Source organism: Eretmochelys imbricata, chromosome 7, assembly GCF_965152235.1.
Source record: "Eretmochelys imbricata isolate rEreImb1 chromosome 7, rEreImb1.hap1, whole genome shotgun sequence".
Taxonomy (NCBI): domain Eukaryota; kingdom Metazoa; phylum Chordata; order Testudines; family Cheloniidae; genus Eretmochelys; species Eretmochelys imbricata.
In genome coordinates, this window is record NC_135578.1 from 95661181 (window position 1) to 95949538 (window position 288358).

The 288358-nt window shown below is 42.4% G+C and overlaps 3 protein-coding genes across 3 annotated transcripts; 1 reads left to right on the forward strand and 2 right to left on the reverse strand.

The window, feature by feature from the left end:
* The first annotated feature begins 50745 nt into the window (after window positions 1–50745).
* Window positions 50746–54848, forward strand: LOC144268365 (uncharacterized). Its single transcript, XM_077823174.1, has 3 exons — window positions 50746–51106; window positions 51624–51877; window positions 54477–54848. Exons 1-3 carry the CDS (start codon window positions 50746–50748, stop codon window positions 54846–54848), a joined length of 987 nt encoding a protein of 328 aa, XP_077679300.1.
* A 5529-nt stretch (window positions 54849–60377) lies between these two features.
* Window positions 60378–62407, reverse strand: LOC144268104 (homeobox protein vent1-like). Its single transcript, XM_077822703.1, has 3 exons — window positions 62152–62407; window positions 61692–61924; window positions 60378–60737 (listed from the first exon to the last, which is right to left on the reverse strand). The coding sequence occupies exons 1-3, from the start codon at window positions 62405–62407 to the stop codon at window positions 60378–60380; spliced, it is 849 nt and encodes a 282-aa protein (XP_077678829.1).
* A 37677-nt stretch (window positions 62408–100084) lies between these two features.
* Window positions 100085–230331, reverse strand: KNDC1 (kinase non-catalytic C-lobe domain containing 1). The gene is made up of 30 exons (XM_077822240.1): window positions 230230–230331; window positions 225853–226051; window positions 219647–219705; window positions 189187–189333; window positions 186757–186874; window positions 184323–185335; window positions 175160–175274; window positions 167889–167960; window positions 167729–167790; window positions 153205–153363; window positions 152783–152860; window positions 149553–149646; window positions 149193–149355; window positions 148223–149100; window positions 147992–148136; window positions 145270–145361; window positions 141416–141810; window positions 118970–119063; window positions 118761–118858; window positions 118245–118456; window positions 115277–115390; window positions 114405–114552; window positions 113945–114124; window positions 106417–106629; window positions 106031–106113; window positions 104757–104907; window positions 102374–102496; window positions 102194–102253; window positions 100532–100689; window positions 100085–100316 (listed from the first exon to the last, which is right to left on the reverse strand). The coding sequence occupies exons 1-30, from the start codon at window positions 230329–230331 to the stop codon at window positions 100085–100087; spliced, it is 5757 nt and encodes a 1918-aa protein (XP_077678366.1).
* Window positions 230332–288358: the final 58027 nt, after the last annotated feature.

Below are 288358 nucleotides of genomic sequence, written 5' to 3' on the forward strand. Positions count from 1 at the left end.
TTCATGTTAGTAAAACCTTTCACTGGGGCTTTTTATGGAGTAAGGTACTACTCAAATGTGAGCAAGGGGAACAGAATCTGGGTCCTAATCCCTCTGTGTCTCACTTACCCCATCTGTACAGTAAGGATTACAGTGATCTATCTGATCATTTCCCTCCCCCACATCCTTGGGGATACTTGAGATCTGTGCATAAAAGAGTGTTATCTACATGCCATTCACTATTACTGCAAAAGAAAAGTGCTTGGAGTGGTTGTTACACAATGAGGACATAGGAGACACCTAAGTGAAGTGGTGGATAGTGGATACTCTGTGGGCTTAAGGAGTTCTACAGCAAAGAAAAAGGGTTTTATTATAAATCAAGAGGCTAGTTTAGGGCCAGTACCCTCTTGGCCCCTTTGAAGCTGCCAAGGTCCAAAACTGCATCAACACAGTTTCCCCAGTAAAGAAGGATGTAGATGAAGCCTAAAATATGGGTGTTTGCCCTTTCTGATAAGGGGATAACATACCTCTTGTCTTTGTAGAGAAGAAAGAGGAGGAGGAGTTTGGGAGGAGCCAGTGTTTTTGTGTTTGTTTTTATAGGGATGTTCCACTAAAAATAAGGAAAAGTGAGCAGAAGAGTACAGAAACAAGGAGCATGAGGCAGAGCTCCTAGAGTGCTAACTACTGAAAGCTGGAAATACTAAAAGTAAAAAAACCCAGTAACAATGACTCAGTAAATTATATAAAGCACATTTCTAACAATATTAATTGTAGCTTCCAGTAGTAACGGGGAATGTTTTGGAGGGTGTGTATATAGGGGGTACATTTGTATTACTACATTTGTACTACTGTAACATTACATTGCCTATCACCACCTTAACCACACTTGTGTTATGCCCTGTCCCCTACCCTGTGTTTTCCTTTAGCATGTGATCTCTGTGACACACATCTTTGTTAGGGAAGCAGGAAACCAGGGCCACAAACCAGATCGAGTACAGTTATACAGGACCTCTGCTGCAGATTGGTGGACACTTTATGTCCCCTTTACCAGGGGCATAAAATGGGTTGTACTGCATGTTTGCAATAGCAGACACCCTTAAAATTTTATTTCCCTTAACAGCACTTAGGTGGCATGATTACTGATTAATAAACATGTACAAATACCAGTTCCCATGCAATCACATCTGATGTTGCCTCATCTCATGATTTCAGGCTCCCCTTCCCTCCAGTATACTCTTTTCCACAATTACCACATTTGTCATTTCTTTGCAGCAGAAATTAGTTTTGCAGTTCTCTTGCACTGACGACAGTTGGTGTTTACAGGTTTGTCCTGACTCCTTCAGATGTGTTAATTCACATGCTGTTCAGTAAGAACCAAGAGCAGTGCAATTTCTCTCCCCCTCATAATATTGACCTTTATCTCTTTTATATCCACTAGTCCAGCTCCTGACTTGTGTGATCTGATACTGATAAAGGCCAGTCATTAAAAACAATAGGCAGATGGTGATCTAACCCTCTGGACTTTCACATTTTATTCAGGCCAGTCACAAAAATAATCTGAATATTCTTCGAGAGGCTCCTCAGGGCTCTAAGCAGAGTTCCTAATGGCCTTTTGTTTCAGCCTGTGTCCCATAAATATCTGTGAACGTTTTTTAAAATTGTTTCCTCTTCTCCCCCCATGAAGAAGTAATGCACTTGATGATTACTTCATGCTCAGCCCAGCCACATAATGAATATGGTGAGTAAATACCAAATTCTAGGTGAAAGAGTGGAAACTATTAAAAATGTAACAATATTTATCAGGATGAGTTTGACAACTTCTTAAACACTGAATCAATGGAAAGCCTTTACAAATGTCAACAGACCATCAATGATACAAGATAATTCACCTTTTTTCCTACTCAGCACAGTGATCTTACTTAAACACACACACACACACACACTCACTCTTCTACAGTGGGTGGCCATAATCAATCAGTTCTCCCTGGAGGCAAGTCCAAATATTGGCATCTTGGCATGGATATTCCCAGAGAGTAAGAGATAATATGTGGGAAAGGAGGCAGGGGAGCTGAGAGAAATAGTCTCTGAAAGGAGTGTGACTGAAATATGGTGTCTCTCTGGAAGAATCTCAAAGCTTATTTTGGTGTGGGTGGGAAGGAACCCAAACTGTTAGTCCCCTATGGTCTGGATTAAGCAAGAATGGAATGGACTTCTAAATAAACTACTAAATCTCAGTCTGCACAATAATGCCTCCTTCCACTGTACTGGATGATTTTGAACAGGTAAACTTCATTTGTATAGCCCTTTCACAGTGGACAGCAGGAGCACCTATCCCACTCACCCCTGCAGACTGTCTTAAGCACTAATGTTTATTTCCTGCGTAGTGTGGAATAATGATGTCTTGTCATGAAGGCACTGAGTAGCACTTTGGAGATCTGAGTTTAATTCTCAGCTCTGCCCCAAAATTCCTGAGAGACCTTGGGCAATCAATCTCGTCTGTGCCACAACTGTAAATGGGGATAACACTTTCCCACCTCACAGAGGAATTATGAGGTAAATCTGTTAAATGCTTGGGAGGTACTCAGACACTTCAGTGATGTTTGTTCATATAAGTAAGTATCAAGAGTTCAGAACAGGACTGATGCATGGGTAGAGAAAGGACATGTGTGAGTAGAGGTAAGTTTAAGCCTGATCCCCAGCACACAAATAGGATGTTTAGCTCTGGACTCCCCGGTTTGACCTTACTCCTGCAGGATAAGGTTACCCTGTATTCCCTGTCCTACACTTCTATATGCAACACACTACCTGGCTCATAATCAAGCTTTCTGAAAGTGACACAAATCTGAGATTTTTCTTGCCTTAGTGGAAGAGAATTAATATTAACTATGTAGTCACTCTATAGCAAGAGATGGGTCTAAGCCCTATCCCTGGATCTGGACACTTCAGAACTCTGTGGTCAAGTTTATCTCTAGGTCCTACACTAAAATATAATTATGAGAATATAAAGCCCCCAGGAATACTGTAGACTTTGTGTTAAAATAGTATTTTCCATTTTACTTAGCTACTACTGCCATCTAGTGTTAATATAGTTACATCAGAAACTTCAAAATATGTTTCTACTTGTGGGCTTTTAACATTTATATAGCTCCACAAATGTGCATGGAATTTGCAGTGCACACACCACTATCATCAGTATCCCGGCCCTGTTTAGCTTATAGTTTAATGCCCCAATCCAGTAAACACTAATGCATGTAACTTTAGATACATGAGTAGTCCCATTGGCTTCATTATAAGCACTCACTTGGGCCCTGATCCTGCAAATGCCTAAGTGTAGCTGTTTGGAAAGGATTTGGCCATTAGAGCAGAGTAATTCACAATGTATTTAATAGAGTTAGCTCTCCCACACACACCTCCTTTTGACAAATCTCCCACAAACAGGTCATGAAATTCTTGACTGTACTGATGGTTTGAAATTATTCATTAATTTCTTAAGTGAATAATTCTTGGTCCAAGTATTGTTCGAACAGTAAGCATGATCAAATTACAATTCACAGCTCATTCTTACAATCGATGTACATAATGGAAGCAACCAAGTTTAAAATAAAAGAGAATGCAGGCTGCTCTCCTCGGCTTTTTGCAGAGACACAGTTCCATCACCTCTCCCTCTCCTGGACTTAGGAAAGTATTGATCTTCCGCTCCTTCTTCTTTGACTGGTTAAGTGATGGACTCACCAGGCAAGAGACTGAACAGCAGAAGAACAGGTTCCTGACTGGGGAGTTTCTGGAGCGTTACTGTAAGCTGAAGTTAGACTAATTCTAATAAAGGCACAAATTGTCAACCATAGATGGTACCTAGTCATTGGAACAACTTAACCTGGGGATGTTGTGGATTCTCCAAATGAAGTCTTTACATTGAGACTGGATCTCTTTATAAAATATATGTTTTAACTCAATAGAAATTATGAGTTTAATGCAGAAATTACTGGTGAGGTTCTATGGTCTGTTTATGAAGGAAGTCTGACCTATATGATCATAATGGTCCCTTCTGGTCTTAAAATCTATTAATCTAATGCATTTCTGTGCACAGACATGTTGTTGTGCTCCTAATCTTGCATACACATATTCAGGGCCAACACATTCAAAATGTAGCCCTAACTGTCTTGCTAAATAATTACAAGCTGCAACATGGATTTCGCTTTACAAACTGGCATGTCAATAAAGGATGCAACAAGATCATCCTATCTCCCTGGGCTTTCAGAGATGTATCCGTCTCAGTTTCCCTAGGACAACTCACTCTGTCCCCCAAGTGGTCCTGTAATTTGCAGCATTGTTGGATCACAGAGGTGACTTAGACCTCAAGTTGTATCACAAGAGTCCACTCCTTCCAAGTTAACAAATGGAGGTCCATCACAAGCAAACATACATCCAGAAAACTCACATTGGGTCTTCAGTCCAACTCCAGGACCAACAATCCTTCTGTCCCTCATGTCAGGGAGTTTTCACACCACATTCCTTAGCAGCCTTATAGGGAACCCAGGCCCTCCTTCAATTCTGGGTTCCAATCCAGGGACCTTGTAGTAAACAAAGAAGATCCACTCACTCTGACCTCCTCCCTCTTCACTTTCCTGGACCACTTCCTACATAGGCCTCTCTCATAACCCCGTTCCTGGGTTCTCTGTTTCTAAGCCTCATCCCTGGGCCCACTCCAGAATTTCCTTGCACTTTCTACAATCCAAATGCCTCTACTAGAGAAAACCTTCCTGCTCCCTACAAAACTTTCTCCCCAATTAAGCTGAGCAGGCTTATCAAGTTTATCAGTCTCAAAGTCCTTCCCCCGGGGAAGAAGCTGACAAGGCACAGGTGCCACTGAGCCCAACTTCCTTAAAGATCAGTCCCTCCCACCTCTGTGACTAGTACCAATCCAGCAAAGTATTTAGCTTATGCACATACTTTACTTTAAGCACATGAATAATCACACTGCTCTTCAAATGCTCTTTAAAGGTAATATGCTTGGGTACTTCACTCAATGGGGGCCTAATACAGTAAGTGTCCTTGAATATCTGTGGGTTTATGAGCGGATGAATACTCAGATTAACAAATTATAGCCCTATTAACAGCACATTTCTTAATGAACACAATGAATCCCTGCATTTCAGGGTGGTTTTTTTTTTTGTTTTTTTTTTTTAACAATTAAAAGCTAAAACAGATCTAACCAATTAGGCTGAGCTGATATTTAAATGACTCTATATACACAATATAAAACATGATAATTTTGCACACTAAACTAATTCTATTGTCAGACAGATAAAATTACTTCAGACTGGTCCATGAAACCTAAATGCTGCAATCCTGAAGAGGCTCTGTTTCTAAATATTCATCTTGAACATCCCCAGATGAATGTCATCACAACACCCCCATGGACCTTCTGAGAATATTACTGACTACTGAAATTGTCAAGGAGGAAATGTAGGTGCAGATTTCATGTCCTGTCCTGCATACTGGGTCCCCATGCAATGTCTTCAGACTCAGACATGTTTTGCAAATCTACAGCCCACAATATGTGGGCAAAAATTCAAGATTGACACCACTGCTACTTCAGTGAAAATTAAGTAAATTCTAGCACTAGAGTCACAGAGGGTTAGATATTGTTAATTAAACACACAACACTTTCAGAAATTGAAGATTATACAACTTGGCCCATTGGAGACTGCCAGAATTTGCAGCAGTTTGACAGTATATATGCTCCCAGGGCCAGTGCATATTTCCCAGCATTGGCCCAAGATCAACTAACATAAAGGCAAATGTTTAGCCTGATAATTAAATAAAGAAAATAGCTCAGAAACTTTACTGGAAAATAGTTGTCAAAATGCTCTGAAGTAAGAGGGATGACTCAAGCTTACAAAAGTCAGAAGAGCCTCTGGAGCATGAAATCTGAGCACAGCAGGTGGAATTCAAAATATTTTCTGAGGTCTTTGTCTTGCCAAGGCCCAAGCAGATTCCCAATTGTTCTCTTTCCTCTCATAAATCATCTTTGTCTAGTGTCAAATCACAATTTATAGAAAGAAGATGGGGGACACATATTTAAAGAGAGATTAGGGCCTGATTCACCCTGATTTCACAGAGGAAAATCAGATTCCACATGTATGTGTTTGCTTTGCAATTTTAAGATCTCTATCAATATACTTGTTTTCTCAGAGGAAACCTGAAAGATTTCCCCCATACACTATTTTTTTCTTTTCACTCCAGCTAATGCATACAAAGGTCTTGTACAATGCAATCCCTTCTCCAGTTTCGACCTGTCAACTCTAGCTGGACACAGGGGCCAGACGGAATCACCATTTTGTGCAGAATGGATCACTAGGAAGTAATAACAGTTGCTCTCTGCTTTCTCTTTTCCTGACAGCCCCCATCTTCCTGCATTGGTCCTGCTTTGAGCAGAGGGTTGGACTAGATGATCTCCTGAGGTCCCTTTCAACCCTGATATTCTATGATTCTATGATTCCCCATACTCCCAGAACCTACTGGATGGCATACCAGCCTAATGTCTAGTACCCATTCCTGTATCTTAGAGGTTTATTACAGCTGGAAAATGATCAGAGGCCTGAAGTTTGATCTCCTCAATAGCAGTACTTCATAAGTGTCTCAAATTATTTTACTTTCGAAGACCGTTGAAGAAACTTGACTGGAAAAGTTTTCTGTAATATGACTAATTGGAAACAAGACAGGAGCTAAGTGTCAGGTTCCAAGATATTACAATCCAATGAAACTCCTCATTGCAACAAATAATGAATCATGCAAACCCTTTATAACTAATATACCATTCGTTATAAATAATTGTTTCTTAAGATATGGAATCCAGCAATTACACACACAGCAAAAATTATCGACAGCCAAAATCAAGGTTAAAAATATCCATGAGAACTAAAAAAATCCTCATCATCATATAGTTAAGTTTTCTTGTCACTCAGTCTCCCTATATCATAAAGGACAAAAGTGCAGAAATATACAGGAATAATTGGCTACTCGGAAAAAGCTTGAATATTTGTGAATAATTCACAAGAAACATACATACTAACAAGTCTGAAAAGAGAAAGGATTTAATGAGGTGCATCTGATAGACCTTAAAGATTATGTGATAGGAGAAAGAGACATGGCAAATCACTGTTTTTTCATGCTGTGAAAATGCTCAGGAAAAGTGTTGAACAGACAATCCTGGAATGTTCATACTTCTGTTTAGCTACAGAACAAGTACAGGGCATGGAGCAACAAGCTGCCCTACTGTCCCACCAACGAGCATCAACCCTGCCCTGCAGCGTCCATCCCGAGAGGTGAGAAGGCTCATTCAAACTCTATGACCATTCATTTCTCAGATCTCTGCTGAGATTGCTAACAAAGTCATCAGTTAGTGCTTAGTGGCTGCATCCAGTTGGTACTGGACTAATACCAACAAATTATTTTACATTCACCACCAAGCAACAATCAGATGGTAACGACTTTCTGACACTATTAAGGACTGCACTGAAATTTAGAAAAGCCAATTTTAGCCAAAATTCTGATTTTATTTGGCTTTTGGCCAAAAATATTCAAAGCAACATATTTAAGATGTGTCTTTTTCTCTCATCCCCAGAGCTTGTTTGGCTGGTGAGCCAGAATAGTTACAGTAGGGGCAGAAGTTAGGAGGAAGCACTGCTGGTTACAATGTGCAGCACTGATCACTTCTTTGCCCCCCCCCCCCCCCCCCAGCCAGCTTATGTTCCTTTCCTACTTATCTCTTTGTTATCAGACCTGGCCCCACTTGCTCAGACGTGCGTTGAGGAGCTTCTGAGTTCTGCAGGTTCAAGTAGCACACACCGGTCTGATTCTTCTAAAAAGGCTTCTAAGGGGATGGATGAAATTAAATAAGGGTGCAAAGTTGCAAGTTCAGCTATTTGTCAGCAATATCACCCTGCCTGTCTGACTGCACCTGCAAAATAGATAGATAACTGGGTGCAACTGCATGATGAAACAGCTACACCTTCAATTTTCCACCTGCATGTAGTTATGCACACAAAACTGCATCTACAGTACTGGAGACTAGGTAAAGGCCTACCTAAAATCAGAGCCACAGCCCTCAGTGAAGCTACTGCTCTCATTTCTGATACATTAGTTCACTTTTACTCATAAAAATTAAAACAAAAAAAATTATACTATAGAAGAAAATTGGCAAGATGTTTATTGAAACAGGACCTTTAATGATTAATAGGAATTCAGTACTGAAATTACGATACACCTTTTAATCAAAAGCAAGTTATTGACAAAACAGGAAAAGTAATATTCTGAATTGTGAGGTTAAGAGCTTAGTATAGATATTGGTTCTGACTGCTAACTCTGTACTGCAACCAATGATCAAATGGAACATGGGACTATTCTTTGTTACTCTAACTTCTAACACCTGTTGACTGATATATTTCCAGTTATTTAATATTCAGACAAATACTGAAGTTAGGCATTCATCACTCCCAGCCCGGGCTTCACTCAGTACAGGCCCTCATGGGAAGAAAATAATGGGTACTACAGGGCTCTTGTTTTAGCACAGAAAACATAACTGGAAACAATGGCTGAAGCCATACAAATTGAAATTAGAAATTATGCACACATTGTTAACAGTGGGGGTGATTAACCACTGGAAGTGATAGATTATCCATTTCTTGATGTTTTTAAAATCAAGACTGGGTGCCTTTCTGGAAGTTACACTTTAATCAAACACAAGTAATTGAGCTCAGAGCAGGGCTGATTGGATTAAATTTAATGGCCTGTGTTAAACAGAAGGTCAAAAAGATGATCTATTTAAATTCTATGAATGTCCACTCCTTCATAATTTTACCATAGTCTGCATCAAAACAAAATCATGTCTATATGCAGCTTTGAATCCATCCAGTATAACTATAACGTGGCAGGGAAGAGACAAAGAGAGGATACCTCCTCATATGGAGGAAGTGAGACCTCAAACTTCACGCAACAGAAGAGGAAAAGGAGGGAGGATTCACCACAGGATCCCCTTCTCCAAAGGTTAACTCTGATCAACTAACATTAAAAGGTGTTTAACACATTTATGCAATGAATTTTCCTAGAATAGACAAGGCCAAAGAGAGAAGTCCTTCAGAAGTTCCTCAACCCACGCAGAGGGGAAATTGTTGGACAGTAATTTAGTTGTTCAGTCTTAAACAGCACCTGTATTTCAATAGTGGGAAGGGGATTCTTACATCCGGTTTGGGAAGTGTTCTGGAATCCTTCAGGAAGAAGGGCACTAAATATATGTGATGTAGGATTATTAATGGAGCTAGTTTACATTTTCTTCAATTATTTTTGTTTAAAATAAAGTGCTTTTTTTCCTCAAAAATTAAACTTTTAATAACAAATGGTCAACATTATCCAGGTTTTCCTTTTTGTGTGAAATTTGACCAAAATTTTATTCAACATTTTTCCATTTACAGAAAATCTGATTTTAATAAGAAAATGTGGTTCTCTCTCTATGAAACATTTCAAAAATGATTTGGCTTAACAATTAGGTAAAAATGTTGTGGAAAATGTCATGAAAAATGGGATACAGGTCAATTTCAAACCCTGAAAAATGGGAAAAATACTTTGAAAATTCAAAATTATTTGCCAAATTGTTTCCATGATTTGCAACCTGCTTTAAAATCAGATAGTTGAGGCACTGTTGATGTGGTTTAGTGTTGTATTTGGTGGACAAACCACATGCCAAGCAGCTGATGCAGAAAGTTAAGAATGAGAGCAGTTAAAAAAAAAAAATGTTCATAGTACAATTAAGAAATATTTTTCTTTAAAACTATTCGTTTATCAGTCTCCCTCTTTCCAGAAAAGGGTTTCTGTAGCTGATATATAAGCCACCTAGATATATTCTCAGCCATTGATAGTGCCAGGCATGGGATTTGTTCGTTCCCAAGCTGTGGAAAACAAATTGTAGCTTGCTTGTTTCTCTCTCTATGCTTACATAAAAATTAGGGAGGGAAATAGCTTTGTTACCATTGAACTAGTTATGGAAGAATAGACTCCTATAGAACCTCATAGAAGAAAGATCTGTTGGGGCATATGAGTACTTACCCAATACTAGCAGTTGGGGCCCCTCAGAAGGAAAGCAGCAAACTCCATCCACCCCTGCTTAGGTCTGCAGGAGAGTCAGAAACCCCTCGTGGGCAATGGTGTGAAATACAGTTGAAATATTTTAATGAATTAATGTGAAAACCTGGAGTGAAATCCTGGTCCATTGAGGTCAATGGAGTTTTACCTTTGTTTTCAGAGGAGCCAGGATTTCACCCCTGTGGCCATCCATTTTCAGCTGCCCTCAGTAAACATCAGTTACACTTATGCAGTGTATTTTTGCATGTTACCATGCATCAAATAAGCCAGCAGAGACATGTGTGAGATCAGTTTCCTTTCTTGTGGGAAGTTAAGTGACCACACAATTGTCTCATTAGAAAGATACAGACAGCACTTAGATGAGAGTGTCTTTTAAGATTTGTTCCACGGAAGAAAGAGAGAACAGAACCATGATCTTTGTAAGTAAATATTAGACCTTATATCTAGCCTAGGAGATGTCCAAGTGCTGTGAAGCTACCCAGTATCAGTCTGAGGGAGAGGATCTACAAAATGAAGTAGAGGGATGTCACTGGGAATTTCAGTGAGAACTGAATTGTTTCCAGAGTACACTTATTCCAAGAGAAAAAAATTAGTTCTCATTGAAGTTCCCTAGTATCATTCATTCTTTTATATCTTTAGATCCTAGTCCTCAAAGTGATACTGAGCAGCTTCTAGGTATTATGCATCTCCCAGATGGGATGTAATATCTAATATTTATTGTTAAATGTATTGTTGCCCTAATTTGTCCCACCTGTTGTCCCCTATTGCCCTCTCTCCTCCTTACACGAACTCCTCATCGCTGTAACATTCTCCATGTGTTTTAATAATGTGTAGAAGCCTGGCAAGTGCTGTGAGAAAACAAACAAAAACAACTTTCTTTTTTCATTTGAATGGCAAAATTCCTCACCACTTACCAGATGGACTGAGGGGAGTTTTCATAGTTCAGTCTTCATTATCTACTTTCCTCCCCCGTCCTCAAAAGGGGAAAGGTTCTCACTGTAGTTCATTGACAAAGGTTTTCTTTAAAGGTCCCGGAAGAAAGAAAATTAACCTTGAAACAACTGGTGAAATCACAGATCTACATAAAGCACATGTATTTGACTGCCAAGTGTGGTAGCTTCTGGATTTAAGACTATTCTAGTTTATTTAATAAATTGGAGGGGCTTTTCTTCAAATCCAGCTATCTGGCCTGAACCAGAGCTCTGCCCCAGTCCAAATATGTTTTTGATTCTATTCCACCCAACCCAGAATAATATTTTAACCCAAAATTCAAACCAACAGCACTGACCTTGAAGTTTGAGGAGGTCTCTGAAGGAGGAGTCCAGGAAAGAAAACACACACACACTGGATCTTAGCCATTCTGCTGAGAAAGTTCTATTTCAGCTGTCACAGGATGGGTGTAACTTCCGTCAGCTGCTCCTTGCACATGTATCCACCTGAACAAAAGTTAGTGCTTTTCGGTGTCTCACTTTTTGTGTTTCCACCTAGAAACTCCTTAATGATTTTCAGAAAATGCTGGACCAACACCTTAAAAGGGCCTGATTTTCAGAAGTTATCTGCAGTTGAGATGTCTAAAATCACTAGCCACTTTTTAATGTCTTTGACTTAGTTGCGTTTTAATGTTTGCAGATTCTAACATAGGCCCTACATAGATGTTTATCCCAGTTGTGTTTAACTGTAGGCTGAAGCCTTCCACTATCCTGCCTGCAGCTGAATTTATAGTTATTATAATTAACTAATAACGTCAAAACACAACTTAATTTTCAATGTAGACATACCAATAACTTGCAGTGGAAGAACTCTGTATTAGGGGAGAAAGCAAGTGCTTGTTTTCTTTCCCCAAAATACTTAACATAAAATCCTCATTTTTTTGGAGATTTCAGCTTTTGCTTTCACCAAATAGTTATTGGTTAATTACCCTAGAATTTCCTGCTCTGCAGAACGCTGGTTGTAATTACTTGCCAGGTTATTCCGTAACTCATTGGTTTGTTATTGGAAATTAGTAGCACCCAATATCTGAAGAGAATTTAGCTGCTAAACACAGAGAAGACACACTTTAAAAACACAGTTTTTTAAAAATTGAGAAATCACGCACACTGACCAAAAAGGTGCACTGTTTCTAACATTTAAGTAAAGGCTCTGCCAGGTCATGGTCACCTGATTTTTTAACAATTTGGCTTCCACCTAATGTTTATCTAGATCCTGCTAACATGTGAAAACCATATTTGTGGTCCCTCATGTAGTCGTTATGGGCTGCTTCCGAGTGTAGGTCCAGCGTGAGGATGCCATAGCATACCCGCTACTGCTGGGATGGGGATGAAAACCTTTATTCAAAAACAAAATAAGATATTTGAAGCCACGCTTGATTGAGACCTCCACTCAGCCCATAGAGAACAAACTGGGCTCGCATCAATATAACCAGAATACTCTTGAATTTGGTTTATTTATGTGGGAGGGGATTGGTTGTTAGTTTTGTCTTTTTTGTTTAAGCATTCAGGGCCTGCTTGGCCCCCTGAACACAAGGGCTTAACTAGCACATTTATGAGCCATCTTAAGCCTGAATCCAGCAGTCCATGGAGTTCAACCTGCATCGCCCCACCACCATCTCCTCCACCCAAAATTATGTTCATAAATACATTTTTTGAACGCTGGATTTTCTACTTTGGTACAATAATGTTTACCAAACTTTTTTTAAAAGTTACTTTCTTTAGCCTCAAGAAAAGGAGTATTTGGGCACCTTAGAGACTAACCAATTTATTTGAGCATAAGCTTTTGTGAGCTACAGCAGCCTGTTTCTCCCTTTGCCTCACCACCCCCTTCATGACTTCAAGTGAGACAGTAAAGTTACTGGTGAGGAGTAAAATTGCTGGTGCCCGTCTTTTCCTAGGAGAAGGGGACTGAGACACACACACACACACTTTACCACCAAGGCTATCACAATCCACCTTAAGCCCCTACCTCAACCTTCACACCTGGGCTCTCCTCCCTCTGCCCCTCCTACTGTGTCCCCTGCCCCCATACAATTATCCTGCACCTTCACACAAGGGCTCTCCTCAATATCCCTGCTGTTGCTCACCCCCACCCCCACTTTCACCCCAGGGCTGTTATCTCCCTCCCTTCTGCTGCCCCCGACACACAGAGCCAAACCCCACCTTCAACCCAGACTCTCCCCTCCCTCCTTCTACCCCACCCCTGCTTCTCCTAGCCCCCCCACATGGAATCACCTCCAGTTCCCCCATCGCACCCGGACTTGCCCCAAAGTGGCCCTTCCCCCAAACCGCGCTGAGCCCCCTCCACTCCCTGGAGTGTGTGGGAAAGTTTCTAGGCATTGCCAATGACAGGGGGCGGGGCAGCCAGCCCTGCTGTCATCGCCCCCCCACCCATGCCTGGGGGCCACAGACAACCAGCCTCTCCTGCGCTGGCCGGATGGCGGCTGAGAGGATACACACACACACACACACACACACACGGCACAAAGCTGCAGGATCGAGATGGTGCCCAGGAGCCCACAGCCAAGCACCAGGGTCACGTTGGGGCTGCCTGCCGGGAGTCACCGCTGCCACCCCAGGAGAGCGAGGGAGGGAGCTCGGGGCGGGAGGCAAGCAAGGAGCTCCCCCACCCCCATGGGCTGCATGTAGTCGTTATGGGCCCCTTCTAAGCGTGGGCCTGGCACAACAGCACCACTGGTGACATTGTAAACCTGGTACAGCTCTGGGTGGCACAGGAGGAAAAAAGTGGCAGTTTAGAATGTGACCAGTGATTTGGGACCCCTCATGTTTAGGGTGCCCAATTTGAGACACCTTAAAAAGGCCTGATTTTCAAAAGGAGGGTGACCAACCCAGTATTCACAGACAAAACTTCTGTGGCATGGTACTTGTCCCTGAAATTTTAAACACAGTGTCCAGGCTATAGAAAGTGGGAAGCTTTTGCATTTCAAAAACTGCAGTATCATGCTATAAAAGTGCAGTATATGAAAGGCAGACACCCACAATGAGTTAAAAACTCTTGGCCTCTCCATATCCATAAAACTCTAACATTGTGTCACTGTTTTCACTATAATATTCTCCAAAAACATTGCTCAAGGTTAATTTTGCTGTCACTCCCTCTTGCAAAGTCAGAAGATAATTCTGTCTCCTTATTGATTTCTTTCTCAGCTTGTTTGATATCAGTATCATGTACCAACACTATGTGAACTTTTCATCTCTCTTCAAGGCCACCAGTTTGGATTTTTTCTGTCTACAGTATTTCTAAAGGTAACTGTAACATTTCAAAGAAAGATCACTTGTCGGAAACCTGGAGGTTACTTCATCAACCTAGTCAGATTGTTATGAAGAGTAATATCTTAAATATCTCTTCAGGTAGTAGTATTCTAGGTAGAACTATTAACATTTCTGACAACTGAAGTAGTCAGAAATGTTAAGTAGTTTTGCATAAGCCATTGATCAAAAATGTTCAGCTGAAGTAACGGCCATATAAAGAGGGTTGAAGAAAATTCTCCTTGGGTGATATATTGATGTCTGTTGACACAGAATAAACCAGCAAGTTTCATTTACAGACTTTATCTAGCCAAAAAAAAAAAAAAAATGCAATTCTTAGCTTTACTCATGTGAGTAATCCCATTGAAATCAACAGATTATTCATTGAAATAGACAGACTATTCTCTTTTAAAATGTCAAGCATATATAATTTTTTTACAGGATTGGGACTTTAAGGCTCGACTCTCAGCAGCTGCAAATAGGTGTAGCTCCAATGACGTCAAGGAGGTTTGCAAATATATACCCACTGAGGATCTGTAAACTTCTTAGGATAGAAACTGCTAGTGCTCAAGAACAGAGAAATAACAAAGGGCCAAATTCTGCCACCAGTATTCATGCTAAGTATTACTTTACTCCAAACGCGCCTATTAAAATCAGTGAGTCCATTCATGGAGTATGACACAGAATTTACCTCTATGATAATAATAATTTTACCACTAATGCAGAGGAAAACCATAAAGAAAACCACGAGGATGAGGATAGCAGTGAGCTATGCTGCAGGAAGTCATGCCAGTTTGTGGCAGCTACACAATTTTCATCTGGAGTCTGCACCCAGCCTATTTAACTGTTAACAAAAGATAAGTGGATCTGATTTAGCATTTATGAGATTTTTTTTCTAAAAAGGCCTACTGTCGGCAATGTAGTCGTAGCTGTGTCGGTCCCAGGATATTAGAGAGACAAGGTGGGTGAGGCAGTATATTTTACTGGACCAACTTCCAATAAAGTTGGTCCAATAAAAGACATTACCTCAACCACCTTGTTTACTGTAGGCAACAGCTTTGTAAAGCCCTATTGACAAACCCATGTTGGAAATACCCACTATCAGGATTTGCACAAATTGCCAAACAGTTCTAAAAATCTGTAGAATACATTTAAGCCATGAATAGCACAGTTCAAAAGTGGTTCTTTCCTCAACACAGTTTGAAAGTTGTAGGGGCGGATCCTCAGCTGCTATAGATCAGCATAACCACAGTGAAGCCAGCCGAGGTTTGCTGATTTACACCAGTCGGGGATCTGGCCTCTAACACAGATATGGACAGGCCTTTGAAGTTCTCATAGTATTCAGATGCCAAAGATTTGTTTGGGACTTTTGGCTTGTTGAACACATTTTCTTCTGACTGATCTTTGAAGTGCAGGAATTTGTTTGTGCTTATTAAGGATTTAGAAAATCAGTACATAAAAAAATATGCAAACCCTGGCTCCCAAAATGTTATTCATTTTTAGGTATAAGCTCAAAGGGAATCTTTTTGGAAGGTTATGAAATGATTAATTACAATGTTCCCAATACTTTTCATTTTCCACACACATCCACACTTGCCAGGTCTGTCTGTCCTGGAGTTCAATTAAGAGGGCCAAAATACCATGGGGGGGGGGGGGAAATGTATTCTCCATCTATTTCCAGATTGATAGGAAACCTGATGTGCCAGAAATGTTGTGAGAAAGTCTAAAGATAGGCTGACAAAGTGGTTCTGATAGTTTTCATTAGAATCTATATATTTCTCAACCACATCTAATCTGTCCCTTTTTTAAAATTTGCCGACCAATAATGGTAATATGTAACCAACACCTGCTAGTCCTTACTCAATCTATAATGAAACAAAAGTCTTGTTTGAAATTAATCAGGGTTTTGCCTGGTCAAGGACTGAGTGAGGAATTGGTCCATCCTTGACAACTCGTTATATTAAGATACAAGGGTACAGATCCTCACCTGTTGCAAATTGCCAGAGCTCCACTGAATTCAACAGAGTCATGACAATTTATACCAGCTGAGGGTCTGCCCGTAGAAGTTTCAGTCTTTAAATATTTCCATAAACTTGGACTGTGAGCTTTAATTCTGGACACTTGGGACCTCCCCGCCGCCCCCTGCCACCATGGTCATGTTCAGGTCATGAATCCCAGTACAGAGTAACTTGAAACTTCCAGCCAAAATGAAAGGTATGTGCTAAATAAGTTAATTGATTACACATGTACCTTTTTAAAGAGCTGCAATATAAGGCTCCAATCTGGCAAATACTTACAGATTTCAACATGTGAGTAGTCTCATTGAAGTCACGGGACTACTCAAGTTTAAAGTTACATATATGTAAGGGTCTTCACTACTGAGTTAGCCTGGGGAATTGGCACTTGGGTGAGAGCACCAAGATTGGCCTCTCTCAAGTGAGAGCAGTAACACTCCAAAGTCAGACTCCAGTGCATCCACACTGAAGCTGTAGTCACTCGTCTATCTGGGACCATATCCTGTGGGCCTTAGCACTGCAGTAAACGGAGCTGCTCTATGATTCTTTCACAGTGAATTGTAGGAGAACTCATTTGTCCTTCTGGGCAATGGGAGGAACTGGGGGAAGACAATGGAGGACTATCAGCTCTCAAGTGCTTTAAACTAAGCCTTTGCTGCAAAAATGGACAGGTTACCAGCTCAAGTGTAAGCGGCGCTCAGGATTTAGCTGATACCTGGGTTAGCTGGCCTGTTCTGGGCTGAGTGGTTTGCCTGGGTGGATGGGAGCAGGGTGAAGGCTGACTCCCAAGTAACAGCCCAAGTTGTCTTCACTGTGGAGTTAAGCCTTAGGTGTTTGCAGGATTGGGGCCTAATTTCTTCCCTGTTCTCCTTTAGATAATCTTCAAGGTATTTAATAGGCTGAGACATAGGGATAGTCTAGATAATACTTAGTCCTGCCTTGAGTGCAGGGGACTGGACTAGATGACCTCTCGAGGTCCCTTCCAGTTCTATGATAAGTACCCCCCAGACCTTATCATCTGTAACCCTCAAGACAACTATGCTCCACAGGGACCCAGCTCCTGCATAGAACAAGTTTCCTACTACTGAGCACTGGGAATAGCTATGGGGATTTTTGCCAGAAGAGATTAGACTGAGCCCAAGCTGGGTGTGTTTGGTAAAAACACCCCTTTCAAATAAAAACATATACCAGAGTAGATGGTCTTTAATAGAAAGCTCCACTCCCCTGCAAAGAGAAACAGAGAAATCCACCCTTTTCTTCTGGCCATTTATGCTCTTTAGTTTTTGTGCAATGCTTAGATTCCACCGTGACAGGCATTGTATAAAACCGAACAGAGGTGCTAATTTGCCTTGTAATTAATGTTTTAGGACATCAAATCTTGTAGCTATGTTGAATTTGTACTAATTGCTTACTGTTGAATTATGTTATGTAAAACATGGGTACAGCAACATGCATTCTCTCACTAACGGTGGAAAATTAACAAATGTAATAAGGGTTTGGGACCTGATCTGAAGTCGATTGTAGTCAATAGGACTCTTTCTATGACTAAAACGGACTTTGAATCAGACCCCTGCATATTTGTTCATTCCAATTCATTTTGTTACAAGCTGCTTCCTGCAGCTTGCACACAGTCAACTTTGTTCACCCTGTTTGGTCGAGAAAGATACAGACTTGAAGGACACCCGCTTTATCTTGCATTCTTTTCACACTTAAAATGTTTGCCAGCTTTGTTATTTCAGATACACAATACACTGACTCTTCTTCCAGACCTTTAGACCATCAGCATTTATGTCACTGGCATATTTTTCTGTTTATGTTTCAAATATTTGGGTACATTTTGTGTAGCTGCAATTTAAGACAATCAAATAGGAAAGAAGAGTGGGAAAAGTGTGTGTCTTGTAACCGTTATCAGAACCAACTTGTAAGGTGAACTTCCTACTCCGCCTTGTTTTTAAAACATGGACAATTTTTATGCAAATACACTGGTATTATTACATGCTTTTTTCAGAAATAATACAAATATAAATCCTTTTTCATTCAATGCATTTTTCACGGCATAAATTCTCAGAGATCCTAATCTAGCAAAGTCCCTGTGCACCGGCATAAGCATGTGAGTAACCCCAATGACTTCAGTGGGACTTATTCTTAAAAAGTTAAGCCTCTGTTTAAGTACTTGGCAGAATGTTGCCAGATGGAAATAAAAAGCAACAAAAAGTTCCTGCCACAGGGTGTTTACAATCTAAGCTGAACAATACAACTGGAGCCTATGAGCATCAAAGCAAACCTAAACAATTTTAATTAGATGATTTGTTTTTCATGCCTGCCTCAATCCTCCCCCCCTCACCCCCCTAGGTCTGTTGTGTTCATAAAGTTCAATGTAAATCAATGGTTCTATAAGAAAATAATATATATGACCAGATCTGAAAGAGTGTACATGGGTACAACACTGATTTACAATGGCCATATAAATATGGAGTTAGGGTGTGTACGGAGGCATCATATATTGTAGTTTTGAGAATTGTCAGCATATACATAACTAAAAACACAAAGAAACAACTCACAAAAGAAATAAATTTAGGGGAAGAAAAGGAGGGACCAAGAACAGAACACTGAGGGACACCTACAGAAAGAGGGAGAGGAACCACTGAAGGTAATGCTTAAAGTGTGATCCCGCAAGGAGGAGGAGAACGAGGAAAGGACAGAATTTTGGATGCCCAAGGAGGAAGGGTGAACCATCCTGTTGAAGGCAGCAGAGGGATGGAGAATGACTATTGCTTTCAAGTTGTAATATTTGCATGTATTAGCTAACACAATTTAAAAGTCCAGTGTAGACAAGCAACACTGCTTTTAACAGATGTTAAGTTAGTCAATGTAAAGACTAGCATCAAAGAGAAAAGATCACTAAGAGATCATTCTAACAACATTTTCAATCCCTCTCAGAAACACACCTGAATTAAGAGGAATGGTAATTCATTCCATTACATATTTAGGGAAAGAAAAAGGAATATGACAGAAGAGGGACATTGTATGATGCAACTGCGCCCACTGCGGGGCATTCAGATACCTCTTTTCTGTTAATAGTCCTCTTCAGTGAGCACTCAGAAAAGGAGCCCAGGAGTGCGAAACATCAGAGGAGGATGTTCATATACCTTTTAAAGGAACAAGCTGCTCCATTATCCTCCTTCACCTGGGCACCAACATGGAAAGGGCACTCATGGGTGAACACTCTCCCAGCCTTTAACTCAGCTGAAGCCCTTAATCTAATCTCATGTGGGACACTAGAAACTCTGATATCGCCACTGTGTCAAGACTGTATTAGGGATATTCATTAGAGAAGCACAATGCCTGACCACGTGCTCTTTACAAGATGGAATTTTCTGAAAAATATTCTAGAAACCTGGCCCATACCTGATTTTCCCAGCTGCCTCCTCTCAGGGTCTATAAATCAAATATTGACCCAAGCACCCCAACTGCTGCTTGATTCCCAGTTTCTAAGAACTACACCTCCAGCCTGATTACCCTCCTCCAGCTGCCCTCCTGGCCACATTGAATCATATCCCAACCACAGTTATGGCTTCAACCCCTATAAATCATGTCGTTGGTGGAGGATCAGTCCAGATGGTCTATGTCAGCTGCAAGAGTTATTTCCCTGTGAGCACTCCCTCTCTTTGCTGCAGCTGTTCATGAATATCCATGCATGGAGGGACAGGGCACAAGTGTTTGTTTTAGATAGGCAACCCAGAATAGAGCTATTTATCTGGTTAACATTAAAAAAGGGCTGGTCAAATGGTTAGAAGCTCAAAGGGACTGACAGAAGGACACAATTAAATATATGCTTAGTTTGGACAGCCATCCTCAACTGCCCCTTTAAACCGGTGGCAAGCTTTTTCTCCCACAAGCTCCCTTGTTATATACATTGTTATTGTCCTGTAAATTAGTCACACAGAGAACATTAATATTTGCAATCAAGAGATCATCTCTGGGGAGTAAAATGAAATGTATAAAGAATTCTACAATTTTTAAGCTGAACTTGCCAGGTTCATTAGCCTTGGCAGATTCAATACAAGTCCTGTATAATGATCCTATTTTATTTCCAGTAACTGGAAAACCAAAAAGTTCTCTTTAAAAATAAATAAAATAAATAAATAAAGTCACCTTAGCCAACCTTTTTCAGCAGCAAACTGACTCACTTCTAGCTAAAAATAATGTGTGCTCCACAGTACATACCACCCAGAATGACAGACAGTGGAGTTGGAGAAGACCTATAGGGTTTCCAAAGTGCCTCCTTGATAATCGGAGGTTCAACCTCTGACCCAGTTTGGACATATGGGGCCCAATCCTACTTCCACTGAAGTCAATGGGTGTTTGGCCATTGACTTCAATGGGAGCAGGATCTGACTCAGTATCCATTTTTGGAAATCCAATCTCTTCGGTTTTATGCACCTCCAAATATTTAAGATAGCCAGCACTAATCCACACATTGATGGCATTTGGATGCATTGCAAATAAATACATTTAACAATTGCTCTCAGGCAACATCAAAAGGGAGGGTTCACATATTAACTAGGGAATAATTGCTGTTCCCCATTCGCAGCTATTTAGAACATAGGACTATTCAAACATAATGTTGGAGATTAGATTGGAATTTATCATGAGCCTACCAGTTTGAGAATACGGTAGGCTACTGAATAATCTCTTGATAAATAAGGCAGTACAGGTCATTTATAAAGGATAGTTTCATTAAGGTGAAATGTACCCTCCTGCTCAGCGAACCCCCTAGTCATTGGGCTATGTAAGATGATCTCCATGGGGACTGAGGGAGATAGGTTTCACACATTCAATAAGGCCCAGGGAAAATGTTGTTCTGCAAAGCAGACACTTCACAAGCCGCTGTTCTAGAATATTGGTGGAATAATGGGCATTGCTGTTCTACACCCTCCATGCAGAGTTATTAGGTCTGTGTAACTCCAGATCCCACAGTATTGCCCCAGCCCAACCTACAATATCCCCTATGCACCAGCTTATTGAAATGGGCATGGAATTCCCCTTCAAGGCATACAGGAAACAGTCACATCATAGGTTTCAGAGTAACAGCCGTGTTAGTCTGTATTCGCAAAAAGAAAAGGAGTACTTGTGGCACCTTAGAGACTAACCAATTTATTCGAGCATAGGCTTTCGTGAGCTACAGCTCACTTCATCGGATGCATCATAGACAGTTTGCCTATTCCTCAACAGCACAACCCCACTGCAGGCCTTATGTGGTGCCGAGGGCTTTATGTCAGCCCTCCATACCCTCAAAGCACAATCCATCCATGTACTTGTGTTAGAAATTGTTACCTGCACTCATGATTGTGCAGTATTTCCTGAAGCTAGAACCAGTGACCTAGCGATGAACGTCTCTATATCTCACAAACTATTTGGAAAGCTGCACAGTAGGGTTACCATATTTGAACATTCAAAAAAAAAAACACTCCACGGGGGAGGGGGGATTTGTTTGCCCCCCCTGCCCCGCCCCAACTCCACCCCCATTCCAATCCCTTCCCCAAAGTCCCCACCCCAACTCTGCCTCCTCCCCACCCCATTGGACCCCTTCCCCAAATCCCTGCCCCGGACCCACCTCCTCCCCTGAGTGCGTTACGTTCCCCCGCCCCCACCCAGCCACGCGAAACAGCTGTTTTGCAGCGCAAGTGCTGGGAGCTAGGGGGAAAAAGCACTCTCTCGAGTGATCAACATTCACTCTCTTTCTTGAATGATCAACTCTTCTTTGGGGAAAAATAATAATGGCAAAATCCTGGACGTTTTTAGATATTTAAAAATTCTTCCCGGACGGAGATTTAAGAATCAAAAAGCCGGACAGGTCCGGGAAAATACGGACGTATGGTAACCCTACAGCACAGCAACATTCAACATGGATTTGGAAAACAAACAAATGAAAAAGCATCTTTTCCCTCATAACAATATTGTATTTATGTGCGCTCATGCTGATAACCCTCCAAAACACCTTAAAACTACAAGGGTTAAATGGCAATGTGGTTTCAGACAAAATCTACAGTAGGACAGTGCAAAGCATGTCATAATAAAAATAAAACACACTTCCCAAGCAAAAAATGTCCCTACACCCATAAACACACACACCAGAAGTGAAATAAAAGTGTCTTCCTTCATGCCATGAAGGACCTCAGCTCACAGATGAGCTCTGGCATAAAGCTGAGATGAGCAATCCAAAGCTGTATGTGCTCTGCCTTCTGCCCTCTGGAGAATATATCATGGGATCAGCAGCAATTCTAGCCTCACTGACTTTAGGTGCCATGCTGGGAGTTAGAACAGCAAACATTCCTGCAGATACACGGATCCTAGATAATAGGTTTTTTGTTTTTAAACAACAGCTTTAGGCTATGGTCCTACAAAGACTTATGCACATGCTTAACCTTACAGGTCTACTTGTGTGCATGAAGTTAAGTACATGCATGTGGCTTTGTAGGACTTTGAAGTGCACTCACCGAACTAGAGATCACTAAGCTGCTCGTAAAGCACTGGCATAATTAGTCCTTAGAGACATTAGAAAGTTAGGCTGCACTAGCTGCAGCCTATGTGTAGCTTTCAAGGGAAAGCTCAGCCAGAGTGCTGTTCAGCAACTGAGCCCAGAGATCACAAAAGGTTGGGACTTTTTAATATTTCTGGGGTTGAAAAAAAAATAGTCATTCTGACTTGTATGAGTGGCTCATGCTAAAAAAATTGCTTCCAAATTGGAAAGCATATTTCTCTTCCTAAGCAAAACACACTAACAAAGGACCTAGTGCTTTCCAACTGAAGTAATGGGAGCTTTGTTTGAGCAAAAATTACAGAATCTGACCCAAAGAGAAGAGCTTTAGGTTAGGTGCATCAGGTACTTCCCTGATATAGAAGTGTTACGCCCACAGACCCTGTTCATCAGCGGGTGGAATTGAACCTGTGACCTCTGGAGCTTAGTGCATGAGCATCTACAGCATGAGCTAAAAGCAAACTGGCTCTTAGTTAAGGCTGTAGAGCGGACTCATTTAACTTTCTGTCTCTAAGTCATCTTGGTGCCGCTGGAGGGGACAGAACACCACAGCCAGGAGGTGTGTGGATTACACAAGCATCCAGTATCCTTTATAAATTGCAACATTAAGGTCCTGATCCTGCAAACACTTAGGCACATGAATAACTCTACTCAAGTGAGCAGATCCATTGACTTCACTGTGGACCTTTCATCTGAATTGTTATTCATGTGCACTAGTGAAAAATCCCACGCTTATGAACACAGACAAATCCTCAGCAGCTGAAACAGTGCCTCTCCATGAACTACAACAGTCAACCCTCAGCAGTACATAACAATTAGTACTGTGGTTACTACGTATGTGAGGAAAATTGCAGATGCTGTGGCATTCTGATCCATTTTGAATGAGTTCACTCAGCCTTCCTCTAACTGCAAGAAGATCTATTTCATCATATGTTCATAATATGGCACATTTAGGAAAGAATTGATGGAGTAAAAAGATCAAGGAAGTGTTGGAACATGCTGAAGGAAAAGAGGCAGCTAGAAAACAAATGGTTAAAGCATTTGTTAGCAATAAGGATTAAATATGGTGAAAGAGAATTCTCAGCCTTGGTACCCAGTAGGGGAGCCTCCCTGGTGCCTGGATAAGCAGGGAAAAGCCTTGTACACAGACCTTGATATCTCCTCACTAAAGCCATGTTTGCAGTGAAGGACATTGATAGAGATTTAAAAGAAAGAAAAAAAAAAAAGCACAAGGGGAAAAAATATAGTGCAACTTTCCAGAACGAGAAGTTCTCTCCCAGGTTTACATTTTCCAAGCCATTGACGTATGTGAAAGAAAAAACAAGCGATAACTTCTCATCCTCACTGCACATTTCAGGCCATCACTTCTAATCATTCCTTTTGTCAGTTGCACTCCCTTACATACCTCCCCTGGCCCATAAGTGATCCTTTCCAAGTTTTCAGCACTTTTACTGAGCAATGCTTTTGTGCACCCAACCTGCAGGTGCACCAGAGTCCTTGGCAAGGGGCAAGCTGATTATCACTTATGAAAACAGCTACTCTGTATTGTCCATACTTCTTCAAGGTCTTGAGCAAAGCATAAATGCTGATGAAAAAGAAGCTGATGCAGGCAGAGCTTCAGATGGCTAATCAGGTAAGTCTTATTTGTTGTTTGCAGAGAAGGCTTTACACTACTTTGCAGTTTACATACAATGTTTTTTCTAACTCTCTTACGTTTGTGATACTGATCTAATGGCTTTATAAAAAAAAAAAAAAAAACTTTGGCATTGTGCAATAATTCTGATTTCATGCTAATCAGAATGTTATCTTGTTAATTACCTGACATTCATCTTTAGATGATTTGTGGATAAATTATTGTTATTGACTTTTTCCTTCTGCAGACTCCACATCCTATTTGTTTTTAAAGATAGCTAACTTAAATTGATTAATTTTCTATATACTGAATACTGTTAAAACTATATTGATGCTTGATATATTTAGTCATAACTCACTATTCTAACCTGTATCCATTGGGGGATATTTCAAGAAAATAGATACTGTTTCAAGGGTAATTACTGATTTCTATTCTCATTAACATATATGTTTACACTTTAGGTTTCCTTGCCAACTGTTGGATTTCTTTTGATTCTGCTCGTTGTTCCTTTTTCCTATGCATATACTTCTTTGAGAATTGGAACTAAAGAGGCATAGGGCATGGGAAAATGGGGCGACTGAGGTACTCCACCACTCACTCATTCTACAAAGCATCATTGGGAGGCATGTGGGGGAAAAAAATGAAAGCATAGTAAGTACCTGGTATAAACAAACAGGTTAATTGTGAAATTCTAAGGGTAGAAAAATGCTTATTAATAGTAATTTTTAGGAATTTACATAATATTTACTCAATTACAATAGCTGAATGTTTATCTCATGTTAATACATTTATTTTAATTTCTTGTCATGGGAGTAACAATATTTAGCACACTCCATTTATTCAAATACAAGAATCAATATGAATCTGTTAGAGGTTCCTTCTTAAAGAAATGCATTGCTTAGGGCTCACTCCTGTAATCCTTACTCAAGCAAAGCTACCATTAAATTAATGGGAGTTTTACCGGAATAAGACTGCAAAAGTGGGCACTTTGGGTCCAATCCAGAGCCTACTGAAATCAGTGAGATTCTTTTTATTGAGTTCAATGAACCCTGGATCAGGCCCATAGGACCAGTCATGCTGCTGTTACGAATGCTGGTGGTCTTTAATGGGACTACTCATGGGAATAAGGATCACAGGGTTCTTAGGGTCCGATCCTGCAAAATGCCCAGTGCCTCTTGTATGGTGCTGAGAACACACAGCTCCCACTGAAGTCATCTTGCAGGATCAGGCCATTAGTCTGAAACAAGTAAAGAAAGATAAAACTCACTTTTTCCTTTGTTTCATCCACAGGTATTTGGGAAGCGCGACCTGTAACCTGACTCCAATTTTTCACTCAGTAGGAAAATAGCCATTAATTGCAGTGCTTTTATGTCCGTTTAATTTTATTTAGTCTTGATACAGATATGTGTTTTCTGGAAAAAGGGTTCATAGAAAATGAAATAAATTTGAATGATATATGCTACAAGTGAAATGGAAATCTAATATTTTAATCATAAATCAGAAGTTTGCCTAATACTGTATCACAAATTCTAATAACACTACTTTGTTTGTTGCTACATGTTTATATAAAACAGGACCATGTCATATTACATGGCATTCAATTTCTAACATGTACTGTTATTATGCCACACAATACAGGCTAATTTAAACTAATACTTAAACTAAGTCAGTATAGAGATAAAAGGCCATATTTTCTATTGCCTTTAGCATGTAGAGTTTTGGAGAACTTTCATTTTACTTATGAGTCATTCTTTTCCATATATTAAAGGGTAATAAAAATATTCTACCCATAGCTCTGTGTATTATTCCTTTATTTCATATTGAGGCTGGGTGGAGGGGAGAGTCAGAGGTAATTTAAACAATATTAGTAACAATGCATTTTCTTAACTATTTGCAAGATGCTTGAAGGATGTTTGAATGGAATAAAATAATTGAATTGTGTTTTTCATAACACTTTAATTAAACTAAAATGCATCACCACAATTAAAGAACAAAAGGGAAAACAAATCTGGAATGCAAAACAAATGAAAATAAAAACAATCTTGTTGCCAAGAGGGGAAACTCCAGACAACTTATGGGCTATTCACATCCTGGGGAGGTTTTATATTAGAAATCAAAATATAAAAATGCAATTAAATAGACTATGGAATTGGTATGATGCTTGTAGAAAGCTCCCTCATGCAAGAACTATTGTATATTTTTATATTCAAAGTGCATCCCACCAGGGTGCTCAGAGACACATGTACAATATGATTAAAACCACACACACAAAATACAATTAAACCCATAGTTTAAATGAACACCATCTTAAAAGTCAAAATGAATCAGACATGGGGAGGTGGGAACTGTTAGCCCATTAAAGGATATAGAGACAAAAGTGTGGTGGGAGGGACCAAAAGCAGTCATACAAAAAATGTTTGTAAGGGGGGAGAAGATTAAAGGGAGAAGATTAAAGGTGGAGTGTGAAGCACTGAGGTGCATGTGAATAGGGAGAGAAATCCAAACCTTGGGGCCAAAACCAGAAATGGTCTCTCTTTTCTTTTGAAATTCAGATCAACAGCTTTCAAAAAAAGCAAATTAAACAGCTGAGATTTTTGTAATAGCTTGAAAATCAAGAAACCAATGTAATGCACTCCCTGCAGCAAAAAATGAACATGCTTCTCTCTCTGACTATTTTATGGGGTCACCAATGCAGAGGAGTTCAGTTTATTCATACATGTCTATTGAAAGGTTTCAGAGTAACAGCTGTGTTAGTCTGTATTTGCAAAAAGAAAAGGAGTACTTGTGGCACCTTAGAGACTAACCAATTTATCTGAGCATAAGCTTTCGTGAGCTACAGCTCACTTCATCAAATGCATACTGTGGAAAGTACAGAAGACGTTTTTGAAAGGCATTTATCCTGCTAGGAAATAAGAGGCAGAGTGTAAGGGGCCCAGTCCTGAGAGAAGCCAAGTACTCCCAACACAGAGTCAGTGGAAGCTATGACTGCTCAGCATCTCATAGGATCAGGCCTTTGAGGCTAATGAAATCATTAAACGGTCTGGTATCTAAGAATACAGGGTGGAATTTTCAAAATCACCTCAGTGACTTAGGAGTACAAGTTTCATTGAAAGTCATTTAGGCGGTTTTGAAAATCCCTCCATTTGTGTCAGTCTAACTCCCACCATTCCAAATATCACTGACTAGCATTCCAGTCATGTGGCCAAAATTAACCTTTACAAGCCATTACATATTCCTATACTTAACTGCGTTGCCAGGTGGGGGCCTGAGTAGGAAGAGGGAGGAGCAGAATGTAGTGGCTGGAGAAGGAGGTAGGTGCAAGAAGCTGCAGCAAAATTCCCTGTCTCTTCATGACATTACTAAATTCAAACTTTACTCCAGCTAAGTCACCCTAATTTAAAAAAACAACAGGAAAAAACACAAAACATTGTTAACAGAGTTAGTGCAAGAGTTAAACTAATCTGTTTTTGCCAAGTGAAATGGAGGGTTTTCTATTGGGATTAGTAGGGGTGGTGGGGGTGAGAAAGTTCAGCCATCCCCAGCCTTAAAAAAAAAATGGGGGGGGAAGGGATGCAAGAACTTCTTAGTGAACCCCTCCCCTCCTCCCATCTCCAGAAAGACTGGGATTAAGGGAAACTGATAAACAAATGTGAGGAATACAACATGCATAGAGGCATCTGCTGCTTAGCCAAATATTTAAACACACATTAAGGCAATATTAACGGTGTGACTGAAAAATACAAAGGAAAGGAAATTCAGTATTAAGTCTTTTACTGTCCTATTATGCTTCAGCACTGCAGAGTTCAGAGTGCTGAAATACTTTAGCACAATGACCTGACTTAAAGATGAAGCGGAAGCCTTTAGCAAAATTCCTTTGCAAGACTACACTCATAGAGTTCATTTAATTTGTCATTTTTAAGGGCAATTGTTAGGGAAAGGAAAGATTTTTATGATGCCCACTTCTATAGATACAAGACACTGATCACCTACATCACAGCCAGTTACTGGGGTTTAAAGATGCCATGCAATGTATATTATCTCCATCTGCATTACCATGTACTCTGTGGAATCATTAATCTCCAAGCAACAGATAGCATAGATCAGAGCCATTCAAAGATTTTATCTTAAACCCAGAAAAAAAAGGAAGAAAGAAGCAGAAAGAACCACTCTTGAGCTGCACAGAGGGAAAAACTGTTCTATTACATAACTCCAATTCCTGAAACATGCCTGAGCATGCCTGTCCCTGTAAACCCTATAATCAGACTCTTTCTTGGGCCTCTCGATCCCAAAGAGCACTTTGCACAAGCCTCTCTGTCATACAGGATATACTAGGTGAAGAAAGAGCTGGGGAAATTTTCTTCCACTACAACCCCCTTTCCAAAGCTTCCTCTAATTTGTCAAGGAGCTCTAATTGCTCTAATGATCTAAATGATCAACAATTACTCACTCCTGTTTTGTCCATGAGGGGAACAAGGGAGTAAAAAAAAATCTCCTGTATTTTAAGTTTACCACAAACAAAAATAAATCAAAAGTTATGGTTTGGTTATGTTGAAGCAGGGCGCCCCCCCCCCCATACCCTAGCTAGAATCAGTCTGCTGCAATGTATTTCCTATTTTGGCTGTCCTAGCTGAGGTGACTCAGGCCTCTTCAATCAGTTTTTTCCTCTCACAGTGACTGACAAGGGTTGCTTACATCAGGGAGGATTTTCCCCATCCTTCTGCACTTCCTCTCTATTCTCTTCTCTCAGTTAATTGTCAGCTCTCTTCCTGTTTTCCCTCTTGTCTATTTTATCCCTTACTTCTCCCCCTCCCCCCAGCCCAGTCTCCCTAATTCTTATCACCAGTCCTCAAGGTATTTCTCTCTTGCTCCCTGGAATCTGCTGCTTTTTGGTTGGGGGTGGGGCAATTCTCACAGGTCTCTCCTGTGAGTAGTACTTAAGCAGGTGGAACCATCAGTGTCAGGTTTCTTATTCCCTTTGCCAAAAGATGTCATTTTACCCACCTACATCCCCTCCCATCCAAAAAGGGAAAGTAAAGGGGAGAAAAGTGGAAGCAATGCTTTGTGAACAGCACTCATCTTGATTATACGCTGCTATTTTTTAAACAGCTATGAGCCAGATCCAGCAAATCTTTATTTATGCATTTGACATTACTCACAAGCAGTGATGAGCTGGAGCCGGTTCGCACCAGTTCGCACAAACCGGTTGTTAAATTTAGAAGTCGGTTTAAAACCAGTTGTTAAAGGGTTGGGCAAACTCTGGCCCATGGGACCGTCCTGTCTGGCTTGCCTGAGCTCCCGGCTGGGGAGGCTCCCCTTGAGAATCCCTTTTTACTCACCAGGCGACGCTCCAGGTCTTCGGCGGTAAGCCCCTCACTCGCTCCAAGTCTTCGGCAGCACGTCAGCGGCACGTCCCTCAGTGCCATCGAAGACCTGGAGCTAGTGAAGGACGTGCCGCTGAAGTGCTGCCAAAGACCCGGAGCGACTGAAGGAACTGGTTCTTCAGATTTTGGCAGCTCAGCACTGCTCACAAGAGTAATCCCATTGATTCCCCAAGATGGCTCTCTTTGCTTACACTTTTCCTAAAACCAATTGTAAAGGTTATGCTCATTCAGAGCCCGATTCAAAAGAACATGTGAGCAGGTGCTTAATTTTAAACACTGAATCAGGACCTCATAAAATGAACAGAAACAATAGCATATGAAAAATCATAAGTAAAAAATTAACCAGCAATTAACCTGAATTTCAGGTGCCCAGCGCTCATAGTCAACTGCTCACAGTCAAAAGTACACAGCAATAATTTTTCATAGAAACTATGCAATTCTAAATAATGAATAATTTTTCAAACATTGTAAGTTACTTGCAATTCACAAAAGCAAGAGATGTTCAATTTACCTAATAAAACATTCACTATAAATTATGCACTCAGCTTTGATTTCCTTACACCCCAAAGTTTTGAATGTCTGGTCCCTTCTAGTCCTATTCTTCTATGATTCTATGTCCTGTTAAACAATTTTGTGGAGAAAAAGTAATTTGCATTGGGTTTCAAGATTACAAACCAGGGTGTTTCTAGAATTTTGCACATAATCTTATTTTTTGAATACTTTTTCATAATAAAATATGAAAAAGTAACAGGTCATGATTTCCCCACATTATTACATTAGTATTGGGGCCTAGTTTTGATACCTAATGTGGATGTAACAGCAATGAGGAATGAACACAGTCTGAGTCATAATCTCATTCTGTGGGACATTTTTCAGAAAGAAGATATAGAAATGGAAACTCATAAGAACAACATAAGCTGCCACACTACAATAAAATGTATGCTAGGTCAAGCATATATAAACAAAAATCATATTCAGAGTTAAATCTGAACTATGGTCTCTCAATAGATAGGCCCCTACTTTAAATGACAAAGGTATTTTTCATAATCATTTTTCTCATCATTTATAAATAACCCTCTTAAAAACTTTAAAAGGAAACTTGATCCCTGACTGACAGAAATGTTCCTGCTGTCAAGTGCATACACACTGCTTTGTGATGTGGGCAATTTGCTCATTCTGAGCTCTACATTTTGCTGGTGATTGTATTTATATTTTGTTTAGAAAACACAGTACTGAAATATTTGTTTTGAACCATGACCTCTCCTGTCTTACCAGTATCAATCTTCACAGTAAAACCAAAATACAACTCGGTGTTACCAGACACTGAAATGCCAGGCATCTTAAGCCTAATTGTTAAGACTTGCATATATTCCCATTTTGTAACTATACTTACTTTTACTTGATTGTTCTTACTGTAGATTATCATAAATTCTGCCTTAATAAATCAAGCAGACTAGTGGAGTCTGCTAGTTCAAGGCCTTCAGCTAATCTTTCGTCCAACTTTCCCTCTTACAGATGGAGTTTCTCTCTTTGCAGCACCAGGGACACGATGAGACCATTATCTTTCTAAAAGAAAAGAGAGGTCATTCATAACAAGGTTTGGGACTGATGTTTTGTATTACAATTGCTGGAATGCAGTTAATGTCACTGTGTACTTGTGCAAAGCTCCCCTGTAAAAACATTTTAAGGTATGTAATTAAGAAGACATTAAAATCTATTTTCCAAGCCATTATATCTCATCTAAACCTAACTTTGTTACATGAATCCACATTCTTTTATTAATACTTTTTTTGTTTAATTGGAATATATTTTATGATCTATGCATGAATGCCTATTATTAGCTTACATTTATATAGAATATTTTATTGCACGGTATTTTTACAAACTTTATTCCCGATTTGGCAATCAGATCTACGTGAGCAAATCATTGCATCCACATGCTGCCCGATGGAAACCAGTGGGTGAAATCCACTCCTTCCACACAGAGCTCAAGCATTTGGCCTCTAGGCAAGTGGAAGAGATGCCACCTCGCAACCCAAGGCCAGTGTGCAAGGCTACTACCAGCCACAGCCACTCTGCTCAAGTCACTTGAGGATTGTGTCACCTGGGCCATCCCCACTGCGGCCTTCTCTCCAGCCCACATATTCCCCTAACATTCATCTTCCTCTGTACAATCTATACAGGGGCTTAAGTAAAGTGGAGAGTCTTACTCTGATCCTGCAGACCACAACAAACAAATCTCAACCCACATGAATGTCCGTAACTGCCAGAGACCCAGGATATTCTTGTCCAAACAAGAGCATTAGCTATGTATTATTCGCACATGTTAAAAAACAAACAAACAAAAACCTTCATTAGTCCAATCAGGGAGCAGAAACAAGTCCATATGACTTAAGTGATGACCAATCATACACCACAAAAAGCAAATAACCAAAGTAATCAATTCAAGGGCAACCTATAAGGTGAAAAGGGTCATCCTATGCTGTTTAGAACACACATTTGAATAATTAATACATTTCACAACTCAAAACTGTTTCACAAACCATCTTCCAAACAGAAAAAAAAGTACTAAAATAGTGCCTGCCATATTTTGAAATTCAAACAATTCTAAATAATATAGCAGTAATTATATATAGCTACAAAATTATCTGGAGCTTTGGACATTCAGCTGACACCATGAAAAAAACCTAGCAGTATAATTTTTGATGCTCCATGAATATTTCTGGATTTCAACAACAACAACAACAAAAACAAAAAAACCCAAACAAACAAACTCAGATACCAAAGCTTGACAAGTCCATTTACAAGACAGAATGCTAAGAAATATAATTTAGTGTTTAATTTTAATGTCAAATATTTTAAATTTAAAAAAGATGCTTTCACAAACATTGAAGGTTTCAGAGTAGCAGCCGTGTTAGTCTGTATCCGCTAAAAGAAAAGGAGTACTTGTGGCACCTTAGAGACTAAACACATTTATTTGAGCATAAGCTTTCGTGAGCTACAGCTCACTTCATCGGATGCATTCAGTGGAAAATACAGTTGGGAGATTTATATACACAGAGAACATGAAACAATGGGTGTTACCATACACACTGTAAGGAAAGTGATCAGGTAAGGTGAGCTATTACCAGCAAGGGGGGGAGGAAGGGGAGGGGAGGGGGGAACCTTTTGTAGTGATAATCAAGGTGGGCCATTTCCAGCAGTTAACAAGAACATCTGAGGAACAGTATGTGTGTGTGGCGGGGGGGGGGGGGAATAAACATGGGGAAATAGTTTTACTTTGTGTAATGACCCATCCACTCCCAAGCCTAAGTTAATTGTATCCAGTTTGCAAATTAATTCCAATTCAGCAGTCTCTCATTGGAGTCTGTTTCTGAAGTTTTTTTGTTGAAGAATTGGCACTTTTAGGTCTGTAATCGAGTGACCAAAGAGATTGAAGTGTTCTCCGACTGGTTTTTGAATGTTATGATTCCTGACGTCAGATTTGTGTCCATTTATTCTTTTACATAGAGACTGTCCAGTTTGATCAATGTACATGGCAGAGGGGCATTGCTGGCATATATCACATTGGTAGATGCACAGGTGAACGAGCCTCTGATAGTGTGGCTGATGTGATTAGGCTCAATGATGGTGTCCCCTGAATAGATATGTGGACACAGTTGGCAACAGGCTTTGTTGCAAGGATAAGTTCCTGGGTTAGTGGTTCTGTTGTGTGGTGTGTGGTTGCTGGTGAGTATTTGCTTCAGGTTGGAGGGCTGTCTGTAAGCAAGGACTGGCCTGTCTCCCAAGATCTGTGAGAGTGATGGGTCGTCCTTCAGGATAGGTTGTAGATCCTTGATGATGCGTTGGAGAGGTTTTAGTTGGGGGCTGAAGGTGACAGCTAGTGGCGTTCTGTTATTTTCTTTGTTGGGCCTGTCCTGTAGTAGGTAACTTCTGGTTACTCTTCTGGCTCTGTCAATCTTCTTCACTTCAAAAGGTGGGTATTGTAGTTGTAAGAACGCTTGATAGAGATCTTGTAGGTGTTTGTCTCTCATGTGCAGGTGAACGAGCCTCTGATAGTGAGGCTGATGTGATTAGGTCCTATGATGGTGTCCCCTGAATAGATATGTGGACAGATGATTTCAACAATTTCCATCCCACCATCCACCTCAGCCTGGACCAGTCCACACAAGAGATCCACTTCCTGGACACTACAGTGCTAATAAGCGATGGTCACATAACCACCACCCTATACCGGAAACCTACTGACCACTATACTTACCTACATGCCTCCAGCTTTCATCCAGACCACACCACACGATCCATTGTCTACAGCCAAGCTCTAAGATTCAACCGCATTTGCTCCAACCCCTCAGAAAGACACAGATGGGTCATTACACAAAGTAAAACTATTTCCCCATGCTTATTTTTCCCCCTACTGTTACTCACACCTTGTTGTCAACTGTTGGAAATGGGCCATCCTGACTATCACTACAAAAGTTTTTTTTTCTCCTGCTGATAATAGCCCACCTTAACTGATTACTCTCATTATTGTTGGTATGACAACACCCATTCTTTCATGTTCTCCGTGTGTGTATATCTATATCTATCTATCTTCCTTCTGTATTTTCCACTGCATGCATCTGATGAAGTGGGTTTTAGCCCATGAAAGCTCATGCTCAAATAAATTTGTTAGTCTCTAAGGTGCCACAAGTACTCCTTTTCTTTTTGCTGATACAGACGAACACGGCTGCTACTCTGAAACTTGATTTTAATGGTGTTTCACTTCTCAGAAACAGTGTTTAACTGTTTAATTGAATGCAAGCTTTCTCCTCTTAGCACATTTTCACAGTTGTAAACAAATTTCTTCTAAGTGTGCCTGTACTAGTTTTCATATAACTGGGGTGAAAGGCAATTATAACTCCTCTAACTCTTTTTCAATTCTGCCAGGAGCACTTTAAAAAAAATCTGATAAGCAATACTAGTAGAAGCCAGCCTATACCAACCACATCACAGAGCTCAGTCCTTTATTTTCTTAGAGCATACTGGGCACGTTCCTCTTTTGGGGAAGGAGGAGGCTCACTGTTCTCTGTAATTACTCTCTCTCCCTGACACAGGAGGGGCAGTGATAGGCTCACTCCAAAGAAGAGAATAAAGGGAAAAGCGGAGAGATCCCAGAGGAGCTCCCAAAACATTCATATCTTAATTAACATTCAGTATCCTTCAAGCTAAATGGACAGGACAAACTGAATGCACTGTACAGCCAATTCACTCAAAACATTACACACTTTGCACTGGTGTAAACAATGAGCCAGGCCTTGTAATTCTAACAACTGCATTTATGTAGGAAAGATCCCATGCAGAAATAACGTATCATGGCCAAGGTTTTCAACTGGGGGAGCATAAAGTCAAGCACCATGGCCAAATTAAATAATTTTGGAGCCCTGTGCATTGTGGAGATTGCCCCCCCCTTTCCTTAGGGTGAGAGGCCCTGGATGGGAGGTTGGGCCCTGACTGCAGTGTGGGTGGTCCCTGTGGGATGAGGGTTGGGTTCTGCCTCCAGGATGAGGAGGCCTGGAGGGTGAAGTTGGAAAGCGAGCCTGCTCCTTGCCCTGGCCTGTTGGCTGTCCCCCCAGCGTTCAGGCAGGGCAAAACTTCAGTGTATTGCCCCCACCACCACTCAAATTTGGCCCAGCCACCCCTCCAGCAAACCTATTGAGGGGCCAAGTCTGTTCAGGCAGGGAGTGGGGCTGATCCAAAGTGCCAAGTAAGGCAGACACCATGGAAGTGCACCCACTCTGGGCCTGATATCAGGGTATATGTGTTAACCAGGTCGAGAGTTAGCCCCTCCACACAGACCCGGAGGTACAGCAGGCATCCTGGCATGGCCTTGGCAGCCCTCAGCACCTTGGGCTGTAGGTCTGAGGAAAACAGGGTGGCTACCCCCCACCCGAAAACTTCAGTGAGGTGGTTGAAGTACATCCCATCTCTCCTTTTCAGCCTCCAGCTGGCTTTGGTATCTGGATTGGTGAAAGTCTCCTGCAAGAAGATCACAGAGTACCTGGCACCTGTGGAAACTCACCCTACAGCCTCTGATGTGAAGTGATGCAAAGGTGGTGGGTTTCATCTGAGAGGTAGAGGATCCTCATGGCCAGGAATGCCACCTGCCCCCACCGAGCTACACAGCAATCCATGGTTGATTTGATCCCAAAGGCAATCAGGGAATCGTGGAAACTGCAGGCCCACTTGTAGACTGTGGCCTGGCGTCCTGTTTCCTGGTCCTCTTGCCTTCCCCCATCAAGTCCCTCACAGCTTGGAGGATGAAACTGAAATCCCTCACTGCTGGAGAGCAAACTGCACCTTCCCCTGAAGCCACATGTGTCTGTAGGGTGACCAGACAGCAAATGCGAAACATCAGGACGGGGGTGGGGGTGTAATAGGAGCCTATAGAAGAAAAAGACCCCAAAATCGGGACTGTCCCTATAAAATCGGGACATCTGGTCACCCTATGTGTCTGCCAGGAACTGGCACAGCTCATCCCACAAAGTGTCTGAGGCACAGAGCTCTGTAGCCTCCTGAATCAAGCCCAGAGACTCCCAGCTGTGCTCCATCTGGGTCCCCTTAGCACCTCTGCAGCCTAAGGGCAAGGGCATGCTGGGACACATGTCCCTGCCCAGGTGCCAGCTCAGGACAGGGCTGCAGGCTAATTGACTCATGTGCTAATAGAAACCAAAGGAGTGTCAAAAGGTGTTGTAGTGTAATCAGGCCAATTCACTTGAGTGTTAGTTTTGTTCAAAGGAAATGTTAATGGTATTGTCTTCACTGATCTATAACCTGTCGATTGCTATCCCATTACATTTTGTATATCCCTGTAACTAGTTAACCCTAGATCAAAAGTCTGTGGTAGTGTTAAGATGAGAATGTACTTGATGTGTAAACTTCATGAAAACTATTGAAGGATTGTTGTTTGCAATTACATTACCTTTTACATTGTGTATATCCCTGTAATTAAATTATCCATCAAAAGGGAATGGTGCCTTGGAAATGTAAATGAAGAAGAGTGCTAACTTCAAAGCAAGGGCCTTGTGTTCCACAATGGGAATTCACAGACTCAGTCTGCATTTCCTACTCATCAAAACCCAGGTGGTTAAAGACAGTGTTCAAATTATTTTCTAGAGAAGCTATAAAATAGATTTCAAAGGATGATCCGGTATCTCTCTGACTGTTTGGACTCTTACAGGGAAGATACCAAATGCAAAGTGGAACTCCCCAGAAACATCGAGGTTCCCTGAAAAGACATTTGGGAAACTAGCAGTGTATTACATCAACCACTATGATTTTGGACTTACAAACTTTGACTCACCCGTTATTATATTTTACCTGCTTTAACCTCTCAATAACTCTCATTCTTAGCTAATTAACCTATTGTTAGTTTGCGACAGAACTGGCTGTCAGCACTGTCTTTGGTGTGAGATCCAGAGTACCAACTGATATGGGTAAGTGACTGATCCTTTGGGACTGGGAGTAACTTGATGTGGTGTGATTTTGCGTTTCAGTAACCTTTTTAATCACAAAGTTCAGTTTGTCTGGGTGGCAAGATAGGCTGGAGTGCCTAAGAGGACTGTCTGGGACTCCATGGTAAGACTGGTACTGTATAGTGATTCAGGAGTGCACAATTGTTACTGGCTTGGTGGAATCTAATTATAGAATATACCACCAGTTTGGGGGTGCCTGCCCTGTTTTCTGACAGTCTGACCTAAGATTGGCACTCACAGTTGTGAGCCACTCCAGACAGCATGACTATGTATACCCCTTCCTCAGTGGTAACTGACCCCTGAACAGCATCATCCATTCCGCATTGTCCACCTGAGCTCCCAACACAGGAGCGGCGGAGGGAGTACATCAGCCCCGAATGGAGCAAGGAAAGGGAATACAAAAACCGCCTCCCAAGGATCACCACCTGAGAAAGGAAAGAGGACAACCTCAGGGGAAGCCGCAGCCTGGGAGGTGGAAGGGAGGGGTCAGGAGTGGATAAAGATCCCTGGCAGCTAAGCCACCAGGGTGCAGCACCACCTCACTTGCCACAGAGGTCATCTGGGCAGATGCAGGGGGCTCCTCTATGATACTGGGCCTGGGTGCCAGGATGGGTTTGACATCTGCAACCTTGGCATCAGATTGAAGACTGAGTCAGGGCCCCTCAGCTGCTCTGGGAGCCACTGTCCTGTCTTGGAAGGTGGGGGCACGTGCCCTGGAGCCCTGGAAGGCTCTGACCGTGGCTGTTCGGCACCGGCCATTGCTGGAACCAGCTTGGTAGCCAAAAGCTGGATAGGTGGAAAAGGGAGGTGATGCCCCAGGAATGCGAGCAGGGGCAGCACCTCAGGCAGTAAGCTGGGGAAGGAGGAGGTGGTGCCATGATGGACTCAGCACCCAGTCTGAGGCCCTCAGGCAAAGGGTTGTTCTCCTCCTGGGTTACAGGGGCCAGAGCCTTGCTCTCCTCGACGTTCATTCAGAGACCCCACCTGCCAGAATGGGGAGACAGATGGTAGAAAGGTGGGGAGGGGGTCTCCCGCTAATGCTTCCTCCAGGAGGGCTCCAGGAGGGGACAGTATTGGCCCCCTCCGGTGCCAGAGCCTCCTTGGCCAGTTCCACCCATTAGACTTTCTTGGGGGCCATGGATTCAAGTCCAGCAGTGGCCCCCCCAGAGGTCTTACAGGAGGCCTCCTCCCCACCCTCAAGGGCAAGGTGCTAGGCCAGTGACTTAAGTTTAATCGAGCTTTCCCCCATCAATAGTACCCAGCCCTCCTTGGTGGTATTGTTGGAGGGTCGGCTGACGGGGGTAGGTCCAGGGACAAAGGTGATAGGATTGGGGTTTAGGGGGGATGGAGATGGGGAAGCAGAGGGGGAGATGCTCTCCTCCTGAGATGGGCCCTCTCCTGAGCTCCTGGATGTCCTAGCTACCCCCCTCCTCCAGGGACCTCACCCAATAGATTTTATCAGCAGCAGGGGCCCATCCACTCAGCTTGGTGTGATGGGAGGCCACCCCTGGTGCCCAAGCGGGATCAATGGTTTGAGGGAGAAAACGAGCAGGTAGGGTTGCCAGCAGTGGCAGGGCCAGCACCCTTCCAAGCATCAGGGAGCCCATCATCCCTCCTGGCTGGGCTGAAGGACAGCCCCTTTGGAGGTGCCCAGAAGCCTTACAGAGGAAGCACCAAGCCTCCCCTGATGAGTAGTGGACCTGGCATAAGGCTCCCTGAGTGGTACCTGGAAGGACCTCTCCAAGCTCCCTCCACTCTACAGCACCACTGGCATCTGGATGGTAACTTGCTGGAGGAACAAGAGGATGTGACAGAGAGTAGGGTCCTTACAGCTCAGCAGGAGAGAGCTGATGGTTGGCACCAGCTTCCCCAAAGTGGAGAGAGGAAGCAGAAGGACAATTTTTGGAGGAAGGGCAGGATGGAGTTGAGGACCACCAATACACCCAGGTCCTCCAGGTGTTCAAATGGGGATGCCCCCCCCACTGAGATGCCTTTTTCCATCACCTCTGATCCCAGGAAGAAGACAACCTTCCCATACAGCTTGGAAGCTGCCACAATGGCCAAGGACCCCACCACCTGGACCAACAGCTGCATGTAGGTTTTGACACAGAGCAAGGCAGCCACCAGGAGACAATGGACCCTATGCCTCCTAGTCAGGGTGGGGAAGACCCCTTGGCTGCCATTGACGGTAGAGGAGGTGGTGGCAGCAATAGTGGGAGTGGTGGGCAGCATCAGATGGGGTGGCAGGCAGGGCCAGGGCCACCTGGGCCCATGCTCTGGAGGCTGAGGAGTAAACCTCTCCTGAGCTGGTGGAAGGAACACCAGGGGGAGGGAGAGCTGCAGCCAATGGTGGGGACATACTAGTAGTGGCTGACGCCATGGAAGTAACCTTCTGGTCTGGGCTCCTGCCCATTTTCCTCCCCTGGACCTTTCTGCTGGCTGAGGTGGCTCCCTGGATGGTGCTGTTGGGAGGTTTGGCAGTGAAGTCCCTGCCTGCACCTGCTGCCCTATGCTGTTGCGAGCGTTAATGGTATTAGCAGAGACGTTGGTAGCCCTGGGGGCGGATGGGGGAGAAACCTTAGGTGGGGCAACAATGGTGGCCAGGGGTCTCCCCCGCCATCCCCCAAAGCCATTGGAGCGGAAGCTTTTTGCTTGGCCAAGTCAGGGTCCACCATCAAAGTCAGGTGATGGGATCAGCCACCAGAGAACAGAATAGGAATACTAAATAGAAACATGGAGGTGGAGGGGACAGAGGCTCACAGTTCCTCACCCACCCATCCCGCACTAAGCTGCATGTGAGGGGAGGAGGGTGCAAACAGAAACTGGAGGACTAGTGAAACAAGTAAAAAAAAGTGGGAGTCGCATGGGGGTGGGGAGGACGCAGATTCACTGAGAGTGAAGGGCAGATGTAAGCAGGAAGGGGTGCAGTGAATGGAATAACAAATAAACTTTGCGGGGGGCGGGGTCTCACAAGCACAGAAATGCACAGGTGCACAGAGGCAGGAGGGAGCAAGCAGTAAGGGAAGCAGCAAGGGAAGGCTGGAGAAAGGAGATACCATACCCTGGGACATCCTGGGCAGGGCTGGGAGGGCAACAAACAGCAATGGGCAGGGGGCTGGGCAGGTTGCAAACAACGAAATGGGGGCTGGGCAAGACAAGTAGCAAGCAGCAAGCGGGGGAGGCCCACCAGCCCACTGCAAACTGAAGGACGTCAGGGAAAGGAAAGTCTGGGAAGGTTGGGGGGGGGGCACGTGTACCCACAAGTGCTTCTGAGGCTGGAGAGTCTCTGCTGCTGCACTCCCAGGCTGGGTAGGTGGAGCCAGGCAACCAAGTGGAGGCAGTCCACAGGTGGTCTTCGGAGAGCGGATGGACTGCGGAAGAGGGCTCCAAGCCCCTTCCCTCCACCCCAGCAGCAAAGCAGCAGGGTGGCACAGTCCCAGCAGCACTGGAAACCCCCACCCAGAGTCACAGGTGTGCAGGGAATGAGGAGGGGGATAGTAGGAAGAGAAAGGGGGGTTCGATGTTTAAGGCAGTTGAATGCTGCCCTGGAGAACTGGAGCCAATCCCTGCCTCCACCACAGTGTTCCTTCCTGATGCTGGGCAAGTCACTTAAAATCAAAATGCTCACATTTGGCCACTAATTGTGTGTTCCTCACTTCCGGGTGGCAGGGGCCCAACGTAAAACACCTGGAGCCAAATGACCATTAGGAAATTAATTTGTATTCAGTACATTTTGGATGGTGTGTATTCAACAGGTATGGGGCAAACAATGAATGAGAAGAAAAGTTGGTTAACTACTTATTTACTGAACAAGGCAGGGGATCTGTGGAGAAAAGATCATTTAGTTAATGACTTCTCAAAATGCAGACACGCAAGAGGGTTGAGTTTAGATTTCACTTTATGTGGGGGGGTGTTAAATGTAATTCTAATAAAGTCAATTATTTAGTGTTAGCAAAAAGCCTTCCTTTCCCATTATCATGATACTCATTTGCACAGCAGAATGACACTGGTTCTCTATTCAGGGAAGCTCTAAAACAACGCAAGCAATAGCAGGGTTTGCCCTTAGTGAAGCAGAATGCACCATTTGTGCACATGTTCGTTTTATTTCAGTTGAGCCACAGGGTGCTTCACAAACCACAGTGCACATGTTTAGTCCATTAATAGCTTTTCTACTGAAGATCACTAGCCATGTCTCAGCGACATGACTTAGCACAGTTACAAAAGGCTTTACGCAGCAAAAAATAAACCAGATGCAATTCAATAAAGCAGTGGAGCACAGCGAACGGGACACATTGCAAGGTCAAACTCATCCAGTCAAGACATCTACAAAAGCTGACAAAGAGGAAGCCATGAAAATGCAAGCTGCCTGCGGAAGTCTTGTTTGATTTCCCAGTAAGTTACATAGGCTTTTCCACATTACCCCAGTAAAGTGCTGTCACCATCGAAACTGCCTCATCAAGTTATACTGTATCTGTTCTTCCCTATCAGCCACAGAGCAATTTCTTAAAGAAATGTTCTCAGTGTATCTCGGTGGGGTGGGCATTACTTACATATGCTTGAGAATATGTTGGCACATTTTCAGAATGGATTTTAATATTATTTTTAAAGAATCCATTAATTATTAAAGCGGCTCCAAACAACATTGTGGTTAACATGCTGGCAGACAGTGACACCTTCTTTCACTAGCTTTCCCACCCTTGCTGCCATGGTGGAACTGAGCGGGCAGTAGCAGGAGTGAGAATTTAATACCCCTATCCTGGGATTGACCTCACCTGGCTACATTATGGTAAAAACTACAGAGCTTTGTCTCCACTAGTATTTTACAGAAAGATAACTCATTTCTGTTCATTGTCTTGCTGTAAAAACAAAACAAAACGCACACACTATTTTTTGGCAATGAAGATATAGCCTTAAATATTGGGGGTGAGGGGTTGGAATACTGCCTTCCCCCGAGTATTTTTAATAGATCAATATCATCTGTGGAGACAAGCTAGCATACACTAGGGTCTGGTCCACACTGAAAAGTTACATCAGTGTATCTACGTCCATCAAGGGTGTGAAGCCATAGTTAGGCATGTGATGCTGACAGACCAGGTGCCAGTTCTTGCCAAGGCTGTATTGAGGCTTGCATTGAGCTTCACCAAACAAGTACATTTGCTGGTAGTTTCTGGCTGTCCTGATGTTTCCTTCAGCAAATAAGCTATTAGAAGTCAGGGCATCTAGACGTCTAGACTAGAGAAATCTGGGGTAAACTTGTTTTGCACCAGCAAAATGTGTTTACATTAGGGGTTTGCACTGATTTATGTACAGATCTACATAGATGTATTATAGTGGTACAAATTCCCCTAATCTAGACAAGTCCTAAATATTCACATGTTAACATTGTGGCTGAGGCTCACACCTCTCTTGCAGCTATTATTTTAGTTTGATTTGTTTGGCTGTGTACTAAAAGAAAACTGTTACATTATGACAGCTCTTTTTGCAATTCGAAGAGCTAGCAACTTCCATTTATTATTCATTACAATGCCTACCACAATGGGGCATGGATATTTTTCAGAGCCTATAATTACCGTAATACAAATTAACAAAGAAATTATTTATTGATCACGGGCAGAGTGCTTGGCATGGTACAGATTTAAAGGGAAACATGATCCCTGTACATATGCATCTTCAATGTGCCCACCACTGTGATATCAAGGTTTCTATCCGGAGGGATTTACAACACTATTTAAAAATTAAAACTTACATTTTGGAAAATAGAGTCTATTAAGTCTCTCTAAGTTGTCTCTAAGGACCAGATCCTGCTCCAATTAAGGCAGTGTCCTAGATGCTGCATTGGCTTTACACTTGGCACAGCAAAGTGGGAGCCATCAGAGCACTAGGTACAGTTCCCTGATTCTCTGTTCATCTGGTACTGGTTAGAGCAACCTCAGGACTCTCAAGCCTGCACCAGCTGGCAAGTTTCCAAGGATCATCTGCCAGCTAAGAATAGCCAGAGTACAGCACACTCTACCTCCTTGCTGCCCTTCCACATCTGCATCATACTCCTTGTGCTATCCTGGCTCTGAGCCCACTGAGAAATTCCTCCTGAATCTGGAGGTACCCTTAGTAGGAGAGTCAGGCCTACATTATGCACTTCCCCTGCATTGTAAACAGGATGGAGAGGATAGCCCAATGAGAGTTTTGCCATTGACATTTGGAAAAGTTCAAAAGTATGCAGGCCTATTAATCTAACAATGAACACAACCCATCATTCTAAAAGTCAAGTGTTTTCCATTATCACCATGATCAACACTTTTGTGGATGTGACTTTTACAACAAAGAAACAAAGCATTATTGATGAAGCTAGCATTCCTTTGTAAATTAGACTTGATTTTTAAACAGTCTTCACCCTCACCCCCAACACAAATACGTGTACATGCCATAGGTGGTAATCTGATTGACTTTAAGGATTTAATTGCTCTATTTTGCTTTTACTCTCAAATGCATAGTAACTTGTGCCGTTACAAACACTTTTAAATTGCTTATTCGGTGAGTCTCCTTAAGCCAGCTGTAGTGCGTTTCATTTCTCATCTGTTTAAAAGGTGACTTCCAATACTTCAGAATATGAAAATAGTGGGCTTTTAAAATGTGTGTATTGGTCAAGTTCAAATAGTGACTATGGGCTATACTGTCCCCTTTTAAGGCTACTTCTGTGTAGAGGACTGTTTAGGGCCTATCTGTACAGTAAGTGAAGGTGTGACTGTATTGCAGGTAGGCAACCTTTGCTAGCTTTAATCTAGTTAGCCGCGCAAGGAACAATAGTGAACCTCAGGCTTCAGGTTGCCAGAGCCCTGGATATGGACTGAGGTGGCTAATCTTCACTGAAGTCTGTGCCATATCTTCTTCCCTACTCGTGTTATCTGTGCTAGCTGTATAAACCCTGGCACATAGCACAGGTATGCCTACCTGCTCTACAAACACACCTTCACGTGCTGTGTAGGCGGACCGGACACACTGATCCAAAATCCTGCATTGGCGCCAGCTCCACTCAGTACAGACACCGATGAAAGTAAGACAAAGGTGAACGTATGCTACCTCTGCTCTCCCAGTCTTGGGACTAGTTTAGCTCACTGGCACTACTAGGTAAAGCCACCTCAGAGCTGCCCAAATTTTCAAAAGCACAGCCACACACCCCTTCCTTAAGCCATGTCCTGTGTGCAGGTGAGGAGGTGCTAGCCCTATTCAGATAACTGGCTAAAATGGCTTAGGAGCAGCTTTGTACCAGCAGATTGGTGCACAGCAGCCATATTGAGGGCCAGGATCTAGCCTGCTGGTTTTCTAATGAAGTCTTCTTTTGAGTGCAGGGTTTGCTTTTCATCAAAGTGGCAGGGAATCTAGGGTCCCAAACTTGAGATCTGTGTGGCTCTATGGAGGTTAGGGCCATCAGCAATACAATCCCACACAGATCCCCAGTCCTCTTGGCATCATTTTTTAAAGTGATATAGGATAGAGACAACAGACCTGTTTGCTGATTATTGCATACATGGAGACCCGATGGTCTGCTTTTGCTCCTCCACAGTTCTGCAAGTATGGGAGTGTACCAGGAATGTGAGAAGTACTCCCCTCTATTGTCCCCAAATAACATGCTATGATCTGACAGTCTATCAGTCTGACTGTCAAAAGTAACACATGTATGGCCCATTGACAGTGAAATGTTCTGTAACTCATTACTGTTGGATTTTGTTTCTCAGGGCTTGTCTACACTTGAAAAGCTACAGTGGCACAGCTGCAGCCGTGTGGCTGTAGTACTTCAGTGTAGACACATCATACTACCTACACCTCAAGGAGGGCTTTTCCCATCAACACAGGTAATCCACCTCCCTGAGAGGCGGTGGCTAGGCAGACAGAATAATTCTTCCACTGTCTACACAAGGGGTTAGGCTGGCTTACCTACGTCACTCAGGGGGTTTATTTTTCATACCCTTCAGTGACTCAGCTGGGTCAACCTAACGTTTTATTGTAGACCAGACCTCAATCTGAACAGCAGCATTAAAACAGTCCTAATCTCATTAAGATAAATTGAGTTGGGAGGAAGAGTTCACACTATTTGCTGGTGCTATTATTTGTTTGACAACAGATTGTCTCTCGGCAAGCTTTCTCTACACAGAACCTCACACGCTAAACATCCATTATCATTCATGGTAATTATGGCATGGGGCCAATTCTGCTGTCCTTATTCAGGCAAAATGCCCACTAAATTAAAGTAGGCCTTGTCAACTCTATGAATTGTTGGACCTGTAGATGCCAACAGGTTTAGCTCCAGTGGAACTTATAATGTAAACATGGCTCAGATGGGATCAAGTTTTATCTAACCCTGCTACAAGTCACAAATTATTTTTAGTCATGTTTTTGCAAATGATTTGGAACAATGAATAAATTCAAGAATACTGTGATCTGCTGAGAGACACTCTGCAAACAGGAGAGTCAAAATTCATCAGATAAATTATTTATAATGAATTATATGTCCACCACTTCCTGGAACACGCACTCTTTATTTAAATAACACCTTCTGTCAGTGTACGTGGTACCTACCCTAGGGGTTCTGCCGAAATAACTATACCAGCAGAGCATTTTTAGTGTAGACATGGCCTTAACAATAGCAATTTTGCAGAAAAGAACTGCTTCTGCAACCCACACACCTTTTTTTCCTTTCTATCTCCATAAAGTCACTATGTCTCACCATGTACACTCAGCCTACATTGCACAGCATATGGCAGCACAGCTAGGCTAGGAGGCCTGATTCTCCACTTCATTGCACCAATCTCATTCCAGAGTAACTTCATTGATTTCTTTATTCGATTTTACTCAACTGATTTGATTTTCATTGACTCCAACAAGTTACACCAGGGTAGGAGATTTAAAGACTCAGGGCCAGAAACTGGCTGGTATTAGCAGTCCTCTTAGGAGTACATCTTTAAAGGGTCAAACATAGCCTCCTCTATTTTAACCACTTAAAAATCCTCTCTGGTCCTGATTCCCTATTGCTTTGCAACTATGTAGTCATTTACACCAATGTAAAGTAGTGTAAAACACCACCAGATCAACACAGTAGCATTTTACAGTGATCCAAATGACTACACAAGGTGGATGGCAATGGAAAATTAGGCCCTTGATTCATTTCTGTAGGACACATTTTGCAATTGTGAAATTAAATTAAATTTATTTCCACCTTTGAAAATTGTTATGAAGGTAGAATGTATTCTTGCTATAAACTGACATGGCTTCATAATGCCATTCTCATGATCTGCAAGGCGAGGGCCCATCTACGATACAAATACATCTAAATCAGAGGACCCTGTTACAATATAGTCATAATTTATAGTTCAGCTGGGATCTTGACTATATTCCATAACGGTAGCAATGCCAAAGAGCAACTGTACCAAACGATGCAATAAAGCAATGACCAAAACCAGTGCTTACTACTATCACAATATATATCCTGCATTAAGAGAAGTTGAAATAGCATGAAGGAAGCAGAGCAATACTTAGTATTAAGCACCTTAATGAGATCTCCATTATAAAAGGGTATCCTTAGATCACAGTAGTAAGCTCTCAGCTGCATTGCCTCGGGGAGGTCACCTGGACAGCGGTGTACAGTCCACACACTTACTCAGTTTGTGCTATTTTAATTTTGTTGTTATACAGTATACAGATGATACTGAATACTGGAGGTAGACATTGTTTCATCACAACACTTGACAACTGTTAATTGTTAAAAACACAAAGTAGCAATGACTGCTTCAGCTGGGATTCCTTTCATGAGGTGTCTACTTAAAGCATCTTAGCAGTTTACTGATTAGTTACCTCATCAAAGTAGTTTCAAAATGTGGAGTTTTGCCTTAAGCTTGGTTCTGTATTTTAAATAAAGCCCTTTTTATAATGTACAAAGCATTTGATGTATATTTCCTCCCTTGTTCTAGGTTTGTTGAGTATTTACCCCAAAGCAGTAGACACAGTAAATTCCATTGATTTCCCTGCCCACGCCTTCCAGTTTGTTTGTGGTAGTTATTATTATGGCTTCCTTTGACTTGCTTACCAGAAATAAAGTTCATATAGTATCAGCCTGAAACAATGTTATTTCACCTGTGAGTCAAAGTTTGTAACATGAACAAAAAAAGCCCCAAGATTCATTTGTATTGTGAAATATATAAATCAAAACAAATGAAATATTAGACCAAATTCTTAAGGGAAGATTCATTTTGGGTATTCAGACTAATAAAAAAGTATTTTTTTTAAAAAGCTGACAAGGTTATAGCAGAGTAGTGCACTTTATACAGCAAGCATGTGTGCATATAACAAAACAAAGATAATATTAGTACACCGTACTAGTAAGATTTCATTTTCTATTTCATTACAAGTAATGTGTGCTTTGAGTTGCACTAGGCCTGGTGTGGTGTATGTTCATGTGTGCTTAGAAATAGGAGTGCAGTAGAAATGGCACAGTTTTAATTAAGTGACTTTCTTACACTTGTGTAAATTGGGAGGATTCTGAAGTCAATTAATTTACCAGAGTACAACCAGAGCATCTATGAGGAAAAGTTGCAGCACCTGAGTCCTTTGTGGATCCCACCCTAAGTGAATTGTTGGATTTTCATGAAGAAAATGATTGCATTGTTACTGGATTATATCATTTTGTCTAACCAGCCACTAACATTTTCAAAACTTGCTTCAGTTTATAAATTATTTTACATTCTCTGTACATCAACTTTTTTTTTCTGATTAATTAGCCACAAGGTCTTAACCTTGCAAACAGTTATTCACCTGAGTAGTGGATTGAGTTGACTGGGAGTACACACAGGTGCAAAGTTAAGCAAGTGTAAGTGCTTACAGGGTTGGGATCTATGTTATTTTAAAATATATTGTTAACATTTCTTTCGTGGGCAAATCACTCCTTTCCCCCATAGCCATTACTCCATATTATCACACGAGGATTAAGATCACCCCGTCACTAATAAAAACATGCTATTTGGTCATAGCCAGTTTTTTCTCCTTACTTTTTAAACATATCTATAGAGATAATGTCAAAAATGGGAATAATTGTCTACACCAATTTCATTAAAATTAATATTGTTTTAAATTAAAATTAAACAAACACAAAAAACTGCTGACCAGGTCTAATATAGATATATGTTTATAGACCTTGAGGCCTTTTCCACTTAGGGATTATTTACAGAGGAGGGTTATGGTTAGTTCTGTAGAACAGTTTATTATAACATGTTTCAGAGTAGCAGCCGTGTTAGTCTGTATCCGCAAAAAGAACAGGAGGACTTGTGGCACCTTAGAGACTAACACATTTATCAGAGCATAATAAAAAGCCTATGCTCTAATAAATGTGTTAGTCTCTAAGGTTATAACGTGGCTCTTCCCTACCCTTGTCTGCACTGGCCAAGAGAATATTACCACAAATCACCACACCCTGCAGTTTCAGTGCAACAGGAAAGGAATATGCTGCTACAAAAATGGAACTAGGGTCCCTAGCCATTTTGCTCAATTAACATTTTTGTAAAATGCATCAACATTTTAAAAAGGCCTATCTTTTGTTTTCTTTTGCAGCATGTCTATTACCTCAGAATATGCAGTGCTGATGAGAAAGATAAGCAGAGTTAGTAATTAGATAATTAGACGGGATTTTCTCCATATTACTGAACCGTGGAAAAATAACTAGAGATTTAACTGTGAAATGTATTCAGGGTGGGTAGTCACAGAGAGGTCTCAAAGTTGCTGACTCATGTCAGGCTGTAATGCATTAAGCACAAGATCATGTGAAGCGCGTTATATTATATGGGGAGAAAGCCACTGCCTTGCTGGGAAATTGTGTAAAGCCGGGGGGAACAGACATCTCAGAGGGTGGAGTTATCGGACTCTCACCATCTCAATGCAAATATAGGACCGTTCATAACAGGCTGACAAAAATCCTTTGAAGTCTAAGAATTAACATATCTCAAACATGTTCAGATCAGCTTGGAGGAGTGGAAGAACATAAGCTAGTTCATTATCTCTGGGCTGTATAAACTCATACAGTTGGCGGCTGTTTACTGAAACAACCTGTAAAAGTGTGAGCTAGTATTTGCAGAGGCTAAGGACTCTGCTGTCCCAGACGCACTTCAGACTGTAAAAAGTGGCTCTTTCTCACTCTTATCTGAATCATCCCTTAACAGACTTTGCCTCTTTAACAGAGTTTACACTCCCTGTCTTTGATCTACTTTATAAAAACATTAGGGCTGTTTACTTTGAAATGCACCAGCCCTGTTTCTTTTCTCTTAATTTTTTTTTTCCTTCCAGACATTGACGGTTAGATTCGAAACCAACAGCTATTTCCTCAGGGTTTCCTTTCTTTTCTGCCCAAGGCCCTGACACATATTCCCCCACTGACCGGTTTAATTCTAAAATAAGATCACAATAAATTAATTGCCTCTGCTGTCCGCCGACAAGAGGATCGAAAGAATTAGATCATGCTGCCAAACAAAGGAACACGCGTGATATGGTTTCTGACCTTCTGTTAATGAAGGAACTCGCTCTGTACTACTAAGGTCAACACGACTTCAGTGATAGATTTCTCTAGAAGCGGGAACAAGCCTTAAATGTGGAGGTAAGACAGGTTTATTTGCCATATATTTAACCATACTTTAAGATCAGTAAGAATACAGGAACCTGCATCAAACTACGTCCCCCACATCGCCTAGTTCAAACAACAAACACTTGTGTTTTATTCCCCTCTGGCCAGGTATATCCTACAGCCTTAGACAACCTGTCTACATAATGGGAAGAATATTTCAACTTTAATTTCTTAAAGAAGTTTACCTACTGCCCAGGCCCGTGCGTCTGCTTTGCTCTAACCCTTTCCAGGATTACCTTACCTTTGCTGGTAAAATAACTTTTGCAAGCAAGGGAGCAGACAGTGTGGGTATTTCCAGCTCCGTGGCAAGCCATCGGGCAGCGTCTTGGAAGCTTTCTTCAAACAGTACGTTCTGAATCTTTGTTCTTGATGGTCGAAGATAAAGATTTAAAATCCTCGAATGGCTCAAACGCGGCAGTAGCTGGAGTGAGTAAAACAAAAGTGCAGGCCCTGATGTAATTATTACCAGCTGTATCATTAGGGGGTGATTCCGAGATGAACTTGGCGCCAGGTCAGGTAGCCTTGAGTTCTGTTAACAACTGTGTTCAGAGATTAGTCGGATGTAACAATCACCTGAAAGGGGAGATTAAAGGGTCTCAATGGGATCCTTTGTTCTCGGCCTCATTTGATGCTTTGGGGCCATTTCAAATCACGTCGCGGAGGAGCTTTAAATATTTGGAGACCCAGGGGGATGGTTAGTCGGCCTGCTGTGGCGAGGAAGAGCTCTAAGGGGCAAAGGGCACGGAGGATGGAGAAGGGGTCTTTCTCGGTGGAGTGGCTCGCTCAGAGCAGCCATGAGAAAGCCCAACCTGCAAGTGGGGTGTCTTCCACGCACCACCAGCCGCGGGGCGACCAGTCCCTGCCCAAGAATGTAGCCAGAGCCCGCGCCAGCGGCGATCAAGAGAAGAGAAACCCAGCGCTTACCAGGCCAAGCACTAGGGGCCGAGAGAGGCCGCCTGGGGGCGCCCGGCGGAGTCCGGGAGACCAAGGTGAGTGCCAGCCTCGCCCATCCACGTGTGGAGAGGGGCAAGAGAAAGAGTCATCGGGGCGGGATCCTAGTCGGTCCCGGCCAGAGAGAAAAGGGTCTCCGAGCCTAGGGGACAATCGCAGTCTCTTTCTATGGAAGGGCGGCAGGCTAGGGGGACCCCAGTGGGGCAGAGACATGTTAGGAAGCTGAGCCCTAAACTCCAGTTCATGTGGACGCTTATGCCAGAGCTGGCTGAGAGATGCTGCCCTGGCCTTCCCACCCACCGGCTGGGCTGAGCCGGCCTGCGGGTGGTGAGGCCACTAGGAGTCCTCAGTGGTAGAGGTCAGGCGTGGGGAGAAGGGCTCTGGTGGGACGTGGAGGCCCCATGCCAGTGTCCCCTGGCCAGCTGAATTCAGCATATAATGAATGCCACGTGCCCAGGGCCGGCTGGGGCATGAGGCTGCCCCCTCCTGGCTGCGGGTGGGGCTGCTCTGGGTCGTGGGGGTCTCTCTTCTCACGCCTTGCTCCCGTTATTCCAGCTGCCCTGGGGGAGCAGGAGGAAAGTGGCCCAAGCAGCGCCGCGTCCAGCCCGAAGGAGGCGGAGGTAGAGGCAGAGGCAGGCGGGGAAGGCAGCGGCTTGGAGAGCTCCAGCTGCACCCAGGCTGGGCGGCCCCGCACCAAGTTCTCTGCCTCGCAGCTGCAGGAGCTGGAGAGGAGCTTCCGCGAGCAGCGCTACATTGGGGCCAGCGAGAAGCGGCGGCTGTCCAAGGTGCTGAAGCTCTCCCAGACCCAGGTGAGGGACAAACCAGGAGGGACTGGGGGTGCCCAGCCGCTCAGGCTTAGACCTCAGGAGAGCATCTGTTCCCTGGGGCGGGGGGGAGACAATATATTCACGCGAAGCCGCTCCCCTATTGTGACAGAGGCCAAGAGTGTGCGAGAGAGAGTGTCATGGGCTCGGATCTTCTGTAAACCCTTTTCTAGTCCCTCGGCTGGAGCTCCACTAGCCTTAGCTAAGGCCGGTACTAGCCCTACATTGATTCTACCCTCAGCCTTCCCCCAGCTTAATTCAACGCGCCTGATCCTGTCTGGGATTAGGTGTCTCCTATACAGCGCCACTTGTGTAATATGGAGTCCTCATCGTGTCAATGCTTGCTCCAGAACATTGCTATTATTAATTCCCTAGTCACCGCACAAGCGGATAGGTTGTCCCGAAAAGATCAGAATCTAATTTGACAAGATGTTACAAATGGACGTTACAAAAAGTGAATGGGACAGAGGACGAGTACTCATGACAGGAATACATACTTATACAGGCTAGCTATTGGGCACAATTTGATCGTTTCAGGTCCTAGTTATGTGTTCAGATTTAAAGGATCTATAATGACTAGAGATCAGCAATGCCCATGGGCCATCTACGGTCAGGAGGTGGCCACAACAGAGAAAGCAACAGCCAAGAAATCACATGGGGAACCAGTGGGCAGCTCCTCTGTAAGAAAGGGAAAGGGAGTCAGGAGGGGGGCTGAGCAGCAGGCAGGAAGGAGAAGGGAATGCAGAGAAAGTCCATGCTTGCAAGCTAGGAGTCCCTGCACAACAGTGGTAGGTTCTGCAATTTCTGAGCCCCACCTAGAATGATAGAACCATAGGGTTAGCATGGAGCACAAGACACATCTAGTCTAACGCTGCCAAGATGCACGATTTGTTGTGTCTAAAACACATCAATATAAAGCAGAGTTTAGGACTTACCAAGAATGACTAAATGACAAAAACAAACAAACAACCCAGGGCAGAAAATCTCAGAGCAGGGGTCTGGGGTTGCACTATAGTGCTAAAAATACATGTCTGACACTTAGTAATTCTGAACTGTCTAAAAAAAAAACAAAAAAACAAAACATTTTCAGATACAAACTTTGTTAAATGGGAGATAGGGGTGAACCCAATATCTCCACAGTGAAAAATAACCCTTAAAACCAGATAATTTTCCCCCTCCCCCAATAAGAGACAATGAAAATTAAACACATTACACTGGAGAAGCTGGAAATACCATAGCTAAAATTCCACTTTTTATACCACAGAAATGCATATCGAAAGTCACCCCATGCTCTCTTACATCAATTTGACAACACAAACAATGAGCCAGATTTATTCCTGGCTTTCAGTGGATACAACTCCTCTAAAATCAATTTTATTGTATCTACTCTGGCCCAATATGAACAGCAAATAACCTACATGCAAATAACATTGCATGCTTATATGATCAGACACTCCCAACACGTATTTTACTAGACTACTCTAGGCCCAGTTAAGTCAGCAGGAGCAGTTGTGCTTAAAGTTGAACCTATGCTTAAATATATGCAGGAGCTTTAGTTTGAATTTTAAAATTAATGCACACTAAAGTCTTATTGAAACAAAGGTCCACCTGGGTTTGCAAATTCACATAGCTAGTGACTTTATGTAGGATTACATACAGTCTATTAAAAATATTTGGCCACTTCATTATTCAAGAGTGTACTGGAGAAAAACATTCATTAATCACCAAAGATATGCTGCAAAATGCAAGTGCTGCTGGACACAGCTACCCTATCTACAAATGCAAACCTCCTGCAACCCAAAATCTCTTAAAAAGATGGTAAAAGCAGAGTGTGGTGAGGGAACAAAAGATCAGTTTAGGAAATGTGATAGCAGAAAACATTGGGAGGGAAAGAGGGTAGCATGGAACAGAGTTAATGTTTGGGTAAGCTTCCTGCACACTGCCATACTATCTAAGTTTGGTTGTTGTTTTTGTTTGTTTGTTGTTTTTGTTTTTTTTACAGTGGAACCTTAACTGAATTTCCAGGCTAACAAAGACTGCACAATTTAATATTCTCAGGGTGTTTCCTCTGAAGTAAACTGGTTTCTTTCCATATTAAGTCTGAATTAAGTTTGCTGAAAAATAGGGGCCAAATTCTGCGGTTCTCTCTGTTGGTACTTATATGGATACTGTAGTATGAAGGAGGTGCAGTGGCTGAGTGGTTAAGGCACTCAGCTACAATCCTGAAGGTCTGGGTCTGAGTCTCTCTTGATCTCATACTGAAAGGCCACCTCCAGTTCATTCAGCTGAAAAATGGTTACCTGCTCCATTGAGTTAGGGCAGTCAAAGCTGATCTGACATGATGCTCTGGCCACATCACTCCCTTGTGGACATTGGGTATGAAACTGCATCCTTGGGGAACTTTGACTGTTGTGTGAGAGTCTTACTGAAGTCAGGGAAATTGCTCCAGCTTCACAAAGTTGTAACAGCAGAATTTGGCCAGTGATCGCCAACAGTTAATGCATTTCTAAAACTTCAAGAACCATTGCACATCTTTATTTGGCAAAATAAATTAGCAATAGTCTCTTGGATTTTTATTTTTCAGATAAAAACCTGGTTCCAGAACCGTCGTATGAAGTTCAAGCGACAGACCCAAGATGCCAGGATTGAAGCTCTCTTTTCAGGCTTACTTTTACCTTATCCTTACCCAGAGATCCAGACACCCAGTTATCCCCCTGGGATGGAGTTCAACGTCTCCTCTGCTGCTGCTGTGACCTGTTCCCTTCACCCAGCTATGCCAAGCCCAGCCCTGCTCCTGCCTCCTGCTCCAGCTCAATCTCTTCAGGCAGTTGTGCCAGCCCCAACCTTGCTGGTGACTGCTGCTCCAGGATTTTCTTATCAGTCTACAATTCCAACGGTCTCTCTAACCCAGAATCATAATAGACTGAGATTCCAACCATATCTTCCTCCCTCTTAAACATGAATAAAAGTGCTCTGAGCTGCGAAATGAACTTTTTAAAAATGAACTACCTGAAATCATGAAGAGTACTTATTTAACTTATTTTTATTATAGTCATTAAACATTAGTTCAATATTTCAAAACTTATTTTTTTTTGGTTATTTTGTTTTTAAAGCAGTGTTTTTAAAGGGACACAGTCAAGTACAGGTTCAAAATGGTAATTAGAATAGGCTGACAAATGGTAGAGCAAGGGGTTGATATTGCAACAATTCTGCTCTCTTCCCCCAACCCCACACATGTTGCCATTAAAACTTCAATGAAGACTGTAAGTATCAACCAACTCTGGGAATAATGTTGTGGGAATATAGGAGTGATTTTGCTCTGATTATTAATTTGTAATAACCCAACACTTTATCAAGTTATAACTGTCTCTGCAGAAACAGCATCACTCAACCAACTGTTGCCTACTGAATCCTAGTTGTAGAAATATTAATCTATTAAAATAGCTCATGTCGTTCATAAGAGTGTGGCAGGGATGGTGGTGGAATTGTTTAACAAGTGCATGGGGGGACAATTGGGTGTTTTTAATTTCTAAGACTAGTACTTTACCAGAATTCACTAGTTAAAATATTAACACTTGACAATGTCCCTTTAAAAACATTGTCAAACTACCTCTAAGGAAACTCTCTTAATAATTACAGTAATGGGAACAATTGACTGAAACAGGGTGTGTGCTTGTGAGTGGCAAACAACTATATGTGTGCTTGTGAGTTCAAACAACTATATGCGACTAGGGAGGACTATTGTGGCTTTCATAAGTTCATTTGTGAGTAGAGGCACCTTGTAATTAAATATTTTCTTGGAAAACTAAACTGTCAGAACTAACATCCATTTTCTATGAAATAGCTACCACTAGCAAGCCAGAATGTCTCTCGTAATTAATACTTGTTTCCTTATATTTCATGGAACCAAATCTTTTATTCAAAACTCCTATTTCAGGGATTCTTTCCTAAATAAGGACTGCAGGATGTGTTCTGCAGTGTAATCACAGATAATTGCTTGGTGCCTTGTGAATTTAAGATTTGAGCATTGCAAAATTTACATTTTACATTAATTTTAATATTCAAATTCCACAAATAGCTAGTCATTTACAAGTGTCATTCAAGGCCAGTTAACTTCAGGATGTTACTCACAAATTGTATCTGAGTATACATAATAGAATATAAACTGACTCAGCATGAGTGTTTAAAATAAAAGGTGACTTGTTTTATTACTCTCAACTTCATGGCAGTTGTTTTGTAATATGATAACTCTGGAAGGCTCTATGTGATCAACTTCAAGGAATGGTCTGGGAAGCCCAGAACTATTGATTGCGATGCAAAATAGAACACCAGAAAAACCTGACTAACAAAGACAAGCTGGTGATGCAGGCAAAAGAGCTTAATAGCCCTCTTGCTTCCTGCTCATACCAGGAGGACAGCTGGGTACTGAAATGAGAGACTTACAAGGAAGGCTGGTGGGGTTGGGAAGAGGGGCAAGAAAGCTAATTTGCAGGTAAGCAGTGGGAACTGGAGACCTGGAGGTGGAAAATGGATGGGCAGGGGGCAAAGAAGGTAATGGAGGGAGGAGAAAGTGGGAGTGGTGAGGGAAGCAGGGACCCCTGTATGGAAAAAAACTGGGCTGGTGGGTAAGGAAGGACTCAGACTGGAGGAGAAACATGGACCGGTCTCTGGCATGTGGTGGAGGGGACCATGGCAAACATGCAGAACCTGCCATGAGCAAGGGGTGAGGAAGGCTTACAGAAAGTCCCTGAAATGGATGGGAAAGTAGCACATAAGGAGCTTGGGTGAGATGAAAGGATTCTCTACTGCATGAATACCCATAGCCTAGAGAAGCTACGGAAGTGCAACTCTTTCATCCAGGGTCATGACTGTGAAGTACCAGCATTCTGACATTAGAGGTCACCTATGGCTCACAACACTCCTTTCCTTTGTTTTGCCTATGGGAACAGTACAAACAACTATTTACTGTTATAGGTTAAGGTTGCTCAACTGCATACACTAACAGAGCTGTGAAAACTCCAACAAGAAGTAGGCAAAAAGTTTCTATCTTCCCTGCCCCAGCTTTTTGTTTCTGGCAAAAAGTGCAAATTCAGAAACACATGTTTTGTGAATTCATGCCAGTTTGCCTGAATTATTATATTAATGTGATCAAAAAGCCTCAAGGCTTCAACATTTTTGAAATTAAATGTTTCTGGCTCAAAAAGACTAAAATTGAAGTAAACTTCAAAACATTAAAAAATTATTTCAGCTCAAACTAAGTGTTTTGTTTGACCCAAAATGATTTTTTTTATTTAAAAACAAACACACCAAAACAAAAATATACTTTGATTCATCAAGAATTTTGAAGAGTTTTTATTCTGGGTCAACCCACAACTAATTCCTCTGCTTATAAACCCCCTCCCCATTTTTTTTTGAATCAGCAGCAAATGGAAAAATTCATTATTTATCATATATCATAGAATCATGATTTTCCTCTTCGAAAGCACATGCTTGCACTGACACACACAAACAAATGCAGTCTTTATTTCAGGGAAGTGGAGGGAGAGAAAAGGGTTGGTTCGGGGTGAACTTAATGCCTCTATGCTGAGGCATCAGCACAAGAAATTGAACGTTTCTTTCCTATATCTATCTACCTGCAGCAATGTTTGGCGGTAGCCATTGATACAGATACAATGTGGCTGGAGAGCTAAAGCAGCAACGCAGAGGTCTCATCTCAAGGGCCAAAAGGGTGTTTTTTTTAATCATAGGTTTCAGAGTAGCAGCTGTGTTAGTCTGTATTCGCAAAAACAAAGGAGTACTTGTGGCACCTTAGAGACTAACCAATTTATCTGGGCATGAGCTTTTGTGAGCTACAGCTCACTTCATCGGATGCATCGGATCTGATGAAGTGAGCTGTAGCTCACGAAAGCTCATGCTCAAATAAATTGGTTAGTCTCTAAGGTGCCACAAGTACTCCTTTCTTTTTTCCAATCATGTGAAGCACAAATAAAAAGCCCTATTATGGCCCAATCTACACTACAAAGTTAGATCAACCTAACAATGGACAGAGGAGCTTGTGGCACACTGGGCTTCCTGCCCATTGCACTGTGCTTTGCATCCACACAAGCAGACAAGTATGCATGTCAGGGGTTCTGGAACAATTTTTATAGTGAGGTGCCGATGATGGAAACCATATATATATTTGGTGTCTGTTTTTACTACTTTAACCAAGGGGATGCAGCAGCACCCCTAGTTCCAGCACCACTGTTTCATGTGTGCAATATACAACTTTGGCAGCTGTATAGGGACGTGCTTCAATGGGCTTTTTCAATTGTATTTAACTGGATTAAAAATACACGCTCCCCCCCCCCATCAATAAAGGGCCAGTTTTCTAACCAAGGTTAGTTCAAACAATTGAAAAGCCCTATGAAGATCGAACATCTAAAGCCATGTTAACTAGCTGCAGTAAAGCATGGAGGCAGGAGGAGAGTCTAACATGCCTAACCAATGCAGTTTCAATTATTGTAGCCTGTACCTTAACAAGGCTTTCCAGTTGTGCTACACCCTTTTCTCACTGTAGTCACAGAGTTTAAGGGCTGGAGGGACCACCAGATTGCCCTCCTGTCTATTACAGGTCACTAAACACAACCCAGCCACCTCCACATCAAGCCCAACAGCCAGAATTAGACTAATCTCCTCAGGCCTGTAATATTTCAAACTATTTCATGCTAGAGGCAAAGACACACTCATTGTGGCTCTACTGATGCCTTAGCACAGAAGCAGGTGCTCTTGTCTCCAGTTTCCTCCATACAACCAAGATTAGTCAGTCCAGAATGTTATTTCAGGAGGAGGGAGGAAATGAGTACAGCTATTAAAGGAACTAAAAAAAGTGAAGATATCAAGAGCAACATTTTAAAGGGGAGCAATTTTTAAGTGTTTCTTCTGCGAAAAAATATTGCTTTACTAAAAAGTTACATGGAGCATTCAATAGTCAAGTCCTTGTGCCAAATTTGTAAATTAAATACCATTTAAAGAGGGATTTCATTCATACTTTAAGGCAAAGATTTTCAAGAATATGTTACGTTCCTAAATAGCACTCTTGAAAATTAGGCTAAATACCCAGCAATTTCCACTGAAGTCAGTTGGAAGCAAATCCCAGCATCTATACCTCAGTTTTCCCCATAGTAGAAATAGTAATACCTATTTCACGAGCTTGTCTGCACACAAAAGTTGTACCATTTCCTCTGTAAGTTTTGTAATTGATTTAAACTGATAAAGCCTGTGCATGTGCACTCATTTAGAAGTTTATAGCAATGTAAGTTTGATTCAGTAAATTACCAGTGGAGTTAAATCAATATAAATCAGTGCAACTATTCTATGTTCTACCTTTGTAAAACATTTTGAGGTTCTTGGATGGAAGATGCAATGGAAGTGTAAAGCAGTAATTTATGCTCACAAAACAATTCACTGACTGCCACTTTGCTCCCTCCTGTACATAACGCCCCACCCCCCAATAATTTACACAGAATCCTATTATAGAAACACTATGCACTACTGAGGTCACAAGACTGTACATTGTACTCTTTTAAGTAGCGTAAAAGTTTTAATTTTCACTGGCTGTAAAAACAGGCCAGTTAACACTTGGATGAGAATAGGAAAAGTGGACTTGGTCAAAGTCACAAATTGCATAACTGCCAACTCAGGAGCAGGAAAGGATGACAAGACAATCTGTAAACTTTTAGTTCCAATGTGCCACATAATCCTAACTGGGTGTTCTTGTTATACAATATAGAACACTGAAATGGTATTTCTATGTGTGTAATCTCATCAGAAGCCATTGATTCATTGCCAGCTTTCTGACTATAAGCAGAGTGTTACTACCAACAATTAGCAAGCCTGAAACCTAATTGTATCTGGTTTCTGGGTTGCATATGCACAGAAAAAACTATTAGATGCACAACATTACTATAACAAAGCCTCCAGATTGATAGTTTCTTCACAGTTGATAAGATTTTTGCTATAGGCTCTAAAACAATGAATTTTATCTCATAGCCTTGCCTACATGGTGTGAATCCTAGTGTAGGTAAGGCTGTGTGGCTAATCCTGCACACAATTTGCTTTCAGCACATCTACATTAGGGTTCTCACCAGTGCCAGCAGCAGTTCCAGTGGAATTCTCCTCCTGTGGACAGATTAATTGTCAATATGGAATTTATAGCAAAAGATCCTTTTAAGCATCCACACACTAAAGGAAGATAGCATAGTCTATCAGAATCCTTCAGATCAGTAACCTTCAAATTACATAGGATGGGTATAAACCCAAGCATTAGAACTAGAGTGACTCTAACAGCATTCAATCTCAATTAAATACAATTATACTTAATTTAGGAATGAATATATTTAAACTTTATATTAAAAACATACACTTCTACAGACATTTTATGTACAAGTGAACCATATATAGTGTATTATATTATACCTTTCTCATATCTTCCACTTTGCTTTGGTTATAATGTTTGAAGAGGATTAAATTGCTTGTTGTCCATTTTGTTCTGTATAACTGGATGGACAGAGAATTGTGGTAGAAAATGTTGGTGGAAAAAAGGGAAATCGTGTGCCCTAAGGGTGTATGATGGGTTTTGGGAGTCATATATCTGAAAGGAAGAGTTGAACTGTAAAGCAGAATTAGGAGCAAAAGGCAGCAGTCTTTGTTGTTGTGGACTAGGATAGTGGGAATAATCCTGTAACATATTAGGTGGGTTCCCTTGCTTATAGCCATAGAAGGGATCTGAAGATATGAGGCTATTATGGTGGTCTTGTATTTGCCTCTTAAGTTTCATCCTGCGGTTCTGGAACCAGGTTTTGACCTGGGGGGGGGGAGGAAAAAAAGAAATGTTAAAGAAATCAGGGTCCTAACAGAATAATTTATAAACTATCATGTATTCAGAGCATCTGTGACTGAACTCACAGTGTAGACTGAGTTAAAATAACTTGAATTAAAGCATTGATCTGATCAGCAGAAAAATTTCCATATTGTGTAATCTCATAATTTATTATTTACTGTGTGCAATTGCCAGAGATAGCTACTGCAAAGAACTAATCAGGGGCTTCATCCAGCTTCCATTTCAGTCAATGGGAAATCACTGACCCTAACGGGAGCATATTAGGGACCCAAATCTTAAAATCCATTAATTGTGAACAGCCCTTGACTGATTCTACTCAAGCTGTTAAACAGTGCATAAGCAAGTGCTTGCAGGATCGGAGCCTTATTTAGTAACTATGTTTTCTGTCCACGTGAATATCAAATAAAAACATTTATCAACATCAGATCCCGGTTGTATTTCTAAGTTTTAAAAAAAGATTAAGTATAAATGTTTAAGAAAATTTAAAGATACTCTTCGGACGCATGAAAACGTGGAATTAGGCTTCTAGTAAATCCTGCACTTTCTTTAATGGACAACATGCCGTGCCCTGCGTTTATAGGCCGTGTCTGTAAACAAGGCCGTGACAATTTGAATACCAGTCCCCATCAACAAGAAATCATAACCAGTTATCTTTATGCTAAGCACCCGCGCGGTTTTACATATGGAGAGCCTGGACAAGTATGAATCAGTGAGTGCTCTCTCTGCTCAAGTGGGGTGGGGAAACTGAGGCACCGCGGGACCTGACTGAAGCCAAGGGGCAGCTGGAGGGGCTCAGCGTCTCTGAACACGCCCCTGCAGCGGGACCAAGAGCAGCGAGCGGCCCAAAGCTCCCCAGCCCGGCGCTTGTGGCTCTAACCGGCTATCTCTGTGCCGCGGCGACTGGGGTTGGGCACTGACCTGAATCTCGGACAGCTGAAGAGCGGCCGCCAGCTTCTTCCTCTCCGCCGCCCCCACGTACTTCTGCCGCTTGAAGGTTTTCTCCAGCTTGCCGACCTGCTCCGGGGTGAAGGCGGTTCGCGCCCTGCGCTGCTGGGGCTCGTCCTTCCCCGGCGGCGAGGGGATGCAGGAGGCGGCGCTTTCGCTCTCGTACCCGGAGGACTCGTCCGCGCTCACCCAGCCGCCCTCGGGAGCTGCGAAGGCGGAGAGTAGGTTAGGGCTCCGGTGCCCAGCGGGGGCAAAGCAGCCTGATCGGGCCCCTTGGCTTGCGAGCTACTCCCCTGCTCCCCCAGCCAGGGCAGCTGGGCAACTGCCCTTCCACCCCGGACCAGCTGGAGGCTCTTCCTCTCGGCCGGATCAGGACCCTAGTTCCCCCTCCAGCACCAGCCACCACCTCCCCCTGAGCTTGCCTCGGACTTACCGGGACTTGCTCGGCCATTGGGCAATTCCTGGGGCTTGGTGTCTTCCAGCTCCTCTCGGCACGAGCTCCTGGGCTGGAGCTGGCCCCCGGCCGAGGCTCCCCCTTTGGGCTTTGCTTTGGCCAGGCGGGGACTCCTGCTGAAGGAGGTGGGGGCCCGCGGAGGAGGCACGCAGCAGATGTGAGGCCGGCCCGCTGGCCTTTGCTCCTCGCTGTCAGGCTGGGCCGGGGAGCCCACGAAGCAGGCGGCCTCGCCCATGACGAGCGGCGGCTGAAGGAGCTGGGCTCAGGAAGGAGCTGCCTGCAGCTCCCTCGGCCTAGCTAGCGCTGCTCGGCTGGAGGGGAGGGCAAGCGGGTCGGTGGGGGGGCCTCCATTTATTTATAGGGGGGCCCTCCCCCCGCGGGCTCGTTTGCAAGTGTGAATCCACATCAAAGTACGGAGAGAAAAGAGATAACAGCTGTCAGTTAGGAGTAGAGTTCACACGTCTGGCAAATGTCTGCAGCCCCTGGCTCCAGAGAGTCTGCAGGATTGTTTCTGTCCCCCTTGAAATGCAAACCTGCTCTGGGCCCCTCCTGATTCTCCCCTGGAGGGGGGAGTGGCGGCATGGACAATTCCAGCCGCACCGAACAAAAGACCAGCAAAAGGGCTTTTAAAGACAGTTACACTCCAGCTAATGGCAGAACGATGGGGTTCAATCATGTCCCTTCCAAACATCGATGGACTAACACAAAAGGCACATACGACATATTTTAAATTGCATAGATCTCCAAGCATTAGCAACCGCATCTCATTACAGCCATAATCAGGGAGCCCCTTAGGGCAGGGGCATGAATGGAGCAGGGGTTTTGTATCTTTATCATGCAAGGTTCCGGTTCTATGTCTGAGAACATTTATCACCCATTAACACAACCCAGAACTCCGTTATAACAGAGATTTTACATCAATCCCTGCCTTTCAAAATGCAGATCTAAATGAAGCTACCAGGTAGGTAATCCTTTGAAATGTCCTCGTTAGACTGGCAGTATATATTTCAGAGGCAAGGTGGATGAGGTCATATCTTCTATCGGACCAATTTCTCTAGCTGGCCCGATAAAAGATATGACCTCACCCACCTTGTCTGCCCAATATCCTGAGCCCAACAGGCTACAACACTGCAAACTATTTTTCGGGTCGGCAAAAGCCGTAGGGGGACTCCTGCTTAAGGGGAGAATAAGGGGTAGTCTAGCAATCATGTAACATAAAACGTTACTACGTGGTAAATAAATGTCATGATCGATTTCCCATCAGAATCCCTTCTACGTTCCCTATCAATACCTGCATCCCTTCTGCTGCAAACTAACGAGAGGAAGAAATCCAAGTCCATTGTAAAGGTCGTAGGGAGACGTCAAACGTCTGGGTTGGCTCGATTTCCCAGCTCCGGGCTGTATTATTGCTGTGTTTCTGGTTTAACGGGTACAAATTGAACCCTGCACTCCTCTCAGCTTGAATTTGGCGCCAATTGTCTAGCCAGAAATGTAGCCAATCTTTCACCAACGCCTGGAAGTTTAGCGATCAAAGCGATACAGGACCTCATCAACTTCAAACCACCCCAATTTACACGTTATTTATAAAGCATGACTTCGCCTCTGTGATGCAAGGGGCAGAGAATGCTAAGAACCGCCCAGGGGGTTAATCACTGTAAGTATCATAAACGGTATTAGAAAACCTGTCACTGAGCATTTTCTGCGTTTAGATAAGCCAGAGGAAAAACATACAGCAAGCACAAATGAATCGGCTATAAAAGACACCGGGACACCATATATTCAGATTGTTCCTAATTGGGAGAGCAAGCAGAAGATATTCCCTCTCTAACCCTGAATCCTGATACCAGGGCCCTGTTCTTACAGGGGCTAAACTTCCAGTGAACTCACTGAGCCCCCGATGAAGCCCACCAGAACTGAAGGATTTGACTCAATAAACTCTGATCTAATGAGCAGCGTGTTTGTTTCTTCTTCATATAACTAGATTATTGGTCATAAATCCCCCCCTTCTTTTCCCAAAGGCAAGTTTCACTGAAAATGCAATGGTATGTGAGTGAGGCTCGTTTCCAATTCCGCCCTAATCATCTGCTACTGATGTCTTAACACAGGGAGCTGCAGCATATTATAAACTTGGACTGATCTGTATCATAGTTATACTAACTATAAATGCAGGGGGGCATTAAAGCCCACAACTTTACAGTAAGAGTGGAAGAATCTTTCTTAATCCTCCCAAAGCGCAGAGATTCGACCGAAGTGGCAGGGTGGCCCATTACACCCAAGTAGGAGGGCAGCAGGGCCCTCGGAGTAGATTTTACTCAGCACCCGCATTTCCCACTGAAGTTCGGGAGAGCTGCATATGCTGAACATCAGGCCACATGGACCCAAAAAGGCCTTCTGAGAAGGGCTGGCAGAGCTGGCATGGGCGTGGTGGGCTCAGCCGGCATTTTAACTTGCACGTTCGGGCTCCACTGTGCGCGCAAAGAAAGCAAAAGCAGCAGCCCTGAGGATGCTGCCCCTTTCCTTTGTCCCTGTAATTCATACCTTAACAAGACACTTTGGGGGGGGGGGTTGTATTTATTTTCCAACCCCAGATAGAAGTAGGCTTTAAAGGCTCCGCCTCCCCCCATTGTTTGCTGTATTACAACTAAACGATTGTGATTAAACACACAAGCTATAGCGACTCACACCCGGTCCCTGGCATGACCTGACCGGGCAGCGTCGCCATAAGAAAACAGGTTAGCTACAACCGTGATTGAATCATGCCAGGCGCTCAGCCAACTAGCCACAGCTCCCCGACTCGGGCTTGTTACACTGGTCAGTCCTGAACTCTGCTGCTTCAGCTGGGCGGGGTTCCTCAGGCTGCCCCTTTCCGCTCCGCCCCAGGACGGGCAGGGGGGCTTGAGCCCGGCCCCGATCTCCCTGGCCTGTGGCGTTTCCCATCGCTCACAGCTGTGGCTTTGGGGCGCTCCGCGCGCCTCGCCCGCAGCGTTATCGCGGGGGAACAGGCTCCAGCTAGTTCCCTCCGAGCTTTACACGCCGCTTCCTCACACCTGCCTGCTCGCAGCGTTTCCTCTTCCAGAGGACGTTAGAGCAGCTGCTGTTACCTCTAAGCTGGGAACCTCTAACACGGGACTCAGCCAGCTCCGCTGCGGGTTGCGTGTTAGGAAACACCCGGGTCCCGTCTCTGACGGTTTAAACAGTGAGGGCTGGGGCTTGTTCAAGGCCGATCTTTAGCGTGACTGAGCAAGGGAGAGATTTCCCGAAGCTCGGAGCCAAGAGAGCAACCGCTACACACGGGTACAAGGCAGGGCGGGCTCAGACAGGCTCCAAATCCGGAGGGGCCGCCTGTGCGAAGCGTCTCTGCTCTACGAGGCTGCTCGGTTTGTTTTCTCCTTCGTGCTCATTACTTTAACTCTGCAGAGGACCCCTGTCCATTTCAAAGGCTCTCCGCGCAGAGGGGTCAGTGGCTGATGGCAATGGAGCTTGGCAGGCGATTCCGATCTTAGAGCCCCTGACTCCCCTCCAAACACACACACCCACCCTGGGGAAAAGCACAGAATAAAGAGGGAAAGGCCTGGGCTGAGAGCAGCCGCCCCTCCCTGCATTTCAATAGCCTTCCTGGCCATTACACACCTGTGGTCACCTCTTCTGTCACACTCACAAGTTACTTGGAGCAGAGTTTTAGAAAGAGCGACAGAGGGGGCAGTCATAGAATATCAGAGTTGGAAGGGACCTCAGAAGGCCATTTAGTCCAAGCCCCTGCTCAAAGCAGGACTAATCCCCATTTTTTTCCCCAGATCCCTAAATGGCCCCCTCAAGGATTGAACTCACAACCCTGGGTTTAGCGGGCCAACGCTGAAACCACTGAGCTATCCCTCCCCCAGTCCTTCCAAAATGTGGTGGTTTTCTTCATACTTACCCTCCAACAGGCTAACAGCCCATGGTAATGCTATGTGTTTAAAGGCTGTACTACTCCAGAGAGTAGCTCTGGGTGTAACTCCATAGAGTGGGTTAGTGATCCAGGTGGGTGAAGTGACCTCATGCACACTCTAGAACCGCGACTTTCCATCCAATTTCCATTGCATTAAGTAAATCCAGTAAATACACATTGTAGACTCTCTGGGGTAGATTGTTATTCATCGTACAGTCATGTCCAAACTGTGCTCCCTGCTGCATAGGCAGGAAGAGGTGCTCTGCAGAGTTTGCAATCTACAAAGACAGCTAGGGGCCAGAGAAAGGAGTAAGAGATTTAGCAAAGGAGTCAGCGTGATGTTCGGGGCATGTCTGGATGGTTCAGTGGTTTAATGTTGTTTTGTATGTAAAAAGTATCCCCAGCTGCTCCTCCACCCAGCTAGTATTGGCACCATTTTTTTCCTTTTTGTTAGAATTTCAGCTATATTCATATACTTTGAATCTGTAGTGATTTTCTTTCTGCCCCACCCCAGATCCTGCCCTCCCAGCAGTTACAGATGCTTGAATTATGATGCACTCATGCAATATTAGAGAGAGAGGTACTGACTGACCTATTTATAGTTATAGGTCCCATTTAGTAATATTACTGGTCATTTCTGATGTTAGCATAGCAATATAATAAGGACCTAGGACCACACATACCCTGAGAACATAAGAATGGCCATATTGGGTCAGACCAAAGGGCCATCCAGCCCAGTATCCTGTCTACCGACAATGGCCAATGCCAGGTGCCCCAGAGGGAGTGAACCTAACAGGTAATGATCTAGTGATCTCTCTCCTGCCATCCATCTCCACCCTCTGACAGACAGAGGCTGGGGACACCATTCCTTACCCATCCTGGCTAATAGCCATTAATGGACTTAACCTCCATGAATTTATCCAGTTCTCTTTTAGACCCTGTTATAGTCCTAGGCTTCACAACCTCCTCAGGCAAGGAGTTCCACAGGTTGACTGTGCGCTGACTGAAGAACTTCCTTTTATTTGTTTTAAACCTGCTACCCATTAATTTCATTTGGTGGCTCCTAGTTCTTATATTATGGGAACAAGTAAATAACTTTTCCTTATTCACTTTCTCCACACCACTCATGACTTTATATACTTCTATCATGTCTCCTCTTTTCCAAGCTTAAAAGTCCTAGCCCCTTTAAAAAAAAAAAAAAAAAAAGAATATCCTGAAACATACTCTCCCTCCCCATGAAAATCAGATTTACTTGCTCTCTACTGAAGTGTTCTGTGGATGTTATCTTTGCACATTTCCTTTCCCATGGCGCCTGTAGTATATGACTAACTACACTTAAGCATATCTAGCATCATGACTCCTTTATGTATCTTTCACCTCAAAACTCTGGTATTAATATTAAATATAAATTAGGTGCCATTGTGGATCACAGCTCTACAAACAAAAATGCTCATCTCTTTACAGAACTATCTACTAGCTACAGACAAAAATCAGACAACGTTAAAAATGGTTCAGACACAGCCTTATTGCAAGCTAATGCAAACAATGCTTGAAAGGCCACAGTGGAGAGAAGACCAAAACACCTGAAAAGAGGAAGGGACTTAAGTCCCTGTCTCTATAACAGCTCTGAGGACTAGAGACTCTCTCTCTTTTAAGAAATCGGAGATTTTCATGCACTATCCTGATCCCAGCAATTGAAGCTTTCAGAAAAACATTAAATACCTGGTGATTTAGTCAAGAGAGCTGGCAACAGTGGAAGACATGGTCAGGTATTCTGGATAAGTTGAGTATAAAAGTTGGAATAGGAAACAAATCTCCATTCACATCTGTATCAGCAATGAGCAGGTGAAACAGTCAGAGGGCTACTTGAGTTGAATGGAGTCATTTTTAGCCCCTATTTGTTTAGATTGCTAGGTGCTCTAGTAGTCTCTCTCAACCTTTCCAGACTACTGTACCCCTTTCAGGAGGCTGATTTGTCCTGTGTACCCCCAAGTTTCATTTCACTTAAAAACTACTTTCTTACAAAATCAGACACAAAAATACAAATGTGTCACAGCACACTCTTACTGAAAAATGGATTACTGTCTCATTTTTACCATGTCATTATAAAATAAATCAATTGGAATATAAATATTGTACTTACAATTCCGCATATAGGATATAGAGCAGTACAAACCAGTCATTGTCTGTATGAAATTTTAGTTTGTAATGACTTTGCTATTGCTTTTTATGTAATCTATTGTAAAACTAGGCAAATATCTAGAGGAGTTGATGTACCCTGGAAAACCTCTGCATATCCCCCAGAGGTACACATACCCTTGGTTGAGAACCACTGCTCTACAGACATGTCAAAGCTGGATTTGTGGGTGGTTCTGTTGGCGTCTTCTGAAGATGTGCTACTTCTGACTTAGGGCCCGGGACAGGTGTGGCAGAGCCTTCCCAAAAGTGTGGGGGCCAGCAGGGACTCCTGACCCCTCCAGGGCCCCTTCCTCCCCCTTCCATCTGAGGCTCCGCCCCTTCCATATGAGGCCCTGCCCCCAGCGAAGACGAAAGCCAGCGTGGGCCGGGAGCCACAGACCCTCCACCTGCCCAGGGACAGGTAGAGGGTTTGCAGAGGGTTTCCAGCTACCTGTTCCCAGGGTAGGTGGAGGGTTTGCAGCTCCCCTTGACTCAGCTGTGGCCAGGGAACAGGGCCTTGGAGCTGCAGCTCAGCCATAGTAAGAGATGGGCAGCTGTGGGGAGCTGTGGACCCTCCACCTGCCCTGGGCAGAGGGTCTGGGGGACAGGGACATGGGCTGGGGGCTGATCTCAGCCCCTCCCCCACCCCAGACAGGTGGAGGGTCTGCAGCTCAGAGCACCATGCTGACGGGCTCCCCAGCCAGGCTCTCCGGCCTGGCCAGGGGAATGGAGCCTTGGGGGGAAGAGGAGGGGTGGGGAGGCCTGTGGTGAAAAGTGGACAGGCTAGGTACCCCCCAGTTCTGGCACCCTTGGCCCAGGACACCTGGCAAAAGCAGAGACTTGCCAACGCATTTATTTGGTATCATCCTCTGCCCAGGTCCACTGGGTCAAGAGCTTTGGCCTGGTGGTTGGGGATGGGTGTCCCTCATTCTAGCTCCCTCCCACCCATGCTGTGGGCCATCTGTTGGGGTGTTGGTCCAGTGCTCTGTCTGGGTGTCTACATTTCTGCCATTGATCCCTCCCCAACGGAGAATTGGGGTGATCTTGAGGCCAGAGCGGCTGACCAATTGCATAGGTGGACAGGGCCGCTCCGGTGCCTTTCCCTACAGGGGAGGGCACTGATGCTCAACAAGCTGGTCCTGTCAATGCTCTGGCACCAGCCAGCCTCCAGAAGATGAACCTGGAGTTTTTCTGACCAGGGCCACACTGGGTCTCTGTAGGGGTCCTGAGCCTCCCCCTGGAGGTCAGCCAGGACTTGGACTGCATCCACAGCAAGGTCCATGCCTTTCATCTTCAGGCTCTGCAGAGACAGCTTTACAGTGCAGGAAGTCCACATGGAGCACGCTGGTGCATGCTTTCTTCCACTGCCTCTGATACAACCGGCAGCCATTTTACTTTGAGCTGAGGGGTCTCCCCTAAGACAGTTCTGAGCAGTCAGTCTTCTATCACGCCCTGGAAGCTACTTTCAGAGACGGGGTCCAGAGTGGCAGCTGAGGGGAAGGACCTCCACACAGAGCCCCCACTACACAATCCACACCTTGGTGAGCAGGTGACAGAGTGCCCCTTGGTGCACTGGAGGTTGGTCCTGGCTGGTACCACTAGAGTTGGAGACCTCCTGGACTATGATCAGAAGGATTGGGTGGATGCTGTGGCACATAGCCAGTGAATGGGGCTGTCCACCCTGCATGTCCCCTGTCATGTGCTCCAGTAGGTGAAGGCAACCTTGCCTCCTGCTTCTCTTGCTTTCCTCCAGGTGGTCCTGTGGGAGGGTGTTCCCTGCCAGCCTCTCTAGGGTGACCAGATAGCAAGTGTGAAAAATGAGAATGGTGGGGGGGAGGGGGGAGAAGTGTGGAAAGAGGAGTGGCAGGGGAATAGGCACCTATATAGGACAAATATTGGGACTGTCCCTATAAAATCAGGACATCTGGTCACCCTCTGCCTCTTACCCCCTGGCCCACCAGAACTCATCATCAGGCCTCTGCTCCACAACCCTCCTCGGCCACCTCCGACATGCAACTTCAGTTGGCTGAACACAGGGTTACCATATTTCAGGTTCCAAAAAGAGGTCACTGCTAGAGTGGGAGGGGTGCTGGAGGGAAGGAGAGGGCCTGGGGGGGGGGAGCTGCAGTTGGGGGTGCTGGAGGTGTGCGCGTGTATACTGGGGGGAAGGATACTCTGGGGGTGCAGGAGGGGATACTGGAGGGATATGTGCATCCTGAGAGAGGTATTTGGGGAGTGCTAGAAGGGATATCTGTGACAGGGATACTCACTGGAGGTGGGGGGCAGTGTCACTCCCTGTCATGATGGCAGGGTGGCTGGCGCAAGCCCAGGATGCAGTGCCAGCCATCAGTCAGTGCCTCCCTCTGGGACCCCCCACCCTAAGGCTGGGACCCAGGGCCTGGGTGGATGGGATCTGGCAGCTGTGACTGCAGGTGAATGGACCAATCACCTGTAGATGTAGGGAGGGATCAATCAGGAAGCAGACCAGTCAGAGCTCTTTCTGAGCTGCAATGACTGTTCTGCAAAAATCCCAGACATTGCCTGTTATTTGAAAAAAATCTGCCCAGATAGAAGGTGTAGGATCAAAAAAAAGAGGCAATGCCTGGGAAAACCCAGACATATGGTAACCCTAACTGAACACCATCCAGCCAGACTGACTCCAAACCATACCCAGGAAATGCTTGTCCATGCTCATGCTTCATACCATCCACTTCCTCACCCACATGTCCTACCTTGACACCCAGAGGCAGGACATGTTGCTATCTAAGGAAGATGAGGAACTCTGGTTGGCTAGTTGTTACTTGACTCTGGTCCCATGGCCCACCAGGGATATTAGCTGGTGGCTCCTTCATGGAGCTGTGAGCACAGGCATATTCCTGCCATGGTTCTTGAACTCCCATCACCTGTATTTTCTGCAGCCAGAAGGAGATCCTTGCACACAAATATATAGAGCATGTCAGGCTACAGCTACTCTTGTGGGTCCTCCAGAACCTCTTAATGAGGTTCTGGCTGCACTTTTCCTAACATGTCCTGCTCTATGTACACCCTATCCGTGGCCCCACAAAGTCACAAGACCTTCTCATCAACCTCCTCCTGGGGATGGCCAAGTCAGCCATTTATCATACCAGGAGGAAGAAGCTTGATGGGGGATACTCTGGACTTTTGGCTCCTTATATGTTCATGCCTCTGGACAGAGTTCCTGTGGGCAGTGTCCACTGACACCTTAGATGCCTTTGAGGAGTGTTGGGCATTGCCTTGGGTTCTTTGCTTGGTGTCCTCCCAGATCCCTTGTTATTAACCTTTGACTGCATTCCCTCTCCTGTATTTTTTGTTTGTTGTTCCCAGAATTCAATAGTAGCTTGGGTTCAGTGGTTCTACCACTTTAGCTGAGGAGGCCTACACCCACCTGTCCCATTACTACTAATAGTTTACATGCGTAATAGGAGCGAGATCTCAGTCCTGAGGAGTTTACAATACATACAAGGGATCGAATTTATAACCAGACCAGTGCCGGTGCTCCCGCACTGTGGACTCTAAACAGGAATGTTCCCCTCCCACCCTCAACACATACTAATAATTAATAGGGGACCCTCTTGAGCAGCTTGGGGCCCTAAGCAATTGTTTAGACCCCTTATGCTTAGAATTGTCTCTGCTTGTAACTAAAGCCAATAGGATGGGATGGGATGTACCTATCTTCTGAATTCCATGATTTTTGTTGTCACTTTATTTTATATTTATGAATAAAAATGGTAAACTATGCAAATTTGACTATTCTTGGTTTTGAAAAAGAGAATCCATAACTTTCATATAACCTCTGCATACACATAAAATGCAAATAAGTTATTGACAAAATATTTCCCTACCATTTTTCCATGTTATCAATATTTATGATGCAATAACTTAATTCCTCCAAGTTCAGCTTCGGAGGTTCTGCTCTCCCTCTTGTAAAGTGTAATACCTTACAAATATAAAACAGGTTTCAGCTCCTAGGATTCCATAATGATGTCCCCAGTTAGAGACATACAACACTACAGAAAATCAATCATTTCCAGGGTGAAGGACACTAGCCAAGAGGCAAATAGTGCAATAATAGGAGGGGAAATTTTGACCAAGACCTTTGGTGCAAACTCCTAGTTTGGGGGCCTTGGTACCAGTAAGATCCCCCAGAAGGACATTATATGGTGGACCCATGCAATGAAAGAAATAAACCAAGTGTTCCTCTGTTTGGTTCCTTTTCTGTGCATCAGTTGTCTGATCACAGCTGATGCCGTGGTGCACTGAACCTTGGGTAGCAGCATCTAAGGCAACCAGAATATGTCTAAGAGCTGCTACTGCAGCTGACCTCCATATACCCTCCCTACCCTGTGTGACCTTGGCAGCCAAAGTCACAAGAAAGCCCTTACTGTTCACACACCAGGGCTATCCTATGGAAAAGTCACTCATAGCATACTCTGTAATACTTCCTTTTTCAAGTGTGGAAGGGCTGAGTCAGCCCAGTAGAAACTGGGCCCCTTGCTGCTCTCAGCGGTGCTTTGCTGTTGGGTTCATTAGAAACATGGCTGGAAGAGCCCAGCAGCTCATATAGTCTGTCCTCCCATATATCACAGGCCACTAACTGCCACCCAGCCACCCCAACACCTAACCAACAACCAGAACTAAGCCACAGTATTACAGCCCTGAGGCAATTAAATTATTGTGTGCAACAGGCAGAGAACAGGAAGGACTAAGGTGCACTGATACCCAAGGCCACTGAAGTGACAGGGGATTGATTAAATGAAATATACCCAAAGGAGGGTATATATTTTGGATGAGATCCATATATGTTATTTAAATGCACACCAAGATTCACTCTATCGATGAAAGGGCATAAGAGTTTTATTGAGAGAGAAGAGTTATATTTCCACCCATAGACCTTTCCCCAGGCACATAATGGGGCACAAACCATACCCACCCCACTGAAAGGCGCCAGAAGTCTAGGAGCATCTCACGTGGCCGGGTTTGCTGATCAAAGGGACCCGAACTGGGGAAACTCTCACTGTCCTCAGCCCCTTCAGCTTTGATTGTTCTCAGACTTTCCATGGGAGACAATGAATCCCAATACTTCACTTAGGCACACACATCGTTATCTGCTCAGAGGGGCAGCTTCCTTCTAAGTATGGCTGATAAGAAAATTGATCACTGTTTGTAACGCTCACTGCCCCCCTTAGAAATGCTAACAAGTTTATTCAGCGAGGCTTTGATGCACTGATACATGCTATTAGATAGTCAATTAGGCATCAACGAGATTACTTGTTTAAGAGTAAATGCCTTTTTATTTGAAGTACCTGTGAACACTAACCTGGCCATTGCCCCCTCACTCCCTTCTTTACAGCTGGAGGCAGAATACTGGTAACAATTATGGGGATGTTGCGGAGTCGTTTTAAAATATCCCCCTTTATAATGCCGCCCTTTTTTGAAATACAATTTTAAAATTCGATCGCATGTTGCGATACGTCGATTTCCCTATTTGGGCAATTACATCACAATTATGAGAGTGATCATTTTAAAACCGGATTTTGAAAATCTCATTTAGCTCTTCGAAAATTAAATGACCACAAGATGACCAAATAAAGTAAGGCACGTGTAATTAACCTAAGGTCTATCCTTCACTCAACACCTCAAAACAGCTGAGGGACGTCCAAAGAACCCCGACACCTTTACAGTATATTATTCAAATGTGAAAACACTGTTACTCCAGATAATAAATAAGAAGTTACCTAGGTTAGAAATAGATCTTTGTGGAAAGGAGGAAACTTGTTTTTTTGATTACAGAATTATTTTACTTTTGGGTCCATTAAAATCATAGCACAGAATTTTTTTTTTTCTGTGGGAGGAGAAGAAATCCTTTTCTGCACTAGATTTGTTTGTAGGCAGCTGAAAGGAAAAGTTAGGCTTTGCACAGAGCATGTACTGAAATCTGAAGGTCTCTCCTCCCCCTTCTCGACTCCAAGCCCTCTGGGCTTTTCCAAGTTAATTGTCATCTAATTACCTATCAAAGAAAGAGATAATGGGCAGCAATTAGATCTAATGGCCCTGCAGTGTGAGCTCTCTCCCGATTAGCACACAGCACGGAATTGCTTCACCTGGTTTGAAACCCGGTCCCTTGAGTGGCTCCACCGAGTCTGCGAGCAGCAGGGGTCCAAATATGCTGGCCAAACCTCTAGTATCCTGGCAAACTACTCTGGCCAAATTGGATAAAGGCGGTTAAGCAAGCGCAGGTTGCAGACATCTCTGGCATTATTGCCTTGCTAATTAAATCATGTTCCCCACGCTGCAGGGGCAGAAATGGTTGGCAGCGGAACTTTGAAGTCGCTCTCGAGCGATTTTGCATTCTAGCTTTTTCCTCCCTAGTAGCGAATCTCTCCATCGCAGGTCCATCAGATGTGTCGTAAGAAAGCCGATGGTAGAACAATAATAGCAGTTTCACTGCGCTGCTTTTTCAAAGGCACAAGGAACTCGCTTTCACTCCCCAAATACCTTACTTTCTAAAGTACAAAGGGGAAATTTTACTCACTAGCATCACGCCGTCCTCAGTGAGAACATTCCAGTACTGATCGCTTATTGTACCTGACCCCCAAATGCGATTAAAGAGACAAAAGGGGATGTCTTGCCCAAAATAAGGGATTTGCTCAAATCTGCTGGTGGAAAAACCCACCCAACCCTCCTCTGCAGGGTAATTCACACACATTTTAGTTGCTATCAGTCCATGCTTTTGTGTATTAAAGCGTGACCTCAGTTTCTCTATCTCTCTGGCCGTTTGGAAGTGCGGACCCAAAGTTTGCTGCGAAGACAGGGCTTGCCACTGGGTCAGCAGCTCTTATTCCTCTGTCTACTTGGTGTCCAGTGTGCTGCATAGCAATTGATCATCTCCCGCTAACCCCGAAGTAGTTGCACTTTAGTGTCCCAACCAAGCTTATGCAGAATTATTAAGCGATGTGGGTTCTTTGGGGACGGAATTCGCTACAGTGTATACTATACATTAAACGTGTTGCTATAAAACTCCAGCCGTCTGTTCACAAGTAAAAATTAAACACTATGTCTGGAAAAACAAACCTGCAAAAACAAAACAGAGCGGTATTTTTGCAACATATATGATATAATCATGCTTAATAAACTGGAATGGACTGTTGGCAAAAATGTATTTGCACAGTCCTGTTTCACTTAAACTCAATCATTATTCTAGAGATGTTTAGTTAAAACAGGTTTCAGAGCGGTAGCCCTGTTAGTCTGTATCAGCAAAAAGAATAATGAGTACTTGTGGCAATTTATTTGAGCATAAGCCCCCCGGGCCAAAACCCACTTCATCGGATGCACGCAGTGGAAAACACAATAGGAAGATACATATACACACAGAGAACATGGGCTTATGCTCAAATAAATGTATTAGTCTCTAAGGTGCCACAAGTACTCCTCCTTCTTTTATTTGTTGCCAGATACAACTGGTATTTGTCAGGTGGATGCCAGAGTTGCTATATTACACTTGGAAGTTTAACCCAGTAAAACTATCTCACAGTCATACAGGCAGATTTTGGCATAAATCGGGCCACGCAGTTTCTAGTTAATGTTGCCAAATGCTAGAAGATTTCAGGCGGTGCTTGAATAGTCATTATGCAAAGTGCTCATTAGCACCTTCTTAAGTGGTGACAGGGTGTTTCTGCCCTGTCGTTTTTTCCGCAGTAGTTTTCTCCCAGGGCCCAAAGCCAAAGACAAAAGGACTCCCGTTCAGGAATCATTGCAATGCACAGTGATATGCTGCATCTTTTTCACGCACCCCGCCCTAACCCTTACAGCTAAACTTTGAAATGTATCTATCAAATAGGAATATTTCCAGCTGTCTGGATGTAATTTCCACACGTGCAAACAATGTGCGTGCATGTAACACACACGAAATCGAGACCAATGTGGCGTTATCCCAACCTTATGATTTTGTTGTTGAAGGGAGAACGCTGGGAATGCGATTGTATGTATGCACCCCATAGCAAGGCAATACGCTTGGGGTTACATTACAGCATGATATAGTCTTAAATCCTGGTAGGGGCAGAGAAACTGGGAATGAGCAGTTGCTACTAATTAGTTTGTGAAGTATTGTGCATTCATTATAAAACCAGATATGGTTGTATGTGATTATTTGCACTATGATCAAATTCTCTTGCTTTTCTAACTCAAGCCTACTTCTAAAGGGGCCCTCCTGTGAAGAGAAGGCCCATTAGACCATAAAAGGAGACCTTAAGCATAGGTGCTGACACTAGGGGTGCTCCCTACCCCTTTACTTCAAGTGGTTTCCATCATATGCGGGATTTACAGTTTGGTTCAATGGCTCTCAGCACCCCCACTACAGAAATGGTTCCAGCACCTCTGGCCTCAGGCGCTGTAGGGGCAGCTAACTAGGAGCTGTTTGAAGAAGTAGCTTTACTGCCCTGTATGTGAAGTGCTGGAGATGAGGAAGATAACATGCAAAGTGTAATACCTTATAGGCAGTCAGATTCCACAGCTACTGCATAGCTCAGACCCTTGCAATTATTTTATTGCCCTTCACAAACCACTGTCATTTCGGGGTCCGTGCAACGAGTAGCTACTGCAATGGCTAACTGAGCAGTTGTCCTGGAACTGGAAAGTCCTCAGCCCAGTTATTGAAATAAAGAATTTTAAACAGAAGCCCAAATAGAAGGAAGTGATAGAGGCAATGCAGGCTCCTCCTTTGCCTCTGGGGCCGGGTTCCTGAGGTGCCTTCCCAAACCCCAGAAATGGACTCCCAGGGACAAAGTATATGAGGAGGAGCTGTGAGCAGGGCAGCTATTTCTGAGTGAAATTAGAGTGGAAGAAAGAGAAGGGATGGGGTGAAGGGGGAGAAGATGCTATGGGAAGGAAGATTTGCTCCAGGTTTGAATTTCTAGGGGAGCTTCCATGAGCCCTGATTCTTCATAAAATGTTTTGTGAAAGCCAGACAGCCTGGGGGCATTTTCATAAAATAAGAAATCTGAGACCCTCGCAGTCGCTTCTTCCCCAGGGCCTTGTGAACTTGTGTTATGGGCCCTGGTGATGGAGTTTCCTGATTACCATTCCCATGTCTTCCCTTCCCGCTCCCATAGCGGCACTACCTGCGCGCTCTCCCTCTCCATTCGGGTTTTCTGACTCGTATTTGCTTCATCACCTTCTCCTCTCCTGTTTTTTTTCCTTCTTTCAGTTGTCTCCCCTTTCCCCCTTCTTTCAGCCATGATTTATTTCCTCCCTGCCAGTCAGGCTAACAGCCAGGAGGCTTCCCATCCTTCAGATGAGAGTAGGGAAATAATTACTGAATGGGTGGGTCTTGGGAGCAGGCTACTTATGCCATTCACTAATACCTTCAAACTTCACTTTTTTCCAGGCAGGAAAAGCAGAATCCACCCACCCACATCCAAGGCATTTTGAAGCTGAGTTCCATGCCCCACTTTATAGTGTATGGGTTTTAGTGAGTTACTCTAATCTTTGCCTGTATAACAATAATCCCATGAAGTATATAACAGACACAATAAAGCAGATAAATTTAGAGGCTTTCATGTAAACGCATATAGACATTGACTGATTGACCCTCTTTAAAATTTGGCTGCTTTAGACCTGATAAGGTATCTACCATATGAAGAGGAGTACTTGTGGCACCTTAGAGACCAACAAATTTATTCAAGCACAAGCATACTCTGAAACCTACCCTATGAAAGCTTCCTTGGAGATATCTTAATACATTAATACATTGAAGAGGTACAGGTTTCAGAGTAACAGCCGTGTTAGTCTGTATTCGCAAAAAGAAAAGGAGGACTTGTGGCACCTTAGAGACTAACCAATTTATTTGAGCATGAGCTTTCGTGAGCTACAGCTCACTTCATCGGATGCATACCCTGGAAACTGCAGCAGGTATTATATACACACAGAGATCATGAAATAATACCTCCTCCCACCCCACTGTCCTGCTGGTAATAGCTTATCTAAAGTGATCATCAAGTAGTATTTAAATAAAATACAAAAAACCAACAGTGAATCTCACAGCAAAATATAAATGAGCCAGACTAACCAATACTTTATCTTTGGATTTTATTGTAGGCAACTTTACACCTGATTAATGCTATGGAGTTTCCAAATATCATTATGATGGGACCCCAGACTGACAGGAGTCTAAGATAACAAAGACTTTGCAAGGCTGGATCAATGATAATAGTAAATAGAAAAGTACATATGGATTAGTCTGGGTGGGATGAGTTCAGATGAGTATGGTGTTATTTTGCAGAAGGCTTCCCAGAAGCACATTTCCAGGAACATCTATATTTTTAACATTGTCATTTAACCACACTTGGTTGAGCAAGGGATTATTTATTTTTGCATGTTAATTTGTTAAAACAAAAACAAACAAACAAAAAGGGAAATACCCTACCCTTTCATGGTACTTGGTATTAAAGAAATCTCAAAGGACTGGGTGGTGTTTTTCAGGGTGGGGAGTTAAAATGTTATACTTTTTTTAAAAATTGCCTATCTAATTTGTCTATACACTTTGGGTCTTTTAAAAGGTATCCCCCAATAATTGGCTGGCTAGCACAAAAATACATTTAAAATGTAGCACTAGTGTATAAATATTAAAAAGTAAAGTGCACTAGCCAGTCTGCTATGCACACACATGTGTAGTTTTGTCCATGTCATACTTGTTCCACCACAGACTATCAGGGCCTCTCATATAAATCTGTCTTCCATTCCTTTCTAATTTGGCAAAACATAGTAGTTCCTCCAGGTCAGTCACTACTGTGATTGGCCTGATTCTGAAAGCCCTTGCTCAAGGTTACAAGAGTAATCCTACTGATGTAGCTATTTGTTTTTCATGTGAATAAGAGCTGCAGGCCCTATTTTGGACCATCTCTTAGAATTACCATTGTATGCTTAAATGTAGGAAGCTGATTTCCCAAATATTAACACTGTATTTTAGATGCATGAATAAATCTGAAAATGAATCCTATGGTCAGTGTATATTAGTGCTGTCAGATTAAATAAAATAGAAGCAGACCCACCCAGGGAGTAGTTGAAGACACAGGGCACAATCTTGTTCCTGTTTGTGCCAGTAGCAAACTTCCTATGGTGAAATCCTGGCCACACTGAAGTCACTCAGTAGGCTTTTTGCCATTGACTTCAGTGGAGCCAGGATTTCACTCCTAGTCATTTAAACTGGATCATGATGGAGTGTCTACAGTAGTAACAGTTTTAACCAGAGCAGGGCAAGTACAGGAGCTTCTGTAACAAGGGTCAGGCAGCAGCACTAAAACGCAACACAGTGTGAAATCCTGACAGCAATCAAGTCCATTGAAGTCAATGGGAATTTTGCCATGAGCACAGGATTTCACCCATTGTGTGCACACTGCAAGGTTCAACACTTTGTTGGCTGCTGGGTGGTTTGGCAGGGTACTGAGTTTCTCCCGGTTAGGAATCTTAAACTCTCAAGTCACTTCCCTAAAAAGTGCTCTCCAAGCCGAGACTATTAAACCAGCCCAGACTGAAAATCTATATAGGAGCCTATTCCAGGGCCCATGGAAGGGAAAGGTTTGAGTCAGGGTCTTGGAGATTAGTTGACATCCTGAATTTAGGAGGGAGGGAAGGAGGAAGGAAAGAAAGAGGCTGTGTTCACGGTTATGGCAAGTAAGGGATCCCGAGGTCTTGTGCAAGGAAGCAGAGTGAAAGCTGGTAGGTGTTTGGTTTTATTGGACCATACCTCATCATATTAATACTCGACCCCATTATCCACATGTAAGTGTCCGTATAAAATACTGTCGCTATGTAAGAGGGGATCGCATCATAAACACAGCAGGCAGTTACAAGCCTAGGCGACCCCGCGGAGCCAGCGTTAGTGCAAATCCTTCTCTGAGTCACAGGCCAGCCCAGCGAGTTCAAATGGGCAGCAAGAAAGCCCTGGAGTCTCTGTAGCCCACAAAGCAGGGCGCCTGCCAAAAGCCTGGCTCCCCCGCGTAGGTGCTGGCGGGGCTCAGGGCAGAGGCTGGCAGTGCTGGGAAGGCGAAGCTGGCGGGTAGGGCTTCCTGCCTGGGGAGGTGAGCCAGGAGCTGCTGCTGAGCCGGGTAGACATAGTGCAGGGGCAGAGTCCCGCCTCGGGCTCCGAAGGGGACGGGGCTGTAGAAGGGCTCCGGCCTTAGCTCCTGCAGCTGCCGCTTCAGCTTCATGCGCCGGTTCTGGAACCAAGTCTTGATCTGCGGGGAGGAGAAACACAGTCACCCAGGAGCCCCCAGAGAGCCCGGCCCAGCCTGCAGCCAGCCGCCAGGCCCGCTCACCTGCACTTCGGACAGCTGCATCTTGGCGGCCAGCTTGCGCCGCTCGGCCGAGCCCAGGTACTTGTGGCGCTTGAAGGAGCTCTCCAGGGTGCTGATCTGCTCCACGCTGAAGGCGGTGCGCAAGCGGCGACTGCCCCTGGCGCCGGGCTCCTCGGGGGACTGGCACTCCGACCGGCCGCTCTCCCAGTCGGAACCGGACTCCGCGGCGCTCCACGCCCGCTTGGCTGCGGCGGGTGCTGCAGCTGGGCACAGAGAGGAACCAGGTCAGCCCCGCTCAGAGCACTCCAGTGGTTGGAGACCTAGAAGGGGCTGCAGGGCTCACGCTTCCTCGGCCATTATACACCACTAAAGGACGCAGCGGCGGGCAGATGACTTAGGCTTTTCCTGGCACGCAAATCAGCAGTTTTCCGGAGCGATTATTATCTCCTAAATGGAAGGGAGGCACCCAACCCTCTCAAAGCTGCGGCTCAGCTAGTGCCTGGCCCCCACATAGCCCTTGGCCCCATAGGCGCTCCAAGCGTGTTACCAAGGTGAAACCAAAGGACTCCTCTTGGAGGCTGGTATAGGGAGATCAGATGACTTGCCCAGTGTTAGATCTGGAACCAGTGGGAAACGGGGAAATTGAACTCAAGAGTCCCGACCCCGTCCTATGCCCGGCCACCTAGACCATCCCCAGGGTCCAATCCCAACTCTACTGAAGTCAGCGGCAAAACCCGCACGGGCTTCAGTGGGGCCAGGATTTCACCCTTTGTGTCCCAATACGCTTAGCAAAGAATAATGCACAATTCTCCTCCCTCCACTCACTGTTACAAATACCGAAGAGATAACAAGGGCAAGCATTCATTGGGATGGTCTTTAAAGTACAATAGTACATGCAATTATAATCACCTATAGAGGAGGAAGAATCCAAAAGCTTCTCACTCCTGTGGTCCTTCTTAGAAGAGGTGTCCAGGGTCTTTATACCTTCACCCTTCTTCCCTGTTTGGCTTGCGGTTTGGTGCTGTTGTGGGTTTGTTCTGGAGTTGCAGACTGGATTTCCGAGTTGGGTGAGCAATCCATGTGATGCAAAAGTCCTGCTCTGAGTACCTTCTGCGTAGGTGCTGGGCCTTTGCTGTGGTTCATAGGTGCCCCGGCTGCTCTGGGAAAGCCACTCTACAGAGAAAGGGGCCTTAGTCATCCTGGCGGTCTTCTCTTTCAACACAAACTAGGGGAGGATGGATTTTTGAGCAGCAGAATCAGAGAATGCCTCTCTCTGGGTTGCTTCTTTTATAAAGGGAGCCCCAAGGAAAATGTTGTGTATGTAAACAAACATCAAAGGCCCAGATAAGTATCGTCTAATTGCCATCAGGTCTCCCCCACAAAAGATGTTGTTCACACATTTTCCAAAGCTCGGTTAGGGTTGGCTCCACAATGTCTGCCAATAGATTAGTGAACTCTGTTGTAAGTGATTTACAATACTTGTTACATCCTATCCCTATGTAAATGGCACTTATTGCTTGAACTCACAGAAGCTTCAAAAGACAATCGGGAATTTAAAGAGCTTTTCTCTAAAAGGATCAGGTGTTTAGAAATGTACTTTATTCAATTCATATTTTAAGAATACTATACTTGAGTGAATTGGTAATTTCTACTTTCTGCAGACAACGGAGTGGGAATTAAGATTTCCACAGGTCTAATTTAAATTTGAGATTTTACAAGTCCAGAAATTAGGTTTGTTACATTTTATATGTATATGTTTTTAACAGCTAATTATGAGCCATTGTTTTACTTGGACTGTTTTGACAGGGTGGAGCGGGACATGCTGCTTTATGGATATATAAGAAAAAGTCCCTGCCCCACAGGGCTGGCAATCTAAAGCCTTGATCCTGGATTTGACTCTGTGCAGTCAGACTGCTGCACTCTCACAGAGCCCTATTGATTTCAATATGGGATCTGCCCCCACACAAAACAAATTGCAGGACTGGGGCTTTGGGGTGGGCCCAGTACACACATCTTATTGCTGGGCATAATGCTTGCTTGCTACAACAGCCATTAGTATTTAGCTGTGGGATGAAATCCAATTTGACACACTCTTCATGCACAGGACTCCTTTTGACATCACTGGGATTACCACTTGCAGCAGCATCAGTCAGACTATACATTACAGATGTAGGAAGAGATGGTGTAGCTGGTGATCCCAGGATATTAGAGAAACAAGCTGGGTGAGATAATCTTTTACTGGGCCAACTGTGCTCTAGCAAAAGATATTACCTCACCCACCTTGAATGTCTAGACTCAGGAAAAGACATGAGGAAGGGAAGGGTGTGAAACTGGAGTGTTTAAGTAGGCCAGCTTCTTCTTGATTCTCATTTTCTATTATACAGATAATGTATATATTTTATGTAATTATGGATTTATTCTGTTTGTTCATTTTCATATCATATTAGTGTAATATGATTGATTTTAGATTTATATATGTACTATATAACTATGAAAGGACAATACCTGTCCTGGCTAAATCTCAGGCTTTGTATTCCATCCTCATCTGCGTTGACCTCTCTCATGCTTTCGCATTGTTGATTACATGCAGCTTCTTGACACCTTATCCTCCTTTGTCTTTCAAAACTGTTCTCTCCTCCTTCTATTCTTATCTCTCCCTTCAGACACTCCTTGGGCAGGATCTCTGTACTTCCCCTCTCCCACTGTTCTTGTCTTCTTGCTCTTTTATTTCTATACCCTCCTTCTGTGGGATCTCCTCTGGTCGCTCAATTTCAATAGCCATCCTCACTCCAGCATATCTTTCCACTTCCAATTTCTACATTAAATCCTGAAACTTGGCCTGTTACTCTGACACACTTGCTGCATTTCTCATCATTCACTTCAGTTTAACATCTCCTGGCCTTTCATTTCTGTCACTGTTGAGAATGCCACCATCTCCATCAATCAAATCTGTAAGGGAAGGGTTCATCTTCAATAATTCCTGCCCAGACCCTCATCATCTTGTATCTTATTTACTGCAAACCCCCTGAAATCTACAGCATGCCCTCCAGTCCATTCAAAACAGTTGCTAGAAGCAGTCTCCTTTCCCAGTACTCCTGGCTCATCACCCCCCTTTTTGAATCCCTCCACTTAACTCACTGCATGAAGTTCAAACTTGACTTTTAAGACCCTTCACAGCTCTGCCCTTCCCTACTTGTTCACACTGTCCTACTACTCTGAAAACTGTCCTACTCTGCTCTGCAGGTTTGTCAGCATTTCACACAAATCTCTGTGTTTTCTTCCACACTGCTCCTTATGCAAGAAATTCCTATCCTGCACCACTCATTAAGGCTTCTACAGTCTCCTTCAAATAACTCCTCAAGGCTCACCTCTTGCCGATGTCAGTTGTACCAATCAGTGCTGGCTCGATGGGGATCGTTGACATTTTATCTATTTAATATGTTATATATATAATTTACATATATATTTGACATTTAAAATGCTTTCTCTATTTGATTGCATCATTATCCCTACCTCACTTATCTCCTTAAACTGTAAACTCACTGGAGCAGGAACTGTGTCTTTGTACATGTTTTTAGATCATCTTCTAGTGCATTGGGGCAAGATTTTCATTGTGGCTTCTGTGGCAAAGTGCTGCAATCTAGCCCTCAACTCTTGGATTCCCCATCTTTTTACAGCCTGGATAATATTTACCCATCTCTCACTTTAAAATTTACCAGTGCTACAACAAAGATGGGAACACAAAACTTGCTTGGCTAGGTGTATCTAACATAAGGAGGAGTGGATACCGGACCATAGCAAGGGCATTTTTATAGCAATTATTCTATTGAAGGTTGAATTAATTAGCATTTTTCTTGATTAAATGGATACATGATGTGCATAATGGCAAATGTAAATTATTGTGAAAGTGACTGAAAAAAGAAATAGAAAAAAATAAGTGGGAGGTTTTCCACAAAACCTTCAGGGCAAACAACAGCCTAGTATTGCTGTGGCATGTGTTCTAGCTTAGGTAGGGATCTATGTAAGCATCATTTGCCATCTTCCATAATCTCCACTCAACTCATATTTAAAACTAGCTAGACTGAATCTGCCTCCTAAGAAAGGCTAACTGGAACAGTATTAAAATGCTTAAACCCAGACTACATTACAGCTTCAAACATAGGTAAAAATAGCACTGCTATTACATACACACTAAAGATGTTTATGAACATTTCTGTTGTAGACAGGGCTTTAGCATGTGTCTACATTAGTTTTCCCCAGACCCAGATTTCTCAGCTTCTGACAGCAATTGTGAGAATGGGTGCCAGCTACAGCTGGCCAAAATTCTTTGAAACCCAGTTCAATGAGAAATTGCCTTTTTTCACAAACCAAGTATCTTCACATAACTATTATTTAAAATTCTTTAAAAGAAAAAACACCCTTATCTGTAAATTTTTGGTTTCCAGCCCCCTCCCTCTTTTTGCCTCCTTTCCCTCCTTCCTCCCTCACATTTCAGGTCTCACTATCCCTTTTTTTCCTTTTCCATCCCCCTTCTCAGTGGGGAAAAGCAAAAACAAAAAAATTTTAAGAGATTTTTTCAATCCAAAAAATCAGAAAATGTCATTTTTCACTGTTGTATGAAGTGTTGTTGCAGCCATGTTGGTCCCAGAATGTTAAGAGAGCCTAGGTGGATGAGTGATGGATCTTGTGTTGTACCAACTGTTCCTTCTCTCTCACCAACAGAAGGTGGCCCGATAGAATCTATTACCTCACCCACCTTGTCTCTCTAACATTTTTCACAAAACATACTTATTTTTCTGCCAGTTCTAGTGCCAACATTTAACCATGGTATTACATAAATCTGCTCAGAACATGAATGTAGGGAACTGTTAAGGGGAGGAGGAGGCTAGTACAGACAAGAATATGAGATGTCAACTGAGCTACAAATTATAGTATTGACATTGGGTCCCTTCATTAAATTGTATTAATTCATGTGGACCAGAGGTGGCCTCTGGAAGTGAGGGTTGGGAAAGTGTGGACTGTTACTGTCTATTGTGTACCTGTCATGGGGATAATTAGTTTTCTTTGAGAGTCTCAGTAGGACACCTTCTTTCACTAGGACTACATTAACCTGAAAATTAAAAAGAAAAGTGTTGTATTTTTTTTCTGGCATTACTCTTCATTTTAAATCTCTCTCTCTCCTTTTGAGTGATTCACCCTTATTGTGCATCACAAACGGGGCAAGTTCGGACATGAAGCTTTTTAATCCATGGCCCAGTAAGAGAAATATTTCCATTTTCCAGACTCTGCATGTGTTTTATATGCAAGCCTTTTTCTTTTTAACCTGCCCATTGTCAAATAATGATTACAATGGTAAGTTGTTGGAGAGCACACAATGTATTGTATATTATATGGAATTAAAAGTTACAGCTGTCAGACTTTTAGCATCCACTGATGTATCTGGTTTGTTTTGTTTACAAATTTAAACACCAGTTATATTTATAAATGCAGTTTAAATCTATTAAAGGAACTGTTTCAGCCAAAAGATTGTGTGTTAAATGCAGTGTGCAAAGGGAGACAAACTAGTCAGATGGAAGAAAAGTCTAATATTAAATACATTGTAATGCACATCCTACAGGAAGTGTGCTTACTTACAGCCACCTGCTGAACTTGTTGCTTATACCGTGTTATTTTTTAAAAGTCACCCTGGTTCTATTTTTATTTCCTATTCGGCAGATGTTTGGCTCTTTTCGTGTGTGTACCAGGTGGCAACATTCCACTGCAACCTGTTTTGAATATTTAACTGGTGGCTTTTAGGACGCGACAGGAGATGGTTTCCATCAATTGACTTATCTTTATGCTCAGAATCCTTCTTGGGGCTTGATCCTGCTCCCCTTGGCGTTAATCGGAGTTCTGCCAGGTCTTCGAACGAGGGCAGGACTGGGTCCCTCCTTTATGCCCATCTCCGAGCTGCGTGGTCATTCTCCGGAGCGTGCAGGAACTAAAGCGCCACTCATGTTCATGGCGACGATTCCAATATTTCATGCAGATGGCCACATAATAGCCCATAGCTCTCTCCGGGACGTCGGCGCCGCCGCTGCTGAAAAATATTAGCAGCCAGCTTCCTTTTAGCCCTGCAGATCAAAGGCACTGACTGGGATCCACAATGCAAAGCCAAACCAAGGGCCCTTTTGTCTGGGGCTAAATGGGCGGCCTATAACTTACTACCTAGGACCTGGGTGCCCCATTCTCTGGCCTCGGAGGGCGGTGGGATCCTGGAGTGGAAGCAGCGGCTGCGCTAGAGGCGGACAGTTATAGGGGAGATCCCCCTCTTGGGGGCGCTTGCTGCAGGGTTACTGAGAGGATAGCAGCTGTTAAACTGCTGTAACACCGCTCCAGTCTAAGCACAGGGTACCTGGAGCCCCCCGCTTTGTCTTCCAACGCCATTACCCTGAGGCTCCCTAGCAGTGGCTATTCCCCCTGGACTCCTACTAATCGGCTGATAATGTGGTGGGCCCAAGGACAACAGCCTCGGCCTTTGTTAGCTAATGGGCACCCCATCTCCCAGCCCACAGGCCCCCGCCCCGCTCAGGGCACTTCACGGGCTGCCCCCGGCTCCGCTGAGGTGCCAGGCTGACCTCTTTGATCTCGGCTGGGGTTGCAGCTTTGAAGGAGCCGCTCCCCGCTCCTCCCAGCCGCAGCCAGGACTGGGGGGGGGGGAGGTGAAACCGCCTCCTCCTTGGAGCTGCGGAGCGCTACGCCAGCGCGATCGGGAGCTGGGGAAACCTTCCCTTGTCCCTTACCACGAGCAGCCCCAGGACCTCCCCTTGCAAAGGGCCCGGGGCCACGGGGGACCAGCTCGGCTGTGCCAGGTTTCCCATGCAGTCAGGCTGCAGAGGGGTTCAGCGAATTCCTCAGAGCTGCAGTGAGGCAAATAAAAGGGCACGTTCAGGCCAAATGCGAAGCCGTTTGTCTTCTTTTGTGCCTCTCCCCTGCAAGCCCAGGGGCGTTGTCCATGCACACGGCGTACGAGCCCAGCATGGTGGGCAGCGGGTGGAAAAATCGCTGCTCCCTTCTGCAGCCTGACTGCAGGGTGAAGGTCGCTCATAAATCGCTGAGGCTTCTGACCTGGAATCATTCTCCAGCCCCAGTTAGTTCTGAGGACGAGCCCATAGGAAATAAATATGGTGAAAAGATTTAAATCTCACTAAAGGCTACAAGGTGCCCTTGAACTGACCTCCCGTTCACCAGTCACTGGTCTGATCTCTCTCCCCCCGAACAGAAAGAGCGCTAGTTCTCCATAGGGCATTAGACAGACCAAATGCTGAGGGAAACGCCAGGAAACTCTGGAAATAAACCAAATGGCAATGTAGAGATGACAATTAAAATGTCTCACTGTGCCTGTAACTGATCTAAATCAAAACCATACTTAAAATGTCATCAGCCCCAATGGCCTCTCTCTTGTAAGGTTCTTGGTGTTGCTAATCTCCTGCAGGGATGCTGTAAATATAACAACCAACAGGGGAGTGTGTTTGGGCCTCCGAACTTACCAGGATGCAAAGCAGGGGTCAGCAACGTGTCCCTACACAGACACAAGTGTGGGGGCACTCAACCTTGGGCGGCTCCCCGTCCCTGCTGTTGCCTGTGGAGGGGCGGCCAGGAGGCTCTGTAGGCACCCACCCCAAGCGCTGACTCTGCGGCTCCCAGCCTGTTGGCTGGGAACTGCGGCCAATGGGAGCTGCAGGGATGGGGCAGTGCACAGAGCCACCTGGCTGCGCCTCTGGGAAGGAGCTGGAGCGGGGATATGTCAGGAGCTGCTTAAGGTAAGCGCCGCCCAGAGCACGCACCGCTGACCCTGTCCCATGTCCCAACCCTGATCCCCCTGCCACCTTCCAAACCCCTCAATCCCAGCCCAGAGCACCCGACTGTATCCCAAACTCCTCCTCTCCAGCTCCACCTCAGAGTCTGCAGCCCCAGCTGGAGCCCTCACACCCCCAACCTTCTGCTCCAGCCCAGAGCCCCCTCCCAAACCTCAAACCCCTCATTTCTGGCCTCACCCCAGAACCCACACCCCCAGCCTATAGCCCTTCCCACGTGCCTACCCCCTGCTGCAGCCTGGAGCCTCCTCCTGCCCCACCACCACCATCCATCATTAAGTCTGGTAATTTTGCCAAGTGTCCATCATGCAACATGGTGGTGCTGTCCCCTGATTCAAACATGATTTTACATAAAGTTGAAGGCCAGAAGGGACCATTAGATCATCTAGTCCAGTGGCTGTCAACCTTTCTAGATTACTGTACCACTTTCAAGAGTCTGATTTGTCTTGTGTACTCTGTTTTACCTCACTTAAAAACTTTCAAAATCAGTCATAAAAATACAAAAGTGTCACAACACATTATTGCTTACTTTCTAATTTATACCATACAATTATAAAATAAATCAGTGTATAGTATATAGAGCAGTATAAACAAATTGTCTATGAAATTTTAGTTTGTACTGACTTTGCTAGTGCTTTTAATCCAGCCTGTTGTAAAACTAGGCAAATAACTAGATGAGTTGATGTACCTCCTGGAAGACCTCTAAGTACCCCTAGGAGTACCCGTACTCCTGGTTGAGAACCACTGATGTAGTCTGACCTTGTGGATATCATAGGCCATTAAATTTTACCCAGTGGCTCCTGCACTGAACCCAGAAACTTGGGTTTAGCTGAAGCCTATCTTCCAGAAAGATATCCAGTCTTGATTTGAATACATCAGAAGACAGAGAATCCACCACTTCCTTTAAAGTAGCAAGCATTTTTTTGTTTAAACTGCAAAGAAAAAAGAAAAGCTATAACATTCTTGGGTTAACACAGTATTTAAACACGGTTAATGTTGTGTAGTTAGGGGTGGGGGGACAGGAGCAGACAGAGCTTCTATGCTAGCACATAGCCAGGACAAATCTGTTTTCCGTATAGTGTCAAAATCACGGAGTTAGTTTGTGTGTGTCTAGACTACCAATTAAACAATTTCAGTGCTGACTCAGGGGGAACCAGTCAGCAAGAAAACAATTGTCAGAAATGGATCCATTTCCTAATACACACAAGACTTAATTGCTGTGTGCACATCCATGCATTAGGAACTGGGTTCTAGCTAGAATGGTTTTCAGATGGTAACATCAGATGTATCTACAAAAGAAAACTTCCACACAAAAATCCCACCCGGTCTATCACCAATTCAGAGGACATGGACTAGGAATTTGAATGAGAGACCACACATTTCACTTTCATCCTCTGACATCTTTTATAAGGGATAACAAAAAGAGTCTTCCTTCAGCTAATATGTTAAATCAAGGCGGTGGTTGGTTGCTTTGTTTTGCCAGTCTTTGCTGAAGGATCAAAGTTTCCATGACAAATTCTTCTAAAATTACATTTAGCAAAGTACCTTAAGATAGATCCTCCTTGGTGGCTTGAATAACATTAAAGATACTCTTTAGTTACTCACCCAACTGCCTTTTAAAAAAAGATTATTACACAAAAATATAGCTGTGCAGTTAGTAACACATTTGTCACCCCTGAAAGTAACTTTCCTCTTTCAGCTACTAAAAAAAAGTATTAATTTTTATTTTTCTTGAATTTAGAGCTAGCATTTGAGCAACAGGAAGTCAGTAATAGAGCATGCAACCAGATCTGGCACTCCTTAGGTCATTTATGACTCTGTGTGCCCACGTTGGTCTATACCAGCCAGTGCTGTTTTAAATTGCATTGGTCCTATAGATTAAAACATTTTATTGACTCTTCTCTTCTCTCCCCAGTGATAAAACTTATCCTTGAGCAGCCCCTAAATCATAGGCTAGCATATAGCCATATGAAATGAAAATACGTTTTTACCTTCCTTTTATCTTTCCAGTTCATTTTTCTCATCTTTCTTGCTTTCACTTGTCTTCACTCCATTTTTTTCTTCTGGTTCCCCACCTCCCACCCATTCTTTTCTCTTTCTTACCATATTCTGTTTCTATTTCCCCTTCCAATTATCTCCTCCCACTCATTCACTCTCTTGAGCAATGTCAAAACTACCCATACTTGGAATTGCGGGGGGGGGGGGGGAGGACACTCAAGGGCATTTCTGGCAACCACCCACACCTGAAATGAATAAGCAGAAGTGTTGGAACTTTGTCACAGATATCTTTTCATCCAAGTGTTCTTTAGGCATTTGAATTAAATAGGCGTTAACCCCCCTCTGAGCCCCCCATATGTTATAAACAGACTGACAAAACCCCACTGTGCTCAGGATTTGTCTCTTGCAATGCCATACATTTAACTACTTCTACAGTCTGCAGTATAGTGTGTCAAGGTCTTCAAGACCCGAGACTCTAGTGGACACATTTTAAAACATCTCTGCCCTCTTTCTCTTTTTCTGAGGGGAATAGAAAACCTTTCAGCCACTGCTCTTCCCCTCTTTTTGATATAGTATAAAGGAATACAAGCCTGATTTTATTTTACTTTTTTGTGTCACCTTCAACCTTGTTAAACACTCCTGTTTGTTGCTACAACCCTGCTCATCTGCCTTGTCTGCGCTAGGGACATTTTTCAGAAGTTTCTCACTATTATTGACCCTCCTGGTCACTCTATACTCATCCCCCAGTAGCTATAGAAAACCTGAAGCTTTGGCAGTCTGCTCCTGCAGCCATATAGCCCCGTCTGCTGAGAAAAGTCTGGTATGCATAGGGGTTTCAGACCCACAACATCTCTAGGTCTGAAGAGACACTCCCTCCTATAGTAAGATTAGGTTATAGGGGCTGAAGAGAACATAAGAGGCACCTTGGGTTCAGGAGAAGGAAAGGCATGGATACCTGCAGTTCAGTGATGGTTGAAGAGAAACCACACATGGAGCTCCTAGGCTTCTGTAGTGAAGAGAAAAAATACTTAATGAGGGAAGAAGGGGTGTCTGGGAGCAGGGAATAGAGAGGGAGACCAATAATTATGTAAACTGAATTCAGTGTTAGAGAGAGCAACAAAATCACCAAACCACTGCAGCCAGTGAGGGAAAAGGGGGAAAAAAAAGAGATCTAAAAGAGGGAAAGAAAAAAGGAGTGAAGGGTGGGAAGAGAAAGGAAAGAACAAACATAGACTATATATATTTTCTTTCAAGACAGATGCACAAAAAGCACCAACCAACAATGTTTGCTTTGCGTGTAAATTTATTGCTGTTATCTGCAAACACTTTGAATATTTTATTTTGAAGGCAGCAAAAGTTAATTTACAGCAGCAGGCAAGTGGCAGCATTTGCTTGCAGAGGCTGGTAAAGAATGTGAAAAAAATGTAATATGAGTAATGGAGCCAGCCTTTTGTGCTACAAACACTTCCACAGCATGTGCACGTGCACACATGGTGTTGCATGTGTATTCTTTTTTTTTTTTTTTTTTTTTTTTTTTTACAGGGAAACACCCCGCTATTTTACAATCAAGTAACTCTGGAAAAAGAATGACCCTTTTTGTCAGACAAATCCAGCCCCCTGACATGTCACATTTCAGCACAAGCCAGTACACCTTAAGGCCCCATTCCTGCATTTTATTAGTGTATGGGTAGATTGCTCCTAGGGTTGCCAATTTTGGTTGGACATATTCCTGGAGATTTTATCACGTGGCATTAATCGTTAATTCCTGGAGACTCCAGGATAATTCTGGAGGGTTGGTAACCCTAATTGCTGCACCTGTGGGGGAGCCTCAGGGACAATCATGGGTGAAGACACAGTGTTACGCATGCATTGCACAATGGAGGGTTGAGGCCGTTGCTGGTATAACTGTACCTACACCAAGAATTTTGCCAGCATAGCTAAGGCAGTCAGGGATCCTGACTGACATAGGTCTGCTGGCAGAAGTGTGTGCCATAGACATGTCCTGAGAAAGGTACAGCCAAACGAAGAGAAAAAGTTATAATGGGGAGAGAGAAGTGACTTAACTCTGAGCACCACTATATGCTATACCAATAATTTGCCATCTTGTTCCAGTGTTCCCCCAAAAGTTGTCATTGCCTCCTTATTTTGACTAGTCTCATTATTGATAGATGGCAATAAGTGCTTTAACAAAGCAATAGGCACGGAGGTAATTTGTACACTTTTAACTATGCAATTATGTGGCATAGCCCTATAAACATTAAAGTGTTCATGATTAGAATTGTATTTAATATTTCATTTTAAAATGCAAATTAACAAAATTAGACAGCAGCAGGTTTTCTTTTTTAATTGAGGGATTTTAGCCAGACACTTTTTGTTCTATACTGGTTATGGGGTAGTCCTATGTTGCATTTTAACAGTTTTGAAAAAGCTATAAGGCAAGGCTCTCTAGTGACACCTTCTGACTAGAATACATGCTTACATACAGACAATATTGCCACACAGAGCAGGATTTGGGGGGAGAACGTGCTGCTGCTGTAGCCGTTGTGAAACTGGCTCATAAATATATTCAGTTCTTCAGTACCTACTGCAAGAATAAGGAACTTCAAAACATTTCACCTTTTCCAACTGCTTGTATAACAGAATATTTAGAAGGAAATTCATAATAAGAAAAAACTGTAAGCATAGGGGGAGGAACTAAATATTGAACAAAGACATTCGACAACTGGGTTAAGTTTGTCATTAACCCTGGGTTGACAAGTTGTAGGAGGTATAAGGAATTCAACATTTTCTCTCCAGAGATCCTAAATTCAGTCGCCCTTTTCCTTTCATGGGCCTCACCCCATTCCAGCATCCTGTCTGCATGCGTGTGCCCTTTTTTCTACTGTCTCTCTGCTCAAATGCTTTATCCACAGGAAATTGTTGTTTTTAGATTACAGGTCATGGACCCTCATATCCCATCCGTTGCATGGGCAAAACATCCATGGACCCAAAAATCCAACCCCAGCTCTTCTATTCTGACATTTTAAATTATTTTGACTCAATTCTAGGCAACAATGAAAAAACTGCAAAGCAAAAGCCCTCCTTGAAATTGAAAAGGTTAGAAGAAAATGAAATTACAAAAAATTCATGACTGCAGCTGAATGCTTCTTGGGTCCCATCTACATTGTAGAGAATATGCTATCAGGGAACCCACTGAGAGCACTGTTAAACATGATGGACTTTCTAGAGCCATAGCATTACTGAGGTAAGGAATTAACACAAGGTCTGATACCAAGACCACTGCAAAAAACTATGCTATTCTTTTACTATATTGTAACTGAAGTCCGGGCAGGAGTGTTGATTTGTGGATGGGACCTTAGATTGGCTGGGTTTACTATTAGCATACAAATAGTCCAACTATACTTTTAAATTTACTCCTAATCAAGCTGAATAGGATGGACAAAGCAAGGATTCCTGTTCTCATTGTTATGGAGACCATGTGCATCAGAGGTGGAGTTTACATCTTTGATGATAATGCTATTTGCAAGAGTTTACCTTGATTTATTCTGTGAAGCAACGGTCTTTAAGGTCTGGTCTACACTAGAAAATTAGGTAGGCATAACAAAGTTGCTCAAGGGTGTGAAAAATCCATACCCCTGAGCTGGGTAGACAACCTAAATCCCCAAGTAGACAGCTCTAGGTCAATGGAAGAGTTCTTCCATGGGCCTAGCTATGGCCTATCATGGAGGTAGATTATCTATGCTGACAGAAGAATCCTTCCCGCTAGAGTAAATTGTGTCTACACTGAAGCTCTGCAGAGGCACATGTAGCATTTTAAGTGTAGGCAAGCCATGAAAGAACACACATTTTCCAGACATTACAACGTTCAGGCTCACAGTCCCTCCTTGTCCCTGCTCAAGAATTACAATCTATGCTTCCTTACTACATTTTATTATGTTGGCACTAACCTGTGAAGAATCAAGTCAGCTTACACAATGGTTCCCTCCCACTAGTGAAAACCAATATTAAAACATGAAAGAGGAAAATTAGAATAAAAGGATAGACATTTGCATAGGGCACTGGACAGATTTCGATAACAAGGTTCAATTCCCTGTTCCGCTATAATGCTTGGGGGGACAAATTACTAATCAAATTACCTTACCTACATTTCTTTTTTTGTTTTTTGGGCAGGTGGACTGGTGCAGCAGTTAGACAATGTACTACATTAGATATACTACTGGCCTGAAACAGCATGCAATTCCTATGTTTCTAGGCTTTCCCACTTACTATATGTGCTTGTTTATCAGTCCAGGGATGTCATACAAATTATACCAGATTCATAACTGGGCAGCAGCAGGGTGAGTGCTCACTGCAGCTTATAAAAGAGGATGGTCATCCAACAGCAGTTGGAAAGCATATAGCCTTTTCCAAAAACAACTGCATGAGAAGCTAAAGACCCTGCCTCAAGAAAACTCCATTGTTATATGCAGTTTCATTGTAGCCATGTTGGTCCCAGGATATCAGAGACAAGGTGGGTGAGAAGTTGGTCCAATAAAAGATATTACCTTACCGACTTTTCTCTCTCTAGAAAACTCCTGGAGATGACAGATGTCACGGTTTAATGAGGTGGAGGTTGCCAGAATAAATGCAGCCAGGCCAAAGCAGACAAGCTCTTCAACCCCTCTGATTCAGGACCTCTCAACAGGAGGTTGACTAGGTTGAACCACAAAAGACCCAGTCCACAAGAGTGAATTAAATCTGAATGTGAAATCACTTCAAAACTAAATGAAACCTCCCACGCTTAATAGAAGAAGTTCACCCATTAGTACTTATATGGGCTTTCATTACAAGATCACTTAGCACTTGGTAAAGTGACATTTATTTATTTAGCAAGCAATACAATAAAATCCAGTAAAACAGATTTGTGTATCACTGTGTATATGTTGTGTCATCATATAAAGAAAGACTACTGTAATGCAGATGTTGGTGTGAGAATTAAGTAGAGTGTAGATAACTAATTGAGAATTTCTTCAGTTTTTTACATTTGCATTCTTGACCGTGAAAAAACAAAGTCATTTGCATGGAGAAATATGTATCACACACACACACACACAGAGCTCTTAAACCTACCACTCTGCTAGTCCTGAACCAAACTCCATCCCAAGATATCCAACACAGCCTCCTACTAGTGGTAGAGAGATACCAGTTCACAGCATTAAATGCAATACAATGAAATTACTTCCTTTGAATGCTGAAGGGACTTTTCCTTTACAAAAGTTACATTTTTGATAATTCATTTTTTAAAGTTATGCTTCCCCTCCCCTTTTGCAGGGGTTAGGGAGACAACTTGTGCTTGGATATTAGTGCCCTATTAATCCGAAAACTGATAGATTTCTGTCATTAACTTCATTTCCAAAAGCCTGGAGAGTCCTTTAAAGTACAAATTGGCCTTTAAAAGTGTTTTGTTATTGTTTTAATCACAGGAAACACAAGATCTGAACTAATCCCTTCAATTGAAAGAAAAAAAGATGTGATGGAAACGTTCCTTAGATGCTTGAGCATTCTACACATTACAAACTGCTACAATCATGCAAGCTTAGGAAGAATACCTTCACCCTGATCCCACCACCGTTATAGTCAATGCATATATCCATTGTATGTTTAAAGTGCATATTCAGCACTGCAAAATTACTATTTGTTTTCCTCAAATAATTGTAGATTTTTCAATGTGACATTCAGAAATGGGTTCCATACTGCATTAAGCCTGTGTATTATATAAAAAACCAAAAACAGGAGCCAAAATAGAACCCCTGAAACCAATTAAAAACAGGAGGAACAAAGCAGAAAAAACAGAAAAGCAAAGATCTCAGTCAGGTTATATAAAGAATTTGCTCCATTTAAGAATCACAAAATCCTGCAGGAGACTACCTGCAATTTGTGCCTACACACAGACACGAAATTCCCAGGCATAGATTTCAAATTATTTTTCTAGTATTTTTATTAAGCAGCTTCAGGTCACACAGACTTTGGGTTCAATATTTAATGTGTCCTATTTTTGAGTTTTTATTGCACAAATGCAGTGTGTTCCTGGGTTTCTGGGGCTTAATCTACCTCTGACTTACACTGGAGTAAGTCTGGAGTAACTACCCAGAAATCAAGGGAATTACACCAGCACACAGCTAGCCTGAAGACTGCTGTAAGGTATGGGTAAGTCTACAATGCAATTAAACACCTGTGGCTGATCGGGCTCCGTAATTGTGGAGTAGATGGTCAGGCTCAGGCTGGAGCCTGGGCTCTGGGACTCTCCCCACTCATGGAGTCCCAGAGCCTGGGCTCCAGCTGGACCATCTACACTGTAATTCAACAGCTCTGTAGCCCCACAGTCCAGAATCAGCTGACACAGGCCAGTGATGGGCATTTCTTTGCAATGTAGACATTCCCTATGTAACAGCCACAAAGGGCTGAAAACACAACTGGGGATCATCATAGTGCAGGGAGGTCCTGACCTCTCTCACTTTCCTCTGGCCACACCTTCTTGTCCATTTTATGTGACCAGCAGGTTTGGGGGAGTGGTGTAAAAGCCTCTACACTGGCTCTCCATCATGGAACTGTCACCCTTCAGCTTTTGGAGCCCGTCAGTTAACTTAGCTTTAGGGCCAGATTCTGCCAGTAGCACAGCACAAAGCAACTGTGTAACACTGGAAGATTTGGTCCTATATATTTTGGTAATAGAGCCATTAATTAATTAGTTTTATGTTGTGAACTTTAGGAGTATATTTATTGCTTTCTCTTAGCATGTAAAGTATGGTAGAGAATTTTAATGAGTTGACAATCTGCAATTTTAAAGGCTTTGGCTTTATTTAATCTCACTTGGTGGGGATGGACACGTAACTTCGCGAGGATTGGGAAGGGAATGTAGGACCAGATCCTATTGTCCTTAGGCAAATTTCTCATTGATTTATATGAGAGTTTTGCCTAAGTAAGGAGTGTAGAACTTTTTCCTTGGACAGGACGTTCAAATTCTGCTTTCAGTTACACAGGTGCAATTTCTATTGAAGTCAGAGAGTTCACGTGAGTGGGAACTGTACCACGTAAGAGAGAAAACTTTGGCTCATTCCAGCCTACAAATCAGTCATGTATTTATGTCAACAACAAGCAGTACAACTAAATGAAACCTGGCTAGAAACAGTTTTATTTGAAAAACTGTCATGCAACATATAGACAATTTCCTTATAGTAATGTCCAAAGAGCAGTTTCCCTGTGAAACAATGATTTTCAGCAATTTTTATTTACATTAAATATTTTATTTCTGATTTTGGGATGATGATATCTTTACTAAATACAAAATCTAAAAGTTTAATATCTGATTGGCAAGAACATAACTTTCTACCATATAAAAGTATGGCAAGAGTAATTCTATACATTTATAGCAATACAAAGTGTCATATATTGAAGCAATATGTAGAAGGTATGAAATGAGTTTTAGATGCTTGAATAGTATCAGTCATTTTCATGAAACAAACACAATATTTCCTTGGCATAGTAGTCAATATAAGTACAGGTAAAGGTTTTAACTGAAATATTAACTTGCTCACACAGGTGCAGAGCACACTTCATTTTTTTAAAAATATAGTTGCTAAATAAATACAAAATAGTTTACAATAATCTGACTGACCATAGCAAACTTCTGGTTGTATAAAAATGCATCAACTAAACCATCTGAGCTTTTCACACTGATGGAGCTTCAATCACTTTATGGACTGCTGTTTTGCTCTGGCAAGATGTAGCTTCTAAGTGGATGACAGCTTTTTGATTGAGAAAAAGCCAACAACTAAAGATAATTAAGAACAGATTAAAATAAGATAGATAATATATTTTAAAAAGATTTGTCTGGCAATTCTGCATCTGTCATTGCCATCTTTCTTCATATACTGTAGTAATGTAAGAATACTTCAAACTACAGTACTTCGTATGTTGCAAATATATTATATGAACACAATCAAAAGATAGCAACAAATTTTACTTCTTTAGCTGTGATTCAGGATTCACAGAATTGCTTCTTAATGACAAAGATTTATGCAAAAACTCCCTGATCACAGACAGAGGTGTTCTCAGTTACACCAGTAACAGAGCACAAATTTGGCCTTGCGTTGAAAATACATCACAGTGTGAAGAAATAACTGTAGTAGTTAATGGAAAGAATTCGCACACCTGTGTCTGACTGGGGAAAAAGGGAGCAGGAAGTTGGTGATCATATATTGCCATCAGATTGGGATCTTTTTCTCTTAAACATTGGACACAGACCACAACTTAACACATGCACATGCATTTTCTGTTGAATATTTACAAATTCAGCAGCAACAGGGTGTTACAATTTACAAAATACGACAAGTGTGCATCTCCCAATTTCTTAGTAGTAAGCCATTTTCTTCTGTAGCTAAAGATCTTAAGTCTTTCTAAAAAATACAGAATAAATGTCATTACAGTCAACATGACCAGGAGAACACCCCAATTACAAGAATATTTCCAGGGAATTCAACAGGATGTTTCTCCTTTTTGAAAGAGTTCTGACACCACCACTTTATCATCTGAGAAATTCATTTTACTTGTATAATTTTAGCTGGTTTTTTTTGGTAACATTAAGACCCCACCCCTCTGAAAACAATACAGAAATACTTGTCTGTATCTTGTTGATAAAGCTAATGTTTTAGATATTTTGCATAAGCCTGGGGTACCTCAATGAACTTTATAGCTATAGCAGCACATTTCATTGCCAGAGTATTTTATAAGCACAGCTCGCTGCAAAAACATTATAAATACCAACTTTTGGCATGATGCAGTTACAAACTTGATGCAAAGTTATTTTGTATTATCATGCTTTTGAACATTACAATACTAGGAAAGTAACCTCAGCACAAGGCATAATGATGTTCATGTAAACATACAAATTTTACAACTATTACTTATCACAACTGGAGACGAAGCAAGCAAACCTTAAAAATTACTCTCTTCATTAGGCCACGAAGGCAGAAGCAGGTCAACACAGTGGTAAAATGTTGATTCACATCTGAGTTTTATATGGAAATAGGCTGGCTCAAGGGCATTAAAAATACACAGTGCAGTGTTTCCCTTTTTACTTATTCTGTCTCGATGTCCAATGGGAAGATTCTCCATCACTCAAAATCAAGAGTTTAGTTTTGACATTCATAATGTAAAACTAAGACAAAAGCAAAACCCATAAAAAATGTAAGGCTAGCAGAGGATCTATATCCATAAAATCAAATACGTAGCAACAGGATACAAATGTACAGTGCTTACATAAAAAAAAAATCTACGTTTTGTCAATTATAATCTGAATTCTTTTAGGCCAAAACAGCACTCGATTCTTTACACATTACTTCTCTTCTGACATCATCTATGGACTATTCTTTCATACTAGAGACTAAGTCATCCTTTTTTCCCATTGCTTAGGTCTAAGATTTTTCATTAGCTAGCATTTTATGATTCAGTGATAAGAAATATATCCATTTAAGATAGAGCTAATGTTTTAAAACTACTTTCACTCAAGTGTTTGCTTGGGAATTGATACAGGAGCCAAAGCCATTTTCATCCAGTTTTATACTCTGGAGTTAGAATTAAACATGCAGGTAAAATGAAAACAATTATTGAAATGTTGCCTTCATTCTGCGCAATGCATCCTGAATTTTTCGGGAATGTTTTTCAGCTGGTATCTGATGGAAGTTGGCACAGTTGTCAGCCGCTAAAGCAGAAATGTCTGCATCATTAAAATGAGCTATTCTTTGTTTGAGGTAAGACTGGAGCTTGAAATCTGTAGTAAAGGTATAGGGATTTTCTTGAAATGCGTGAACCTGGCTCACAACTTTTGCAATGTTTCTTTAAAGAAAATAGAGAAAAACATTAGTCTGCTTTAGTGCTGATAATAAAACATTAAAAGGAAATTCAAAGGCACATGGCATTCATTTGTACAGTATTTGTCTCTTTAATAAGTTGTCAAAATGACCGAAGTGTTTTAAACTGCCAAAAGTGTACTGACATTCTTACGACTCACTAGACAACATAGGTGACATATGTATAATTAAAATAATTACCTAAGTTTAGTCCACTTATGAGCTCCATTTGTCATAGTAAATCCTCCAGTTTCAAGCTGTTGGACATGCATGGCCAGAACATGGGCTGATGGAATTGTAGGGAGCGTTTTGAATCTCTCTCCTTCCATCAAACACAAACTGTCACTTTTTAAAAACACCTGGTATAATTTACACAAGGAAAGCCCGTGATAAATGTCAGAGCAGGCTTCATAAAGTAGTCCTCAGTTTTATGTCTTTAACAAACATTTTTGTTTTACAGTAATTTTTTCATGTACAGTATAGAAATTAAAATAGAGATGAAGGAGATAATGCATTTGATCAACCTGGTGGCAGCTCAATTAAGGTACAGTATGGAAAAAAAGTTACTTTAATTAGAAGATAGCCCATATGGAGTTCTTAATAAAGATTTCTAATTTTCAACCAACATGTTATAGGTGGAATCACAGAATGCACCTTAGGGCTAAGCAAACTCATTTTCACAAGTATATAAAAACGTTAGTGATGAAAAGTTATGACAGTTACTGAGAGATGTTGGTTGAGATTTTTTTAAGGGCTCTAGGGGATACAGTCATATAATTCCCTGTCAAATTAATAGGAGCTGGGTACCAATCTCCTAGCTGGCTCTGAAAATCTCCACCATTGTTTTCAGTTATTCAAAACAGTGTTTTACAAAATACTAGAGTGAAAGTGTTAACATTTAACTTTTGGTATGTGTCATCTTTAAACTTGCATCAAAAGCCTAAATACTGGAGTAAGATAAGATGTCCAAGATGATTTTATTAGCACTACCAGCAGTCTGGGGTACTACTGACAACTGAGGTATTACTGAGTCCGTTGGTGGGTAAGTAGACTGGCCTTTGTTTTGGGCTAAATAGTCCCAGGTGCTATTTGGTAAGACTCTGACTTGAGCATCCCTGCCTTTGCATTTTTCTCCCTTAGAAGTCAGCTAGAGCTTGAACTTAGAGCCGCGGTGGACAACCTGCGGCCCATCAGGGCAAGCCACTGGCGGGTCGCCATACCGTTTATTTGCATGGCCGCCCGCAGCTCCCAGTGGCCGTGGTTCATCGTTCCTGGCTAAAGGGAGCTGCGGAAAGCAGCATGGGCCTGGCTGCCGCTTCCTGCAGCTCCCATTGGCTGGGAACAGCAAACCTGTGATGTTTATGTTATGGTCTAATTTTCCTTTTTATTGAAAAAAGGAAATTGAAGAAAACTGAAGTCTTTTCACAGAAAAAATCCCAACAGTTTTCCAATAGGCCAAATTTAGACAAAATTTCATTATAAAATTCTAACCAGCTCTTATTGTTAATAATTTTTACTTCTGTTACCTCTGTAGCATCAACATACCTGTGGGAGAGAGAACTGTTCTGCCCTGACTATCATCAAGAGAATTGTTAATTAAGTGCTAGTTGCACAATATTAATTTCTGGGAATTAGATGCAACCCAGAAAAAAATGCAACTTGACTTTCAGAGCCCAGGTTGGCATTTTGGTCTTGGCAGGTGGAAAAACCCAAAAGTCAACTGTAAAGTAATCGAGTTTATGTGCAAGTAATTAAACAAGGAACAATTTTTTATACAGTATAAACTGTGTTTTGGCTTCAATCCTGCAAAAAGAACCAACGAAGTGTCACATAAGTATTTCACACGAGAGACTCATACTGTACCTCAACAGCCTTGAGTTCTTCCATTATTTCAGACACTTTTGATGGTAAAATTTTCCAAGCCTTAAAAAAGTAAATAAAATGCTTTGATATCTTTTCAGATTAATCTTGGTAATGGAACACTTACTTTTGCTAGAAAAAAATGTCTACACAGGGGAAAAAACTCCAAAAGTCCTCACTTACTGGTAGCTGTCGTACTATAAGATTTTCCAGCCCTCTTAAGATTTGCATTGCGGTAGCAAAATTTCTTTGTTCATAGCAAGATTTTGCTAGAAGGAGAAATTTTGATAGTAAGTTCACCTGCAACTGGAAAAAATAAAGTTATATATTAAAATCTACTACATCACACTGGTCCATGACAAGGGCTTTTAGGCATTATGGTAATACAAATAATAACGAATAGTAATTTGCTGGAGCTAACACAAATATTATGTTTGGGAGTCATCACATGAAGCCAATTGCTATGAAGAAACTTAAGCTGGATACCATTTTATTTCCATTTGAGGACATAGTCCGAAGGCCAACTTGCAACTCTACTGCCAGTAAAACTCTTCATCCTAAAACTCTTAACTGGTTGGGAAGACATAATTAATTCTAAGGAGGCGAAAGGACAGAAACAATTGGGAACAAGTGAGTGACTAAATGAAAATCACTCATCTAAATGTGTTCAAGTGTAGTACCAATTGTATAAACCGGCATTTTAAAAGTTGGCAAAAATAAACTGACTTTGTTACATTCTGATTGGCTAAATTACAACAACTGAATAATACTATACTCAAAATTGACAGAGGATTAGAGAACTGTATGTTATGGCTGCCATATTCTGATAAAATACCCCATCTCAGGCTTTGTTTTTAAAAGTAGCAGAAGTTGCTCTCCAATTTGTAGGTTTCTGAGAAGTGCCATAGACAAACAAGTAAAACAAAAAAAACAACAGTAACAGTTATAATGTAATTCCAATTTGGGGGGTTGGTGACAAACCTCTTATACTCTCTTAAGGTTAATGAAGCTATCAAAAGTCCATGATAAAGTTATTATACTAGAGTTTTTTATTGCACAAATATTCTGACTGAACACAGAGGAATATGAGGTAATTACTCACCTGTAATTGTTGTTCTTTGAAGGTACCCATTTTTATGGATTACCACTTTGTGGTGGATTTGCAGACCTGGATGGAGCTCCCATAATTTATCATTCTAAGACACATTACACACTACCCCTACCGAGGTATCAGTGCTCATCTCTCGTCACATGAGAAGTAAAAATACTTCCATGATAGCCAATTGAAAGACAGAACAGAAATATTCTGTTCAGAAGTAAGAGGGTGAGGGGTAATTGAGACGATAGCTTCAGAAAACCAACAAGTGAGCAACTGGCTTTTCCCCGAAGATATTATCTTAACGATTCTCACTTATGGCGACTTATGCTCCAGGGAGGTCTCCAATATAAAAAGAAAAGAAATTATGCACACAGTGATGTTCACTAAATGTATGGTTACCACTTGGATTTGGATTAGACTGGTTTAATCTGTGTGGGCAGATGAAGTTCCAGGTCTACTATCATGGTCAGAAAGGAATTGACCATTAAAGCATCAAGAGCAGTCTGAGTACTTCTTGTACTGCCAGTGGTGATGCTATTTGCTTGGCAGATAAAAACTTAGGCTTTGGGAACTTGAACTCTGTTGTCACCACTAATTTTTATACAAAAGTTGTTACCAACGCCCACCACGAGTTGTTATGGGACCACTGGTTTCTGTTGACTTTATCATGATTAATTTAGAAAATGTTGTATTAATAAGTTAATGGAGAGATTTCTGATGAAGACATTCAGAATGTAAATACCAATGCAAAAAATGACTTCATGTTTAATAAAAAGAAAAGGAGTACTTGTGGCACCTTAGAGACTAACCAATTTATTTGAGCATAAGCTTTCGTGAGCTACAGCTCACTTCACTGGATCCGATGAAGTGAGCTGTAACTCACGAAAGCTTATGCTCAAATAAATTGGTTAGTCTCTAAGGTGCCACAAGTACTCCTTTTCTTTTTGCAAATACAGACTAACACGGCTGCTACTCTGAAACCTGTCTTCATGTTTAATGAACATCAAGCTTTATTTTTTTTCTTGAGGAAAGTATTAGTTCAATCAACCTTAAAAGTAGACTAGAAATGTGAGAAAATGAAATTAGAAGAAGGAAAAAAAAAGGTACATTTTGTTTTAGGATTTGTTACTTGAGCTAAAATAGCAGCAGAACTGCAGCACCCTGCCTCTCAAAGTTCTAGTTAGAAAGTCTTTCAATGATAAGAAGTCCATTTCAATAGCAGAAAGTCAAACATCTGCTGTCTCATGGTATATGAATTCTTATCTTCTATTCAAGTCTTTAACCCCACCACCAGAACAGATCCAAAACACTAAGCGGATCTGTCAACAACAATGCAATAAACAGTTGCCAACACACTGGCAGGCACGTTTCAGGCTTTTTGTGTAGGTTTGCTATATAGAAGCAGTAAACAATAGGAAATAACTAACTACTGCCTAATTTAATAACCAAATAAAAATGATAGCAAACCTTGGAAGTATGACTTGTAACAATTTCAGCAGCAACCCAGGTGCTGATATTGTCTGCATTTCTTAAAAGCTGTAAGAGGTACTTGTCTTGTATGCAATTTGGCAGAAAGAGGTTACAGACTTTAAGTGACAGTGATTCAGTGGGAACAGCTCTGTGAAACACAAACATATAGGGAATTTAGACATTACAGCTACAAAACATGAAGGAAAAGATGTTAACATTGTAATCATTTTTAAAATGAATAATATGTTGTTTAGTTACAATCTTGATTAATACATTTTCAAAGGGCATGTGCTGGGATTCTATCGTATGTTAATTTCTCTTCTCTGCGTAGACTTTATAATTCCAGAACCAACATACATTGTACACATCTGCAGATGGGATTACTTTAAAAAAAAAAAAAAATCACGTTTTGCAACTTGAGCATTTTCTTTAGTTTGACTAACAATAACAAAGCATTTCTCACATCATAAACAGCGGTCAAAGGGCCGTACTCACCAAAAAGTTAGTCCAGGTTTTATTTTGTGGAATATGAACGTGAACATAAAAAAGTGAGATATTAAAAAGAGAGAGTCCTATCTGCGCTACAACACAGTAGGAGCTAGATGGCATTTTTATTGGATTTTAAATGGTAGGGCAAAAGATCCAGCTTGTGTCCCCTTTCTTTGAGGTTCCTTGAATCGAGTCTAATTGTTGCAATTAACAATTACTAGATAGAAACTAGCTGAATCCACATAACAACTAAGATGAATGAAAACAAAAACAAGGATAATGAAGATTGTGTGTGAACTGGTGATAAGGTTAATATTTATTCTGGATTAGAGCTGGGCAAGTAATAAAAGTATGAATCACTTTTCTTTAAAAACTGCAATAAAATTTATATATATATATATAAATTATTCAATCAGTACTACAAGATGGAAAAATAATAAAATTCTGTCTATCTATATGGATATAATTACCACATAATATACTTGAAAAATATCACAATATTTTTCAAAAATGTATTTAGCAAATATTTTTTGACCTGCTCTACTCTGGATTTCAAGTCACCTTGAGAATATGGCCCAAAGAAAATTTTTTGGTCGCTGAACTTCATTTTACAAGTCATCTGAAGAAAAAAATTCAATGTAAAAAGAAAAATTCACAGTGAGGAATAACGGAAAGACACTGTAGATTCTCCATTTTCCACTTTCCATATATACACAAAGTGTAATACAAAAATCAACAATGCATCAGCAGGGAAGTGGGGATAGGAAAAGTAACCCACTTACTTTTGTATAGTGGTACATTTATCTTTGACACCAAGTGCTCTTGAATTTAGGAAGTGTACTGGATGGCATTTATGGAACATTTCCTACACAGACAAAAATTTAAATCATAGTGATTATTAGGCCTGGCAATTATTTTAGGTATCACAAGAAATACTTTTTCTTCGTCTATGTTCTCTTCCCTAAGGTTCTCAGGAGCAACCATTACCAGAACTCCTGATACTAGTGACTCCAGACATTGCAGGGACTTGGGGAGGAAACTAGCCTATTTTTCCATAGGTGTTGCGAACCTACACATGGGGGGTAGGTGAGGGAGGAAGGAAGAAGGGTGACTACACAAACATTTACACTGATTTGTTCTCACTCTCAATAGAATCCAGTCTTTTTACCTGTTGTAACAGTGTCAGTTGACAGCAAAGCTCTTGTGCACTATATTCAGTTAAGAGAGATCCTCCTTCATTTGCTTTAGCATAAGAGCCAGAGAATTCTTCTGTAGAACTGTAATAGCATGGCTTCGGTAAAGCTGACCCAACTGTGTATGGTCTTTCTTTCTGATGATGTGCAATAGGGCCATTTCCTTTGGAGAGTTTCCAGTTAAAGCTCTATACAAGAAAAAAGTAGCTTATTACAGCCGTAACTTTTGCTGCAGAACTTTCAGATGTGCAAAAGCCACAATCCTGGATCGATGTGCTGAACTCGCCCCAACCCTCAAGCGCAGGGACACCAGACTGAGAGCTGCACTGACAGTGGAGAAGCAAGTGGCAATTGCACTGTTCTGCAACTTGCAATGCTGGATTGCTACCAGTCAGTGGGAAATCATTTTGGAGTTGGACAATCCACTTTAAGAACTATTGTCATGCAAGTGTGCAGGACATAGTGGATGGATTTGAAGCAACGGGGTTCCCTATTTTGACACCAGACCACCATGCCAGAAAATAAATCAACAGAAAGGGCTACCTTTCTTTGGTTATGCAAGCATTGGTGGATCACCACGGACACTTCAACATCAGTGTTGGCTGGTCAAGGAAGGTGCATGACGCTTGCATCTTTAAGTTTATTGACTGTTCAGAAAGCTACAAGCAGGGACTTTATTTCCTGACTGGTGGATTACTATTAGTGATGTTGAAATGCCAATAGCAATTCTGGGGGACCCAACCTACCCCTTGCTCATGAAGCTGTATGCTGGCCATCTTGATGGCACCAAGGAAAGATTCAACTACTAGCTGCAGAATGACAGTTGGATGTGCTTTTGGTAAACTAAAGGGACGCTGGCCTTGCTTATTCACAAGATTGGATCTCAGTGAAAAAAAATAAATCCAAGCTGTCTGCTGTGCCCTCCATAATATCTGTGAGGCAAAGGGGGAAAAGTTGCAGCCAGGGTAGAAGAGCTGTCTGCCGAGTTCGAACAGCCAGACACAAGGGTTATTAAAGAGATCAGTGTGGAGTTATATGGCTCAAGGAGGCTTTGAAGGAACACTTTAACAGTGAGCCACAGTAATGTGTTGTGGTATACTGTGCTCTACTTGGGCTCTGTTTTGGGCCTATTAGGAATTGTGTGGTGCTTGGTATACATCTATGAATAAAGCACTTGTTAATTTTGTGATACTTGCTGTACATTTATGGTTATTACACTGATAGTCACTGATCTTATGAGTTGTATCACATTGTGCAACAACAAGTAAATGGGTGCTTCAGTACTGCTAGGCATTCTGCAGCACATGCTGGGAACTAAAAAAGATGCATTATTTTGCAAAACAACAGAATTTTATAAAGTAATGAAAACACTGCAAATCAATCAATCAAATCAATCTGTGCAAGTTAAAAGCAGATCCATACATTTATTAAGTTTTTAATGTAACAGAACTTAAGCAGCAGAAAGAACATTCATATTCATTTTAGCTATACATAGAGCAAACTTGGCTGCCACAGGTCAATGTATGTGAAGCTTTGGTTGTCGTTAATGTCCCCTGACGTGGAGCGGTAGGGGTAGGGATCCAGCCCCTGATGCCTCATGGAACGTTGAGAGGGGCTGTAGGGAGGTGCTCTAATGGAGTTAGCCATGGACTACAAAGGGAGGTGAGCCTGTGATTGTTGAACCTGCAGCACCCGTTTGCTGCTGGAGAAGCACCATTACGTTCTGGTGCATCTCCCACTCCTTTTCCTGCTAGGACTTTCTCCTGTCCGCTCTTTCCTTCTTCATACAGTCTGTAATATTCACCCTCCAGGCCCTCTGCTCATTGTCTGATGCAGCCCTGGCTTGCAGGATCTTGCTGAACATATCACGCAGAGTCCCCTTCTTTCGCCTAGTTACCTGGCTCAGGCATTCTGCGGGTGCGGAAAGGGTACCCCTCAAAGCTGCAATAGCAGCAGCTACAGATAAAACACACGCTGTCAGTATAGTAGCAACAGAAAGCCAAAGTGAAGATACAGAACTCCTTTCCCTTGTTCCCCATAAGTTTTAAACAAGACTTGCTTATTGACACTTCTGCTTGGGAGTGCTTGTGCACAATGCCACTCAACTCCAGCCATGGTGAGTAATGGCCCTCCAGGAGTGAGGGAAATTAGGAGGAATTGCTTGGTTGCATGAAACAATGAGTTGCATTAGTAAAGGGCACTGGCATGGAATGCTGGCACCATTTTCCACAGATAGTGCTGATTTTAGCTGAGATATCACTCCTGTGGGTGACAAAAACATAGAGAGCACAGCTGCTGTGTGCTGGAAACTGCCTGGGCCCATATGCCACTAGCCTGCTTACTGCAGCGGTGCCTGATGAAGTTATTGCTGACTGGCGTGGGAAGGTGTCCTATCACGGAGGAAGAAATAAGGCTACCATCCATGGGCGGTGGGAATAAGAGACTTGGGGAGGCTAAACCTCCCCAGATAGGGCAAGAAATGCCAGATGCTGTGCACCTCCCTTTGGAGGCCCGCTGGCCTGCTGCCTTTGCAGTGCCACTGGCGGAAGTTCCTGAGAAGTGAGGGGGCCACCAGGGCCCAAACTGTGGTCCCAGTTGTGCTCTGCCCTGAGGCCACGCCCTCACTCAGCCTCTTCTCCCTGGGCCCCACCCCTGCTCAGCCTCTTCCCGCCCTTGGTCACCCTCTTCCCCTGAGGTCTCCCACCCACTGCTAGCTCCTCCCTGTATCCTTCCTCCGTTGTTTGCCCTTAAGGCAGAAGGGGGAAGAAAGGAGTAAGTGATGGAGGGGGGCACCTTGGGGAAGGGCAGAGAGGAGCTGGCGAGGCCTTGGGGGAAGAGGCTAAGTGGGGGTGGGGCCTCGGGGCAGAGCAGGGCCACAGTCCGGGCACTGGTGGCCCCTCCCATTTCTAGGGAGCTTCCGGCATTCGTGCCAACCATCCCTAGAAACCTTCAGGAGAGTATTACAGAGTGTGTCTATGAAAATGTTTTATTGAGATCTCTCAGGAAGATTCCAGGGACATTCCTTTAAACTGCTCTGGATAGCTCCCTCCACCTAACTGTACAGCAGATAACTCTACCTCTTGCTGTTGTGTCGCTACCTCTTCTAGTATGAGTAAATTCATGAAAAACCGATAGCTGTGTCCTGCTAAAGTGGTGGCACAATCAGTACATCACTGTAATAGGAAATACATTTACTCACTTACCCAAGGTTCCTTCCCCTGCATTGAGTTCACTCGTGCTAGACTGCCGGGGCTGACTGGACTGTGATGGAGTCTCAAACAGGTCCTGGCTTGCAGTAAAGCTGGACCGCCCAATCACAAGTCCTTCAACCCCCTTGTCCTCACTATTCACAGCAAGGATTGGAGGTATCTACAGTGGCATGCGGGATGGTGGTGGGGACTCCGCCAAGCGTGGTATCTAGTTCTTTGTAAAAGCAGTAGGTTTGCAGTTTAGAACCAGATTGGTGGCCTCCCTGGCCTTCTGATATGCCTGCTGAAGTTCCTTCACTTTCATGCAGCACTGTTGCTGATCTGTGTCATACCCCTTCTTCTGCATCCCCTGTGCAATCTGCTCACAGATGTCCACATTTCCATGGCTGGTCTAAAGCTGTGCCTCCAGATCCTCTTGTCCCCGCAGTCCCAGGAGATCCAGTATCTCCTGTCTACTCCAGGCTGGAGCATAGCTGGCATGGTCGTCTTGGCAGCTGCACACAAAAATGGAGAGCTGCTAGGTGTGCTTGCCAAGCTGGGCAATCAGGAAAAGGCATTTCAAAAATTTGTACCATGGCTCGTTGTCACTCTGGGAGACAGCGTTACCGCATTGCTGTAAGAGGCTGCTTACATCGGTGAGAGACAAATTTAAGTGTAGGCGCATGCACAACTAGGTCAACACAAGATAGCTCACATTGACCAAGCTTTGTAGCGTAGGCCAGGCCTGAGTTATATAGGAGCCCTTCTTTGAGCCCAAAAGCTTTTGTAATTGGTCGTCAAGATTAGTCCCATAAAAGATATACTAAATTGGTTTCTTCGTATTGCTTTGGTTGGCTAATATAACATGTCCAGCTAATCAGGCTTATGTACAAAGCTGCTAGAATTCAATGAAGCTGTATTTTTAAAAAAATATCAGAGTATTATTTAAACTAGCTCATTCTTAAGGTCAATTTCATTAAAATGTCTTAGTGCTCTCAACAGTTCAATAGTTTATATTTATCTTTCTTACTAGTTTCCCTGGATTGGGCAATTCATTGCAAGCCTTACCCAGAAAATAAAATCTAAAGAGGAATGCTGCTGCATCATTCTAAGACTTACAGTTGTTTAATATAAAATTCCTAGTGTATCCAATACAGCTATTGCTAGACATAATAAAGCACATAATTTTGTCCATAAAAGTTTCACACTGAATTACTGCTATGAAATGTTCATGCTATTTGTTCACTAAAATATCTTTGCTACCCTACCACTTCAGTGCCTGAGGATATAAAAATTAGACATTCCAAGAAATGCATCACATGATTGACCAACTTATACAGAGCTACAGTTGCCAGTGATAAGTTAATATGATGTAATTTTAAAATTAGCTGTAATTTGTATTATATAATCATTCTTGTCTCTTCAGACGATAGAATTATTCTCGTGAACTTAATTCACTGAAGGAGAAACTGAATGAATTTAAGGCCCCAGATTTAGGCTACCATAACACTGTAAGAACTGGTGAAGAAGAATACATTCCCTAGACTTCAATTTTTTTATAATAATCTCTGTCCCTTGCCCCATGCTGTCCAGGCTGACAAACTATTGAGTGGAGAGAAAACCCAATTTATGTTAGGCTTGCTCTAACATTTAACAACCAGTAATGTAAACAGACCTAATTTGTTAGTGCGCATGTACACAGCTTTGATGACGTACGTATAAAGACAAGAAAACTAAACCAATAAATGGAGCCATTTTATTTATTTCTAGGTAGCCATAAAAATATAGAGAGACATAGTTTTTATTATTTTATAAAATACAGATGGAGGTTTATTTTGTTCTATGATGGATTCAGCTTCTGCCTTGCTCTTGGGAACTCTCATTTCTTCCTCTCCCACACAGTTGGTGGCACCACTAGGACTTAGTCTTTCACCTCCTCCTTTTCTCCCTCTATACATTCTCACAGGTTGAGTTCTCTTCTCTACACGGTTAACTTACAAATTATGCCTGCACGCAGACTTCTCACTAACTAGTTGTGAATTTCTGCCTCTGACATGTCCACCTCAGAATGGTCCAAATCAGGCCTTGTGTCACAGGGTGCATCTCCAATGACCTTCAGGGAGCTGTACTCACTTACAGTTTTGGACATTTAGACCTACTGTATGTCCTCTATGTTCAAAATGCACTGCATGGTTAAACCTTCTCTATGTCACTGTCAGCACTATCTTTCTTGTTCCCGAGTTCCCATCCTTGCCCTCATTCTAGACTCCTGCTTCCTCCCCCCCGACCTTTGTGTTTCATGCATACTTTTCCTTTTCCTCCCTTCGGTATCTTGAGTTATTGTCACTTCTTCATGAACTTCATTACTGTGATATTAGTTCAGCCTCTAGTTACGTAATGACTTGATTACTATAACTGCCTGCTCTGTAGCCTTGTACATTTCCATTTCTTTTCCTCCTCAGAGTACATCAAAAAAATCCACTTCTTTTCCTGCTACTTTATTCAAGTCTCCCTTCCTCTGTTCTTCATGCCCCATCTTTGCTATAGACTATCTAGAGTCATTTCCATAGAGCTCTGTTGATTTAACCCCCATTAAATTCTATAGGATTTTTGCATAGAGGTAATAACATTCTGTAAGCTTATTGGGAGAGGGATCCTGCCATTCATCTAGCACATTTGATTTGTGAAGCACTTTGGACTCTTTCTTGTGAGGATGCTTTTTTCAAGCAAAGTCTATTGGATTCTCAGGACTCTGAAGTTACTTTGTACCAGCTGATGTCTTCTAATTCTGGTTTATGAGAGTTAGTAGAGTAAGAGGAAGGTGCAGTAAAGTTTTGAAATTCCGTAGACAAAAAGCACTTTTTCTCCTGTTCATTTTAAACTTTTTTTAACATAGGTGTGACGTTCCCTTGGTGTTACCTGGACCGGTGATCTGCTAGGTCACGCCAATCCTCGACTCTGGGAGCCAACCTTACCCAGCTCTGCTGTGAGAACCCCCCACTCCCGGGGGCTGTTCACGCACAGCCTCTAGCATGTAAGCTGCTCCCAGTTACGTGAGTGAGCACTTTTGGCCAGCCGCTGCTTGAATTGTGCAACCGAATGACACTAGCCAATATCTCTAGTCCCAGACACAACCCTAGGAACCTCCGTTTTGCAGTATCCAGTTATGCCCACTGGATGTTGCAAGCTTATATGAGTTCATCAATTTAACAAAAAAATTGATATGTACCAGGATTGTTATCCCAAGGGGAGTCTCTGACATGCTTCAAGTAGAATAAACAAACAAATTTATTAACTACAAAAGACAGATTTTAAGTGATTATAAGTCAAAGTAAAAGAAGTCAGATTTGGTGAAATGAAATAAAAGCAAAACACATTCTAAACTGATCTTAACGCTTTCAGTGCCCTTACAAACTTAGATACTTCTCACCACAGGTTGGCTGCCTGCCCTTCAGCCAGGCTCTCCCCTTTGATCGGTGCTTCAGTCGCCTGGTGGTGATGTCTGTAGATGGAGGTGGAAGAGAGAGCAAGCATGGCAAACATCTCTCCCTTTTATCATGTTCTTTCTTCCCTCTTAGCTCTGCCCTGCCGCCCCTTCAGAGTCAGGTGAGCATTACCTCATAGTAAGCCCAAACTGACCAAGGGAAGGGGGAGGGGGGTGACTCACTTGAGAGTTCAACAGATACTTTATTGCTGCCTAGGCCAGTGTCCTTTGTTCCCGTGAGGCTGGGCTGGGTTTGTCCCATACATGCCCTGATGAGGCGTGAAGTGCCCCTCTGGTCCTGGAGAGTTTTGCCTGGGCTTGTTTTAAGCCAGGAGAACACATATTCAGCCTCATAACTATATACATGAGTTTACAACCTATAACATTACTTTAACAACAATGCTCAGTGCATCATGAGCCTTCCGAACACACCCAACATGACAAACTTTGCATTGGATTGCACACAATCATATCATTAGGATGAACATGGGGATGCAGGGTGTTCCCACGAGGTACTGAGTGTCACTATAGGTTATTTACAATAGTAGCAAATTTCTTAGGGAAAAATATTTTTTCAGCAATTATGAGACAAAAAATGAAACAGAAGTAAACATTTTACAGCCTCTAAAATTAGTATGACTACAGCAAATCATTACTGAATCAGAAAATCACTTAAGCACATGCTAAGCTTTAAGTCAATGGGGCTTACGCACATATATAAGAACTCTGCTGAATTGGGACCTAAAGTGTTAAATTCAATATTCCTTTATTTTTGCAAGAGAAATATACAAGACAGCTTTCTATATAAAGTAAGCTAAAGAAACTACATGCCTTTTGGGAGACATCTTCAGAGAGCTTTTTGCACAACGAGTGTAAAGATTTTGTATCATCCTCTTCCTCCTCCTTCCACTCATCCCAGTTATAGCACTGGAAAACACTGCCACGTTTCCCGCCAGTAGCATTTTCAAGCACTGCCAGCAAACATTCACCAAAGCCGTTTAATGGAGCAATCTAAATGGAAAGTAGGTTTTAGTAGGCAATTTATGGATTTTTCATCAAAAGATTAATAATGAAGTAAAGAGCATTTATATTTATAAGAAAATTCACATATTTTATTACAGCCATACAACAAAAAAGTGTCAGTAGGCATAATTTTTTCACACTAATTTTACTCAGCAAGACCAGGGTCCTAATAATGGCATTTGCTTATATACCATAACCACATTTGATCTAATTGACATTTTACTTAAAGATTTCATCAAAATAACAACACATTATAACAATAAGTTACCTTGGAAGAAATAAAGTCTTGTAGCATGCACAAAAGATCAGATCTTATTGCAAAGTCTACACTATAACAGTCTTCAATCCAAGCCTGCAGAATGTAGAAACTCCGGTTGTATATTTTGCTAAGCAGAGAGGTGGGATCCTCATTTGCACTAGTAATATGAGAAAGGTAGTGAGTGCACTGAAATTGTCATTTTAGTCTAATCTTAACAAGAGGTTGAGAGAGAAGTGCAAGTATTTGCTGCCAGGTGTATTACTTAAAACAAACAAAAAACCAAAGTCTCCCTTTCTCTGACATCTACACCTCTAGAGGAACAAAAGTTTCATTTATAAAAATGTCCCAATACCCAGCTACTTACTGGGGTAAAACTCCCACTGAAGTCACAGTTCAGTGTGAAGTAGGAAGAGAGCATATTGTCCAGTACAGAACTTACTCTATTTTCACTGTGTTCCACTCTTACGCTTGGTCTACACCTAACACTTACGTCGTCTTACCTACCTCACTCAAAGCTGTGAAAAATGTTGTGCCCTGTGCAATGTAGTTAGGTTGAACTAACCCCCACTGCAGACGCAACTTGGTTAATGGAAGATTTTTTCCATCAACTTAGCTACCATCTCTGGAAGGGGTGGATTTACTATAGTGATGGGAAAACCCCTTCTGTCGATGCAGAAACTGTGTACACTACAGAAGCATAGTTGCTGTGCCTCTGCAGCGCTTGTAGTGCAGACATTCCTTTACTCACAAGAAAATCTTTTTTTAAAAAAAAGAAACTAAATTCAACTCAATTAGGTGCTTCTTTTTAGAAATACTTCTTTCACAGTGGGGAGAAAAGTCTCTAGTACTTTGACAGTTTTGTTCACAGAAAGTTACTGTACCTGGATAAAGTGCTGCTGATTCTATCAAGAAGAAACTTCAACAATTCTTCTTGTGTGCAGAAATAACGAAATGTGTAGAGGAACTGTTGTACATAACCTTCTAAAAATGCATTTCTGTGTGATACAAGAAAAAACTTCAGACAAACAATAATATAGTTATTCTTGTATTAAAGCATAGCAACAAAAAAGTTACAAGCAGAGCAGGTTGAAAGTCTGAATTCCCTTTCCACAGAAAATTCTGAAGTTAAAAAACAAGTTCCATTTTGGAATAAAAAAAGAAAATTTGGAATTTCCCATGAAATGGGAATTCTAAACATTAAACTGTTTGACTTTTCAAAATTAGAAAAATTTCCACATTCCTATTTTTTTATTTAATTTTTTATATGCTATATTCTGTGGTTTTAGAATGATTAAAAACAGCTGCTATTGTAATTAGTACTGCTTGAGAGATCTTATTTTCTTGTTCAAAGTACTGATCTTTTTTGTCTGGTGCAGTCAGGATGATAGAGAGGCAGGCAGGGGAGCTGGCAAGAAACCAGATTGGTTTCCACTGGAATTCTGCATGGGGCTCGTCAACATTTTAATTTCCTGTGGAACATTTCACTTCTATCAAAACCACAGTTTGATATGGAACTATTCTTCTGGAAAGTAATCTAGTTACAACTGAAATATTCTTATTCTTCATATTTTTATTTGTTAAGAACCAGTAACTTCAATTCCTGAACTTCATATTTCTTTATTAAAAACTTTAGTTCCTTTATCGTTAAAATATTACATGTGCCATGGTTAGAAACAAACACTAGAAACAATATGCTGGATAATGCTACTGAGATCAGCTAAAACTTTTACTCCTGGTAGAATTCTTCACTAAAAAATTTAAAAATTCTGTGCAAAGTATTTTACAATTCTGCATATTTTATTTGTCAATACAACACAATATAATCACTCCAGTTTCAATTATTTTGGTAATTTATTTCAAAATACCTGTCAACAAGTATGTCAATACAGACAACAGTAAAAAAGATTCCTCCAGGAGTAGCGTTAAAGAAAGACCTATAACAACCTAGTTCCAGTTTGGGGGGTATTAGAGGGGGTTGTGAGAGAGGTTGTCTCCCAGAGCCCAGACACCTGCACTCCCATCCCTCCAGAGCCGAGCTGCACCCCCTGGCCCAGACACTCACACCCTCTTCCCTCCAGAGCCCAGCCACGGGGGCAGACCCTGGCCCAAACATCAACCCTCCACACCCCAGAGCCCAGCCACAAGGCCATCCCCAGCCCAGACACCAGCCCCCACCACCCCAGTCCAGCCTTGGGCAGCCGCCAGCCCAGATACCAGCCCCCTCCTCCACACAGATCCAAGCCACAGGGCAGCCGCCAGCCCAGACACCAGCCCCCCACTCCCCACAGAACCCAGCCCCGAGGCCACCCCTGGACCAACCCCCTGTCCCCCACACAGAGCCCAACCACAGGGCAGCCCTCATCCCCGACACCGTCCCCCCAGAGCCCAGCCCAGACACCAGCCCCCGTTCCCCACAGAGCTTGACACGCGGCAGCCTCCAGCCAAGACACCAGCTCCCACACCCTACAGAGCCCAGCCACAAGGTAGCCCCCAGCCCAGACACCAGCACCTCCAGAGCCTTTACTCCCCACAACTTCTTTACTGTCCTACTGGGAGACATGGTATGGTGCAGCTCTGCCCTTCCTCATCCTTTGCCAGAGCTGGCTGGGTCTCCTATGCCCTTCCCTGGGAGAATGAGGATCAAAAAGCATGCAGCCTCCAGCCCAGCCAGTGACTGTGAGCTGGGCTCTGCGGAATCCAGCGGCCCTAGTGGAAGCCAGAAATTCTGCAGGAAAACAGGGAATTCTGAAAAAAGAAAAGGAGTACTTGTGGCACCTTAGATAATAACAAATTTGAGCATAAGCTTTTGTGAGCTATAGCTAACTTCATCAGACGCATTCAGTGGAAAATTCTGAAAAATTCTGCATTCCGCAATGGGGCAGAATTCCCCCAGGAGTAAACTCTGTGAGAGAAGCTGATGAAAAGCACAACTATATTGATATTCATACTGATTAATAACTTCATCCAGTGCTGGAGAGGAAGATGGTGATAGTTCCTACCTCTTATGTAGCATTTTTCACCAATAAATAGCAAAAGCACTTCACAAAAGGAGATCTGCATTATTATCCTCATTTTACAGATGTGGAAAAGGAGTCCTAAACAAGTCATTGATAGAACTGGGAATGAAACCCAGGTTTCTCAAGTCCCAATCTAGTGCCATATCCATTAGACTATGATGCCTCTGATAGTTTTCAGCGGCCAAGACATGAGTTTGCATACCATCATGACAGTCCATCTGTTCAAACATTACAGCAGTGAAAGTGGCACAGTTATCCTGCTGTAGCATAGATGCTTCTTACTTCAGTGGAGGGGGTATTTCTGTCAATGTAATTAATCCACCTCTGAAGATGTAGCAGCTATTCAATCTAGCTGCATCTACAGTGGGGGTCAGGTCGACGTAACTAAGGCATACAGGATGCAAATTTTTCACAGCCCTGAGTCATATAGCTTGGTTGATCTAATTTTTAGGTGCATACTAGGCCTCAGACCCAAATCTAGCGCCTAGTTCAAGAACCTGAACAGAGTGCCAGGGAAGAGTGTGAGGGGAGGAATCATGTTGCCCCCATCTAATCACCCAAGGCTGGTTTAATATGGTGAGGAGGGGCTGGATCAGGTCTCAGGCCTACAACAAGTCCCATTATTATCTGGCTTCCTTTTTTGCCATTTGGATGCTGATGACAGCAATTAAATACTATTTCTGCATACCGTTAACACAAGCAAAGGAGCAGTTATATAATGCTGACAAACATTATTTATGGAAGCTAGATTTGTATGAATTCTGTATTTTTAAACTGAATTGTTATGTTTTTTTCTGCCCTGTAAATTAGGGACTTATAGAATACCACTTACTGGGAGTATAGATATGCCATTAACCCAAGTGGTGTCCCAGCTTGTAGAATCCTGGACCTGTTTTGATTATTATATTGGTGCTTCTTCATATTACAGAAAATGAGCAATGACAACTCATCCAGAGGGCTGATGTCCAACATGTCAGTTCTTGTAATGTTAACTACTGCAGGAAGTGCACATGATTCTATTCCCCACTGCTCTGCATACATGATCTGTGTGAAGAAGAGTCAAAGCAATGCAAAAGGAAATCATTGAAAAATGATTAAAATGAAAAATTGGAGGAAATTAAGTCATTTCAACTTAAAGCCACAATCACATTTAAAGTCATTCTTTTTAATAAGACTAGTTAACAGTTACTTGAATTTCAGTCAAACATTCTTCAAAGTTCTTTATGAAATTATGACTTTTATTTAAAACTTTTTAAATTTCATACACTGACTTGGGCATCCAGTTACATTATTATTGCTACCTGTATAACAAACAAATAAAAATCAAGTGAATTCAATGTTGACTTGCCTGTAGATACTTCTTCACCAATTCAAGAAATTGCACCTTGGATTTCATTTCTTGTAGCTGTCCCCTCAATTTGGGCAACATACTTTTAACCTCAGAACCTTAAGATGTAAAATACATTTAGCACAAAAGCACATTTTGATGCAGTTGTGATACTCTCATAAAATGACGTAAGGCAAATCCCTGTATTAGCATACCAGTTGTAATTTTACCTTTGTTTCTTCTCTCTTTCTGCAACAGCTTCTGGTAGAATTTTATAGTTTTCCTATAATTTTTTGTCTCAATCATTAGTATTTGTTCAAGTTCCTATCAAAAAAGGAAAACATTCTTATTTGAATGTTAAATTATACTACTAGGCAGTTCTGATAAGCAGTTTGATTATATTAAATAAAAAGGTTGGTTCACATAACACAAAAGCAAGAACATCCAATAGATAGGAACAGGAAATTCACTAAGAAAAACAGTAATACATATTTTTGTTAGAAGAGAATGTTACACCAAGCCTCTTTTGTACTTTTGTACAAATAGGGCTGATGTAAAATTAAAACTCAATATTCATAAACAACAAAGACCACTGCTTATCATGCTGACCAATAGGGTCTCATTGTTTACTTGCACTCTCTGGTCTGTCTGTATCCATTTGTTGTCTCTTGCCGCCTACTTAGATTGTAAGCTTTTTGGAGCAGGGACTGTTTTATTGTTTTAAACAGCACTGTGTTTGTACAGGGGTCTTAGTCCCTGACTAAAGCAATACAAATAGTAAATAAAATAATATTAAGAAGAATAAAAAAAAATTAGATGGCTGCATTCAGCCTTAGAATATGTAGAAATAATGCTCATTAAAAATCAGTGGAAGATGAATCCATTTATGGCAGGTGTAAGTTTTGTTCAAGCTGTTTAGAATATTTTTAAAACAAAGATATCATTCCATCTATTAACCTATATATATCATGTAAATTCTTTAAAATAGTGGACTTACGTAATACCACTGAAAAGTCCCCAGGTGTTTTTGATCTGACACTAAAGTTCAATTTGTGGTTCACTTAAAATCAGTATATAAGATTTTACCGTGGTCAGATGCTGCACCCCAGTGGTATTTACAGAGAGGTGTGCAGGGTTTCTACTTCTGCACATTTTTTTGCCTAATGATTTGTGATGTTGCATTCTTCCTCGTGTACAAACAACAAACATGCTATCCTTTAAATTAATTTCTTATGCACTGGTATATTGTGAACACCCAAAGTCTACCACAATTCCGTGAAGGTCAATGGAACAAGATTTATAGCTCAACCTGAGCAAAACTATCCAAATGCTGTAATGCTAGATCAGGGGTGCGCAAACTATGGCTCGGGGGCTGCATCCGGCCCTTCAGATGTTTTAATCTGGCCCACAAGCTCCTGCTGGGGAGCAGGGTCTGGGGCTTGCCCCACTCCGTGCATGTTGCGGCTCCCAGTAGCAGCAGCATGTCCCCCTTGTAGCTTCTACGTGGAGGGGCAGTCAGGGCACTCCCCACGCCACCCCCACAGCTCCCATTGGCCAGCAACCGTGACAAATGGGAGCCGCAGGGGCGGTGCCTGCGGACGGGGCGGTGCCTCTGCATAGGAGCTGGAGGTGGGACATGCCGCTGCTTCCAGGAGCTGCTTGAGGTAAGCACCACCTGGAGCCTGCACCCCTGATCCCCTCCTGTGCCCCAACCCCCTACCCTGCCCTTATTCCTGTCCCACCGTCCAAACCTCTTGGTCCTAGTCTGGAGTACCCTCCTGCCCCCCAGAGCCTGCACCCCCAGCTGGATCCTGCACCCCAACCACCTGCCCCAGCCTGGGGCCCTCTTCCGCACCCTGGACTCCTCAGTTCTGGCCCCACCGTAAAAAAGAGCCCGCACCCCCAGCCAGAGCCCTCACCCCCTCCTGCACCCCAATCCCCAATTTTGTGAGCATTCATGGCCCACCATACAACTTCCATACCCAGATGTGGCCCTCAGGCCAAAAGTTTTCCCACCCCCATGCTAGATATATTTATGATCTTCATTTCTATGGGCAAGTGGTTAATTTCACTATGGCTTTTTTTCCTATACATTTTATGTAAAACGTTCCCAGTAATTAGGAACATGGGCCAGACCTTTAAAGCCAGAGTAATTGGCTACACAGTGATTCCTTCCTGAGCAGGGTAGCTGTCTCTAAGACACTCACCACTCCAACTTCCACCCTGCTCCATGTAATGAGCATGTCAGAGAGAAGGGAACATAACTCAATCACTGCTGTGCTCCAGCTATTCCCTTGCTGGTATAATGGCTCTTTTTGGATGATTACCAGCTGTCATAAAGCATCTGTAAGGCTCCTCCAAGTTAAGCCAAATGGTAGCAAGATTGGGCAAAGTGCAAAAGTGGCACCACCCACAGGCTCTGCACCACACCTCAGCTTTGCCAACCAAGAAGTGGGACCCATGTATTTACAAATTTAAAACAAAAAGCATGCAAACTGCTCAGATAACACCCAATCCAATCCCAGTTAAGTAATGGAAAGACACTCACTGACTTCACCATAATACAGGCCTGGATCCAAACCCTTCTGAAGTCAGTGGAAATCTTTCCTTGGGATTCACTGGGCTTTGGATCAGGCCCAAATTACAGCAACGGTATTAAGAGTCCTAGACTGATAAAGACCGAACAGAGACATTAAAGGGGGCTCCTGGAAAAACACCACATTCACCTATTATACCAGTAGGACTATCTCAGATTACTATTAAAACATGATAGCTTTGAATTCTCCTATGAAGTGATGTGAAAGAGCACAATTGAAAGAAACACTTTTTTCAGAGAGAGAGAGAGAGAGAGAGTTTACTTTTAAAAAGGTGAATAGGAAATACTATAACTTGTTAAACCTAAAATAATTAAGACACTGTGGGTTTTTCTTTGAGACACTGCCTTACATTTCAAAAATGGTATAATTAGAGGAAATGCTATGGTAAGTACATAAATTAATTTAAATACTGAATAAAAACAACATATAGGTAAGATACAGCATTTCTAAGAATACAATAACTTGTATTCTTCTTGGGTGAAAAAAAATCAAAACTATAGTTTAATTCAACAAAAGTGCCGGATGGACAAAATAATATGGTCCTTACTTTAATCTTACTAGTTCTTCTTGAAGCAAGAGACCCCTTCAAGCTATTATTTTTCATATTACTGATAATGACACTAAGTTGCAAGTGCATTAATCCTGCTGTTCTTGAGACGATGCATTTGAATTTAAGCACATAATTCAGAAGCCATTCAAAATCAGAAGCAAAAAGGTTTTGAAGCCAAGATGCGCCCCAGAGGACTGCACTATTAACCACTTGACCTCCCCTAATAGGGCATTATATGCTTCAGGAAGAGAATGTTAGTTTGACTTAGAGGGATCAAACTACTGAAACTGTACTTACATTGTGAGGGCATAGCTACAAGGATATCCAAAATTCTTCATGCTACCAGGGGGCAATGAAACACTAGCAAGCACTTTAGAATAAGATGATGAAGAACAGGATACGTTTTCCATACTATCTAGAACAGTCTTGTAAATGGAAAATAAAAGGTGGTATTTAATTTTTATACATCCAAGTATAAATACGTTCATGTTTCTTAAAAAAAAAAAAAAAAAGGGACTCTTTTGCAATCCTACTATCTTTCATTGTGTGCAATGATCCTTTTCTAGTATTTGAGAAGAACTTCAAAGCAGTAAGAGGAAAAGTAGTGGAATCCGGGGCTTTATTAGCCATTATTTAAAATACATACAAGTTAACTGAAATCCCTGAAGAGTTATATAGATTTTGTTGGGCTTTGCACTCTGCAAATTAAAAAAAAAATATCTGCTATTAAGGCCAGGTCTACACTGTAAACTTGCATTGGTATAACTACGTCACACAGGGGTCTGAAAAATCCACATCCCTGAGTGACCAAGTTATACCGACGTACCCCCAGTGTAGACAGAGCTTTGTTGATGGAAGGGTTTTTCCCATAGACATAGCTACTGCCTCTCACAGAGGTGGATTAAGTAAGGTGATAGGAAAAGCTCTTCAGATTCTTAACATTTACTTTTTATTATGTTAGAATATGAGTGCAGCATTTCTTATTTACAATTTTTTTTTACATGCTATTTGTGTGAAAGATGCTTAACGTGGCTATATTCTATTGACTATTACTTGGATCGTGAAGGGAATCTAATTTCGTGGTGTATGCATACATTCAAATACCTGCTCCTCAAGGTGAAGTCTGACCTTCAACCTTACCCACCATAAAAATGAAGGCAAATGAGGCAACAGTACCAAAGAAGAAGAGAGGTATCATCCCGAGATGAGTTACAGACCAAGAGGGAAGACTGAATGGGTGGCCTGGCCCATTAAGGTGACTGTTTGAAAAAGAAGTGGTCTGTCAAGAATGCTTATGGGAAAGTCTTATAGAATTTTATAAGGATTAAACCAACAGAGTTCAATAGAGTCCAACACACCTATAGAAAAGTGACCATTTCCTATTAAATACCACAGGATTTTTCCATAAGATATTCACAGTTATGGGCCATATAAGAAATTAAAAATGTGGCATGACACTTCAAAAATATGTTATATATGCTGTGGTTAGAGAGTACCCTTCCCCAAAGCAGCATGGTACAGCTAAACAAGCCACAGAATAAGAAGAGTTTCAGAGTAACTTCCGTTTTAGTCTGTATCCGCAAAAAGAAAAGGAGTACTTGTGGCACCTTAGAGACTAACCAATTTATTTGAGCATAAGCTTTCGTGAGCTGAGCGAAAGCTTATGCTCAAATAAATTGGTTAGTCTCTAAGGTGCCACAAGTACTCCTTTTCTTTTTGCGAATAAGAAAAGTACAAGAACATTAAAGTCAGAGCACATTTTTACATTTAATGATCAAAACAGGAACAGTACAAGTGCAATTAGTAGACTAGAGAAAAGTAATTCATAGCAGAAAGAAAAACAGTAATTACTATCAGATACATAAAATTAAAACTTCCAAACCAAAGAGAATCACAAAAGGAGATCTGCTGAGACATTCATTAGGAAATAAGGATGTTAAAGTATGAAGTGTGCCACAGTTTTTCAAAGTGGCAGCTTTTGCACTTGGGTCCAAAGCTAATCATTGGTGACCCAGTTATATGAAGTAGAAAGCATTTTAAATGGGACAAGTTCACTGAAAGCATTAGACAGAACTCCCATGAGCAGAGCAAGCAGGATCAGCAAACACATCATTCACAGCTAATATACCAAACAAGTGATTGGTAAACAGATTCACTTTTAATGGGAAAGGTTTACTAGAAGTTGAGTTTGAGCAAAAAATCCTACCACTAAGGGTATGTTTTTGACAGGTGTACAAAGGTTTAGCTCATTAGCATTAATAAGAGTCACACAACTAAATCACTGTGCACTTAGCTGAAGATTTATAACTACATATTCATCAGATTCAGAGTGATGGACAAATGGGAAAATAAGTCTCTAGCTAATTTATGAATTTGAAAATTACCTGATTAAATAAAAAAAATGCAAGTGCCTAAGTGAAAGAAAGTTGATGACCAGTACACAATCACTGTCAGAAAAAGAAAAATTCACTTTTGATGTTTGGAAACTATTGGATAAATTAGGAAGACTTCTGATCTTGAATAAATACAAGGATAAATAGCAATCAGTTCAAATGAAGCAGATGAACAACAGATAATGACACTGCCACTATTTTAGCTGACACTAACATTTTATCCATCGGGTCTAGTATATAAGTAAAAATTGAGATAAAGAACCTGTTCAGTTCTTGCATGGAGAAACCATGTTTACACCTATTTTTCATCAGGACCTTTTTAGAACAGCTATACTGGAACAGACTAATGGTCCAACTAGCCCAATATCCTGTCTTCCAACAGTGGCCAGTGCCAGAAGCTTCAAAGGAAATGAAAAGAACAGGGCACTTACCAAGTGACCCAGCCCCTGTTCTCCAGTCCCAGCCCCTGGCAGTCAGAGGCTAGGGATACCCAGATCATGGGGGTTGCATCCCTGACCATCTTGGCTAATAGCTATTGATGGACCTGTCCTCCATAAACTTATCTAATTCTTTTTTGAACCTGGTTATGCTTTTGGCCTTCAAAAGATCCCCAGGCAACGAGTTCCACAGGTTGACTTCCTTATGTTTATTTTAAACCTGCTGCCTATTAATTACATTGGGTAACCCTTGATTCTTGTGGTATTTGAAGGGATAAATAACACTTCCTTATTCATTTTATCCACATCATTCATGATTTTATAGACCTCTATCACATCCCCCTTTAGCAGTCTCTTTTCCAAGATGAACAGTCCCAATCCTTTTAATCTCTCCTCATATGGAACCTGTTTCAGACCCCAAAACATTTTTGTTGTCCTTCTCTGTACCTTTTCTAATTTTAATGAATCTTTTTTGAGAGGGGGCAACCAAAACTGCATTCACTATTCAAGGGGTGGGCATACCACAGATTTATAAAGTGGTATTATGATATTTTGTCTAATCTAGCCTTTTCCTAATGGTTCATAACATTAACTTTTTTGACCGCTGTTGCACCTTCAGCAGATGTTTTCAGAGAACTATCCATGATGATTCCAAGATCTCTTTCTTGAGCAGTAACAGCTAATTCATACCCCATTATTTTGTAAGTATAGCTGGGAAAAGAGAGTTACCTTTTCCGTAACTGGTGTTCTTCGAGATGTGTTGCTCATGTCTATTCCACAATAGGTTTGCGTGCTCGCCACGTGCACTGGTGACAAAAGTTTTTTCCCTAGCAGTGCCCGTGGGAGGGGAGTGCCGCCCGTGACCACTGGAGTGGCGCCTGCCTGGCACAGTATAAGGGGAGCTGCGCACTCCCCCCAACCCTCAGTTCCTTCTTGCCAGACAACTCTGACAGAGGGGAAGGAGGGCGGGATGTGGAATAGACATGAGCAACACATCTCGAAGAACACCAGTTACGGAAAAGGTAACTGTCTTTTCCTCTTTGAGTGATTGCTCATGTGTATTCCACAATAGGTGATTCCAAGCTATATCTGTTGGAGGTGGGTAGGAGTTCACAAGTTCCCAGGACGGAGGACAGCCCTGCTGAACCCGGCTTCATCCCTGGTTTGGGGGATGATCACATAGTGCGAGGTGAACGTGTGAATCAAAGACCACGTGGCGGCCCTACAATTGTCCTGGATGGGGACGTGGGCCACGAAAGCAGCCGAAGAGGCCTGCATCTGAGTCGAGTGTGCCCTCGCAATGGGTGGCGTGGGGACACCTGCCAGCTCATAGCAGGACCGGATGTACGAAGTGACCCGATTGGAAAGCCGCTAAGTGGAGATCGGCTGGCCCCCTGCGCGCTCAGCCGAGGTGACGAACAGTTGCGAGCATTTTCTGAACGGCTTGGTCTGCTCGAGGTAAAAAGACAGAGCCCGCTGCACATTGAGCATGTGGAGACATCGCTCCTCACTAGATGCATGAGGGTTGGGGCAGAGGACAGGAAGAAAAATGTCCTGACCCATGTGGTAGGCGGAGACCACCTTTGGGAGGAACGCGGGGTGTGGGCGGAGCTGGACCTTGTTCTTATGAAAGACCATGTACGGTAGCTCAGGGCCCTGAGCTCCAAGACTTCCCTGGCTGACGTGATTGCAACCAGGAAGGCCACCTTCCACGAGAGGAGAGACCAGGAGCACATGGCCAGTGGTTCAAATGGGGGCCCCGTGAGATGAGCCAACACCAGGTTTAGGTCCCGCTGCGGGGGTCTAGAATACGGAAAAAGATGGTCCAAACCCTTAAGGGACTGGCCAGTCATAGCATGGGAAAATACCGTGTGCCCTTGCACTGGTGGATGGAAGGCCGATATGGCTACCAGGTGTGCCTTGACTGACAAGGGTGCCAGGCCCTGGGCCCTCAGGTGGAGGAGATCATCAAGGATAAGCTGGATTGGGGCGGCCACCGGGGAGACACCCTGGTCCACCACCCACCTAGAGAACTGGAACCACTTCCCCAAATAAGCGCGGTGAGTGGAGGGGCGTCTACTTTCGAGGAGGACGCGCTGAACCCGTTCTGAGCACATCCTTTCCTCTCTGCCTAACCACTGAGCAGCCACACCGTGAGGTGAAGCGCCGCTAGGTTGGGATGGAGGAGGCGGCCCTGCTCCTGAGAGAGCAGGTCCGGGCGGAGCGGCAATGGCCATGGTGGAACTACCGCCAGGCCCATGAGGGTCCTGTACCAATGCTGCCTAGGCCATGCCGGGGCAATCAGGAGGACCCGGGCCCTGTCTGTCTTTATCTTCTCCAGGACCCTGCTGATTAGAGGGAATGGGGGAAAGGTGTAGAGAAGCTGGCCTGACCAGGACAGGAGAAAGGCATTGGAGATAGCGCCCCTCCCCAGGCCTCCCTGGAGCAGAACCAGGGACATCGCCAGTTCTGCCGAGTCACGAATAGGTCCACCTGGGGCGTTCCCCACCTTCGGAAGAGCCGGTGGACCCCTTCTGGGTGGAGGGACCACTTGTGTTGTGAGAAAAAATCCCTGCTCAAGCGATCTGCCCTCTTGTTCCGGGCACCCAGTAGGTGGAAGGGTTTCAGGTGGATGTCGTGGGCTATACAGAAGTCCCACAGCCTGAGGGCTTCATGGCAGAGGGCAGAGGATGGGGCCCCACCTTGCCTGTTGATATAGAACATGGAGGCCATGTTGTCCGTGACGACCCTGACTACCTTGCCCTCCAGGTGCGAGCGGAAGTCCAGGCATGCCAGCCGCACCGCCCTGAGCTCCTTGACATTTATATGTAGGGTCAGATCTTGAGCTGACCACAGGCCTTGGGTCTGAAAGTTCCCCACCTGGGCCCCCCAACCTAGGTCCAACGCATCGGACACCAGCTCCAACATCCCTGTCCCTGAACGGGACCCCTTGGAGCATGTTGTTTGGGGCGGACCACCACCATAGGGAGGTGATCACAGAGTCCGGCACAGCGAGGACCTTCTTCATCCTGTTCGTGGCCTGGGAGAACTTTGAGGTCAACCAGAACTGGAGGGACCTCATCCTGAGTCTGGCGTGACAGACCACATACATGTATGCTAACATGTGACCAAAGAGTTGCAGGCAAACCCTGGTTGTTGTCACTGGGAACCTTGTGACGGAGTTGATGAGACCTTTCAGGGTCTCAAATCTGTCTGGCGGGAGAGAGGCCCTGGCTGACACTGCGTCCAGGAGCACCCCAATAAACTCTATGTGTAGGACCGGGACTAACGTGGACTTGGTGTTGTTTACCAGCAGGCCCAAGGCGGTGCAGGTGGACAGGAGGAGCGCCACGTGATCCCTCACCTGTGACCGGGAGGTGCCCTTGACAAGCCAATTGTCCAGATAGGGTAATATCTGAACCCCGTGCTGTCTGAGGTAGGCTGCTACCACCGACATGCATTTTGTAAACAGCCTGTGAGCAGTGGACAGACCAAACGGGAGGACTGTGAATGGGTAGTGACTCTGTCCCACCACGAAATGGAGGAAGCGCCTGTGCCTCTCGAATATGTGGATGTGGAAGTATGCGTCCTGTAGATCGAGGGCAGCATACCAGTCCCCAGGATCCAGGGAAGGGATGATGGAGGCCAGGGAGACCATGCAGAACTTGAGTTTCACCATGTACTGGTTCAGACCTCGCAGGTCCAGGATGGGCCTGAGCCCCACTTTGGCCTTCGGGATAAGGAAATAATGGGAGTAATACCCCTTGCCAATGAACTCCTTGGACACTGCCTCTAACGTTCCTAGTCCTAGGAGCCACCCCACCTCCTGCTTGAGCAGAGCTTCGTGGGAGGGGTCGTGTGGGAGACTTTCATTTCATGCAGCCTTGTATCTGTTTCCTCTGCAAACAGAGCCTTCCCATTGAACGTGAGATCCTGCATGGAAGACTGCACCTTGCTGGACAGCCCAGAGAGCAGGAGCCATGATGTCCATCTCATGGACACCACAGAAGCCATTGATCGTGTGGCCGTGTCTGCAGCATCCGAGGCTGCCTGCAGGAACACCCTAGCGGCTGCTGCTCCTTCCTCCACTAGCGCCTTGAACTCCTTCCTATAGCACTCCTGGAGGGAATCCTCAAACTTGGCAGGGAGCCCCACAGATTGAATTTGTACCGGCCCACAAGAGCCTGATGGTTTGCCATTCATAACTGGAAACTCGAAGACTAATCAATTTTCCTTCCGAAAGAGTCCAGTCTCCAAGAGTCTTTGTTCTTTGGGCTCGGGGCTGGCTGACCCTGCCATTCCCTGTGATTGACCGACTCAACCAGCAGGGAGTTGGGTGCCAGGTGGTATACAGGTACTCATGCCCTTTATTGGGTACAAACTACTTGCGTTCTGCCTTTTTAGAGATGGGGACCAACGAGGCCGGTGTTTGCCACAGGGTATCTGAAATCTTAGCCACCACTTCACAGAGAGGCAAGGCCACCCTACCAGGTGCCAATGGGGACAACACGTTAAACAGGGAGTCTGAGGGCTCCTCCATCTCCTCTGCTTGGAGGTGGAGGCTTGCTGCCACCCTCCTTAAGAGTTCTTGGTGGGCCCTAAGTCCTCCTGCAGGGCAGAGGGAGACAGGGCCACAATCGCCTCCTCCGGGCAGGGCAAGGAGGCCGGTGCAGTGCTCTGGGTGTCGGCCAGCACTGGAGGGTCCACCACCTGGTTGGACTCCAGGCACGGTGCCGAGGACGTACGTCCCACTGACTCCTTTCTCAGGAGTCTGGAATGGGAGGCAGACGGTGCTTCTGAAGCTCCGGCCACCGAGCGAGCTCCCACCGGGGACTGCGCCTGAGGCCACGGTGCCCACTGGTAACATTGGGCCGGCCACGATGCTCTGTGCCGCTGCACCTGCTGTGGCACCGGCGGGGCCGGCTGTTCGGGTTGGCTGGCCCGGCCCAGCGAAGGATGGCTACGAATGGAGACTGTGCTGGTGTAAGATCTGCTGCTGTCTCTGGACCGGGAGGAGCGGTGGTGCCAGGATCTAAGATGACCAAGGGATGGCAATCTCAACATGGAGGACCGGTACTGATGGTAACAGCTGCTCTGCGAACGGCCTCGATGGGCGGACCCACAACAGTGAGACGCCGGCGATCGATGACCATGCCGTGACTGACTGCGGTACCCTTTCCGAGACGAGGACCGTTGGTGATGCCTGCCGTGGTCCCGTCGATATTCGCTCCTTGAGGACGAGTGGTGCCAAGAGTCCCGGCTGGCCGGAACCCAGCCAGACAGTCTCGTTGGCATTGAGGGTGATCCACATGGACTCTGCCCCGAGCAGTCACTGGGCGGTGAATGGCATTGGCAACATTCCCTTGACCGAGATCGGTACCGGGCTGAGGCAACTGCGGAGATTCCAACGGCGGCTTGCCTCTGGAGCGTGGAGCCAACATTGCCAGTGCTCTGGGCACCGGCAGGGACATAACATTCTGGGCTGCCTGGAGGGCTTCAGGCGTGGATGGCATCTGGACATCCAGAGGGGCCTGTTCTGAAGGGGCTGGGGCTACTCTGCTCAATGTGAGTCAGAGACCTGGGACCCAGTGGGGATCGAGGACTGCCCGACATGGGCCTAGCCTCTGTCCCAGACTTCCCACGGTGCCGCTGCGAAGAGGGAGTCTTCCTGGCCCTCATGGACGGGGAGCAGTGCCGACTGGTCGATGGCACCGGAGGGTCGCTGTGTACTGACCCCGCAGTGCCAGGTACCTGTTCAGAGCAGCATGCCAGAGTCGGGGTCAGCGCCGACTCCATCAGGTTGGCCCGGAGCCTAACGTCCCTTTCTCTTTTGGTCCGAGGCTTAAATGACTTGCAAATCTTGTACCTTTTGCTGATATGGGTTTCTCCCAAACAGCGCACACAGTCTGCGTGCGGGTCACTTCTTGGCATAGAACGCCTACAAGAGCCACACGACTTAAACCCTGGGGCAAGGGGCATGCCCTGGCCCAGGTTCACTGACTAAGTAAACTACAGGTACTAACACTGAATGAATGAACAATTCTGGGGACGAGCTACAGCAAAGCTGGAGCAGAGCAGTTCCGACGCAACTCCACTGGCGGCAAGAAGGAACTGAGGGTGGGGGGGAGCGCGCATCTCCCCTTATACTGCGCCAGGCAGGGGGTGTTCCCCAACTATGGGTACTGCTAGGGGAAAAACTTCTGGCACTGGTACACGTGGAGAGCACGCACACCTATTGTGGAATACATATGAGCAATCACTCGAAGAAGACTATGTTTTCTAATGTGCATTACTTTGCATTTATCAACACTGAATTTCATCTGCCATTTTGTTGCCCGTTCATGCTGTTTCATGAGATCCCGTTGTAGCACTTCAGTCAGCTTTGGACTTAGCTGTCTTGAGTAATTCTGTATCATCAATTAATTTTACTACCTCATTCTTCATAACCTTTCCCAGATAATTTCTGAATATGTTGAATAGCACTGGCCCAACTACAAAAACTTGGGGGACCCTGCTATTTGCTTCTCTCCATTGTGAAAACTGGCCATTTATTCCTATCCTTTGCTTCCTTTAACCAGTTACTGATCCATGAGATAACCTTCCCTCACATACCATGATTCCGTACTTTGCTCAAGATCCACTGGTGTGGGACCCTGCCAAAGGTTTTTTGAAAGTTCAAGTACACTATATCAACTGGATATAGTTATCCACATACTTGTTGACTCCCCCAAAGAACTCTAATAGATTGGCCAGGCGTGATTTCCCTTCAGAAAAGCAGTGTTGACTCTTCCCCACCATATCATGTTCATTTATGTGTCTGATAATTCTGTTTGTTACTAGTTTCAAGCAATGTGGTTAGGTTTATCAGCCTGTAACTGCCAGGATCACCTCTGGAGCCTTTAAAAAAAATGGCATTACACTAGAGGCTGATTAAGTGATAGGTAACCAACAGTTAGTAGTTCTGCAATTTTATATTTGAGTTCCTTCAGAACTCTTGGGTGAATACCATTTGGTCCTGGTGACTTATTACTGTTTAATCTATCAATTTGTTCAAAAAACTCTTCTATTGGCACCTCACTCTGGGACAGTTATTCAGATTTGTCTCCTGAAAAGAATGGCTCAGGTGGAGGAATCTTCCACATATCTTCTGCAGAGAAGACCGATGCACAGACTTCATTTGCAGTGGCCTTGTCCTCCTTGAGTGCTCTTTAGCGTCTTGACATCCAGTGGCCCAACTGTTTGGCAGCAATTCGTTTGTGTGTAAAATTTTTGCTATTAGTTTGAGTCTTTTGCTAGTTCCTCTTCAGATTCTTTTTTGGCCTGCCTACGTATACTTTTACACTTGACTTGCCCATGTTTATGCTCCTTTCTATTTTCCTCATAAGGATTTGACTTCCAGTTTTCAAAGAATGTCTTTTTCCCCTCCGTAACTCTTCTGCCGGGTGGAGTCAGCAGCAACAAGGACCAGATTCAATATCTAGGGGTTCCTCTGAACAGTACAAAACAGAGTCGGCTCAAGCCCGTACCCAGTAATCTGGGAAAATTTAAACCATCACCGCATGGCACCTCTAAGAGGCAATACTTCCCCACTCGCAAGCAATGAGTCTGTGTATAACAAAAGAAAACTTAATAAAAAGGAAAAAGGAACATGGCATTTATTTGGGAAAACACCACCACCATGATTCAAAAGCATGTTACTATAGGCAAACACCCACCCCAGAGTACGCTGGGCAATGTCCTTTGCCTCAGTTTCTCACTTTGCAGTATGAAAGTCCAATAAATATTCCTTCAACCTGCCATTGCATTTTCCCTCCACTGCACCCCACTCACAGTTGCTGGACTTGGTCAGCGAAGGTCCAGAGTTCAGAGGTGAGTTCACCACCCTGTGGGGGAGGGGGGGAGCGGAGAGAAGCAGGGTTGGAGGGAAGTGAGTCATTGAGCTCTGCTGTCGCCTCTGCATCTGACTCACAGTCGCCACTGTTCACTTTGGTGCCACTGCGCCTGGTGCCATTCACTCTGGTGCTGCTACGCCTCCATTCACTCAGATGTCACATTCTGAGGTTCCACCACCCAAACCAGCTCTCAGTGATATCAGCTGGTAGTGGGCAGCCTCTTTCACTGCAGCACTGTCCCACATACAGCAGCTAGACCTGGTTATCAGTGATTTCAGCTCTAGTGATTACTTAGCAGAACAAAGACTCTCAATTGAGTCTAATCAGCTCTATCTTTAAACAGTGGAGAAGGAGAGAGCCAAATGGCTTCTAGGGTGTTGGCTACACTTGCACCATTATACCACAATAAAGCCCCCCAGAGAGCTCTACCTTACTCTCCATCCACACTGGCAAGGCACGTAGAGCGCTTTAACTCCCTGGCTGGAGCGCTCCTGGTACTCCACCTCCCCGAGAGGATTAACAGCTGTTGTGCATTGGCTGACGCTCCAGCGTAAACGGGGAGTAACGTTATTACACACTGATTGACCTCCGGGAACTCCCCATACTCCTTTTAACTGAAGCGTCCTCTCTTGTTTTGTTGTGAATTCCGGATGTGGAAGTGTCATTTCAAAGCTCTGTTTCAGGGGCTGCTTATCAAAAAGACATACACAGCTACTGTTTGCTTTGAATGAGTGAGAGGCAGGCAGGGGGGCTCCGTTTGGAGCACCGGACAGCTAACGTTTGCTTGAAGAGAGAGGAGGTGCGGGAGGGGGGTTGGGGTCCGTTTCGGTGAGCAGCTGCTTATCTCATCTATGAGGAAAAAAAGAAACAGCTGCCGTTTGCTTTCAGTGAGTGAGAGAGGCCTCTCACGGGGGGGGGGGGGTCTGTACTTACAAGACAGCTTGCTGACATACTCTCAGCCCCCCAAAAACCCATTCTCTCTCCCCCCACGCTCCCTGTCATACTCCACCCACCCCCCCATTTGAAAAGCACGTTGCAGCCACCTGAATGCTGGGATAGCTGCCCATAATGCACCACTCCCAATGCAGCTGCGGCCATGACAGTGCACTGTCAGCTGTCAGTGTGGACAGACTGCAACGTTTTCCCTACACAGCTGTACGAAGGCGGGTTTAACTCCAGCGCTGTACATCTGTAAGTCTAGCCAAGGCCTAGGAATCTTTAGGCAGAGCCCTCACCACCAGTTACAAAACACCTGTCCCTACTCTCCCTCCCTCCAGCATTTGGCATCCCTACCCCGCTTAGCGAGTGAGGTTCAGTTGAGGGTGACCCCCTTAATCAGTTCCACAGCCTTTTACTTGTACAATAAGAATAACAACATTCCATTACTCCTGCATTCAAATACTAGAGTGGTTGGTAAACTAATACCGGTCAAATTGATCATTCTGACAGAGCAGGTCCCTCTGCTGTGCACCGAGGCACAGTAGGTTGGTTTATGCAAATATAGTCTGCGCTTGAAGTCTTTTCCCACAGCTCATCACTAGATATCAGGGGAGAGCTCATTCAGACCCTGTTTGTACCTCTAACCACCTCTTTTACTCTGTTTAGTCATAGTGGCATTTTTTTGGTCCTCTTACTGATTTCTTTTTAAATTTGGGATACAGATTCAGTTTGAGCAAATATTATGGTGTTTTTAAGACAGTTTCCATGCAGCTCGCAGACATTTCACTCATGACATTATTCCTTTCAGTTTCCCTTTAACAAGTGTCTTCACTTTTGTCTAGTTCTCCTTTTCAAATTAAATGCTACTGTGGTGGGTTTCTTTGATATTTCCCCCTCACCAGGATGTTAAATTTAATTACATTAGATTTGCTGTTACTGAGCGGTTCAGCCATACTCACACCTCTTGGACCAGATCCTGTGCTCCATTTAGGAGTAAATCAAGAATTGCCTCTCCCCTTGTGGTTTCCAGGACTAGCTGCTCCAAGAGGCAGTAATTAATAGTGTCTAGAAATTTCCTCTCTGAATCCCATCCTGAGGGGACACCTACCCAGTCAATAGGGGGACAGCTGAAATTCCCCATCATCACTGGGTTTTCTATTTCTGTTGCCTCTCTTATCTCCTTGAGACTTTCACAATCACCATCCTGGTCAACTACTCAGTAGTATATTCCTACTGCTATACTCTTATTATTCAAGCATCAAATTTCTATCCATGGAGAGTCTATGGTACAGTTTGATTCATTTAAGATTTTTACTATATTTCACTCTAGGTTTTCTTTCACATATAGTGCCACTCCCCGACCAGCATGACCTACTCTGTCATTCCCATATATTTTGTATCCTGGTATTACAGTGTCCCATTATCAATCATCCACCAAGTTTGTGTGATGCCTATTATATCAATATCCTCATTTAATACTAGACACACAAGTTCACTCATCTTAGTATTTAGATTTCTAGAGAGACAAGGTGGGCAAGGTAATATCTTTTATTGGATCAACTTCTGTTGATGAAAAAGACAAGCTTTCAAACTACACAGAGCTCTTCTTCAGGTCTAGGAAAGGGATTCAAAAAGTGTTGCAGCACAATACGAGGTGGAACAGATTATTTAGCATAAATAGTTAACTCATGGGTAACACAATGGTTCTCAAAATTGTGAGGCGCACTCCTCTCAGGGGCACATAGGAATGTTCGGGGCATGCAGCGGGGCTGAGGCAAGTCCCCACAGGGGATGGGAAGGGAACACCACACTTCCAGCATTTTAGCTCATCACTAGTAACTTACACCCATTTTGCACACATGCTTAATGCTAAATTGCACTACATTTCCCCCACTTACAACTTTTGCCTAAACAAAACACGTGCCCAACATGTGTAATTTACACCAATGTTTAAATCAAAGGATCTGGCCCTAAAGTTTTCAGATGATACAAATAGTTTTTTGCTGTGCTTAAATAAAATGATACTACAGATCATAGGCGCTGAGTCCGTGGGTGCTCCGGGGCTGGAGCACCCAGGGGAAAAATTGGTGGGTGTTTTGCATCCACCAGCAGCCAAGCTCCCCCCTGCACTAACCTGCGCCGCCTCCCCTGAGCATGCTGCATCCCCGCTACTCCTCCTAGTGCTTGCTGTGGCAAAACGGCTGTTTCACGGTGTAACAAGCTGTGGGAGGGAGGGCGGAGGAGCAGGAATGCGGTGTCCTCAGGGGAGGAGGCGGGGAAGAGTAGGGGCTGGGGCAGAGATTTGGGGAAGGAGTCCAATGGGGCAGGGAAGGGGAGGAGTCGGGGTGGGGTCTTTGGGGAAGGGGTTGGAATGGGGGAGGGGCAGGGGTGGAGTCGGCGCACAGCCGGGCGGTGTTGAGCACCTACCAGTGCCGGGAGAAATTGGTGCCTACGCTATAGATAGAATTAAAATGAAGAATTTAACCCCAATCCTGCTCCTAACAGGGCAGACTGTTAAAAAACAGGGCACAAACCTCTGGATTTTAAATTAACAGCAAAATCCATACTGACCACAACAGGGAAAGACTGGCTGCCTTGTCAGTAGCTGATACTGAAATTAAAATTGTGCTACGTTATTGCACAATTGCTTTTGTTATTTTATCTGTCTCCTGTCTGTTAATAAAAGGTAAAGGATGGGAGATGTAAGTGGTGGATAGTTTTACAGATTTGCTTTTGACTGATTCAGAGCTAAATATTACACTCTCCAGAATATGAATATAACTCACAAAAAATGTAAAAAGAAACAGAGGAAGTCTAATTTAATATTTTACATATATAAAACTAAAACTCTGTAGCAATTTCAGAAACTTTATCTACAAGGACTCTAACGGTTTTCTGACATTGATGTTAATTAATTTTCTGACATTGATGTTTCTCAGGGAGTACATGGAAAGTCAGCATTTTAGGAAAGAGCCCTCTCTATACTGTAGCAAATTTTAAAGATTTAAATTAATAATTTTCTATTTAGAGCCAACTTTTTAGGTCCTTATTTTGCAACCGTTGAAAGATGCCAGGCTTTACAGAAAGTCAATGCAACAGCAACAATCAATCATTCTGCTGGCACACTACAGCATGGCATTAAGGGGAAAAAAGGCACTAGACTGAAAGCTGCTTGAGGCTTTAATCCAATATCCTGTTGTGTATTAATAACAAAACTTTTAAAAAATACAAAAAGTTGCAAGACATCAAAGATTCAAATGGAGTCTTTTTAATAATTAATCTAAGATTCTGTGCCTTTAAAAACATATTAGAGATCTTCCGTACGTATGTATTATCTGACAGGATATATTGTCTTAAAATATATATTCATTACGTAGAAAATGGATTTTTCTTTTGCAGTGCATTCAAAGGGTATTTATACAGTACAAGAAGTTAATAGAACATACACTAGAACTGAATTTGACCCTGTGTCTATCACAACACATCACATTACATTATTTCTTATTTGGAAAAGTCCACATTGAGTTTAATTTTTAAAAAATTATTTACAAATTAACTAGATATTATACAGGACTTTCATTATAATATACTGAGTGTTTCCATTATCTGTAATTCATTATCTTACCGCTGCTTATACCTTTAGATCTAGTGTACACTACAAAGTTAGTGTGGAAAAGCCATATGGTTTGCAGATTTTTAAAAAGGTGTGAAAATTATGGGATAGGGATGGCACTATGGGATAGAGAAAGTTGCTTGATGGGAACTTGACACTGGAGCTCCCAGAGTTCCCTGCACAGCTCATTTCTACACTGTAAACATTGCAAAATTCATTGTGACAGAGGACGGCGCCTGGCACATTGGGATACCTGCCCATGGGACACTGCACTCTGGACTGGCATAAGCGCGCTTGGTAATTACACAAAGCGCCGACGCAAGCCACCAAGCATGCATGTGCACAAGTAATATACAAACTTTACGCCAATGTAACTTCCATCAAGCAAAGTTGGTAGTGTAAACATGGCCCAGACACACAATAGTTCCCAATTCCTATCTAATTTGCACCAGCTGGACATCCACATAACTCCACTGAGTCAACAGAGCAAGATCAGAATCCCGCTCATTGCTGTCCATATACTTTTGAAGCTACTTGTAATTAATATAAGTATTAATATAATGCACAGATCCTCATGTTTATTCCCGATGCATTTGCTCAACTTTCAACTGTACCTACAATCAGTACATTATGTTTGTTATACTTTTCACAATATACATGGAGTATAACAGAGTTAAAATAAGAATGTCTTAGACACCAAAAAAACCCAAGGACTCCTTGGGGCACCGTAGAGACTAACAAATTTATTTGGGCATAAGCTTTCGTGGGCTAGAACCCACTTCATCAGATGTATGAAGTAAAAAATACAGGAGCAGGTATAAATACATGAAAGGATGTGGGTTGCCTTACCAAGTGTTAGGTCAGTCTAACGAGATAAATCAATTAACAGCAGGATACCAAGGGAGGAGAAATAACTTTTGAAGTGGTAAGAGAGTGGCCCGTTACAGACAGTTGACAAGAAGGTGTGAGTAACAGTAGGGAGAAATTAGTATTGGGGAAATTAAGTGTAAATTTTGTAATGACCCAACCACTCCCAGTCTTTATTGAGGCCTAATCTGATGGTATCTAGTTTGCAAATTAATTCCAGTTCTGCAGCTTCACGCTGGAGTCTGTTTTTGAAGTTTTTTGTTGAAGAATTGCCACTTTGAGGTCTGTTATTGAGTGACCAGGGAGATTGAAGTGTTCTCCTACTGGTTTCTGAATGTTATGATTCCTGATGTCAGATTTGTGTCCATTTATTCTTTTGCTTAGAGACTGTCTGGTTTGGCCAATGTACATGGCAGAAGGGCACTGCTGGCACATGAGGACACCAAAGTATCACTCTCTGTAAAGATTCCTCACAAAATTAACTTCTTCCTCCCATATTCTTTTCTAACTCACGATAAACGTTACCACATAGATTATAAAGAAAATGCAAGTTAGAAGGTGTTTGGGTAAATCTACCAGTTATGCAGGTAGTGCAATCAGCAGCAACACTAATATGCACTAATTTTTCAAGTAAAATTAAAAGGGACACACTCAAAATTACTTTAAACCTTACTTCATTTATATTGTACTCCAGCAAGTTATATGGGAAAAAAAAATCAGAAGAGCAGAGATCGTATCTTTTTGGATCAAACTACATCACTTAATAAACTATAAAATCCCATGGGGAAAGAAAAAGCAAATGTTGGGGTACGGTAGGGGTGGGGGAAAAAATCACTTGAGATACTCAAGAAAACTCCTTACAATTTTGCAGTCAGGAAGTAGTCCTTTGAGCAATGGAGATTATGTAATCCTTTTCTTCTTCTTTTTGTACCTGATATACCCAAACAGTATTTAACTGACCACCTAGAATTCTATGCCCCTATAGAATTATATACCCAAATTGCTAGATTGACAGCCCTGAAGAAGTCTGTTTTCTTTTTCAACACACAACAATCGTAGGTCAAGTTTCTCATGCTGCTTCACCAATGTACCCGCACCTTGACATGAGGGGAAAGGAGGACAATTGAACCTCCACACTCATCCAATCCTTAACCTCCCTCCTGAGACTGCAAACAAAGGCGTTAATTGCAATGAACTAAAATGAGGTTATTATTTTTGTTTCACATACACCAAAGCATCAATGAGAGTGGACCAAGTGGTATTTCAACTAATTACTTGGAAGCAAATGGGTCTATAGCTGTTATTTCTGATTACTTAGTTGCACTTCATTATATTTATTTAGAAATATATTGACAAATCCAATAGATTGTTCACAGTGGCCAGGAACAAAGATAAATCAGACAGCAGGATTAATAGCACTTTCTAGACAGGTAGACCCATTTTAAGACAACAGAGTATGTCTTCACTGATGAGTTTACTAGAATTGTCTATATTCGAATTACTCCTCTTAAGCGAGAGTGGCCACACAGCAAAACAACACTCAAGCTGCTCTATCCACAATGGTACCTCAATCATCCTCTGTGTTGCTAAGACTTCTGGGGGCATATCCCATGGTTTTGTGCTGCAGTAAGCAGAGTTTCTCTGTGAATTCTTTCCCAGTGAATTGTGTGTGGGAGAACTAGTCTGGTCCTTTTCGGGCACATGAAGGTATTGTGGGAAAGCAATGAACGAGCAGCAGGATTCAAACTGAGCTAGCTTGCATCCACATTACAGAATGGTTGTGTCAGCAGCTGATGAGTTACACTGACTCAAGCTTTAGCCTATACCTCGGAGGGACCAGCCAACTCGAGTTAAAAGCACCATGAAACTTGAATTAAGATCTTTTGGTATGGAAGGAACTTGGGTTAAGGCCAAAAACTCAAGTTAAAACTTGAATTAAGTTTACAGTGAAGACAAGCCCTGAATCTCTTGGTGTCAGGGATGCTACTCCTAAAACTAGGTTGTAAGCCATCTAGGGAAGTCTGTGCTAACACAAAGACCATGTAACCCATTCCATATTAAAGATATCCCTGCTTTGAGGGTCAGAGCTTTCAGTGTGGCATCTAATTTACGTCCCTCCTCTCGTGTACAACTCCCTTTCAACTTCCAAGCTATTTTGTATAATAATGCAGCATTTTGGATTACGAGATAAGAATCAACAAGTGGCAAAGACTTCAGTGGGCCAATGCAATTTCATTATGTTCATAACCTCATATGGCAAGGGTGGAGAGCCACACTATATTACAACTTATACCTGAGACCTATAAACCTTTACAATTTCTTTTTCCTTGTCTCAAAGAGAACAGTAGATTCTTGTATAACCAGATGGAGATGCAGGGTTTACCAGTGATTGGATATTAATGACTCAAGACACTTAGGCCCAATTCAGACCTGCTGTAAGCAGGTGAAATTCCCTAGGAAGTCTCAAGGCCAACTCCTGCCCCCCACAAAAAAACAGTGACAAACATGTTATGTAAATGGGTAAGAAATGACAAAGTATAAAGGAGTGTTGCTTGTACTTGCTTGGCAGCAACCACCCACTCCCCAGCCATCCCACCAGCCACCTAACCACCAGCAGTAGTCCCACCATCACCAATCTCACCCACCCACACCCAAGCAGCCAATCCCAGGCACAGCTAACTACCCCCCAGCAACTCCAGGCACCTCAGCACTCACCCAGCTTTCCCCATCAGCCACTCATCAAGCTAGCCCTAGACAGACATCAAGCTATTCCCCGCCAGCCACTTTTGCCAAAGGCTTCTACCACTCCATGTCCTACCCCTACCACTGCTTTGGGCAGGATGTGCCGATTACATGCTGAAGCTTGTTATATGTAAATTTATAAATATGCAAGTAATTAATCTGCATATCATAGGTTCAAACAAGTGTATTTTAAATATATTAACCATATCAGATTTCATCAACACAAAATTATTCAGCTTTTCCTTAAGAAATTTTTAAAAGTTGGAACAAAGAGACCACTCATGTTAATGGTGAGGAAGAGAGAAGAATAAAGTGATTTGTCTACCTTTCTTTTACTTGGCATATAGTTACATCAAGCCACATTTGTCAGTTTATACAAGATTTTATTTTGAAACCAAAATATACCATTTCTCCAGAAAAGTAATGAACTACCATATCTGATTATCAATTTAATTTAATCTTATGCTGTAAAATGCTTTAATATTATGTTGTATGCACCAAGCTTACTTGGATAAAGGATTGTATGTTAATTTAACATTTTGAGGGAAAAGAGGACCATCACTTCCTGGTTTTTATTGTTAAATATCCTACTTTTATCAATAAGCATTACAATACATCTTGAATTTTCATAAATCAAAGTACTTACCACTCTTTTTGAATCTATATTTTGTGATTGATTTACTTCCTGCTTTCCAAGTTTTTTCACATAATTGTAAACTTCTGAACTAAAGCATTCACCCCCGTTGAATGCACTGCTCCAACCAGGACTACAACTTTGAAAGTCAGATGAGCTGGGGGAGACAGGGTAATTATTCTCAGAAGTCTCCTCTTCTTGTTCTCTATTCTCTTCTACGAAGTCAGGACCGAGATAATCGTTACTTTGTAAACAACTTCCACCCTTTTCTGTTCTTAATATAACCTTCTGCAGCCTCAATTCTTTTTCAAAATTATCTAGTGGAAGCTCATTCAAGTCCATTTCAGCCAATGATATATCTGTAGTGGGCATTGCCTTGGTGTCAGAGGCCACCTGTCTCTCTTTCCCTTTTAAAGAGAACAAAGAAACAAACAGTCATACATAGAAGCATATCTAAATTTCTGTTTATTTTTTTAGATTTAAATGCTAGGCATATGAAAAGCAGTTGTCAAGCCACCTATGCCCTGTAACTGTGGCACTGTCAGTTGTCATGACAACCACCGCCAGATAGCAGAGTAATCCAAGGATACTAGCACTTTGCTGGCAAATAGAGTGACAAAAAACAGGTGACCCATAAGTTTAAAGGGCATAAGACTAATATTATGTAACTACACTTTCAAATGCCCAAGGTCAAAAATATTGTCAAAGTGTGGAACTATTAAACCTCACTTCAAGAGTTTCTGTAAAATGCAATAAAGATGCACGCTGAACGTGTACAGCAGCTCTAAAATATATAGGTTGGGACAGAGGCTGCACACAAAAATAAATGTGGGTCATAAACATATGCACTCACAAGTAAATAAGTGCTTAGCTTTTATAATCTATAAGTCTCAAAGCTCTTTACAAAGAACACAGAGGCCATACATAGCAGGCCAGGTCCTCACTAGAGCCAAACTGCACACAGAGCAAGTTAACAAAGGGGACTTTGGGGTACCAAACTTACTTTGGCACTCAGCAGGTCTTACTGATATTGGACACAGGACCAATCCCCTAAACTGTGTTGGACCTTTTCTATCTTACAACAGCTGTTAACAGCCCCAGGAGACTGAAATGACAGTCAATGATTGGTCACACTCCTCTTTCCTATTACAGGGCAGCACAGAAGAGATGTGGGATAAGAGCCGTTATGTTAGCACTATGCCCACCAGAGGGTCTCCTGGGCCCACATATGCCCAAATAATTCTCCAGGGTCCAGGTGTGCCAGTTTTAGAGCAAAATGGCACTGTATGAAAACCTGGCCCACCGTACATATTCATTCTGAGCCAGTATGAAGGGTTAACATATTTATGACACCATGCAAGTGTGAACTTTGTCATTAAAGACGACTGAAAGCAGAGTTTAAAACACTACGTTAATCATACCCAACTAACGTTTGGTCACACAGGAAAATCACTCCAGTTTGCAAATGGATTAGTTTGTGGGTGCTTTGCAATCACAGTGTGAAGTTGCACACCATGTTTGGAAGAACACACATTTAGGAGTACTGAAGCCTGGGAGGTTTCCCAACTTGAGACCATGAAGAATGGAGTTTGTGGGAGTGAGGCTGTGGCTTCTGCAGCAGGCCAACTTTCTCTCAAAAAGTCAATTCAGCACATGGATTCACTGAAGACAGTCACCTGACCTGCAGAAATGGATGTCAGACTCCAGAAAACAGTTTCATAACCACCTGAGTTGAGGACACCTCCCTTAGCTAACACTAGTAATAGGCCCATAGGCTCTGGTGCACCCAGGCCACAGCTTGACCACATTTTGGCTGGGCCAATCCTGAGTGGCGTTACAACCCCATATACCAGGTCACAACACCACTGACTCAAATTTAGCACACCTGCTCCTCTGTCATGATGGAGGGGGAGGGGTGTCACAGTGCCACTCAGACCTTTCACTGTGGTCCTGGGTGCCAAGTCACAATGCCACTAACTCAAATCTGGAGCCACTGGGTAGAGGGACTCATGGGATTGGGGACTGTGGTCAGGCTGCTGATGGGGACACCTGAGAAGGGGAAGAGGAGGGTCAGGTGTGGGGCAAATCTATGCCCCCACACATACTTTAAATGGTGCTCCACAGCCCAAGGAGGCAGACTCTGTGAGTCACCCCACAAAAGAAGGCACGTGATACACACACACACACACACACATAGTGTATGTAATCATCAACATCTGTAGCTCCTCTCTAATTTACACATTTACTTTCTAACTGGTATTTTCATGAATGTGGTCTGTCAAGGTTCCTCCCCCACTCTGAACTCTAGGGTACAGATGTGGGGACCTGCATGAAAACCTCCTAAGCTTACTTTTACCAGCTTAGGTTAAAACTTCCCCAAGGTACAAATTAATTTTATCCTTTGTCCTTGGAATATCCACTGCCACCACCAAACTCTAACTGGGTTTACTGGGAAACGTAGTTTGGACACGTCTTACCCCCCAAAATCCTCCCAACCCTTGCACCCCACTTCCTGGGAAAGGTTTGGTAAAAATCCTCACCAATTTGCGTAGGTGACCACAGACCCAAACCCTTGGATCTGAGAACAATGAAAAAGCATTCAGTTTTCTTACAAGAAGAGACTTTTAATAGAAATAGAAGTAGATAGAAGTAAAGGAATCACCCCTGTAAAATCAGGATGGTAGATACCTTACAGGGTAATTAGATTCAAAACATAGAGAATCCCTCTAGGCAAAACCTTAAGTTACAAAAAAGACACACAGACAGAAATAGTCATTCTATTCAGCACAATTCTTTTCTCAGCCATTTAAAGAAATCATAATCTAACACATACCTAGCTAGATTACTTACTAAAGTTCTAAGACTCCATTCCTGGTCTATCCCCAGCAAAAGCACCATATAGACAGAGAGACACAGACCCTTTGTTTCTCTCCCTCCTCCCAGCTTTTGAAAGTATCTTGTCTCCTCATTGGTCTATTTTGGTCAGGTGCCAGCGAGGTTACCTTTAGCTTCTTAACCCTTTACAGGTGAGAGGATTTTTCCCCTGGCCAGGAGGGATTTTAAAGGGGTTTACCCTTCCCTTTATATTTATGACATGGTCTTTTACCAAAAGTGTAAAAAATGGTCATTTTAAGTCTGATGTATTATGTAGCACTGGTGATAAATTATGCACAAAAAAACCTACATTGCCTTGTAAAAAGGTTGGTTGTTTTTGTGTGTGTGTTTTTAAACTGAAAGGTTGCTTGCTAGGCCACTTATTTTACTATTCAGTACAACATGTTTAAATTCTGATGAGCCATGCTGAGCAGACAAGGCAATAACAGGATCAGAGACTTCAGAGAAGAATCAGCATTAGTTCACCTCTCAGTTAACCCTCAATTGCTGCAGTAGTCTGTAAGGAATTACAAGCATTTACTAAGGCTCTCAGCTCTCCTTGGAACTAAACTTGACACATTGAGTTGAACTGATTCAGTGAAACTGTTCTAACTCATAGTAACAGATTCCCTCCCCCATCAAAGCACACCACTAGAACACCTATTAAAAGAACAAGCATATAAGCACATATAGTAATTGGGACTTTGAGAGTTTTTCAGCATTCATAACATGCTTCAGTAAGTAATTAAATTAAATTTGGTAACCCGCTAAATGACATTTGCTGTGATGTAGGCTAGATATTGTAGACAAGAACCCTGCAGGGTATCACCATATAGTAACACGTTTTCAGATACTTTGTAGTTTGCTTTGTCTCAAGTTCAGAGGCAAGTGCTGTCCTACAGGTACTCTATAAAGATCCGTCCCTACAGGCTGTAGTCCTTGGTGGGGTCCCAACTCACACAAACGTCTAACAACACAAGTTCTTCTCTCACCCTTTGTCTGTTTGCTGCTGACCAAAAAACTGTCAGATGTCTTCAAACTGTGGAACATGCTGCCACGTTGTGAACCATCTGTTTCAGTTACGCTGAAAATAAAATGGGACAGGGAGCAATTAACATTTCATATTCTTAAATACTGATATCAGGAAAAGCTTAAATATAAAAATGAGGTCTTACAGATCAAACCACTGTGTGTGCTAGAACTTTGTCACATGTATCTGCTGCATAATATATATCTATGTATTTTTTAGGTTTTATTTTATAAAGAAGACTTTAAAAGGCTTTAAGAACATTAAAATACACTGTGTAAGGTGCAGTGATTATCTTAGTACCAATTGTGCTGCACAATGGTTAACAGAATCCCAAGAACATCAGATTGTGTTTAAACAAAGTACTACACTAAACAGCAAACTGTCTCAATGCAGTCCTCCACTCAGGATTCAATCAGCATTATAGTGTCATGCTTTGGGCAGCAGTCTCACTCCAAGCCATTCCTATTTAGGATAACCATGATTCTGAGATGAACTAAACATGGTTTTGTTAAACAAACAAACCCAAACCACACATTCTGCCTCCCATCTTCTAGTGTATTTTCTACCTTATACCCTGAAGGTGTGGCTGTTTTTATTAATTTTAACCTCCAACACACACGCGCCTTCAGTTCTTACCACATTTTTCTTCTTCTTCCTTCTATGCGTATTCTCTACCCCCTCTCAGGGTTCTTATCTTTTGCTTACTGTTTTTTTCCCCCCCTCACTCTACCACTACTACTCACTCTCCTTTTCCAAACTGCACCTTTCTGTTTCACTCAACAAGGTTTGAAAGACAGGCTTGGCAGGTCCACTTTTATCTGCTCTCCTGCCTTCCTCTATTCATCTGCCTTCCCACTCTCTTCCCCACTCCAGTTTGTCTTCTACAGCAACTTAATACATTGGTGGGATCATATGCATGCCTTTCAGCAATTCAGCTAGGAAAGAATTTCAGTTTTGCTTCCTGTTGAACTGCTAAGTCATGGCCAATGAATGGTTGGACCAACTGCCTAGCAGTTATAGGAGGCACAGAAATGAGATCATCTGTGGAATATATTGAAAACTAGGATATCAGAATGGTTATATGAAATAGGAAAAATTCCAGTAAGTGAGGACATGTCATCACCCTATCCACAAGGGAGGATCTTACCATAAATTTCAATTATGAAATCTGATAAAATGTATTGGAAAAGGTAATATCACTCACAGGAGCGCCTAAACCATTAATTTGGAATTGCCATGCTCTGCAGCTGAAGGTTTTTTTATCGGCAATGCAGTATCTTAGGAAGAGGTTGTAGGCAGTTCTTCACTGGGGTCCAAAATTTGAGCTTATCTTTTTCTATTGGGTGAAGGGGATGATGCTTGTTCTGTTCTCCTTTCTCTTTCAAAGGCCCTACACATCACATCAACACTTCATGCTGAAGGTGACTGATTCAGATACCTCAAGAATCCACTCACAATGGAGGAGTATGTTGCCTCCACAACATTCAAAGCTGGGATTTTCAAAGATACCATGAGAATTTGGAAAGCAATTCCTACTGGTTTTCAATGGTTTCTGGGTCTATAGCTATGTTAGGGGCCTTTGAAAATCCTAACCCACGTGGACAATCAGACCAGCAGGTCTTATAGACCTCAACTCTGGATGCCTTCAAATCCTCTCTCTCTCTCTCAGCCAAGGACTTTCAGAACTAAAGTCTTTCAAGGATACAAGGTTCTAGAGTCCAGCTATAAAGGTAAACTTCCTGATCAAACATCCAGTCTATAGGCATGGAACACCAAAACCCGACCACGAGGAAAAAACATTATTTATGTGAATGCATTAAATGCTGCCTGCAGTGATCCTCAATAAAGATTTTTTACAAACATGTCTCTTCTACAAGCTACAACAAACACGAATGGCTTAATTGTGTACAAGACAGATAATATCAGAGATGAAATACGACATAAGGGTATATATCAATATTGTGTTTTCTCAGTTTCCAGTCTCCTGTAAACTACAGAAGGTTGTGCAGAGGAAACTAAACCATGTTGCATTCATTTCTGGTGCCTAAAACAAGAAGGAGAAGCCATGCAATTTTTTCCCCCGTATTTAATGAAAGTTTGAGCTTACACATTAAAATGCGAACAACTAAACTAAAATGTGCAAGTTGCACTGTAGGAATAATACAATTGAATTTTGACTGTACAGCATCTTTCAAACGGAAGCACTGAGTATTCCACAGGCCATTCAAGTCAATTTATGCAAACAGGGAAAAGTATTTAGGCGACAATGCATTATACAGAAATTCTGCAGCTATGTAACAGCAGAGATGAAGAACAGCTTAAGTTAGAAACATTTCAGCAAAACACTTAAGCACATGCTTAACTTCAAGGATCTGCTTAAGTCTACCACTATGCATCAGAGCATTTACAGAGTCATAAAAATGTAGAGCTGGAAGGGAGGTCAAGAGCTCCCCCTGTTCTGACAGATGGTTGATGTGTCTGATGTGGGGAGAGCCATGAAGAGTCTTCTAAAATGGGAGAAGATTATATAGTGCAAAGGGCAAGAAACAAGTAAAAGTACAGGTGGAGAGAGGATGTATTCTTTCCCACTTTTAGCTACAGACTGTGAGGAAGCTGATGCACTTTGGACCCAGAAAAAGCATTAAATGAGACCTCAAGCACAAGGAATGGAAGTATACACTTACCCTATTTGTGGAATCGTTTGCCCACTTACTATCTTGTAAAGATTCTCCAGTAATTTTTCATCCCAATAAAGGTCACAAAACTTTTCAGAGACTGCATCACAGAAAGTGTCAAACTTAAGCTCCTTTAAGGTGAAAATATAGTTACCTTGTTAAAAAAATAAAATATGATTATTTAGGATTGTTTTTTGTATGTAAGAATATATTTATATATAAAGATAAATGTATACATACCCATAGCAAGAACTTCAACTCCATTCTCCAGATAGCCATCAAATGCAAACTCTTCTTGTATAAGATGCACTGCTTTCTGTAATAAAATGTCATTTGTCCCACTCAGCTGGGATAAAATTTCTACACTGAAGGAAGAAGATGCATTTTGATTCACTGATGAATGTGATGTGGGTCCTGGTAAAGGTGAACTACTGCCTACTTCAGTATTACATTCTTTGTTTTCTAGATAGCTGGTTTGAATAATTTGATTAGTTGAAGGCAATGACAAATTAAAGATTTTGGCTTTCATTTTATCATGTTTTGTCTGTACCTTAGTGGGCTCATAATTCTGTAGTTGGCAAAGGAAGGAATTATTTTGTAGATTTATATTAGTGTTATAATTTGCTATTGTACTTGAAAGGAGTACAGGCAAATGATTATAGCAATCATAAGCAATTTTTGACTCAAGAGGTTTATTTGGTATTTGCTCTGATACAGCTAGCTGTACTGGTACAAGTGTTAACACTCTTGTCTCTGGGTCCTGTTTGAGAGGGGAGTTATTTATAAGAGGCGGCCTCTGTGGTGTAGAACAAGCTGAGGAGCTTGAAGAAATTGCAGATAAAGTGTTCTTTTCTTGTAAATTGCATAAGGAATCAGATGGTGATGGCAATTCAACTGTGGATGTAACCATATTGCTTGGATTTTGCTCATTTGAAGGTATTTGGGATGAATGGTTTTGTATGTCTAAATCACGCTTGGGTATCTCAGGTGCAGCTACAACTTCTTCAGCAGCATGGTTTTCAATATCATCTACAAATACTGATTTGTTGTTACCATCCATACGGATTTCGTTTTGTACATATCTATCAAGTTGCTCAGGAGTGGATGCGTGTGTCCCTCTGAAAAAAGCAAAGCATTTTGTAAGGACACCTATGTTAGATTTAAGTGTGAAGTTTCAATTTAAACTTACACTGTATTAGGACATACATACTTTGTTAGCTCTGTGTTTTGCTGCAGTATAATAGGCTTAAAGTGAGTTGCAGAAGAGGTGAATGCAACAGGCAATGTACATGTCTCACTGTTTAAAGAAGTCTGACAAGGCACTGGTCCTTTAACTGCTATAAGCTTACTTTCACTAGTAATAGGCACAAACCCTGGAAAGACAAATAGGATTAGGTCAAAGACTAGCAATACCTATAAAATACAAAGACAAAGTAAATAATCTGTTTAAATAAAGGAACATGATATTTTTTCCACAGTTGTGTTGCACTTTACTTGGCAAGTCTAATACAATAACGTAAATTCTGACTCTGGAACAAAGGAATAACCATGTAACAACTGGATTACTTACCTAAACTAGACACTGAAGCATCCATTTTGTTTCTTTTATTTTTAAACTCAAAAGGAACATTATCTTGAGAAGAGTTTATTTCTTCATTGAAAGCCTAAGAGTAAAAAGTGAGTTCCATAGTTTGAACAAATAATGCAAGTACTTTACTCCAACGGTCCTCAGAAAGTTATTACTAAAATTATCTTTAATATAGTGTTTCATTGCTTTGTATACCTGTAATCTCCAAAGGATGATTTAACTGTGTGGGGGTGAAGGTGGAGGGGCTGCAGAACTTCTGTGATTGGTAAAACTATTTGTACCAAGCTCATACAAACTGAGCACTTTATTTAAACAAATTCAAGACTACGGAATGTTTGAAAATTCTATTTTCAGTATTGTCAGTATTCCACACTCATGCCCTGTGACAGTCATGTTAGTATTGTTTTCTGTTTCCTGAAAGGATAAGTATAAGTGAAATAAAGAAGGAAAATCTAAAAAGTCAATAGCCCACTGAGTTTCTGGGCAATAATGGCAGTAGATTGTGGAGGCAGGCTATTAGGATTTAGGAATTTTAGGACATTCTAAATCTTTTCTTTTCTGGGCCATGGAAGCCAGGCATTGCTTGAGACACCACTCCTAGAAAGAGTAGGTTAATGGAGTACTCTAGATGGGGCTTAGATTTAAAAATGATTTTTCTTGTAATTTGCACACAAGATAAGAGTATCGGGCATATACATGCTCAGTGCTGACCAGAAAGAATGGGACAGATCCTGCTTTGTTTTAGAAAATTGCCTGGTGGCCAGGGCTATTGCATGGTCCAGTATGACACATATGGCAATTTGCTACAATATCCTAGTTAATGTGTATTGTACCAAATGTACCACTGAAGGCCAGGAACTGTATGTAATTCCATGGGGGAGGGGGACCACAGCCCTCCAGGAACTAAGAACAGCGGCGAGTGATTAGGCAAATTCACTCAGGTTGTAATACCTCTTAGAGAGGCACCATCACCTGGACAGACTTGCATATACTGGTTCAAACTGGATTCTCTAGAGACCAGCAGACAAAGAAAGGACTCTTGGATAAATAATCTGAGTTTGATCTGATTCAGGGCCTTCATTCTTATCCAGCAAACAGACAGGATCTTCCTTCACAGGGGAGACCCTAGTCCTTAGCGAAGGGTTGAAAGGACTGACACTGACCAGAACCCTTGTGCTGATGGTGGGGGTGATCTCTGGTAAACTTATTAGCATTTTGACAGGTTTCAGAGTAACAGCCGTGTTAGTCTGTATTCGCAAAAAGAAAAGGAAATAAATTGGTTAGTCTCTAAGGTGCCACAAGTACTCGTTTTCTTATTAGCATTTGTGTAGGTTCTTTTATGTGTTTTTAATATGTTTTCTCTGTAATGGTTGCACCCTAAGAATAAATGTACTTGCTTGGAAGGAACTGCGTGGAAACGTAATGTGGGTAATTAAGAGGTTTATAGCCTCTGAGAATAAAAACAGAGCAGGCCCGCTGAGGCAGTTGGCACTACTGGGGAATTTACAGTTTAGGCAGGGAACTGTGCAGCGTGGAAATACCCTGGTCAGGAGGGAGAAAGATGCATGTCTCTGTCCAAGAAGTGACAGCTGGGGAGCTGGAAGGCTGAGTGTGGGTGCCCTTGTTGGATCACAGAAAGGGAATACAGGTGCAGGTTTACAGCCTTCCATATCATGCATGACTTGGAAGGCTGCGGATATCTTAAAGTGGGTAGGACCTTTAGCAATGGTTAAGCAATTTTGTTACACTACAATTCTTTACAGTGATAAGAAGCGGCTTTAGAGCTATGTCAAGTCTTCCAGAGAAAGATTATTAGGTACAAAATGCTAGCACTCCTGATAATAGCTATGCGATCACTGAAAATTGCAATCTGTTAATTGGTATATTTATATGCAAATATGAAACATTTAATATTTTTAGCATAAGCTTTTTTGTTACGACATTCATGTAAGCAATATTTTAATGATTATATTTCATTATCTTTTTATGTTAAAAATCTATATTTAAGAGGGCACTTCAGAATATTTGAGTTAAATAGAATGCAAAAATAAAGCTGTAAATTAAATTGATCTAAAGCTATATAATCAAACAGAGAACTACAGAGAACTACTATTCTTTCACTAAGATACAATTCTGAAGATGAAGACTGATGTAGATCACCATATTTTGAGGTCCTAACTAGATATTTTGCAGGGAGTTGAGTGTGTGTTTGTTTTGTGTTTTTAGGAAGTACCTCTTTAGGAAGTACTAAGAGGTTTACAAATACTTGCCATGTAAATATCTGAAACAAAACAATCATTACAATAGTGAGTTTTCATTCACAGAGATATTTACAAGAATACAGTAACCAGATTTCTCTGTTTAACAGGGGTTACCATATTAGAGCGTGAGCACAATTACAACACGTATGACACGGAGATCCTAGACTAGTTTTAAAGCATCTAAAAATGCTTTGGGATTCCAATATTTTTAGTACTCAAATTAAATGTTTCTTGTACTGGTATGCACAGGAAGAGGGGAGAATTTAATTCTGCAGAGAGGCACCCAAAAAGAGAAGAGAAACTTTATATTTGATTCACCATTCTCTCTTTTCCTTGAATTCTTAGCTTTATATAATTCTTGCTGAAGTCTGACACACTGCTGTATTTCACTGGCTCAAAATATTTATTCTTCATTCAAATTCATTGCTCCATTGCAACAGCTACAACAAAAGCATAAAAAATTGCTCTCTCCTAAACTGGGTTTTAGGGATTCTACATTAGACTCCTCCAATGTCCTAGCCTTAAATTAGAATACCCAACTTCTTGGCAAGCTGTGCCCTATTTAGAACTGATTTTAACAACACTACTTTGAAGACTTAGAGAATCTGGAAGTCAATTATTCACATACAGTGAACTTAAATGTAGCTGGTAGAATATATAGCTACTAGCAGGCATTAGAAATCAGCAAAGCTTTCTAAAAATGGAATTCAATTTTCATATCTATTTTATATTCCTACATAGCATGAAAAATATTCACCCTCAGCAATACCCAAACACTTTTATATTAATGATGTCCCCACAGGAGTAACCACCTAATCATTTACACGAATTTACAAAATTGAAAGAACAAAAGAATTACACAACCAGCAAAAAAAAAAAAAATCTTACTGGAACACGCTGTATGGAGATAATTGGAAAAAATGTAATACACTGAAAAAAAATTACTCTTACCTTGAAGGCAGATTTACTCAAAAATGCCAGAATCTTTTTGCTGTTTATACTTCGTTCAAGTAGATAACTACTGCATATCTAAAAATATTAAACATTTTAAATTAAGACAAATTTCCACTCAATTAAGATACGTAATAGAGGAGCACTGTCAAGATAAAGGATTCAAATTTTTTAAAATCCAATTCAGGAGGTCTTATTAACTTGTTCCAACTCTCTGGTTGACAACTTCAATACTGATTAAAACACATCCATTAACCCTAAAGGGCACCATTAAAGCACAAAACCAGAAAAGTGACAGTTACCATTTAATGAGCTATCAAGCCATAACCAAAAATGAATATTTTGATATTCAAATTCATTATTAAATAGGTTTCTAGCTATGACTGAACACCTAATATTATAAAACTGCTTCATCAAGTCACCTTAATTGCATCAGCTAAAGAAGGCCTTTCTTCAGAGTTTCTTTTTGCCATATCCAGAAGAAGAGTCTTTAGTTTCCTTGGCAACACTAGTTTGTGATCAGGTGGATAATTGTATTTGGCTGCTGTCCACAAAATTGCAGCAACACAGTAAATACAGACCTGTTGAAAAAGCAAATATATAATGCAGGGGCAAGGACAGCTGTAAAGAAACACGAACTTCCAAAGAACTGACTCCATCCTGCCCTCAAATATGCTGTTGTACACCCCAGCATATTGCAGGAAGTACTGTAGCTGTTATGCATAAGAATAGCAGCTGGTTTTCCAAGCTAGGGTCAACACTCATTAGTTGCCTTACTTTCCTCTTAATATATGCAAGAGAATTCAGGTGTGTGTGTGGGGGGCGGGGGCGAGGAACCAACATGTTCTTCCTATTTTGTAGCAGGTCTTTCATATAAACATAATAATAAATTAATTGCAGGCTTTGGGATCCTGCCCCAAAACACTGCCAGTAGCAACTTACTTAAGAAGAGGCCACTATAATTCAGCATAGCTGATTGTCAGAAACTGTTACAGCCTTCCATTATGAATCCTACCTTTACAGAGATGATAAATTTAATTAGAAAAACTAAGTACTGAAAATTTGTTCTAGGAATTGTGCTAACTGCAGTTAGACCACCTGAAGTTGCCAGAGTGAGGAACCTTAAAAAGACATAAAATGATTTCCAAGTATGTTATTATTTTAAAACAGAGAGCCAAATTCTGCTCACTTAGCAGAATATACCTACCTTGCCAGTGTTGCTGGAACTCTGACAATACTAAAGCAGCAGAATTTATACCTTAACCTAGCTGTTAATATTTTGCCATGGATTTCAGCAGGACCAGGATTTCACCCTAAGAGTTCATGTATTTACTAAAATGACCATTCAACCCAGGACAGACTTTCAAAGGTTTTTTTACTGGACACTGACTAGCACAATTACTTTGACTGGCATTAGACTGCCCACATTCTCAAACTATAGTCACAACTGTTAAATATACAACAAGAAGTACAAGCTAGGTAAGTTCTACCTGGGCAAGACCTAAGTTTTGCAGTTAGAGTCAACATTTCCTGGCATCTCAGGGAAGTGGGAAAATATTTCCATTTTGTCCTGAACTGTTCTAATAAGAGTTTATCTGCTTCCAGGATGACTTAACTATAAGTACAGAGAAAAATCAACATCCTTAAGATTCAGGGATACTGGATCTAAAGGAAAACAACAAGCCTTCTCTTTAGAGCAGAAGTTCTTTGAAATACTGGAAATGGTCTAAAAAAAGAAGCAAGCTACAAAAGTAGTATAGATTATTTAAAAAATACACAGTTATGCCAAGGATTCATGGATGAAGAAAGCATTGTCTTTTTTTTTTTTTAAGCTAGCTGCTGAAATAAGGAAATGTACTGAATGGGGGAAAATCAGTATCCTCAAGGGAAAATGCCAAGAAGCAACACTTACAATAAGGCTAGGCACACAGATACACAGATATCAAGGTGATAAACATCTGTTATGTTACATACACATACCAAAGCTGATAGACATCCTCCATATCACTCATGAAAGAGGGCTCAGGGTGGAGGGACAGAGTTTATATTCCCTCTCATGCATGCACAGGACCCACTGGTTCTCCCTCCTGCTCAGGTGATGCCTCCCTCACCCCTGGCTGTACCCTTTGCCTCCAGCACCTGAGGAAAAGGGACCTATAAAGGAGTCATTATCGTTTTTCCCCCCACTAGTTCAAACAAAGCCAGTCTGCATTTGAGATTGCAGGAGTTGCGTTTTCCATGTTCCTAAAAAGAGGTATTCTGTCCAGGGCTGTCCCTAGCCATTTGAGTGCACTACGCAGCCCCCCCATGGGGGACCTGTGTGGGGCCCCAGGCCTCCCACCCCCTCCAGGTCTGGGAGGCAGGAGCTGGGGAGGCACTTTTGGGGGCCCCACAGACCCAGAGTGGCCCAGGGGATTAGAGGGGGGGGGGCCGGGAGCAGCCCGTTCCGCTTCCCTTGCCCCGGCCCCAGCTGTGTCTCTTGTGGGAGGGGGAGGGGCCCCAGCCCGCTCCACTCCGCCAGCTCCCAGCCGCGGTGCTCCGCTTCCCGCCACGGGTGAGTGCGAGGAGATTGGGGAAAGGGTCAGTCCTCGCACTCACCGGTGGCGGGAAGCGGAGCACCGCGGCTGGGAGCTGGCGGAGTGGAGCGGGCTGGGGCCGGGTTGCTCCACTTCCTGCCGCTGCCGGTGAGTGCGGGGTCGCTGGGGGAAGAGGTGGACTGAGGGTGGGCAGAGCAGCGGGGAAGGGTAACAGGTGGGGCAGAGGGAGTTGTCCGGGGCCCCACACCCCCTTAGGGACGGCCCTGCCTCTTGCAGTGGGTGCAGCCCATGGGGGTGGGGGGGTGCGGCCGAGGGATAGGGCTGGTCACTGGGGCTGGTGCTGCTGCGTTTGCAGCATACAGTTGCCCAGGGCACCATTAAATTTGGGGCAGTTTGGTGCCCCAAATTTTATGGTGCCCTATGCAGCTGCATATGCCTAAGGATGGCCCTGATTCTGTGGTCATCAAACAAGGTGGGAAACGATAATGAGCCCTAAATTTCTATCAGTGAAATAGCTGTGTGAATACTGAGAAAACACCACCACAATCTGGAGTTTGTTAGACATGCTAGTCTCTCTCCAATTTTTAAAACTTTTATACATATGACATAGTTAATTTCAAACAATCTAAAAACCAATAAAAAGATTGCAGGCCTTGGGATGCTTAAAATTTCCAGTTTATGCTAAAACTTTCATTTTCCTGTTCAGTTCAAACCATAGCATCAGCTCTGAGGCCTGTGAAGAAGTCTGTGTCTTGGGCAAATGCTACTCAAACTGGAAGAGGTACAGAGAAGGGCTACTAGGATGATCCAAGGAATGGAAAACTTATGAAAGGAGACTCAAGGAGCTTGGCTTGTTCAGCTTAACTAAAAGAAGGCTGAGGGGAGATATGATTGCTCTCTATAAATATATCAGAGGGATAAATACCGGAGAGGGAGAGGAATTATTTAAGCTCAGTACCAGTGTGGGCACAAGAACAAATGGATATAAACTGGTCATTGGGAATTGAAATTAGACGAAGGTTTCTAACCATCAGAGGAGTGAAGTTTTGGAATAGCCTTCCAAGGGAAGCAGTGGGGGCAAAAGATCTATCTGGCTTTAAGATTAAACTCAATAAGTTTATGGAGGAGATGGTATGATGGGATAACATGATTTTGGTAATTAATTGATCTTTAAATATTCAAGGTAAATAGGCCTAATGGCCTGTGATGGGATGTTAGATGGGGTGGGATCTGAGTTACTACAGAAAATTCTTTCCTGGATATCTGGCTGGTGAATCTTGCCCATATGCTCAGGGTTTAGCCAATCGCCATATTTGGGGTCAGGAAGGAATTTTCCTCCAGGGCAGATTGAAAGAGGCCCTGGAGGTTTTTCACCTTCCTCTGTAGCATGGGGCACGGGTCACTTGCTGGAGGATTCTCTGCTCCTTGAAGTCTTTAAACCACGATTTGAGGACATCAATAGCTCAGACATAGGTGAGAGGTTTTTCATAGGAGTGGGTGGGTGAGATTCTGTGGCCTGCGTTGTGCAGGAGGTCAGACTAGATGATCATAATGGTCCCTTCTGACCTTAGTGTCTATGAATCGATGAATTTAAGAGGAACCAGTGACAGATACACAAAAAAAGCTTTTCTATTCACAGCCAAATCCACAGCAAGTCAAAATTGGGTTGAAGTAGAATTGAAAACCAGTTTTTCCTTTAGATTGCAAGGCATCAATTTTTCATCCTCAGAGTGCGAGTCTGTTCTGAAAAGTGCCAGTGTAAACATAGCATTTTCTTATACACACAAACAGATTTGCTGGGTATCAGTCATATATACTGACTAATGATAAAATTATATATTTTACTTCTCATAGACTTTAAGGTCAGAAGGGACCATTATGTTCACCTAGTCTGACCCCCTACACAACGCAGGCCACAGGATCTCTCCCACACGCTCCTGTAACAAACCCCTGCCTATGTCTGAGCTACTGAAGTCCTCAACTCGTGGTTTAAAGACTTCAAGGTGTAGAGAATCCACCAGCAAGTGACCCATGCCCCACGCTGCAGAGGGAGGGTGAAAAACCTCCAGGGCCTCTTCCAATCTGCCCTGGAGGAAAATTCCTTCCTGACCCCAAATATGGCGATTAGCTAAACCCTGAGCATGTGGGCAAGACTCACCAGCCAGACACCCAGGAAAGAATTCTCCGTAGTAACTCAGATCCCACCCTATCTAGTGTCCCATCGCAGGCCATTGGGCTTATTTACTGCTAATAGTCAAAGATCAATTAATTGCCAAAATTAGGCTATCCCATCATACCATCCATAAATTTATCAAGTTTAGTCTTGAAGCTAGATATGTCTTACCTCCACTGCTCCCCTTGGAAGGCTACTCCAGAACTTCATTCCTCTGATGGTTGGAAACCTTGGTCTAATTTCAAGTCTAAACTTCCTGATGGCCAGTTTATATCCATTTGTTCTTGTGTCCACATTGGTACTGAGCTTAAAAAATTCCTCTCCCTCCCTGATATTTATCCCTCTGATATATTTATAGAGAGCAATCATATCTCCCCTCAGCCTTCTTTTGGTTACGCTAAACAAGCCATGCTCTTTGAGTCTCCTTTCATAAGACAGGTTTTCCATTCCTTTGATCATCCTAGTAGCCCTTCTCTATACCTGTTCCAGTTTGAATTCATCCTTCTTAAACATGGGAGACCAGAACTGCACACAGTATTCCAGGTGAGGTCTCACTAGTGCCTTGTATAATGGTACTAACACCTCCTTATCTCTACTGGAAATACCTCCCCTGATACATCCCAAGGCCGCATTAGCTTTTTTCACAGCCATATCACATTGGCGGCTCATAGTCATCCTGTGATCAACCAATACTCCCAGGTCCTTCTCCTCCTTTGTTACTTCCAAGTGATATGTCACCAGTTTATAACAAAAATTCAAAAATTACTAGCACTTGTTCTCCAGTCTATATCTGGGAAGTTAAAGTCTACCATGATCACACAATTCCCATTAGTATTTACTTCATTAAAAACATTAAAGAGGTCTCTATTCATATCCAAATCGGATCCCGGAGGTCTATAGCACACCCCAAGCACTGTCCCACGGGATGCTCTAGTAGCTTTCTTCCCCAATGTGATTTTTGCCCAGACAGACTCCGTCTTATCCATTCCATCACTTCTTATTTCTTTACAGTCTACCTCATCATTGATATAAAATGCTACTCCAACACCTTCGCCTTAATTTCTGTCATTCCTAAACAGCACATACCCTTCAATACCCGTGCTCCAGTCATGACTACTATTCCACCATGTTTCTGTTATCCTTATAATATCAACTGGTTTCACTTCCTGCACCAGTAACTCTAGCTCCTCCATTTTGTTACTGAGGCTCCTCGCATTGGTGTACAAACATCTTAATTTTTACTGTTTGGCCTCACGCACCTTCTTCACCCAATTAGGCACAGACATTCTACTGCCAGTATCACCTATTAGACTGGTATCTACACTACCCTTCCTCCTTATGTCCATTCTCCTACCCACGGCTGTATCCTCTCTTACTTAGTTTTCTTTCCTCTCAATGTTAAAATCCAGTATGGAGATTACCTGGACATCTCCCCCAAATTCCTAGTTTAAAGCTCTCTTAATCAGTTGTGCCAGCCTCCATCCTAGAAGTCTATTTCCCTCCCTACTCAGGTGAAGTCCATCCCGCGAGAACAAGTCCTCTGTCCATGAATGCTTCCCAAATATATCCCAAAGCCCTCCTTATAGCACCAATGCCTGAGCCATCTGTTGATCATCATAATCTTATCATACTTTTATTGCCCTTCACTAGGAAGAGGCAGAATCCCACTGAAGATCACCTGAGCCTCGATTTCCTTAAGCGTTTTCCCCAGTCTCGCATAGTCTCCCTTGATACGTTCCAGCAAGAATCTAGCCATATCATTTGTTCCCACATGAAGGACAATCAGTGGATTCTTTCCCGCTCCTGTTAGGATCCTCTTCAGCCTCAGGTCCATATCCCATATATAAGCACCTGGCAGACAGCACACCCTTCCATTCTCTGGATCAGCGCTGGTTACAGGCCTGTCTATTCTTCTCAATAAGGAGTCCCCAATCACGTAGACTTGCCTTTTCCTGGTGACGGTGCGATTCTCTCAGTCTATTCCCTGTTACCTCTGGCTGCAAGTCCTCTCAATTCCTATTGTCCCTTGCAATTCTCTGCAACCCATCCCGAATCCTCCTGGGGCTCATATTTGGTGTTATCATCTCCATTGACTCTTCCCCTCTTCCTACAGAATGAGCTGCTCTTCTCTTCTTCCTTGCCCTCTCACCTTCAGTGACCACCTGCTGTGCCCCTTCTTCATTTTCCAACTCCACAATCCTGTTCCTGAGCTCTATTTCTCCTTCACTAGATCGTCTTTTCCTCTGCCAGGTTCTCTTAGTCATATGCTTCCACTATACACTTTCCTCACCCAGCAGTCTCCCCTTGGAGTTCTTTGGTCCTGCTTCCATCTGCAAGTCTGAGCTTTTCCCTTCAGCCTCCTTATTTCTTTGCTCCATCATCCGCTCGAATCCCCTCCTAAACTCAACCAGAGTTTCCACCTGCATCTCCAGTCCTCGGATCTTTTCTTCCATCAGCTCTATCAGGCGGCACTTCATGCAGACGAAACTCTTTTCAGGTACCCCCTCCAGGATCATGTACATGCCGCAGCTTCTACATCCAGTCATCTTCATTGTGTCTTCCGCTACTTGGGTCACTACCGCTGCTGCCTCTATATCTGTCATAGCCTTCTCACCTGAGTCCTGTTAGTCTGGCAAACACAAACCAAACCAAAACACCACCACCCACAGAAAAACAAACCCACAACGAGCACCACAACACTGCCAGAACACCACACACTCCCTTCACTAGCCTGTCTGTTCCTCTGCCTGGCTCTCTTAATCTTCCCCTCAAGGTCCCCTGTTTACAGCTCTGTTTGCTGGCTTCTGTGCAGGCTGCAGCTGTCTATGCCGCTGTTTGACTGGCTGGCTAGCTACCTTTATAGGACCCCTACTCAGAGAAGCCCCACCCTCTGTTCAGGGCTCAGCTTCTCTCCCAGCACACTGCCCCTACCAGCCTACCTTCTCCTCCAGCAGAACTCCCACTCAAACTCCCCTGTTTACAGCTCTGTTTGATGGCTCCTGTGCCACTGCAGCTGTCTGTTAGAATGGTAGAGACAAAACAGTATGAACTGCAGATTCTATGCCATCTTGCACCTCAGAATTGAAGGCAATGGGTTTGCATAGGTGTCAGTGAAAGCATAATTTGAACTGCATCACCTTTTATTACTGTTGATGCATAATACGGAAGGAACTAATTTTGATTCTCAGAGCCAGGTAAGAGTGTGCAGTATTACAATCAGAAATGCACATCTTACTTGTTATCTGAGCTCACGGATTACAGATGTTATTGAAAACAATAAAACAAATCCACTGAACTATTTTTACCACCACTTTTCACAGCAGACCTGCACTTTAAAACAATAGGTCATAATCTGATAAGTGCCTGAGACTGGGAATGACCTATGCACACTTGAGTTTCTTGCCACTGACTTTTTATGTGTCTGTTTCTTACACCTAACCCCATTTGCTTACTTACCTCATAGAGGAATACCACAGTGCTACTTATTTACCTATCTCACCAATGACATTGAAGTCCTGACTGTAGACATTGGTGGCATTTCCATTATGTTTGGTTACAAGCTGCCATGCAAACAATTCACAGTTGCTAGCTCATGTAACCTCAAACATGACAAAACATGGGTGATCATCAGGGATTAACAGTCACAGAGGTCAAACAGGGCTATAGTATAACTGATAACAATGGTAAATTAATTGAACTGTGGGCAGATGCACTCAACTTGAACTTAATTCATGACCCCAAGCCTTCCAGTTCTTTCAACAGTAGCTGATGGAAAAGGGGCTACCTCCCTGATCTGGTATTTGTCATGCAACAACGTGTCGTGTAACAAACTTAATGTGGGTCTGGTTCCACATTTGTATCACCAGCCTATAGCCATCCAGGTCAATGCAGCTATAACAACCTAACTCAGTACCATTCCAGCATAGCTTTAACTTTAAGAAAGCTAAATGGAAGGGCTTCACCAACAACATCAATGCCACTGTAAGAAAGATAGAACCAATACCAGAAAATTATTAGCAGTTTGTCACTGTGGTGCACACTGTCGCATATTCACCAAGACTGCAGTACAAATTATATGCCAGGATTACCATCTGAGTTATTGGATTGGTATGCAAAATACAAACAGAAGTTTGAAGCGGACTTATTTGCTGAGGATACCATCACAGCCAGCAAAGAACTGGTCTCTGTACTAAAAGAGGAAAAGCAGAAGTCATGGCAGAATCTCAAAGACAGCGTGAACATGACCCAAAGCAGCAAGAAAGTATGAATAACTAATGATCGAAGGAAGCAGAGCAGCACTACAATGTTATTGCAGACCAGGTCACACACCAACTCCTAGAGAATGGCAGGTCACCAAACAAACAACCCAAGATGTGGTTTGAGTGGCAAGACGACAAGGTGATAATAAAATTATAATTATAATTTTAGGGCAGATGACTGAATTAACCTCCAGAATTAACGCCCTCAAGAATGGCAAAGCCACCAATCTAGGTGACATCTGTACTGAACAAATCAAACACTTCAGACCAGCAACAAAGAACTAAAAAGAAAAGGAGTACTTGAGGCACCTTAGAGACTAACCAATTTATTTGAGCATAAGCTTTCGTGAGCTACAGCTCACTTCATCGGATGCATACTGTGGAAACTGCAGAAGACATTATATACACAGAGACCATGAAACAATACCTCCTCCCACCCCACTCTCCTGCTGGTAATAGCTTATCTAAAGTGATCACTCTCCTTACAATGTGTATGATAATCAAGTTGGGCCATTTCCAGCACAAATCCAGGTTTTCACACCCTCTGCCCCCCCCCCCCCCACACAAACTTACTCTCCTGCTGGTAATAGCCCATCCAAAGTGACCACTCTCCTTACAATGTGTATGATAATCAAGGTGGGCCATTTCCAGCATAAATCCAAGTTTAACCAGAACGTCGGGGGGTGGGGGGGAGGTAGGAAAAAACAAGGGGAAATAGGCTACCTTGCATAATGACTTAGCCACTCCCAGTCTCTATTTAAGCCTAAATTAATAGTATCCAATTTGCAAATGAATTCCAATTCAGCAGTTTCTCGCTGGAGTCTGGATTTGAAGTTTTTTTGTTTTAAGATAGCGACCTTCATGTCTGTAATTGCGTGACCAGAGAGATTGAAGTGTTCTCCGACTGGTTTATGAATGTTATAATTCTTGACATCTGATTTGTGTCCATTTATTCTTTTACTTAGAGACTGTCCAGTTTGACCAATGTACATGGCAGAGGGGCATTGCTGGCACATGATGGCATATATCACATTGGTGGATGTGCAGGTGAACGAGCCTCTGATAGTGTGGCTGATGTTATTAGGCCCTGTGATGGTGTCCCCTGAATAGATATGTGGGCACAGTTGGCAACGGGCTTTGTTGCAAGGATAGGTTCCTGGGTTAGTGGTTCTGTTGTGTGGTATGTGGTTGTTGGTAAGTATTTGCTTCAGGTTGGGGGGCTGTCTGTAGGTAAGGACTGGCCTGTTTCCCAAGATTTGTGAGAGTGTTGGGTCATCCTTCAGGATAGGTTGTAGATCCTTAATAATGCGTTGGAGGGGTTTTAGTTGGGGGCTGAAGGTGACGGCTAGTGGCGTTCTGTTATTTTCTTTGTTAGGCCTGTCCTGTAGTAGGAGACTTCTGGGAACTCTTCTGGCTCTATCAATCTGTTTCTTCACTTCCGCAGGTGGGTATTGTAGTTGTAAGAATGCTTGATAGAGATCTTGTAGGTGTTTGTCTCTGTCTGAGGGGTTGGAGCAAATGCGGTTGTATCGCAGAGTTTGGCTGTAGACGATGGATCGTGTGGTGTGGTCAGGGTGAAAGCTGGAGGCATGTAGGTAGGAATATCGGTCAGTAGGTTTCCGGTATAGGGTGGTGTTTATGTGACCATTGTTTATTAGCACTGTAGCGTCCAGGAAGTGGATCTCTTGTGTGGACTGGACCAGGCTGAGGTTGATGGTGGGATGGAAATTGTTGAAATCATGGTGGAATTCCTCAAGGGCTTCTTTTCCATGGGTCCAGATGATGAAGATGTCATCAATATAGCGCAAGTAGAGTAGGGGCGTTAGGGGACGAGAGCTGAGGAAGCGTTGTTCTAAATCAGCCATAAAAATGTTGGCATACTCTGGGGCCATGCGGGTACCCATAGCAGTGCCGCTGATCTGAAGGTATACATTGTCCCCAAATGTAAAATAGTTATGGGTAAGGACAAAGTCACAAAGTTCAGCCACCAGGTTAGCCGTGACATTATCGGGGATAGTGTTCTTGACGGCTTGTAGTCCGTCTTTGTGTGGAATGTTGGTGTAGAGGGCTTCTACATCCATAGTGGCCAGGATGGTGTTATCAGGAAGATCACCGATGGATTGTAGTTTCCTCAGGAAGTCAGTGGTGTCTCAAAGGTAGCTGGGAGTGCTGTTAGCATAGGGCCTGAGGAGGGAGTCTACATAGCCAGACAATCCTGCTGTCAGGGTGCCAATGCCTGAGATGATGGGGCGCCCAGGATTTCCAGGTTTATGGATCTTAGGTAGTAGATAGAATATCCCAGGTCGGGGTTCCAGGGGTGTGTCTGTGCAGATTTGATCTTGTGCTTTTTCAGAAAGTTTCTTGAGCAAATGCTGTAGTTGCTTTTGGTAACTCTCAGTGGGATCATAGGATAATGGCTTGTAGAAAGTGGTGTTGGAGAGCTGCCGAGCAGCCTCTTGTTCATATTCCAACCTATTCATGATGACAACAGCACCTTCTTTGTCAGCCTTTTTGATTATGATGTCAGAGTTGTTTCTGAGGCTGTGGATGGCATTGTGTTCTGCACGGCTGAGGTTATGGGGCAAGTGATGTTGCTTTTCCACAATTTCAGCCCGTGCACGTCGGCAGAAGCACTCTATGTAGAAGTCCAGTCTGCTGTTTCGACCTTCAGGAGGAGTCCACCTAGAATCCTTCTTTTTGTAATGTTGGTAGGGAGGCCTCTGTGGATTAGTATGTTGTTCAGAGGTATTTTGGAAATATTCCTTGAGTCAGAGATGTCGAAAATAGGATTCTAGGTCACCACAGAACTGTATCATGTTCGTGGGGGTGGAGGGGCAGAAGGAGAGGCCCTGAGATAGGACAGCTTCTTCTGCTGGGCTGAGAGTATAGTTGGATAGGTTAACAATATTGCTGGGTGGGTTGAGGGAACCATTGCTGTGGCCCCTTGTAGCATGTAGTAGTTTAGAAAGAATTATAACATTCATAAACCAGTCGGAGAACACTTCAATCTCTCTGGTCACGCAATTACAGACATGAAGGTCGCTATCTTAAAACAAAAAAACTTCAAATCCAGACTCCAGCGAGAAACTGCTGAATTGGAATTCATTTGCAAATTGGATACTATTAATTTAGGCTTAAATAGAGACTGGGAGTGGCTAAGTCATTATGCAAGGTAGCCTATTTCCCCTTGTTTTTTCGTACCTCCCTCCCCACCCCCACCCCCCCCAGACGTTCTGGTTAAACTTGGATTTATGCTGGAAATGGCCCACCTTGATTATCATACACATTGTAAGGAGAGTGGTCAGTTTGGATGAGCTATTACCAGCAGGAGAGTAAGTTTGTGGGGGGGGGGGCGGGGGGTGAGAAAACCTGGATTTGTGCTGGAAATGGCCCACCTTGATTATCATGCACATTGTAGGGAGAGTGGTCAGTTTGGATGGGCTATTACCAGCAGGAGAGTGAGTTTGTGGGGGGGGGGCGGGGGGTGAGAAAACCTGGATTTGTGCTGGAAATGGCCCACCTTGATTATCATACACATTCTAAAGTGATCACTCTCCTTACATAAGCTATTACCAGCAGGAGAGTGGGGTGGGAGGAGGTATTGTTTCATGGTCTCTGTGTATATAATGTCTTCTGCAGTTTCCACAGTATGCATCCGATGAAGTGAGCTGTAGCTCACGAAAGCTTATGCTCAAATAAATTGGTTAGTCTCTAAGGTGCCACAAGTACTCCTTTTCTTTTTGCAAATACAGACTAACACGGCTGTTGCTCTGAAACCTAACAAAGAACTAGTTAATCCAGTTGTTTAGCACATACTCAGCTTCATATTAAGTCCCCAAGATCTGTTGACAAGCACGTGTTGTGGCACTTCTGAAAGTATGCAATAGAGTTGAAGAACTTCAGGCCTGTATCACTATAATGTCATTTCTACAAATCATATGAGCATCTAATTGTAAACCATCTACCATGACTTGTTGAAAAGCACCTAATTCCAGAGTGAACCAAATTCCATCCAGGCAAGTCATGCACCAATGAAGTGCTGAACATCGCTCAAAATATTAAAGACGGCTTTGAAAATGGTATGGTAACAGAGCCGTATTGGAACTAGGCATGCTGGGAGTGTGGTAGCACCCACTAACTTGAAGTGGTTTCCGTGATATACAGGTTTGCAGTTTTGTTCAATGACTTTCAGCACCCCCACTATAAAAACAGTTCCAACACCACTGTTGTCGACCTATCAGCAGCATATGACACAGTGAATCACTGTAGGCTCCTCACTAAAATATACAGCATGAAGAAAGATTACCACCCCATTATGATTGATAAAAATGTTGTCTTTAGTACAGATTGTATGTTGAACTATGTGGGAAGCGGAGCCAATGATGGCAACAAAAAAATGCCATATCCCAAGGGAGCATACTCTCTCCAATACTTTTCAACATCTACATGAACGATCAACCAATCCATCACAGCACAAGAAGTTTTATCTATGCCAACAACCCACGCATTGCTGCCCAGGCCAAGGATCTGGCCCAGATCGAAGCTACATTAATATTGGTGCTGTCCAGGTTCTCAGTTTATCACAACAAGAACCAATTGCCATTTTGCAGCGTCCAGTTATACCTGCTGGATGCAGCAAGCTTATATGAGTTCATCAATTTAACAAAGAAATTGATATGTACCAGGCTTGTTATCCCAAGGAGTCTCTGACACACTTCAAACCAAACACACTGCTTCAGGGAGAGTGAACAAACAAATTTATTAATTATAAAAGATAGATTTTAAGTGATTATAAGTCAAAGCATAAGAAGCCTGATTTGGTCAAATTAAATAAAAGCAAAACACATTCTAAGCTGATCTTAACACTTTCAATGCCCTTACAAACTTAGATGCTTCTCACCGCAGGCTGGCTGGCTGCTCTTCAGCCAGGCTCTCCCCTTTGATCAGTACTTCAGATGCTTGGGGTGGTGGTGTCTGTAGATGTGGGTGTAAGAGAGAGAGAGCATGGCAAATGTCTCTCCCTTTTATCATGTTCTTTTTTCCCTCTTGGCTCCCCAACCCCCCACTTCAGAGTCAGGTGAGCAATAACTCATTGCAATCCCAAACTTGCCAAAGGAAAGGGGGTGACTCACTAGAGAGTCCAACAGATTCTTTGCATTGGATACCACACAATCATTTTATAAGGATGAACATGGGGGTGTAGCCACACACCATTAAAGATCTCGCCAGAGCTACACACCAAGCCATATCTTGTGCTCAACATTGGATGAACCTATGATTGTGGAGGAAGGACACAAGATGGTGACCAGTCTCACAGAAAATACAGTACTTACTTGTTTGCAACTGTTATGAAGATAATAAGTAGCGCTCATAGTGCTCTTCATTACTATCATCATCTTTGGGTTGAGAGTTCCTTAGGACTTCTTTACATGGAGAAATTTATCAGCAGAACTATGCTGGTATAATTATACTACTCTCATTGTACTGATATAACTCCACACCTGGACACTTATTTTGGAGTAGATGTCCACATGCGGAGTTCTACGAGTATACCGATAGCAGTATAATTATACCAGCACAGTTCTGCCAGTAGAGTACTCACATAGAGACTCTAGGCTGAAGCCCAAGCTTTGAAGTGCTTCTTTCTGCATCAAACGAATAATATAGAAAGCTGTAGCCTCCAGTGCCATTTCCATTGTAAGTGGATTAAAAGCAATCAAGCTTTGTGGAAGTGCATTTGAAAATTGGTTTTTGGGGTTCACACTTCAATGCTTGGGAAATACTAACAAATTTATTTGAGCATAAGCTTTCGTGAGCTACAGCTCACTTCATCAGATGCATCCAATGAAGTGAGCTGTAGCTCACGAAAGCTTATGTTTAAATAAATTTGTTAGTCTCTAAGGTGCCACAAGTCCTACTTTTCTTTTTACTCACATGTAAGAGACTCACATACGTGCTTCAAATCATATGACATTACCTTTTCAGTAACAAAATCCACTTCTTCAATTTCAGGAGCCAGATAAAATGTATCATAACACCCTAAGAAAAGAGAAGAGAAACCAAAACCAAAGAGGTCACATATTTGCTTTCCTCTCTTTCATAACAAGAAGGAAAAAATGGTTTTATTACTATTTTACCTTCATCTTTTGGAGCAGCAAAGAGAACATTTCCATGGCAGTCAATCAGCACACAGTCCAAACATAAAAACACTGCAAAATAGGTCACAAGAGAATCATAGCCATACCAAAGTGCATCCTTTGCAGAATGAATTCTAACACGGATAATTATGACTGAATTTGTTTGAAAAATATTTAATATTAACAGTCTCATGAATGATGTAACAGATTAAGTTTGTGCGCGATATAGTTAAATAAAAACTAAAGTTGAGACACAAACTGGCTAATAAAAAGTAAGAAGATTAAATTACCCAGACCTGCAGGTAAAGACGTCCTATTACTGCAGAATAAAAACAAGAAAGCAAGACAAAGTTGGACTTCAGGACCAGAAAGAACTTCGTAATAACATAACAATACTGTATGTAACTTTTCTTTTCATGTAGTGCAGAAGAGTGATGTCAGACAAGAACAAAAGCAGCAGCTCTGGCTGGATCTGCCCTAGTCTCCTCACAAGGTAAACATGAAGGTATGAAATTACTAACCTACGAGAATTTTTCCCCCAAAAACCTTGAAGTGACAATACAGTGGAGATTAAATGAAACAAATGCTCAACTAAAGTCCCTCTAAAGTGAAATTAACTGGGACTGCTGACAATAATTGCAGAGGCAATATTGTCAAGGAGATTGAACACAGAGCTAGAAGGGCCATTATCTGGAAAGGAATTGAAGGCATGTTTGGCAGCAAGCCAGATCCAGGACTCCTCTGGGAATTTTAAGATATAGAGCCCAATCCTGAAAACACTTGTGCACAAGTAGCTTTACTTACCTAAGTAAGCTAATTGAAGAAGATTCTCACTTGCATAAGCATTTGCTGGCCCAGACCCTCAGCCCTACTCGGTTTAAAAAAATACTTGAGTTGTATAAATATTTTAACTGAGGTGAAATCTCAAGAAACTAATTTTCCTGTATTTAACATTAAGAATGTAAGATCATTTTATAAAAACTCAACCATGCAAAACAGATGAGTAAAACTCTCTCTCCATTAGATATCTTTAAACACAGACTGACTTAATGTGCTTTGATATGATAAGCCATCTGATTAATGTGGTTCTGTCTCAGTCCACAAGCATCAAATAAACTCTTTTCCAATGAAAAAAGTATTAGGGTAATAAATTTACATGACATAAATTCTAAAAAAAAAAAGAGAAGTTTGAATATGTTCTGAGAAAAATGTGAAAAAGTCCTTCTTTAGTTAACAAGAAATCCATGAAGAGGAGGTTAAGACAGTACAATGAGGAAATTAAAGGTTATTGGCTTCAGTTCAGGAGAGCACTTAAACTGTGCTTAACTGTAAGTACATGCTTAAGTCCCATTGTCTTCAATAGGATATAAATCACATCCCTTGGTACTATCCTGAAGAGGGATGCTTTCCTGGAGTGGAGGGCCATTACTTATTATATCAACTGAGGCAGTGCCCAGGAGCACCATCAGGACTAGGACCTCATTGTGTTAGGTGATTTAGAAACACAACAAGATGTTGTCCTTGCCCCAACAAGTTTAGATTTTAAGGCCCTGAACCTTCAATTGGATCCATGCAGGGCAACCCTGGAGCCTCACTGAAGTCAGGAGGGCTCTGCAAGAGTGGAAGGATCTTCCTGCATGTATCCAATCATAAGATCTGGGCCAAAGCCCAGAAGCAACATATAAAGGATAAGAGGAAAGGAAATAATTGAAGTCCCAATAAAGGACTCAATGTGCATACAGGGATCCATAGTACCAGATCCTAGTGTAGGGTCAGGTTCGAAATACATAAATTTAGAGGGTGTTTTAACTGCACTTGAGCTCCTCAATCATTCTTAGTTAGCTAATTATTTGGAAAGTGGATTTGAGAAGGAATCTGAAGGAGGAAAAGATGGCCTTATCAATATACTCAAGAAGGGGAGCCTACACGTAGGACAGCGTTGGGAAAGGCAGGAAGCATTAAAATGAAAAGAGATACTGATTTTTGAAAAAAATAATTAAAAAATCAATTTTATAACAAGAGTATCCTGTATACAGTGTGTCATTAAGGTTTTGTTTTGTTTTTGTTTTTAAGTACAGTAAAAGACATGTTATCCAGCATGTTGGGGGAATGGGGGTTGCCAGTTAGGCAAAAATTCCAAATAACTAAGGGGGTTCGGGGCTGGGGCATGGGAGGGGATGCAGGATGTCATAAATATAAAGGGAAGGGTAAACCTCTTTAAAATCCCTCCTGGCCAGAGGAAAAATCCTCTCACCTGTAAAGGGTTAAGAAGCTAAAGGTAACCTCACTGGCACCTGACCAAAATAGACCAATGAGGAGACAAGATACTTTCAAAAGCTGGGAGGAGGGAGAGAAACAAAGGGTCTGTGTCTGTCTGTATGCTGCTTTTGCCGGGGATAGAACAGGAATGGAGTCTTAGAACTTGTAGTAAGTAATCTAGCTAGGTATGTGTTAGATTATGATTTCTTTAAATGGCTGAGAAAAGAACTGTGTTGAATAGAATGACTATTCCTGTCTGTGTACCTTTTTTGTAACTTAAGGTTTTGCCTAGAGGGAGTCTCTATGTTTTGAATCTAATTACCCTGTAAGGTATCTACCATCCTGATTTTACAGAGGTGATTCCTTTACTTCTATTAAAAGTCTTCTTGTAAGAAACTGAATGCTTTTTCATTGTTCTCAGATCCAAGGGTTTGGGTCTGTGGTCACCTATGCAAATTGGTGAGGATTTTTACCAAACCTTTCCCAGGAAGTGGGGTGCAAGGGTTGGGAGGATTTTGGGGGGAAAGACGTGTCCAAACTACGTTTCCCAGTAAACCCAGTTAAAGTTTGGTGGTGGCAGTGGAAATTCCACGGGCAAAGGGTAAAATTAATTTGTACCTTGGGGAAGTTTTAACCTAAGCTGGTAAAAGTAAGCTTAGGAGGTTTTCATGCAGGTCCCCACATCTGTACCCTAGAGTTCAGAGCGGGGGAGGAACCTTGACACAGGGCATGGGCTCTAGGAGGGAGTTTGGGTGCGGGAGGGGGCTTGGGGCAGGAGGTTGGGTGCCGGAAGGGTTTTGGGGTGCGAGGCAGCTCCCTGCAAGCAGCAACATGTCCCTGTTGCTTCTAGGCAGAGGGACAGCCAGGCAGCTCTGCGGACTGCCCTACCCTGCCTGCTGGCTCTGCAGCTCCCATTGACCGGGGACCACAGCTTATGGGAGCTGCAGGTGCGGTGCCTGCGGGCAGAGGCGGTACACAAAGCCATCTGGCCACGCCTCTGCCTAGGAGTGGCAGGGACATGTCGGTGCTTGTGGGGAGCCACCAAGGTGAGCACCGCCCAGATCTGGTACCCCGAAATGCTAGTTTCTAGAGTTTTCTGGTTTATAAAGTGCCAGAAAACACAACTTTTACTATATTAGTAAGACAGCAGAATCATGTGTGTTTAGAACAGTCTTTTGGTTAAACTCAAGAAGGTCCCTATCAAACAAACTCAGTTCACTATTGCTCTTTCTCCCTATGAACACACCTGCCTGCAGTCTCTTTTGTTTCAGATTCACTTCTGCTCTGGTGCTAAACACCCTCTTTCAGGACTACAGGAAGAGCCATACCAGCTGCCCTAGAGCAGTATGTAAGTGATGTCATCACTCTCATGCAAGAGACAAGAAGTGAAACTGACCAACAAACCAGTGTAGTCTATTATACTGAATGTGCTATCAAAGTAAACAAATTGAAGCTACAGGGGAAAAAACATACTAACTTTTTCTTGTAATTTATTTCAGTTAAAGTTATAGCCTTATGGGTTACTGGTTCAACATTTTCATATGGAAAAGCTATTTTCAGGTTGGCAATGTCGTTTTCCAGCTGCATATGCAAATTCACTCTTTCCTTGTCTGAATTACAATAGAGACTCTAATACTTCAGTGTCACAATCACATACGGTCCTTTATACATATGCTATTTATTTTGTCACAGTGGTCCAGACATACATCTCTTTATTAACTTGGGCCCCAGTCCTGCAAGCTGCTGTGTGGGCAACCCCATCCCCATGCAAGTCTCAACTGCAGTCAATGGGGGTCTACAAATGTGAAGTAGCTTGTGGGATCATGGCCATAAGCTATTTACATGTTAAGTTCTAAGTTAAGTATTTTAATAATTGTGAACATGCATGACCTAGCATTTACTTTCAATCAGCAGCACAGCTTTCTTCCACTGCACTTCAAGACTAAGTCAGTTAAGCACTAAGCTGCAAATTTAGGTGGGCCCGCACATGCCAACAAAAGTTTATTCTTCTTCTACGTGACTGTCATGGCTACACGGCAAACTGTGCTTCTCGAGTGCACGCTTTAGATGATAGGTCTGGCTTCCAGCACCTCACTTTGGATGGAACTACACAGACCAACCACTCAGATTGGATCTCTGGGCTGCTGCCCCGCTAGTTCTCCACTGTGTTGACACAGCCCCAATTCTGTTTTGGCAGCTGTAAGAGTTTCCCCTCAGAAGCCTGTGACTTGTGTGCAGTGACACAAACAGCATCTTCAAAACAAAGCTTTATTTATTCTCTCGCCAAAGGTACAAAATATACAGAGAAAAGAATAAAAACAAGAGGCCATTGTAAGTTTCCCCTCAGCCCAGCTAACTCCATTCCTGGCAGGGAGAAAACAACCTGGCTTGCTCTCAGCATGTGTGTGTGTCAACTTTCACTGACACCCTGGGTGTCTCCCCTAGCTATCCAAAACACCTCCCTTTTCTAGGGTCTTCGAGATTTAGGGTATGTCTACACGAGAGACCTTAGAACAGCACAGCTGGACTGATGCAGCTACACCACGGTTAAGATCTCTCGCGTAGTTGCTCTATGCTGACCATCGACATAATTAAACCAGTCCAACGAGAGGTGGTAGCTATGTCGGTGGGAGCTCTCTCCCACCAACATAGCGCTGTGCAATACTTAGGTTGCTCAAGGGAGTGTTTTTTTCACACTCCTGAGCGACATAAGTGGTAGTGTAGACATGGCCTTAGATACACTGTCTTTCATCCCAGGCTTTACCCTTGGGAACAGTAAACCATTCTAGCCTGGAAGGAGCAAGTCAGGTAGTTTCATCCCCATTGAAAGCCTATCCATTGTTTCATCAAAGAGCTCTTATCTGTGTTATTTTTTCATTTCCTTCTGTTTCTCCCTCAACAGCCTCTTTTGAACTTCTGGCAGTCAGGCAGGTTAACATCAAAATAGATAACCTGAGGAGGCGGCACATAATATGTATAGAAATCTAATATACCCAACGCCCTCATTCAACATACTAGTACCAAACTGGAGTATACTGTGCAAGTACTATTTACTGTATAGGATTTCACATAATGATTTCATGTACTGTCTGGCATATATCGGATAAGCTTAATTTGAAATGAGATCCTGTACTTAAAAACCATTCCCAAATTTGAAAAGGAAAAAAAACGCTTTGGTTAAAATGAATTTAATTACAGAAACCTATTTTTTAAAGTCTGGAAATGAACAGTTAATCAAGCCAGACAGATTCCTATTGCCATTTAAACAGTCATCATTCCTCATTTTATCAGTCTTTCACTGCCATAATTAAGACAAAGTAGGTTAAAAAATACACATTTAAAAAAGACTCAAGAATGGGTACAATGAATCATTCTTAAGATTGTGCTGGGCAGGGGGTATTCAAAAAAAATCAATAAGATTAAGAGTTTTTCATTAAGTAGCAAATGAAACCTAAAGCGGTTCTATAATGAGGTGTACATATATACTCTAAAAAGAAAAGGAGGACTTGTGACACCTTAAAGACTAACAAATTTATCTGAGCATAAGCTTTCGTGAGCTACAGCTCACTTCATCGGATGCATCCACTGAGTGGATGACTGAGTGGATGCATCCGATGAAGTGAGCTGTAGCTCACGAAAGCTTATGCTCAGATAAATTTGTTAGTCTTTAAGGTGCCACAAGTCCTCCTTTTCTTTTTGCGAATACAGACTAACACGGCTGCTACTCTGAAATCTGTCATATATACGCGTGCGCGCTCTCTCTCTCTCCACACCCTTATCCGAACACACACCCTTATCCGAACGATTCTAAATTGAACAATAATATTCGGCTCAAAAGTTTCACACTGAATGGCAGAAGACCCAAAAATGATGATGCTAGAAAGCATACCCTCTCATTTATTGGTTTGTGTCACAACTTTAATATTTATTTAAACAGTTTTTAATTTTCAAATGCTAGACAAAGTTCAGATCTCAGATTGTATCAGTATGTTGAAACTCAGCTGCTCCAGATAAATGTATATGTGCAGTAGCAGAGGTTTGCTAGGCATATTAAATTAGAATCTGGCCTATTATATGCAGTCATTTGGAGTCTTTCCAAACTCCAGGGGCATGCACCATGGTGCTGAAATACCAGGAGAAGCATAGCTAAAGTTTAAGAGCTGCATAGCTTAAAGTGCACAAAAATCTACTTTTATAGCTAATTTTCCTTGTAATATTTTTATACTATAAAAAAGACAAAGATGGCTGAATCAACGCAATCCTAAAAAATGCTGTGAATTCTTTTATTTTACTAGTGATTTGTTTATATTCATTCGCTACTGATTTAACAAATATTCTTAGGCAAAATTTTTAAAACAAACAGAAAGCAAAGCAAAAAAACAAACTCTCTTTATATTAGAGCTTCTTCAGGTTTATCATTAGTGTAAGATGGACCAAACATGTTCAAGATTCCTACTAATATTCAGGACACACATGAAATCCTCACCCCCCACTGCAGCCTCTTTATGCCAAAGAGCACAGCAGTAAAAATGGGCCTTAAATGCTCATGTTTCCGCTGTGGGAAGATTTCCCCAGTGTCAGATCCTAGGATATCTGGTGGTGGTGGTAGGGAAAATTTCCTCAGCACACAGTACTTTGGAGATTCTGAACACTATGAAATCCCAGGAGGTTGCTGGAACTTAGAGGTCCTCATGTGTTACAGCACAGAGATTCACCAGGGAAATTAATCTCTTTACTTTATACATTTCCTCAGACATACCAAAAGTTCAGTAAAAAAGAGAGAGATTCTTCCCATGAAATGCATGAAACTTAACTCCAAGTATACTAAAAATTTAAAATCACAGCCTCTATAACTGAAGTCAACCATGGTATTTTAAAATTTCAGGTTTCATTTGAGTTGCAGAAGAAACATTTAAATAGGTATATACAGTGAAAAATACTGATATATATTCAACAATAATCTATGCAAATGAATATACATATAGAGTATTTAGAGGCCCCAAAGGCACTACCTGGATAATCCATGTAAGTCTGTAGAGTAAATAAGCATTCATGACATAATGCCCAGAGTTCATAGTCTTTCAATGGCTTACCATACCGAGACAAAAGAAGTTTCAGAGAGACCCACTGAAAATAAAATCAGAGAAAAAAAGTTATGAGACAATACATTTCTAAAAATAAAGTGTCTACTGATGTTTTGATAAAAAGTACCTTAAACTAAATGCACACATTTTAAAGGCATTGGGCTTAGGCATTTTATTCCAGCTAGTGTTCATTGGTAACTCCCCATAGAAAAATCTTTGCACAACAACTAGATGAATGGATTCTAAACTTCTGAAATACACCGAAAAAATCGTAATTCAAATTAGCTTTCACAGGAAGGGGAAAAAAGTATATCTGGAGTATATCTGTTTGAAATCTTCTTGCTTATCACAATACAAAGATTCTTTGCAGCATTACAGAAATAATTAAAGGGACACTGCCTAGTAGAGCCCTGCATGAGACTAGTGTAGAGCCCTGCAGCACGACTGGGATCCTGTGGGTCCCACAGGCCTGCTGGCATAATAGCAGGAGCGGGATTAAAGAATAGTTCCGTGCAGGGCTCTACTGCCTAGCCTACAAAGAGCAGAAATCCTGATCTATCTTGACACTAGCATTATAGGTCTTACCTTAAAGTTTTCATCAAAGTTTCTTGTACTTCTGTGAAACAAGTTACACAACATTGACAACAGAAATGTCAGAATTATTTTGAAGTAAAAACATTATTTTGTTTTTAATACTTGTGGACAATTTACACCAGTGGCATGTTGTATCACTAAAAGCTGTAGCTTGTTTATCAAGCTAGATGTTTATACTTGACCATCACCCTAGTATAAAGAAATGTTATTGTACAAATGCAAGAGAATATTTACTGTTCTTCATAGGGGCTGGTACTTCCTAGGTTATAATTTATGAATATTTACTTTGGAGTTTCATGACTATAACAGAGGTTTACTACCTGCAGTTACAACCGTTTGATGTAAGTCACACATGCCAAAAACAAACATTCTCATCAGACCAAAGATCAGTAGCCTTGGGGGAAGGAGCCACATTATATTCATACCTGGAATCCTGCAGGTATACTGACTTTCACCATGAGGCAGCCATCAAGGTAGGTAAATACTTTGGCCTAATACCTTTTAAACATCCCTTTAAAAAGTGAACTGTATAAACTTTGTATTAACTGTTAAGATGTACAGTCAACAATAACTTTTTAAAGTGCTATGTTTTTGTAGTTTGCGCTTAACATGCATTTTCATGTGTTAGATTCTCTCTACCAAACACCACATGTAGCACATTGCGCAAAAAAAGCATAGCTAACTTCACTACAGGTCAATGTGATCCAACCTGATCAGGTTAAGTTTCATTTTCAAATTTTGCCATCACCAGTATTCTTGAGCCTGACACATACAAAACTCATCCACAACTCATCCACAATTCTGTTTCTTGATCTTGTTTTAAAAAAGAAAAAAGCTGATGAAAGCTATTTAATTAGTTAAGAGGAGTCAGCTGCATAAAAACATCACTCTCTAAAACTAATTTAAAAAGGAGCCAACTTCTCCAAGTTCGCCAGACAGCAAAAACAAGACACTAACTGAGCTGCAGGACCCTCATTTGAAAAGTGGTCAACATTTGATATGAAGGATTTTTGATGTCCCAAACGGCTACCATTTTTGTTCCTCTCTCCATACAATGATACTTCTGACATGTCTTTGAGCTGTGCTTATGACCTCCTCCTGGAGAGAGGCTTTAAAACTAACACAGATGTTAACATTTCAAATTTAGTCATGGGATAAAGCTGCCAGAATTGGAGAAACTCTCAGACAGTCTGGGAGTGCTGCTTGGTCTCAGAGTGTCTTTCAAGTTGACAAATACTGTGATGCCAACTTCCCCACATTTCCCTCTGAGGCCGTGCTACTCTGTTCTACATCAGAGGAGCTGCTAGGGCAGAGAGGAAACCTTCCTCACTGATACTTGCAGTCTGCTGCCCCTAAAGGAACTCAAAGTTGCTGCACAGAAAGCTGATGCTACCTCTCCTCCTTTTGTTCACCTGACTGCTTCCTCTGCTCCATATATCAAGTGGTTCTGACCACAGCGAGGAGCTAATGAATAGCTGGCAAGGGAAGGAAGAAGATGGCCCAGTCCCCCATATTCATCTTCAGCAATAGCATACACCCTTAAGGCTCCAGTGATGTGTAGAGTAAATATGAAACATAAAAGTTACTAGGGGAGCAGAAAGACATCCTGTACTTTCTCATTACTTGCAGGGAGAAGGAGAGGGAGGAAGGAAAGAAAGAACATTGACTGGAGCAGGAAAGTTGAGAGAATTTAAGAAGGGTAGCAAAGGGGAAAGGCTTACCACAGGAGAGAGCGCAAGCAATGGGAGCAACAGAATGGATGAAGAGGTGACAAGAATCATAGGAATGGAAATGCTGTTTCAGAGAAAAGCAGCAAAGAAAAGGATGTAACAAAGTAAATACCAGACAAGAGAAATACCACAATTATCTGTGACTGAGTGAATCAGATAAGCACAGGGGGAGAATAAGAAAAAAATAGAAGTGGGAGGGATGGGGAAAGAAAAGAAAAGATGCAGGCAAGTTACAGGTTACTTAATTTTATTTAATTGGTATTCTTTTGAGTGACACTTCCCTGGCAAGTGTCCTAGATCTCAGTTTTGGAGAGAGGGATGAAATAAGTACTGTAGTTATTTAGAAGTATTAGTTTTACTGGCTATAGAGGATCCTGTAGTTCCATAATGAGGTTATCTTGGTTTCTACCTATATTGCTATTACTTCTTCTGAGTGGTTGTTATCCAGATACTCCTAAGCAAAGATTACTTTTATTCCAGATGGTATGCAATGCCTAAATGTTGTCATTATGGAGAGAGGGGAAACAGGAAAGAAAAGGAAGGCCCTTCTAGAGTCCACTATAAGGGCTTTATTCTCCCTACTCCTTGTGCAAATTATGAAGTCTGAGCACTATGTATATTATCAGAAAATACTCAATACTCTTGTTTGAGCAAAATAATTGCACCGAATCCAATGAAATGAAGTTTACTTGGTAAGCAGTGTTGCTTTCCTTATTTATGGCTGTGAGGCAACTTTTTTACTTAAAGCCCCAATTCCCCAAATAATTTAAGCATGTGTTTAAGTTTACACTCATGCTTATGTTCCATTGAATGCAGTGGGACATTTTAAAAAAAGTTTAAAAGCCTATTTAAGCTTCTCAGAAATAGCACTAGAGACTTCCAGCAATGCAAGTTTCAGAAGGCTGTATTCAGAGAATGCAGACCATTGAATCTGGTTCTGTGGATGAAGGGAAAGCAGTGGACGTGTTGTTCCTTGACTTTAGCAAAGCTTCTGACACTGTCTCCCATAGTATTCTTGCCAGCAAGTTAAAGAAGTATGGGCTGGACAAATGGACTATAAGGTGGATAGAAAGCTGGCTAGATTGTCGGGCTCAACAGGTAGTGATCAATGACTCCATGTCTAGTTGGCAGCCGATATCAAGTAGAGTGCCCCAAGGGTCGGTCCTGTGGCTGATTTTGTTCAATATCTTCATAAATGATCTGGAGGATGGTGTGGATTGCACCCTCAGCAAGTTTGCAGATGACACTAAACTGGGAGGAGAGGTAGATACGCTGGAGGGTAGGGATAGGATACAGAGGGACCTAGACAAATTGGAGGATTGGGCCAAAGGAAACCTGATGAGGTTCAAAAAGGACAAGTGCAGAGTCCTGCACTTAGGACGGTAGAATCCAATGCACCGCTATAGACTAGGGACCGAATGGCTAGGCAGCAGTTCTGCAGAAAAGGACCTAGGGGTTACAGTGGACAAGAAGCTGGATATGAGTCAACAGTGTGCCCTTGTTGCCAAGAAGGCCAGTGGCGTTTTGGGATGTATAAGTAGGGGCATTGCCAGCAGATCGAGGGACGTGATCGTTCCCTCTATTCGACATTGTTGAGGCCTCACCTGGAGTACTGTGTCCAGTTTTGGGCCCCACACTACAAGAAGGATGTGGAAAAATTGGAAAGAGTCCAGCGGAGGGCAAGAAAAATGATTAGGGGACTGGAACACATGACTTATGAGGAGAGGCTGAGGGAACTGGGGATGTTTAGTCTACGGAAGAGAAGAATGAGGGGGGATTTGATAGCTGCTTTCAACTACCTGAAAGGGGGTTCCAAAGAGGATGGCTCTAGACTATTCTCAGTGGTAGCAGATGACAGAACAAGGAGTAACGGTCTCAAGTTTCAGTGGGGGAGATTTAGGTTGGATATTAGGAAAAGCTTTTTCACTAGGAGGGTGGTGAAACACTGGAATGCGTTACCTAGGGAGGTGGTGGAATCTCCTTCCTTAGAAGTTTTTAAGGTCAGGCTTGACAAAGCCCTGCCTGGGAAGATTTAATTGGGGATAGGTCCTGCTTTGAGCAGGGGGTTGGACTAAATGACCTCCTGAGGTCCCTTCCAACCCTGATATTCTATGATTCTATGAATCCTCTATGCTGTTGATATCAACTTCATCCAACATCCCCACTTCTTTAGTACTGCACCATTAGCAATATTCTTATATGCATAAGTCTGTGCAAAATCCTTATTGTCTCTGCTTATTTCTGAAATTCTCAAATTGTATCAATTTTTTGGAAATGTATCCTTTTCATATTAGAAATGGTTTACAAGCCCAGTTTTTAAGAAAACATTTTCTTAATCAGAGTAGCTTTGATGAGAAATATGAAGGTAGAGTAGAAGTTGTTTTATCCGGCATGCTGGGGGAAGGGAGGGTGCCACTAAGTAAAAAATGCCGGTTAACTAAGAGGTAGGGAGTTTGGGTGCAGGGGCAGAGGGGAGCAGGGCTGGGGCGCAGGAGCAGGTGCAAAACATGGGTTCTGGGAGAGATTTTGGGTGTGAGAGGGGGCTCGGGGCAGTGGGCTGGGGTGCGAGATGGGGTATAGGGTGCCGGATCAAGGGGGTGCTTACTTCCGGTGGCTCTCCGCATGTGGCGACCTGTCCCAGCTGCTTCCAGGCGGAGGCACGGCAGGCAGTTCTGTACACAGGCACAGCCCTCACAACTCCCATTGGCCACAGCTCCCAGCCAATGGGACCTGCGCAGCCAGCACTCGGGGCTGGGGTGGGGAGGGAGAGCATGCCGAGCCGCCTGCCATGCTTCTGCCTAGGAGCAGCTGGGACAGGTCGCCACTTGCGGTGAGCTGTCCAAGGTGAGCGGCCCCCAGATCCAGCACGCCCTCCTGCACCCAAGCCCCTTTCTGCACACAAACTCCCTTCCAGAGCCCGCGGTCCACACTCATTTCCGCGCCCCAACTCCCTGCTGGCCCTGTGCCAACCAGACTGTAAATCAGCATTTCAATGAAGATCAGAAATGCCAGTTTATAGAGCTTTCCGGTTCCTGATGTGCCAGATAAAACATTTTATCTGTATATTATAGATTAATATATATTGTAGGCATTAATGACTTTTCACTTTAACGTGAAAATTTGTTACTATGTATTGTATGCCCCGTCTGGCTACTAATGAGAATGATGTTGGTAAAGAACTAAAGTAAAATTGTTTAGCGATATTCTTATAATTCACTGTTGATACCAGTTTTACACACCCAAACATCTGGGAATAATAAATATCTGAACTATGCCTGCCTTTTATGCCAAGAATAGTAGTATATTATGCAAACATATGCTGGCATCTTATGAACAGCCATAATGAGGCAATAAGTAACACATTAGCCCTCTCTTAGGGAGCTCCATTCTGGGAATATACAATTTTCTTACCTTTAAATGATATTTCATATGATAAAACAATAGTCAATGTCATTCTCTACCTAGGTGGGTTTTCACTTCTGTCACACTTGACTAGATATGAATGACCAAGAGAACACAAATGTTTGAGCACCAAAATAATCTACCTCCAGGTTCCTGTTAGTGGCTTTCTGGTGTGAAAGCCATATTTGTAAAAAATAATATTGAAAAGCATAGGTATGAGACACACCTGATTGGAATGAAATTGGTTAGAGAAATAAAGGATCCCCACTCAATCTTGAAGTAATAAATGTTTATTTATGGAATGGCAAGCTATCACTAAGTGCCCTGACAAGATACATTGGAGAAGCAGGATAATACCAAGTAAGCATTTTTAGTACTGCCAATTGGCCGTAAAGCACATAGGAAGCAGGGTTAGGATATTAGACAGACAGATGTTGTCCTCTGGAGAAATACTATTGCCAGATAAGAAAAAAAAAACCCTGTCTATTCTCCAGAGTGGACAAGGTTAATCACTAATTAGCATTTTTTCTAATTAGAGAATACTTAGAGATGCTAGAACAGTTCTGTTGAAAATTGCACTTGAAGACATATGCATATCTATTATATAACGCCTGGTACACAGTAGCATTTCAGATCTGTTCACATAAGCATTACCCATTCAGGAGAAAAGGTGGTAAAGTACATTCTTATTGGAGTCACACCCTCTCTTTGTTCCCTTGCAGTAAATGAAAAAACTTTCAGATTCAAATTTTGTGTTCATTGCCAAGAAAAAAAAAGTTATATAAAAATCTGGAAGTTTTTTTTTGGCCCTGCTGGAAAAAGGACATAAGAATTCTGACACTGGTGAAATTAGGTGTGGCACTTGTGCACAAAGGATGTCACAGAACTTCGGTCAACTCTGTAAGAATAGAGTTTTTTAAAAATGGGGAGGAGCGCCTGTAGGCAAAGACTACCATGTGCCAGAAATCAGAGGAGAAAAATCATTTGCTACTAAAAACAAAGAGACAGTTGCTAGAAGCTTTAAAATAACTTCCTTCAAAAGGAGGATTTACAAAGAGCCCTCAACTCTGTGTTTAGTCTGTAGGTGGGAAAACATCTGCTTAAGAAGACAGCTTACTTCTAGAACTTTAGGGAACTGTTTGGACATAGGTTGTTCTCAATGATTCCCTTTAAGGGTCACCAGAGCAGTGCCATAATGCCTTACAGAACAGATGGCAAGTTCTTTGTCAATATTTTGTTTGTAAAAAACCTAGAAATTGCAGAGAGATAATTTGGTAGGTTTAAATGGCCCTCTCCTTAAATAGTAGGATTTCTTCTAGACCCTATTTTAGGCAAAGACCTAGGAGAGCTTCTGGATTTTAACAGGGTCTCTTGAGCATTAAGTGTTTGTGTGTCGGAGCCTGAAGTTTTACGTAGAACTGTTCACTAAGACAGGAAGTTGAGAACCTAAGTCAGTAAAACCCTCCCTTCTACTGACAGTACATGTCTATGATCTGTGGCCTTCTTTGTCACAAGCTTGGTGTCTGTCATTTCTGCTCAGATCATATTTACTATTCCTTTGAGAATTAGAATAACGGGAGTAACATCCAGGTGAAATCCTTACCCCATGAGAGTTAATGAGAGTTCTGTCACTGAATTCAAGGGGGGAAGGATTCTACTCATCACCCAGAAGAGAGGAGGTAAAAAGTAATGAACACTTATTAAATGTGTGTCCAGAATGAGCACGCTATATATTCACACACACTCACACACACACACACAACTATGAAATAAATTAGGCATATAGGAACTCAGAGGAACTGATAATCACTTCATCATGGAAAAAAGATACAAGATTGATTTTCGATCTGACTTTCTCCATCCCCCAAAGAGTGTGTAGATTAAATGGGTGATAACAAAAGATCAGGAGAAACTGAAATAATTACCTGCAACAAACAGATCTTATCCAAGAGTCCAAGAAAATGAAAATCCATGGGGGGAATAGAACACAGGGGACACAGTGTTTATAGTCAGAATTCCCTGCAAACTGAACCCTATGGAGCTTGCACTGTGATCCTGATAGGCAGTAACAATGTGGGGGTAGGGGTGGGAGTGAGGGTATAAAATCTCCAAGATGGAGTTCCTTTTTGATAATTCAGGAGCCTACCTGCATCACAAGCTCTTCAGTTAGATATCTGTTAGTTATTTGCTATTTTCAGGCTGAGGGGGTAGATACCTCAGAGTTGAGACCTGATATGCAGCAGACACTCTGTTACGGAAGGCAGGTTGATCAATCTTTCCTTTAGAGAAGAATTTTATTTATTTATTTTTAAAATACACCCCCCCCCAGCCAAAATTATGCAAATCAAGCATGAGAACTGAACATTCATGATGCTCACTCTGTACAAGTCACAGCATAACTTGAGAAGCTTAAACAACCGGAGTAGGTATTCACAAATTCTCGTATTCCATGGATTGCTCCTGACTGTTCAAGTGTGACACAAGAGAAAACCGTCTAGTCAGAGACCAAACTTGTCCACCCTGAGAACTTTGAGGGGGGAGGAGGCAATGTTGCCTCAACTGTCTAATAGTGTACATTGATGGAATCAACTCTTCCCCCCACACACCCCCTTTATTTGGCTGTTCATAGAAGCAAAACATTTTTGGTCAATGTATCAGAATGCAATTATGTACACATACAATACATGCATATTATGAAATGTAATGTAGCACATATAAAGAAGGGCCTTTTAGAACGGAAGATGAATACAGAATTTTTATACATTTCTGAAATAAACGTAAATATGTATGTGGCTTTAAAAGACAAAAAAAGAGTGAAATGTTGGCCTTACTGAAGACATTGGCATGTTTGTCAGAGATTTCAATAAAGCCAGGAGCTCACCCAAGTACTCTAATTCTCATTAATGCCTGGAAGGTCCACTACAACTTAGTGAATTTTGTGAGTCAGCAAAACATATGAACCTCCTAAAAAACAAAAAGACCCTCCCCTCCAAAACAAACACCCCAAGATAATTCTTCAAAATACACTTTGTGCTTTATCCCGACAAATGGAGTTTAATTTAAATTATATGCTGACACTTTGTAATGTACTAGTGAGCATACACAAGTACAGCCTGGAAATATGTTAAAATGAGGAAGACTTAGCAATCAGGACACCTTACTTCAGGCCTTATTTAAAAATCTTTGAGAAAAGGGGACAGACCAAATTTATGATGTGAATTGTAAAGCATGCAGGTTAGTGAGGTTCTACTCTATATAGCTATGTTAATTTGGGGAAAGACGTGGATAACACATGGTATTCAAGTCATTTCCTCTCCACATAAATGACTACAGCAACTATATAATGAAGATTTTGTTTTTACTACCTGCTCATTACTTTTGACTTCTGATTCTCTGCTTCCACAGTGATTTTCATTATTGTTTGTACTCATCACACCAGTGAGTAATTCTGGAGAACTAATTAGGCTTGACCCATATCCATTCTTATTGTTTTTTGTTGATAACACTGAAGCCATCTTATTAAACTGTGATAAACAATTTTCATTTGATCCTTGAGAAGTTTCAATATAGTCCTCCAGTGCCATATAGTTGTTTACCACTTCTGCTCCAGCAGCTGATTGATCTTGGTTTTTTAATGTATTAGTGATATGTCGAGTTTTGGAGGTAGCATGGGAACATTCTTCTATATGATTACATGAAAGAGAAGCTTTCTTTTTACCATTAAAGGGTGGCATATATTCCTCTGGATACATGCCAGAGACCTGCGTACACATACAAGATACATCTAAATGAAGATCAGAGACCTGGTAAATCTTTGGTTTTACTCTTGGTGGATTATTAACATTGAATGGACTAAGTTTTCCCTCTGAAGCAGCAACCTGATTATTGTCTAGAGGTACTGATTCATGTGTTAGTGATAGTTTTTTATGAACCAGTAGTCCACTGTTTGTTAGAGATGTGAAAACATTATTTGTGTCTGTAACTTCAAGTGGTAGCTTTGGAAAAGTTTTCATTTTTCTCAAACTTTTCTTAAAAATATCTCTCTCTAGGTCATTAGTAAATGACTTGGTCTCCAAAACAACGTTAGCAAATTGTTCATTATATATTACATGCTTGTCCTCTTCTTTGCTCTTTCTAACTTCAGTTGCAAGTTGTGAATGTTGAGATCTTTCATTATCCAGATCCATTCGCATTTCCTTTAAACCACATTCTATTGCATTCAAGGCCACATTGGCTACAGAAGAGTCTCTGTGATAGCTTGCTGTCATGTCTTCCACTGTAGAGGAATCACCTTCTATGTTGTTTTTTTCATTTGTGTATAATTTAAATCCCGCACTTCTCTGACACACTTTTCCTTTCCATATGTTATCACAGCTGTCTAGATGCAAAAACAGATGTTCACATTAAAAAAGTGTTTAAACCTTTCATCTAAGACTTTTCTTTTATGCTTTTCAGCTTTTTTGCCCCCCATAGCACATTTTAAAATACATTATAAAAACAAAATTCTCTGAGCATGTCATTTTTATCAGAAAGGACAAAATTTTAGAGAGTCATCACAAGTCAGAATGGAAAGTTGTTCAGTGTAAGTTTATTTTTGTCACTGAATGTTTGGCTTTTTCCTAATAAAAGAGAATCCACATATATTTTGATCCAAGTGTTATTAAATAGGTTATATTTTCTTTCTAAACAACAGAAAATGAGTACAGGGACAGAACATAACACTTGGAGGATTGGGCCAACAGAAATCTGATGAGGTTCAATAAGGATAAGTGCAGGGTCCTGCACTTAGGACGGAAGAACCCAACGCACAGCTACAGACTAGGGACCGAATGGCTAGGCAGCAGTTCTGCGGAAAAGGACCTAGGGGTGACAGTGGACGAGAAGCTGGATATGAGTCAGCAGTGTGCCCTTGTTGCCGAGAAGGCCAATGGCATTTTGGGATGTATAAGTAGGGGCATAGCGAGCAGATCGAGGGACGTGATCGTCCCCCTCTATTCGACACTGGTGAGGCCTCACCTGGAGTACTGTGTCCAGTTTTGGGCCCCACACTGCAAGAAGGATGTGGATAAACTGGAGAGAGTCCAGCGAAGGGCAACAAAAATGATTAGCAAAAAGAAAAGGAGTACTTGTGGCACCTTAGAGACTAACCAATTTATTTGAGCATGAGCTTTCGTGAGCTACAGCCGAAAGCTCATGCTCAAATAAATTGGTTAGTCTCTAAGGTGCCACAAGTACTCCTTTTCTTTTTGCGAATACAGACTAACACGGCTGTTACTCTGAAAAATGATTAGGGGACTGGAACACATGACTTATGAGGAGAGGCTGAGGGAACTGGGATTGTTTAGTCTGCAGAAGAGAAGAATGAGGGGGGATTTGATAGCTGCTTTCAACTACCTGAGAGGTGGTTCCAGAGAGGATGGTTCTAGACTATTCTCAGTGGTAGATGAGGACAGGACAAGGAGTAATGGTCTCAAGTTGCAGTGGGGGAGGTTTAGGTTGGATATTAGGAAAAACTTTTTCACTAGGAGGGTGGTGAAACACTGGAATGCGTTACCTAGGGAGGTGGTAGAATCTCCTTCCTTAGAAGTTTTTAAGGTCAGGCTTGACAAAGCCCTGGCTGGGATGATTTAATTGGGGATTGGTCCTGCTTTGAGCAGGGGGTTGGACTAGATGACCCTCCTGAGGTCCCTTCCAACCCTGATATTCTATGATACTTCCAGATCACGTTCTTTGATTTCACTATTCACTTGTTGGACTTCCTGAAATATATTATTTTAATCTGAAATACATTAAGTTTACCTTGAAAAGTACCAAATGATTCTATTGAAAGCACCCTTCTTCCAACAGCAGATAGACTTCGACAAATATTACTTGAGGAAGCAAACTTCAATTTTTCTTCACATAATGATATGATACTCTGTAGACAATTAAAGTTAAAACATTTACTGGTTATTTAAGGTAAATAAATTTTCGGCTTAATATGATCATGTTATCATACATAGCACATTGTAATTTTCTAACAAGATACTAGTATATAGGACCTACATTTTGCAATATATTGTATGTACATTACATTGTTAACTATACATTAATTTATTTCTAGCATGGGCTACTACAGCATTACTTAATGTCACATATCACAGTTTTAGATATAGGAAATATTAGAAATGACTGGTAAAGGTAACTATTTTAAAATTTAATTTCTATAAATAATTTACTCTGAATGCTCAAAATGAAAATAAGTATAATGGCTCTAAACTGTGGCCTATGTTCATATGAAAGTTTTTATTTAATTACAAATTGGCTGTCACTAAGGGGAGGAGGTGGGGAGCACTACCTTCCCAACTGCATCCCACTGCTCAGTCCCAGGAACAGTGATGATGTGTGCCAGGAGGGCTTTGAGCAGCTGCTTTGATGGTCCTTCTGATCACCTGCTGCGTTACAGAAAGTGGCTCTGGTTGACCCATTGTTTGCTTATATGCCAGAGTGGACAGGACAAGTAGCTAAGGCTTCAACCGGATAGCCTGAACCTAGGGGAGTACCTGCAAATTCCATACCCCACAGCGCCATTCAGAACAGCCCAGAAGAGAGGACAGAAAGAGGAGAAACTGAGAACAACCAGTCAGTAACAGCTCTTTGAGTCTCTGCACCAGTCCATCATTGAGCAGTATGGGGAATGGTCTATATTATATCAGTTTACAACAGTCTCCTAGGGGCCATATGTCATCTGGGGATAGCTGTGAGCACAATATATGTTCCCATCACTTCCCTGCCTGCATTGGAGATATGGGGAAAAAGATGTAGGAGCTGGGCATACCAGTTTTTTGCCCATGGAGACTGTCCCATGACTGGATAATCCCCAGCAGGGGAATTGCAGGTGCTTTCCATTATCTTCATGGCAAGTGAACATAATAAAGGGAGTAGAATGGAGAGAAAGAATCTGTCCAAAGGCCTGATAGCAGTCTCTTGACCGCAGGTGGAAAAGGTAAAGCCTTTTCATACTGAACAAATTGAAACCCACTGACAAAGAAAAATCAAGTTAAAAACCTCCTAGTATTCTTGGACTATATAATGGAAAATTAATGTAAACACAAATTAAAGCAAAACTATGCATGAAAGTCAAATAGTAAAGGGTAAGGGAACCAATACTTAATATACACATTCTTTGAATATATAACTTTGCAAAATCCTATACACCAGGGGTACATTTACCCCTAGAGGTACACAGAGGTCTTCCAGGAGGTACATCTGCTCATCTAGATATTTGTGTAGTTTTACAACAACATACATAAAAAGTGCTCGAAAAAAGTCAGTACAAACTAAAGTTACAGACAGTGACTTGTTTATACTGCTCTATAAACTATACACTGAAATGTAAGTACAATATTTATATTCCAAGTGATTTATTTTATAATTATATGGTATAAATGAGAAAGTAAGCAATTTTTCAATAATAGTGTGCTGTGACACTTTTGTATTTTTATGTCTGATTTTGTAAGCAAGTAGTTTTTAAGTGAGGTGAAACTTGGGGCTACACAAGACAAATCAGACTCCTGAAAGTACAGTTGTCTGGAAAGGTTGAGAGCCACATCTATGAATTGCTTTGGTAAACAATTAGAAACACATAAAATAAGAATAAATATGATAAAACAAACATTTAGAATGTTAAAAAGGCATCTAATCAGAGACAGTTTGCCAAAACAGCTGTACAATTACAGAAAAACTCATCAGTAATAAAACACAGGTATAGTACTTATCAGTAAAGAATGCTCCAGAAATGCCCAGAAGTAGAATGACCATAAGCCTGATTCTCTGATCCCTACTCTTGTTTTCACTCAAAGTAACATTTGAGAGCCACAACATGGGTTCCTTTGTAGTATAATATCCTCTTTTCTTACTTATTTCTAAAGTTTTCAAAAGTAGATCTCTCAAGAAACCAATCATAAGTATCAAGCGATAGTGCATATGGGAGACTTTGGATCCACATCTTACACAACCTTCTCGGAACTACAATTACCATCAAGGAATTTCTCCTCTCTTCTCTACATTTATGTCCAAGACTTTGGAGATGAAGGAAATGAAAGAATTCTTCTAACTCGGAAGATGCTTCAGGTCAATTATACAACCTGGACATATGAAATTTAAAAATATCTTCTATGTCTTATACACATGTAAGGAAAATGTTAGCTTACTAAAATTTAAAAAAAAAATCATAGCTAGATACTTTACCTCAATATCTGGCCTATCTTCAGGATTCTCTTCTTGCATTTGTTCCAGCAGAGTCTGTAGATCCTGCCCAAACTCTGATTCCAGCTCAGACTCTGTCACATATTCAATTGCTGCTTTCAGTGTCGCACCCAAAGAATAGATATGTGCCTGCATGAAGTTTAAAGTAAAAGTTATTTAATACCTTATCAATTCACCATAAAGAAAACAAGCCATATCCCTATTTATTTTATGTGGATAACTTCTATCCTAGCAGAAGCTGAAAGTGTTACTTTAGTGTTATTTTTACAGTGTCCAAAAGTTGAACTATTTTTAACAATTTTATGGAAGAGCATGTTTATAACATAAATAAAAAGAAATACCAGGTTGCATGCTTATAAGCTTTTCTTTTATGACCTCTGATGGTTGATTCAAGTTTATATCAGATACATTTTGCATACAAAAGCTTTCTACCCTCCTAGGTGTATGAAACCTAGCAAGACAGAAGACTATGGGAAGATTTTATGGTGCCCAAGTCTGATTTCTGACACAGGCCTTGGTAATGTGGTAAAAGGTGTAATTCACCTCAGATAAACGGACACAGGGCATACAACATCCATGTGATAGCCTCATTTTACGGTCTCATGAGAATTTTAGAGTAGAATTTTGAAACATGCTCAGTGTTGGGCTAACTCTGCTCCTACTTCACTCAATGGTAAAATCCCACTGATTTTCAGTAACAGTAGAGTTAGGCCAATGCTGAGTACTTCTGAAAATCTGACTTGAAAGTATTAAATTTGTCATATAATCCAGATAAGAGAAACATTTTAATTTTTCTAGTTAAAATGGGGGGAAAAAAAAAAAAGAAAAAAGAACCAAAACAGTAAGCCAGCACTTTCAGATTTGGTTTAGACTGTATTTTCAAATTCTGTTTAGAGCACACTATTATCATATAGTAACATTTCTAACCAAGTATACAATTGAATGTGAGTGTAACTTTGGAGGAGGAAGTTATGTAGACAGGCATTTGCTGGTGCTGAATATTGCCCTCACGGATTAAAAAGCATGACCAAATGTACACTACACAGTGAAGCTATAGACAGGAGCTTATCAGTCTAACTGCCTTGTTTTGACTGAGTTCGCCATGTTTTATAATTCATCCAGTCCTCTAGGCCAAGCCATTTTTCTGCTCTTTCTAAATGGCAGAATTGCCTTGATTTTAGGCAAGGGAGGAAGGAGCTACTCTAACAGGAGGCTGAGTCAAACCTGAACCTCTAGTTCAGCTAGAAAAGGTTCCTCCAGCTAAACTCATGGACGTACAAGCCAGGAGGACCACTTGCCTGACTTTGCATAAGGGCTGCAGACTTACATAGACAGGGCTTGACCTGTTTGCTTAACTGAGAGGTACCATCCCTTTTTGTAAGCAAACATCATAGTTGTGACAAAGTTAGGTCAGTGAATTGCATGTGATCTGATCTAAGAGAACTGAACATTCCTTAGAATTTACTCAACTGTTTTGCAGAAGATTGTCTCAATTAGCTATCTTTTCCATCACACCTAGAAACAGTACACTTTTTTTTTCCTGAATCCAGCACTGCACTATTAAGTGGATGAGAATAACGTCATCCTAAAACAACATGTTTTGAAAGTCTCAGACATAAAAGTCTAGATAAGAATATTCAAAAATATTTACAGTTTTGCATGGAGGGAGAAACTGCAGCTAAACACAAAGGACTGGCTCTATTCACTCTCTTTCAGACACTTAACTAAAGTTGGCACAGACTAACGTTAGTGCTCGGTAACTAAGAAAATGCACAATGTATACTAAGGATCATTGATAGTCTGGTAGAATCCCTGTGATAAGATGAGAAACACTGACGTCACTGGTAAAAAGCTACACAAACAAGAAGTCTGGGTGCCTAAAACATGAATAGCAAGATAATGGAAGCAATCATTTCTGAACTCTCACTAGTCTCCTAGCCATACCACTACTACACTTCCAAACAGGGGGATGAATCCCACACTAACACTGACTGGACTACCCCCGATATAAGTGCTATGCCCTTTAGTAAATGTTTATAGGATCAGGCTGGTAGTAGCATTCTTAGAAGGCAAAATAGCTGTAAAAGAAACAAGGAACAACAGTCTTCTGAAGCACAGAGTCTAGGTCACTAACTCTGCTGAACGTGTAGCCATGTACTTGTTGTTTGTGTACTGGAACTTTCAGCTGTAAAGCACATGTTTTTCCACTGAAGAAAGTTTTTTTTCCCCACTAGCCTAGAATTTAGTTTTATAGCCAGTTTTGTAGACTGAATTACAAACCAGTGACCAGCATAAGTTATATCAAGCATAAGATTTATCAAAAACTTATTCCTTTACTTTGAGGTTGGATACTTCATTTCTGAAAGTAAAAAATGATTTTATGTTTCTCTTTGGAAAACAGAACACCTGAAACTGAACAACCACCACCAAAAAGGAACAAGAAAATACTGAGGCAAATCCTTCACCTTTTTTATATTGTTATGTTTGGAACATAGGAATAGACTGGGGTTTGGGGCTATGCTGAACATTCAATATAAAATGGCAGATTAATACCCAGTAAATAATCACAAGTATAAAAAAGTAATTCTGTACATTTCTGTATGCATGAATACCAAATAATTGGTAACACACTGCACCATTGTGTTCAATAAAGCATGTCTCAGTATGGCCCTCCTCAAAATTAGCATTTTTAGAAGAACAGCTTAGTTATGCTCTAAAATTTGGAAAGTCTTTAACATAAGCGTATTTACATTCAATAGACTTTGACAATATATTTAATTGTAAAAAGAAAAGGAGTACTTGTGGCACCTTAGAGACTAACCAATTTATTTGAGCATAAGCTTTCGTGAGCTACAGCTCACTTCATCGGATGCATAAAGTGGAAAACCAATTTATTTGAGCTGTATTTTCCACTTTATGCATCCGATGAAGTGAGCTGTAGCTCACGAAAGCTTATGCTCAAATAAATTGGTTTTCCACTTTATGCATCCAATGAAGTGAGCTGTAGCTCACGAAAGCTTATGCTCAAATAATTTGGTTAGTCTCTAAGGTGCCACAAGTACTCCTTTTCTTTTTGCGAATACAGACTAACATGGCTGCTATTCTGAAACCATATTTAATTGTGTAATTACTGAATCTCAATAAAAGCAAGTTACACTCACTTTAGAGTGACAGTGTCAGAATATTAGAGAAACTTTATACCAGTGTGTGCAGGGCAGGAAGCCCTATCGTTCAGGAAACACTGAAAGCAACTGGGACAACCAATGAAAAAATTCTATGAAGCAAGATTTAAAACAAAAACCCCAAATGGCATTTTTAGTTCCTCTACCTGGTGTACATCAATTTTAACAAGACAACATATTTTGCTCAACACATTTCAAGAGATTCTGGAATGGAATTAATTTAGTATGATTCTAACAATTTATATAAAGTTTTAAGGCTCAATAATACAGCAGTGGTTAGGGAAAAGCTTGATATGGAGAGCACTTGTGGGAATAACTTGGACACCTACTTACTCATCCTGTAAATAATGAATAAGATACAAGAGTAACAATATTCTGAAAGTTACCTGAATCTGTAGCACTTAGTATGTTCTTTAAAAAAAGCTTATTTCAGAGCTACAACTATGGAAGGACAAATTATTTACTCCAAGTCCTCAACCCACACTACCCGAAAGTAGTAGTTTGCTTCTTCGGATTAGCTGTTCAGCACAATAAACACATAAGCAAAGCCGTCTCGGAAAGCTCCGAGAACCCTCTCCCCCCACATTTAAACTACAGTGACTTTCAGCACAGCAACCAAGTTACTTGGCCATGGACGGGAGCCTAGATCATTCCCTATTAATGAAATTTAAATGCACAATGCACTAGATTGTCTGTCTAATTTAGAACATAAAGTCCTTGGGGGAGTGATCAAGCATGTCTTTTGTAGAGAAATGAATGCACAGGTTACATTCAAGTAAAAAACAAACAAACAAACAAAAAAACCCCACAAGTGTTATACCATAACAGTGTCCATAGAAGCAGACTGACATATCCACAAGATTCCATTTCAGGATCAAGAATGAGGAAGAGATTGACTGTGTAAAAGATTTGCCCTTAATAAAGCAAATATTTTCAGTAGTAAACTCAACACTAAAAAAAACTGGTCAAGGACATTACTTTTCAATTACAGTGTTTCCTTTCAAGTATGCTGTAGTAGATACAAAGAGAAGATATTCTTATGGCTTTTTTCCCCCCACCTGAACCTCCCCTGTTTCTGGTGGGGTTTTGGTGGGAATGGGAAAGATGGGGAAGCACAAGGTGGGTGTAGGGGTAGGCCATCAGCCTCACCTCCACCAACTCATCATTGCTGGGTTCACAGAGGAGATCCATTGGCTTCCCCTGTCCCCTTTAAAGGGCATATAGGGCACCTTCTGGATGTGGATGGCCAGTGTTTGGCACCCTTTTGGCTCCATCCCTTTATACGGTTTTCCCTCTTCCTCCCTTTAGATAGGTGTCCTCTAGTGGCAGGGCTGGGCCAATCACCCTTTCAGGGGGGTCAGAAAGGGATTCCACCCCCCCATATTATAATTGGCACAGCTGTGCTGCTCCCCCTGCCCCCCAGGAGTCTGGTTTTCAAAACATCCGTTTTAATTGTTGCAAATTGTGGTGAGTTTCCTGTGCCAATTGTAAGTTAACATGAGTCAATCTAGGGCATTTAACTCCAGGTAGGGATTTTTCAAAAACATTTGTTTGGGCATTAGTTTAGAACGGTGTGGGTGCCACTCTCTCTCTTGTGCAGTTTGAGGCTCTTCTCATCTTAAAATTCCTATCTCACACAGAGCAGACACTTTAGCTATCCAGAGGTAAAGATGATAAGGAGGGAATAAGACCTTTCTCCAAATTTGGGTTTCTTGATACCTCTGCTTGAAATTTATACTGGAAGCGTCCAGCTAGGTAGTTATGCACTGGAGTGCTGTGACTGTAAATTAGTTAATAGTTAGTTAAATGAAGTTGCAGACACTGCATTTAACCCATACTGCTGTGTCTATGTGTCTGCATTCATAGAATTCGAACACCGAACAAGGAATAGGCAGTTATATCTGACGAATACTTAATATACAGTCTATAAAAATGACCCTCATAAGAAAATTACAGCAGAAGTGAAAACATGTATCACCTGTAGAAGTGATATCATCCAGGAATTAAGTTGCAACTTACCTTGCATCTTCAGCCATATCACCTGTACTCTGCCCATACTCCAGGACTGAGATTGGTTTAAGAACAACCATCCACAAAAGTATCAGAGGGGTAGCCGTGTTAGTCTGTATCCACAAAAACAATGAGGAGTCCGGTGGCACCTTAAAGACTAACAGATTTATTTGGGCATAAGCTTTCATGGGTAAAAAAAACCCCTGCTTCCATGCATCTGAAGAAGTGGGTTTTTTACCCACAAAAGCTTATGCCCAAATAAATCTGTTAGTCTTCAAGGTGCCATCGGACTCCTCGTTGTTTTTATCCACAAAAGTGTTGACCCACAAGTGCGAGACCACCCTTTCCTCTCTGCCCTCAGAAATAAGTTACCCTGGGCCACAGATTGGGGTAAGCAATCATCACTCAAGCACTAAGCTGCAGGTTTAAGAGGTGATCTGCAAAGGGTTTAAAAATCCACCAATTAGAACTGTCCTCCTACCCTCCTTAATTCTTTATAAACAATCTCATGTTTCACCTTAGAAGCATCAAGTTTGGTTTTCCCTGATTTTGGTGAGGGCATTACTGGGGACTTCAAATGTTTATTGTGAACTTTAATTGAAGAGTAGGGGGTTGCTGGATCCTTAACAAGGCATCCATTGTTCCAGATACAGAGTAGTGTAGTATTACGGTTTTACTGACAATTGTGTATTTGGTATTTCGTTTAAATGAATTATATGTATTGTGCATCACACCCCCTTTCACAGAACACCATTGTAAAGTTTTTTCATAAGTCGGAGATATTAGTAGCTCTCTGAAATGTTGGTATGTTCCATTTGTATTTATAAAATATCTTTAAAGATCCTACTTGGTTTGCAAAGGAAGGATCTAAAACCTAGTGTCTACTTTGTTAGACTACATATGGCAGTCTGCCACTTACACATATTAAGTGTACCACTTCTTTCTGGAAATAGATCTGGGGTAAAATGGTAATAGAATGCATTTCTGCAACTATCCACTTGATGGCGTTTTCCCCAAGTTTATAAGAACCACTCTTATAAAGGATATGGACAGCAGATTTGGTGGTTCTTGGGCAAATTTAGGCCCCTAGTTTATACTTTGGGAGTTTACTGGCTTTAAGAACTTTCACTGAAGATTTTTCTTAACAAAAATTGTATAGGTAAATGCAGAGACCGATTTATGAACACTGAAACTATTATAGGATATGAATATGGTACATTTCTTACTCTTTCCTGAAGAGAAAGGTTCAGAGATTAAAATACATACAAAAGGGTAAGGAGTACTTGTGGCACCTTAGAGACTAACCAATTTATTTGAGCATGAGCTTTCGTGAGCTACAGCTCACTTCATCAGATACATACCGTGGAAACTGCAGCAGACTTTATATATACACAGAGAATATGAAACAATACCTCCTCCCACCCCACTGTCCTGCTGGTAATAGCTTATCTAAAGTAATCGTCAGGTTAGGCCATTTCCAGCACAAATCCAGGTTTTCTCACCCTCCACCCCCCCACACAAATTCACTCTCCTGCTGGTGATAGCCCATCCAAAGTGACAACTCTTTACACAATGTGCATGATAATGAAGTTAGGCCATTTCCTGCACAAATCCAGGTTCTCTCACTCCCTCACCCCCCTCCAAAAACCCACCCCCATACACACACAGACTCACTCTCCTGCTGGTAATAGCTCGTCCAAACTGACCACTCTCCAAGTTTGAATCCAAGTTAAACCAGAACATCTGGGGGGGGGGGGGGGGGAGGAAAAAACAAGAGGAAATAGGCTACCTTGCATAATGACTTAGCCACTCCCAGTCTCTATTTAAGCCTAAATTAATAGTATCCAATTTGCAAATGAATTCCAATTCAGCAGTTTCTCGCTGGAGTCTGGATTTGAAGTTTTTTTGTTTTAAGATAGCGACCTTCATGTCTGTGATTGCGTGACCAGAGAGATTGAAGTGTTCTCCGACTGGTTTATGAATGTTATAATTCTTGACATCTGATTTGTGTCCATTTATTCTTTTACGTAGAGACTGTCCAGTTTGACCAATGTACATGGCAGAGGGGCATTGCTGGCACATGATGGCATAAATCACATTGGTGGATGTGCAGGTGAACGAGCCTCTGATAGTGTGGCTGATGTTATTAGGCCCTGTGATGGTGTCCCCTGAATAGATATGTGGGCACAATTGGCAACGGGCTTTGTTGCAAGGATAAGTTCCTGGGTTAGTGGTTCTGTTGTGTGGTATGTGGTTGTTGGTGAGTATTTGCTTCAGGTTGCGGGGCTGTCTGTAGGCAAGGACTGGCCTGTCTCCCAAGATTTGTGAGAGTGTTGGGTCATCCTTTAGGATAGGTTGTAGATCCTTAATAATGCGTTGGAGGGGTTTTAGTTGGGGGCTGAAGGTGACGGCTAGTGGCGTTCTGTTATTTTCTTTGTTAGGCCTGTCCTGTAGTAGGTAACTTCTGGGAACTCTTCTGGCTCTATCAATCTGTTTCTTTACTTCCGCAGGTGGGTATTGTAGTTGTAAGAAAGCTTGACAGAGATCTTGTAGGTGTTTGTCTCTGTCTGAGGGGTTGGAGCAAATGCGGTTGTATCGCAGAGCTTGGCTGTAGACGATGGATCGTGTGGTGTGGTCAGGGTGAAAGCTGGAGGCATGCAGGTAGGAATAGCGGTCAGTAGGTTTCCGGTATAGGGTGGTGTTTATGTGACCATTGTTTATTAGCACTGTAGTGTCCAGGAAGTGGATCTCTTGTGTGGACTGGACCAGGCTGAGGTTGATGGTGGGATGGAAATTGTTGAAATCATGGTGGAATTCCTCAAGGGCTTCTTTTCCATGGGTCCAGATGATGAAGATGTCATCAATATAGATAGAATATCCCAGGTCGGGGTTCCAGGGGTGTGTCTGTGCGGATTTGATCTTGTGCTTTTTCAGGAAGTTTCTTGAGCATATGCTGTAGTTGCTTTTGGTAACTCTCAGTGGGATCATAGGGTAATGGCTTGTAGAAACTCGTGTTGGAGAGCTGCCGAGCAGCCTCTTGTTCATATTCCGACCTATTCATGATGACAACAGCACCTCCTTTGTCAGCCTTTTTGATTATGATGTCAGAGTTGTTTCTGAAAAACACAAGATCAAATCCGCACAGACACACCCCTGGAACCCCGACCTGGGATATTCTATCTACTACCCAAGATCCATAAACCTGGAACTCCTGGGCGCCCCATCATTTCAGGCATTGGCACCCTGACAGCAGGATTGTCTGGCTATGTAGACTCCCTCCTCAGGCCCTACGCTACCAGCACTCCCAGCTACCTTCGAGACACCACTGACTTCCTGAGGAAACTTCAATCCATCGGTGATCTTCCTGATAACACCATCCTGGCCACTATGGATGTAGAAGCCCTCTACACCAACATTCCACACAAAGATGGACTACAAGCCGTCAGGAACACTATCCCCGATAATGTCACGGCTAACCTGGTGGCTGAACTTTGTGACTTTGTCCTTACCCATAACTATTTCACATTTGGGGACAATGTATACCTTCAGATCAGCGGCACTGCTATGGGTACCCGCATGGCCCCACAGTATGCCAACATTTTTATGGCTGATTTAGAACAACGCTTCCTCAGCTCTCGTCCCCTAAAGCCCCTACTCTACTTGCGCTATATTGATGACATCTTCATCATCTGGACCCATGGAAAAGAAGCCCTTGAGGAATTCCACCATGATTTCAACAATTTCCATCCCACCATCAACCTCAGCCTGGTCCAGTCCACACAAGAGATCCACTTCCTGGACACTACAGTGCTAATAAACAATGGTCACATAAACACCACCCTATACCGGAAACCTACTGACCGCTATTCCTACCTGCATGCCTCCAGCTTTCACCCTGACCACACCACACGATCCATCGTCTACAGCCAAGCTCTGCGATACAACCGCATTTGCTCCAACCCCTCAGACAGAGACAAACACCTACAAGATCTCTGTCAAGCTTTCTTACAACTACAATACCCACCTGCGGAAGTAAAGAAACAGATTGATAGAGCCAGAAGAGTTCCCAGAAGTTACCTACTACAGGACAGGCCTAACAAAGAAAATAACAGAACGCCACTAGCCGTCACCTTCAGCCCCCAACTAAAACCCCTCCAACGCATTATTAAGGATCTACAACCTATCCTAAAGGATGACCCAACACTCTCACAAATCTTGGGAGACAGGCCAGTCCTTGCCTACAGACAGCCCCGCAACCTGAAGCAAATACTCACCAACAACCACATACCACACAACAGAACCACTAACCCAGGAACTTATCCTTGCAACAAAGCCCGTTGCCAATTGTGCCCACATATCTATTCAGGGGACACCATCACAGGGCCTAATAACATCAGCCACACTATCAGAGGCTCGTTCACCTGCACATCCACCAATGTGATTTATGCCATCATGTGCCAGCAATGCCCCTCTGCCATGTACATTGGTCAAACTGGACAGTCTCTACGTAAAAGAATAAATGGACACAAATCAGATGTCAAGAATTATAACATTCATAAACCAGTCGGAGAACACTTCAATCTCTCTGGTCACGCAATCACAGACATGAAGGTCGCTATCTTAAAACAAAAAAACTTCAAATCCAGACTCCAGCGAGAAACTGCTGAATTGGAATTCATTTGCAAATTGGATACTATTAATTTAGGCTTAAATAGAGACTGGGAGTGGCTAAGTCATTATGCAAGGTAGCCTATTTCCTCTTGTTTTTTCCTCCCCCCCCCCCCCCCCCCCAGATGTTCTGGTTTAACTTGGATTCAAACTTGGAGAGTGGTCAGTTTGGACGAGCTATTACCAGCAGGAGAGTGAGTCTGTGTGTGTATGGGGGTGGGTTTTTGGAGGGGGGTGAGGGAGTGAGAGAACCTGGATTTGTGCAGGAAATGGCCTAACTTCATTATCATGCACATTGTGTAAAGAGTTGTCACTTTGGATGGGCTATCACCAGCAGGAGAGTGAATTTGTGTGGGGGGGTGGAGGGTGAGAAAACCTGGATTTGTGCTGGAAATGGCCTAACCTGACGATTACTTTAGATAAGCTATTACCAGCAGGACAGTGGGGTGGGAGGAGGTATTGTTTCATATTCTCTGTGTATATATAAAGTCTGCTGCAGTTTCCACGGTATGTATCTGATGAAGTGAGCTGTAGCTCACGAAAGCTCATGCTCAAATAAATTGGTTAGTCTCTAAGGTGCCACAAGTACTCCTTTTCTTTTTGCGAATACAGACTAACACGGCTGTAACTCTGAAACCATACAAAAGGGTATGGTCAGTAACTTCTACCCAGAATAAGTATGGACATTAGTATTTAGTAAACTCACTACGTGCTTAAGATGACATGAAATGAGGAGTACCATAACAGCATTTTCATGATAACTAAAAATCTGTGCACTGTTTCCTTTTCGGGACATAACGTAATCCTGTTCAGTTACATATGGTGAAAGACAGCCTGTTGTCTTAGGGAGAGATTACATTTGAAGTTGAATTAACAAACAAAAAACAAAGTAGGTGTGCAAAATATCATTTGGAAATATAGACTTATATGGACTACGCACGCTACATATTATCCAATGGCATAGTTCTAGAAGATTAAAATAGTCAGGATGTGGACTTTGAGTTTAATGAGATGTCCAGCAACCTTTTAATCAAATTAAATCAAATTCCAGTTGATCCATGGAGTTTCAGCTCTTCTGTGACACATTTCTTGAAAAATGACCATTCAACAGCTTTTTGAAGCTGTTCATGAAAAAAATATTTGTGAATGCAAGTAAGCGAAGTGACATCAGATTCACATCACCATAGGTATGTGAAACATTGATCACATATCCTTCATCACAGGACACTAAGAAATCTTAATCTACTAGTCATCATGCATTCATTATTTTAACAAAAACCTCTATATAGACTGCCTGCAATAGGAATTGCTTTGCAAGTTTCATTGCAAGTCTCAAAACCCTGTATTAAATTGTGCTCAGCCAGTGGTGGCAACATGGTACAGTATAATCACTAAGGAATGGCAATTAGGCATACCACACTTCGGTCACTGCTTCAGCTTTGAACAATGACTCTTGGTACTGAAAATAGATTAGAAGCCACTCACTCAGACACTTCAGCTCTTCTAGGAAGGTGAGAAAAAAAATCCCAGTCTCAAAAAGAAAATTTCTATAATAGGATTCATGAAACCTAGAGTTGGAAGAGACCTATTAGATCCTTTTGCATGTTATTGCAGCTTGTCCGAAGTTTGTGTGTAAGTTCTTTGAGACAGAGACCATCTTTTACTATGTGTTTGTGTGGCATGTAATACAATAGGGCCCCAAATCACTATTGGGGCTTTAGGCACTATTGAAATACAAATAAATAAATAGGGTGGGAATAAGGGAAAAGGAAGGATATGAGATAGCATTAAAAATGCCCAATATATGAACACTGTTTCCACACCAGCTGTGAACAACAACAAAAGCCTACCTTGCCCCTCCTTGCATACACACTTTCCTTAGAACCGCAACAAATTCTACAAGAAAGGGAGCTTAGAAACATGGCCACCCACAACAAATTTAGAAGAGAAGAAATGCAAACTGCATGGTGATATTTAGGGAGCTAAAGCCTATGGGGCACCATCTTATGTATCGCCTCCAACCATGAGTACCATCTAATCAGACTCAATGGAATAGCTGTACATTAATGCATGTCATGGGGTAGGTACACTATCACAGGTTCAGACTGTGGGGGTTATCAAAATGACTATTTGGTGTCCCAGGTGGCCTGGATTTAGGTGGCTGCTTGCAGCTCAGGGCACTGGCCAGAGTCAGTAAGGCTATTCTTCTGCTCAGGGGTGCACGGCTTGCAACCATTCTTTTCCCACACCAGGTAGGATGTGGGTAAACTGCTCCAATGCCACTATCTCCACCACTTGGATCCCGGACAGCTTTTCAGGTTCCAGCCATTGCTAGCAGTAGTCCCAGAGACGCTGGCCTAGCCTAGGGCAGGTACTGTTCACAGCAGATGACTGATGCCAGCCTGGTCCAGAATGCCAGCCTTCACATTGCTGTATTCCAATTCCTCATGATTCCGGTAGATGGTCTGGACCAAGCAGTTAAATATGGTGCCAAGAGGGTAGTCCAGTGTCTGGCAGCCACTGGGCAGCCACGGCAATCCATTTGAATGTCATAAGGAACTCTTCGGGATTGTCACTGGGTCTCATCTTAGTGAGACACATGAGGAGCCCTGCCAAAATGTTCCCCACCTCTGGCCCTGTCAGGGTGAGGAAAGGCAGTGGAGTTGGCCGCAGCAGTGCTGCCATCTACTGGACCAACTGCTTTTGCTGCGCATCAGTTTGGGTGGCCAGTTCCCATACCATTTGCTACGGCTGCTCCTGCTGTTACGCCATCTGGAGCTGAAACTGTGAGACGATCTGTTATAGCAGCTGGGTCTAGTGTTGCTGGCTCTCAAACAGCCATTTCAAAATCATCTACATCTCCACATCTATCGGGCAGGGGGTCTGTTTTGCCAGTTAGCCTGCCTTATTGGGTCACTTTTAGGAGATCCTGGTTGTTGCTCCATCAGTTGTCTCCACCACCCTGCTCCTTCCCGCATACATACTTTCCTTAGAACCGCAACAAATTCTACAAGAAAAGGAACTTAGAAATATGGTCACCCACAACAAATTTAGAAGAGAAGAAATGCAAACTGCACGGATATTTAGGGAGCTAAAGCCTACAGTGCACCATCTTACCAATGGCCTCCAACCTTGAGTACAATCTAATCAGACTCAATGGAATCTCCATACACTAGTGGATGTCACAGGGTAGGTACAACCCGTTACAGGGTGTTGGATTGTGGAGGTTATCAAAATGGCTATTTGGTGGCCCAAGTGACTGGATCTAGGTGGTGGCCCTGCAGCTCAGGGCAGTATGGTCCAACGGCCAGCATCAGTGGGACTGTCCTGTGGTTCCGGGCAGCACAGCATAGCCCAAGTCCACGTAACTGCTAACTTCTCCCCTTCAGGCATCAGCTGTCCCAGTGGTGGGGCAGCCAGGGTAGGGGGAACTAGGTCCACCCTTCTCCACCAGATCCCAGTCCAGGGCCCTAGGGTCCTGATGTGTCACTGTACTCCATATGTTTTACGGAAATATGCTAATATGAGTGTGAATATAATGTAAATGGAATAGGTTTTATACTAAAGGGCTCTTGTAAGGTATCATTACAAAGGTTATAATCTACTGCGTGTATTCCTCCTATTTGTTTGCATGTATCATTTCTATGTCTGGAGTTAGGAGAACAAGACATAAACTTGTATTACTGATGTAAACACATTAAGTGGAAGCCATTGAGGGTGTTTCAGAATCAACAAACTGTGAATGGGTTTGTCTACCTGCAAGCCTTCCTGTGTAGGTGTTGGCCAGCTCCCAGGTAATGAAGGAGGTCTTACAGTGACATGTGATCATGTCACCTGAACTGGAATCATCTTAAACCTGGTGCTTTTCCATTTAGGAGAAGGAGTGGGGACCCAGAGAAACAAAAGATTCCCGCCTTGTGCCAAAGCTATAAAAGGGAGTGAAACAGAACAAAGTGGGGTCCCAGTCATGAGAAAGCCCCTGCTTTTCACCTGATATGCCTGCTGGAACAAACAAGGACTGTACCAGGGGAAAGGATTGGGCCCAGACTAGGAAGGAGTCTAGTCTGTGAAAGAAGCTTATTGGAACATCTGAGGGTGAGATTTTACCAGTAATCAGTTTCTTAATGTATTAGGCTTAGACTTGCGTGTTTTTGCTTTATTTTGCTTGGTGACTTACTTTGTTCTGTCTGTTATTACTTAAAACCACTTAAATCCTACTTTTTATTCTTAATAAAATCACTTTTATTAGTAAACCCAGAATAAGAGATTAATACCTGGCGGAGCAAACACCTGTGCATCTCTCTCAATCAGTGTTATAGAGGGCAGACAATTTATGAGTTTACCCTGTATAAGCTTTACACAGAGGAAAACTAACTTATTTCGGGTTTGGATCCCATTGGGAACTGGGTGTCTGGGCATAGGAGACAGGTGATCTGCTGAGCAGTTTTTGGTTAAAGGCTGCAGCTTTGGGGGCATGGACTAGACCTGGGTCTTTGTTGCAGCAGACTAGCATGTGTGGCTCAACAAAACAAGGTTTTGGAGGCCCAAGCGGCAGAGAAAACGGGCTCAGAGGTAACTTCAGCACATCAGGGGACAGTCCCAAGGGGGTCTCTTGGACTGAACCCATCACTTCTGGTGCTTCTATAACCACCAGAAGTCTTGGTCACCCTGGTGGTCACTGCTTCTTACTCTTCCTTCCAGTGCTGGTGGTCTTGTGGCTTCCACTGTCTTTCCTCTGTCAGCGGGTTGCTGGAGTCTCAACTCAGCTGGCTGCTGTGTACTGGAGCTCTGGCATTCTCCTGATGGAAGCCTGCAACACATGTCTGCTCTTGTGCTGAGTTACTCCCTTTTATATTCTGGTCCCAGTTGGAGCATGCCCAGCAGAGGAGTTGGGGGCTGGCTTCCTCAGCCCACAGATTTTGGTTAACCCCCTGCTCAACTGGTGTGGGGTAAGTATTCACAGTGCAGTAAAAAGAAACATTCTAAGTGCACTGTCAAAAAATAAAAAGCCCTCCTTTCTCTAAATGAAGACATCTCTCTCCCCAACCCTACTCCGAATCGTCAGTGCCACGCTTAGGTTTTTCCTCTTCAAGACATCAGTGTCCAACATCTGTGAAATACTGATAGTTCCATTTTAAAGTGATTGAGATAAAAGCCTGGCCAAACGCAAGCCTCATCACAGTTTGAGAAAATACAGGGAGTTCGAACAGCATGTAAACCTAGAAGCAAGTTTTCACCCTTTAAAGTTTTTCTCTAGGGAATGAGGTGTACTCAAGACTGAAAATATACTTGCTGGAAAAGTATCACACCGTATTTATGTCAACAGAAACTGCCTTGAAGCTGGTGTCCCTATAGCAACCCTACCTTAGATATACAGAGAAGTACTGATGGACTCTATAAAGAAGCTGTGACAAGCTCTCCTCCATGGGATACAAGGCTTTCGATGGTGGGAAATTTGGTCCAACACTAGACAATCACTGTCAAGTAATCAGTTAGGTAAAACCCACCAAATTATTTCCACCCCCAGGCAACCACACCAGGTAAGTTAGATTTTATCTCCATGTCCTCTCTCTCTACTCTTCATTCTCAGCTCTGTGTCACATTGATATATGGAAATAAACCTACACAGAATATTAAAGGATATTTATGCCTTCAATATGGTGTACAATGGGCTGTACAGACAAAAATAAGGACAGCCTCTGACGCAGACAATTTTATTCTTAAAAGGCAAATAAGATACACAGAAGAGGGGACTAACTAGGAAATCCAGAGGTGGGGACAGTTTCAGATTTAACCTTAGCTTAGAAAAAAATATTTCGATCATCATAATGAAAGACAAAATGGCTTATAGTACCATGCCACTGACCATGTGTGTGGAAGGGAAGATGGAGAGGAGAGAGGGGAAGGTTTGTGGAAGGATTCTAGTGAGAATCTATTCTCAGCCCAATATTTTATCAGTGATCTGCAAGAAATTTAAATTATTTCTGATAAATTTTGTGTGACAAAGTTCCTCCCTGCACTTATTGGTGGATTTGCTCACCTCAGAGGTTCACGGCAGCCCACAGTTCGGCCACTTTCATGGCTCAAATCTGCCATTCACTCAGTTAGGCTCATCACTGGCCATCATGTGGAAAAGGAGGAAGAACAATTCCCCGCAGTCTCTGCTGATCCACCTATTGGATCGGGGTTACAGGCCAGAGACCTTCCCCTCTGGTGGCATCCACAGTCCAGTTCAACTCCTCCAGTATCAAGTGAGGAGTTGGGGGGGGGGGGAAAATGAAGGGATGGGGGAATCTGGGCCCACCCTCTACTCCGGGTTCCAGCCCAGGGCCCTGTGGCTTGCAGCTGTCTACAGTGGCTCCTGTAACAGCTGCAGGACAGCTACAACTCCTTGAGCTACTTCCCCCTGGCCTCCTCCCAACACCTTCTTTATTCTCACCACAGGACCTTCCTCCTGATGTCTGATAATGCTTGTACTTCTCAGTCTTCCAGAAGTATGCCTTCTCACTCTCAGCTTCTTGCGCCTCTTGCTCCCAGCTCCTTGCATGCACACCACAAACTGAAGTGAGCTCCTTTTTAAAACCCAGGTGCCCTGATTAGCCTGCCTGTCTTAATTGATTCTAGCAGATTCCTGATTGGCTGCAGGCATTCTAATCAGCCCGTCTGCCTTACTTGTTTCCAGAAAGTTCCTGATTGTTCTGGAACCTTCCCTGTTACCTTACCCAGGGAAAAGGGACCTACTTAACCTGGAGCTAACATATCTGCCATCTATCACTCTCCTGTAGCCATCTGGCCTGACCCTGTCACATCTGCAAATGATAAAAGGAGGAGTACAGTGTTATCAGTATGCTAATGACACTCATCTGTAGGTCTCTGACTTGGACAATGCAGTTGAGAGCCTCAACTAGTTGAGACTGAGGGATGGATGAGAGAGCTAGCTGAAGGTCAACTGAGTCGAGACTGAGGTGACGATGGTGGCTTGAGGGAAGCTGCCAGAGGAGAGGATGGAGGTAGTATCAGTCCCTTCAATTGTGGAAGTACATCTGCTATCAGTTACTACGGTTTACAATTTAGGGGTTATTTTAGATCCGCAGCTGCAGTCTGACAGGTATTTATCACTTCTAATATTTGACTACTGCAATTCACTCTCCATGGGGCTGTACTTTAAAAACCAGACACTAAGCCTGGAGCAGAAAGTAGCAGCTTGATTATTGAGGGGGGCATGTGACACCAGTGCTCTGGGATCTGCATTGGCTGCCTGTTGGTCTTCAGCTGGAGTTTAAAGATGCTGGTTATGACCTATAAAGCTCTACGTGGCCTTCAACCAGCATTCCTAAAGGACCATGTTTTTTCCCTGTCACAGCGGCACCCAGAAGGGGTGCCCGATCTGCGTCCCCCTCACTATAAAAGGAAGGGGGCAGCTGGTAGGAAGTTCTCTGCATGGGCTCTGAGACCTTGAGTCCCAATAGCCTGGTGACTTTCTGGGCACACTAAAAAGATCCATTCAACAGGGTTTTTGGAGAGAGCTGAAAGTCCCATAACAATGAAGGCATGGAATGAAGTATCTGTAGGTGTGTATCTGTCTGAATTCATGGTGGAACGATTTTAATTCTTCTGAAACTTCATTGTGTTACGGTACCCAGAACTTGGGGCAGACATCTTATTTTAAAAATAAAACAGCCTGGAGGAGGAGAAAAATGAAGAGGGCAATTCACATATATTGAGTGATCTGGATCCTTTAGCAAGCTAGGCACAAATCAAATGTGGTGTAATACAGCCAAAGACAAGTTTGCACACTTAGGAACAAAGAGCACAGGCCATACCTACATGATGGTAGACCGTATTCTGGAAACAAGCAGCTTGAGAAGAATTTAGGGGTACAGTAGATAACTAAATGAACATCAGCTCCCAATGCAATGCTGTAACTAGAAGGGCTAACATGACCCTCGGGCAGATGTATAAACAATGGAAATTTGAAAACGGAGGTGATATTACTTCTGAGTACAGCATTGTTAAGACCATTATCAAAATACTGTACTGCATCCTGTTCTGGCATCCACTTTTTATTAAAAAAATAAATAAATAAAAAGAAATTGGAGCATGTTCAGAGGAGAGGTACATAAAATGATTTGGGTCTGGAAAACATGCCTCATAGTGAGAGACTTAATGGGTTCAATCTACTTAGCTTATCAGCAAAAAGTTTATGAGGTGACAATCATAATCTAAGTAGCCACCTAACGAGAAGATTTTGGATACTAGAAGACAAATAGAAAACAGCATGACAAGATCCAAAGGCTGGAAATTGAATTTAGAAAAATTCAAATGTCAAATAAGGTGCAATTTTTTTTAAACTGTTAGGGTAATTAACTATTGGAACAACTCACCAAAGGATATGGTTGATTCGCCATCATTTCAAGTCTTCATATCAAGATTTAGAAATACACCCAAAGATATGCCCCTGTTCAACCACAAGTTACTGCCTTTGATTCAGGAATTAGTGGCTGAAATTCTATGGCCTGTGTTATGTAGGAAGTTAGACCAGAGGATCATAATAGTCCCTTCTGGACTTAGAATGTATGAATTGAAGAGCAAGAGAGGAAGCAATCCTTGAAGTTACAATGTGTAAATAAAGAGCATGACAAAGAAGCTGTTGTGTTACTCCTTGACAGAGATAAATAAATAGGCTTCTGTAGAAACTCTTATTTGCAGATTTAAGAGACAATATGGGAAAAGCCAACAAGGAAGCTCTGGGTGGTGACGGCATAAGCATTCAGTATCTTTATTCAAGTATTCCAATTATGAATTAGCTATTTACATTCTGTACTGAGATTTCATTGAAGCTCAACTGTGTTTCAGACATCAAATTTAAAGAATGGGCCATATGGAAATTAACAGTGCATAAGCAAAGGTTTTCGGCTAGCCATGAATAATAAGATACAGGAAGTGGATCAGAAGTTGTTTTGTTTTGGAACTTGCATCCAACCTTATTTTGGCTCTCTCTGGTTTCCTTACATTATTGAAGTAGCTTGGTGTTTCATAGAGATTTCCGTACTTTCATGGTGCAAAGCATTTAAATTCTGTGAACGAGGGCCTGAACATGGTTATTATCCTTCTAAATAAATCCAGCAAACTAATGCTTGAAATGAAAGGATTAGGAGAAATGTTCAATGTATACACACACCCCTGTTTTTTCAATTTGTTGGACTGGTTATAAATAAGGCTGCAAGTTTGTCACAGAATTCATTACCTTCTTGACTTCCGCAGAGGACGAAGCACCTGGCCAGAGGGCAGTTCAGACAGCCGCTGTGCCAGTAGCAATGGCCGCTGGTGGGGCAGTCTTGTCCTCCCCTCCCCATACAGTAGCGGAATTTGGGTATGACAGGGGGTTGGGGCACATGATGGGGTGAGGTGGGCTCTGGGCGGCGCTTACCTGAGGGGCTCCCCAGACGTGTCAACATCCCCTTGACTCAGCTGCTAGGTGGAGGCGTAGTCAGGAAGCTCCATGCGCTACCTCTGCCCAGAGCGCTGGCTTCACAGATCCCGTTGGCTGGCAACTGCGGTCAATGGAAGCTGCGGGGGCAGTGCCTCCAGGCAGAGGCAGTGCGCAGAGTTGCCTAGCCATGCCTCCGTCTAGCAACTGAGCGAGGAGGATGTCACCGCTTCGGGAAGCCCCCAGATAAGCTCTGCCCAGAGCCTGCCTCACCCCTCCCCCCCAACCACACACACACACACACACACACCCTCTGCTGCTGGAGGGCAGGGGGAGGCACAGAGCCAGGTAGGGAGCCTGCCGGCCCTGTCAACACCCCCCAGCACCAGCGGCAGTCCTCCCGGGCTGCACGCCATCAGGCCCCCCCAGCACCAATGGGGGTCCTCCCGGGCCGCATGCCCCCACCACACCCTGGGCAGCCCCCACCAAGTTTTAGACAGGGGTATATAGTAAAAGTCATGGACAGATCATGGGCCATGAATTTTTATTTGCTTTTTTCATGATTTTTACTAAAAATACCCGTGACTAAAATGTAGCCTTAGTTATAAACATAGGATCTTTATGCAAACCAAGGTAAGATGGCAATGAATACCCAAAGAACTCTACGCACATTTCATCTGTCATGTGACTTACATGGCTTTCTAAAATAAAAGCTGAAATACCTGTGATCATGCTCAGAAAAAAATTCATAGATTTTTAATGCCAACAGAGATCATTAGATCACCTAGTCTGACCTTTTGTAAATAAGCATAGGCCTTAGAATTAACCCAGTTTCCCCTTTATTGAACCCAATAACTTGCATCAAGAACTCCAGAGTCCTGATACCACTCCCTTCCTCTAATCACAAAACCACACTTCCTCCCAATATTATTGCAATGGAACTAGATTATGGACTATTGAAGGATTATGCAACAGTTAAACATACAGAAGGTCAGATTTCAGATACTATTCTCAATTGTGCCAGCATCATCCAGACAAATTCCATCCATTTGGGAAATTTACTGGTGTAACTGAGATCAGAAATAAAACCCAGAACTAGTATGGAAGGCATAACGCCCCAGCATATTTTCTTGCAGGAGAGTCCCTCAGCATCATACATAATGAAGTAGGCCCATTATTTTTAAGTCTTGTTTCATAACAGAGAGAACAAATAGTTTCCTGCATGAGCAAAATGTAATTACTTTGAAATATTGTATTATGAATTTAAAAAAAGCATATATTTTGCACCTTAGATGTGATAGAAAATTAGTCTGCAAATAAAAATGCTAAACAGTAGAATACTCACAAACTACTTTCTAGTTATTGAATTGCTGAAACAAACTGTAGGATAACTGTATACCTATATTCAGGGTTGTGTTTGGTTGGTTGGTTTGTTTTTTAAAAAAAATCTTACTCTGGTAATCATTCAGATGTAATTTGTTTGCAAAAAGCTGAAGAGGTGTCCAAAGAGTATTTGAAAGCTATTTACTCAAAAAATATTTCTGTAGAGGGAAAGAAAGGAATTACAACCCAGGAGTAATCAAATAATCCACTTGTGGTTGAAATTTACAGGCAATTTATTTCACTACTCAGATTGACTTTTTTATTGGCCTAACATCTAAATGAAAGCTTGCAAGTCTTAACTTGTTCTTGTGTGAAATGTCAAGCAATCAATTTGCATTGCACAACATTAGTAACTCTTTGCAGACATTGCAGTCTAAAAACCAAGCTGGAACAAAAGAAGGAGAAATGAGACAACGTTGTTTAACTAACAAGTTATAGAATACATATTGTATATATTTCTGAATTACATAGCGCATACCATGATCTCTAGGCACACAATACTATTGTGTCTCAATTGCCCCTAAACTAAGTAGTCCCTACTTATTCACTTAATATCACAGCTGATGAGTCAAGCTCCTTTAGTTTTAAGGCCTTATAAAAGGTTCTGACACTTTTCACTATTAATACTTCTATTGTCCCATGCATTTACAAAGCTTTCTATTTTTAAAGATTTCTCTAATTTCAGTAGCTTTATCTGAAAGCCAAGAGAAAAAACAAAAAAATCTGAATAAGTCTGGAGGCAGGGGCAGGGTGGCCAGGTATCCAGTTTTCAACTGAAAGATCTGGTTGAAAAGTCTGACCTCACTGCATCCAGTCAGATGTACTGATCAGACACCCAAAGTCTGGTTACTGCGGGTGGTGGAGGCACCAGGTCATCACCTGCACCAGCCCCTACTCAGCCAGGGCCACCTCCTACCTGCGTCAGGCAGCTGCGGCTCAAAGCCCTGGCTCCACAGATGAGTCCCTCCAGACCTGGGGGGAGAAAGGGGAAGAGCAGCGAGCAACGGTGGGGAAGGAGGGGAAAAGGAACAAACAGGGTTCAGGGACCTCAGAGGCAGCATTGCTAGAGTGTCTGGTTTTTAAATAATGACAAAGTTGGCAACCCTGGGCAGGGGAAGAAGAACAAGATTGGATGCAGTGGGTAGATTGATATGGAAGGACAGAGAGTGGTATCTACAATTGAAAACTAAGATATTTCAATGTGCCAACTCTTTTCCAAGACACCTTATTCAGATTTTTCCACCTGGAGTACAATAAAGTGGTAGACATTTGTGTCTTGATTTATAAAGATCCAGGCTAGTCTATACACACTTTCATTTTAAGCCAACTCAGTTATACAAAATGGTTGTTATATTTCAGAAGGCTACTCTGTTCAGTGAGGCAGATCTTTCCCCATTAACATTAGGAGTCACGCATAGGATTTAAAAAGAAAAAAAGTTTTACAAACATGAATAATTGTGGGTGCCCATCATTATCCCACTAAGTCCCTACAATAATCACACAGACTGCCACATTCTCTCAAGGGCAAATGGGGTACAAAGGACCTCTTGGTAGCAGAATCAATGAGGGAGAAAGGCAATAAATATTTCAATAAATATTTCTCTTTATAGCTCGTTCACCAGCAGTATGGACTGAAGCTTCACCGAGAGTACCCCACATAGCAGAACATGGGGGGGGGGGGGAGAGAGGGAGGGAAGAGGATCATGGACAGACCAAGGATGTTGGAACTATCACCACTGGGTCCCCTGGTCTCCCTGACCTCTTCCTCCCACTGAGGGCACACAGGAGTTATTTTGAGAACTACTGCCAGATTTTCAGAGATGTACTTTTTTTTAAAAAACCAGCAGTAATTGTACTTGCATTTTGGTGCACGCAATGAATTCTTGACAAAAAATATTAATAGACAGCCTTATGCTTTCCAGGCACAAAGAGCCACTATGTATCTTCAGTTTTAATGATTTACTTTACATTATGGAAATAAAACCAAGAACAAAAATAAACCTCCATTTCAGAGCAGAGTGTGTGTCTCCTCTAATGTACTGAATCAACTCTGCCTCACAAAATGGCAGCTGACCTCACTGATGGGCAAACTCCTAAAGACTAAAAGGTGTGGTACACTAAAAATGTCACCAAAAGTTATAACGCTACATACCACATGGATCTCTTCATAGTCTACTTCAGGCCCAAACTAACCACTAATATAGTGCCAGTAGTGAATTAGTAAAACAGCTACTATGGGCTCAAAACTGCACCCATAAAAATGGAAGCCACATTGACAGCTGGCTGAAAGGTAAAACCCATAAAGGTCAGTTCACTTTTTTCATTTATTGGGAGACGGACATGTCTTACTACTCACACACAAGAAGTATAACCCATGTATTTTGGTTTACTGGAGGGGCATATCCATTAAACAGTCTTAGCTTAGTTTAAGGAAAATCTGCCAGCCTTTCATCTCCAGTAACTAGAGTTCTAATCCTACCTCAAGTCAAAATGAATATTAGTTTGATGCCATTCTACAATTGCCATTAGCGCACATAAAAGCCACCACACAATTCAGTGTATTGACAGTTTTTGCTTAGGAGAGACAGAGGACTGAAACCCCCCTCAACTGTTACAGGTCAAAATTTGTGCATAGCTCCCCACAGGCTCAGGGCACTCCTATTAGTCACTTTCCAAGGCAGTCACTTCACTTAAAAACCCTCTTGTGAAGGGTATACACACACACACACACACACACACGAGAGGTCCTCAGCCTGCAAATACTTAAGCTTGAATAACTTTACATACGCTACTAACTAGATGCACTGATTTAATGGGACTACTGAGATATGTAAAGTTATTCACTCATGTATTTGCGCATTTGTGGCCAAAATGTAGAAAAAGCTACCTATGCCACCATTCTGACAGTACCCTTCTAGGCAGCAAGAATTGTGCATACACCTCAAATTTTGATGAATAAGGTCCCCATTGATTTCTCTGCTAAGGATTTGAAAGAGTAATCCAAGAAGTAATTAAGACACTTCTGGGAATAGCATTACAATAAAACATCTGGATGCCTGAAAGACCAGACAGGAAAAAATAGAAAACAATTTTAGAAGCTTCTTACATTCAAATTTTAAACTCATTCTGAAATTGTGAGTTTCACATCTACTTCTTTAGATGTATCAATAATTACCCAGAATACTTCCTCTCTACTTTCAAGAGGACTCTTATAGTGTGAAACTTACCTCTTAATTAACTAACACAATTTGTTCCCAATCGACATAGTAAGAATGGGACCTAGAAAGTAGTTATACAGCTGTTGAGCAGAGAAAATTTATGTTACCTCTCAAATTCATACCTGAATTAGATTTTTTGTTGTGCAAGGAAAAAGTTAAAATTAGAGCTATTTACAAGAAAAAAAAAGAAAAAAAAAAAAGAAAACCCAAAACACAACACACACATCTATCAATAAAAAAGAATCCCACCAAGGTCCATATGGTGCAAAGACAACCCTGAAACAGGGAAAGGTTAAAATTTATCTGTGCTGACAAGTTGCCTATTTCAAGCTTGATTTAATAAAACCTGAAATCTTTTGGGTAGAACACACAGCACTAAAATGCTAAAAGAAAAATGATTAATATGGACAAGTTTCTTTGTGGAACCCTACATTAAGATTAGTGTTCTATATTAAGCAAGTGTATTAATAAATCCTCCCCACCTATCCCCTCACATTCCCCTCCACACTATAAATAAAACCCTGAAGTAAGATACAGATAGTCTGTGTATGTTCTAACATATATAGACATTATATATCTCTTACTTCAGGGTTTTATTTATAATGTGGGGGGGGGAATGTGAAGAGAGAGATTTTCTGAATCTTAAGGAAAATAAAGGTTTCAAATTTGACCTAGCCATAGTATTAAATAGTGCATTTTTAAGGGATCCCACTAGCTAAAATCCAGCATCAAGGTTTGCAACCTTACATTTCATCATTGGATATGAAGATAGCAATACAATGTCTCTCATCTCAGATACATAATATATTTGTCCTTTTCTATGAAAATTTTATTTTAAAGCTCCAACTACATTTCCTAACATGTCCACCGACTCAAGCACTAAGGTGTTACCCTCATATATGGTTCAGCACACAGATGGGAAGCTGCCCATTAGAACAGAGTTTGAGGACTTCTCAGACCCAGGACAAGGCTCAGTCTCTTCCAGTCAATAGAGAACCAAGAGAAACTAATTTTCTCAAGAGAAAATTTCCACTACATGCATCTGACGAAGTGGGTATTCACCCACGAAAGCTTATGCTCCAATACGTCTGTTAGTCTATAAGGTGCCACAGGACTCTTTGCCACTTTTACAGATCCAGACTAACATGGCTACCCCTCTGATACTTAATTTCTTCTAGACCTCTCTGCACAAACAGAACTACTTCTGCACAGAAAGAGCTCTCCCAATAGACTAAGAGGCTGTCAAAAAGGATTATGAAAATCTGATCATGCAGTTTTCTGCCTTTTGATGGCATTTCTTTGCAAAAAGAAAAAAAGATACAGACTGATCAACACGAATAGCCTAATATTTGAACATGAGTCACCTAACAGCCAAATCTCACATTTAGACATATACAGTAAACTACTATGTAATATGCTTAAAAGGCCAGTTTGAAAATCCAAATTCAGCCATACAATCTGAATTTGGGAACTGAAAGACCAAGATGTACTTTATTACAAATCTGTTATTTTGCTGGCCTCGTATTCTGACCTCAGGTACATCTGTGAAAAACCAATACAAAACAGTGACAGAATATGTTAGTAAGAAGAGTTGGTTACTGGAACTTTGTTAATAATCTTATGCTTGAACAGAATCTAACTCCCTCTTCCATAGCATTGCAGAGTCATTATAATGAACCAAAATAAAAGTTGCAAGTTATTTTTGTCATGGAGGGAAGCAGACAACTCTGAATAAAATACAGGAAACTGAACTGTGGAGAATGGAGACAGACAGCTACAATACCTCTTTGCCAAGCAGCGGAATCAATTTAACAAGACTGATCAGTTTCACTTATATTATTCAAGATTTTCTTGACAGCAGTCAACTACCAAGGATCATGTGAATTTCCTGTTACTGCTGGAGGAGCCTCACCAGGAAGCATACTGCATTTAACCACTGTGGAAGAGGAACCACAAGGAACGGTAGGAGGGTAGAGTATCAGAAAAATTCCTTGCTCTACCTCATATCAGAAAAAGTGTTCCACAGAACGAGCAAAGTAATTTCTCCCTCTTCCTCCCAGTGCCCCCACCATGCACACACACAGCTTGGGAGAAAACAGATATCCTCCATTTCACAGCAGCCCAGGAGGTGGCTTTGGAGAGGACAGGAAAGTAACAAGACAAAGCTTCTTCACACTTTCAACAGTTATAGGGGTTGGAGGGTGGATGTGACAGTGGCCCACTGACGGTTCATTACTTCATCAGCAACTTTTGTCAGGCCTGACATACTCACTACACCCAACTCACTGTTGTCATAATCTGTATCATATGCAAACTGGAAACACTCTGGTTCCAAAAATCATTGCATGGTGTATATACAGGGTGTATACGATGAGTTGCAAGTATGTGCTAGAATTCTGTTCTTAAAATGCATTTGGCAAGCAATGTATAAGCCCAATCTGCCCTAGACAAAGGAGTATGTATTTGCTTGTCTGACCTGCCTAGTTGTCAGGCAGAGACCATGAAGGTCCAGTTACATGTAAGGCAGACTAAGCCATCAGGCAAACTAGAATGGAGGATGGCCACTGAACACTCTTGGCAGGGGATGGAAGTCACAGCTGCTGAAAACCTTCCTGCTTCCTGAAGCAAGGTCATTGAACTTTGGAAGATATAAGCAAGGACAGAAAGCCATTTTGGCATCCATTACAGGGCAGATTCAAGAGGCCAGGGCTCTTTTATACCTGAGAAAAGTGGAACCTTTCAACCCCCTTGGTTGAAAGTCTCTGGAAAACCGAATATAGGTGAGAAAAACGTCTTTGAACAAAAGACTCTAGCTTGCTAAATTAAGTTTTAGTCTTAGAAGCATATTTTACTTTTGTTTGTTTGTAGTCATTTCTATCCTTATTCCTTATACTTAGCATCACTTAAACCTATATCCTTTTGTTAATAAACTTGTTATATTTTTATCGTAAGCCAAGTGCTCTGACTGAAGTGGAGGGTTTGTCAAGGCCAGTTAAGTTAATACTGTCTCTTTAAAGGAGTAGCAAACTTAACTTCAGCAAGTGAGCTGAACACTACAGAGCAGATAGTTTGGGGGAAATTTTAGGACAGAGGTGGTGTTGGGATCACCTTGCAAAAAGTAAGTGGGCAGTGAAAGCCAGGGTGTGACTTGCATGCTTGTATTCTGGATGTAGGTGTCAAGGCTGTGAGCCACAGCATCATAGCATTTAAGGCACTCAGAGTTGCAGGGAAGGTGGTGACGCAACCCTTTACTGGTCTGGGTTAAACCCCAAAGTGCCACAGTGTGGAATTTCAAATTTAGACGCACACCTACAGTCAGGCTGACACAAAAGCTAGAGCCCCAATCAAGGTCTAGGGAGAGCAGCCTGGTAGAAGTTACAGCATCATCAGGATATTGCCTGAGACCACACTGGCAGACCCATCACACAGACCCTGAACTCCCCCGCTACACACTTCCTACCCCTGCCATTACACTGTGCCCTCATACCCTATTGGGGATTTTATTCTCAAGACTTCACTATAGTTAAAAGAAGTGTGGTAGGGTAAAAAATTATATATATAAAAATAAAAAAAACTACTACACTTTGTTTCCATCTCTTAAAAAGGAAGAGATCACAGAGTTATCATCAATACTTGTGCTAAATGTTAAACTTGCTATAGGCAGAAAAAAAAATCAAGAAGTGCTGAATGCACATGCAGATTTGGATTAAACAGATCAGTTAGTTGGAACATAGGTGAAATGAACAGCTGTGCTATTAAAAAAAATTTATAAACCACGTTCACAGATGGCAGACATCTAAGTCTTGCATCTAAATGCAAGATCACATTCTAGAACCGTGGGGCTGTGCTTTAGCGACCCACTGTCCCAGACTGAAGGGTAGTTTTGTGATATGGACAAACAGCCATTTGACACTCGGTTGAAACTAGCAACACTTTTAACCCAAGGCAAACTCCTACTGTACTGAGTTGGTGATGGAAACAAATCTATTGAAGAACTCTCAGTAACACAACTATTTCTGTTGTGCCTCTCTTATCGGTCAAAATTCACTGATCACCATGCTAGCAAACTGTGATACAAGGGAAGGGGAGGTGGGGGGGCGGGGAGAGAGGGAGCTGGGAAAACGTACAGTTGGTCAAACTTTTGATTTAGAGAAGAGAAATGTGTCTCAATATTAGTTCATATAGAATCTAAACGGTCTTTGTTACTGTGCTGAGTAAACCTTCATTTTTTTAATATAAAAGCAGGCAAATATTGAAAGACAGCAAAAGACCAGATCAGGAATATAAACAATACTTGTAAGCAATAAGTGCCTTAAAATTAGTTTATTTCTCAGCCTCTTTTATAATAGTGTGCATTTGATACTTTGTTTTCTAGAAATGCCACTGTCTACTGGAACCAGAGCAGTGTCCTTGTAAAATAGGTTTGACGTTTTGGGGGTAGGTCTTTAGGCCTGGGGTACCTGTTAAATATCCATAATTTATTGATGTCAGATATAGCCAAAACAATTAGAAAGTCAACATTTGCATAACTTAAATACAGATCCCTCTCCTAATCCAAGTACACTGGGGAAAATGGGGTTCTCTCAAATACCATTGCACTGCAGTGATGACCCTTGTAAGAGAGCATCTATAGTAATACAGTTGTATATACACGAGGTACATATACAGAGTGAAAGTGTTCAGTTTCACTAAAAGCATCATGATTCTGAATGTACAGTACAGAGAACTGAGCATCAGTTTGTCCCTCTGCAGGCTCAGGATGATGAGAGCTCTGCTTAAGTTTCTAACTTTGTAACAAAGAAAGAGACGTCTTGTATATTTAACTGTTCTCCCTCTCCTTCCCTCCAGTGGGTTCAATATAACAGAAATATCTAAGCACTGCCACAACAGACATTATGGGATTTTTAGTAGACATGGATAAACGGATCTGGAAAAAAAAATGGCTTGCACATCATCTAAAACAAACTAAGAATTGAGGACTTTTAGGACAAGTACTCCTCCTCCAATTCTCAAATCCCAAAGTTGCCTCCAACATTTGATTTTCAGAACTTAGAAACTCTCCCAATACCTCTAGCTGCAATGAGTCTCACATCTCAAGGGTTCAGAGACTTCCTAGAGTTGGCAGCAGGGAAGTAGCAATGCATTCTGGAGCACTGCTGGGTCAGAAAAGCTCAAAATCTTTGACTTCCAAACTACTGGCCAGCCAGAGGCTTACACATGGCACACAAGACCAAGCTCACCAGAGGTAAAGGCCTTTGGACTCAGAGAGAAGACAGGCTTGCACAGGAAAAAAAAAGACCTCAACGAGCTGGAATGAGAATGCAAGACTTGATCAGATGTAGGAGGCCTATCTGGGCATAAGGAGTAGAGAAAATATTTATCCCTCCTGACCTGAAAGAGCTGCAGGGACATCAATCTAAAAGAGAAAAAGTTTCAGTGCCTCTCAGGAAGAAATAGCCACCAACTATATCTTTCTCTCCCAAAACAAGTCAGAATATAAAGAACATCCAGTGTGCAAAAACCTGGAAGTACAGACTGTCAAGCAATTTGAGCTCTGATTGCCTATGTAATTGTAATGATGGCCAAGCGTTCATGGTAGTGGGTAGAGATGAAGAGGAACTCATGTCTCTAAAGCTTCCAGAACTGTATTATACCATAGTCTATAATTTTTCTATTTCTTTTTCATCCTCATATTTGTAGAGCTTAATTGGCAGACACATTTAAAAAAAAAAACAAACAACAAAAACCCACATTTGCTGAGCAAGAGAGAATTATAAAAACCTAATTATACAAAAGATAGGCAAGCATCAAAATAAAGTTATTTGTATTAGATTATGTGGAAACAAAATAGATTTACTTGTATCTTGACTGACAACAAAACATGCTGCCCATTAAACCAATTTAGGTATTATCTAAAATACAAGCCAAAAAACATTAAATAGTATATCCAGGAATTTCAATAGAAAGTAACAAAAACAAAACATTCTTGTAATACTGCTATGGGATGGCTGATTTGGGAGACTAATGAATTAGTGTAAACAATTTAATACTAATTTAATTTAACAATGTAGAGCATTTGTGGATTGCAAGGCAACAGACATCCATTTGTTTCTTCATTAAGCCAAAGATAAAATTGTTGATTGCCCCACCATGAATTATTTTATTGAAGAAGATAGCAAACAAATGTTATATTTAGTCATAAAAATTCATGGCTAGTCTCTGAACAAACAAATATAACCAATGAAGGATAAATAAAACAATTCAGACCAGCTGTGGTTTAAGGCAGACCAATATACTGTTCTTGCAAAAAAGGATTTTCATATTTTCAGTTAGTGAAAAATTGTTTAATATAGAATTAACATACCATTTTACTTCCCTAGAAATTTCCATTTAATACACATATATATAGTCTGCGTTCCCAAAATAGTATACCCATTCATGAGCATTAAATACAAACATTAAGACCGTATGTTGAAGAAAAACTATAAGCATTCAGTATTGTAAAAATACCAAGAATACCAACAAGATCTATATCTTTATCTGTTACTTGCCTCAAACGTGTTACCAGTGATATCAAATTCTGGTGGGACAAAGGCACCTTCTGGATCATCTATAAAAAAAGAACGCCAGATTAAGAAATTGACAATGATATATGCATATAGCACGTCTTGACAGTTTGATGTCACAAAATGAAACATCTATATAATTGACAAGCCTGTTGGTTCTCACACCTCCAAGCTACAAACACAACTCTGTACAGAGCTGATGGTTCCAGTGCTGTAGGGGAATTATTAATTCTAACCAAAAGGACCCTTTAATGATTACATAGGGAAGTATGCCTTTCTGTACCTTATTTCTAACCATCCTGAAGCAGCAAACTATCACTCTCCCCACTAAGGAGCAAAAAGATTAAAGTCAGAGAAAGAGAGATAACCACTATTTGAGACACCAAACTACCAACTTAATATTTTTAATCCCCTTCTCTCTGGGAACCTGAAAGTTCTCAGACCGCAGCTGCGGTCAGGAACTGAGGCCAGGGCTGCAGCTGGGGCCAGGAACAGAGCCGGAGGACAAGGCTGGGGTTGTGGCTGGGGGTGGGAACTGGGAATGGGGCTGCACCTAGGGCTGTGGCCAGAAGTGGAGCAGAGTCAGGAGCTGGGGCCAGGGCCAGGAACCAAGGCCAAAAGCTGTGGTTGGAGGCAGTGATGGAGTGTGGTTGGCGGTGGGGCGGGGCAGGGTGGCGCTCCCTCCCCACTGCAATGGGGGCTGATCCAGGCCCCACCGCATTCCCCCAAAGATTCTTCCATGCCCCACTAGCGGGGGGCGCCTCACAGTTTGGAGACCACTGCCTTATAGTGAAAGACTCAAAGAGCGCAATCTATTTAGCTTAATAAAGGAGAAAGATAAGATATAACTTGACAACACTAAGTACCTGCATGGGAAACAAATATTTAATAATGCACCTTCAGTCTAGCAGAGATAGGTATAACACAAACCTATGGCTGGAAGTTGAAGTTAGACAAATTCAAACGGACAATAAGGTGCAAATTTTTGACAGCGAGGATACAACCATTAGAACAATTTGCCAAGGGTTGTAGTGGGGTTTCTCCAAAACACCAACAATTTTAAAATCAAGATTAGATATTTTTCTAAAAGATGTGCTCTAGGAATTATTTTGAGGAAGTTCCATGGCTCGTGTTATACAGGAGGTCAGACTACATGATCACAATGGTCCCTTCTAGCCTTGGAATCTCTGAATCAAAATTCCAAGCCAGTAACCAAAGGAAAGAGATTTCCCAAGGCCAGCTAATAAAAGCTTATAGGAGTTTGCCTTCTGTCCGTTACTTCTTAGAAGTTACAGAACAAGCACATGTAGATAAGTCTTCCCAGCCATCACCTGTAACTAACATCTTCTGAGATGAGGAAGAACCAAATCTCCATCTCAAAGTACGCAACCCAGTTGCTTGCTGACCTCATGCCACAAATATGACTGATGCCCTTGTGGGCCTCTCCAGCCAGCACGCCGACATAGCTGCTCACTTCACTTTCCAAGCCAAATCCATACAGAAAGACCAGGAGCGAAGCTCTTCAATTAGAGGATTTGGGCCTGGACCACAGCTTGTAAGTAGATTATTGCAGCAATGATGCTGCATTAATGCCTATTTGGCAACTCAGTCATTGGGGGTATAACTATGGTGGTGTTTTGGTGGTGTTGCCCCATTTGCCTGAGGGATTTGGCTCCAAAGGCTGGGTTATTTCCCTCAGAAGGGGAGAAATGTTAATTTTTAGACTTACAAAATGCTCTTAGAGTTGATCACATGTATAACAAATTTATCACCCAAGACTCAATGTCAAATGAAGGCTTCAAATCAGACAGATGTTAAAAAGCTACAAATCCTCACCCCAAAAATCTCTTTCTCCAACCCATCCTTTCAGGCAAACATCTGGGTGAACAAGAGTCCAATATGTCAAGCTGAAGTTCTATCAGAGCAGTGGGAGGCAGGGAAAAACAAATTCCAGAGCCTAAGAATTTTAAGAGCTCTTCCTGCCTCCAGTTGTTTAGATCTAGGTGATAACCTGGGCATCTCAGCTGATCTAAGCTGCTGGGGAACAGAGCAACCATCACCTTTAATTGTACCAGAAAATTAATATGCATCTAGTAGCTGTACTGTGTTCATCAGTGAAGATCATGAAGGAAAGCTACCTTATCGAGATCAGAAAATGTAGGGATAAAGCGAGACAGGCTAAAAGTCAAGTAGAGTTGGACCTCACAAAGGGAATTAAAAATCAACAGTAAAAAGGTTCTAGAGCCATATAAATAAGAAGACAACAAAGAACGAAGAAGAGGTAGGACCGCTAAACATTGAGGATGGCATGGAGGTCAAGGATAATCTAGGCACGGCCCAATATCTAAACAAATACTTTGCCTCAGTCTTTAATAAGGCTAAAGAGGATCTTAGGGATAATGGTAGCATGACAAATGGGAATGAGGATATGGAGGTAGAGATTATCATATCTGAGGTAGAAGCGAAACTCGAACAGTTTAATGGGACTAAATCAGGGGGCCCAGATAATCTTCATCCAAGAATAAAGGAATTGGCACATGAGATTGCAAGCCCATTAGCAAGAATTTTTAATGAATCTGTAAACTCAGGGGTTGTACCATATGACTGGAGAATTTCTAACATAGTTCCTATTTTTAAGAAAGGGGGAAAAAGTGATCCAGGTAACTACAGGCCTGTTAGTTTGACATCTGTAGTATGCAAGGTCTTGGAAAAAATTTTGAAGGAGAAAGTAGTTAAGGACATTGAGGTCAATAGTAAATGGGACAAAATACAACATGGTTTTACAAAAGGTAGATTGTGCCAAACCAACCTGATCTCCTTCTTTGAGTAAGGGATTTTTTAGACAAAGGAAACACTGAAATCTAGGTAAATTAGATCCACTGTAAGGCATTTGATACAGTGCCATATGGGGAATTATTAGTTAAATTGGAAAAGATGGGGATCAATATGAACATGGAAAGGTGGAAGAGGAATTGGTTAAAGGGGAGATTACAGCGAGTCATATTGAAAGGTGAACTGTCAGGCTGGAGGGAGGTTACCAGTGGAGTTCCTCAGGGATCGGTTTTGGGACCAATCTTTTTATTACTGACCTTGGCACAAAAAGTGGGAGTGTGCTAATAAAGTTTGCGGATGATACAAAGCTGGGAGGTATTGCCAATTTAGAGAAGGAACGGGATATCATACAGGAGGATCTGGATGACCTTCTAAACTGGAGTAATAGGATGAAATTTAGTAGTGAGAAGTGTAAGGTTATGCATTTAGGGATTAACAACAAGAATTTTAGTTATAAACTGGGGACGCATCAGTTAGAAGTAACAGAGGAGGAGAAGGACCTTGGAGTATTGGTTGATCATAGGATGACTATGAGCCGCCAATCTGATATGGCTGTGAAAAAAGCTAATGCGGTCTTGGGATGCGTCAGGGGAGGTATTTCCAGTAGAGATAAGGAGGTGTTAGTACCGTTATACAAGGCACTGGTGAGACCTCACCTGGAATACTGTGTGCAGTTCTGGTCTCTCATGTTTAAGAATGATGAATTCAAACTGGAACAGGTACAGAGAAGGATTACTAAGATGATCCGAGGAATGGAAAACTTGTCTTATGAAAGGAGACTCAAGGAGCTTGGCTTGCTTAGCCTAACTAAAAGAAGGTTGAGGGGAGATATGATTGCTCTCTATAAATACATCAGAGGGATAAATACTGGAGAGAGAGAGAGGAATTATTTAATCTCAGTACCAATGTGGACACAAGAACACATGGATATAAACTGGCCATCAGGAAGTTTAGACTTGAAATTAGACCAAGGTTTCTAACTATCAGAGGAGTGAAGTTTTGGAATAGCCTTCCAAGGGAAGCAGTGGGGGCAAAAGATCTATCTGGCTTTAAGATTAGACTCGATAAGTTTATGGAGGAGATGGTATGATGGGATAACATGATTTTGGTAATTAATTGATCTTTAAATATTCATGGTAAATAAGCCTAATGGCCTGTGATGGGATGTTAGATTAGGTGGGATCTGAGTTACTACAGAAAATTTCTTTCCCGGGTATCTGGCTGGTGAATCTTGCCCATATGCTCAAGGTTTAGCTGATCGCCATATTTGGGGTAGGGAAGGAATTTTCCTCCAGGGCAGATTGGAAGAAGCCCTGGAGGTTTTTCACCTTCCTCTGTAGCATGGGGCATGGGTCACTTGCTGGAGGATTCTCTGCTCCTTGAAGTCTTTAAACCACAATTTGAGGACTTCAATAGCTCAGAGATAGGTGAGGTTTTTCACAGGAGTGGGTGGATGAGATTCTGTGGCCTGCATGTGCAGGAGGTCAGACTAGATGATCATAATGGTCCCTTCTGACCTCAATATCTATGAATCTCCTTTCATAAGACAGGTTTTCCATTCCTCGGATCATCCTAGTAGCCCTTCTCTGTACCTGTTCCAGTTTGAATTCATCCTTCTTAAATGGGAAACCAGAACTGCACACAGTATTCCAGGTGAGGTCTCACCAGTGCCTTGTGTAATGGTACTAAAACCTCCTTATCTCTACTGGAAATACCTCCCCTGATGCATCCCAAGACCGCATTAGCTTTTTGCACAGCCATATCAGATTGGCGGCTCATAGTCATCCTATGATCAACCAATACTCCAAGGTCCTTCTCCTCCTCTGTTACTTCTAACTGATGCGTCCCCAGTTTATAACTAAAATTCTTGTTGTTAATCCCTAAATGCATAACCTTACACTTCTCACTATTAAATTTCATCCTATTACTATTACTCCAGTTTAGAAGGTCATCCAGATCCTCCTGTATGATATCCCGTTCCTTCTCTAAATTGGCAATACCTCCCAGCTTTGTATCATCCGCAAACTTCATTATCACACTCCCACTTTTTGTGCCGAGGTCAGTAATAAAAAGATTAAATAACATTGGTCCCAAAACTGATCCTTGAGGAACTCCACTGGTAACCTCCCTCCAGCCTGACAATTCATCTTTCAGTAGGACCCACTGTAGTCTCCGTGTTAACCAATTCCTTATCCACCTTTCAATTTTCATATTGATCCCCATCTTTTCCACTTTAACTAATAATTCCCCATGTGGCACGGTATCAAACGCCTTACTGAAATCTAGGTAAATTAGATCCACTGTGTTTCCTTTATCTAAAAAATCTGTTACTGTCTCAAAGAAGGAGATCAGGTTGGTTTGGCACGATCTACCTACTATTTCCCCATGTTTATTCCCCCCCCACACACACACACTGTTACTCACACCTTCTTGTCAAATGTTGAAAATGGGCCATCCTGATTATCACTACAAAAGGTGGTGTGGGGGGGGTTGGTTCCCCCCCGGCTGACAATAGCTCACCTTAACTGATCACTGTTTAGTATAGCAACACCCATTTTTCATGTTCTCTGTGCGTATTATAGATATATCTATATCTATCTATCTCTTCCTACTGTATTTTCCACTGCATGCATCCGATCAAGTGGGTTTTAGCCCATGAAAGCTTATGCTTGAATAAATCTGTTAGTCTCTAAGGTGCCACAAGTATTTGTTGCAATGTGAGAGACTAAGGCTCTTGAGATTTTTGCTGATTTCATCTTATCCAATAATAGACTTTCATTCACAATGAAATCATAAGTCCTTTTGTGAATGGCAGCATCCTCATGTTTCCAATGACACATAAAGATCTTACATTCCGCCACATGCAGACACCACTCAATCCTCCATTCTGTGAAAGCTTTATCAGGTCACATCTATTCTACTGCTAGATCTACAGCCAAATACCCACCTTCTTTAGCCATACTTGTAATTTCATGGACATATTTTAAGTGGTGAGAGAAGCAGCACCGCGATTATGCTTTGCCCATACTTTCAGACATGCAAACTCATGTCTGCACAAGTCCATAATTTACTATGTTTAAAATGTAAGTGCAATAAATTCATGTGGGGAAAAAAAAATCTGTGAAAACAAGTGGATCCAAGATCTTACTAAATTCAATCAGAAACCTTTATTCAATATTAGCATAACTAGTAAATGTAGAGTGCTTATATGGACCGCCATTCATCCATTTATCAAGAAATTCTGCTTTGCAGTCTAATTAATTCTACATCAAAGTTTGAAGTGTATAATGTTTTATTACATGCTCTCAGCATGACTTTGCATACTTTTTAACAAATTGGCTAGAAGCATAAATACTTACCACTGAGCTGTTCCATGAAGCACACATTGCCATTGGTGTTAAAAGCCAAAGTGTCAGGAGTAATGCAAAGTGTCTGGAAGATTGCTGAATGGGAGATGCTCTTCATAGAATGGCTACACTCCAGGCAAATTGCCCAGATATCTTGCTCGGTAAGACAGCTATCCCGCAGTGACAGAATATCAGCAAGGGACACATTCTCCTGCCAAGACATGAATTCAGAAATTACTCTGCATTTGATGACATTACTTGTAGCTAATTGTGTCAAATGTCATATACAATACACAACCTGATGTGATTCTAGCAAGTTCTCAGACTTCCTAGGACAAAGAATTTAACCTCCCACTCCTACCCCTCAAGTATTTAATATAAAGCATATTCAGCACAAAAAGTGTCTTAGGGGAAACAGTCAACCTGTGCAAAGATCTTACATTAACTTCAGAAAACAGGTATTTTTGCAATATATTTAAATTGAGACACTCCTGCACCACACTAAAATGAAAGGATAGTCTTGAGGTAAAGGCACAGGGTCATAGGAGACTTGGATTAATTTTCCAACTCTGCCACAAGTTTCCTGTGTGACCTTGGGGGAGTCACTTCAAGCTCTTTTTCCCTCAGTTTCCCCCACCTGTCTCCTGAACGGGGCCATTGCAAGGTTTAATTAGTGTTTGTAACTCTTTTGTGAGCCTCAGGTGGTGCAACACATGTTTTGTGTTGGATTTTTTTTGTGGGAGGGGCATAAGTCAAAATTTTAGATAAACAGCCTCCAGGTGCCTGATGGTTGCCCCAGGTTTTTGTTTATCCAGTGCTACCTAATGGTCAAGGTAACAAATAAGGCGGTCTGTCTTCACAGCTGTGCTATTTATTAGGCTGTGTGTGGGAATTCCAAGAAACGTGGCGAAAGCTCTGTTGGAGACATTTAGAAGTTTGTATTGCTTTGTTCAGTCTAGTTTAGAGTAGAGAATAACTTTACATTGGCAGGACGATGCACTGGAAGATCTGACAGGCTCTTTCAATTTTTAACTTCTATGACTGTATGCTTTAGGAAGCTGCTTGGATAAAAAGCTTATGGCTAGAAGTGCCATGCCTAATAGCTGTATTATCACACAACAATTACTATTGCCAGCCCCCCAGGATCGCCCTAGAATCTCCAGGAATTAAAGATTTTTTTTTTATTAAAGATTGTGTCATGTGATGAAACCTCCAGGAATCCTACACAACATAAGGACCCCAAGATAAGGGTAGTAACCACAAGAAACGTATTTGCCTTTCCCAAGCAACTTTAAAAAAATGAAACAATTGGGCAAAATTTCAAGCTAGATACATACTCATTACAATTTAGTCAGGAAAAAAACATAGTAGCAATTTTCTCAAAGCTCTAATAAGTAGTTGACATTTCTCAGACCTCCAAAATTCCAGATATTTAGAACTGAGTTTAGCTATAAAAAGTTAGTGAAGGGTTTCGGGTTACAGAATATATATTTTACAAATATCTAACAATTGATTTTTGTTTGTTTTTCTTTTGGGATGGAGTAAAGGCAAATTTATTAACATAGTCATTAATATTTGTTACTTCTGTATCATTGCATTCAGCATCACTTAATGGGAAAAGTATTCCCAACGTTAGAAGCACCACCATATTGGTCTTCTGATTCTCCTTTCTCTTCTCTTTCCCAGTCTGTCTCTTCCACTTCCTCCTTCAGCATCTCCCTCTCTGTAACACCTCCCAATTCTATATTATTGGGCTCCTCTTCCACCCCCATGCTCCCTTCTCTTAAAAGGATCAGAAATAAAATAATGCTAAATCTTGAGGAGATTTTCTAAACATTTAAGGGATTTAGGAGCACATTGATTTTAGTGGGATTTGTGTTCCTAGATCTCTTAGGCATTTTTGAAAAATCTTTCCTTCAAGTTCAAGGCTCATCAGGCTTTCAAGTTAACATCTCAGTGAAATAAAAGGGTCAAGGAGAACCCAGACTCTTAGAGCCATTTCTTATAGTCATCTGTAGACTCATAGCTTGTGTTATCACACAGATCATATTTGGAAGATCATAGAATCATAGAATATCAGGGTTGGAAGGGACCCCTGAAGGTCATCTAGTCCAACCCCCTGCTCGAAGCAGGACCAATTCCCAGTTAAATCATCCCAGCCAGGGCTTTGTCAAGCCTGACCTTAAAAACCTCTAAGGAAGGAGATTCTACCACCTCCCTAGGTAACGCATTCCAGTGTTTCACCACCCTCTTAGTGAAAAAGTTTTTCCTAATATCCAATCTAAACCTCCCCCACTGCAAATCTTTATCATGAGGTTAGAAACCCTTTGAAGGAGACAAATGAAAGCTTAGATTCTGCAGATTCTGCACATGCTTTGTGGTCCAGAGGCAACCTGGATGTTTGCCACCAGTAAACTATGCCATAAGACATACTTAAATGTGAAAGACAACATTTTAAATATAAAGAGGCATCTGACAGAGTGAGCAGAGAAGAAATAGAATATTCTTAGACAAACCAGACTGCAAAAAAGACATTTCTCAAAACAAGAATATAGAGTATCTATTCAAATGGGGACTTTTAAGAGCTTGCCAGGAATGGCAGTCAAGCTCCATTTAATAAATGCCTAGCTCTTCTATAGAGCTTTAAGAGATTAAGAAGTTGTTTTCCCCTCCACCACCCACACTTTTAGGTCTTCAACTTTTAATCACTCTTCTTGAATATTCCTAAGAATGCAATAATTGTGTCAGTAAGCACCCTTAATATCCTGAGAGCAGTTTGAGAGATCTTCCAAAGGGTAGTCATGGAAAACTTATTGAATCATGATTCATACACCTGCAGAAGACAATAATCTTGTTCAGTCTGAGGAATAAAAAAAGGTATCCCCGATTAGTTTCCAATTTGCTAAAGGATTTGGATTCACACTCAACTCTCTTGAGAGCAAAAACGATTGTGCTAAATCTTCACCATGTGACAGGCTCAAGGAAACAGAGGTCACCGGACAATGTCCAAAAATGGATTACCTGATCCTACTTGAGTTCTTGAAAAGAACTGCAGCCAGTCCCTCCTCCAAATTATTTATTATTTGCATTGCTAAGAGCTTTCTCTATGGTTTAGGCTACTCCCTCTTCACAGTTACCACTTGATGGATTCTACCCTTGAAATTGACAGAGAGGTAAGAAGAAAGAGAAAAGTGCTATTTAACAACTGAACCCAATGCGCGAAATGTATCCATCACTAAACTACTAGTTAAACTATTTCTGGTCCATGTTATCCAAATGCTAGCCAATCTGGCAAGCAACACTCTCCAAATCATTCCTTGAGTTATGAAGGAAGAGATCAATAATGCAAGAGTAGAATTATGTATGACACAACAACTCAGAACTAGAGACAGTTCCATCTTTACATGTTTGTTTAGCACAACAGTATAAACAGACTTAGCCTTTCCGACTGCCTGTTAAAGGCCCTTAACATGGCAACAGCGAAGCTTTCACAGAAGAAAAAATGGTTTGCTGCTTACTGAAGGGGATTTATGTGATTTTGTCTGATTAAGAGTCATTGTTATTAAATGCTACAATGAAGTCATAGTCCAACATTTGTGACATTAGTCTGCAGACTTGACAATAATTATGATACAACAGTTAAATCATATTGACGAATATGGGGTATCAAGAAGCAGGGTGTGAGGGAGTAAATTCATTAGGAACACAGGTTTCTGGGATTATTAGGAAGAGGGGAGCAAGATAATCTTATTGACATGAAACATGTCTCTGTATGGCCCCTAAATATATTTCTCTAGTTCCTATGTAATAAGACTTCCCAGACTTTTGATAACTGCTAATCATAAATCCTTGCCCAGAGATGTTTGCATGCTACAGTTTTGCAGGAAAAAGATAGTTCAGAACATTTTCTTTATAACTTACTGCTTTGAAGAGTAAAAGCAATTTGCCCTCACAACTTTTAAAAGGTAGGAGAATCCGGCTCTTTCCCTACAACGGAGTTAAGATGATCGGGTCCCTGTGGCAGTGGATTTATATCCCTTTGACTGGCCAGACCGCGTTTACCACAGGGTTAGTTCCCCATTAAGTCCACACTTTCCGCTTTCGCCCAGCTCGCGCAGCGCAGCGCCCCGCCGTAAAGAACCGAAGGCAGGGAAGGACAGGCCGGGAAGCGCAGGCCAGCAGCACCGCGACCGGAGAACTAGCAGCGGAGTTGCTGACACAAACAAGTTCATCCCGAGAAGCTACTCCAGCAAGTGCAGCGCTGGGGCCACAGTCTGCTGCTGGGAAGGGTCGGTCTCGCCCACAGGTGCGCGCAGTAGCCAGAGCTCTTCAGGGACGAGGGCGGGCTCTTGCCAAGGGGGGTGGGAGGCTGCACTTTGGCACACTCACCTCATCCTCCAGCAGCGTCGGCAGCGGCTCGAAGTCATAGCAACCCACCTCCTCCTCCTCCTCCTCCGGAAACCCGGCCACTGCGGCTTCCACAGCCTCCATGCCGCCTGGGGAGGAAGCGGCAGGCGAAGTCTTCACCCCAGCAGCCTGGCTGCGGGCTCCAAGCCCAGCCCTCTGCGGCTCATTCCCAGCGGCTGCTCGGGCCCCCCCGGGGCGGCTCCCCGGGGCGGCCCCGGGCTGTAGCCCTGCCCTTGGCCCGCAGCGCGGCACACAGGCACCTCGAGCCCTCCGCCCCACCCACGCCGCTCGCTTCCCGCTCCCTCTCCCCGGAGTGCCGCGCCCTGCAATCCCTGCCCGGGGCACGCCGTGCCTCCGCCCCCCGCCGCTTCGCTAAGGCAGCGATCCCATAGTAACGGGCACGGCCGCCGCCGCCGCCGCCTTGCCTGAGCAACGCGGGCCGGACTGCAGCTCCCCCAGGCAGCAGCCGCCTCCTTCCCCAGCTCCTCCGCTGCAGGGGGCCTCGGCCCGCTGGCTCCGGCCTGGGTTACTGAGCCCTCCCGGCGCAGCCAGGTGCCTGCCCTGAGAATCACCCCTTCCCCCCTTTTAATCCCCCGTTCCCAGCCCCCTTCCGCTCCGAACTAACGCGGAGCAAACTTCAGGCAGCAACTTGCCGCCCCTGCTGGCCCCCGCCCCGCCAGCCGCGCCGCTGCCGCAGTGCTCCCTCTGCGCCCGCCGGAGCTCGGGGTGGGTGTCGGCGCGCAGGCTGATTGATGCTCGCGGGTTGGTTTGTGTCTGGTCTGCCGGGCTCGGAGAGCGAAGCCTGCGGCATGCACTGGCAGACTGGCCCTTTGCCAGGGCTTTCCAAAACCGTCAGCCCAGATACTGATGTTGGAAACTGAATGTTATCAATCCTCAAACCTCACGCTCCAGTCCTGCAATGGGCTTCATGGAAGTGGACCCTGGAGCTGTAGTGACTTCAGTGGGGCTCCAGGCAAGTGCAGGGATCTGGATCGGGAAAGGTTTGCGGGATCAGGGCCTTAACAATGATAACATTTTCTGTTTGCTTTCACTCCACTTGGACATTAAATTAAACTTAGTTTAATTTTGTCCCATCCCCGCAAATGCACACACTCTGCTGCAATTTGATCTACCACCAGGGACCCCTCACCTTGAGAGAAAGTGGCTGGGACACTGGACTACAAGTTAGGACAGCTAGGTTCAAGTCCCTGTTTTGCTACAGACTTCCTGTGTGACTTAGCTTCTTTGTACCTCAGTTACCGGGCTATAAAATAGGCATAAGAGAAGTGCCCAACCTCACAGGTGTTGTGAGGCTAAATACATTACAGATTGTGGTATCCAGGTACTTATGACCCAGGGACCCTTGATGCCAACTGGCAGATTGGGTGCTTAGAGGGATCCCTTGGGACAGATATGTGCATAATCATTAAAGGGTAGCTTGTGAGATCTCTACCAAGAGTCAACATCCCACTTACCATGATAATTGTGAAATGTATGTTTGGATAATGTTTAAGGAATTATGTATCTGAACTGAAAATTGTGTTCTGAAAGTATGTGAGGTATGGCAGGTCAGCAGAATGTGATAAACATGCTCCTGGCAAGCAAGAGGGAAGAGATGCTTTTCTCCATCTGTGTGGTCAGGGGTTTATTGTGAAGTGTCTTCTTCACAATGGAGGCCACTGTACAGACTGTGCCAAATACTAATCAAAAGATTGTGAAATTGACAAGAAAGCACATAGGAAAAAAACAAGCAGCCAGGGGCTCCTGTTTATGGTAAAGACAATAGATTTGGGGAGTATAAATAGGGGTGCAGGGAAACACCCTGAATTTTTTCCACTGAAGAGGCAAGCTGACAGCATGGCTTGTCTCATGAATGGAAGATCACAGCCAAGACTGAATATAATATGCTGGAAGGATTTGGGGTGAGCTGTGTCCTATAAGGCATGACAGTAACTAACAAGTCTAGGCTCCAGAATGCATGTTATGATTTTATAAATAACCATTTGTTTCCAATATTTTTACGTGCCATCACTTGAAACTTTGTTAAAAAACTTTTACTTTTTTACCACTATACATTTATCTCTAAGTGCTGCATGTTATGAGGAGCAGTGATCTGAGGTGTAACTGATAAGCTGGGGTGTATTATCCCTTTGGGAGCAGTGAATCTGTGAATAGTGAGAGAGTGTTCGGTGGAACAGGGCAGGGGCTGGACACTTGAGGGGGATGCTCTGGGGGCCTTAGTGGTGGGAGTGTGCCTATTGCTAGCGTGCAGAAGGATGTCAGACCCAGGTAGGTTGAGAGGGGAGTGCTTATGTTGCCTTTGGAGGTAGGGAGCTGACTCATGGCAGGCAGGACAAGGCTTCCTCACACAAAGGGCGGGCACTGCAAGGTGCCTCACAACCCAGGAAGCATCACAGTACTATAGTAATGCGGTCTACCCCCAATAGCTTTGGGCATGTCTACACAAGCACTTGGGTTTACACCCCACTTTGGTGGGCAGTAAGTGCTTATGTAGAAGTGCCCTAAGACAGCGGTAATGGGGAATCATAGAAATGTTAGTAAATCTTTCTACATAACATATACATTGACCTCATAGTGTCCATTTAAGCTTTAAAAGGTGGAAAGAGGGATGCTTTCTTAGGGGTTCTGTTTTTTCTCTCACTTCCCCTTCACATGATTATTGGAAGCTGGCTTTCTGCTGTGATTTCACTCCTCTCCTCACCACACTACTACAGTTCTACACCCTCAATACTACAGTAAGGACTGGGGAAATCTTCCTGACTTAAAGTTGCAGTGTGGAAGGGCAGGCAGCCTTTGTTTGCTTGTGCTGCCTCTTGATTCCCTTGCTCGGACTTGCACAGGTTGAAAAAACAGAGCCAAAGAAGAGAAGTGTTGGACAATCCAAACAAGCAGCTAGTGGAGTGCAGCAGCAAGATAAAGATCAGGAACCGTGAGAAAGTCAGGACAATAGAAGATCGCATTCCAAAATAGGTTACTCCTGTTGTCATGCAACAAGTTTCTTATGTGTGTGGAATCCTCCACTTACATTATTTCGATTGTCTAACATGATTGCTAAGCAAATAACCCAACCAATTGTAAGTTGTACCAGTTCTCATTTGGAGGAAGAATTCCTCACTTTGTATCAATATTAAGGCAGTTTTTACACTCCCGTCACAAATCATTTGTGATTTATTTGAATTTGATGATTTAAAAACTTACACAAATTTCCCTCATTCAATTTGGAACAGTTAGAAAATCACAGATAATTAGGATTATTTCAATGTTTAACTACCCTTATAGGTAAAGGTGCACAGTTTACATTTTGTAAAGTGCTGTTCTAATGTTAACTAATGAATCCTCACACTTCCATGAAGTGTTGTTATCCTCATTTTACAGAAAAGGGGGGAAAAGTCAAGACAAAGAAATCTGATCCTGCAGCCCTTAATCCTGGGAGTAGTCCCACTAAATTTAATATCCAATTTCAGCTCTGATGAAAGTAGATACAATTTCTTTGGATAGGTTCATTAGAAAATCCAGGCTCAGACCAGTTCAACAAATTTTAATTTCACTGACCATTGCTGCCTCAGAAGGCTTGCCAAAGGTTCTGGCTGTCCATTTGGAATAAGTTAGTTGTTCTGTATGTAGGGTCTGAGCACTGGGCTGGATTTATTAAGAACCAGTTTGGTACTGATACTGCCAATATAATATTACTTACATGTCAAATGGATAACATAATCCAGTAGTGACACTATCTTCAGCTGCTGAGAAAGCATTCAACCTCATGAAGTGGAAATATTTATTCCACATGCTCACTCTGTTCCAAAGTAATTGGGAGTCAAGGTGTCATTGTTAGTCTCTTTTTAGAGTAGCTCTGTACTTTAATGAGACACATCGATTGAAGACCCATGTCACAGTTCAGGGCAACTGTATCTGTACTGTCCCTCTATGATATAGCAAGGGCACCCACTCTCTGTCTTCCATCTCTCTGCGGTGGAGACCCACATCTCTCTCCCTTCTGAGCCGAGCATTACCAGGCTGAACAGTTCCCTGCCTTCCTCCTGATCCAGCAAATAGACAGGACCTCTGGTCCATGGAGGGCCCCCATCCTTAGGGAAGGGTTAGAAGGACTTGGCTTACTGAGGCCCCATAAGACTGTGTTCTTGGTCTGAGCTGAAGCAGTGATGAATTTGAAACCACAAGGAAACTCCAGGAGGGGTTTTGAAGGACTGCACCTGCCAGAGCCCATGTTGATCGCTGGTAAGCTTATTAGCATACATGTAGATTCTTCTATTGTTTTTAATGTTTTCTCTGTAGCACTTTTACTTTAATAATAAAACAGGCTTTAATAGGAAGTGCTGTGTTGTACCTTATAATGGTGAGCAATTATTCTATTTTGAAGTTCTGAAGAGAAGCTTGCTTAGGGACCCCGTCCTTTTCTGGGAATAACACAGTGAAGGCAGGGAACTGTTCAGGCTGAAGCTATCCCAGGCAGAAGAGAGAGAGCACTACACCAAACAGAGGTAATGGTGAGGAGAGCACAGACTATTCTTCCAGGACTGTTTCCTCTCTTCTAATATCTTCCTTTCATTTTTCTAGACTGCTGGGTTACCAAATCTTAAAAGGGACACCACAGGACAGGGGGTGGGATGCCCCTAAGGCCCTACTTCCCTTAAAAGAACAAACCACCCTGTCACAGGAAAATTCTAAATGCTCTCTTTAGATGGTGGGCTGTCTCCTCAGCTACACAATTTGCACCCTGGTGGGACAGTCTGTATTCTACCCTACTCCAGTGGTCCTCCAAGGATCTTAATTGGTGGCTCCTTCATGGACCCATGAGCATGGGCATGTACCTGGAGCAGTTCACCCTCCCTCCCCCAACACTCACTCCTTTTGCAGCATGAGGGAGACTCTGGTGCAAATTTACATTGAGTGCATCAGGTTGCAGCCCCTTTTCCAGCTTCTCCAAAACCTTCTCCTTAGGTTCTGGCTGCATTTTTCCCTGCACCCCCCTAATCTACAGTCACTGCATCCTGATGTTGGTTAAGGCAGCCATCCATCATACCAGGAGGAGGATGCTGGAAGGGGAGGAGCTCTGTGACTGTGGGACCTATTTGTGCTCCTCCCTCAGGTTACATATCCGAGTAGAGTTCCTCTGGGATGTGTCCACTGGCTCCCTGGATGCCTTTGAGGAACAGTGGGTGCTGTTTGGGATTCTCTGCTCAGCATCCCCCTTTAGCACCTTGATTTTAACCCTATGACCTCACTCCTGTCTGTTTTTTATTAGTTGTCCCCCAACCTTATTTGAGCCCTGGGCTCAGTGGCTCCTCCCCTTAGGCTGGGGGAGCGGCCATTAGATGTTGGTGGGCTTCCACCCCCTACAGGAACTCAGTAGGTACACAGATGTGCAGCTGACAATGGGGAACTGGGAAGATGGCCCTACTATCCCTACCCTGCAGCTTCTGGGCTTTATGTCCTACGTGGGGAGTGGGTGACAAAGCCCCAGATATGCAGCTTTATGTCTTGGTCTTCCACGCCCCATTCCTTGCTTGAGGCAACTTTAAGTCTCCTTTGCTCTGCTCCAAAGCTAAGGAACTGGACCAAAGTCTTTAAGACATGCTTCCTTGGATGCATGTCACTGATGCAGATTATCTTGATTTTGCTCTTAGAAAATGACACACACACATACTTCAATCTGCAACAAACTGGTTTGGTAACATGCTGCAACACAAGTTACCACACATATTAGTTGCACTTTTTTTGGTGGGGGGAGGGGGATTTTTGGCTCCTCCCACTGTTTCACCTGTGAAAGTGTGTCATATGGCCCTTAGGGTGTGTCTTCCCTAGGAAAAAAGGTGCATTCTCAATTTGAATTAACCCACTGAAGGTGAAATCCCAGTGAAGACAAGGCAGGTTGTAATGTGTTTTTATAGAGAGAACTCCCTTGAGGGAGTTATCTCATATAGTCCAGGTTAAAGAGCCAGGTTAAAGAGTAAGCTTGGCTCCTCCACAGTCTTTAACTCAACCTGCCAACTCCTGTGAAACTACAAAATGCCTTGTCTTCATGAGGATTTTACCTAGAGTTAGCTAAATGGGTTAAGAGCACATCATGTTTTCCCAGGGGAAAATAGCCCTTAGTAGCAAGTAGGATCAAAAGAAGAACCATAAAGCCATTTGTGTTGTATACCCCTTCATGCTGACACAGGAATCCTCTGCAGTGTTTTAGGCATTAGTGATTGCACCATTAAGTAGTGTAGGGAACCCCATGCTTCCCCCCCCCCCCCAAAAAAAAAAAAAAACCCCAAACCCCACCAGGACCATGAAGTAAGCTAGTGATAAATGGAGAAACTGATTTTCAAACTCCCGGCCTCCCCCCCACGGGTGTTCTTAATGATCTGCAAATTCAAAAAGAAGACATTCTGTTTACCATTACTTCATTAAGCCTTTTTGATTTAGTCATCATGGGGCTCACATCTTCATCCTTTCAAATGCCTGGACTTGCAGAGCACTGTCAAAAGTTAAGAGACTATGCCCTCGCCATTCAGAATGCACTGGTGGAAGACGACAAATTATCTCCAAAATATAATCTGAACACAAATAGCTGGACGAGGGAAATCTGATATATCACTTTTATGGCACATTGTGTCACTAGTTATGTATTTCATGTAAATTACTAACTTTTTTCTTTTCATTACAGCTGTTTGGTTGTTATTCTTTATAGATTACATAATTATAATTGACTGTATTAAAATTTAGGAGCATCAGCATAGTAGATAAAAGCACACATTTGTTACAGCATTAGATGATGCATTCTATTTTTAAAAGCTTTGTTTACTGGCAGTTTGTCATTTTAATTTAGTTTGGGTGATACCACAAGATCCAAAGGCGGAGGAGGGGGGGGGTCAGTGTAAACAACTAGCCATTGCATGTGTTTGTACTATTTATACCCTATTCACACTGTTTGCTTTTATTAAACAGAGCTTTTTCTAATTCCATATGCTCCAATACAGTTGCTGTCTATGAAACTACTGCTCCTTTATAGCAATTATAGCCTTTAAGACAAGGGAAAGCATTCTGCTAATAGCTGACTGCAGCTGCTTTTATGGCAGCAATGAAAATGCATTATAGAAAAAGGTAAATAGTGTGTTGCTGTACCTTAGCATTAGAGTTAAGGACACTAGAATTTTTAAACCTACCCCATTATGGTTACTAATTGTATAGAATCATCGATTTGTTGGTCTGAAAGGGTTGGTGAACTGAGGCTGTGCAAGCCTCAATGGACTGGGCTTTTCTGAAAAGCACTGGAAAATTCTGTTCAGGATTACCTTCCCCACATAGTATGAATAAGACTATTCCACAAGCATGCCCCCACCTGGGGGGCCAGGTGTTGAAGACTCTACACTGAAGTAGTACAGCAGCATGGACCTGATCAAGTAACCACTAAAATGGAAGGCAAAATCCCTCTTGAGATCGGTGCTGCCTCAGAAGAGGCCCCATTGAGGCAAGATGCCTGATGCCTCAGTTGCAAATACACAGAGCCAGCACAATAGTCTGTTTGTGTAGAGATCAAGTAATCTACCAATGGGAATTCAAAACCCGTGTAGAGTCCCCTTTACTCCAGTGGAGAATTAGTCCTAGAGAGGAGAAGTGATTTGCCTGAGCCCAGAAAGCAAATCCTTGGCAGAGCCAAGTTTGGTACTCAGGAGTCCCTGGCTCTCTCTCCCACTGTAAGTCCACTAGACCATCCTAGTTGTCATAAGTCTGGTTAATATCTTTTGCTTTTTAAAGAGATCCATAACTTCTATCTTCCTATATGGCCTCCATCACCACAGTATCTGAATGCCCGCCCAGTACGTATGGATTTATCTTCAGAACAGCCTTGTGAAGCAGGGAAGTGTCACTCTTCACATTTTACTGATAGGGAAAAGAAGCACTACAATATCAAAAAGAAAAGGAGTAGTAGTGGCACCTTAGAGCCTAACCAATTTATCAATTTAACAATATCAAGTGACCTGCAAGGTCATACAGGAATTCTGTGACTGAAATGGGAATTGAACTTGTATCTTGAATCCCAGTCTAGTGCCTTATCCACCAAATCCCCCACCAAACCATCCTGCCTCAATTAGTTTGTAATTGGATCTTTATAAGTTCACATAAATCCCTTTGCCTTTATAACCCATTTTAGTAGTGTTCACTTGAAAGCACTGAAAAAAGGTGGCACCTGATTATTTTAAAACAGTGTGCTTTTGTGTAACAAGATACTCTTGGCAATTTCCCATTGGAAAATATGCTAACAGGATGGTAACTGGCCTGCTGTCAAAATGGCATCTCACAGTAATTTGTCTACATCTTAAAGCTCAATTTTAAAAAGCAAAAGTAACTGATGTGCAGGCACAGTAGTTATTTTGAAAACACTTGTATATCTCACACATTAAACTATTTCCTTAAAATACTTTCTATGGAGATTTATGGTGTCACTACAATTAGAGTACAATCACAAAAAGACTGGTAAACCAAAGGCTTCCCCCACCCATGTGAGAATGAAACCAGTCACATTGGTTTATCCAAGGCTCACGAAGTTGGTGATCTGCTAGAATGCCCTTCTGCTACAAGGCCAAGGAATGGATAGTCTGGTGGAACTACGCAATTATCTGGTGTCCTCCACAATTGATATAAATCCCCTCACCCTCTTCCAATCCCCTTCTCAAGAGCACAGATGTCCATAGTTCATTAGGAAACCGGGGGGCATCAGCATTCACATCACACTCCTCGCCAGTACCTGGCCCGGGCTGGGGAAGCTAATATGCGTATGTTAAGATGACGACTAGAAAACTATGCCTAGTGAAACATGAAGGTAGGCAACTAGGAGACAGGTAGCACATATCTTGTCTCTGTTGCTAGCAAGTTAAGATGTCCCACACCTTCAGCTTCCTCATTTCTTTCCAGTGAGAACTTACCTTCTGTGCTTCATGTAACTCCCTCTACATGAAACTGAAGCCGAAAGGTGTAGAGAAATTCCAGCTTGTGTAATATGCAACAGCTCACCTCTTAAGTAAGAAAAAAATGTCGAGTTCATGCCAAATGGGTGCTCTCCACATTCCATTGCCTCTCCATTTGTTACTGATTAAAATGCAATGCCTGGCTCTAATCTTTAAGGCCCCATAAGTACATGGCTATTTCAGAGATTGGTTCTCCATCTGTGCTCTGTCAATGCCACTGCTATCAGTGAAAGCTCAATGGCTGCTGAAGCCTAGTGAGAAATTCTCAGAAGCAGGTGTCAGAATGTTCTCAGTAGAAGATCCTAGACTGTGGGACTCTTTTCCAGAGGTGATTAGAATAAGTGATCATTTTCAGGGTATGATACCAAAACAACCTTTCTGCAGAGACCTTTAGTCAACAAAGAAGTGACAGAGGGTCAAATGTCCCATCCCCCGGCCTTCTCCCCCCCCCCCAAAAAAATCAGTTGGCCTTGCAAGTGGTGAAGAGTAGGGTCTTTTATAAACTGAATGCAAGTCTTCATTTGTATTGACACATTGATAATTTGGTAATGGATGCATCAGTTACACGCCTATGCTCTATGCCACTGGGGACTCCCCTCCAGCGAGGAGATGAGATCAGTGCTGACCCCACTGTGCTGCTAGAGTGACACATCGTAGGGAAAAAAGCAAAGGAGAGAATTTAGCCATATACACCATATAAATAAAACAAGCAAATACAGAGAAGAGACTAAACCCTTATCCTTGCAGCAGGAGGGAAATGTGCAGTTCTCCCTTCTGGCAGGGGAGGTTATCAACTGCACAGAAGAGACATTGTGTTTCAGATAGGTCATTAATTAGGCAATGGCAATTATCTCTTGGATAAAACTACAGCCATTCCAGACCCCATAAAACCTACTGAATCACAGTCTATGCCTTAGGAATTTGATAATCCAAATGAGTCAGCTGAATAAAAGCCTCCTTAAAGCTAGAAGTTGCCCAGATCTTCTCTGGGACTCATCTGGACCTATAATGTGGTGTTAAATATTAATTCTTGCTAAGTTTGTTTTATATCATGGAAAAAAAGAAAGAAAAAAGATATATTGTTTTTTTAAATCTGTAGCAGGCAGGTGAGAAAAATGAGGACTGGGGAATGTCCTAGGCAGGAGCCTACACAGAAAGAAAAAGCCAAAATAAACTTAGGAACACTAAACCCTGCTTTCCTCAGTCTAATTCAGTTCCTTATTTAGCATTTGAAGGAAGTGGTCATGGTTCTAGGGTGAGCTGTGCCTTTGACCCCTCAAGCAGTTTCTCCGGGGGCACCTTCTTCAGGCCCACATCTGCCCAAGTAACAAGCCCACATCTGCACTTCTCTAGGAGTGGAATCCAGAGATTCACCCCACTTTCAGGCAGGATCCCCAGGCTACAGTGCCAATAGGTAAATGCAGTGACTCAGCACAGCTCCATCAAAACAAAATGTTATTTATACAAAGGAGCATAGCAAAGAAAAAAGTTAAAACAAGAGTCTATATGTATATTGTCTTACTTAAGCTAGCACTCCCCTCACAACTTGGGTATGCCCAACTTATTTCAATAGCCCCTACCCTGTATTTCTGGGGACCTTACAGCCTGCTACTTTTTGCAGACTGTGTCTTGTGTCACAGATGGTTAGCTTTTAACCACTTTCAAGCTCTAAGATTTCCTGCCTAAAGGCCCCTGAAGTTTCAAGCTCAGACTTGTCCCCAGCCCCCATGGGATCAACCAGACTTCTGATTCCACACACATACATTGTCTGTTTTAATACTGGCCAGTGGAGAGGTCTACAGCCATTGACTTTGGTTCCTGCAGATACATGGCTAACCAAGTCTAATTTAACTGATTTAACCCTTAGCTAATCTTAGCCAGCAACACAACAATCAAACCCACAGAGACCTATTCATCTATATAACAGCCATAAATTTAATACAGAGACCTCCCATGTAGTTCACCAAAGCATTAATCATAGGAAATCACTGTTTTCACATTTCTCCCCCTTTTGCATCCAGGTAAGGCCAGCCACACGAAGATCCAAAAATATACGACCAAATTCACTGGGCCATTAGTTCTGTCTTGTGTTGCTCCAGTAGTGCCATTGCACCAGCTTGCCTGGGGATTCCCCTGACAGGAGAGACTCTGAGTGGCACAGGGTCAGTGAAGTGGGTCCTATACATATGCCCCCCTTGTGTAGGGGAACAGCCGAAGGGGGGAAAAATAAAGGGGGCCCAACCAAGGAACTGCTACATGCTCCTAACTCCTGACTGCTGGAGTAGCCTTTGTCAGATGGGAGTAACTTCCAGGGGGCTCTATCAATGCAAAGCTGCCCACGGGGAGGATTCCCCTGGTATAAGGAGAACTTTAGGTGTCACAGAGCCACTTAGTGATGCCTAAATCATCCTTTCCTGGGGCAAACATAGTGGGTAAGAAAGTATGGCAGAGGCATCTCTGTGCCCTAGTGATCCCTGGCTGCAATAATTTGGGCAGTGGCCACTGTTGGAGAAGCCCATTAACTTGGCCCGCGGAGCAGACTGGTCTAGGATTGGGGTATTGATGCCTCAAGCCAGCTTGGTATCCTAATCCTCCTCAGCTCTGCCAAGTGTATCTGAGCTGCAGACATAGACATAGCAAATACACTCACTTAATCAATATGGAGTATGCAACAAGCAAAGAATTTCAGCCAGGAAAATTAAACTGTATCAGCACATGAAACAGTCATTGTCCAGTCATATCACTCCTATTCCACACCAGCAATTCACCTTAAAGTCTCACCATTGACTAGTATCTGCCTTTCATCACTTAATCAGTATTTAAAGCTGCGTCTGATGAGTCATTGATCCTAGTTACATCTCCAAGGTGTATGTCACTGGGAAGTCTAAGAAAGAGTACAAAGCACTTTGCCACCCTCCAAAGAGAAGTAAAAGATGCCTTTTTCTTGTTTTCTCATTTGTTTTACAATAGCAATAATCTCTATTGCTTTCATATACTTGCAACAAATGGCTTTTGCAATCAATGAAATGTCTTAGCTTTGCTTTGGCTATTAATCATTCTCAGTAACCATTTATTGCTTTGTATATTACAAAACAACAGTGGGAGAGCCCAGACTCCCCTATCACGCACCCTTGTTATGAAGTGCATGAAAACCCTCATTTCAACCCCCCGTGGGCAAGCAACATGAGGATAGATTTTGGAAACTCTGCGGCTGGGATTAGACACCCTCAGGGTTGATGGATGGATGGCAGGTCCCACACAATCTGTGGGTGGGGAACCCAATATCTTCCTTAAAACTCTGCTGAGAGGTACAAGGCTAACTGGTGACCTAACCGGAAGGTTGAGTCAACACCTACCAAATGGCAGACCACCATGAGGTGGGACAGTATCCCAAGAGACATTGGATCTGCAGTGACTGGAGTCATAGGGCCCTAACCTGTACTTCAGTAATGATACACCCTGCCTAGTCTACATCTGCATCTGCATATGAAATGAGTCTGTGCTTTCAGTGATGCAGTTTTAGGTTATTGCAGCACAGAGTCACACAAGATACTAAGACACAAGAACAACTGAAAAGGCTGTCACTAGAATGTCCAGGGTTTTTAAAAGGAATCCTTTGTCATTTGTTTTTTTCCCCATTAAGCTTTCAGAAAGCATTGATCAGCCCTGAAGAGTGGTTATCTAATAATGAACCATTTATGCTTATTTTGGTAATTAAAATAGGTTTACTGCTTTTTACTCCTTTTAGTTCTGCAGAGCCAAATAAATTATGAGGGAGGGAGCTGGATTCTATTCCTTATGTATCATTGACCAAGTTGTTTACTCAGTTCCAATCAAATTTAAATTATATCTGCGTAAACCCCTTGAAGGGCAGGAGTAGGTGCAGGACTGCAACAGAAAGGTTGGCACCTGGTCTTGGGCATTTTTCAGATACCGTAGGCCACACCTCACTTTACCCCCATATCTGTGATGAACTTTTGGGATGGCAGTTTCCACAACTGCAACCCTAGCTTAAAATAGTCTTGTGGCTTGGTGGAAAGGGTGGATTCTCAATATACCTCCTGTGAACGTTGCTATTCAGTGCAGAACATTATTTTATCTTTACCACTCTGTGGAGTAGGCTGAGGATTAGAAAGAGTCAAGAATTTGTTGACAGAGATTCCCCCCCACACATTCTTTTTAAATCAAAAAGTGGTGATTGAAACTGTCTTCCCCCCCCCCCCCCCCCAGAAAAGGGTCAGTTTCAAACAAGAATGTTTCTCATGTCCAGGATGGAATTTCTGGTTAAAAAACCCACCAAACCAGAGAGAGAGACTCCTACCCCAGAATAGTCTGGTGATGAGGGCAGTAACCTGGGATACAGAAGACCTGATTCAGCTAGAACAGGGACTTGAACCTGGATCTTCTACTGCCCAGGTGAGTACCCTCACCAGCAGGCTATTGACTATTTTGAGGTGGACACTTTCATCCAACCCCCTCTCTCTCTCTTCCATCCAAAAAAGAGCACATCAGTTTCATCCTGTTGTGGAACAGAATTTTTAAAGTGTTTGTGGGAGGCAAAAGCCATTTCCCACCTAGTTTTATTGGGTCTCACTTCACCTGTCTCACTTTTAAGTGTGGTTACAAAAGACCCCCTTTTAGGGTGACCATATTTCCCAAAGGAAAACAGGACACCACGTGGGGCTGGCCCAAGCCCCTCCTTCCAGCCACCTGCAGTCATCCCCCACACCCAGCAGGGCTGTCCCCACCCGCCCGCCCAAGCCCTGCAAGTCCTCTACTCGAGGCTGTCGCTCGAACCATGCCGGCCCCCGCACTCCACAGCGTTCCTCTGCACTGCACACCACTTTTTTGGTAAAAGTGGATATTTGACCCATTTGCTCTTGCCAACTGATTCAGTTGGCAAAAGCAAATGGGACAAATGCCCGCTTTTGCAAAAACAGTTGGGATGGCCGGGACGGGGCTTAAAAAAGGGACTGTCCTGGCCAAAATGGGATGTATGGTCACCCTACCCCTCATTGTTGTCTTGTTAACTGACCAGAGTGATTCTATGAGGGACTGTATCTTTGAATTGCGATGTAATCTTGGGCAAGTCATGCACTCTGTGCCTCAGTTGTAAAACGGTATGAAAATGCTCCAATCTTTTCACAGCACTAAAGATCTATGGCTGTAAATATGCTAAAGCAAGGCAAAGTATCATTATGGATTATATGTTATTATTGTGGGGGGTTTTTTTAGGATGGGCTGATAGCATAATGCGTCACCTTCTCACTTGTTAGAATATTGTATTTTTAAAAATATGAGCTAAACCCTCAGATTTTTACCAACCCCAAACTTTGGAGATGTTGGAACTGGATTCAGCCTGGCATCCAAACTTTACAGCAGTCCCCCCTCTTCAGAACCAAACCCTTGAATCTGAACAATTTCAAACTTAACAGCTCAGCTCCAACTCGTTTGTTATACATTCAGCTGAGACAAAGCATCACCCATGAAACCTTGGCATCACCAATAAGAAAAATATGTTCTATGAAAAGCAGCTTAGAGCTGCCTGAAGTATCTCAACTACAACTTACAATTATTGAGGTTTGAAATATATTATCCACAGACGTTTATATAGAATAGGAATTGCAAGGATACTTAATAGTTTAGGTGTTATCTTAGTTTAAGGTCATTCTCTCCAGTTTATGTTTTAATCAAAGTAAATAAAAGTTGATTACTGCAATAGTGAACAACCAAAATGACATACATACAAAAGCCCAGTGAAAAATTATTGTTAATACAACCTCCCAAACCATAATGTTTACAGTACAGACTGCAGTGCTGGTAATTTAGAATTGATTTGAGACACAAAACTTTTCTTAAAGTTTGTTACTTCTAAAACTGCTCTATAGCATCTAATAAAGGTACAGTGTACATTCTGTTTCTTCTTACTAAGGTGAAAAGATGGATGAGTTGTTCTTTATTTGCAAATTGATTTCAGTAACCTCTAAGGTATTCCATGCTTATGTTTTGGACACATTATTCATCATGCTTCTATTTTGGAGAAGTTATTTTGAATCAGTTAGCATGCTCTCTTGTTTCATTGTAGTTTTCTATCACATTTTTATATCAATTTTATATAATTACATCAATCACTGCTGTTCAAAAGCTAGAAAATATAAATATTACCCTGCAAATACTATAGCTCCTTTTTGTCTATTTGTATTCAGTCCTCCATTTTTCCTCTTCATTGCATTATTAAATAAAGAAAATTAATTTATTCAATGAATCATGTATATAAGTAGAGAAAACATGCATGAGTTTCTTGATATACACCAACAAATTACATATTATCCATCAATAATTTTATTCACTGATGTGGAATATGAAATAGGGAGTTGGCAACTTTCCATGAATTTAATCAAATGTTCTTTTTGTATTTAAAGTTTTAAAGCTTAAAATAAGAAAAAAATGTTAATCAGAAATTCCAATCAGACTCCCCGCCAAGTCAAATCTTTTGCAAAGATCTTAGACATCTCATATAATGGAGTTCTTTTTTTGCTTTATCACCTAATAGGCTGTCCTCTTCTGTACTGGCTGCTGCTTGATATGGTGATAAATTTGCTTCTAAAAACCTTCTGGCATCTTCAAGGTTATGAAAAATGTGTGTTTTATTACTTACAAAACTACATTTTATCTAGTTATAAATTTGCCACATCAGCCTTAATACATGTGTATTCTATTACTTTCTTTCTGCTCTTCAAAAAGTTAGAGAGTTTACATCAGTTGTTTCAGAGAATGTGAAATAATTTTTATTCATAAACTACACCACTTAGTACAAATTTTCTCTTTAAAAAAGGAGCAAAGGCCCTTGACATATAATCAAAGCCATACAGCAGGGTTCTATGCAAAAAAACATTGCTTGAGAAGTGTGAGGGAAAATAACTTCTTACTGAAATAAGAATATTAATGTAGGGCAAAAATTCCTGTAAACCTTGGCTTGTCTTACAAGGGCAAATTGACCTGAACAGCTATTGCAAAATAAGCTATACCTCCCTGCAACCTTCTTTATTTATAAGGAATATACAAGGTCCTTGTGACAGGGGTTGGGACTCACCACTGCAGCACCTCCCGCTGGCACATCTGGGAATTAGCTCTGTCCTCTGCAGGGCGCCCTCTGCTGGTGGTGTCCCATCCATCTCTCGCCCTGCTGGCATATGGACCCGCGTTGCTCCTCGCTCGGCAGTGTCCTCTTCAGGACGCTGCCCTCTGCTCCGGTCTAGCCCCCTGTTGGGGGTTTGGTGTTATCAGCAGTTCACCATCTGCACCTGCTGTAGTGGCCAGCTGTAGCCTCAGAGTCTAGCCCCTTCATCGCAGGGGCCAGCCACAGCCTGGACCAGACCACACTGCTCTTCAGCCAGGTGTAGTACAAGGGGGAAGGGGACCCAGGCCCACCTGCTACTCTGGGTCCTGACACAGGGACCCTCTAGCGGCAGCCTCTCTGCCCTCGTTCTCTCCCCTTGCCCTGTTATTGTCCCTGGGCCACTTCCCCTTCAGCCCTATGCACCTGCCCAGCCCTTGGTAGCTAGGCCAGCAGCCTGGGGTTTTCCTTGGCCGGAGCTCCCCATCTCCTTTTGCCCTTCCCCAGCACTGCTCTGTCCAAGGTGCTACCTTTCAGCTCAGGAGCCATTCCTCCTCCCTTGACCACCAGGGAGCCTTTATATAGGGCGTAGGCCAGCCCCAATTGGCTCTCCCCAGGCTTTCTCTGATTGGCTGCTGCGGGTCTGCATAGCCTCTCTGGCCTGGTTCAGCCCTTCTTCTCAGGGGGTGGGGCACCGCCACACCATAGTCCTGTTCCTCTGAATGCAGGAGGGACCAAAACCCAAAAGTGCAGTTTCTTAGCTTACAACCCCAAGCTTTGTTCAGCCTGCACTCCTGACTCACCTCTCTCTAGGCTTCTCTGAGGTCACACCATGTGCACAGGTTGTGGCTTGGCTCTCTCACTCTGGTCCTGAGTCTCCTTTGTTCTGTGTGTTCTGCGCCTCCACACCCCACCGCTCAGCAAAACCCACCCTCCACTCATCCAAAACTCTTGGGTCAGTTCACAACCCCTTTTATCATAAGTGAGGGGCTTGTGATTAACTTATCCAGACAGTTATGTTAATTGAAATGTGTGTTCATAGCCAATCTCAAAGAGTCTTGTGATTGATGCAGTCACTAGTACCTCTCACTATAACATTAAATTCTTGTGAATATCAAAAATCCAGACAAGCCACATTTAACACATAGAAAAGGTCAGTATCCTAATATATCAACAAATTTTCTGAGAGCCAAATTATGACTTGGGCAATCATAAGCAACAATCAATAAAAACTGAGATACAGAAGAGAAAATTTAAGCATGAGTAGAATCAGATAAGATCCAGAAGACTAGATCAAGAAGGCATACGGTACAGCAGTCTCAATTTCAGAGTGGTTGTCTAGCAGTCTCCTGGCAAAATTCACATAAATAGTGGAGCAGAGCAACCACATTCTTTTCTAGAAACTTGATTTTACATGTTCACTATGGGCTTGATCCTGCCCTACTGAAGTCAATAGGAGTTTTGTCATTGATTTCAATGGGAGTAGGACCAGATCCTAAGTCCCCAGTGCACATTAGGCAGCTAGGATGTAGTTCATCAAGCATGGAGCTGGTAGTCAAAAGACCATGATTATCAGGTACCCCATCTGTAAAATGGATAATGTTTACCTACCTTCTTTATAGCACCTTAAGGTCTGCAAATATAGAAAAGCCATCAAAGTACCAAGTTGCATTATAAATAAGTTTGGAGGTCTCATTCTCATCCCCTTTCATATGTCACAAAATCACTACATGATTATCAGTCTGCACAGAAGGGATCCAGGAGTGGACTAGAACATTGCAGGTCAGGACATTTCTATGGCGCCTGCCTACACCATATCTGATGGACAACCTCTGCTCTCATTAACAACAAAATTAACTCATTTTCATGGGCCAGATCTTCAGTTCTTGTAACTTCTTGTAGCTCCACTGAAACCAATGAAACTAAGCTGATTTATACCAGGTGAGAACCTAAACTATTGGCTTCTTTGTATTTACACTGGTGTAACTGAGGGCCAAATTGGACCTTATGAATTAGCCTTCAAATGTTTTTTAAAGAGTGGAATGAACCCGGTGGTGTCTCCAAAGTACATTGTTTACTGCATACAATCTCTAAGATTAACAACCCCTCTTATCTTTATGAAAGAGACAAACAAGCAACATTAATAATGGTAAGAGGCTCATCTTCGCAAATAGGAACAAGAAAGTATTATCTTTATGTCAGGTTTTACTGTCACTGAAATCATCTTGATGAAGGAGGTGGAACAGGGTAAAACTGAATCAAGAAAGGCCTTTGGGTGCATTTCCCCCCATTGCAATTAAAAAAAGTGAGGAGGGGTAGTACTTGCCAAGAAGAGGTCGTGGCCAGGGCTCCTTGGGATGCAATGACTCAGCACATCCAGTCGGCACCCTCCACCAGCAAATCTGCTATGGAGTCACAGCTGCAAGTTAAAGATATCTCGCTCCGAGAGAAAGTGATGGTTCAAATATCATAACAGAGTTGCCACTCTTTCATTTCTTCCCACTAAACCTCAGGATTCAGCTAATTCTTATCTGGATATGCGGAATACAAGCTGTTTGGCTGTGATTCCCTAGAATGTAATCTGATGACTCTTAATATCAACAAAACTTTGAATCCTCACATCTATCTTAAAAGACATAATATATTTATAAAGATAGATCATTTAACAATGTGATGCTAGCTGTTCAGTGCTTAACTTAGTGCATCTATTTAACAGAGCCTTTCTTTGAACAATCCCAAATATTAGCATGTAACAGCAGGACTGGGGAATCAAAGCAATAGTCTTATATGAGGCGTTAATATAAATACATACCATTAGTCAGTCTGCCTCTAAGCGAGAGGTTTAGCCATCACTTAAAAATGATCTTTGAAAAAACTCATGAAGGCTTTTTTCAAGGTTCACTACTCACTAAGTTTCCTTTCAAATTTTTCACTTATCTTAATGCCTTGTTACTCCTTTTTGACCCAAGCAGTTAGCCAATATTTTGGGGTCTTGTGGGTTGTTTCCAAAAAGGATAAAAAAATTGATGATGGATTCAGGTATTTCTTTGCTGTAATACTGTTTATTTACAAAAAATAAACAAAATCATGTTTTCCTGAACACATTAAGAATCAAGCAGGAAGCCGTTTCTTTGTTCACAGTTCCAAGCCTCTTTCAGCCCACACTGTGCCCCAAAACACACACTTTAGGTTCTCTCTGAGGGTCATGCTACAGGTGCTTCTTTCGCTGTGCCTGGTGCTTCCTTCCCTGTCTGGGCCTACTTACTAATTTACCTACTTAAGTGTTTTCTCAGCGGGGACCATTTTGCTTTTCAGGTGATATTTAATGTTAATGGGTTTCAAAGGCACATTAATCATAGCCTGTGTGGCTCATGATTTTATTTCATCACTCAAAAACGATTAATAAGTGTCACTGCCATAAGTTACCTTATTTATTTGTATTGCAGTAGCAGGTAGGGCCCCAGCCAAGAATCAGGGTTTCATTGTGCAAGGTACTGTAAAAGCAACAAAAAGACAATCCTGAATTGAAAAGATTACATGTAAGTAAATTTATCTCACTTTAGGTGACTTATTTTGTCATTTTATTGCAATTCAGATTAATTTTGCTCCAAAAGAAGTTACCTAGACAAATTCAGACTAGAAATAAGGAGCACATTTTTAACAGCAAGGGTAATTAACCACTGGAACAATTTACCAAGGGTTGTGGTGGATTTTCCATCACTGGACGTTTTAAAATCAAGACTGGATGTTTTTCTAAAAGATATGCTCTAGTTCACACACAAATTAATTCAGGGGAGTCCTAAGGCCTGTGTTATACAGAAGGTCAGACTGGATGACTATAGTGGTCCCTTCTGGCCTTATAATCTAAAGATCTAGGTATATTTACTGTGCCATCACAATGGTATCAAGGCACATGATGGGGCAGAAAGGCCCCACACTGGCAACCAGGAGATTAGAGAGACTGATAGGGTCTCCACCGGCAATGAAAGGGCTAAGGAAAGCCAGTTGACCCCACCCCACTACATTTGCAACCAATGTCAGTTGTGAAGAGCAGAAGGGGAGGTACTAACTTGGGATAGGAGAGAAGCTAGATTGCAGCCCTGAGATGCGGCTCGCTTAGCAGCTAGATTAGCCCTCCAGGAAGGTACAAGCAGTGAAGGAGGGATGGAATTTGCAGGAGCACAGGCTGTCTGAGGGTATGTCTATGCTACAAATAAACAGCTGTGACTGGTCTGCGTCAGCTGACTTGGGCTTGCGAGGCTCAAGCTGCAGGACTGTAGAACTGCAGTGTAGACTGGAGACCAGGCTCTGAGATGCTCCCCCTCCCCGTCCCAGCATCCCAGAGCTTGGGCTACAGATCAAGCCCAAACATCTACAGCACAATTTTACAGCCCCACATCCCAAGCCAGCTGACACAGACCAACCAGCTGGAGGGCCAAAGTCCCACTACACCGACCTTAGAGAGAGGCTAAGACCTGCAGTTGGGTGCATTGTGACCTAAGGGCCACCAGGGTCGCTGCCCAGCACCACAGTTACAGGGCACCATACATACAAATTAAAAAGAGCATCAAGTCAATGTGAAAGGGTCATGTTTTCCATTATTTATTCTGTTTTCTTAAGTATGTAGTTCTTGCGATGCCTCCAGGAGAGATGCTGAGGGAATAAGGGTATTCAGATCATCTTAGGCACGTAAAGCGAAGTGCATTGGAACCTGGAACTTCCTCTGGGGCAATGCAGCTCCAGGTTCCACCCTCTCCAGTGCAGATACTGCCTATCTGTCACAAGCTGTACTTCATTTCATACAGTGAAACTAGTGACACTAAGCTTGGGCATTTTAATAGAAGAGGTTTTTTGCTACCTAGAAGTGGGTCTAAAATACTGATTGTATTGAGAGTATTGATTATACTCTCTGTCCACCAAATAGTGTAATTCATCACAAGGAATCATCATAAGCAATAAGATTAACGTACAGCATACATGTTAATACAGTGTATTACAGTTAAGAGAGTTAATACAGCATTCAGTGATACTGCCCTGTATGATACATGGTAGAACATGGCAATCCTACTAATACATGTAACTAAACACACAAACAAACAAACAAAATCCCAAAACCAAACCTGTCCTGAATAATAAGTGATGAATTTTTTGAAACCCATTCACCAGCCTGATTAAACATCATACATGGATCATTAGGGATTCTTGAAGGGGGAAAAAAAAGACCTATAAAGCTGTGGTGTATTACTTTACCTGTGAATATATATATATATAGAAACAAGGCTAAAACCCGGGCTTCTGGAGGCATGCTGAAAAGAAAGTCCACCCATGATTAGTGAACGCAGTGTCATTGTCTATGTGATACTGCCAGCTGCAATTATAGCAACACTGACCACTTAAAGGAAATATAAATAAGATTAATGGTTTTTTTAAGAGAGTAAGGTACATGTACACTGCATTCAGAGGTGACTACAGCATATGTAGACCTACCCAAGGTCGTTATAAACTAGCATCTCAGTTACCAATAGCCGCAAAGCCGCAGCAGCATGGGCTTCAGTGCTGGGCCCCTGGGTAATCACTTGGGTGGCTAGCCTGTGCCAGAGACTATGCTGCCATCACCTCAATGCTATTGGTACCCAAGCTAGCTAAACTAAAGTGAGCTCCGGTATGTCTACACATGCTGCAATCACACACCCCGATTACAGTGTGGAAATACTCTTAGACTGCTAGGTGCCTAAATCCCATTGAATTTAAATGGAAGTTGGGCACCTAACTCCCTTAAACCCCTTTGAAAGCTGCAGCCTAAAAGTCTTTGGTTTAAGCAACCAACTGAATAAAAGACAGTTACTTTACATTTCCAAGGACTGTTATTACATGCTACTTTGACAGAGCCATTGGTAAGAAAGACTCAGTAAGATGTTCTTGGGAGAAAGATGATGTTTTAAAGAACACTTTGGTTCTCATACCTATCAGGGCACCATCCTCTTATTAACCATTTGAATGTACATAATTTGTGCAGGGTCCTAACATGACACCTTCACTCACGTTGAAATCAATGAAGCTATGAGGGGTAAAGTGCTCGTCAGTTAGTTAGTCTGTTGAGCTCTGGATCTGTAAGATATCCCAGGCCAACTCCAACTGAAGTCATAAATGGAAATCTTTCCATTTATTTTAATTGGACCTGGTTTATACCCAGGATCAGGTTCAGCAACACAACCTGTTTTCAAGGCAGTTGGGGTTTTCAGAACAATGAGCAATGTCTGTGGCATAGCTAAGTAAAGAAGTAGGGGGAAAATTTGATTGGTGGTGTGATCTGACAAGGATTTGTTTGCAAACTTTAGAGAAAGGCTGCAGCTAACCCAGAAGTCTGGTGAGTGATGTACAAAGCAAAAATAAGTAGCAGTGACGGGAAAAAAAATGCAATTTTCATGAAAGGGGTGAAAGGTTCATAATTCCTTTAAATGAAAAAGGAAGCAGACTTGTCCCAAAAGCATTTTCAAGGGCTAACAGAAGATTAATTCCAGGCCATTATTCATACCTCACTGTTAATCTTACTAGCTTTATGTGATTTCCTGTGCTGAAATTATCAGTTGATGGTGGGTGGATTATGAATAGTTCTCAGGTTCCTTCTGCATACACATACCCTTTATAAAACATCTGTTCACTTCAAAGAGAATTTTTAGTGTCAGCCTACATAAGTTGGTGAAATTGTGAGTATTTTTATCCACACTCAAGGGCAGTTGTACTCCCGAAAGCATTTTTCCAAGTATTTAGAAACATCAAAAGGAAAGATATATGTCAATTTAGGAAATAATACAGACTGGTCTTCTTTCATCCCATTGGAAAGTGTGATGTTTACTAGTGGTATCAGCTAGTGGTTAGGACCCTAGGTCTCCAAACATCCCACCTCCAATGTCTCCTGGGTTACTGCCCTACCAACCATGGTGGTCTGCCTTTTGGTAGGTGTTAACTCAACCTTCCCGTTAAGTCATCAATTAGCCTTATCCCTCTCTGGGGTAACAGAGGCTCAAGGAAGATATTGGGTCCCTCACTCTCATGATTTGGGGGGCCCTCCATCCATCTATCAATGCTGAGGGTGTCTAATCCCTGGCACAGAGTTTCCAAAGTCTACCCTCACATTGCTTCTGTAAAGGGTGTGTGTGTGTGTAAATGAGGATTTTCATGCTCTTCATAACAAGGGTGCTTAGTAGGGGCGTCTGGCTTCTCACACTCCACCAGGCTCCAGCCCAGGGCCCTGTAAGAGGCAACAATGTCCAGGACCCAGGAGTGCCTTAAGGCTTTCTCCCTGGGCCACTTCCTACCCATCCAAAGTTTCACAGTTTGACACAAGGTATTAAAGAAAAAAAAAGTAACTGAACTTTCAGCCCCTCTGGACTCAGCTATCAGGCTCTTTCTCCCCTAGGAAAGGCTTCTGCAACACTCTTCTTCAGGAGCTCTCAGAATGGGTCTCTTCCATTGCCTGGCCAGGCCCCTTCGGAGCTTCTGGCTCCTTTTTAAGCACCATCTCCAGCAGGAACATGCTCTGGAGGTCAGGATGGGTGGGGTCATCTGGGTTCAGAGTTGCTCCTTAACCCTTTCATTTCCAGTGTGGGGCTAATACACCTCATTACAGAGAGATTTAGCAGCCAGGCACCACAATATCGAGTGTTTCCTTGACTGTAAAGCAAAACTAAAGCATGTTCTCAAGGTGAAATTCCATTTAGGAACAAATATCGGGACAAGTTCAGATGGATGTCAGTATTCTGAGTATCCTTGAGCAGGATACTGTTCCTAATAATTCCATTCTGAAAGAAAGTTTAAAGTTCTGGAGAGATATGCAGCATTTCAGCCTGGCTTAATTTCAAGAAGAAACAGAAACAAGACAATCGAGTACAAGAGTAGTTCCAGTTGGAAAATAACCAGTGGGACATATGAATGAGGCACTTGACTAGAGAAGCTGTTAGGCTGATGAGCTTATCAGCTTTTATCAATTAGCCCTGTAAATGGATTACTAATACTAAAAGTACTGTATTAATGTAAATATTCTATTGAGACATGTCAAGAGGAGAATTTAAGATGGCATATAATCATATAGCTTTCTTATTACTCCAGTACCTTAATTTGTGCAAAACCTCAAAACAGAGGGGAATCAATATGATTCTATTGATTTCTATTCTAGCAGAAAGATGGTGTATGGAGGTATTTCAGTATTTAGGAAGAGTCTAGTCAGGGGCACCAGAACAAGGAGGTCTGCGGGGCCATGGCCCCATCACTTTTTACCTGCCTTAAGGGTGAGCAATTGGGGGAAGGGGTAGGAGAGGAGCGAGTGGTAGGTGGGGGAAGGGATGGAGAGAGGGCGGGACCTCATGGAAAGGGCAGAGAGAGGGCGGGGCCATGATTTGAGCACCAATGCGCCCCCCCCCGACCTCTATGGAGCTTCTGGCACTCCTGAGTCCAGTGTTATAATTGTTTTCTGAACAGCTGATTCACCAGAGACCTGTTTGCATACTAAATAAATACCAATATACTCTCACCTGGACTGTGGAGTAATCGCAGCTTTTGAAAAATAGTCATTCATCAGATAGGGCAGGCACAACAGATGGCCATAAAATACCCTGGATTAGAGTCTGGTACTCTTTAGAGTCATACAGTGCTCTCCATTTAGGACCTGTTCCTGGCATCAGAGTAATAATATGTCCTTCTTTTAAGGCCTACTCTATTTGGCCCATCTTTGTTAATTAGTGGGAAGATTACTTAAATAAAACAAGTCTGGATAGAGGGTGAAAATCAGGACTTAAAGACTCTGTCATGGCTAGGACCCTACCAAATTTACAGCCATGAAAAATGCGTCACGGATCATAAAATCTGGTCTCCCCCCCTAAAATCTGGTCTTTTGTGTGCTTTTACCCTATACCATATAGATTTCACAGGGGAGACTAGCATTTTTCAAATTGAGGGGCCGGACCCAAAACGGAGTTGCACAGGGGTCACAAGGTTATTTTAGGGGGGTTCATGGTATTGCCTCCATTACTTCTGCACTGCTTTCAGATCTGGGCAGCTGGAGAGTGGTGGCTGTTAGTCCAGCACCCAGCTCTGAAGGCAGTGCCCTGCCAGCAACAGCGCAGAAGTGAGGTTGGCAATACCATCCCATGCCACCCTTACTTCTGCACTGCTGCCTTCAGAGCTGGGCGGCTGGAGAGTGGCAGCTGCTGACTGAGGGCCCAGTTCTGCAGGCAGCAGCGCAGAAGTAAGGGTGGCAATACCATACCATGCCATCCTTGCTTCTGCAGTGGTGCTGGAGATGGCTCTGCCTTCAGAGTTGGGCTCCTGGATAGCAGACACCGCTCTCCAGCTGCCCAGCTCTGAAGGCAGCGCTGGAGGGTAAGGGTAGCAGCACCGCAATCCCCCCTACAATAATCTTGCAAACCCAACCCCCCCCCACACAACCCCTTTATTGGTCAGGACCCCTAAAATTACAACACCGTGAGATTTCAGATTTCAATCGGTGAAATCATGAAGTTCACGATTTTTTAAAATCTCATGACTGTGAAATTGACCACAATGGACTGTGAAATTGGTAGGGCACTAATTATGGCTCCAGGAATTACATATAGTGAAGAAGAGGAAGAAAAAATGCAGCGCTAGAGCTGAAGTAGTCTCTAGCTGCATAGAGCAGCAGAAGAAATTAATCTCCAGAGCACTGGGGGAAGCATGCTCACCCATAGCCCCTGCTACAACAAGTCGAAATTTTCCATGGAAAGCGGACACTTTTTGCAAAAAATTGTTTTATTGAAAATCCAGTTCTCTGTCAAACAGTACTGACAGAAAATCTTCACCCAGCCCTAGAAAGTAAATCATCTGTCTTCCAGGTAACATCCCTGCAATTCTGGAACACAGAAACAAGAGACAGCCTCTTTCTGTTTTTCAAAAAGGCACAGCTGCAGTGTGTGTGTGCTTCATAGCAAAATGCATTCAGGATACAAATAGTATCTTCTGTCTTGTCTTGCAAAGTGCTAGGCACACCTCAGCATGTAAGAAATAATAATTAAACAACAATATAATTGTGGCTGGGTTTAGATTGCAGCTACCATACTCTGCAATCTCTGTAGTGCTTTTTCATCTCCCTTTGGGCAGTCCACTTGCCAGTTTCCTATCATAGTTTGATAAAGATCAGCAAGGGTGTTAGCTACACACGAGATCAAGAATTCCAAAACATATTTCATTAACATGCCCTCTTCATGAGTATTTCTCAGCAGGAAAAGCTTTAAATGTAGCTTGTGAAATAGAGGACAGCACAGAAACAGAGTGCAATTTATAACACACCCTTTTAATGAATTTTTAATCTCTGTCTTCTGGAAAAGATGGTTGATATAAAGACACAATACACATCCTATTTCCTCCCTCTCCATAGTTTTTTTTTTTTGTCTCTCTACTTTAATGCCGATTGCATATGTATATAAAGTATATACTCCTAGAAAGGCTACCTCTGTGGTCCTGTGAGCAGTACTTTTATTGACAAAAGTTAGTATAATATCATAACCGTGGTTGCACACTGCAGTAAACCAGGTGTAAGCCCTCAAGCTTCACTGGCTATGGCACCAATAGAGTTAAACACAATCCAAAATTCTGTGACTGCTCCACCTTTACATCTTGTCTGACAGGTCTCTCTCTCTCTCTCTCTCTCTCTCTCCCCCTGAAAAAAGAAAAGGACTACTTGTGGAACCTTAGAGACTAACAAATTTATTTGAGCATAAGTACGCCTTTTCTTTTTGCGGATACAGACTAACATGGCTGCTACTCTGAAATCTCTCTCCCTGGACTATCATGTAGCCTTTTTGCTCTGTCTGTTTACATTACACAGTAGCTCCTCTGGTGTCTTTCTTAAACTTTACCATGCAAAATGCATTCCCTCGGATACATTCAGATCTGTACACAGGACATTTCCCAAGGCTCAGTGTTGCAGTGGCATAGATTAAACATATGTGCAGATGTATAAACAGTTACTAGATGTTCCAGTAGTTATTTATTCATTGAGATTCATAAATAAGTGCCTGCACCAATGTTCTGGGAGCACCTACATAATTTACTATTCATAATAACTATCTTAATAGAGTTCCAACATGAAAATCCACTTACACAGGGCTGCAGCATTCTGCACTGGTTTCAGTTTTGGAGTGGTTTCAATGCATGGCATCATGTGGAGCACTTTACATTAGCATAACCTCATGTGACAAAAGGATAACTGGCAAGACCCACCTTGGTGAGAAAAGACTGCACACTCTTCCTGTCAGGAACAGGTGGAGGAAGAAAGCAATCTTCCATGGCCCCTGCTAATATAAGATTATGTGAATACATTTAAAAAGGACTTGGTGCTTGTTTTTGTTTCAAAAGACAACTGGCAGGTGACACAAAACTTAGGCGTTCTAATGTTGTATAACTGAAAAGTTAACATCTCCTTGAATAACTCTTTAGTCCTCTCCAACTACATGGGCTCTTATCAGAATAGCTCTTTCAACATTAGGTTACAGTTCAGATGTCAATATTCCAGACCTAAAAAAAAAAAGAGACTGCTTTGATTATTTTTGTCAGCCCATCCTGCTCTTTTACTTCATTATGAAATTCCCAGAAATAGGAACATTGAGCACTTTCTAACCTCTTGTCAAAATGTTACCAGAAAAACATATTGAATAATGTAATACCTTAAAAAAAGAAAAAAGAAAAAGGATTTGTATATATCAGGAATAACTTATAATGTGGAAAAGTCTACTTAAAAATTATTCTGCAAAACTAAAACGTCTCCATTTGGATATAATGCTTTGACCTCATTGATCGTTATTAAAAAATGAATCTAAGCTTGTTTGTAAATGAAAATATATAATTTCCTTGATGTTATCCTAGAGAAACAAGTTAGAATATCTATATATTTTCCATGAAAAGTATAAACATACAAAATGAATGAATTCTGAAAGGAACAACTTTGGAGGGTGATTGTCTACAAAAGCAGATGCATTAGTGTCACAGAGCATTACCTTCATCTGCAGGAGTGGAGATGGCACCCTCAATTACTGACTGTGGTTTCTGATCAGGTGGAGAAAAAAGTTTAAAAAGAAAACTTAAAAAGTTGATTTTTAAAAAGTCTGATTTTTAAAAAAAATTAAATTTAATTCAGATTTATTTTTAAAAATGTATTTAAAATTAATTTTGAAATTGACAATCTACATTAAGGCCTAAACTTGATATAGTCTATAAAAAAATCTTTAAAATTAAATATAAAAATAATATTAAGCAGTACGTGTTTGCTGCCAAATTTTAAATATAATCAGACCACTGAACTGGTGGAAATCACTGGCTAAGCACCTGGACCCAGAATTTGTTGAAGTGTTAAACCAGCTTTTGATGTAGTAGTTTCTTCATTTCACTTTATTCAGCTAGTTCACTTCGATGGCTAGTTTATTCAAAGTTAAGTATGCCTATTGGGAGCTGAAAAGCAGGAAAGCTTGTGTTCTTCTAATCTATGAATAAAAACTAGGTAACTGAGGATGAAGTCTACTAGCTCTAAAATCTGGAAAGACATGGCAACTGGAAACAACCAGTTCAATCCACCACTTACAGACAGGGGTGGCAGGTTTGTAGAAATGTTGGTGCTGCCCAGAACCCACCCCCCCTCAAACTCCCCCCCCAAACTTGCCCTCCCCCCACCTAAGGCTCTGGGAGGGAGTTTGGATTAGGGAAGGAGGTCTGGAGTGCAGGCCCTGGGCTGGGGCAGGGGATTGGGGTGCAGGATGCGGGAGAGGTTGGACTCTGGGAGGGAGTATATGGACTCTGGGGAGGAGGGAGGGGTGCAGGCTGTGGGATGGAGTTTGGGTGTAGGCTCTGGGCTTGAGCAAGGGGTGGGGGTGTAGGAGGGGGTGAGGGGTGCAGGCTCTGGGATAGAGTTTGGGTGCTGGCTCTGAGCTGGGGATGGGGGTGCAGGCTCTGGAAGTGAGTTTGGGTGCAGGCTCTGGGAGGGAGTGTGGAGAGCTGGGGTGTAGGCTCTGGGAGGGAGTTTGAGGGCAGGAGAGGGTGTGTGGGAAGAGGGTTGGGAGGCAGGCTCTGGGATGGAGTTTGGATGCTAGGTGTAGGCTCCAGGCTAGAGCAGGGGGTGGGTGTGCAGGCGGGGGTGAGGGGTGCAGGCTCTGGGACAGAGTTTGGGTGCCGGCTCTGGGCTGGGGGTGGGGGTGCAGGTTCTGGGAGGGATTTTGGGGACAGGGAGTGTAGAGGGAGGGGGTGCAGGCTCTGGAAGGGAGTTAGCGTGTAGGCTCTAGGCTTGGGCAAGGGGTGGGTGTGTAGGAGAGGGGGAGGGGTGCAGGCTCTGGGATGGAGTTTGGGTGCTGTGTGCAGGCTCCGGGCTGGGACAGGGGCTGGGGTGCAGGAGGGAATGAGGAGTGCAAGTGCTGGGATTGAGTTTGGGTGCAGGCTGAGGGTGCAGGCTCTGGGAAGGAGTTTGGGGGCCAGAGGGGGGCAGAGGGAGGGGGTGCAGGCTCTGGGAGGGAGTTTGGGTCCAAAGGGAGGGTGCAGCACTTACCTGGGGCTCCTAGGCAGGGCAGGCTGGGAGTCTCCATGTGCTGCTACCCCCCAGGCACTGCCCCCCCAGCTTCCCATTGGCTGCAGGGGCACTTGGGGAGGGAAACAGACCCACCCAGCCCAGAGGCTGCAGGGAGGGGGCAGCAGCCATGTGGAGTGAGCAGGGAGGAAGTCGCTCAGCTCCGCTGCCAGTGGTGAGTGGGGGCCCTGGGCTGTTTTAAATGGCCTGGGGGACACATGGGGCCCGGGAGCGGAAGGTGGGGCTGAGGGGGAGATCCAGCCCCAAACATTGCTGGAGCCAGGTCCCGGGCCAGGAATATTCCTGGTGCCCCGGCACCATGGGCCCATAGGACTCACCGCCTATGCCTACAGATAATACTTCCTTTGTTCAATAAATCAGTTAGTTTTATATGCACATTTTGATTTTTTTTCCCTTATGTGTCCAGCACATCTAACATAGTTTTATTTAATTTCTTTGAAATGTTGTTTCTACATTCTTAACTTAATATACTTCTAAATGGAGCTTGAGATAAGTTACAAGTAAAAAATTAATCATCTATTAAAAAAGAAATGCATCATTCACCATTTTCTAACATAAAAATAAGAAAATTAAGAATAAGAATAAATGTAAGTTAAGCTATATAATTGCTTAAATAAGTTTAAAGATCTCATATATCCTTCCGGTTGGAAAAAAAGAGGCACCAATTTAGCACAAAGGCTATATTTAGATGCAACTCAACATGTTTCAATAGTTACCAAACCAATGAGAATCAATCTTTTTTTAGGAAAAAAAACCCACAATGATTTAAATCAAGATTTCCTGCTTGCCAATTTAAATGATGATTAAATCGATTTAAATCAATCTACCCTGTTTCTGATTGCATTATAGGTGGTTCAAGTCACAAAATATAGAGGAAAATATTTCTCATTCAAGCTTTATTTTAAATAAATAAGCAAACCCCTACTCTCCTCTCTGAATATAGAATTCCTCTCTGAGGGGAAAATCCAGCTCAAGACCTATGCACCATTTAAGTCTTACCTAAAACTTCAGAATAGTGTGTAAGTGGATTTAAGTTGTGCCTTGAGCTAGCCCACTGCACAAGGATGAATTTCACACTTTGTGGGGGACAGGGACTCCCTCAAACCCCCTCCAGACCTCACTGCTAGTCCTTTATACTGTCCTTTCCCCCAGTTCTTAGCACATGAGGGGTTCTCCAAGAGAGCGGAGAGAACCTTTCTTTTCTTATGAGAGGGGAATCTGAATGAAAACAAAGAAAGGCAAAGGTGGCTTGTCTCTCAGGCAGTCTTTCTGGATTCAGTTCTTTGAGCTTGGTCAATCAAGGTCTATTGCCCCTGAGTGGGGTCTATCCTACTCTTGGAGAAATAGTTCTTTGCTGATGGGCCATGCAGCTTTGGGAGCAGTGTTTAATTTGTGCCAGGATTTGCTGAGGCTGAGCACTGGAACTTTTAAGCTTGGCAGTTTATAGCCCCAGCACCTCTGGTCTTATCACATCAGTTATGAAAGTAAAAAAATTGATCGGTCCCCAGCACACCTCTCATTACAAATTAAGCACTGGCAGTGAGGCCTGCAACTGTGTCCTTCTCAGCTGACCCATCTGTTGGCAGCAGCCTCTGAGGTGGAGTAACTCTCCTCCTGTTTACCACCCATTCCTGTGGCAGATTTTCCCCTTTTAAGCTCCTCCCCCATCCCAACAGAGCAAGCTACGTGTGCCATGTTAGAGGTGAACAGGCCCAGAAGAGCTTGTTAGTCTCTCCATCAGAATGAGGGTGTGTCCCTTCACACTCTAGTTTCTTAACTTTCAAGTACCAGAATTCAAAAGGTCTTTTATTTCATGGAAGAGTGAAATGCTAACTCTTAGCCCTTGGACATTTGTGGCTAGCTCTTTAGAGGTGAATAAGGGGTCAGGTCTCAATTTGGAGCACATGGTCAAAATCATGAACTAGCTTTTCAAATGCAATATTTGAACATTTACAAAGATTGTCAAAGAACCAAGCAATAAGATGCAAAGAGAAATATTTGAATAAAGTAAAGAATGTTTAACGCACACTATTATATTCAATTTGGTCTAAAACCTAAGGCAGGAAATCTTGCAAGACAGAGGATGCAGAAATATATAGTACTTAGCTTTTTCACAGTCGTACCCAGAGATCAGCTATGCTCCCTTTAACATTGCCTGCCACCTCAAATACATAGAAACAGACAAACACATTTTGGGTCTCTCTACCTGAGTCTATGTCATTTTATGCAGACATAGGAAGCATACATACTCCTGTGTGATACTTCAGTCTCCATTTCTTTCCCTCCTACCCTAAGAGGCCTTCTCCTGTCAAACTCTCCATTCAGAATTCTCTCCAAACATTTCCTGAGCATTTCAGATAAACTATACAAGGCATTCACTGATCAGTGTAGTGTAGGGAAGATAAAGATAAACTAGATGACCACACAAGTATCATGATGTTCTGACATTTATTTCTTAAGCAAAGTTAAAATACTTTATTTCACATAGTACTTGAGGGCTGGGCCTTGATCCAAACATGTGGATTCTCTGAACCCATTTACTAAGGGAAAATTATCACTGTCCCTTAAGGCCTCATCTGGTATATGCAGTGGTACCATATGCAAGTTCCCAGCAACAGATTCCTTGCTCACTGCTTCTGGCAGTCCAGTAGCCATCCAGTGGAACAGGAGCAATTCAAGGTGCTATATGATTTGTTCAACCCCTGTTCAGTCTACATTGTGGACACCGGGAAAAGGGCATGTGTTGAATGCCAGGGTCCAGGCTGAAGGGGAGATACTCAGCAGGACAGGCTCCCATATTGGCCATTACCCCATTGTCATCAATGCAGGCTCTATGATGTTCACTTTGGAGCTAATCTAGGTACCACATCACTCACACATTGCATTAAAGGTGAAATGGAAAGCAAAAACATTGTTTTCACCCTTCCATGCTTCTACAAGACGTAGTAAGAGGGCTGCAGGTTTTTCACCTTTCCCCACCCCTTTTCTCAGAGTCCCTGGCATGATCTTTGGGAGACCGTGAGGGTGACATCACAAAAAGGTGAAACTTACCATGCAAGCTCTCCCAACTGCCAAACATGGGAGGAAGAGATGGTATAGTGCAAATATCAACTCGCAGAGTTCCCTTCTGATTCTTCCAACCGGGTGTGAGGTCCAACACCCTGCCCATCCTTCACAGATGCTCCCTGGCCACTGCCCTCCCTGCAGCCTGTTGACAGCACAACTGCTGTAGGAGCCTGTGAAGGGCGATGCTCACCACTGGCACCACCTAGTGGCGGTGAGGGTGTGACGGGTTGTCTTCTGAAGCATCGCCCTTTTCTTACTGTCACTCTGCCTTACAATGGTCTGTCTTTCCAATGCTTCTGCCCTCCAGCCAGGTCACATGTTCAAGTCTATCCCTTTCAGGGGATGTATCAAGAGTCCAACAATGGGGGAGCCTTTGGGATTAAGCAGGAGGCTAGAGGGCAGCACTCTCCCTTTGGGTCAAGATCTCACAGCCCAGACCTTTTTATCTTCTCTCCTCAACTACATTCTCTGCATCAGGGACAGGCCTCTATAGCTGTCCATGTTTAGGGGTTGATAAGGAACCCTGTCCCCGCCACTCCACTAGGTCCAGTCCAGGGCCCAGTGTCCTGCATCCTGGGGTACTATACAGCTGCTTCCCTGGATCACTTCATACCAATCCCCTCTCCTCCCACCAGGTGAAATAAACAACTAAAACATAAGGTAAAGTCTCTAACCTTCAGAAAGTCATAGGTTAGGCTTGGTCAGGTCACTGTAGCCAGGCTTCAGGCATCAAGAGCTACTGTTGCGTTCCTCCTCAGGAGCTTAGAGTTTAGGTCAGCTCACCTCCACTGTCTGCCTTCCACTGAGCTACTCTGGTCCCATTTTTAAGAATCTCCTCCAGCTTGTGCAGGCTTTTCTAGTGCAGTGGGACGAGGCCACTAGGGCCCGGAGTAGGGCCCTTCCTTTCCAGGGTGGGGTTTGTATACCCCATCACAGAGCCACAGTGCCAGGATTCCCTAATATAGCTACTATAGGAACCCATGGACTGAAGTTCATGACATGGAAGGGGAAGCAGTGCATATATCCCTGCAGGCTTGAGAGGAGGAAAGAGCACAGTGGACATCTGCCAGCCTGCTCCTCCCCGTACCTTTCACACCTGCTGCACCCATCAGGGAGCACCCACAGGAGAAGTTCCATGGGGTTTGGGAAGTGGTAAGCATGGTATGGAAGCACCATTCCCTCTTTTGTCTTCCCCATTCCCATCATTTGCAGCTCAGCTAACACCAGGAGAGGGAAGCATTAGGGGTCATGACTTTTATACTTGAATTTAAAAAAAAATCAGAGATTTGCTTTTGCCCCAGAAAAGTGATAATCGATAACAGCAACAATGAGGGGGAAAAGTTAACAGAACTTTTTAAAATGAAGACACAACATAAGCAAAAGTGATGAGACATTATAAAGCTGAAATTAGGCACCCCAAAAAGCTCTCATTTGATCCAAACTGCTCAGTGGCAACAGTTGCTTTGACAAAGACACAGACTAACTAAAACTGTTTACAGGAGCAAACGAGCTGTTGTTGAAATATTATGATGCAGTTGGCAGAGAGGGGGAAAAAAGCTATGAAGAACTGTGTGTCTAAATACTTTATCGGTAATGCAGAAAATTTACATTAGCATCTGTGAGAGAGGAAAGCCGCGCCACAAAAATGCCAGAAAACACACAACAAATGGAGCCCGTCCCATAGGTGTTAGTGCAGCAGTGCAATAATAAATAAATAGAACAGATGAGGAAGACCATGAGCTCCAGTTTAAACATGTGCAACCTCAATTTCTTATTGAAATGGGGAGAAGAGCTAAGAGGTGATCCCATTCCTGGCAGTTCCAATGTGCAACCTCTGGGACTTTGCAAAGCTTAAATGTCAACTCCAAGCACAGCTCCAAAGGGATAAGAAAATGGCTTTGAAATATAAGACAAACATGGCATTCAATAGGCTAAAAGAGTTTGGTTAACAGTACAGGGAATTCTAAAAGTGACCTTTTTAGTCACAAATAGGAATCAACATCATTACTGAGAATGATGAGGAAAACATTTTAAAAATGGGTAAGCCAATTAGGGAAATAGAGTTCAAATACAGTATGTCCATTAGTCTAGTTAATGATATATCAGTGATATAAATCAATCGTCTAATGTTTTAAAACAAAGGCTCATGCTAGTGGTGACTTGTCGTAAAGATGGGTATAATGTTACCATTAGCATGAAAGTGGCAATGCAAATAATGGCATGTTTCTGTGGCGATAACTATGCTAATACCTGCATCATGCCTCTGAGCATTATCTTCTGTAAATTAGACATTTCTCGACGCTTGAGCAGAGTAAATTGCTCCTGGTAGTCATGCCATTAATCAAGTGGAGGGCCTTCTCTCCAACCAATCTGACTCCACTCAAGTGCTTTGCTAAATATCGAACAGCTGTGTAACTTGAAATGCTACATAACATAGAAAGCTGCAACACGGCTGCCTCCTGAATACAGCAGTGTCACAGTGAGAGTAGAGCACCCAGAAAAGAAATGCACTTTCACAATTAAATCTCTAAGGCAGCATTGTGGGACAACATGGCTCAGAGGAAAAGCCACAGAAGTTTACAACTGTTGTTTCTATAAAATGGAAGAAGGTATGTCTGTGGGAGGATCTCTTTGGTGTGATGTGGTCCTGAGAATGAAGAAACACTGGTCTAAACATCAGCTAGAATTAGGAAGAGTGAAAGCAACTGTGCTTAAAAAATATCCTAGTCACATTTATGGTTTGCTGAATAAAAATATGGAATCTAAGGAAAATGTGCTCAGATATTTTGTAACTTCCACTTGGTTATTTTTTTAAAATTCATTTGAAATATTTTCTACCAAAATACCAGCAGCTAGAGCTTCAATTTTTCAAAAATGAAAATCTGACCCCCAAACATTCCAGAATTTTTAAAAAAATCTAAATTAGAAAAAGAAGAGTTCATTCCTGAAAAAAGTGATACTGTGCCTATAAAACTAGGCTATAGGCAAGTTAGAAATGTGTTGTTAAATTCTTGAATTGTTAAGTTAACCAAGACACAATAAGGAGTGACTTGATTTTCCTTCACCAATTCATGACTCCTATTTATGTGTGGATTTATGAGCCCATATGAGAGGGACAAATTAGCCCTAATTGCTCTGGTTGCATTAACCAAAGCACTACATTGTGATTCACATGTGAAATGTAGTTAAGAAAAAAGCAAATAAAGACAATTTAACAGTAAAGATTTCAGAAGTTCTTGGTTGATATAGACTCATAGACATTAGAGATAGAGGAAAAGACCTGTTGTGGGGTCCTCTAGTCCATCACCCTGCCAGTGCATGATTGTCCCTATCAAACATTTTTGAATGCTTTGTCCATTCTCCTTTACAAATATCTCCAGGGATGGGGCTTCTACCACTTTTCTTAGAAGATTATTCCATAATCTTATAGCTACAAGCAATGGCAGCATGAACCAGATAAAAACCAGTTCAGGCACCTGCTCAATCCCAGCGCTCAAATAAGGGGAATATCCCATATCTTCTATCCTATCACCAGATTACACTAATGTATTGATTTTATTTAAGTAGAACTGCATTCCCCTTTCTTCCCTATCAGTTCAACCCTGATCTAAGCTGAACCAAACTTTTTGTAATGGTCCAGATGAATCTGGGTAAGTGTAGTGTCCCTCTCAAGAGTCCCTTTCCTCCACTCCCCATTATCCCCAATTATTTGTTGATGGCAATGTCAGACGCTCTGCTGGGTATGAATGCCAATGACTAGAACGCTTGTGGGTCCAGAATTGCAAAGCATTCCATCAAGGGATGCCTTCAGATGCATTACACTTTAATTCAGGAGCAATCTTGCTGACATTGATGCTAATCATCACAAATAAATCCCAAATGTAAGGGGTCTTTGAGTGTCATGGGGAGTTGTGCTGAGCATGTTAGTGGAGGACAGGGACAGGGAGGTGTATTGTTACTAGGAGCTTTCTGTGTAGGGAGGGTGTTACTGAAAATCTGTTTGTTAGGGACTGAATTGCTCGGCAGCAGTTCTGCAGAAAAAGACTTAGGGGTTACAGTGGACGAGAAGCTGGATATGAGTCAACAGTGTGACCTTGTTGCCAAGAAGGCCAACGGCATTTTGGGATGTATACGTAGGGGCATTGCCAGCAGATTGAGGGACGTGATTGTTCCCCTCTATTCGACATTGGTGAGGCCTCATCTGGAGTACTGTGTCCAGTTTTGGGCCCCACACTACAAGAAGGATGTGGAAAAATTGGAAAGACTCCAGCGGAGGGCAGAAAAATGATTAGGGGACTGGAACACATGACTTATGAGGAGAGGCTGAGGGAACTGGGATTGTTTAGTCTGCGGAAGAGAAGAATGAGGGGGGATTTGATAGCTGCTTTCAACTACCTGAAAGGGGGTTCCAAAGAGGATGGCTCTAGACTATTCTCAGTGGTAGCAGATGACAGAACAAGGAGTAATGGTCTCAAGTTTCAGTGGGGGAGATTTAGGTTGGATATTAGGAAAAACTTTTTCACTAGAAGGGTGGTGAAACACTGGAATGCGTTACCTAGGGAGGTGGTGGAATCTCCTTCCTTAGAAGTTTTTAAGATCAGGCTTGACAAAGCCCTGGCTGGGATGATTTAGTTGGGGATTGGTCCTGCTTTGAGCAGGGGGTTGGATTAGATGACCTCCTGAGGTCCCTTCCAACCCTGATATTCTATGATTCTATGATTGTTACTAGGAGCCTGTTGGGAGTATTTTGCGGTAAAGTCACTTGGAGCGTTGTCCACACTAGACTTTCCTCCTAACATTTCCTACTGTTGCTATCAACTGGTGTGGCTTCATCAGTGATAGGGGAGCTGCCTAGGGCAGCAGCATTTTAATCACTGTGCTGTCTAGTTCTGCTTTGTGACAGTTGCTGTAAGGCCTGGTGGTTTGAGCCATAGTTAAAAACAGGTACAAGGGTCAAAGCTGGCTGTAGAGTCAGGACCAGGCCAAGGGCAGCACAAACTGAGGTCGGTGACAAGCTGTGGGTCTGTGTTCATAGACAAGCCAAATCAGGATCATAGCTGGAGTCCAGATGCAGGTCAAAGCTGGTGGGAGTCAGTCCAAGGCTCTGGGTGTCAGGAAGCGAGTGCTGGGCTGGAGCATGGTCAGAGTAGGGCTCAGGCAAGGCTGGAACAAGGTTTGGGGAAGAACTGGATCACTAGCAGGCTGGAAGCCTAAGGAGCCTGTACTACTGTGAGGCAGCCGGAGCGTTCCTGGCCAAGTACTGTTGTTGCACAGACACATGTGCAGCTCTGGCAGGGTCAGAATATTAGAGAGATGGTTCTAAAATTTAATTTTCCAAAGGAGATTTTGAAATGAAAATCTAATGTGCAGGTTCTCCTATGGCAGGGGTGGGCAAACTGTGGCCCACAGGCCGGACCCAACCCATCAACTGTTTTAAGCTGGCCCTCAAGCTCCCGCTACGGAGCAGGGTCTGGCACTTGCCCTGCTCCAGTGCTCCGGTGCTCCAGCCAGGGACCAGGGTCGGGGCCACTTTACGCTGCTCCCGGAAGCATTGGCATGGTCCCGCTCTGGCTCCTATGTGTAGGGGCAGCCAGGGGGCTCCACTCTGCATGCTGCCCCTGTGCCAAGCATTGCCCCCTCAGCTCCAATTGGCCAGGAGCTGCAGGGGCGGCGCCTGAGAGGGGGCAGCGCACAGAGCCACCTGGCCACAGCTCCGAGTGAGCATCGGAGTGGGGACATGGCCACTGCGTTCCGTAGCTGCTTAGGGTAAGCACTGCCCAGAGTTTGCACCCCTGAGCCTTTCCCCGTGCCCCAACTCCCTGCCCCAGCCCTGATCCCCCTCCCTCAGAATCCGTTAATCCCAGCACCCCAAACCTCTCATCCCCAGCCCCTTCGCAGAGCCCGCACCCCCAGACGGAGCCCTCACCCCCCCACACACCGTACTCCCCCTCCCCAGCCCGGAGCATCCTCCCACGCTCTGAACTCCTCATTTCTGGTGGGACCTTGGAGTCCGCACCTCCAACCAGAGCCATCATCCCCTCCCGCACCCTAACCCCAATTTTGTGAGCATTCATGGCGTGCCATACAATTTCTATTCCCAGATGTGGCCCTCGGGCCAAAAAGTTTGCCCACCTCTGTCCTACAGCAATAAGTAGCTAGAAAGCTGGAGACCGAGAGATCAGAGATATGTGTATGTGATATAAATCAATATGGTGAGTAACCTTTGTGCCCATGAAGAACTTCCCTCACATGTTTTAGCAACATAGTTGGATGGAAGATCTCAAGTAGGAACAACAGTCAGTTCCATTTTAAAAAAAATGATTACCAGCTAGCCTCGGGTCTTTTCTCAGGCAAAATAAATAAATCTCCCTAATGTGTCCATTGTCCTATAGTAAATTAGTGGAGATCATCAAATTGCTCATTCTACTGAAGGCCATTTCCCATCCAGCTCATTAGCATAATTTTCAATCCAGTTAAAGGTGGGTCAAACTGAAGTGAGCACCTAATAGGCTGAAACATTTAATTTTGGCAAAAAAAGTTTGCAAACTCAAAAAATGTAATGTATCAGCATGTATTTGTTCCAAATCCCCTCTGAAAAGAGTAAAAGTTAAAAGGCAATTATGTTGACAAAATACACCAAGAGCCAAAGGCTTTAACCGAGGACAGAATTTTTGCCTTTGAAAAGTATGAAGTGGAATAATTTAGGTTTTTTTTCTTTTCTCTGAACACCATAAAATTAGCAAAAAAAAAACAACAAAAAACAAAACAATCCCATGAAGGTCAGAAATAGATATAAGAACAAAAATACTTGACACAGCAGAGCTCAGAATGTTTATTTTTTAAAAAAATACAGTGAATGTGTGTATCTATATATAAAGATATAGTGGGGAGGGATGTAATGTGTATGAAAAAGAAAAATGCTCAATATTCAAACATGTGCAAGTGTTATTAGTGTTAATTATTGCCATCTATGCAATAACTTTTGAAGGTCCAGATTTTAAAAAGAAAAGAGGATCTGGGCCTCATGTAAAATAAGTGTCTAATTTGTTCAGGGATAACAACTGTGCATACAATACAAGTATTTAATGCATGCATTTAATGCATGCAAGTGCCCAGTTAGGTTTCTGTAGGCCCACTTGCATACTGAAGTATCCAGTCTGCACACGCAATGACTGGAGTGCGCAAACTGGGCACAGAAATGCACCCTCGTTTTTGTACAGGACTCTGAGAATCTGCCCTTCTGAAAATCTGGCCACAAGTGTCTTTGTATATTTAACATTTAGAAATATAATTCTATGTAACGAGTAGTAATAAATCATCATGGCCTTATGCGACATAATTATATGGCCATATAATCGTCATTATAAATTTTTGTTCTCAGGAAGTAACAATTGGTCTGTACAAGTAGTTCACAGTTTGCTAAGATTGATCATAAAATGCTCTGAGCCTCAATGTAAATGCTGTTATCCACAAGATATTTGGAAAAACCTGATGACTATTTTTTAACTGTACAGCACACATAGTGTTAAACGAAGAGTAAGCAGAACGTGGTTACGCTTTTTTGAGGGGGCAGGTGCCATTTAGTGAAAGTTTCTATATTTGATTTCCAAAATTTGTTTTACATTATTTCTTTTACTCCTCTGATTAAAAAATCATCCTGGGCTTGTAATTTAAGGAAGCAATAAGGACAATTTGCACCTTTCTATGTCAGTCAAAATAATTGGACCATAGCATTTATATTATGTGCCACTCCAGCAAGGATTCTGCCCACCTTTAAGAAACATGGACCAACAGAATGGAGGCCTCTTTTAATGCTGGAAAACAGAGGGCTTGATTTTCAGAAGGGTTCAGCAGATACAGTGCCTATTGACTTCATCTGGAGTTGGTTTTGCTCAGAATCTCTGAATATTAGGCCCATAATGAGCTAAATTTAGGGCCTTCCTAGGATCTTTGAAAATATGAGGAACAATAATGAACTGAACTGGAACTCAGTGGAGTGGGTGGACCTGACTTTGCCTACCAACCCACTGAGGGACTTAAGAACAGAGAGGTATTTCAGATCTCCCTTGGCATCAGGAATTGATGGACAGGCCCACCAGACTGAGTGGACTCAGGTGCTACGTTCTGCCTGGCTAAAAGGGGGCACCATTGTACCGACACAGTGGCCCACATTTACCTTCAATCAACCAGAGATTTAATTATTCATAGAACAATGTCTTTCTTGATGCAAAACCTCTTTTATGCTCTATAAAAATGATCTTATAATAATTAAAAAGTTCAATGAGAGAGGAGTGCCCCATATCTTTCAGAAGTAGAGCTGCATGGAAATGATATTTTTCTGTGAAAAATTTCGGTGAAAATGAAAATTTTTCTTCTAAACTCATTGAGTTTTCATTGAAAACCCTAGTACCAAAACACATTCCCTTTTTTGGGGCAAAAATTTCCATTTTGTCAAAAAGTCACTTTTTATTCGGAATTTTTTTTATGAAAAGTTTTGACCAGCGCTATTTATTATATCAGTAGGAAAACTACAGAATAAATCTCACACTTAATGGTATGGATCAAGTTTAAAGTGTAAACAAGTTAGAAAATATCTCTCCTTCTGGTGTCCATATTTCTGACCATATTGTATCTGATTCCCTGTACAATTTATCTCACTTGACATTCTTGGGGAAATTATTTACAGTGCTGAAGGATTAAAGTTGTGCCATTACTTAAAGTCTTCTTTTGGCTGAAATATGCAAATCATTAGGCTATCCTTCCAAAAACTTTCTTCATCCTGTTTTTGCCTCTGAGTTGTCAGGTGTGAGCCTGTGCATGTTGGGGAAAGTGGGAGAAATATCTGCTATTGTCATAAGAAAATTCTCTCTTTTTTCTTACATAGAGTCCTTAATATGGGAGGCCCCAGACATTAGTTACATAACTGTCCCATTTGAATCAAACTTGTCCACCCTGTTTCTCTAAACTGAGATCTAGAAAAGATAAGTGCAAGAGGAACTTGGGGTAACTATAGCAGCTTTAGGAACAAGATCTTCCACACATGTAACCAAGTCTCTGTGAGTCAGCAGCGCAGTGTCCTTCTTGAAATTCACTCCACTTTCTAAATGACCCAGCCTCCTGGCTGCTACACTAGAACCTTTCAGCCAACCCCAGAAAGCCACTTTTTTTCTAAACTCTGCCCACCATGTTCTGAAGCCTCCTGTCAAAAGTTTGAACTTTTTGTGCATTGCCATGGATGTGAGCTTCCAGTGTGTTACAAATGACTAATAGTCCTTCATCTCTCTACTGCAAAACATAAGAATGGCCATACTGGGTCAGACCTAAGGTCCATCTAGCACAGTATCTTGTCTTCCAATAGTGGCCAATGCCAGGTGCCCCAGAGGGAATGAACAGAACATGTAATCATGTAATCCATTCCTTGTTGCTCATTCCCAGCTTCTGGCAAACAGGCTAGGACACCATCCCTGCCCATCCTGGCTAATAGTCATTGATGGATCTATCCTCCATAAATTTATCTAGTTCTTTTTTGAACCCCATTATAGTCTTCAGCTTCACAGCATCCTCTGGCAAGAAGTTACACAGGTTAACTGTGTATTTGTGAAAAAATACTTCCTTTTCTTTGTTTTAAACCTGCTGCCTATTAATTTCATTTGGTGACCCTTAGTTCTTGTGTTATGAGAAGGAGTAAATAACACGTCCTTATTTACTTTCTCTACACCAGTCATAATTTTATAGATCTCTATCATATGCCCCCTTAGTCGTCTCTTTTCCAAGCTGAAAAGTCCCAGTCTTATTAATCTCTCCTCATATGGCAGCTGTTCCATACCCCAGTTATTTTTGTTGCCCTTTTCTGAACCTTTTCCAATTCCAACATATTGTTTTTGAGATGGGGCGACCACATCTGCACGCAGTACTCAAGATATGGGCGTACCATGGATTTATATAGAGACAATATGATATTTTCTGTCTTATTATGTATCTCTTTCTTAATGATTCCCAACATTCTGTTCACTTTTTTTTGAGTGGATGTTTTCACTCTGAGTGGATGTTTTCAGACAACTATCCACAATGACTCCAAGATCTCTTTCTTGAGTGGTAACAGCTAATTTAGACCCTATCATTTTACATGTATAGTTGGGATTATGTTTTCCAATGTGCATTACTTTGCATTTATCAACAGTGAATTTCATCTGCCATTTTGTTGCCCAGTCACCCAGTTTTGAGAGATCCTTTTGTAGCTCTTTGCAGTCTGCCTGGGACTTAACTATCTTGAGTAGTTTTGTATTATGTGCAAATTTTGCCACCTCACTGTTTACCCTTTTTCCAGATCATTTATGACAGGGTTAACTGTTCACCAATGAACCCAATACTTCAATCCTTGCAAAGACACGTCCCTATTGCAGATAATCGTAGTTTTGCCTGCATTAGTGTTGCAGCACTGGTCTCCTTTATTATTAACCACTTCCTGGATTTTTCTTACTGAGGCTTGGTCTACACTAGAAAATAAGATTGGTTTAACTACATCAGTCAGGGGTGTGAAAAATCCCCCTGAGTACTTGTGTAGACAGTGTTAGGTCGATGGAAGAATTCTTCCATCAATCTAGTTACTGCCTCTTGGGGAGGCGGATTAGCTACGCTGATGAGAGCCCTTCTTCCATTGGCATAGGTAGAGTCTACACAGAAATGCTATAGCCACACAACTGCAGTGGCATGACTCTAATGGTTTAAGCATATACAAGCCCTTAGTTCCTGGAGAAAGGGGAGATGAAGACGAAAATGGCAGCAGCCTACTGCAGAATACCAACAAGCCACAAGATAGGGGTTGGGTGACTTACAGAGACGATCCTAGTAGATGAAAGACAGCCAAAAATTGGCCAATGCCAGCCTTTTTACAAAATGATTAAGTAGGAACAAATTAATATACAATGTTGTTAGGTATTTTACTTATCACACTCCACACCCTCGTGCATTATTCCCTGTAACAGTAACCAGTGGTGCTAGTGGATACGGACCTCTGTCATATTACAGGGCCATTGGCCTTAGTAATCCTGACCCAGATCAGATAACTGAAACCAGGACATAAAGTTCCATTGCCTCTCAGCTGCAGTCTTGTGAGCCATGTTGTTATTACATTCCCCTTCTGGTGTTTGTAGTTTAAACCAAATATTGAAAATGGTTCTGCCAAAACACCGTTTCTGTACATCCAAATTCACATCCAGGAAACAAAGAAAAAAAATCTGCACATCCAGGGCACCAGAAAAGGGATCTCTCTTTTTTCCTTTAGTAGCCAGACTATTAAATTAGATTTGAAGTGGGAAGGAGAGGGGAGAGAGAGAGAGAAGTTGAACACATAATGTTAATTATTCTCTACCACTTTGCACTTAACAAAATACCATTGATCACATCACTACTAAGGCATCAATAAAAGCACACATACAACCCTCCCTGTAGTTTCATGAAACAGATGTTTCTGCATATTAAATTATATCTTACTATTCAGCTGGGGCAATTGAGAAAAGGCATCTCTTTTTAGTTCCGCTATCAACACAACCTGGATTAGAATTTCTTGGCAAATAAATCCCTACGAAATGACAGAGTAAGATTTAAGATCCCCAAATTTGAAAAAAATATTTTGTCTTCCGTGTGGCATGCCACAGCAATGCAGAGCCCGTACCGCATATGCTGTAATAGATAATCCCTTAAGGTCACAATACTGAATCTACTTTATGTGCGTAGCAGAAAACAACCTTCCAAAACACAGCACAATAGCTTCTGTTTGTGGAGGGCAGCTTTCGCTGATGATTTACTGGTGGGTGTCCAAGAAATATAACTTTTCTCTCCGGCCATCAATTTCTTAGTTTTGAAACTTTCCCAATGAATTCTGAATGCCTGGCTTTTGGAAGATGAAGGTGGGCTCTCAAAGCAGGGCAGCCCAGTTGGGAGCTGGCACAGTTAGCTCTGGGGTTTGAGAAGTGTGGTGCACTCTCGTGGTATAAATACTGGAAAACCCCAATGGTGCAGAGAGAGTGAATGAAGCCATGGCAGAAGGGTTATGGGTCCCGATCCTGGACTGGGGAAGACCTGCGAAAAGGGGTGGAGAAAACCAGAAACCTTTCCTATACCTACATGATTTTTCAAGAAAGGAGGTTATAAGGTCACCAGGTTGCATACCTAAGAACTTGCACTGGGATAAATAAGTACCAAGCTTGTACATGGAAAGAGTGGTTAGGTTATTATTTTGCCTAAATTGGTTTGCCCATCTCTACCACTAACCTGACAGACTCTAATAGCAGAGCTAATCCAGGTACAGGCCATTAAAGGTTTATCACCGTTTATAGCCCTTGCCATATAACATAGTAGAGTTATTTTTTGCATTGCATTGTTTATACTAATGAATCCTAGGACACTTTAGTGCCTCAAGGATCACTGGCATCTGCACTCAATAACGTCTAAAATACCTAAAATACAGTTATGTGGCTACATACATACTTACTTCCCCATTTTTTGCAAATTGCCAGATAACTGTACTCCAGAATCGCAGCTTTCATTACCATCCCATGCTTCCTGGATGCCAAAAGCCTTAAATATCAGCTATCCCAGCTGCCAAAACCTACAGCTTTCCTTCGACAGCTTCTATACTGCACTTATGTAGTGTTGTACAACTGTTTGTGGCATACTGATCATTTGGGGAAAGAGTAAAATAAACTGAATTTAATAGCAAATGAATTAACTCAAGGGATAGTGTTCTGATTGTACTGTATAGAACTGAAGGTAGGGAAGGAAGTGGGAGGGTTGAGGAAGGATAATACTATATACTTCCAGGGTCCCTACCTCATAATTTAGGTCTAATGTGCCACTTTAGGACCCAGCTCTCTGGCCATAGGGGACAATCCTGCAGTGGCAGGGTGCTGGGCTAGATGAGTAAACAGGTCTTTTTCATATACAGCTTCTAGATTTCTATGTACTACAAGTAGGTTGTGAGATGCATCTATATACGCCCTGAAGGTGTGCTAGGGTCAGGGAGTTCCTCTTGATCTGACAGAAGTCAATGACAAACCTCTTTATGATATCAATGGGAGAAAGAGTAGGCGTTAAGTACTGTGCTGAAGACAAGTTGCTAGGTTGATAATTGTGCATAGGAAAACTGGAAGATTGACGTGGGGAGTAGAATTTTTATTTTATTTTGTTTAATTAAACAGGCAAAAGAGAAGAATTGGAAGTCAAGTAAAGCGAAGCTGTAAATGATGGTGAGAATAACCCTGGGAGGATTTACTGTTCTCTGTGCAGACAGGGAAACAAGACATGCTGTTTTGGTAGAGAATGAATTGGCCAAATCTGACCATCCTTATTCAGGCTTCTCTGCTTCTTATTCAGAGAGTTTTGCCAGGGCTAGAATTAGAATAAGTACTAGGGCTACTCTGTGCCACTGGAGTGGAACAAAGCAGCCTTAGCAAGGACCAAGATCTAGCCCTAAGAAACTATTAATTAAAATGGCTATTATTATATATTTACTATGCATGAGAATCAGAATTGTTTGATTTATACTACAGAGTAAATAAGCTATGCTTTAGAAATTCCAAATCAGTTATTATCAACTGTCATGTAGTTGTAAAACCAATTTTCCATTTTTTTTCTGCATAAACAGAAATTTTTAAAGAACCTCATGGAACAAAGCACATTAAACCAAATAAAAATTAGGTTAAAGTAATGTTTATAATCTCCCAATACTTCCCAAAGCAAAAATAGTCAAATATTTGTTTAAAAATCCATGCTTACTTTTTAGATTTATTTAGATTTTGACTTCGCAGATTTATGCTGTGTTGAAAGAATGATCATTACTGCTGCTTGGATCCCAATAATTGTGCATGTACATTTGTGGCTGTTTGTGCTTGGTGTTACTCCAACTACCTTGATAAAGAAACCAGAAAAATTCATGTGACACTGTCATTTACTCAAACTGATTTATTTTGTTTAAATACTATCTCATGTACTGTCTTGGCCAGGGTTAAGGATTGAGCATCAGCACAGATTTTATCCTTAACTGTGACTTTCCACGGGTGTGAAGATTTGCATCAGACCCTCAACACTGTTTTACCAAACTGCCATTTGTTTTAATATGCTGTAATCTGAGTGAAGGTACCTTTTACGCATTTAAATAATACAGAATAGAATCCCAATCTTGCAAAAAGGTCATCTGTATATGCATATATACAATCTAAAAATTTCAAGATGCAGCTCCTGGAATCTTCATACAGACAAGTCTCTCACTGAAGTCAACCTGGAGGACTTTTCACAGACAGAGAACTCCATGGGAGTTTTTCTTGCAGTGTCAGACCTTTTGTAAGCAAATGAGATTTGTAGGTTTTCCATGTACAGTATCTCATATCAGTCACAGAAGTCTTCCTCGCACCCCTGGAATATAATTAAAATAAAACTATCTGTAAATTCATAATTTCTATAACTGGACCCCTTTTAAGTTTACAGTATTTAAAAGTATTCTTCTGGTTTTCGTAAAATACAATATTTTCACTCTGTATATAATATCCTATAGTCTTGTAATCCTTACTCAGCTACAGCTGCTCTGGCTTCAGTGGGATTCCTTCTCTGCAATGTTTCAGAGTAGCAGCCGTGTTAGTCTGTATTCACGAAAAGAAAAGGAGTACTTGTGGTACCTTAGAGACTAACCAATTTATTTGAGCATAAGCTTTCGTGAGCTACAGCATCCGATGAAGTGAGCTGTAGCTCATGAAAGCTTATGCTCAAATAAATTTGTTAGTCTCTGTCAAGGTTCCTCCCCCACTCTGAACTCTAGGGTACAGATGTGGGGACCTGCATGAAAAACCTCCTAAGCTTATCTTTACCAGCTTAGGTCAAAACTTCCCCAAGGTACAAAATATTCCCCCCGTTGTCCTTGGACTAGCCGCTACCACCACCAAACAAATACTGGTTACTGGGGAAGAGCTGTTTGGACGCGTCTTTCCCCCCAAAATACTTCCCAAAACCCTGCACCCCACTTCCTGGACAAGGTTTGGTAAAAAGCCTCACCAATTTGCCTAGGTGACTACAGACCCAGACCCTTGGATCTTAAGAACAATGAACAATCCTCCCAACACTTGCACCCCCCCTTTCCTGGGAAATGTTGGATAAAAAGCCTCAGCAATTTGCATAGGTGACCACAGACCCAAACCCTTGGATCTGAGAACAATGAAAAAGCATTCAGTTTTTTACAAGAAAACTTTTAATAGAAAATAGAAGTAAATAGAAATAAAGAAATCCCCCCTGTAAAATCAGGATGGTAGATATCTTACAGGGTAATTAGATTAAAAAACATAGAGAACCCCTCTAGGCAAAACCTTAAGTTACAAAAAAGATACACAGACAGAAATAGTTATTCTATTCAGCACAATTCCTTTCTCAGCCATTTAAAGAAATCATAATCTAACACATACCTAGCTAGATTACTTACTAAAAGTTCTAAGACTCCATTCCTGGTCTATCCCTGGCCAAGACCAGCATACAGACAGACACAGACCCTTTGTTTCTCCCCCTCCTCCCAGCTTTTGAAAGTATCTTGTCTCCTCATTGGTCATTTTGGTCAGGTGCCAGCGAGGTTACCTTTAGCTTCTTAACCCTTTACAGGTGAGAGGAGCTTTCCCCTGGCCAGGAGGGATTTCAAAGGGGTTTACCCTTCCCTTTATATTTATGACAGTCTCTAAGGTGCCACAAGTACTCCTGTTCTTCTCTGCAATGCCTCAGTCATGGCACTCATGACAGTTTGTCACAATACTATTGTTTTCACTGAGAAAAAACTTCTGCCTCTGAAATATTAACCGGACCAATGATTGTAGGTTAGGTAACACTGCAGGGATTCCCTTACGATCCCAGCAGCTAAAACATGATTTCCCCCACAAAACATCTTGCAGGGTATGTTTGCAAAGTCCGCAGATTGCTGTGGAAAGCTCCTTTACAGTGAAATGATGGCTCTGTAGAACCTAGAAGAACTGTAAACAAGTCAGTCTTTAGCTGATATCTCAGTTCAGTTATAAAATTTGCATTACTATCATCCCTAGTGATGGTAATGTAGGTTGATATTTACTGAAAAATAAAACTAAAAGCTGCTGACTAAACAAATAGGCTGGACAACCATGTCCCTCTGTCCTGGCAGCACTAACGCAATGAATGTTTGTCAGCAAAGATAGCATTTACAAGTATTTCAGAGTCTTGTGAAAGACAAGATAGGTCTCAAACAGTCATAAATGGCTTTGCCTTAGGGAAATATATCCTTTTGCTTTTATAGGGTGTATTTTTCACATGCCATTCAGCATATGCTCATATGGGATGTTTATCCAACATGAAGTGTTTTTGTTATTTATATTTCATAATTTTTCAGGCCAGTATTTACTTTCCTTCCCCAGAGCCTTGGCTGAGCTGCTCGTTTGATTGCCTTAGAGCCCAAATCTGATTCCTAAGCTGAATGTGTTTTCTCACTACTCTGATAAAGGACTTTAGCTTCAGAGTCGTGACTAGCAAGGGGCTGGATATCATACCCACCTTACATCTAGACTCTCAGTGATGATGACTTGCTGACTCATCTCTGAATGATCAAAGTACACACTCATCATAACACACAGAACATAACTCAAAAATAACCTTCCCAATCCACAGCCCATCTCCCTGCCATGCCTTAATCATTGGTAACCTTAGGAAAAATGTGTCATGTTACTAGCTTTTCAAAATTAAGGTCTGATTCAAGACAGTATTCACAGTCAGGAAAGTACTTAAGCATGTGTTTAACTTTAAGCATGTGCTGAAATCTAACTGAAGTTACTTTTGTGGCATTTGAAGGGGTTTTAAGTGCTTTCCTGAATAGGGGATGGATTTAAGAACCTGTTCCGTGTATTCCTGAACTGGGTTTATGGGATTAAAAAGAGAGAGATACTGTTATGGCTGGCAATATTTTGTTCAACAGACAGATCTGGCTTTGGTTCTTAATGATTAAAATCTGCTATGTTGACTTACTTCTAGTCATGACAGAAAAAGAAGAAGCAGGGAAATCTCGTTTGTACTGTTTTACCTTTGACTTTAGCATAGTTTAGATCTGTTTTAAATTTACCTCTCTTTTCAGAGGAAGGGCTTCCTTTCATTTTAGCTCCATTTGAAGGTGCACAATATTGTCAAGCAGTTAGAGTTACGTACTTTTGACTCTGGTAAATCAGGTGCCAGGCCTTGCCAAGCCTGTAGGCATCAGCTGAGCTGACAAATTCATAGCTGGAAACCAGACCAGCTCACCTATATGCTAACATTGTTCAAAATAAGTGTTAGATTTGTAAGGATGCTTACAAATGCTTAGACTCTATAAAATGCTTGTAAGTTGCTGCATGCATTAACCTCATGTAATGTCTGTATTACATGCTACATGGTAAAATATGAGTTTGTTTTATAAAAATGCCTGCTCTGAACTTGTGAACTCAGACAGGAAAGGTGACTCCCCCTTGCCTACCTGGGAGGTAGGGTGACCAGATGTCCTGATTTTATAGGGACAGTCCCGATATATGGGACTTTTTCTTATATACGCACCTATTACCCCCTACCCTGTCCCGATTTTTCACATTTGCTATCTGGTCATCCATCTGGTCACATTTGCTATCTGGTCACTTATCAAAATTAAGTGGGCCATCATAGGACAACAGATTTGTTAATTGCACTATCCACCCATGGGGAAAACATGCAGAAGGCCTTGTCCCATCAGTTTGAATGCTGGAAGAGGGAAAGCAACTCCAGGCAGCATGACAGCACCCTTTCTTCTCAGAGACTTGACCTGGGGCTCTGTTGGATTTATTCTGTCAAAACATAGGTACTCATTCTGCAAAGGTCTGAACACTTCCTGTGAGGTGCAACGCAACGGCAGCTCCCATTGAATTCAATGAGCCGCTGACCTTTTTTATTTTTTTTTTTGAAGTTGTGAAAAACGAATCTTTATTTTCTAGAAATATACAAACTTATTCTCTCATTTCTCCATCTTCTTCTCCGACTCCTCTAACGTACAGGACGTTGTTACATCTTATCAAAACTTCACCGAGGTGTCCTGACAATGCACCACCTATGTATTCTTCTGTGTTTGCAAGCTGCATGTTCATGTAGCCGTCAACAGACACCAGATAGCCCTTGTACTCCATCCCCCACTTCAGCTTCACCATCACCGGCCTCTCTGTCAGCCCATTCAGGAAGGGCTTGGAGTATGAGCTAAGCTCATGGTAACACAGCCTTGCACAAGGCAGTGGTAAAAACAAAAATTACTTACCAGGCCGCACGTGTGCCCGCTGGAGTCTAAGTCTAAGAGAAAGGCAGGAAGTGATGTCCATGCCTTTGTTTTATGTGGGGCAGGTACCTTGGCCTGCCATTATTTGCCTTTACTGAGAAAGCCAGCAGCCAGTATTTTCTTCAGAACTGGATTTTGAGAACCCTCTCTGAGTTCCCCAAGGCACTAACAAAACAAGTCTAATAGAGTCTAGTTCTTGTTTCAGAAATTACTTACCAGATTTTGCTACATTTCAACCACTAACTGGTGCTCATTGTGTAACAGGAAACTGTAGTCCAACTGTACCTACTGCAGGACTGGTGTGTGTGTGTGTGGTGGGGGGATATTGTGGTACAATTACTGAAATTTTAGGAATTATATTATTAGATTTCTAAAGTCTCTGTTGTTCCACAGAAATAAAGCAATCCATTCTTCTTCCTATCTCAGAGCCCTGGAAAATTCCGTTAAATGCACCTTTCAGCTGACAGCAGTGAATACCAATCAATTTTCAACAATCCCTAGAAATAGAAATTGATGATGGCGATGAAGAAATCTTCTAATAAATGAGTCCCCTTTACATTAACTTCAGCAATTCTCAGTTACAAAGAACTCACATTTGTACCAAAAGGACCAAATGAGCTCCATTCATATGACAGTTTCTGTAATTTCAAACAGTGAGGTAGAATATAATCTCTTAAATACAGAGTTTTGTTTAAATAAGTCTGAAAAGACTCACTTTAATAAATAATTTCTTATTGAGTAGAATGTTTAGACATTGCCTGGTAATTGGGATAATGCTGAATGCACTTGCTAACTTTCCTAGGATAACAGTACTTTAATAAAAGAAAAGGAGTACTTGTGGCACTTTAGAGACTAACAAATTTATTTGAGCATAAGCTTTCATGAGCTGCAGCTCACTTCAGAGCTGAGCATAGAAGTTATTTTTCTTTCTCAAGCTGCTCACCCAGTAGATTGAAGCCTGGTTTCCACTGAAAAGTTCTATTGGCTGAGCTACATTGGTCAAAGGTGTGAAAAAAATATACCCCTGACCAATGTAGTTATACCAACATCACCCCAAGTGTAGACACAGCTACATCATAGAATCATAGAATATCAGGGTTGGAAGGGACCTCAGGAGGTCATCTAGTCCAACCCCCTGCTCAAAGCAGGACCGATCCCCGACTAAATCATCCCAGCCAGGGCTTTGTCAAGCCTGACCTTAAAAACTTCTAGGGAAGGAGATTCCACCACCTCACTAGGTAACGCATTCCAGTGTTTCACCACCCTCCTAGTGAAAAAGTTTTTCCTAATATCCAACCTAAACCTCCCCCACTGCAACTTGAGACCATTACTCCTTGTTCTGTCATCTGCTACCGCTGAGAACAGTCTAGAGCCATCCTCTTTGGAACCCCCTTTCAGGTAGCTGAAAGCAGCTATCAAATCCCCCCTCATTCTTCTCTTCCGCAGACTAAACAATCCCAGTTCCCTCAGCCTCGCCTCATAAGTCATGTGTTCCAGTCCCCTAATCATTTTTCTTGCCCTCCGCTGGAGTCTTTCCAATTTTTCCACATCCGTCTTGTAGTGTGGGGCCCAAAACTGGACACAGTACTCCAGATGAGGCCTCACCAATGTCAAATAGAGGGGAATGATCACGTCCCTCAATCTGCTGGCAATGTTCCTACGTATACATCCCAAAATGCCGTTGGCCTTCTTGGCAACAAGGGCACACTGTTGACTCATATCCAACTTCTCATCCACTGTAACCCCTAGGTCCTTTTCTGCAGAACTGCTGCCTAGCCATTCAGTCCCTAGTCTGTAGCGGTGCATTGGATTCTTCCGTCCTAAGTGCAGGACTCTGCACTTGTCCTTGTTGAACCTCATCAGATTTCTTTTGGCCCAATCCTCCAATTTGTCTAGGTCCCTCTGTATCCTATCCCTACCCTCCAGTGTATCTACAACTCTTCCCAGTTTAGTGTCATCTGCAAACTTGCTGAGGGTGCAATCCACACCATCCTCCAGATCATTTATGAAGATATTGAACAAAACTGGCCCCAGGACCGACCCCTGGGGCACTCCACTTGATACCGGCTGCCAACTAGACATGGAGCCATTGATCACTATCCATTGAGCCCGACAATCTAGCCAGCTTTCTATCCACCTTATAGTCCATTCATCCAGCCCATACTTCTTTAACTTGCTGGCAAGAATACTGTGGGAGACCGTGTCAAAAGCTTGCTAAAGTCAAGGAACAACACGTCCACTGCTTTCCCTTCATCCACAGAGCCAGTTATCTCGTCATAGAAGGCAATTAGATTAGTCAGGCATGACTTGCCCTTGGTGAATCCATGCTGACTGTTCCTGATCACTTTCCTCTCCTCTAAGTGCTTCAGAATTGATTCCTTGAGGACCTGCTCCATGATTTTTCCAGGGACTGAGGTGAGGCTGACTGGCCTAGAGTTCCCAGGATCCTCCTCCTTCTCTTTTTTAAAGATGGGCACTACATTAGCCTTTTTCCAGTCATCTGGGACCTCCCCCGATCGCCATGAGTTTTCAAAGATAATGGCCAATGGCTCTACAATCACATCCGCCCACTCCTTTAGCACTCTTGGATGCAACACATAGGGCCCCATGGACTTGTGCTCATCCAGCTTTTCTAAATAGTCCCGAACCTCTTCTTTCTCCCCATGCTGTGCTGCCCAGTGCAGTAGTCTGGGAGCTGACCTTGTTCGTGAAGACAGAGGCAAAAAAAGCATTGAGTACATTAGCTTTTTCCACATCCTCTGTCACTAGGTTGCCTCCCTCATTCAGTAAGGGGCCCACACTTTCCTTGACTTTCTTCTTGTTGCTAACATACCTGAAGAAACTCTTCTTGTTATTCTTAACATCTCTTGCTAGCTGCAACTCCAGGTGTGATTTGGCTTTCCTGATTTCACTCCTGCAAGCCCGAGCAATATTTTTATACTCATGCCTGGTCATTTGTCCAATCTTCCACTTCTTGTAAGCTTCTTTTTTGTATTTAAGAGCAGCAAGGATTTCATTGTTAAGCCAAGCTGGTCGCCTGCCATATTTACTATTCTTTCTACACATCGGGATGGTTTGTCCCTGTAACCTCAATAAGGATTCTTTAAAATACAGTCAGCTCTCCTGGACTCCTTTCCCCCTCATGTTATTCTCGCAGGGGATCTTGCCCATCAGTTCCCTGAGGGAGTCAAAGTCTGCTTTTCTGAAGTCCAGGGTCTGTATTCTGCTGCTCTCCTTTCTTCCTTGTGTTAGGATCCTGAACTCGACCATTTCATGGTCACTGCCTCCCAGGTTCCCATCCACTTTTGCTTCCCCTACTAATTCTTCCCGGTTTGTGAGCAGCAGGTCAAGAAGAGCTCTGCCCCTAGTTGGTTCCTCCAGCACTTGCACCAGGAAATTGTCCCCTACATTTTCCAAAAACTTCCTGGATTGCCTGTGCACCGCTGTATTGCTCTCCCAGCAGATATCAGGGTGATTGAAGTCACCTATGAGAACCAGGGCCTGCAATCTAGTAGCTTCTGCGAGTTGCCGGAAGAAAGCCTCGTCCACCTCATCCCCCTGGTCTGGTGGTCTATAGTAGACTCCCACCACGACATCACCCTTGTTGCTCACACTTCTAAACTTAATCCAGAGACTCTCAGGTTTTTCTGCAGTTTCATACTTGAGCTCTGAGCAGTCATACTGCTCTCTTACATACAGTGCAACTCCCCCACCTTTTCTGCCCTTCCTGTCCTTCCTGAACAGCTTATATCCATCCATGACAGTACTCCAGTCATGTGAGTTATCCCACCACATCTTTGTTATTCCAATCACATCATAATTCCTTGACTGTGCCAGGACTTCCAGTTCTCCCTGCTTGTTTCCTGGGCTTCGTGCATTTGTATATAGGCACTTGAGGTAACCTGCTGATAGCCCCTCTTTCTCAGTATGAGGCAGGAGCCCTCCCCTCTCACACGCTCCTGCTCGTGCCTCCTCCCGGTATCTCACTTCCCCACTTACCTCAGGGCTTTGGTCTCCTTCCCCCGGTGAACCTAGTTTAAAGCCCTCCTCACTAGGTTAGCCAGCCTGCTTGCGAAGATGCTCTTCCCTCTCTTCATCGACAGAAGAGGGCTTCCATCAACTTAAGTACACTGACAGAAAATAGCTATGCCAACTCAACTACACCAGTATAATCTCTGCATTTAGAAATACTCTGACCACTTTTATTTCTGCAATGTTTTTAAGTTCAGCATTCACATGGATGTTTTTATTGTATTATTGAGTCTCATATTTAGCTTTAATCTGTAGAAAAATCACGTGTCCAGACAATGTGTACCATATTCATTAGCATCGAACGGAAAATTAGATAGAATATGTTCTAAAGACCTCTTTAATAACAGACGGGCATCAAAATGTCTCATTGACAGATACTTTTATGAGGCCTATTACACTATTGAATTTTGCCTCTGTTTTTCCACCATTTACAAAAACAAAACAAAACAAAAACGAAGCAAGTAGACCTTTCATCACATAGACTGCAAAGCAGCTTAGGAGTGGCTTTGGGCGCTGATATCAGCTACACCTCAATTTAGTAATCTCATTGTCTCTCTCTGAAATAAGTCATCTGAAAGCCAATTCCTCACTCTTGCCTGAAGGGTATTGCTGTTGCTATTACATTCCAAATATTACTGTACAAAATGACTAAAATGAAATTCTTAACTTAACATTGTGAGAATAGATTCATTTTAACAGAAATCAAATCAATGTTTTTGCTAATGCAATAAAATGCATCATTATATTGGATGCATTAATATAGTATCTCCCTTATACTGCAGGTCCATGCAGCGGCAAAGTGTGGTCTTTGCAAAAACAAGAAAAATATTAAAATTCCTCAGCAACCCTCAAATTGTAGCATTTGTTTTGCTACTTAACAACCATGTTATGTATTTTATGAAAATTAGCGTGTGCAAAAGATTGTGTCATTATATGCAGCTGTTAAAAACCTAGAGAGCAAACAATGTGCTGTTAACATACACATAATATGTTCTGTTCATAGTTAAATATTTGTACTCTTTTGCCAGATTTTAATCTCTTTTGAGGCCAACTGTAACAGCTGCAATAGAACATTAAAAATGTTGTGATACAGGGGCACAGATGGTTGCAACTCAGTGTCAAAATAATATTTCACTTTTCCCCTAATGAATGGTAAATTGTGGGAGAAAATAAATCTTGTCAATAATACCCATAATCCCAGGTGTGAAAATGGTACTGTTTAGCTAACAAAGAATTATTTCAGATGTTCATTCATAAAATGTCAGTTTGATGGAGGTCACATACAAATAAAAGATCTGTGAGGTAATATATTTTACCTGACCACGAGGTCGGCATATTGGGAAGCCATCTGAGTACCCATGGCTATTCCAGTGGTTTGAACAAAGCGTTTATTGTTGGTGCGGTGGATATCTGCATGTTGTGCATTGTCTTACAAACATTTGAGGCAGGCGGTGATGCTGTCATTGTGAGGGGTGTTCATGTATAGGGAAGAGACATCCATAATGGCAACATTTCTCATAGTGATGGCATCGCCGCCTGCCTCAATATCTACAAGAAAATGGACAACACTCAGCCATCCACCCCAAACTTATCTATTTTATCCTCACCCATAACAATTTAAATTCCACAACAAACGTTTTGTTAAAGCCATAAGAACAACTATGGGTACTAGTATGGCCAATGTTTTCATAAGCCACCATGAGAAAGAATTTCTGGATAAATACATCATGCAACCCAGTGATATAGCAGAGATACATCAATGCTATTTTCATCATCTGGACAGATGACCTTGTCAAGTAAACTCACCACCTATCCATTAAACTCTCTGTAGAACACTCTCACACTAGGATCAATTTCCGGGACACAGTGATCAGCTTCAGTAATGGAATCCTACAGACAACTACATACAAGAAACTGCCCGGATCACACCCCCCCCACCCCGCTACACCTTTCAAGATCCTTGGGTACTAAACATGCCTATCACAACATGTAATGTACCTCATCCAGTGTGATAAATGCCCTAACAACAACTATGTAAGTGAAATGAGACAATTGCTACTCTCTCAAATGAAATCACACAAAAAAAGATAAAAGACAAAAACACTGTATCAACACCTGTGGGTGAACACTTTTCACAAAATGATCACTCTATTTCTGACCTGTCAGTCCTCATCCTCAAAGGAAACCTGCACAACATCTTCAAAAGATGAGTACATGAGCTTAAATTCATAACTTTGCTAGACACTAAAAATCATGAACTGAATAAAGACAATGGGTTTATGGCTAACCATCCTCCCACCCCTGCTTTTTTTCTCCTTTCCCCCCACTCAATTGGAGAGGTATTGGCCATTTCATCTTGAATGGTCCCCTGTGTTAACTATTTATACTAAAAAATCTGTTTCACCTTGTGTTTAGCTGTGACACTTGGAGTACATTTCCCAGACCAGAAGAAGAGCTGTGTAAGCTCAAAAGCTGGTCTCTCTCACCAACAGAAGTTGGTTCAATAAAAGATATTACCTCATCTACCTTGTCTCTCTAATATCCTAAGACCAACACAGCCACAACAATGTTGCATACAAAATAACCTCCCAAAAAGGTCTGTCCTTTAGATAAATTACTTTAGACCAATTGATTTTCTGCATCTGAAGGGGACTCTAAAAACCACATGGAAGTTTGCAGCTTCAGTTCTTCATTTTGGGGCTGAAAGCTTATAGTTATTTCAAAAAGGCAGGATGGCTTTTCATGGGAGACACACCTATTGAATGCAGTACAGACAATGAATGTGTTAAATCAACTAAAACTAGTCCATTTCTGCGAATAGAACAGGTAGAGTAGTTTGCAGATGCCATCTATCTATCTTTAGGAAAGTGTTTTATGGAGAAACAAACTCAGAAGTTAAAATAATAGGGTCAAATTCTGCCCATAGGTAACACCTGTGCAATCCTACTCTTGTCACTGAGGTTGCCTTTGTGTAATTGAGG

Bases quoted from the DNA above. Each gene is read 5' to 3' on its own strand.
- LOC144268365 (XM_077823174.1), top strand. From the start codon at position 50,746: ATGCTTTGGGGCCATTTCAAATCACGTCGCGGAGGAGCTTTAAATATT. The intron at 51,107-51,623 runs GTGAGTGCCAGC...CCGTTATTCCAG, and splicing joins GCGGAGTCCGGGAGACCAAG to CTGCCCTGGGGGAGCAGGAG. The intron at 51,878-54,476 runs GTGAGGGACAAA...TTTATTTTTCAG, and splicing joins TGAAGCTCTCCCAGACCCAG to ATAAAAACCTGGTTCCAGAA.
- LOC144268104 (XM_077822703.1), bottom strand. From the start codon at position 62,407: ATGGGCGAGGCCGCCTGCTTCGTGGGCTCCCCGGCCCAGCCTGACAGC. The intron at 61,925-62,151 runs GTAAGTCCGAGG...CCGCCTTCGCAG, and splicing joins CAATGGCCGAGCAAGTCCCG to CTCCCGAGGGCGGCTGGGTG. The intron at 60,738-61,691 runs GTCAGTGCCCAA...CCCCCCCCCCAG, and splicing joins TTCAGCTGTCCGAGATTCAG to GTCAAAACCTGGTTCCAGAA.
- KNDC1 (XM_077822240.1), bottom strand. From the start codon at position 230,331: ATGGAGGCTGTGGAAGCCGCAGTGGCCGGGTTTCCGGAGGAGGAGGAG. The intron at 114,125-114,404 runs GTAACTTATTGT...CTTTCCATTTAG, and splicing joins AAGACTTTATTTCTTCCAAG to ATTGCTCCATTAAACGGCTT. The intron at 104,908-106,030 runs GTAAGTGGGTTA...TGTGTTTCACAG, and splicing joins AAATGTACCACTATACAAAA to AGCTGTTCCCACTGAATCAC.